The sequence below is a fragment of the Meleagris gallopavo genome, chromosome 3 (genome assembly GCF_905368555.1).
Source record: "Meleagris gallopavo chromosome 3, MGAL_WU_HG_1.1, whole genome shotgun sequence".
Taxonomy (NCBI): Eukaryota; Metazoa; Chordata; class Aves; order Galliformes; family Phasianidae; genus Meleagris; species Meleagris gallopavo.
In genome coordinates, this window is record NC_139406.1 from 22,154,126 (window position 1) to 22,395,840 (window position 241,715).

Consider the following 241,715-nt stretch of genomic DNA (forward strand, 5'->3'; position numbering starts at 1 on the left):
CTTGACAAAGTCCTTGCTCTGAGCATATCTGTATCAGCAGCTGGGGATATGGAAATGACAAGGTATCATCACAGCAGATGAGGCTGCTGCAGCTGCAGCTGCAGCATGGAGATGGTCTGTCCGTTTTGGGAACTCCAATGCAAGCTGTCTTAGGTTCAGGTTATCGCAACATGGTTGCCTCTGCCTTGTCCCAGTGCAGAGGACTGTCATGTTTTCCTCCCTCTCTCTCCTTGCTCTAGAACAGGGCTGGCAGTGCCTGCAGCACAGACCCTTCACCAGCCACACTGCACAGACTTAACACTCAGCTTCCACAACACTGTGTCAGCTCCCAAGGGCAAAGAGCAGGACTGGAGCTGGGTTAAACCACCACAACCTGCTTGTCAGCTGGAGGCAGAGATGATTAAAGAAAGTTTGGATCATTTCTGTGCTGTGTGGGCACAGGAATACAACAGCAGAAGGAGCAGAAGCCACACCAGTCTGTTACAGCAGTATCACTGAGCAACTTTATACGGACTCACCAGCATCCCAATCCTATACTGGAATCAGTGAAAGCTCTTGTGGCTCATGTCAGATGTGCACCTGATTTTCTACTGTGCTACTCTGACAGTGGATTTTAATTATTGAAATATATCAACACTGCCCCTTCTTCCCCCCCCAGTTTCTCCCCCTGCCCAGTTGATTCATCTTTCATCGTGTAGCTTTATAGCATGATAAGAACAAGCACTGGCAAGTGTTGTCTTTACTGACATTGATGCATACTTTCCACCTCCAGTGTGAAATGTGAGCAAGATTTGGCCGCTGAGCGGTCACTGACTTGCAGTTAATCACCTCAGTCCATCATCCAGATTGCTGCCAAGCAAATGAATTTATCTGTGAACACCGATCCACTCACCACTTGCATTACCCATGTCGACAGAGGCAGAATATCTCAGCCTCTCACAGGAGCTTGGATTTCTCTCTAAGGTCAGAAGAGGAAAGGAAAGAACAACATAGAGAAAAGAGCTGGTGTTGAAGTTAGTGCTTGTTCCTGTAGTTTACCTCCAGCAAAACAGAAGGAGCTTCACTCAATCAAGGAATGGATCACTTTAAAGCACGGTCCTTCAAGGTTTGCCTTTGTAATGCTCATGCCCTTTTTCCTTTTCAGTACAAACCCCAATTTAAAATGGCATTATTCATTCTTCATCCCAATCATAGAACCATAAAATGGTCTGGGTTGAAAAGGACCACAATGATCATCTAGTTTCAACCCCCCTGCAATGTACATGGTCTCCAACCAGCAGACCAGGCTGCCCAGAGCCACATCCAGCCTGGCCTTGAATGCCTCCAGGGATGGAGCATCCACAGCTTCCTCGGGCAACCTGTTCCAGTGCGTCACCACCCTCTGTGTGAAAAACTTCCTCCTAATATCTAACTTAAACCTCCCCTGTCTCAGTTTAAAACCATTCCCCTTGTCCTATCACTATCCACCCTCATAAACAGCTGTTCCCCTCCTGTTAATATGCTCCTTTAATACAGGAGCATGATGGCGTTTTGTGGATGGATGTACTTGCTATAAGCAACTTCAAAAGAAATTGAGAGCTACCAGGCTATGACTTTAACACAAGTAGAAAACAAGCAAAAGGAACTCCTCCTACCTAGCAGTCTGGGCTCTCCATCTCTTTTATCCCCACAGTGCAAAGAAGACATAGGATGAGGTATTTTTTAATTGTTTTGGCAAACCAGGAAGGTGAGCTTTCACCCTCTGGAATCCCACTCTGTCATATGTGTTGGTGAGCAGAGCAGAGTGCAGGAATGCAATCAGGCAACTTAACTCTGTGTCTGACTGTAGGAACACACAGCCTACAGTAGGAAAGGGGACCATTTAAGGACAGACATTTTGGGTTTGCAAGGAAGACTTTACACTGCCAATGGTGTGATTGAAGCACACTCCTCAGTGTAATTCAAGTCCAGAAAACTGTTTTTTTTCTAAGTACTTTCAAAGCATAAGACACAACATGATCAGAAAACCAGAGCAAATCCTAGTCTTCAAATGGAAACAAACTGTGATTAATAAACAGAAATATTTTACTAGATGCGGTGAACTCCGTTTACCTGTTGCTTAGGATATATCCTTGATAAAAGGCAAGTGATAAAGATCTGGAAACACTCGAGAAAGAAGAAAAAGTCGTAAACCATGAATGATCTCTTGCGTATTGCAGCTAAAAAACGAATCTTTTCAAATCTCAGTTATCTGTCTGCTGAGGCAATTGTATGAATGAAGTATATTCAAGAAGTAATGGAAACTTCTCAAGAGTGGCCATTTACTTGATTGTAAAAAAATGCTTTAGGAACCGTCAAAGACAGTGCAATATGAAACTGTTAAAAATATTCATTCCTTTTGGCACAAATCCATCTCTGCCTTCTCTCTCATCTTTTAAAGATGGCTTTTTCCATTTTTACCATTCATGTGAGATTGAGGTTATGACAGTGTTTCTTTTAAAAACAAAGGAAAAGTAATCCATTCTAAACCCAAGAAGACAGTGCCTTAAGTCACAGAAATAATGGCAGAGGTTTCTCTTCTGCATTAGAAGTATCACTTCACTTAGAAAAGCTTGTTTTTTTCTCTCCCTCTTCCTCTCCTACTCATTCTCCTCTCCTCATCCCTTTTTTTGGTCTCTCTGGTTCTCCCTCTGGTGTCTATTTTGTAACTTTTGTATTTATAATGGCTTATTTTGACATATCTATGGCCAACTGGATTGTTGCACTCTAATACTGTATTAAAAATTTGTATTAGCAGAGCCTACTTGGAAAAGATTTCTATTCAGAAGTGTAAATCTAATATGCATCTCAGTGATCATCCAGAGGACAAGGGAAAAATGACCTGATTCTTCTGTCCAGATCTCACAGAAAACAAAAACAGAGGAAAAAATCTGCTCTGAAGCACACAGCTATACAGCAGGGGTGCATGAAAACAAACATCCCTCAACAATTTTATGGAGAAAATTGATTTAATCTGTTTAATAGTACGCAGCCGCGCAGTTCAGTTCAATTTGTTTTTGTTAAGCTAAATTTGAATTCTGATGTCTACTGCCTGGCAGTAACTTGAACCTATTATTATTATACCCTTTTACAGTCATCAAAAGGACAGGAAATTGACCCTCCACAGATGCTTGCACCTAGGCAAAGCAGAAGAACTGGTGCTGCTGAAACCCACTGCAGCAGGAAGCATGGGTATAACAAACCTGCCTTGCCACCTTCTTCTCAGTAGATGACCTTGCACAAAGATGTAAAGGCAGGAACAAGACACTGAGATTGACATGCAGACCCTGGTATACATTTCCAAAGGCAAAAGGTCTGCCTATAGAGCTTTTCCAGCTTCAAAAAACATTATAAAGGGTAGATGTTGGATGCATCAAATCCAAAATTATGATTTTGTTTCTGAAATACAGTTTCAAATTTGAGACATACTAAAAGAAAGAGTTTGCCAACCTTGCTCTGAGCCTTCCCTGGAAGGAGTACACTGTGTTTACTTAACGTTCAGGTCATTTTCTTCATGTTTCTGTTCCTACCCCACACATCATTCTTCAATACTTGACTCACATTCTCTGATCCAACGCTCCCTGTCCAATAAGTCATACAAACCCAGTTCTCCTAACCCGACCCAATTTCTTTACTGAAAATCATTCAGTCTCATCTCAGTCGCAGTCTTCTTGCCTGAGAAATTTCCTTCATCCCTCTATTGTCCCAGTTCTCCAAATCTTGTCTTTCAATCCCGCTCTGACTTTCCAGGCAGCTTCCACATAATTCAGGCCATTTCCTTCTTCACACTGCCAGAGTGATAAATGCTTCTCAGCTTTGCCAAATCTCTGCTTTGCCAGACTACAAGCCTCATCATAGCCAAGTGTGGCCCTCTTCTCCCCGATCACAGAGTCAGAGATGTCTGAAGATGTGTACTATAGCTAAACTAGGGTGAATTTTAATGGGAGATTAGTAAGACACATCCTTGTCCCAAAGCTGATCTCCTGGCAAGGCTCACACTCTTGCTCCGAAGGCCATGGAGGAGATGGAGAGCAATGGACTGTTTTCAAAGGAAAGGTCACCAAGAGTTTACCGTGAGCAAAATGACATTTCCTTCTAGCTTTATTTACAGAGCCAGATGAACCATTTCAACTAACATTTTCAAACCCAGCATGGGAAGTCTCAGCCTGAACAGCTAAACTGAGAAAACTGTAAAAAACTGAAGGCAGGGAAGAGCCGTTTGCTACCAGCTCTCTCACAGAGCTTTTCCCCTTGTAACCAACGTTGGCAGCTGTGGGGCAGCCAGTCTGCAGTCCAAACGGTCACTACATTTCTTTTTAATGGGGCTTTGGACCTGCTTCAAGCCTTGTCTAAAATTAGGCCTTTTAATAGTTTTTTAAGTTTTCCAGTTCAAAGGGTAGATGTTTTGTCAAACCATTACTGAAAGGTTACAGACTGAGGTTCAGAAGGAGGCTCAAGACATCCAACAGAAGCTGTTTCGCATTTTGTGGGAAGCTAAGAGCGCATAGCTCAAAAAGGCAAAAGTGTTGTACTTCACATTAATTGCACACTGCTAACCTCAGGAAAAGAGTTCCACTTTTTTATGAAAACCAAGGGAATGAGAAAACTAAATATCTTGATACAGAGCTCTGGGTATAATCACAGTGCATGGTGATTTAGATGCGCCCTTTCAAAGAGACCTCTTTCTGCGTGACACAAGTTATTGCAGAGTCATAAACAAATGCCAGCCTGACTGATGTGACCCATGGTTGCTTGCCTCGATGAGATCGCTGCACGCTGGGGCAGAGCAGAGGAAGCCTCACTGCCTCAGCCTGAATGTTATGGTTCAAGAATCAACAATGTTTTTGCTCAGGAAATTGATAGTCTTTGCCAACCTCAAACTAGAACTACGACACCTCATTCATATGCTGCATCCTTCCCAGCAAACTCAGCTCCACATACAATACTTCATTTTCCTTCCTGGTTGTGTCATTTTGCAAACAGACATTGGAAAAAGGTTAAAAGTCAAAACAAGCAAGCTATATCAATAAGTTCACATTTTCTTGAAATGCATAGCATTCTCAGAGCGGCAAATCAGATTGTGTAAGTTGTTTGGCTTTGAAAAATTACTTTCATTCATCTTCTACAAGTGCCCCCCAGAGTGTGCTTTCTAGAACATTCAAAAGAAACACTACACTAATAAGTAAGTGCTTTACCCTTTTACTTTTCAGAATAAGTATGTTAGCTTGTCTTTAATTCAGAGCAGAGGCCCTCCTGGACCTTTTATACGTGAGCTTTTTACATGCTGTTTTTTCTTTTACTTACACTTCCAGTTACTGATTATGTCTCAGAGTAAAGAAGAATCTCATGAGGAAAATAAAATTTTAAAGAGACAGATAGGCAAAACCATAACCTATACGAATCCTCTGTTGTTTTTATAATCATCCACCTACTTATTGCAATGATTTGTTCATTTGTCTGCTTGGATTCAAGAAAACAAAGTTTTACAAGTATTTTATCTTTTCATTTTCACAATAAGCTTATCAATTAGTGCAAATGACAATGTACTCTCATCAGTTACCAATATATTGCTTTATTTCTTGGTAGCAAATTAAGGCTTTATAGTGAGATTTGTACAGTACAGGCCAATTTAAACATTAGAAACCTTAAAAACCATGTAGCACTATTCACTCAATTTAGCTTAGCCAGAAAAGTAGATTTTTTTTTCTTCCTAATAAACAGTTAAATGTTACTAATGAGGCCTTATATTTCATGAGTGCAAATGGCTCTAAATCCCACCATCTTCAGAAATGGGCTCAACATTTAACTGTTCTTGGGGCCGTTTTCAGATAAAGGATAAACAGAGAGTATAGCTGGCTCGGATAAAATACGCTGTAATACTGGCTGGAAAAGAATCTCTAATTTTAAAAACACAGAAAGGAAAACTAAAGTGATGTTAACTGGTCAAAGGATGGGATTACTCTCTGCTACCCGCTGACCAGTAACAGTAGCAATAACAAATTCATGTTCCTTAGCCCTCCTTGCTTCAGTACAATCGCATTTGTAATTCACAGGTGGTGACATACCAGAAGTTAGGAAACTCCAAACTGGAGGAACATACGTAGGTTACAGGACTTTTTGCACAAGTAGGACAAGTTCCCTCTGCAGGGACGTGCCCAAAGCATTGCTTTTTTGTAATCTGAGAGAGCACTGCTGCAAGTATTTCCTCAGCAATTATGTATTTTTCGTGAGCATGTGGATTTTCACTTCATATCAATGATTTTATGAGTGTTGTCTGGAGATGATGGAACTACTGCTTATGAAAACCAGACACGGTGCTTCCCTTCTTATGTTCTTTACCAAGACATTTATAGCATTTGAGATGAATGTATAAATTCACAATGCTGACTGTATGAATTCACCTGTCAGTCACGCACAGGGGGCCTGCCTGAAAATATCATCACCCCCTCACATCTTTGGCTTCCAATCTGAGCAGTAAATGTGAAACTGCAGAGAAACGGCTGCCAGAAAATGGTGAAGAAAGGAACCACAAAATGACTGTGTGCTCTGAGGAAAGAGGCAGCAGAGGGGAAACTCCAAGCCCTGCTTGCTCTTGCATGAGCAAGAGTGACCATGAGAGTACAGCGGGCTTGCAGTGTCACAAGGCAATGCTGGTGTTGGTAATTCCTTGCTGAACAGCAGCCATTTATCCAGCCTTTGGGCACACATGAGACAAGGTTTCACAAAATGAAACCTCTGATGTGAATACATTCTAAGCCCCTCTCTCTCCCAGGATGTCACCTAACAACAAGCTAACCTCTTTGAAGACCTGAGATCAGCCATCTACCTGTTAAACTGGAAGGCCACAGAAAGGGGTGAGGTTTCTACATGTACTAAGGCACATACTGAATACACCACAACACATGTGCCTGGGTTGCGCAGAGAGAGGCAGCTGCAGCAGTGTCACGGCTGTTGAAGAGGTACTGTGAAGGAGCAGACAGACCTTCTGGTGACAGCAGTACAGTGCAGCAATGGGCACTGCCTGTGTCAGCCATTCCTCAGCATCACAGGGGCCCCAGTGTACTGCAGTGCTAGCTCAGTTTGTTGCAGAATTGTAATAGCCTCTTGGATTGCTGGCTTCTCCCTTTGCAAGGCCACCAATATCTTATCTGTTTTCCTTCACTCAAGTGCTTACTGTCACTGCTTATCAGACCCAGGAGCTGCTACTACAGATGCAGGTAAGGGCAGATTTAGAACCGAAGGCAAGTAGTGATGATACATAAGTGAACTGGAAAAGAGCTTTCCATGAGAAACCATGCTTCAGCACAATCTCCAGACTCGTGCAGCAGAGTGCTCAGCAAAGGCCAGCAGGTCTTCTGCCTCAGTGAAGTATATTTAAAAACACCACCCAGTATTTCCTGAGGGATTACAATGAGTGACTACCAAGGAAAAACTACTTGGAGATAAGGGGATGCTTTATCAGCCATATTGGAGAAATTGGAGAACAGAGACATATATTGCATAGTCAGCTTTAAGAGCACAGCTGGAATTCAGATGTGTTTGACACAGCTTAGCAGCCTTTCCAAAGGAGGGATTATGTGCTATTTCCTTTGGAGGTAGCTACGTTAGCTTGGGACAAGACCATGGCTGTTACGGAAATGGCAACCCACTAGGGATGCTGAGCACTCACTGGTCGTGCATTAAGGCAGGCTCTCAACGGAGACCCACCGCACCTTCAAAAGTGATCATACATAAAGCAAACAAAATAGTCCTCTAGAAACGCTCCCTCATCAACAACATACAAGAAAAGCTGACTCCCGTGAGCTACAAAAAAACAGCATTACTGAATACGGGAGCGTGCGTTTATACATCAGTGTTTTTAATACTGCATTGTAACAACGGGTGGAGTATCCTTTCAGAAGAAGGCAGGGTTGGTGTGCTCTATAATACAGCGCTTGCAGTGTCGTTTAACAAATCGCAGAGCATCCACAGAAACATCACAGTCCTGCACATTCAACATCTGCAGGTCAAAACAGTTGGCAGCTACAATCTGGAGGCCCTGCCCAGTGATGCTCTCGCACGATTTCAGGCTGAGGCGCTTCAGGTTGAAGCAGTTGAGGGCTAGAAACTCCAGGCCGGTGTCTGAGACCAGAGGGCACTTGCCGATATCTAGCGATTTGAGTTTTGTGCAATTTTTGGCGAGGTACTCCACGCCGTGGTCCGTGATGCCCTCGCAGCCCCGCGCATTGAGGTAGCGCAGCTTGCTGCAGTATTTGGCTATGTAGCGGATGCCCACGTCCGTGATCCGGCCGCAGTGGGCGATGCTCAGGTATCGCAAGCGCGACTCCAGCTTGGCTATCTCCCGCATGCCGAAGTCACTGACAAAGCGACAGTCGCTCACGCTCAGTTCCTTAATGGACGTGCAGTAAATCATCAGGTAGCGGAGACCTTCGTCGGTGATGCGGACGCAGCGGCGCAGGTACAGGTGGGTCAGCTGAGTGCAGTGGGCGGCAATAGTGTGCAGTCCTTCGTCCTCCAGGACAAAGCAGTCCGTCATGTCCAGGTAGCGGATGGAGATTTGTTTGCCGTGTAAGGGAGACAGCTTGATGGAGGCTTCGCGAGTCAAGCTGATACATGTTACTTTGGAGCAGCCTATGTGGAAAAACAGTCAATTTAAGCAAGCAGTAAGGATAACTCAGATAGCAAGACCAGAAAGGTGCGTGTGACATGGCATGCTGGATGCCATAAAGGCATCTTCCAGAGCAGATATCTACTAGAACAGCCATCCTGACTGACTAGTCTGGGTTTGCTGTGATGCATCCCTGTACCTTGGCAAAGACACTCCACTGGAGTCAGTGAGGTTTCTTTGGATTTTGAGGACCAGGAAAGGCCACAGGCCATTTTTGTCCACATCTCAAATGTGAAATAATGGCCCTAGGTTTACCTAGGGAAACTCGACAGCGTGTTACTATAATAGAAACTCAGTGTCAATTTGAGAAAACGGTATTACATGAAAACCATGCAGCTTTTTGATCAGAGGCACTCTTGTTGCAGACTGGTTGAGTTAGTAAACCAACATCAGAGGCTCTTGCACCATCAAATCCTGTGATAAAAAAGAAGACAAACCCCACAAACAGTCTAAAATGCATCTGGGGAACAGATGTGAATCCAGCCCCAAGCCCACAGTGCAGGAAGGATGCAAAACGATGGCAAGACCAATGGTCTGCAGAAGGGTGGAGATTTGAGTAATGTAATGAGAATGGGGAGAGTCAGCAGGAGCTAAGACTTGTAAGGGCATGGGAGGACATGAATAGACACAGGAAAGGATTATTTGAAGTTTGTAAGTCTGGCCACAAATGGATAAAACCAGACTAGAGGAGAAAGACCAGAGCTTGCAAGGAAAGAGAAAAAGCTAGATTAAAAGGAAAAACACGCTCACAGACTTTCTCCATTTTTGTATACTAGTGAAAGCTTTTTTGGAAAGTGCTGTTCCTGCTCCATTGCAAACGTGTAGTCTCAGACTACTGAAGGGAAATTCTTAACTGTGTTCTGTTCAGGTGGGCTCACTGCATTCAAGTGCCTAGAAACAGCTGCAAGAAAAAAGGAAGGGTTGGCCTGCAAGTGATCAAGACCCAACAGTTTCAGCCACAAATGTCTACTCAAATTCTGCAGCTTATACCTGAAGAAGTGCCCTCAGGAAAGGATAGAAGGAGCTTTTCCATACTGCTGAAACACTGGCCAAAAGCAATGAACTGAGCCATGAAAAACCAGAAAAGTTAAGATGACAACCTTACAGCCCCATGGATCATAAATGCTGCACAAGTCCAGTAATCTGAAAAAAAAAGAAAGCATGCCAATCTTTGTATAGAGATCCCCTCAAGAACTCGGATGATCCAAACCCATACCACTTGATACAACAGGTCTTATTCAGACATTTACTAGAAGGATTGAATATGCTTCAGAAAAAGAAAAAAAAGAAAAAATCTTCAGATAATCACGCAGATGTCCAGCATGGAATATGGACTTGAAACAGTTTATGATCTATAGTTAAGATTTCTACATTTCTCACTTGAGTTTGCAGCTGGAATTTTAATTTAGGCTTCAAATTTAGTTGAACAGATGCAAAGTTTACCTTAGGTCTCAAATAATGGCAAATTGTCCACAGGTCATGTAGAAGCTCTGGGACCTTGAAGCAAAACACTTTTTTCAATGACCAAATTCTTTTAAAAACTATTTCCCCTTCAGATTGCCTTGCAGATCCATCTATACTATGGTGCAATTTTTGTAAATAAATTTGAATTCAAATAAATACTATACAGTATACAAAGCAAAGTGTTTTTTTTTTTTTTTTTTTTTTTTTAAAGGAAAGGAGTACAGTTCAGTATTGACTGGTTTAACATTTCACTCCAAATACACACGTTGGACTAGCTGATACTAAATGCACAGGAGGTGTCCCCAATCTTGAACTGGGTTTTCACAGAAAAAGCTGGCACCCAGGCATAAATCTGTCAGATCTGATGTAGCTATTCCTATTGTGTTTGCACAACAAGGCTGCTGAATTAAGGCATCAGTCTCAATATTTCAGGATGTCTCTGGATATGCTGACCAGAATGCAGTTTTCTAATTTGGTGAAGTGAGAATGAAAGGCTTATGAGGTGGAGGAGAATGTTTAGTCTGCTGTGGATCCCAGAAAGGGGAGAACATTAATGACCGCAATTATAGAGTCAAAAGGTCAGAAGTATCTCAGCAAGGTTGGAGTCAGGGTGCATAAGTGTGTGATCACTGTCTGGGTAAGCTGAGCATCATCTTGTCTAGTTACTTTGGCTACAATGTGAAATATTTCATGGTAAGGGTATTCAAAATGGTTCCATCAGAGAAAGAGTCCACACTGATATACAACTACCTGATTTTTAGGCAAAATGACAGATTTCTTGGTCTGTAACAATTTTTCTGTCCTAAATAATAAAAAATGTAAAAACAAAACTTCTGTAGCAGGATTTTCCATAAAGGAAGTAAAACCAATTTTCAGGACGGAGGAGTAACTTCCAAACAGATTAAAAAATTGTTGGCAAGCATGTTAGATAATAATTTGCAGTCAAGCTCAACCAGCTTCTGGAGATATCTCAGACTTGCCCACAAAGTGGATGTTGAAAGTGACAGAACTTCCATTGTGGAGAACTCTGGAAGTTAATAAGAATGTCTGGTTTTGACATTAAAGATTTTGGTACTTTCTTGCTGCCAAATAGCCAGCCAAGGAGGAGAGGGATTCATGTGAACTGTGTTTTAACTAACTGGCTACAAGTACAGCATTAGCCCCCAGCACAAGTACCCAACCTTTCTTGTTCACTATAAAACCAGATCAGTGAGCTCTTTTGGTGCTGAGAATTGCCCAAACATGTATGCAAGCCTTGTCCTCCTAACTACTCCCTGGATTGATTACAGAAGCAAACTTCTCACATGAGATCTCCTAATAGTAGTCCAAATTTATCCAAGGCCCTCGAATGCAACCCCATTTCAGACAAGTCCAGGGAGAGTCTGTACAGCAATTAAAATTGCTGTTTGAAATCTTGTTCCTGGATTCTTTTAATATGGCATTCAGCTACGAAAGTAAGAGCAGGGTGCCTTTTTTTCCTCCTTCTTTTTGGCCTTCCCTGACATACCTTCTTTTTAACACTTATTTCCCAAAGAGAAATAAAAGAGAGCAGCCCTGGCACAGCTTGGGGCAGGGCTCAGCAAGGCGGGTAAGTTCTTTCAGCAACTGCTTTGACATCATGATGCTGACTAGTGAGAATCTGGCCCCCCCAGCCTTTGTGGAAGATGGCTTTTCCTGCTTTAAGTTCAGGAATCATTCCTTCTGTTTGAGAAAATGGAGAGGAAAAAAAGAATGAGGGCAAGCAAATTTGCTTTGTAAAAAAAATCCCCAGAGATGGACAAGGTGATGTGTTAAGAAACAGTTTGAATCTGCCCAACAGCATCACTATGCTTATCCATGGCTTTCTCTTGCACTGGTCATTAAGGTGTTGCTCACTAAACCAACCACACTTTCTTTTACCTCAAACCTGTTTCCCCTCTTCACAGCTCACCTTCAGCTCAGCAATTCCACTTTCCTGTGTCTCCAAAGCCAGAATATTGGGCCAATGAACTCTCCATACCATATGAGAGGATGTACGTAAGAGAAATATAAATATGCATGGGATATAGCCAACCTTCAAAGTGATATATTGCTCCAGGTTTAAATCACATAGGCATACACATTTACTCCTGATACTGGAGATGCTTCAACCTGAATGTGTGGTAGCAACTCCCAGCTGTTGTCTGCACATGCTGACAACAACTAATTCAGATATAACCTGACTGAATATGCTCTGGGACAGAAACCCTAATCAATTGTCAACTGCAGAGAGAGGTCACAAAACAAGTGAATAATTTTGATTTGTTACTATTTGTTTTGATGCTATCCTTGACATTCTGCCATCCTGGGAACTAGTGAGTGAAAGAACTGAAAAAATTAGTTGAAAGGGAAAAAAAAAAAGAAAAAAGAAAGCAAACGAATGTGCACCCGCTGGGAAATTTTTTGAAAAATCAGCTTATCTGGGTAAAGTGACTCATCAACATCGTTTGCAATTCCTACTTTGCTCTGCTTTTTGTATAGCCATCAATACCTCTGCAATGGCAAATCTGGAAATCTGGTCTAGCTGATTATTATAAACATTAGACTGACAACAAAGTGAGATCACAAAATAAATACTGAAATTCGAATTTACTTCAGAGATCTGCTTCAGTGCATCCTTTTAATTAAATACCAACATATTCTCTGAGAGGAAACTGTGTGTGGCTGACCTTGAGAAAAAGAAATAAGTAGAAAAAGAAATAAATATCTTGTATCCCCAGACACATCTGGGGAAAACTGTCTAAAACATTTCTGCTGATTTAAACAGCAGGAGTGATATACTGCAACTGTAATGAAAGGATGAAGACTTTAAGCAAGTGTATACACTATAAAAGAAAGTCTCAGCTAGCTGCATCTGGTTAAAATAGGAATAGGAACAGGAATAGGAAACTAGAAGACTTTGAAGTTTCACTAGGAATGACATTTGATATTAATACCTAGACAAAAGCCTAGCACAGGCTGCTTTAGGAAAACATCTAGAAGTGTCCTGGCTGTCTGAATGGCTCATCTCTGTCAGCGTGCCTCCATCAGAGCCATTCTGCCTGTGAGCTGCTGCTGGCAGGTGGGGCACTGAGATCCCAGTGGTGCCCAGCACACTGGAACTGTGAGAGTGTATCTGTATTCCTAGCTTGAAATGTAACACAGAAAGGGGAAGCACGCAGTTTTGGGGAGCAGGTGTCTGACTGGCATGAGGCTTTTAGACTCCCAGGCGTCCGTACTTAAATATTTCCCATTACCTGACACATCCAGGTGTTCCAGATTTGGACACAGTGACACGACATCAAAGACCGCCTCGTTGGAGATATTGTAACAGCCAGACACCTCCAGCCGCCGCAGTTCCGGACAGCACTGGGCAATGGTGTAGAGTCCTCTGTCTGTGAGCCGCCTGCAGCCACTAACAATTACCGTCTCCAACATGAGACATACGTTGGGTGTATCCTGACAAAGCCTTCGTGTCAGCACTTTAAGAGCCCTGTCCACATTGATGGTCTCGCCGGTCAGGCGTATAGTCCTCCAGAGCCGGGGGTCCCAGGCGAGGTTGTACCAGCGGCGGCACACGCGGGCGCAGCGGCACAGCTGGTTGGTGGGCAGGAAGGAGAAGATGTGGATCATGGATTGGTCGGGCAGCCGGTCGATGTGGGCCTGCTCCTTCTGCTGCTTGGCCGCCAGGCGGATAAGGGGGTGAGTGAGGCGGGCGGGAGGGGGAGAGTGGACCATGGCCACCGTTTCCCCAGTGACTGAGGATGACGAAGTAGAGGAGCCTCGACCATTCTGGAAACCGGGAGATGTTGGTGGGAATATCAGTGCTGGACTGGGAGTGCTGAGAGTCCGCATGCTCAGGTCGGAATCTGGAAAACAAAAGGCAGGATTTCAGCGAGCAGCCATTTTGCCAGAGAGAAGGAGGACATGCAAGTTCTCAGAAACACACCCAGGGTGTGTTCTCAAAGCACTGCCCACCTCGGTGCTGACCACCCAACAGCACTATCAGAGGGCAAACTGTGGGCCCATGCCCGAAGGTAAAGAGGAGACGGCAGCAGAATTCCAGAGATTTCACATTGTTACGCTGAACAGAACTTGACTGAACAGCACAGGAAACAAATACATTTGAACCGACAGAGAGTAACTGCAATAAGCTCAACAGCTGGGCACCCAGGGGCTGCTCAGGGAGGTACACAGCCATCCTTCACCTCACTGCTCCTCCAGGCATTCAGGGATAAGCCAAGAGAAGTTCAGGAAGTAAATGCTGCTTCATTTACCAGGTCTGGGCAGGTGGGAAGAACGCGGCCCCCTGCAGGTATTTTCACTGTGTCATTAAAAAAGTTCTTTTCTCCTTCATGCAAACCAGGAGTTCAACTGAGAATCCAGCAACTGGCTCTGGGGGGTGTTGGCTGTGCTGCTTCTTGCCACCAGAAAGGCACCTCTGTCCAAAGGGAGAACACGAGCTCTGGTCACATTTAGCACAGAAGAGCAAGTGGCAGAGAAACAGCGTGCCTGGAGCTTTGTTACAGAACCACTGCACAACGTTTACACCAGCTTTTCCCTAGCACTATTGTCACATCAAAAGCAGCTAACCCAAAACCACACACAACAATTTACTACTTCTTTACCATCTCACAGGCACAAAAATAAAGGGCGTGTGCTACAAAGAAAGCTTGAGTTTGACAGAAGTTCATTTCTACAGTTTTGCATTTCTGCTGACATTGCTGCCTAAAAATCATATCCAGTCATGCTCCCAGCTCTTCACACCATTCAATGCAACACAAACCAGTAAATGGAGACAACTAGGTGGTATTTCTGGCAGTCAAACAAATGTCACAGATGATATGCTGAGAAATGAATGCTGCCAAAGAGCTTGCTCGTTCCCTCTCTGACCTGTCCACACTGATTGCCACAGGAATTCCAACTCTAACCTCTCCATATTGACCACAACAGGCATTCTTTAAGAAGAAAAGCTCCATACAGATAAATACAGAAACCAAAACACAGCACCCAGCAGGATAACAAGAATCAAGAATGGAGTAAGAACAGTGGTTTCACAACATCAAGATTTGCTCCACGGTGCATCTTTCCCTATCCGTTCAGTGTTCAGACATTTCAGGGAAGCATGCAAAGCCATCTCCTTAGGCTCTGAGCTTTGTAACTGTGCAGCACTGATATGGGCTAAGCAGGGCGCATCTTGAAATGCATTCAACAAACCTACCCAAATCCACATTTAGGCAGAGTTTTTAAATTAACTAAGTCTTAGTCGAATTTGATCAGTGATACACAGATTTTCCCACTGAGCATTTAGCTTTCACTTTGCCCAGCACAGGCTCGGTCTCATCTCACTACAGCAGCGGCAAACACAAGGTTTGCATTTTCTGTTTGTATGTGAGGGTGAGATGTGCAACTGCTTGGTTGGAGAAACCAAGACACGAAGTGCATATTTTTGCCAAAGGCCACTTTAGCTCAGCTGAAGACATCAAAATCATCATCTCCCACTGTGAAGAGAGAACCCCCACTACACAGTTCCTTTGCTCTTCCTCTTTCACGCCGTGTTACACTTAGAATCTCAGTATTCAGAGGAAGAAAAACCATTTTCTTCAATGTTTCTGAGCCTGGTCTATGGCTGTGTGACTCTAACCCAGGGATCATTATATTTCTGAGCAAGAACGATATCTTAACGCAGCGTAGGTTTTGCAGACACTCTGCTCCCCTTTGAGACCCCTAATACCCCCCTGGCAGCCACTGCAAATAATTGCATGGAGGAGTGTTATTTGGAAAGGGTCTAGTATACTTTGGTATTTTAAAAATGAGATTTACAGCTGGAGAGGAAAAAATCCCACCAGCAGCAGCCAAGCTCCTGCAGACAAGCACTGGCTCCACGGACCACTTAGGCAACAGTCCCCTAGATTAATCCTTGCAAGGCCTTACCATATGTTTGACCTCCCTCACATCACCACCAAAGCCAACAACAGTGCCTGACGTTAAACATGTACATAAGATGTGGCAGATTTGGAGCCTTCACTTCTTGTTCCTTTCTTGAGACTTTAAGATGCTTTTAATACAAAAGAACAGTGTGATCACCTCCTGTACGACAGCTCCCAGCACTATACGAAAAAACAGAGTTTCAGTCTGTGATTGTTGAAAACATCAAAAAACCATCCCTACAGGCTTACATTCTTCACTACTCTTACACTTAATTATAAAACGGCTTCTAATACTCCATGATGCTCCCCTCCTGTGATCAAAGCACCAAGCCAGTACGGTTAATCTCCATTCCTTTTGGACCAGAAGTGGCATTCCTTTCTCGTTCTTGTGCTAACTGTGCATAGTCAGTACCTCAGACATTCTGGATGCATAATGAATCACCATACTGTGGTTTTTAACTTAAGACTTGGAGCTAAAAAAGTGGTGTCCTTCTGTTTTATGGGTACTTTTCGTGCTTTCTTCATGCTCTCCTAATTCTATCATCAGCGTAGCAGCTCCAGATCTGCACTCACCCTGCATATCCTGAGGGTGTTCCATGTGAAACTTGCTCCCACACACCTTCAGGACATGGATTTCCAAACAGATATGCACAGGTCCATATGAACATATCCTCTCCTCCTTCCCCTAAGTACACCTCTTAAAGGGAAAAGGAAACACAGGAGGTGAGTTCAGGGCATTTTAACCAGTAAAAGCTCGGAAGGCTTTCTGGTAGCATTCAGAGCTTCAGCAAAACAGTTGACCTGCTGTATGTTTTCCAGGCTTTTCTAGTACTGTTGGGAGGGACTTCCTGCAGCACTGCATCAGCATCAGTTTAGTTTTTCACCGCTTATCAAATGCCAGGTATCAGCTTGAGCCAGACCAAGAGAGGGCAGCTTACTGATGGTATGACAACGATAAATGCTATCCTGTAAGCACAAACCAAGTAACCGACTGCAGTTCTCAATATAATCAGTCTAGTCACAAAACATATACAAGCACATCTTGTCCTGAAAAAAAAAACTCACAACCGTTTGTAAGCCTGAAATGCAACTTCGCGTTTTGGTGATCTTCAAATGTAAAAAAAATTACAAAGCAGCCCTGTGTTTCCCCCCCTATAACCTCGTTTACCCCTCTCCCTCTCTGACCACCAATGCATTTCTGCAAGAAGCTTTTTGTTATGGCTTTGCTCAGGCTCTGAAAACCGTTTGTTGATGTAAGACAAAATTTCTTCACAATCTTTAAAGAAATCTCAAAAGATGCATACCAGAAACAGAGCTATAAAAGCTGACACAGATGGGGAAAATGCACTGAAGGGAGTTTTTTTTATTCCACTAAGAATCTGGTTTATTTCAAAGTTTTCTGTTCCCATTTTTTCTTTTCTTAGTTCTATATCCCTACCTCCCCCCCCCCGGTTTGTTTCCCAGTGCATGCATACATCTGGGGAAAAATAGCCTTCTACACACATTATTCAAACTAAGATCAAGTGTCCATGCATTCTGGCCCTGACAACAATAGAGTTTCTGACTTCAGAACCAGAGGGAAAAAACAGTGTCATGCTTTTGTGAGACAGCAGTGGACATTAATGTCAGACACCTGATGCCTGGATCCCAGTGTGGACTTCTTGAGATTGAACTGCTGCTGCCCATGTTGGAAGCTGGCTGGATTCAGCCGCACCTTTAGTTAGGGAGTTCTGTATGCACCTGTTTTAAAGTGATCTCTATGGAGAGCTCCTCAAGCTTGTAAAATTAAAATGAAAGTATCAATAAACATTAACAAAACCTCAGGACAACTAAAATGGATGCTTCGTGTGATCTGCTGCCACCGCTGAGATTTTTAGCAACACTAAGGCAAGAATTTAGACTAAAACTATGAGTAGGCTCTCAAGAGTCAGTATAGGTGAGGAAAACAAAAAGAAATTGGCATTTTTTATCAGAACATTAGATGCAAAACAATACGAACAAAAACCATTTAAGCATAGTATGGAAACACCGTATACTCAGCATCTCAGCAGTAACAGTGCTGCATAAATATGAGCTATTTAATTGAGTGCAATGTTGGTTGTATTTTATCACTGTATCTCCACCTGTGCCCATGCCTGAAGTAATTCTTTACAGTGGCTGTGGAAAGTGGGAGCTTAATGGCCATAGAAGCAGAAGTACAGAAATAGGGACAGGCATCTGACAGGCTTCTGCCGGACTGATTCAGCACAAGATATGACAGACTGGTGTCAAACTTGGCTGCATATCCTTTGAGGAACTAAAAAATGTAGCTGACACAGCAGGCTACAACAGTCATTAGTGTTCTGGGACTCCGGACACAGAAGTAGTCCCAGAAAAACAGGTATCTACAGAAGAGCATCTCCCACATCCCAAATGTCATCATGTTTGTGGTAGCACCGCTGACCTCGCATCCTGCCAGCACCAGGAAGCCAGGAGGGACTGGCTGGAACAAAGCTCACTGCACAACCTGACGTGAAACTGCAGCAGTCAAGTCTCCTAGAAAGGGTTGGTCAGCAGAGGTACCTACGTGATTTTGCAACTTTCTGTGATCAAGAATGTACAGAATGAGAAATAGGGCTGGATTAGCTCTCTTGAGGTCTCTCTCCAAGTACACTTAAACCATCCCTGATGTGCATGTCTGCCCTGTTCTTTATTTCAAAGGAAAGCTATAACTCAACTCATTGAAGTGCCTGTTCCAGTGTTGTCACTTTATCAAGTTTCTAAGTTTTTTCCTATTACCCAACTCGAGTAAGAAGCTGTTTCTTGCCCTCTATTAGAGCTTGTGAGGAATGACAGATCTCCACTATTTCTGCAAGAATGTCTGGCAGCTATGTGCTCAAACTTCAGTCCTTTCTTCCTGAACACATCACTAATACAGTGTCTCCTAGACTTTCTCCAACTGTGAGCATTTCTCCCAAAGCACAGTACTCCAGAACAAGCTCAGCACTCCACGGCACTACCAGCAGTGGCTACAGCAGAGTCCTTCTCTCCCGTATTTCATGGAAAACTCATTGTCAGCCTTCCAGATTTCAACAGTTTCAGAAGGATGATGCATTCGGTATGTGATTCAACATATTGTCCACATTCCCATGTGTCATACAGCTGCCTGGCCATTTATTTTCATCATCTATTTCTACCTACTCTACTAGTCTTCCCCACACCTGTCTCCTTAATCTTCAATTTTTTAAAGAGTAGTTGGAGTACACAGTAGCCTTCTAAAACTGTGCTCATTTTCAGTTTTCCAAATATACCATGTCATACATTTTAACCCACACCTCTGTATACAAGTAGTTATGTATGTCAATTTAATTCAAACAGACAGCATCTGGAGAGGGATGGAAAACCAGCAAATTATTAAAGAAAACTGCAAAGTATGGCTCTCTTTGAAACATCATCACAGCTGACAAATATGCAGTTATAACTATGCAATATGGTATCCCTCTTTTGTGGCCACATTACAATGATTTCATTTAGTCGGCATTGCTTCCTGGCTTACTTCCAACACATATATGCAAAAATCTAAATAAACCTGAGATAGGTTACTGCTCCTGTTTCCCTTTCACCAAACCATTTATTCCTACCAAGACAAGAAATTAGCGAGGAAACTTAAGTAAAATGAAGGGATCAGAGAGACTTAAGAAATTAATTTCCAGCTTTGCTGATCTTGTGAGATCTTGTAGGTCACGCAACTCTCTTTCTGAGACCAAAAGATCTATGACAAGGCTCAGTATTTCAGTGTAAAAATGAGCAGCATCAGAGCTCATGAAGTAATTGCATCCACATGCTCCTGGAAGGAATGGTTCCACAGAACTTAAAATAACCCTTTATGGTTTTTAAAAACCTCCCATAGAAAGTAATAAGAAACTGCACCTTTTGAGCAAGACTATAGACATTGTTAAACGACCACGTGGAAGAGGGCTATGTTAAAGTAAATGTGAAGCCATTTCACAGCTGTTTCTGTGTGACATTTTATACTTTACATTACACTGGTGTGACATCCCTATGATGTTGAGCTCCAGTTTTCTTTAGTCCATAAACTTCTCTGAAATACCTTTAGAGACCTATCTTGCATTCCTGGCATATTAATGCTCTATGCTTAAAGTTCAACAGCACTGCAAGTGAGATAATTGTTACAATTTTATTAAGCAAATAATTCTTCCTTGCAGTATTTTTTTCAAAAGCTGGAACATATTTGCCCCCTACTGACTTTGTCCCCTATCACTTGGCAAGGATTAATTTTATCCACATCTTCTTGAGCAGAGCTAAAAATACAAAGATTGAGGGGAAAAAAAAAAATCATTCAGGGTACTATTTTTCATCACATTAGTTCATCATATTCATTTATGAAGTCAAGCCATGTAAATTTTGTCTTCAGTACCAGTGCTGACACTTGGTGTATCACTTTTGATAAAAGGGGTTGTCAGTGTGTGACTTCTGGAAAACTATATAGCAATAGACAGGATGGTGCACTTTTAACATATTCAGTAAATACCTAACCCCAAAATGAATTCCTCACATGCTGAAATGCAAGCTCTTCTTAAATTCCTTCAGATCACACACTTTCCTAACTCCTTATTGTATGCCAGGGAACTCCTCCTGCAGAGACTGATGGAGCCCAACAGTTACTGCTGAGAACCCAGCAGCCACAGGTCTGAGCAGTGGGTGCTTTTGGACTTCTAGCTTCACTCTCAAGGCTGAATGCTCACCAGGCGTTGCTTCTGGTACTTCAGGTGTTCTGTTGGACTATATTTTTTGCCTTTGTTTCATCTGAAAGTAATTGGGTTCATACACCTGTGGTGGTAATTAAAGCATGGTAAGAGAGGACTAAGAAGAGAGTTCTTTCCAAAGCGAGTGTCTGATTTAAATGAAAATACTAATATAGGCGAACCCTCTGGCCTCTGACCTTCACTCCCTCTGGAGTGAAGAAGCACTCACCCTCCACCTCCCCCAAATCCTGACGTACCTCCTTCCCAATGCATCCCATGCCACTTTGAGGAGAGGCATCCTGCTCCCCACTAGATTCTCAATGCTGGGTTATCAAGAGATTGGACACATCACATTTAGTTGTCCCCCATTTTCAGGATTACCACATCTACAGCAATCCAGTTCTTTTCAGTGCATTACTTTGAAATATGCAAAATACAATTGTGGTTAACAAGGAAATAGGCATTTACAAAGTTCCAGGCTTCTACATAAAGGTTTAAGATAAAATTAGACAACAGAATATGTCAAGTTTGCTCAACTTCAAAAGCATACTAAGAAGCCTACCATCCTCTCTCTCTACACCCGACAAGTAGCGGTTAGAGAGTTTTATTTGACACAAGAACTCCATCCAGGTGAATACAAAACATCTGCTCAACTTACCCTGAGAGGATGCCTGGGTTTAGTGAAATAGACTTACAACTACAGTCTGTCTCTCCTTTGAGTCAGTCTGAGATGTCTGAACTACTCCAAGGTGAAAACTGTGTATGGTCAAAACTTTTTGTTTGCCAAACCAGGCAACATTTACATTTTTGTGTTTCACATTTTTATGTAGTGATCTTAACTTTTCGTTTCAAATCCACTTAATGTAACTATAGATGAGCACACACCGACCAACACTAGCTCTCTAGCTATATATGCATTGGCCAGAACCAACCACTTGGAGTGACACTGAGCTGGAGCAAAATGATATTCTGTCTTTGAATGACACGCTGACATTAAGTTTCTGTTGATACAAACAGGCCTATGCAATAAATTTAGATAGAAAACAAACAAATGCCTCATGATTCCCAAGCAGAAAACACACAAATCCAAGCAGCCATTGCCATCAGCTGTAGCTCTTCTAATCTTTCACTTCTCAAAAATGGGAGCATCTATAATACAGGGTTTATCAGTTTTCATTACTACAGAACAACTTCAAGCCAAGTTGCTGTACACAAGTTTATGAGAGGGAGATGTTTTCAAGACTCGTGTTTTTTCATGTAGACTAAAGCATGGTAGACCTGAAGAATCTTGAAATTTAGTTTGGTGAGATGTGCATTGCTCTAAACAGAAAATAACATACAGACTAGAGGAATGCTTGCCTTGGGGAAAGCTGACAATAGAATGATACACTCATAGTGTTGGGTAATCAAGATGACTTGCATCTAGTCGGTTGCAAATTTTACAGCAGACAAATAATTCCCCCAAGAATGACTATTTCCAGCACATCTACCAAAAGTTAATTATTTGTGGAACAGACCATTGTTTTTCATAATCAAATACTGGTGCTTTAAAAAGGCACAACTCTCAGAAATGACTGACTGAAATTAACAGGGATCTAAGATTTGGCCTCAAAAACTGGAGAAATAATGATAAACAATAGGGTAAACATAAGCTGAAGCAGTAGCAAGAGACTTAAAGCCACAAACTGCATTCCTCTCAGCATTCAGGTTTTGATGTAGAGATTCATTAAATCAGTGCAATTTACAGTTTAAACGTTCTCCCTAGACTAAATTCGGGCTTTAAAAATTGAAAATCTGTGAAAAGACAACCCTCCAAATCATGGGGCAGAAGCGTACACAGCACAATAAAAGATCTATAGATTTAAAGGGGAAATAAAATAAAAAGGGAAAGAAGCATGTCCCAGTTCCCACTGGATTCTATTGCAGGACATCTATAGAATTCTACAGAATGCCCCCATGTCCCAGCTGAGGAGTCACATGGCAAGGCAGATGGAGTTCAACACTCCCATACAGTATAGGGACAGGAGGTACAACAATCCCATACAGTGTAGGGACAGGGGCACCCTTCTCCTCTCTATCTACACGTGCCCCTGCCACCTGGGTTATCAGCAAGGGAGTGATAATAAAAAGTTCTGCAATGGAAGAAAAACTGCTGGGTTTGTTATTATGTCACTGCTCACTTCAGGGTGATCTTATTTAGCTGAAATCTTCTGAATGCTGCAGAATTACAGTGAGGCGGTGAGAGCCTTCCAGGCAGATATGTTTTCTCTTCGGCTAATGCTTTAGCAGACTCAAAGGGATGCCACCAATAGCCTGACTTGGCTATGCAGGATGGCCACGGGTTGCAGCGAGACTGCACAGAGCGTGACTGAAGGCTGTCAGGGAACACCTGCTCCCCATCAGCTCAGCTATATTTACACTTTAGGTTCCAAAGCTTATTTTCTTTCCTACCAATGAGATTCTTTCAAAAGCACCTGCTAGTATCGTGACAAAGCATTCTCTCATTTGGTGAGCAAATACCTCATTTTCTAGGGCTGTGTTCCTCTCCATTTTGACACGTGGCCAAACTGAGAAAGCAAGGCTGGTCTCCAGGGCTTTTCAGAGGAATGGCAGAAAGTTCCACTTAATACAGAGTTTTATGTTTCTTACAAATCCGTGGTGCTACCACTATGCTTACAGACAAAGGAATAAATTCAGCAAAAAGCTGGCCAAAGCCACTTTCCAGAGGAATCAGCTCTGGATCTGAGTGACCTGGACCTGCTGGGGAAAAAAGAAAAGAAATGTGATCTCCAAAGCAGAAACTCGGGACACCAGCACTATCCAACAGCTCTCTAAGAAAGACACATGAAATGCGGATTTTTTTAAAATAAAAGACATTTCACATTCTACAGGTCCTCGAGTGACAGTCAGCAGTCCCCCCATCTGCTGCAAACGTATGCAGTATTTGTACAGTGATGCACTGAGCAAGCACATAATGCTTATTGAGAACCACAGGGATTAACATTTTGTTTATGGGAAATTGGGGAGTTAAGCAGGGAGAGAGGCACGGCCACTGGTTGCTCTCTCCTACTAGAAAATGTAAACTGGCTCAAGCCCAACAGTGCTAAGTTGCATGGATTCCTGACCACCAGCACAACACAGGCCCAGTCTATGTCAAAACAGATGGTACTTAAAACTGCAAGAGCGGTGCATTAGCCATCCTCTAAAACCCAGCCCTGTCGTCTGAGTTCCCACTTGCTGTGTCTGCGACTTGTGATGTATAAATTGCAGATTGCTATTTATATGCAATAGCATATGGTACTCTGACATGTGAAGAGTATCAGATGTACACACATGTAAATAAATCAATAATTCAGCACTCTGTATTTATGGCAACTTCAATAACTTCTCCGTCTACTGGAAGCCATAATAAATAATTGCTTCATTTTGCATAGAATATTAACTGACTGTAATAGCTACTTTACAATTCACTGCATTTTCGATTTACTGAAATAAGACAATCAAAATTGTTCACCGACTTCTTTTTCCCACTTCATTAAACCAAAATCAATATGGGAAAAAAAAATGACATTCACACCTATACAATCATGAAAAGAGTTCTTATCCAGAGCAAGAACTCTAGAAAAAAAAAGCATCATTTAAATCCTTTGGCCTCTACTTTTAATATTATCTTAACCTTATTGTATCAAACATTATCACTGATTTCCAGCTTTATATGCAGTTTCACATTTATCAGCAGATTTAACAGCATTAGTTTATAGAGATATCTTAGGCAGTAGGCTTAAAGACACAGCCAAAGAAGCATTAGAAAACAAGAAATATTTGTTATCGTGACAAAACCAAGCCCCAAAAAGTGATCCATGCAGGGGCATCTCATCAACTTACAGTAAATATCTGAAGGGAGGGTGTAAAGAAAACACAGCCAGGCTCTTTTGAGAGGTACCCACTGCTAGGACAAGAGACAACAGGAACAAACTAGGAACAGGAGGTTCACTTTGAACATCGGGAAGCACTTCTGTGCCCTGTGGGTTATGGACCACTGGCACAGGAGAGGCTGTGGGGTTTCCTCCTTGGAGATCTTCACAAGCCATCTTGACATGAGATGTCATGATATTTGCTTGCAATCTGCTCTGGATGTCCCTGCTTGAGCAGAGGTTGAGCCAGATGGACTGTATGAGAACTGTTCAGTCATGGCCAAAACCACTGATGGATCACGTGGGGAAAGGACTGGGTCAGCCCTGGGAGCACAGGTGAACTGGAAGGTGTGGAGCCTGGCTGCACCTCTCTTAGACTCATTTAAGAGCTGACTACCACTGGGGAAGGATTTCTGGTTGGAGATCCCTCCCTTGTGGAATTTTTCCCTGTGAGCTTAGATCCTTGGAGATGGGTAAGCATTCCTTTCTTGTTTGTCCTTTTGCCATTCCAATTCTCTATTATCTTTCCACTAAGCTAATCTGACTGTGATGCGGACCCAGAGGTACTTCCAACCTCAACCACTCTAGGATTCTCTGAAACAACTCTAATACACCTCCTACAAAAAGCATATGAAGTTTAACTTTCAAACATGCACTGTATGAAGCTTTGGACTATTGTGCCAGGATTCTTCAAATCTGATCTTCCCATCACATGCGAGTTTTGCAGAGTTTGATGGTTTTCATTACACTATTTCAAGGTGCAAACTTAACTGATGCTTAATCTTCCTGTTCAAAAGTACCTTTTGATGAGTAAATCATCACCTCCATTGGCTGCAGCTCAAACAGAGCCACACCTGTCAGCTGATAATAGTCATTGGTGAGAACTAGCTACAGGACACTTGTTCTGCAGTGTTTGCCCCCAAACCAGAGAATTCCCTGAAGCTTAGCTTAGATCTGGTTCTTCATACATGTAGAAAGAATAAGCTTTATTTATTTATTTATTTATTTATTTATTTATTTATTTATTTATTTATTTATTTTCTCTCCAGGAATTCACTAAAAAACTAGTCTACCTTAAAACTTCCAATAGTAATCCCACAATGCTTGATAGAAGATATTGTATTTACCTGAATGTAAAGTTAGTTCCTCAAGATGGTCTCCTTTTTTCCTATGAAAAGATGAATACACTGAAGATCCTTGTTGCTTGTAAAGTTACTGTGAAAGGCAGCATTCTCTGACCTCAGTTCGCAGTAGTACATAGCATTGCTAGTATTCCTTCTCAGCACAGAAAATGTAGTATGTTCTGTCTTCATCTCTTTGTGCTAAAGATGTAGCTGAGGCTAAAGATTTCCCAAGTCGATGCATTATTTTAGATTTGTGGACAAGGACTACTGGCACTACTGAATTTGTACTGGCATTTCAGTGAATTCTCAGACAGACTCACTTCAGTTCAGTCAATGCTTTCTAAGAGGGACTTCAGATGTCAGGCTGATCAACACGAAGCACAGGTGAAAGTTGTACTTGGTTAAGCTGCAGGGAGAGCAAAACACTGTCCTACTGGCACAATGCTACTAGATTCTATTAGCAAAGTGATGACAGGGTAGTATTTACAGGAAATGTGATGTAAATTAATTTATATTTAATGAGCCTCAGGTTCTAGACAGGGCATTTGATACCGTGCTGCAGTTCTACTAGATACTGAAGTTTCAGGTGAATGAATTATGGTAATGACTTTATCCGTTTCCCATTTACACAAGACTTCAAGCAACAGACTTGTACGAAGAAGAAACCTTACAAAAATGTATTTCTGGCACTTTTCAGTATAATTTGGAAATGTGGAGCACAGCCAACAAAGAGAGATCAGTAAGGCACATTTTAAAACTTCTACCGAGGAAGTTAAAAGCGTTTGTGTTAGGAAATGTTTTTGAGACCCACAGTGACTTCACATTTTCCATCTCACTGAGTTTACAAGCACAGAGGTTGATAGTGCAGTATCTGGGAGCAAGTCCTTACTGAGATGTGCAGAGCCCCCTGCACTACTGGTGACTGCCAGGAGGTTGGAGCAGCCAGTGATGCAGTGGATCCCAACTCCCCCACTTCACACTACAACTGAAGCACTGCAGTCTCGGCTCACTCAATCTGTTCTATTTGTGGCAAAGAGTCTTTTTCTGCTAACATCACTAATTGCCTGGAAAGTATTTCCCTCATTTCCTTATGCTAAGCTGCACTTCACTCATGCTGGATGTGTGACTATTTAGAGCATGTACCATGTATAGTAACGTGCCACTCTGAGAGTGTCAGTATGAGGAATCCCGAATGAAGAAATGAAATCAGATTGCTAACGCTGGTACAACTAAGCTACTACAATGCAGTTGAAAATGTTTAATGATACTTACTTGTTCCTTCATTTTAATTCCGTTTACAGAAGTGTCGGCCACAGACAAGACAGTAGTAATACTGGTATGTAGCTTGTGTCATATAGAGGTCTGTAGCAATAAAGCACAGAAATCTTTCCACTTGAATATTGTTAAGTTCTCCTTAGAAACATCTCCATACCACATGAAATGAGTCTTTTGTTCACTACCTGCTGAGACTGTTAATCACCAGGAGATGGAAGACAAGCTATTATTAGTAGCCAGAAAACTTCTTTTTTTCATGGGTTTTGTAGCAAGTGAATTCTGCCAGCAGAGCATTGGATTGTGGTTTAACTGCACAAATACCTGACAGTAGCTGTAGCTGACACCTTACAGAAGGGCACTGCAGCAGGGTCTACAAAAGAAGAGTGCAAGGCTCACAGTCAGACGGATGGCTCATACTGAGCAAAATCCTGCCTCTACCATCCTGCCTTTCTAAGGAAAACACCTTACAAGTCTTTACATCTCTTGAAATGAAGCAATATCTGACTCACAAAGTTTCTACAGTGAATGGCCTAGGTTGATTCAGAAATCTCTATTTCATAAACACTGGAAAGAGAGCAGACTGTTCCCAAATTATTTGCTGTGTTATGAAATAGCCAGAAGCCATCTGAAAACCACACGAGAAAAGGCTTCAGAGAGGTGTGCAGTGCCTCCACACAAGAGGGCTGATTATCAGGCACAGATCCTAGCTCTCGCTTCTTCTGAAACAAAGGTGGGATGCCTGCCTTGGAACTGAGCACACACTGATCCATTGGTCATTTCTCCTCATTACTCTTTATTTCTATAACATTCACTGGTGATGTGATTGAGTCTTCTTTACTGAGTATAATGAGTTTCATGCAAGTGCAGCAGTATCTGGGGAACAATTCAGGCACAGTAAGTTATTTTAGCTGAGACTACAGCTGGCAGAGCCCTCTGCTTTGGCAAATCGCTTATGTCCTTGTAATGCAACAAAACCTTGTCTGCCTGCAGCTCACTTCAGCAAGGTTAACACCTTTCTGTGAAGGGCTATTTAAACCTCGAAGGGAATCTAGATATTTGTTTATTAAAAAACTCCAAAAGTCAATACTGTAGAGCAAGCACACCACACCTGAACTGCACCCAGCAGCCTTACTATAGACACGGGTGTAGATGGATGAAGCATGGGATTACTGCTGATACCAAAATGAGATATAAAAGTACGTGGCATTGAGATGACTGTGTGGTCCAGCCTTGGCAAATGGTCTAAATAATACCACCTTATAAGATAGGAGAGTGAGCACGTTTATGATGTGCATGTGTGACTGATCATGTTAAAAGGGAAGTGAAATCCAACAGTCATCTTGAAGAAAACCATGATTCACACGGAACAGCTGTTTTCTGGCTGGGGGCAACTGTGGGGGACCCACAGCTTAGAGGTGCACATGAGCAGGTGTATACAAGCAGGGAATTGGCACCCTCAGACAGGCAGGGACACTTGTAACACACATGTTGGTGGAGATGGGTTGTGCAGCACTGCTGTGTAGTGTGCTGTGGGCCTGTGAGAGTGGGAGATGAGAAATTTGGGGGGATTAGTTACTTGAAGTTGCTTATTCACAGTTGTTTATAAACAGTTCCTAAGTTCTCAGTGTTGTGATTTATCTGTGACATACTCATCCCTGATGTATAGTTCATTGGCTGCTGATTAATTTCATGCCTGTAATAAACAACTTCAATCCTAACTTTGGTTTAAAATATATTAACTGCATAGCGTTCCCATGCAGCACACGGCTGCAATTCATCACTCATTGCTATTTGTTCCGGATATATATTATTAAGGATGAGAAATCTGACCTACAGCTGGTGTTGATGAGAATTTAAAAATAAAGCTAAGGATTAAAGAGTATTATTTAACCAGCTGCAGCAAGTCATAGCTTAAAAAAGGTGTGGATAACTCCATCAACAACCTTGCTCTCAGCCCAGATTTGTGCAGCACCAGCAGCGTTACACAGTGGGGCAACAGGGAGATTCTGCACATCTGCACCAACGAATAAGGCTCTGCTTTGGTGAGAACCACAGCTGCTGCACTGTCTGGCTCTTCAGCAAGAGAACTCAACCTTGGGATAATCCAATTATCTCTCCACATATGCATGCATATTATTTCCATATAGAACTATATTTGGCTTTATTTATAGGCAGATTACCACAACTGCAGATGGCCAGTAATGAAACAGAGGTTCTGAATTTTCTTGCTAAGTATGGAAAGCACCGAAAACCACAGAAGTGCTATAAATGAACAAAAAGCTTACCTTTCATTGATGAAAGTGTGCACCAGGGGAAACCAATATACAACTAAGCTGACTAGAATGTAAAATTAAAGACAATCAGATATATTATTTCAATTATTTTGCTAGAGAGGGGTGTTGAATTCCTTATGAGGATATTCTTCCCAATCTCTCAATTTCAATGGAAGGATTTTATGTTATTAGCTTTATCTTTTTCACTTTTTTTTTTTTTTTGTCTTAAAATACTTAAAAATTGGTATGTTACAATAGACTAGACTCTTTGCAGAATTATAAAAAAATTAACCAGAGGCACACTGGGGACTATTTTTAAGCTGATTTAAATTTAGTTTATTATGCTAAAATGAATTAGAACTTAATTAGATAAGCCACAGAATACCTTTTTCTGACAAGTATTTGATATACTTTTACAATAAGGGGCACTTAAGGGGGCTTCATCTGCTATGCATACAACTGAAACACCTTTCCATAGCACTGCTCAGAGAACAGATATTTGCTGTAAAACATTAAGAGATTCCAAATAAATAAATACTGTAACTGTAAATTTGTGCCATGAACAAAATAGCTTCTAGGGAGTATCCAGTGTGGATCTTTGCATCTCAGCAAAGCAACTGATCGTGCTACCATCTTTTCCAGGTTACTGCCTATGTTTTATCTGAATTCTCCCGTAGTACACATCTCCATTTTCAGCAATACAATCAGTACAAGCACAGGACCAACATACTGTAGGAATGATCTCGGGTAGTAGCTGGTACTCACCCGAGCCACGGTGCCCCAGCAGGGGATGCACTAACACAGGACCACAGCATCCCATCACAGGAAATGGGGCAGCTGCAGAAAGCTCAGCTACTGTTGTGGGAAACATGCTGCAGAAATGGGACATGTTCCCACATTATGGAAAGCATAGTGGTTTCTGAGGATAACACACTCAAGACGCTGGCTTCAGTGCGAGTGTGGAAAAGAGCTGCCATTTCATTCATTTCCCCTTTGTAATCTCTCTGTCCAAACCCATAACTACTGCACAATATGATGTCAAAAACATCATACAGATAATGATGAGTGGAGCCAGAGGATGAAGCCAGACATTTATTCTTATGTTTTGACTGATATAAACTGGATTAGGAAATCCAGTTTATACTTAATTGTGTATCTTAAAATAAGCTGTTGTAACTATTACACTAACCTACAAGGAATTCAGATGCTGCTGGCTGTCTCAGCAACTTTGATGTCAATTCATATTCTGCTTCTTGCAAAAGGCTGCATCCAAAAGAAACACTGCATCAACATTCCACAAATACGTTGTAAAGACTTACTCAGCATGTGCTCTGACAATCAGGCATAATTTTATGAGTCAGAGAGGGTAAGAACTTAAGCAAGAGACCTGATGCTGCTGCATTTGACCATTTCAGCACACTGAGAAAATAAACTGCCTGTCTTCTTCTGATGGATGAACAGGATATCTCATCAGCTTGGCTTCATGCTCCCCACCAACAAACTCACATCAGCATTCTCCAGCTTCAGCAGCCAGCTAGCACAGCACCCAGCAGGGCTGAATAGCCTCTTCAGCAGCTGACAATTATGTGTTTTTCCTAACCTGGGAGGAACAGAGAAGCTCCACTGCATTTATGCTACATCCTTCATCAGCATGCCCTCTAATGACTGCCACCAGCAGTCCACACCCAAGCTTTGGCAGCTTACTGATCACACTGAATAAGTCACCAATAATCACTTAGCACAGTTAGCAGCCTGAGAAAGAGATCTCAGATGGCAAGCACAGCTTGGGCTCAAAAGACATGTTTCTTTGCAGTTGTGCATTCTGGTACCATGGTGCTAATGCAAGGGAGGCTCATAGAGATGAAGTAAGATTTCTTTTCTCACTGGAATGTCACAGGTTGGCATTACCATATGGGTCCCACCAACCTGACTAAGTTTTCTTATGTAATACTCTAGAAACCAGAGTGAGCAATGCATCTAATAGCTGTGCTCATCTTGCTATGCATCCTCATAATCTTTGTATGCAGATCCTGCTACTAAATGAAATCAGTTGTTTCCCAACACCAGCTGTAAAACCAGTGCAGTTGGAGATGGACACAACTTGCCTACCATCAGAAGCAGTAGTTGCAGCAGACAAAATCTGAATATGCATATACAAAATGCTTTAAAAAAAAAAAAAAAAAAAGCAGACTGTAGATGCTTGGGAAAAAATCTGATGCTTAATACAACACAACCTCCTGAAAACCCTCAAGTTAGGGATGCTAGCAGAGTAAAACCCTCTGGACACACTACAGTGCCTGTAAAATTATGCAGCCTGGAAGCACCCTAAACTTGCAAGCAACTCTAAAATAACTGGGAACCTTAAGCTTCATGATTTGAAATACAGGAGTTTTTCAGCTTCAGCTTTGTTCATTTGCATGGCCGAATATATACAAGCTTATACATGCAATAAGGATTCTGCTAGTAATCCCATAATCATAGAATCATGGAATATCCTGAGTTGGAAGGGACTTACAAAGATCATGGAGTCAAACTCCTGGCTCCACAAAGGACCACCCAAAATCCAAACCCTATGTCTGAGAGTACTGTTTAAGCTCTCCACAGCACTCAGGGCCATGCCCACTGCCCTGTGCAGCCCGTTCTATCCCCACTGCCCTCTGACACAGACCCTTTCCCTCACCCCCATCTGCCCCTCCCCTGACGCAGCTCCATGCCGTTCCCTCGGGCCCTGCTGCTGTCACACAGAGCAGAGCTCAGCGCTGCCCTCCGCTCCCTGTGAGGAGCTGCAGCCGCCATCAGGCCTCCCCTCAGCTTCTCTGCTCTGTGCTAGGACCTCAGCTAATCCTCATTCATCTACCCCCACAAACCCTTCACCATCTTCATAGTCCTCTTTTGGACATTGTAATAGTTATATATTCTTTCTGTTGTGATGCCCAAATTGCACCCAGTGCTCGAGGTAATGTTTCACAGCACGGAGCAGAACGGGACAATCCCTCTCCATAACTGGCTTGCCATAAACAGTCCTCACCAGACTTTGTTAACATTGACTTATTATGTCTTTCAAAACTTTATCAGGCAAGAATAAATGCCACTTAAAAAAAAAAAAAAAAAAAAAAGGAGAAATCAAGACAGACTGACCAGCCTTTCCCTAACCAGGGAGTTATCTGGTGTCAGGGGTCTGTGGTAGAAGACCAAGTCATAGCTTTTACTACTGCTTTCTACCATCTGGCCAAACATGACACATTTCAGTCTTTTATACACTGTACTATAAACACATACTAAATTTAACTTTTGTATATGAGCCTTACACCTGCAAAATCCAGAGTATCGAGCTGCATATAATAATAGAGATTTACCATCCATGGGACGGTTTGTTTGTGCCTCTAACTCCTCTCCCGACAACACCACCCATCACCATGGCTTTCTGCAGAGAATCTCCCAGAGCTTGCTGCTATAAACACACACAGCAAAGCGCTGCTAGCAAGTAAACTTGGCGGAGGCCCGCAAAATACACAACTTAACAATCAAGGGCCTTGTTGAGTTGGGCTTTTATTGAATGCAACCACGGCCCTTGTCTCCCCTTTCTGTTTATAAGGCTTACCAAGTGTATAAACTATTGCTCTTAAATTATGAGGACCCACATTTATGAGAGCAATTATCCTTTGTTTGTTTAGAAAGGCTATTTGTCTGTCTCCTGTATTTTAAATGCCTCCCTGCCTCCATTGCCTAAAGGGAAGCAAAATGTTTGGATTTTTATTTGAGGGTGGGCTCCATCTGAAGTTCCCCTAATGAGGGGAAATCTCTGCCATAACCGCTGGTTGGGGGAGGAGGAGAGGGGAGAGATAGAGCCCTGTTCCAGCTCAAATGAAAGGGCAAGGGAGCTGTTTGGAGGAACAGATAATGTTCTTGCTTTTATACCTCTATAAAGTTCATTATAAAGTCAGGCTGGTTTTGCTTAAAAATTCATTCTGTGAATCCAGGAAGAAGTTCCTCGCTGTCACTGTGCACTATAGCAGGGTAGGTATTGAACACTTGCCTGGCCCATCTCTGTGCGGATGAGATGAAAAGAACTTACTACTGGGGAATTAAAAAGAGCATGCTATCCTTAGAGGATATGTGAAACTATGTCCTCCAAAAGAATAAAATATATATTTGTAACACTATTCAGAATTAATACTGCCAACATCAGACTTGAGGTCTGCAAGTGAGCATACTTGGCTGACTGACTATGCTTCCCAGCAAGTTGTCAAGTACCTAGCATAGATGGATTTCCTTTAATGGCTTCAGAAAAATGATCCTACATATCAGCTCTGTCATTCCTATAGCTCCTACAAGCCTTAGACCTGAACAGCCCTGTGGCCTGCAGCCAGCCCAGAGGAACATTGCTCTTCCTTCCTCATCAGAACGTGCATTACGCTCCTTCTGCTACACAGGGCATCACTCAAATGGAGCCTTTGAAGCCATCTATTTATTAAAAGTTTAGTTGCCTGGTGAACAGCAGCAGAGAAAGGTAACAAACTTTTGTCCACTCCTTTCCTCAGTCACATATCTCACAGGCAGCAAAGATCAAAACTGTTTAAATATGAGATGCTCTGTGTAGTGGAAACCATCCATCACACTTTGAAGGGTGAAGCTCAACAGAAGTTGTTTTAGGAGAGGATGTGGGACAGATCTAGAGGATTGGAGCTGTCACCTTGCAAAAAAAAGAGTCATTTTAGCACAAGCACTGTAGAACTGAGCCAAGAGAAGGGCTGGCGGATGCAAGGAAAGCTAGTTGGTGGAAGGATACCCTACATACCCACCAGCCACTGCAGGAAAGAACAGTAATGAGCATGGAAAAGATCTCAGGAAAGTTGTAGTTGTCCTTATCAACAAATCCTAATGAAAAGACATTTTGGAAGTGAAATATATTTTCTATATTAGAGGACTCTTAAATGACAAGGAAAACTCATGCCTAAAGGTACAGTTCATTGGTAGTTTTGTTCTCCATGTAGCAGTTGCACATCACCTAGGAGACTCATTTCCTGAAATCCTATGCTTTAATGCAGAGAGGGGAAAACACCAGACACTTGCAGGCTGAAAGTGCATTTTGGCCGTGAAAAACCAGAAGATAGTGGTATTCATTAGTATGGTTTGCATGTCCAAAGCAAGATGATTAGCAGAGATCTTGTAATGGGAGTTTGTGGCACTCATGTCAGACTGTAATAAATGAGCTTATCTTTCATGAAGCAGGATAACCCACACTCTCAAACAAGGCACCTCTGAAATAAAATTAAAAGTTCCCCTTCTCTCTGAACATACTTCCAAGGTTAAATGATTGCCATCATATTGTTAGTAAAATATGAAATATTCATCCTGAAAAGCATAAAAATGAGATCATACAATAACCAAATGCCATTCTTGTTTTTCCAGAAGCAGTCTTTTTAACTCCCCAGTCCTCAATTTATGTATTTTTTTTTCAAACAGTCAACAACTGTTTTTATGAAGTAACTTTACGCCATGTCCTAAACATGAATTTTATAGAAAGCGTTTGCTATAAAAGAGTTGTCTGGTTTGATTAATAGTCATCTTGAACAGGAAATACTTGAATAATGCGAATACATCTTGGACACAGATCTGGCTCACAGTAGGTCTTTTGTGCTGCAGAGATTAACCTGGAACAGTTCCCACTGATACTGCTTTAAACAACTCTGCTGGACTGCAATGTGCAGGAGACCAGAAACTCATTCTGCAAGTTTTAAACCATCCAGCTTGAGAGGGGAATTTACACAAGTTCCGCCAACTATGGACAAAGAATAGGAACTGCTCCATTACTGAGCTGTACAAACTGGTGTTTTGGTCAGAACATCTCAAATCCTACAGAGTTAGAGTCAACACTGCCATTAAAGGAAAGACAAAGACTGTTCAATATGCTCATAGGTAATCTAGAAAATGCAATTAATGGGAAAATAATGAATATGATCGTAAGCTATTCAAAGAAATGAAGATAAGGACTTACCCTGAGGGACTGCAGAAAATCCTTAATCACAATCTATTATTGTACACAACACTAACAATTAATTCAGTGGCAAGATGTGAATGAAATTTATTTGGGATAAACCTACAGGCATGCACACGAGAAACATTCGATTCTGCATATCCAGCAACAGAACTGACAGTTGCTACCCAGGAGGAAGATCTTGGGATTATGATGGGCAGTTAGTTACATTAAGTAGTTCCAAATAAATATTATCTCAAACAAGCAAAAAAATAAAAAATAAAAAATAAAAATAGGAAAAGGAAATCATCATCACAGAGCAATAGTACAGTTTGGTACTGCGTGCAGTTCTGGCCTTCTCCTCATAACAACTCAGTATAAGCAGAGATGGTATAGGAAAGGACACTGATGACAATCAAAGGCAAGGAATAGTTCTTGCATAAAAAATAACTAAATGCTCTTCAATCAGAAAAAGAGGTGATTGAAAAACAATATGCTGAAGTTCGGTGCAATCATAAGTGGCACTGAAGAGCTGTACAGCATTTACTCTTGCAGTAGAGAACAGAAGGATCAAACCAGCCACTGACAGGCTGAGAATAAGATGGCAGCAAGGTGGGACTTCACACAAGCTGTAGTTGGATGATGGCAACATTTTCAGAACAAGACTCATCACCTCTCCTCCTGTTCTATGCATAATGCTTATCATTTTTGTTGAGCTCCATCACTGTTTTACATCTCACTCCTTCCTCTACTCACACGGATTTTAAATCATGCAAGAATGCCATATAAACTCTTCCAATAAATAGATGACTGAAAACACATTCTGCTGCAAGTGTGAAGAGTTGCTGTCTATTCTATAGAGCATTGCAAGCATGATTAAAACTGATGAGTGCTCTCAAGCCCTAAGGCTGACTGGAAGGTGCAATTAAATGTTCCTTTTTGTAAGAACAGCTGGAGCCAAATGGTAGTGAAAAACTGGTAAGGGCCATAAGTCAAGAAAGTAAGCTGTGAACCAGGTCAAGGAAAGGTCAAGTCGTAAACAGACAATCTGGCATTTAGAACTAAAAAAAATAATAATGTGCAGTCAATTGCTTAAGCTGGTAAATATGCTTCCTAATAAGTGTCTGAAAAAAAGAGAAAAAAAGCAGAGCAGGAGATAGGCGTTTTCTGCCACCAGCACAAAAGGAAGGCAGACCTAGGTAACACAGATGCCAGCACTGTAACACAGAAGAATGTACCTACGGACAAGTCGTGCAAGGATGAGCCTTCAGCTTTCTAGCACCACTTAGGGGCTTCCTGAACTTAGGAGAAATGGAAAAATAATTCTCAGACCAATCCTTGGAAACAGCCTTCCCACTTCCTATCTAACAGCCAATGGGTCAAGCTAGCGTTACTTCAAATTAATATAAAGTTCTTCAAAGTTGACCAAGCTTTCTGGTTAAAGCTTTTAAGTTTTCAACAAAGACCATCTGCAAAAATCATACAGGAGAGTTGTCATCCATTCCTTACCACCTGCCGTGCTATACCACAACTCTGGTGGAAACAAGGGAAATTTTATTTCCCCACAAGGCTCTGCAAGACAAAAGCGTCCACAGAATGGCTGGTGTTAGACACGGCTTTCATTAAAACCTACTCAAAGAGGAGAGGAGAGCATTTTCCCAGTTATCCAAATCTCAGGATGAGTACACAGAACTGTAGTAGGTATGTGGCAAGAAAAGACAAGACTAACATGATCTGCACATTTGTGCTTATTAATTTCAAAGAAAAAAAAATGCAATGCACAAGAAAGATGAGTCATCTCTTCAGCATATGAGAGGCAGCAGAAACTCAGGGGCAGGCTTACACAAGCAGCTCACCTCTAGAAGCCCCCACCTGGGAAAGCCTGTCATGAAAAAAGCAATTCATTTCCAGAGAATGAAGTGGCAAAAGCTGCTGATGTAACCTGAGGAAAGGAAGAGGGCACTGGTGTGGGAAGGAAGCACAAACCCGAGTTACTGCATCTGCTCCAAGACCGCAGACAGCTATCAAGGCAGCCTAAGCCACTCTGGTGCCATTTGTGTACAGTCAATTCAGAATAAGCGCACGGTGACATTTCCCCAGAACGTATTTTCCTCCTTTGGTATTTCTCAGGCTCACGCTTGAGTTCCTTCAGAAATCAGAGACACCCCAGGACTCCAGATGGGCTCCCGGGGAATGACGAGCCCTGTGGTTAGCAGCACTGCACACACTAAGCACTATCCAGCCAAAACATGACTCATCTTCCTCAAGCGTGCTGATGTTGTGGTGCCCTCTGAGCCCCATGCAGCTACATCCAGCGGCCCTAAGCAGTGCCTACATGCAAAGAAAGCAGCTTTTGCTATCCTGCAGCTGCAAGCACTGCTCTCAAGTGGAGCTGGATGACTTCTGAAGCTGTGTAAGAGGCCGAGGGTGCGCTCAGAGTGCAGGGAACGTACGCCCACTGAATGCTTTAATGCCAGGAAGGGAGCAGTCAGTTTTAAGTGAAGCTGATTCAATGAATTGTTCACACTGACCTTCAGCACTGCCACAATTTTTGCAGGGCAGAAAGGTCACTTCTGCAATTATGAACAACTCTATCAAAAACATTATTTTAACAGCAGTGCTGAGAACACAGCAGCTCTGTGACTGATAAAACAAGGAAACTCCACCAAGGTGTTTTCAAAAGCTTTAGTAAGGGGAAGAAAGCAGGGAGAGCCTCTTAGTGAAAAAGCAGCAAAACAAAACACATATTGCACAGAGTCCACAGGACTTCACTCTCCATATTTTAAAACATTTTTTTTCAATGTTGTTAATGTTTCCGAAACAGTCCGCAGTATGCAAGGAAAGATGAAGAGTCTCATAATTAAATTAGGTTAGAACCAAGATCCCCTTAGGCTATTTGTAAAGGAAGAGGTATCATCTAACAATTTTATTACATTGCTTGTTTGCTTGCCTAAGTATTCTGAGCACCTGTAGGGGACAGATACATAAACCAGGTGGTTTATATATAGGTGGCTTTCACAGTGGCAGCAACAAAACACCAATGAGTAGGACTTAATCAAGGGCCCAAGAGCCTTTACAGCCACGTAGACAACCTTCCTGTCTGCATCCTCCTGTGCATTGTGTATGGGCAGGTTTAGCAGCAGAGCCCACGAGGGTCTCCTCCCATGGAAATGAGTGCTGCTGTCTCAATCTCATAAGTCAGAGCACTCTGCGGGAACCAAGAAATTCATCAGAAAAGAAATTACAAATTTATTTTGATGCTCAGTCTGAATCATTAGGAATATTATAGGTTTCTGTAGTAAGGAGGAACACTGCTGTAAGAAAAAACTATTTCCTTCATTAGTTTATACAATTCATTATCAGTGAGGCAAATCACAATCACCAAGATAGACAGCTGCTGTATCACCAACACACAGCCAAAAAATTGAGAGAAGTCCTATCCTGCTGTCATAGGTATAAATAGAGCATCACAGTATTTTTTGTTGACTTTCTTGCAGAAAAGTGAGGAAATTAGTGCATTTAGCTCAGCCTGCTTCTCTTGACTAGCTTCGCCTTCTGAGCTTTGTGCAACTTCTCCTGTTATTTCTTTCTGAAAGACTGCCGTCGTACTGCTCCATGTCTGCCTGACCATTCAGTTTAAATGTTTATGCAAGAGACATCTCCACCCGTTTGCTTACCAAGAGAATTCTGCTTAGCCCTACCTTTCTATTTCTATCCTCTTCTTGGCACGAGCAGCACACATTTTGAAAGATCTCACCTTAAACAATTGCTGCCCATTGCCCTAATCTCATGTAGTGTTTTTCACAGTGCTCATTATTTTTCATAGCACTACCAGCTGTAAAACCCCTGCTTCACAATACAAGCAAGCATGTTCTCATCACAGCTTTTATCTCCTAATGTGAATGGATTGTGCAATAGAGCACAGCACTGCCTAATCTCTGAAGTTATGAAACAGAACAAAAAGTAATTTCTTCAGCAGGCATCATCCCACGGAACAAAAGATGAAGAGCCACATGTGCATTACCTATTGCTCCATGTTCCCTAGAGCCCGCTGGCCCTTTTGCAGTCGCCCTCCTCTTGGCTGCCTGCTTCTCTCCTGATAAAGCGGCTCTATTTCATTCTTCCAGGTCCGGTCTGTAGAGACCAAGCGATTCCCAGCTGGGAGGAAACTCGAGGCTCCTCACCTTCAAACCGTTCAGATGCAAAGCTCAAAAGCAGACCTGTATTGCTGTTTCATATTCCCAGTTCTTCACATTCTAATTCGCTTTTTGTAGCTTCTGTCACCTTTGCACAGCTAGGAAGGAAGTGTACAAAGCTAACTGGAGAAACAAAATTGCTGAAGAAAAAAGCAAGCACTTGCCTAGTTCATGAGGTACAATGCTGTTAACAGTTCCACGAAGCTGTAATTCAGTCAAATTATGAGGCAATCGGGGGGGGGGTGGGGGGGGAGGTGGAGGAAAGTGCAATTACATCCTCCTCCTTCCTGCACACCCAACAGCCCTTCACCCTGAAAAACCCTCTCCTTGTCAGAAGCAAAAGGAAAACAAAAGCAGAAAGTGCATGGTCTAAAATACTGGATTCCAAATTAAACAGCTGTGCCTCACCAAGGCACTCCTGCACGCAGTATCAAGTTTGACTCTCCCTGTGTGCTTCTTTGCAGGAGGAGACAGTGTTGTGCGATAGTTTCAGCAACTGCAGTTTTTCTGAAATATCTTTAAAGAGACACACTTTAAATTTTAGCTTTTGCCATCAGAAGGTTTACTTTGTCTACTGAAGTTGTCTTCTCATCACATGCAGTGTAGCTGGAGGAAAGCTCAACACGTGTCAAACAGTGTGCATTTCTTGCTGTACCCTGGACAAAGATAGATGCTTCACTAACGAAGTCTACATTAAAAAGTGCAAATCCAAAGGATTCAAGAGCTTAAGTCTGAGGAGAGCAAACAACACTGATGTTGGTTTCCTTTTTTTCTTAAATAGAAAAATCAGGGACTTAGGAAGAGAAACTTAAAAACTTATAAGCAGCTCAAAATTTAGACATTGTGTTTGTTCACTTGACTTGTTTTCAAAGAATTCAGAAAATCTTTACGTGGTAGGCTGGAGTAACTTAGAAATGCTTGGTATGTTTGCTATTTTTATACTTGCACAGGACCCACTCAATGCCAAGATAAAAAATTATTTAATCTGGAATTCAGCATGCATACTTGCAACTTCTTCCAAAATTACTCAACTTTACATTCATACTGCATAATGTTCTGAAGCACTGCTGGTATTAAGAGTGGCAAAACTATTCCTCTTTCACTCTGATTCAATGTGACTAGAAAGTTTCCTTAAACGCAGGCATTCACTCCAAAGCAGAAACTTTTGATCTTCATAAAAAAGTAATGACGACAGGAAAGGACCCTAACGTATAACCGGCTTAACCCAGCCAGACCAGTATTTAACTTTTTATGTATTTTACTTAAACAAAATGTACGTGACCCTAGGGGAAGCAACGTTAATAAACATGATCATATAAACTTTACAGAGAAAATTCAATTTTACCTTTAATAGTGTCTCTCAAATAGTAAACTTTATTATAAGACCAATAATTCTTAATCAGATTCTACTACCAAAATCAGGTGTTTCATTTTCAATTTTTAACCAGTTTGTCCAATTGCTTCTTGGAATACGTCATGCCCAAAGCAAGATAAAAAGTACCAATGAAAGGGCAATTCTGATGGAAACTGGATTGATGCCTTCACTCTTCTCTGTCCAGGAAAACTTTCCTTGACCAAGAAAAGCATTCCTCTCTGCTTACTCTGAGATTCCACATCTCAGAAGCAGAGATGCTAATCTAAGAGCAGAAGAACTAGAACTTGTCCAGAAAGCCATTCTCAAATGTGGTTTAGTTGTAATTTGAGATTCACACTCACTGCTCTGAGATGAGAATGTGGCCCACATTCTGTCCCATAACAGCAAGAAAATAATTGTGGTAGAAATTGATCACAGCTCTCTGTTTGCTTGTTCTGAGTCTCAAGAATGCTTTACACTGTACTGCCCCACACTATCTTCCTCTGTGCTTACTCCTCATCTTCTCATTTGACGTTTCCAGAAATGCTCCTGGGCATTTTCACTCTGCCCTCATTGCAGCATTTGCAGTGTAACAAATGTGCACAGCTTGGATTTTCCCATAAGTCTACTTTCTGTTTAAGACACCATTGTTCTTTACACGCAAACCCAGAAATTGCCAGACACTAATTTTTTCTCAATCCATAATGCCTTTAGCATATTTAAAGTCAACTCCACAAACTTTATATGTTAGGTTAGCGCATCATTAACTTTTTCAGGGATGCTATTTACATCTCTTTCCGAAGAACACATGGAAGAGCTCTTGCCCATTTGGAAATTCTGCATGGAGCCAAGCTTTCCATACAAAATGCAAGCGCTCAGATTTCCGGGAGCCATCAGTTTTGAACGCTCTGTTCAAGAAACTACACCTAGACTTGCCATAAACAATTGCTTGAGTTTCTGCAATGTGGCATAAGAAAGATAGTGACAATGCAAACATAATCTTCTGGACAATCGTTGCATTTCATCCACACCATGGAAATAAAACTGCATGATTTCACACAGCTGAAGTGTCTCAAGAAAAACAGCAGTTTGTGATCCACTCATGCAATTTCAACTTTGTCTTGCATTGCTGTAGAAGCAAGAAAAAAACCTTGCCCTTGCAGAGTCCATTCTGAACATAAGCAATGTATTTACAGCTTAGAAAAGAGAAACTTGGATTTTGCTTAAGATTTTCTCAAAACTTGGAAATACTACATTGGGAATAAAAGCTGTCTTATACAAGGTAAATGTTGCAGTCTTGTGGACTGTCACAGAATCACAGAATGGCCTGGGTTGGAATGGACCTAAAGAATCATGAAGTTCCAACCCTCACACCACAGGCAGGGCCAACAATCTCCCCATTTAATACTTGACCAGGCTGCCCAGGGCCCCATCCAACCTGGCCTTGAGCACCTCCAGGGACAGTGCATCAGGACATAATGACAGGGACTGTCATGAAATAACTAAGGAAGAGAAACTTCCTAGAAATGTAATTTTGTTATTACTTGAATCTTCTACTCTCTTTTCTCACCACCAGTTCTAATAATGTTGAAAAACTGGTATGCTGACTTAGTCATAGGTACACCCAGGAACCTGCCATAAATTCAGTACTTACCCTATGGAAATGGAATGATGCATGACACCTACAAAATATGTGCATATTGATAATGTCATGATAATACTATTTTATGCATATTTCAGTCCTTTATAGCAACTATTTAACAATTTCTAATGACTTTAAATGAAAACTGTACTTCTAAATGTGGAAAAAATGCAAATCAATTGCATCCTTCTCCTCTAAGTTCCAAAGCACATAAAACTTGCATATGCAGTACTGTATGGGTGAGCACAAAGCACATCTTCTGTGCTCTCTGGAAATAAAAACATGACCAGTTCTTGAGAAATTCCTTCACTCCATTACCTGAGATGCTGGACAGCTTGGATGTACATTTCCAGTGCTTACTCCTCTTCCAATAATTTAACAAGATCACAGGTTTCCACATACTCTTAAGATTACTCTAACTTGAGAACTGCACTACTCAAGCACACATGTGGACAGAAGGGCTCTCCAAAGTCATAAGCATTAACAAACATAACAACAAAACAGACCACAGCTCTGCAGAACATAACACAAACTGTGAGGAACAGATATTTCATAAGGCGAAATGTTCCAGCGTGTTTCTGCTTGCAGAAAACTTTCTGAGTTCAAGCACCAAAATAGCAGCTGCCCTTGATTAACAGCTTGCTTCTGCTGTTCTGGATACTACAAACCTGTCACGCCAGAGGATGGAGTTACAAGATATATTTCTTCAATGCTGAGCCAGATACAGGAGGTTCCACACCATCACCTGGGTTGATACAACTCCAAGTGGAGCCGCATCATTCACTAGGTTGCTGAAATGCTCCAGCTGTAATAGCTTCTTATTGTGTCACAGCACTGCATGACTCCCATACTGAGAAGTTGGCTCTAGCTTACATTTCAGCAAAGCAGCACCAGTCTCTTCTCTCACATTCCAGTGGGAATGGATAAATGAGCCCTAGGTGGCATGTGTTGTGCTGCAGCCAGAACAAGGATAGATTTAAAAGGCCAAATGCAGCCCTCAGAATTGCCAATAGGTGTCATGCTTCCCATCACCTCAAGGCCGGGGATGCTGGAAGAGAAAGTTAACCCAAAGTTTGCTATAGGAAGACCTGATAACAACTTTGCAGTCATGAACTCAAGCAATGCGTGACAGACACTGCACCTTCAATACCAGTGACGCATGCTGCAACTGGGAGATACGCAATAAGAATGAAAGAGAATACAAGACCAGACCCACAAATTGAGTATAGAGACCTGTGGGCAGTTAGCATCAGGACAACGAAATTGAAATGTGAAGGTATACTTAGAGAAGTCTGGCAAAGGATTTTCAGTGCTTAACCTTTGCTTTCAAAAACAGAATACCCAGACATTGGAAATGAGATGAAGGTATAGGTTCTGAATCACTCTCGGCCTCTGCAGACTTGTAAGATACATGAAATAATATACTTCTGTTCCCAAATAAATGTCTTTTAAATGAATAGTATGGAACCACTGCAAAATCTCCACGGAGAGAAATGTTTTAAGTACTCATTGCTATTGCCATATAACTACCCCAGACACTATTCTTGCTGCACACAGATGAATTCAACTGTTTAGTGACTTTAAATGACTGTTAGAAGCAATCATCTCTGCTGCCTTTATTTTTCAATCTTTATAAACTTTTCTCCCCACATGCCTCCTCCTCATTTTAGTATAAAATGTGCTCCCATGGTGAATGCAACTGTCAAGAAAATGACATTGTTTACAACAAGATTGATTCAAATTATATTTATAAATTCTCTTTCTTGAATATTGGTATATAAAATCCCAGTTGTTTCGGTAGAATTAAAAGAAAACAGGGAAAATGTCCGCAAAAAAAATAAGCACAACATGATTAAATCCAATCTTACTTTGTAAGCACACGTTCCACACTGCTGGATGAAGCTCCAGGTTATTTCCAAATAATCTTTACTGCCATACAAATGGGTCCATTGTATGAACTTTTTGGATTGGACATATAAGCAGATAACATGGTCACGTTCATTTAATACTGTAACTAAAACTAGGCACATAGCCAGTACACAACTTATCCCAAGGTCAACAAATGGTCAAAATGGTTTGGTCAATCTAATGAGAAAATAAGGGAGAGAGTCCTGAGAACTACATCTGAAGGCCCACAGCACTTTCCCAAGGCACAGAGTGTTCCAAACTACCTCTCATTGCATCTGATGCATCAAACTACCCCTCTTAGGGAGGCCTTAATCAAGTCATATTTCATCCTGCTACTGACTGATGGGGTATCTCACCAGCCTTTCTTATAAATGCAACACAATAAAGCAGCACGTAGAATTGCTACAGGACAAATCAATTATCCTTCCTGCATGATGCTGTGAAGAGGGCTACATTGCACCCATTCTTCTAGCAAAATTTCTACGTAGGTATTCATAATACGAAGACTTAACAAACATGAAGTGCTGGAAGTTGTGCTCGCAAGACAAAAGCTTGGAGCTCCTTTTATATAAAAGTGCAATACAGGGACAAGGTTCTGGTCTTATTTACATGAGCATAACATAAGAGAAGGATAGAGTTTAAACATTTTGTTCGTATCTGTCCATGCCAAAGAACAGGTATGGTCCCTGCACGGTCTGCTAGACAAGTCGAAGAAAGTGATGGCAGACAAAAACCAGATTGAACATTTCACCAAAGTGGTGATGTGCAGCCAGATCACTTGAAGCTAGGTTGAATGGCAACCACAGCCCATACTGGCCTCAAAGAAAACTTTCTCTAGAAACCTCCACCCATCTCTAATTACACTTTTAAATAAGACTTCAGCTTGCTAAATTCATGTAATATCAGAAATTTATTGATGCTTTTAAATTATCAGAGCCAAAAGGAACTAAACCATTCTTGGACTAACACATTTTTCCAACACATTTCCAGAGTTGTGGTGGTATATCCCCTTCACAGCACAATCAGCTACACAGCAGAAGCCAAGTCTTGTGCATCCCAATAACCAGCACATGTCATCTGGAGGATGAAGCACACTAAGGGAAGCTCTGTGGGTAAGAAACAGCAGCCAGTAGATGCCTGAATGAATTCATAGTTGATAAAAGGCAGAAATATCCAGTTACCAGAGAGGAAGAAAAAACCCCACAGACCCCATACACGTTCACTCAGTCTGGACCCTTTAAAGAAAAGTATAAAATCTCTTCAGAAGAGAGTCTGGAAAGCAAAATTCATATAGGTTCTACTGGATTTCAAAAGATAAAATAAACAAAATCATGGATTCTATTGGAATATTGGTCTTAGGGTATTCACAGGTCCCTTCTCTCCTTCCAGGTAGCCTCTCCACAGTTCACAGGCAATGTTTCTGTGTCAGGTGCCTGGACCAAGGCAGCCCATCTACTCCAAACAGTTGTTAAATGGTTAACGAGCTGTGAAGATTGCTGCAGCTATTTTGGATCTAAAGAAGGATTGTATGTCCAAAAGCTTATCTTCCACCCAGCCATTATATGGTGCTATCTGATCCAAAAAATAAATTACCTCTCTTCGCAAGTCTTGCCTCTGAAACTTGAAGCACACTGCCCACTGCAAAGTGGGGTGCCTGCCAAAGTTGCATCAGGAAGATGCAGCTCAGTGCTGCCCTCCAAGTCAGCAGCATCCTTCCCTTTATCTGCAAGCAGTGATTTTTAATTGTTTCCCATTCCCAAATCAAAGTACTTAAACTTGCCAGGCAAGCACTCCTCAACTTTCTGTGATATATTTAAGCAATACTAATGATTCATTCTGAACAAGGTTTTTAAGGGTTATTTTCTATGCTTGTATACAACTAGAAACTTCCCAATTGTTTATATTTCCTTTCACAGCCTCTGAACTATTTATTAGGCAACAAATATCAGTGATGTCCTCCAGGCTGGTAATGCTCTTGGCCAATCATGCTGATCAGAACAAGGCCAAAGTGTGACAAAATTGTCAAGTAAAGTCCGTGGTAAGAGAGATTTTAACTCCCCAAGAGGGACATAATTTATCCCAAATATGCCATAAATATATAAATAAATAAATATATATATATATATATATAAATATATATACATACTGCATGATTGTGTGGTTTCCTTCAACTTCTTAAAATATAACTTGGTGGCTTAGAGGAAAAAAACAGAAAGAGATGTTCTTCCAATTATTTCTCTCCTAGTCATCTCCCTCCTTGCTCTACTGTGCTCCAAGTACCTGTTTCACTTGTTAGCAATTAAGCTTCGGATTTCCTAGAGGTTAACATTCCTAAATGTTAAACCTATGCATTGAAGAAGTATCCAAGGTCTACAGAAGACAATGGATTGTGGTATAACAGCAAGAGAGTCTGTTCCCACTTGACAAAGCTAATGTAATGTATGTTTCAGGTGCTGCAGGTCCGAGGCAAGATATTGCCAAGGTGCTGCCATTGACATAGCCCAGGCAGCCACATCTGCCTTCATTCTGGAGTCCCTGCAGCAGAGATTCAAGTGTGTGCTGAGACGCTGTCTGTTTCAGTTAATCAAAATCAACAACATTTCTACAAGACATAACAGAAATGAAGTGCTGACTGCAGCAGATCAGATGGGAAATGGAAACATCACGCTTACCAGTATAGTCTCTGACAGGCAAGATGGGATAGAATCAGGTTTTGTTTGTTGGTTTAATGCTCTACACCCTCCCCAGCTCTGCAGAGAGCCTTCACAGCTCATCTTGGAGCTTGTTGCTTCAGCACAGGAAAAACAGTGATTTTAGTTCTGGAAGTTCCTAGTCCTGCGATCAGCCAAGCTGGCAGCTGGTACACGTGATCCTCATCATGGTCTGTCTGCACTGCCTCTCATATATCCTGTCATTCTTCTTGTGACTCCCATGGAATACAAGCCAGTAAGGATGCACTACAAACACCACTCTTATATGACACAGACAAGAAAAGCATCTGTTGCAGACTGTAGTTCAGGATTCCTCTGTTCAACCAAAAGGTTATTTTATCTCTCAATTTCACAAAAAAAGTACATAATCCAATATTACCTTCTTCCATGAGTCACCACAATGGAATTGTGATTTGGTACGTGGGTAAGGAAATGCCAAGCAGAGAGAGAATACTGCCTCTATTTGGCAGTAAGGCGACTTCTGCTAGCATATCACACTGTTCTGCTGTCCATAACACAAGTACTACGGAAGAACTGAAGAAAGATCAGAAAGAGCCACATCAAACTAGGAAATTTAAGCAGCTCAAGCTATTTATCTTACAGAAAAGGTTCAGGGTAATTGTTTCTAAATGCTAGTAGGAAAAGATAGATTTGGATATAAAACATATGATTAAATATAACATTTGGGCAGGGAACAGTGGCCTAAAACTTGAACATAGGAAGTTCTGTACAAGCGGCAGAACTTCTTTGCAGTAATGCTGATGGAGCACTGGAACAGGTTGCCCAGAGGGGTTGTAAAGTTTCCTTCTATGGAAACATTAAATACCCATCTGGACACCTACCTGTGTGGCCCATTGAAGGGTACTTGCTTTAGCAGGGAGACTGGACTTGATGAGCAGTTGAGATCCCTTCTAAACTCTGCAATTCCATGATTCTGTGATTTGGAAACTGCAGAAGCCATTCTTATTAGAAATAAAATTGACTTTTTTTTTTTTAAATACTAAGCCCTAAAACAACTTGTCAAATGTTGAGATGGATTCCCTTCATTATTCTTTTTAGCTGTTATGTAGCGTTCTAAAAAAGATCTACACACTTATACGGAATAAATGTTCTGTGGCTCCCGACTATGCAGGAGAGAAAATGTGCTCATGACAATCTTTTCTGATGCAAGAAATGCCTACGTTCACAGAAACTCAAAAGATATTTTGCAACATTTTTGAAGAGATTATTATTCTTTTGGATTCATCACCAGCAAGGTCTGGAAGTAATTACTGTTATGGATAAATTCGGTTTCAACTTTTCAAGAAAAATTATCATGCCACCATTTTTGCAGCTATTTTAACAATATCCCTGGATAACTACAAAGAGTAAAAAGAGGAACACTGGCAAAACAAACAAACAAACAAAAAACAAAAAACAAACAAAACAAAACAAAACAAAAAAAACCCAACAACAATAAATTATTATTTATCTGCCTAATGCAAGAGCTAGTGCACAACGACAGCATCTTCCATAGAATTTAATCACTTAATTTGCTAAATGTTCCCCCCCAAAAAGGAAAGAGCACCATTTAATTACTGTAAGGAATACTGCAGTTCAATAATCTGGAACCTTTGGTTCCAGCAACTCAAACCTCCCCAGGTGCCTGTGCATCTTTTCATCTGTTCTTGCCAGCTCTGTCTTCCCTGCTGCGGTCATCAAGCTGCCGCACTGGAACATCTGAAGAGCTTTGCCTGCTTATGTACTGTGCGCTGACTTGATGCCATACCAAATAACCATCTGGAGAATAACCCACAGAAAAGAAATCTGCTCTTCTGCTTTCATCTCTTCTCTCAACCAAGCCGCAGGCCAGCAGCAGACCCAGCACAGACTCCCAGCCCTCCTCCTCCATGGCTTGACATGTGTGCAGCACATGAGCCGCCTTGCTGAGGCCTTGGGCAGGAGAAGCCCATGCTGTGGCTGGAGAGCAAGAGACAGCTTCTGAGAGACCACCTGCCCTACGCCCTCTTGTCCTGTGTAGCGGGTCCCAAAATAGTTTCCTGATTCAAATACTAATTTACTCATTTGAAATCTGTTTTTAGCAGACAGGAGTCTGGGAAGAAGAAAGCAGATAGCAACTGCTCTGTCTTGCCATGCAGTGGTGCTCAGACGGTCCTCAAACTCCATGACCTTTTCTTGGGCCTCAGTGACTCCCTGGGGCAAGAACTGTGTGGATGAAGCAGCCCTGATGTAGCTGCTACCTACCTGCCTGACACCTGAGGAAGCACGCACCTTCGCAGCCCTTGCCAGTGTGGACAGGCCTGTCTGTCTGTACGGGAGGTGAGAGAAGCTTGGAACAGAGTGGGGAGGCTGCATGCACTGCTGGCTAGTCACTGGCTTATGGCTTCATTTGTTAATTGGCTCTAGGAATCCAGAAGGGAAAAGCAAGCCCATTTATGAAGGCATAAACCATCTGCATGTGGAAATTACTTCACCGATTCAGAATCCGATGGACAGTTTGAAGAATACAAACTGAAAGAAAAAAAACAGGCTATTAAATTATCTGGCAACTTTCTGCTCAGGAAAGAGCTGGGGGAAGTGTATCCCTGCTGATTATATGTGTAATAGCTCCAAAAGTTAGTCTGTATCAAACAAAGCCTTACAGCACAACCCTGTCTGCAGAAGGGAGAGCAGTTCTTTAACCGACCGCTTTCAAAATGATGTAAGACTTTTACAAATGAGCAAGAAACAGAAAAAAACAACAGTCTGATTTGTGAGATTAAGACATACACACTGCAGCTCATAATATGGAAAAAATACATGCTGTTAAAACCTAGACTGTTCCTTTACCACAGCACTTGCACATACCCAAAAGTGAGACACCATCTGATACTGTTGAGTCTTGTGAGAAAAAAATACTGGTCTTGAAAACCAAAATTAGGAAAAACACAATAGATGTTTCCCTACTTTGCCCAGCAGATTGCTACATTAAGCACTTACTGACATAGGAAAATTATTAACCAAGGTCAGAGGCTTCAGGATTTACTTTGATGGTATTAATCACTATGAGTAAAACCCAGAAACATTCACCCTAATCCCAGCACTGACGATGCCCACTGTGTAATGCTAGACAAGCCATTTAACTGCCTAGCCAAGTTACACTATCAACAGCCTGGGTGATGAGTCAGAAGTTAATTGGCATATATGTATATTTAGATTTTCCTTAGAGTCCAAGCATAAGCACCTATCCTTTGAAGATATAATGACAAATAATCAACAAAACCCAAGAAGACATTTCCAAACAAACTCTTCTGCGGATGGTAAGTACAGCTCAGAGTGCATTTTCTGGTGTTGTGGTCAGTCTATTTTCATTTGCTTCCCAAACTGAACTGAGAGATGGGAGAGCAGCAGCATCTTCCATTGGATCCTGGCTTCCAATGGAGCACCATCCTTCGACAGAGAATGGGTTGGTCAGTACAAGCAGTGCTGGAGAGGAATGTGGTTTGCTTCTTGGCTCATCAGGCAGCAGTGAGTGTTACCGCTCGTCTCAGTGAGCCTAGTCACACTTCCACAGCACGCCTGACTGCACTAATGCTAGAGGTTAAACAACTAGTTCTCCTGCAAACAAATGCACATTCAAAATCCTTTAAAATCATTAAGCAGTAGTCTCCTAACGTCCCTAGAGGATCAGCAGTTTCCGAAATTACTCAACTGACGGACCTGCGGTTCTGCTCCAAGCAGAGACTGGCCAGCTGGAACGAGATGGAAGATTTTCAGCTGGTTCTCTAACTTGGCTGACAAGGAGGCAAAATCCAAAATATTAAAGAAACTCAGGTGATTTTCTTTTTTTCCTTAGAGCTACTACTAAGTTGAGAGAAATAATCAAAATGAAAGCTGATTAGAAGCTTCTACTTCGTTTGTGCACCCCGCTGCCTAAGCCAAACAGCTTTTGATGGTGGTACCTACAGACATATCCTGGGGACTGTCCAAGCCCTCCAGTGACAGGGTTCATTTGATGCAGATCAGAAATAAACCTAAGTACGTTAGAGGAGCAAATGCCTGCCTCAAGTCTTCCTCTCCTCTGTAGCTCCCACCAGCTCTGGAGCAACTTTAGGACAGAAGGCATTTTGAACAAGTTTCAGAACTGGCCAGGTGAGTAGCAGTCATGGACAGGACCAAACATGAGCAACAGCCCACATGGAGATTTCCAGTAAGAATGGATGTTGGCAAAACAAAACATAGAGATAGACTCCAGATTAAAGCTAAAACAAAGGGTGGCCATCAGAAAGATCAGCATGTCTACTGATCGTTGAATCTTACACAAGTGAGGACAAAGATGTCTGTGGTTTAGATTCAATATCATTCAACACCATTCAATTTCATGACCAAGCCTGCAGTTAACCTATGCTAATTGCAAAGATTCTGGTTAATATTCTGCCAAATATTTCAAATCTTTTGTAATTTAAACAAGTTCTGAAAACCACACTGAAAATTAAAAAAAAAAAAAAAATCCAACAAAAATAAAACAACTGAAATAACTGTTCTTTTAATACTTACCAACTACATCTTCACTGGCAAACAGAAAAAAGTTAAAAGCCCTCTAGCAACTAATACAGCTTTTCATTTAGCTCTCTTTAAGCATAAAAGTTTTTCAGTCGGGGGGACAAATGTTTCTAAAGCCAGAAGAACAATGAGGTTTTAATCCCTCATTTTAAGAACAAAGACAGTGCAATTTTATTTATTTATTTATATACTCATTAAATATTTGATGATTCAGTTTAGTCACACGTGAAAAAGTGCCTTGGAGCAGCCTGGGGAAGATGTGTTGGCAAGGGCAAAGCTTCCTATCCTATTCTAACAGAAGAAAACCTACGCCAGGCCATTAAGCGGCACTTGCGGAAATTTAGTCTTTAACGTCGGAAATCGGATGGCAGAATATCAAATTGCAGAATCTACATTAGCAATAAAAATCTTTGTGAAAACTTGGTAGAGAGGATAAACAAATCCAACAAAGTGGAGAAAGCAAATATTGGCCACTGAACAAAAGGTGGAGGTACGTTTCATTAGAAAAATCTGAGGGAGTTGTTCTAATCACTGACAGTGCAACTATACATTCCATTGCAACTACAGCTTCATCAGCAGTGTAATTCTGGAAATGAAACTTCTGGGGGTGTGCTAAAAACATAGTGAGAAATGCAAGCAGGAGCCCGATCCGACACAGAAACACGGACATGCAGAAAATGTGAAATCAACAAAATGCTGAAACATGCAGACGATGGAGCAGGTAAAAGGACTGCTTGCCTGCAAAGAAGCAGCAACAGACGACGGCCGCTGCTGCCTTATCTATTTTCCCACTAGAGGGAGCCTACGGAACTCGATTGGCAACAACCTCCCCGCCCAACAGCACAAGGCCGGCAGCGAACAGCAGAGCTTAAACGAAACAAACGAGCAACCTGGAAGCTGACTGCAAGCTACCAGTCTGGCCTCCCCCTCTACAAAGCAGCAAGCTCTTAGCAGCAATTTAAAGCAATGAAATAAAGGGGCTGAATGAAAATCTGCTCTCTTCCTTTTTTTGAAAGTAACATCGGGAAGGAGTACTTGGCTATTTCACCTCTTTCCCATCTCTTTTTTTCCTCCTATTCTCATTGTGAAGAAACTATTGTGAGTATTCATGCGATAAGACAAACTGCCTTCCCTGGATGTCTTACAATCACATTTCATTTTTACTTTCTACAGTTCTATCCAGATGTTCTCTGCAAACCACTCCCACTGGCAGAAGCACTGAAGATGAGTTTGCTTCAAATTTACCCTAAAAAATCAATCAATCAGAAAAAGCCAAATACCTCCCTCACGCACACAAAACCAACTAACCAAAAAAACCTGCCAAGAGTTTCTGCTGGTTGAGGCAACAGAGTAATTTTAGCACTAATATCGCAGCATCCAAAGTGATTTTGTACATAATTGGTACTTTGAATTGTCTACTAGCTTGGTGATTTATGATACAAAGCCATGGTTCTACTTCCAGATTCCAATGAAAGACTGCTATCATAATCATTATTTTTGGAGTTATGAAACTTCCTGAGTTCTCCCAGATACTCACTACAGCCACAATAGATACTCTGAAAAAGTGAAGATTTATCAGTTGTTAAGATGTAGGCACAAAGTATTTTCTCTGCGTGCAGTCCCCTGCAACATAGCCCATAGTATATCTGCTGTGTCAGTGAAGGGTTCAGTACCCTTCTAGGTTTATCTACTGCACTTAGAAGACCTGTGACACCACAGTTATGCAGGATAAGACCAAAGAAGTGTGAAGCAAGATGTGGGCAGCAACTTTCCAACTAGGATTGCTCACCTTTGAATAAACTTCAAATTGGCAATATGCTGCCAGAAATAAAAGGGCCCTCTATCACCAGAGTATAAACTTTCTAAGAACTTATTTACCTGCTCATTAATGCATTCCTAATACTTACAGATGAAGACTACAAGAAATTCTACCAAATCTCACGTTTCATGACATCATATGTTCCACTGGCTCAGCTAAGAACAGGCTTCTTCCCTAGATCAGCGCTCAGTGAGCATAGTGAGCATACCAGGCACACTCTTCCCATCTTGGTAGGACCCACCAGAAACATGCCAAGGCTGAGGATAAACAAGAGCACTGTGCTGGAGACAGAAAATCTTTGTGTGCCTAGCTTGTGCATTCTGCTTATAGTCAGAGTGGTAGCTCCAGTAAGTGCTCCCCTCCCAGGCCCTGTGACACGTAGGGCAACAGACCACAGCGTTAATAGGGAAGTCAACTGATCCTCCTCTCCTAGAAAACCTGCCCTTGTTCTCTTCCCTCTTTGCCATGTGCTCTGAAATAATGCCCTAAGAGGCCAAATAAAGACCATAATTACAGATTTATTTTGTGCCACATCCTCGATTAGTGATGAGTGTTGTTCTTGCTTTTGTGGATCCAATGCAAGATACCGGAACCTAAGTCAATTCAGACAAGAGGCTGGACGACGCAAGTCAAACATAGGAAACAGGCCACTCATTTTAGCTATATTGCTCACTTGAAGTTAATTCAACTTTGAATTTTTGCCTGGCTAAAAAGCTGAAACCATGTAAAACTGTCAAGTTTTACATGTTTCCATCCACAAAGAATAAAATGACCTAGATTCTCTCATTCTTAGATTCCCTCACAGTTCTGGCCAGATTTTCAGAGGCTTGCTAACCTTGGCTGAGTTAAGGGTTTATAATGAAACACTAAAAACCAAGTATGTTTGAGCTGGTTTGGATTTTATTATGAATGTTTTGGATGGCTGTAATGTTAGAGTCAATTCAGACATTCTGGGTACTTTTCATCCAAAAAAACTGCTGCTTCGAAAAAAATCCCATGTTTACAATAAATTAAAATCAATCATTACTTTGGGCCTGATTCTCCACTGCTCTATTCCAGCACAGCATCTGGTTTCAGATTATGCTCCTGTAGCTGCAGTGAATGTACCTTGTTTTTATATCCTCTTACTCACTACAATAATGAAAGTAATTATTGGAAAAAGTTACTTGCAACTTTAAACGCATAAGGTAGCAAAAGTAACAGTGATGAATAAAAAAATAAAATGCTATGAGACAGACAAAAATAATGCTGGCAATCCAGAGTACATAAGTAATAACTTAAAAAGTATCTATAATTAAAAAGCTTGTGTACTCAAGCTCCTTAGAAATCTCACCACCTTGAGACACATACAAAGATAACCTTTCATGGTATGGTTTGAGAAATGGAATATGATTTAATGGAGAGCTTCATCCTCATAAAGCTCGACCAAAGACATACCTTGACTGTCAACCTACAGCTATGAAAGAAGTTGAAAGAAAGTTATCTGACATACTGGGGTAATACAGATTTGTAATATGCTTTCTGCTTTAAAGCAGAAAAGGCCCAGCTCAGAGGGCTCAGGCTAACTAGATGGGGTGTATGAAGGAATATAAAAGTTAGCACGAATGCACCATGAGACAAGCTAAATAATGAAGCACACGGTTTTCAACCCCTGAAGATTTCTCATTCTTTGTTTAATAGGCTCTAAGGTTCTGGCAACGTGTAGTGCAGACCACTTTTTCCCCTTCATTCAGAATGGCGATTTCAAGCAAGGGCACAGTATGAGATAGGGGGGAAAAGAAAGATGAATTATGCTGATACTTAGGGTACTAAGTTCGAAGAAATCAGATGTACACATGCTACCTTCACAGACTTTTAGCACTTACTTTAGTTGTTCATTCTAAAACAATTTTTTTTCTCCTAAAAAAACCCCCAAACTATGAAAAAACCCCACTCTTTACATGCTCAACTTCTCAATAATAAGGTTGAAAAAAGAGGAGTTCCATATCAGGAAAAGAATATTCTGTAATACACTAACAATGTGCTTACCTTAACAACAGACAGTAGAGATGCCTGTTTTCAGTTACAAATGAGAACCGAATAATTCCTGGTTAACTTTGTCTGCACTTTAATGAAATAGTTATGAAAGGAGAAAGAAAAAGCATGCTTCAAACTTTGCCAATATCTAAAGAAAACAAACAGCAGCAGGATTTTGTTTTTACTTAAGTTTCATTATACTTCATATACAGAGAATTAGTACAACTTAAAACTGTTGTGTATTTAAACCCATGTGTATGATGAGAGTCGCCAGCATGTTCATCTGCAAGTGGAAAAGTCTCACTCTTGCCATTATTTCCTAGCATAACATATTTTCATATGTTCTGGGAATCTTTTTCCTGAATCAAAAATAGAACTTAACAAATTAGCAGACCTGTACCAAAAGCCTAGTCAAGAAATCTGAACTTTGTGGAGTTTGCAGTCGGCTTTACAATTTTATGGATAATTTTCTTCTAACGTAACAGAACTTGAATAATAGTGGCAGGAGAACGCCAGTCATTCGATGTTGGTCGGGAACAGAACAAGCAAAACAACACTGGTAGAGCCTTTTGCAACGCTTCAAAAGCCAGCCAGCCAGCCAGGGGCAAGCTACATTGTCCCTAAGTCACTAAAGCTTAGTCAGAAGAAAGCATTGCCTTGATGCTGCTTTGCAGACTGGCAGCTGAGTCATGTCCTCTTAATTTTTTCTGCTAATGGCCCACTGCAGGCCACTTATGTATGCAACCTTTGTGACTGTCAGGAAAAAAAAAACACTTTAGTTCAGCAAAATGCACCCGTTGTAGATCTCTCTGATGAAAACAACTCTCAGCCAAAATGCAACTAGTGACTTGCATAATGCACACACGAAGGCTTGGAAGTTATCTGGAAAGAATTACACACTGGAAGAGGGATTAACCTTGCAAATGTTAGTCCCTAGAGGGAATTCAAGACGCCCAGTCATTGACGGTGACGTTTGGCACTTTAAATAAGCAGCCTTGGTGAGAATTAACTTTATGCAAAGAAGCCAATAAACACATAATAAATTTCAGATAATTCATTAGATAAAACATATGTTAAAACTCTGCATCTTGCTTCTTTGTCACCTGCTAGAGTTGCATACTCATTTGTCTTACATCATCCAGAAGAAGCAACTATGGAGTAAGGTAAATGTCAGGGCAATTAGGTTTCCACTTAGCAGATGGAGCAAGATTTTCAGTCTTACTGAAGTGGAAATACAGGAGAGGTCTCCTGAGCCAGCTTCTGTGCTGTGTATGTTAGCACTTATTCAAGAGCTTTGAAGAAGAAATCCATGAAGAAGCCCCTATAAAACAACTGTGACCTCATATAATCTGACTTAGCAAGGAATCAGAGGACACCTTACGGCAGTTTCTAACTGGAAACTGCTCAGTGGTATTTCTGACACCAGTTTACTGATGAATCATTTGACAAATATTAGGTTTACCAAGCAAGCAAAATATTTGTCAGTCTTCCTCCATGCTCTGGCCATATTTCTACCAGTGATCAGTCAGTACTGATACAATATACAACACATGATATAATTCATCTCAACTTTGGCTACAATTGTAGAGTGATCATGAGCCTATAGCTTAAAGAAAACTGCTTATGTTTTATCAACACACCTACAGAAACTACTTTCCATCTGACTAATGCTTGCGATAACAGCAACCTCAGAAGTACCTTATACAGGCAGAATGGCCGTGAACTTTCCACCACACACATGTTCTAGAATGATGCTTCTCTCCTTCAGCTGTAAGCTAGAAGAAAAAATCTTAGCAGCATAACTTAAAACAGAAAATAACCCTTTTTCTCCCCACAATTTGCATGGTGGGAACTCCAAAGAGACTGGGAAGAGCAAGAGCAAAAGAGGTCTTCCAATTGTGAAGCAACAGTAAGTTGGAAGGTAGATGGTCATTAGACATGAGAGGTGCAGAGTGTTAAGACTGAAAAATCAAGCAAATAAATCAGTTCAGAATGGCCAGCACTTTCACATGGCTTTTCGTGGATGGGAATAAACTTGTGAGGGTAAAGAAAGATTAAAATGAGAAGACGTCTTATTAGGACTATTAGAAGTAGAATGCAAGTGAAAAATATTGCTTAGATCCCTGACTCTTAACGTAAAAGATCCAAAACAAGAACAAAAACATCACTTTCAAGATTCTAATAAACTCTTAAGAGAAAGCAAACTCTAAGGAAAAGTGCAGGTGACAACTCTGAAATGACAACATGCGCTATTACAGTCCATAAACACTTGGGAAAAGCCATTCGGTCTCATTTGTCCCAGTTCATTTAATCTCTAAATACAGAAGCTCATCTTCTTAAGACTAATGAAGAAATAATTTCTTCAGCCTGGTAGTTTAAAAGTAAACAAGTTTAAAATTAAACTATTTCCAATACATTAAAAATAACTGCTCTCACAAAAATATTCACACTCATCTTCCTGCTCTGAAAGAGGCAATCCAGACCTGACTCCAAGTTTCTTGCTTTGAGTGTTGTTCCAAAGCAGTTACTGTTTAAGTATATGTAATCAATTTACTTGGCAGATTTAATAACACTGAGAGGTATCAAAGTGACTGAAAAAGAATTTATAGTTGTCTGTTACTCAGAGAGCATTAGACAGCAAGATTCTCCTTCTTAGGAACTGTAAAATGAGTCTGCTATTAATACCAATTCCAGCCATACTCCTGCTGCCCCCTTACCATTAGATTCTTCTTGATAATTTTGCATTTTTACCAAGGGTTGGGCAAAAGCTGTCTCATTTGAAGGTCATTCCAGTATTTCTAATTAAACACTGTTTCTTCCTCCAAATACCCTTCATTCTCCTTCTTCCCTGTGTGACTACACAGCATTGTTAGGACAGGAAGCAGCATGACATTTCTGGAATAAGATCTTCAAAAAAAATCCAAATCCCAACCAAAAAAACTACTCCCCTTCACCTCCCATCCTCCCAAAAAATTAAAGCATAAGAGAAAATAACACAAAAAAACCTCCAAGCTCCTCAAACAAAAAATGACCAAAACAAAACAAAAAACCCTCATTTTTTTACATCAATTTTGAAAAATCCCTGGTGACTGTAATGAATCAGAATTAAAAAGTGACAGGAACAATTTTTCAAAACTATGGAATGAAGCAAAACTAGTGGAAAATGGTCAGTAGATATGCATTCACAAGAAAATGTACGAACCTGAACTGTAGAGACAATGAGCTAGTTTTTGGATTTAATTTTACCCAGAACTCTTTTCTCTCCTCAGAAAGGTGGGCCATAAGGTGTAACTTCTGCTACTGAGGAAACACAACAGAGCCAAGCATGCTCACCTCATTGGCTGTGCGACAGCACAGCTAAGGTTAATCCACCTTCATCATAAAGCATAGTCAGAAAAATATGTCCACGTCTCATCTATATTCTTCCGTTAAGTACTCAAAGGCAGCAGCAAGAACTCCCCAAGATCGTCTCTTCTTCAAGCAAAGCAAGTCGTGCCCTGTCAAGCCTTTGCTTACAGGTAGGTACTCCAGGCCCTAAACTACCATGACAGCTCTTCACTGGACTGCCTCCATCACATCAGTGCCTTTCCTGAATCGAGGAGCCCAAAGAAAACACAGTACAGCAAATATGGCTTCACAAGTGCTAAGTGAGAAAGAACAACTTTGCTGAATTTGCTGGCCATGCTTTTGCTAATGCAGTCCAGGATGTGGTTGGGATTCCTCAGTCCAAGGGCACACTGCTGCCTTATGTTCCTCAAGATGGTCTGCAAAACTGCTTTCTTGTCAGCTGGCCACTAGCATTTTTGCATGGAGTTGTTTCACCTCAGGTATAGGACTCAGCATTTCTCTTTGGTGACCTTCCTGAAGATCTGGTCAGGCCATTTTTCCAGGCTGTGGAGGCTCACATCCCCTCAAGCACATCACTCCTTCCCCAGGTCTCGTATTATGCACAAACTAGCCAAGAACACACACTATACCATGATCCAGGTTGTTAACGTGGATGTTAAACACTGTTGGCTCCAGCATCAACCCACAGGGGCCACTTCTGGTAACCGGCTGCCAACTGAACTTTGTGTCACTGATTACTAGATGATTCACACTGTAACAAATGATTCCTTCGTACTACAAAATGCATTTCAGAAGCAATTAAAAAAAAAAGAAAAAGACTGAGTTCATTAAAAACCTTCTTTATGAAAACATCTCCCAGTGTCTATCCAAACAGAAGCTTGTTCCCTGGAATAAGTCAGTGTGGCACAAGTTCAGGACTGTATTGCTGTAATGTAACCATGAACACAGCTATTACTCATCTCCAGGAATGATTTACACCAAGAGCTGCTTAGAGTTGCTGCATTGAAGTGCAAGCTCTAAGAGAGTGTGTCAGTACTGCCACAAAGATGGCCAGCCTCACAGGGAGACCGCAGTACCTTATGATATGTCTGAAGGTCACTGACTCTGAAGCATCCCAAGAAGATGGAGATTATAAAAAGTGTCAATTAAAAATAAAAGACCTAATCAAGTCTGTATGAAACAATAAGGCAGATTTGTCCCCAGAAACTGTGCATTAAAAATGTTACTGATTTTGAATAGCAGTGTTACTGCTTCTGAATCCTTCAGTGGTGCATGTTTTGGCAGAAGAGCTGAATGATTTGCATCATTCTGTACTTTCACATAAAAGCCAAACATTTATATTTGCTGAGCAAGGAATCTCCATAGCAACTTTTCGTGCAAGAAATCCTCACTGACTATTGGCAAAACCACCAGTGGGCATCTGAACACAACAATTCACAGTTGAGGGACAGTAGAAATTGTACCTGACCTTCAACTTTACTTAGAACACAAATCAACATGTTGCAGGAGCGGGGGGTTAAAAACACAGCTGGAAAGCTGCATCCCAGGGCCTAAATCAGTGCTATTTTTAACTGCTGCTTCATAACACAAAGCCATGGCTATACTGACCCATAGTTTCTAGAGAAATACAATGCCTTTGATTTCACAAGAAAAATTCATTAAATGAGTGTGACTCCTCACGGACCGCAATTCAGCTTCAGAATAGAACTGAAAAGGGATCACTGAGCCCTGCTCCCCACACCACAAACCACCACACAAAAGACACTCACTCCTGGAAGGAGCCCAAAACATCTGCACTGGTCCCAGCATCAGCCACATGGCACTTCCCCCAGCGACATGAGAAAAGCACATATCACAGCACATATCACAGCACAGCAGCAGAAAGGCCACTGGCCACTGGCCTAGACTCTTACAAGCCTTAGAATTCACCAAGGATTCAAATGCACCTGGGAAGCCAACTACTGCTTGAAAGCTGGGGTAGTGGTGGTAGTTTTCCACAATCCAAATGTCCTTAATTATTGTCATTTATTCTGATTAGTAACAAGACAGATGTTCATACTGGTATTAGTTTCTGCAAATGCACTAACAAAATGAGCCATACAGTATGGAACCTGTGCATACAAAGACAGGCTGAGAGCTGGGGCTGTTCAGCCTGGAGAAGAGAAGGCACCAGGGAGACCTGATACCAGCTTTTCAGTATCTAAAAGGGGACTGTAAGAAAGAAAGGGACAGACTCTTTAGCAGGACCTGTTGAGACAGGACAAGGGGAAATAGTATCAAAGTAAAAGAGGGGAGATTTACATTGGATAGAAGAAAACAGTTTTTTATGCTTACATGTTGCCCAGAGAGGTGCTGGATATCCTGCCCTTGGAGACATCCAAGGTAAGGCTAGATGGGGCTCTGAGCACCCTGATCTGTTCATTGCCAGGGAGTTGGACCAGATGACCTTTAAAGGTTCCCCCCAAACTAAAACTTTTAAGCACCTACTAACAGACTCTGCAGTCCATTCAGAAGGTCTATGCTTACACTCCACTATCATAAATTTAAGTGATCATTTTGCTGTTATTTAAAGCCCCTTCTCATTCTGTTCACTGTATGCAAAAAGAGATTATTTCTTTCCAGGTAAGTAAAAGGCTATAGTGGAATGATGGCTTGTTTCTATCTGATGCCAATTTCATTCAGGTTGAACATGTATTCACTCAACGCTGTCTTGCAAGATTTGTTTAATAGATGTCTTTCTTTTCTCCCATGTAGATGCTCTTCAGTCACAGAATTGCAGAATCACTAAGGTTGAAAAAGACCACTAAGGTCATCAAGTCCACATACCACCAGTGTTGCCCACCAAATCATGTCCCCAAGTACTACATCTCCAAGTTTCTTGAAAAATTCCAGGTATGATGACTCCATCAGCACTCTGGGCAACCTACTCCAATGCATTACTGCTCTTTTAGAGAAAAAAGTTTTCCTAATATCCAACCTGAACCTCCCCTAGTGCAACTTAAGGCCATTACCCCTCATCCTACCACTAGTTACTTGGGAGAAGAAGCCAACCCCCACATTGCCACTGCCTCTTTTCAGGTAGTTGTAGGGAGTGGAAAGGTCTCCCCTGAGCCTCCTCTTCTCCAGACTGAACAATCCCAGTTCCCTCAGCAGCTCTCCCTAAGACGTGTGATCCAGACTCTTCACCAATTTCACTGCCCTTCTCTGGAAACGCTCCAGGACCTTGATGTCTTTCCTGTAGTGAGGGGCCCAAAACTGAATACAGCACTTGAGATGCTGCCTCACTGGTGCAGAGTACAGAGGGACAATCACATCCTTAAATCAGGTTGGGTTGCTCTTGCTCTTCTGAGTGTCACTAATGCAAATGCATCTGGGCTCATTCGCCTGCATGACTTACCAAGAACAGCAGAGCACCTTGAGCCGAACAAGCTCCACAGGGACCAGTGAGCCACCCCTGCTCACCTGTCTGCATCACTCTATTGGCTCTCTGGATCCTGCATCTCATCTGCCCCAGCTGCCATCAGCTGGCAGCTCCTGACCCCACCGAGCAGCTGGAAGGCAGAGGAAGTAGCCTGTTTACTACTTTTTTAAGTAGAGTACCCAAAATAAAATATGCTTCTCCAGCTGAATCTTAACCAATTCTAAGAAAAATTAATCGAGGGAACACAGCTTGCAAGGTACCTCTTAGAGACCATCTAGTTCAACACTAGTTCAGTCCAACTGAGCCCTGAAAACCTCCAAGGATGGTGATTTTCACAACATATTCAGTAATCCACTGCAGAGCTGCACACCCCTCCTAGCAGAGAAGTTACTCGTAATGACTCATTCTCAGTGTGCATGCTGCTCCACTCATTATTGTTTTACTGCTGTTCAAATTAAGCAATGAAACAGTGGTTTTCAAATCTGAGAGTGTAGCTTCTGGGAAAATAATACCCATTAGCATGGCAAGTGACATTAAGCCTGGGTCGTTTCCTTTTGTGTATTGGATGTTCATATTCTCTGAAACGAAAGTAAATTCTGAAGGAATCAGAAGTGCATCTGAAATACAGCTAAGAAATGCTACACCATGTGATAAATTTAGACTCCTTTATGTGCAGGCAGTTCAATAAGTACAAGGGGGAATGGTTTTAAGCTCAAGAAGGGAAGGTTTAGATTGGATGCCAGGGAGTAAGTTCTTTAGAGAGAGAGTGGTGCTGGAACAGGCTGCCCAGAGAGGTTGTGGATGCCCCATCCTTGGAGGCGTTCAAAGCCAGGTTGGATGGGGCCCTGGGCAGCCTGGTCAAGTATTAAATGGGAAGGTTGGTGGCTTTGCCTGTGGCAGAGGGGCTGGAACTTGATGATCCCTTCCAACCTAAGCTGTTCTGCGATTCTGTGATTCTATGATTTATCAACTTCACAGCAGATTGCTGTGAAGTACATATGACAGCCTATCCAAATCTACAGCTGAATTTTCCTTTGTCTCCACAAACAAGACAGTGCACACACAGAACTTCTGCCCTCAGTTCCAAAACTCCTACTCCCATTTAGATCCACTTGCCATTGAACACCACTTGGGAGACTTATATTTGATGCTAAGTATGAGATGCACTTACTGAAAAGAAACACACTGAACAATGTTTAAGTTTTTAATCTTCATAAAAACTGACAGATCATGCCTTCAGGGGCTGAGGGGAGCTTATGAACTACCTGCTAAGAATGTAAAACCTTTCCACTTAAGCATTAATTTTTTGTAATCCAGCCCTTCATATACTTATCCTGCTCGAGAGCCTCCTGATGAGATGAAGTTATTCACAGTGATTATTATCCATGGTGGATGTTTCTATAGAAATAGACTCGTGCACCATACAAATATCTTGCCTTTGAGAACCTGTGCTATTAGCCAGCGCTGCTTCCAGCTGCAAAAGCAATACTTCAGAGGCCCGTGTGGGAGCAAACAAAAGGTGCTTATCCGTGTAGTTCTGTGGGCCATGAAGCAGCAGAAGGAAGCCGTAAGGAAGACAGCATTCCCTGAGAAGTCCCAGTCACCTCTGAAAAGTTAATGACCCACAGAATGGGTATAACTACCTCTACAGTGTGCCTCAGAGGCCCACAGCAGATCTACACTGCTTCTTGCCGAGCTTTAACTTCTTACTGTGCTTTTTTTCTGAGATCAGCATGCACAAGTGAAGAGAGATGGGAAAAAGGCAGTGATTTTCTCTTAGAAACTGTGCTTCCTATACCAGTACAAATCTTCCTGGAGGCTGCAGCCTTAACGAAAACAAAACTTTTGTCAGAAAAAATAAAATAAAATAAAATCAACCTACCTCCAACGAAGCTTCAGCTTTCAAGAAAGTGCTCAGCCAAGTGCTTCCTTATTAACCAGACCATTTCAGTGCCTGTTTTTGAAAGGTGACTGCAACGAAGCACCTCACAGTGCTCCAGAAGTTTAAGGAAAAACAGAACTGCCAGCAGCTTTGGATCCCAACTCCTGCACTTTCACAGACTGAAAAAACACGTTGTCCCTGAGGTCCCTTGGGCTCCACCTGGCAGGAGTGGCACACTGCAGGGCATGAGCTACGGATCCAAGTGCATTTCCCTGGCACCTCTTCCTCATGCCATACTGCATCCAGCAAATAGGAAGCAAAGATGCACCAGCAGTAGCCTACACAGAGATCTCTCTAAATTTTCTCTAAAATGGGATGCTCCAGGTGCAGCTTCTGCTTAATAAATGCTTACCAAATTGGACAGGAGAAGAGACAAGTGTAATCTCAGCTTTTAACTACTCTGTGTAAGGTCAAATGAATTCCAAGGAAATTTTTCAGTCAAGTAGACAAAAACCTGTAACTCTACTTGAAGGCAAAAGGAATGGAAGGGAGAATGGAAGAACAGTGATAAGGTGTGAACACTGACCTGAATCTCCAATAGCGCATTTCAGTGGAGGAAAACAATCACCACTCACTTATTCTTCTTTCCCCATGACCTGCAGTCAACACTTCATGCAGACAAATCCTGTTTTTTCAACACAGCATCCTGGGCAATGCTACTATAGATGGAGTTGCTGAAAACAACGCTATATGTTCAAAATGTGCTCTGCAGTATTACAGCTGTTACTCCAGTTATGAGCAGCAGGCAACTGCTCGACTAATAGCATGGGAATGGATCAGGTAGCTGTGGCAGAAGTGAAGCCATTTATGCAACTCTAAGCCACAAGTGTCAGGCAAGTTTAAGATGCAGTCTGTACACAGCCTCCACCAAAGCTGCTATTTTCTTACTGCTATCGTTAGCTTTGACTAACACTTCATCAAATACACTTAAAGTTCATTCACAGTGAGACAGTTCAGAGATATGGAAAAGACTTGCAGTATCATAAGCAAACCCATTTCCACTTCCAAGTCATTTATCTGCTGTTGGAAAAGGGCATGTTGGCCCCGAGCAGTTAGACCTCCTCTGTTTGGCATGCCTTAGTTTTTTTTATCCACTATAGAAAATTAAACAAACAAACAAACATATTTAATACAGGTGATCAGCAAAATAACACTGCTTTCAAATTAAGCAGCAGATTACAACTTCAAAGAGTGTAAAAGATAGATGAGATGAGAGCACATCCTCAAATGGGGCACAACTGCCAATATCACTCTTGTGCTTTGAAGTAGCAAGCTAAATCGAAATCAAGGTACAATTATAGTTCTTTACAAACAGCATCTTAACCTAAGAGAGAAATTTTACCAAAGTGAAAATCACTTGTAAAAAAAATTGTTTCAATTTTTTTCTTCAGATGATAGAAGCGGGTGTATAACCTTTTCCACTCAACAAGCTACCTAAGCAACTGGATGTTGACTTACTTCTCACTAGATGGAAATAGGTCCCTCCAAAGATATTTGCCTGAAGACTGGGATTTGCCTTACTCAGGGAGAGGTCAGATTTGGGTTCATGTCCTCTGTGTCCCAGGTAAATATCCTTAGTAACTGAATTTCTGGCTATTTCAAAACCGGATGGTACCTCTGCTTCTGCAGACGCATGTATTCCCGTTACAAAGTTTGGATACCAACTAGTCAGTGTTTTCCAAAGGAAAAACATCCTTCCTCAGAAACATTCTCTGTGTCAACAGACAGAATAGTGCTTTTGACATCCATCTCTGAAAATATTAGGCAACCTAAGTTTCTTCTACTCCCTTATTAAATTTCAAGTGATTAAACTAAATGAAAAAATGAGAGCCCAGTTCAGCAGCACAGGCACACTCCTGCTGAATAGTGATGCTTGGATTTAGCTATGGCCATGCCTTCGAGCTAAGCTCTAGGATCAAGCACTGTAACTTGTATCTAAATCTTGCATTCTTAAGTTTATCCAGAAGGGAGGAGGCATTTCGGTGCAAGCCATCTGCTCTCTCCCCTCTCAGGTTCCACAGTGTATTACTGACAAGTCCTACTGAATTTTAAAAGCATGGGCAATTAAACATATACAATGCGTTTGCAAGTAATGTTTAATTTAATTATTCGTACATGCATGTATAATTTAAAAAAATCCCTAGAAAAAACAGGAAGAGAGGAAATTAAAATCTGCAATGTATTTTAAGGCCACAGATTCAAGCACACATTTTACAGATCCATTCACTTCCACTCTACCTGCTAGCAGCTGCCACTTATGATATAATATGTTGATAAACTCATTTACTGTACACTGAGCTAACACAATTTAGCAAGCTCTTCATACAGCCAGGAAAGAGATATGACCATATTTCTGCTTGAATAGAAAAATACAATATCTGTAATAAGTTTCCCAGTTGCTTCCATGGCCTTAACATTACTTCTGTGATCTGCAAAGAGTTAACTACTGGGTTTCATAATTAATTATGCTAACAGCATATCTTGGTGTTATTCAATCAATAGAACAGCCCTTTTTCTTCCTCCTTCACAAAACAGATTTCTAATTAGGGAGGGATTAGTTCATCTCCCACTTTGCTCAAAACTTGCATTTAATATAGTGGTTACAAGAACACTGTTAACTAACTAACTTAATAAATACACCATCACTTCCTTTCCTAACCTACTGGGATTCTTATTGCCTCCTGCAAGCAAGAAGCACATGCTGAAACTCCTTGTGACTCCCGTAGCAGTTCACAGCATTGAGTATCTCATAGACTTGGCCATTTAAAGAGTTTAACAAGTCTGCATATATAATGAACTTCGTGAGAAATGCTGTTTCCATGGAGTGAAGAAAGTTATTCCTCAATGAGGACTGCTCAGAGCTGTTAATTAATGTTTTCTTCCCACTGAGGGTCATCTTGCATCTCTTTCTATTCCTTCATACAGTGGGACTAGGAGCTGCAGCAATAGTGAGTGGCAAGGAGGTCAAAGTGTTTTTGGCATCCATGAGAGGTGGGGAAAGTTTTCAGGAATTGAAGGGACACATCCAGCACCAGTAGTGAAAAACTATACACAGCTTTTCTACACAAGTGTATGTACTGGTGCAAATTGTAGCCACATAAAATACACACTTCTATTGCTAAGATCAGATAGTCACAAAAAAATGGGTGACTAGCCCATGTGTGTTTTCAGAAGTGGTTCCATCTCAGGGAATGCAGCCTTAGCATAACACCATGCCCACAAAGTTTTCAGACGTGGTGGGCCTGTAGTTAGGGGTTTTCATGGTTTGGTTTGTTTAGTCTTTGAGAAAGAAGGGACAGAAGAGGCAGAAGAGTGGAGAAATTCTGTAGCAGACCATGGAGAAGATTAGAGGGAAAGGACAACAGTCCAGGGAGAACAGAAGAACCATTTTGTCTGATGCTTTGCCAATCCTGTGTTAAACAACAAAACAGTGTTGGAAAAAAATCTGTTATATGGCAAGAGCTCCATCCTGATGAAAGATAAGTCTGAGCACTATCTTCTGCTGAGTTAGTGCTGTAAATCTTGGCTGTTGGAAGCTTGCTCATTTGGTGAAGATTTCCATGTTCGCTACCAGCTACTGCACAGTAGCCTTGAAGTGCTGTAAATTTAGTCCATCAGTTTTCAGAGCCTTTTGGAGGACCAACTCCACTAAAGTCACTAATGATTATCAGCAGTAGTTTCAGTCTTCCAAACAAACAAACAAAAGACTAAATAACTAGAAAAATCAAAGTACACCTTTTCAATAAGAAGATCGTATTTTTCGAATGAGCTCTTCTTCTGATCTCACTCAACAAAATATCAATTAGAAATATTCCTTTACTGAAAGTCTCCTGTGTCCTCTGAGCTATCCAGCCATACCCATCTCCCAATCCAGGCATTTCTTTACTTTACGGCACCTCTTCTCATTGCCGTAGATTAACACAGGCTCCGCTCCCAGTGAAGTTATCCCCTTATTTAAGCCAAGACTCAGTGAAGCAAGATGGAGAAAACGGAGACCATAGCAATGGAGCTATATGGTTGTGAGATGGTGTAAGGCACTTCAATAAATAGACAAAAGGGAAGATTGCCATGTAATCTGTAGAAAGATGTTACTCTACACAACATACTGAGAAACACTAGATTGAAAAGATGGCTATCAAGAAATGGATTAAATGTAACTTCAGAGAAGCACCTAAGAATGGAATTCATCATCAACTACTTTCCATGATCTTCAACATATGGTTATTGACAGTAAGGCTGTTTTGCTCCCTTTCTAAGCATAGATTTCTGATTATGTTTGTCTTCCCTCCTCTCTTAGCTCAGAATTTTCCATAGAAAAAGTCATGAAAAAAGAATCTTGCAGCTACAAAGTGTTGCATGCTCAGAGCAGCACCTCCCTCCTCTCCTCTGAGCGTCCCAGGACAGCTTGTACTCATCTCTATCACCAGCATACACATGTAGCTCATATCAAGGCTGTGAGGAACTTGGCAGCATTTGTCTTTACAGGCTTGCCACTCCCAGAGTTTTGCTGCTTTCTGACCTGAATTATAACACAGAAGCATGAGCCAGAAATGCCTACTTTTGAGTTAAGAATCACAATAATGTGAAAAAGCACAAGTTTGTATGGTTAAGGTGAAAAATCTGTACTAACCACTTAATTTCTCCGAGCTTGACTGAAGCCCAGATCCCATAAAACCAGTTTGGAAAAACAGGGATTTTCTTCTGTTAGGCCCAGTTTCAGGTGAGGATTGGAGACCAGACCGATGCTTGTACTCATTCCCTTACAGAGTTCATTTCAAGTGCAAGGAGAGACAAAACCACTCACTACTTCCACATTTAATTAAGTTAACTAAAAATCGGGGTCTTTGTTGTTTATAGCTTAAGAAATAAAACTACCAACAAATTCTCTTTTTTTTTTTTTTAAACAGAATTTATTTTCTATCACCCTAGGAAGAAGATAATTACAGGATTTCAGTTTTGACACTTGTAAACTTCCAGTGTGCTCTGTGACCTGCAAGGCTCCGGCTACCTTAGAAATGCCAAAAGAAAAAAAATCACTGTCAGAATTTTACAGAAATGCTGCTATCAGAGGTCACTAATGGCTCTTAAAAACTTTCCAAAAGAGCAGAAATGCTGGGAAAATGCTTAAAAATAACAAACCTGGCCCCAAAATAAAAACAACAGTACTTGATTAAGAGCAAAACAACACAGAGGCTTCAGCGTCTGTTATTTGTACACAAAAGTCCAGGGAATTATAAACTGAGCTCGGAAGGGAATATGACAGGACAAAAAAAGTCATAAACCAAACAGCCCCTATCCTAAACTGCCCATATATAATAAGAAAGTGCTTTAAGGCAGAAGTGTGTGTTTGTGAATTTTGGCTGCATCTGTTGCTGTGTGCTGCAGCGTTCAGACGCTTGGGGATCTGCCATCACAAATAAAATGAACGGTTTGCCATCAACATACCAAACATTAGTGGTCTCTAACATAACTGCAGGTTTTGCTCATGATTGCATTGCCAAAAGACAGCAGGGTTTTTGTTCAGCTGCTTGCTTCACTTTCTCACTGTGAAACAACTGCCTTTCTAGCTATCTGAACTTATGATCAATAAATACGCCTTGTTATATGCTTACAGTGAAACCACGAGGTTTCAGCCATTAGCATTCAGCTCCAGAGCCTTTAATCACACAGTCATCTTTCAAAATAGTTACCGTGTGAACAACAGAAAGAAAATGCTATGGCTTCTCACAACCCAGTCCAAACAACCCAAAACTGGAGAAGACATTTCCACGGGAATACCCACAGAATGTTGAAAAGGAAGTCTGAAATCTAGAAGTTCTTCAAGTTTCTGGCTTCCTTTGATTATCGTTTTACAAGCAATGGACTCTTAACGTAAGAAATGATCTTGTTTCAGTGTGGTCAATTGGTACAGGATCAAAAACTCAGATGTGATGAAAAGTGAAAATGTTTGGGTTCAGTGTAAGGAGAACAAAATACCATCCTGTACCTGCCCGTGGCTATACCAAAGTTCAGGTGAAAGCACTAGAACTTGTCCAGTAAAATACACAAAGCAGAAAGACAAGTGCCTTCTTTAGTCAGCCAAACCATGTTAAATGCACACTGGCAGAAGAGCGCATTAAAGACAAAGTCTCTCTTAGAAGCAAAAGTGCAAAAGATCACAATGACAACATCACTGCAGGCAAGGTTTGTTAGCCCACACCCAAGAAAATGAGAGAATTATTCAAGAAGAAATATTAGCATCCTGCCTTTGTCAGTCTAACAGAGTTGAAAGCAAAATCTTTGCCATAAAGCAGTGTAAAAAAATCCAAGCAACTATTCTTTTCAATTACATTGCACAGAGTAATCAGCTGTCAAAAAAACAAAACAAAACAAACAAACAAACAAAAAAATACTAATCACTAAAATCCATCTCATGGAACTCAGATGTAGGAGATGTCCACTCAGAATTATTTGAAAGTATTTGCATGTGTTCTATTAGCTTTCACCCAACATCTCCAAAGCACAGCTGCTTATCACACACACATTTCAGTGTACTGGTGCACCAAACATTACCATCCTTGAAATAAAACAGTGACTGAAGCAGTAAATGACCAAAACTTGCAAGTTGGATGAAAAAAATTGAAAAGATGAAAATAACAGCAGGAAAGGAAGTGACCACTGTGTGCCAGTTACTCCACTGCTCTAACTTGTTTGGGATCTCTTCTGACTTTGCACCCTGTGGGTCCTTCTCATCTCCCTCTGTGTATCTCATCTAGATATTCTGATATCACTAAAATGACCATGCTTGTCTTTACTGGACGTATATTTGCTTGTACAAGAAATTACAGAATAGATATTTCATGGTGATCACCTTAAATGTTGTGTGCAAATTGATGTTGGAATCAAGCAAATCCATGCAAGCACAATGCACAGATGTGCACTCTTCTAATACAAGCACAGGGTTAGCACTCCACAAAACTACTATAGAATAAGATACACAAAGAAGTCTTACTGGCAGTGGCAGAGGCCAAATGTAGGACGATAATTTCTGCATTTCTCCTAAATGTTCCATAGCCTGGAAGTGACCCTAGAAATTACCATGCCACAGATACACCTCCACATGTTGTACTGCTCAAGCTTGAATCAGATGGGGCGGAAGGAGAAGTCTGACATCAAATGAAAAAGTGGGCTCCGACTACTGTCTTTAGAACTGTGCCAACCCATGAAAAATTAGTCTGACATGAGGTATTTTGCTATATCAGTACTTTTCAAGAGTGGATTTTCCTAGAAGTGGTTCCATACCCTAGTTTACTTCAGCAGAACGTTGTCTCCCATAAAAGACAAATAGATACTACTGGTTGTACTCTGGCAAGTCCCTCAGTAATTTCTTATTGGGGTATGCTGCTACTAACAGGCCTCAGCGATCTGACAGGGAAATGCACACACAAAGGACCAGTTGCTCCTCCACTAGGATTTAATGATTCTAAAAACTGAACTGTAACCAAGCCTTAAAAAAAAAAAAAGAAAAAAAAAAGTTTCCAGTGCTAGATTACCCATATCATCAGCTCACAGTCAGAAATCAACTCTACCTGACTTTCCAGTTGTATTACAAAGCACCTTCTCTTGACATCTGTAAAAGACAGTGAAATGGAAACGCAAACTGGAGAAGCCATTTCCAGAAGATAAACTCTTCGTCGTTCCCTCTGGCTTGCAGCTCAGCCAACCTTCTATCTGGAGGAAAGACCTTCGTGATTATTTTCCTGCTTTATTATTAGGCTGGGAACAATAGCCCTTTTGTTCTATGGCAAGGATACAGGAGCCGAGCGCTGCGCACAATTGTGTGATCATCGCACAGCGCTGTGTCCCAACCTTTCTGAACCCCCGCAGGCACAAAGCTAACCAGCTGACTGGCCAGGAGATAAAGGAGGGTCCGAGGCAAACAATGAACAAAATTGTCACTCTGAACAATGCAGAAGGCCACTTCAGTATTCCCACAACCTCTTGCCAGTTTTTCTTTCCTTGGGTGATTTCCTCCGTCAAGTAACGGCTGTCAGTTCTGACTGCCTAAATGATTAATTATTCTGACTGTAAATATTCTTAGGAGAAATGAGAAGGTTGACCTAAAGCCAGAATGCTTGATGCGTGTGTTTTTAATAATTATCATAACTTTATGTCCTCGAATTTGAGGAAGGCTCTGAAACACTGAGTGGTTTCCTCCCTGAGCTGCCAGCCCCAGCCCCCCAGCACCCCTGAGGCAGGTTCAGCTTACAGTGCCCGTGGCACCTCATCACTGCAGAGGGTACCCACAGAACCAAACTACTGCACGAGCCAAGGCAGAAGTAATATTCCAAAGACAGAGAGACTTTTCTTGAAGTGTTTTTCCCTGGTTAGGATCTAATCAGAGCCTTCTGGGTGTGCAGCAGCAGTCACAGTGCTGACTTTCAGCCATCTGACAGCTGCATCTGCTCTTTGCTGCACTTTGGGTACGACGGCTTCACGCAGCCATATTGCCAGATAGAATGGTAAGAGGTTGGGCATTCATACTGTGTTTTCAGTGGGTCAAAGCTCTTCAAGCAGCTATGTATATTTCGGTTGTTTACTCACAAGGTCAAGTTGTCCCATTTTGTGAAAAAAATCTATCAGGGAAGAACTAGAGCATGGGCATCCAACCTCCTGGTTTCCTATGGCCATTTTAAGTGAGGGCAAGGACCACATATAAAATATACAATACAATTCATGTATATAAGTAACAAAACTTACTTTATTTTTTTTGTATTTAAAATATTAAAAAAATAGAGCAACAAGAACATAAAACTAGCAGGATATGTGACCTTATTGTTGTGAAATTAATGCATCAATGTCTGGTTCAACTGCACTGGTTGCAAGCCTTAGCAAGTTCGTGAGGTGTTCATCAGAGATTTCTGATGAAATTTTACTCTTCCTATGCTTCATTCTTGACAGTAATTGTTCACATATGTGCATACTGCCAAAAAGCAATGGCATGAATAAGGCCATCCCCATGAAGTGAGGGATACCTTTCTTTGGTAAGAGAGGTCTTACAGAAGCCAGGTAAAAAAAGATTATATTTTTCTTTGAACTGGATATTGGATTGCAACTCTATACATTCCATTTGAAAATTCACTGGTAATTATGACAACTGAAAATGGAGTAACAAGTATACAAAAAAACAGATTATTTTTTTGGAACTCTTGAAACTGGTTCTCAAATCCCTTTACCAAATCAGAAAGCACGGCTGCATATATTTTGCTGTACACAGGACTGTGTTTTGCCAATGTATCAAAATACATAAAATTATTTGCCACAACTTGATCTTGCCATAATTGATTTCATTCTGAATGCTGTTATGGTTTGAAACGTGGCACAAATAAGCTGATTTTCACCTCGAAGACACATTTAACTCATTTAAATGAGTGGTCAAAGCCACCAATAACTCATGTGCTATCACAAATTTTCCTTTTGATTCCATAAGTGACTTGATTACATTCTGCAAATCATAAAATCTTTTTAGCATCTTACCCTGACTTAGCCACTTTCTCTCAGAAAAGTAAATGATGCCCGCATAATCAGCATCCACACTTTCAAGGAACTCCTGGAACTGGCCATGATTAAATCCCCTGGGCGTTATGAAATACACAGCTTTGATGATGATTTACATAACATTACCAATTTTAAAAGCTTTCACACATAGATTTTCTTGATGTACAAAGAAGTGATACTTCATCAAATGTGAATTGCTGGTGGCAATTGCATTGTCTTCTATTAGTTTTATAGATCTTTCTTTTTTACCAACTGTGGCCAGGGCATCATCAGTAGCTATACCAGATATGCTGACAGAAGTTAAATAAAATCTCTTCAGTGTAATTTTTACTGCTTCATGCAAATAGATGTAGTTGCATCTTTTAATGGCACCAAAGAAACCATTTCTCCAGTGACATCACATTTGTTATCAATACATCTAATAAAAATGGCACAACGAGCAATATCTGCAGCATCAGTACTTTCATCTACTGTCGAACCATGAAAAGCATACATTTTTGCATATAATGTCTTTTCAAAGTGAAACCTTTGAAAACTGACGCAATTTCCTTACAAATTTGTCTCACCAAAAAAGTACTCATCTGTCCATTTTTCACTAATTCTCTTCCTTTTTCAAAGTTTTGTTTTCTTCTGAGATGCCACTAGGTAGGTTGAAATTATTATCTTCTACACTTGCTGTGTTTTACTCACCAAGTGGCACAAGCACATGTGTAATACACTCAGGTCTCCATTTGACTGAGTGTGTGTGGTGGGTGTGAGAGGTAGAGTCAGCACTGCACTGCACCCCCCCCCCCCCCTTGTCCTGGTTTCAGCTAAGACAGTGTTATCAGCACACCAATGTTTGGTTGCTGCTGATGCAGAGGAGTGAAACCTGGGCCAGGTTAGGAGGAGGGACACAGTATGAGTTGTGCCAGGCTGCAGATTGGATGTGCCCACACTAGAAAGGTCTCCACCTCAGAGAACTTTTCGCTTTTGCTCATTTCAGACACGATCGGCTTTGCACACGGTGACATGGTAATGCTCAGCAGAGTCACAAAGATCAAACAGCCAGCAACAACCCCAAATACACTATGAAAGCAAAAGATTTGCCTCCACTTGTACTGCTGTAATCGTAATGTGACAGCTCAGATGCTAGTGATCCAAGTACACTGTGTGCAAGGGAGAAAAGACATGTTCTAAATTCAGTACAATTCTGTAATAAATACCACGAAATTTCAGACTGATTACTCTTTGAACTTCGTGCTTCAGCCATCATACTGGGAGAAGAAGGCTACAGGCAGATCTCAAAAAAAAAAAGAAAAAAAAAAGAAGGGGAGGGATGGAGGAATGGAACAGAGATTAAAGATAGTTTTTATTATCCACAGTAATGGAAGCTTAAAGTTGGAAAAGAAAGAAATAGAAAACCAGGAATGAACATGTCCAGGTTTTTACACCATGTGTTTCATGTGGAGCACTGTGTTGCTCAGTCACCAGGCAAGCATGTGCGAGATCTGGCAAGATAAGGGGAGGAAGCAGCAGGAGCTGTTACAAGGAAATCTACAACCAAGACCATGGGATCTTTGGAAAAGTTGTGCTAATCATTAGGAAAATCATGTATGCAATGGAAGTTCTACTGTGCATATTTTTGTTTTCCCTCCCCACCTTCACCATACAAAGTAAAAATTGTTTGGGGGTAACACCCTATCACTTGTATCTTCCACAACAGTGCCCTAGTATGTTGGCCACTTTCAGATCCTATGAAAATAAATGACGCCAGTAAGAAACAGATAAAAGAAACCACTGCCTTCGCTGACTGAAAGCTAACTTGGCAAAACTGTTACTTGTTCTTTACACAGTGTGTCCCCTCTAACGACACAGGAAGAAATTTATGACCTGGAGCAATGGTTATGGGGATTCTGTTTATTTCACCAGAAAATGAACTCACAACACTGGAACATCCTTACTCTCAAATAATACTGTAGTGACTTTTTCCTTAGAGTAATGATTTTTGTCATGCAGCCCTTGGCATGAAAAGTAACGGGAGAGCAAACAGCATCTTTATATAAATAGTGACAGGTCAAGAGGGAATGGCTTAAAACTTAAAGAGGGGAGATTTAGACTAGATGTTAGAAAGAAATTCTTTATTCAGAGGGTGGTGAGGCACTGACACAGGCTGTCCATAGAAGCTGTGGGTGCCCATCCCTGGACGCACTCAAGGCCAGGCTGGATGGGGCTCTGGGCAGCCTGAGCTGGTATTTGGCAATTCTGCCCATGGCAGACTTGCAACTGGATGGGCTTTAAGGTCCCTTCTAACCTAAGCCATTCTGTGATTCCATGATTCTGTGAAATACTAAATGCAGTAAGATGTTCAAAGAAACATTCGCATATCTTCCTTCCCCTATCAGTCCACTCCGAATGAATTAACTTTGCAGTTCAAGTTTACACAGACTAATTTTATGAAACTCATTTATAGGTACACACACACGAATAACAAATGCAAAATGAAAGCAATTCTCAAATTCAAAGAATAGAACTGGATTTGCACTTGTTCTTGGCCTCTCAGCTATTTGCTGTCTTGGAACTCATGACAGTCACTGAATGAAAGACTTCTTATTATAAGATCATACTATTTGGAGACTAGGGTACAAATATATGCTGGAAACACTGTCTCTGGTTGAATTTTAAATGGATCCAATATTTAGGTTTCTACTTCTTGTATAACAAACTGTTTTACCCAAAGGCCCCAAAACTCTTGCCCTCCAGTAACATTTTCTTGGTTCCATTTTAGATAGGCCTTATATCACTTTAGCATGGTTGCACAATCTTCACACCAAAGTAAGCAAAATTCCCCTTCTTCAAAAGAGAGTAGATCTACAGTGAATATTTGATTTTCTGGGATGGTTCACAGCACTAAGACAAGCTGTTCCTATCCCTTTCACACAGTAAATCCTTGCTCATTGTGACAAAACAGTGCACTGAATTTTGGCCGATTCTGTCAGGTAATCGTTACCTCCATGTAGAAAACAGCAGCTTTGTGAAAACAGAGCACATGGAAGGGATTGCAAAGACAGAAGTTGCAGATAGGAAAAAAAACTTATTTGCCAGCTGGTGCGTTTTTCTCATTTACATAGAGAAGGCAGAGAATTGATTATTTTGGGATAAAGTCCTAATGACACTGGCACAAGGAAGTCTGCTGAGAAATCAGAATGCTAGTCATAACATCTTATATATCACAACAGCTGAAGGCGAGAGGATGACTTCATTACCTAAGAAAAATAAGCCTATTGTCATCCACTCCTTGGCAGCGAAATAAGAGCTAGCAGTACTTTGCTCACATGAATGCTGGTGACAGTCAAAAAAGTTTAATAAAAAGACACCTTTTCTTCCACCTTTCACTCTCTACTAAATTTTAACCCTGCTATACCAGGCACAGCTTGATCCTCCCCACCCAGCACAGCTAAGCACAAGCTAGTGGAAATGTCTGCAAGCATAGCTAAGGCACGGCACAGCACTGGAAGCTCTACCACTGGAGAACTCCAGAGGGAAATGGGGAAGAAAATGCACTATACACACCAACAAGGCACTGCAAACCAGTGCAAAGCTATGCAAAGCTTTCATATTGTTCTTCTACAGCTGTGACAGGAAGCAGCATACTGAACGCTGAGTCTACAGATATCAGTTTGTAGAGTCCTTAACCACAGAGGTGCCACACATACCTACTTTAAGTATCTATTTCAGCATAGTGTAAACACACTGTGTAATAGCGTGAGATGACAAGGGAAGCTTGTAGAAGGATTTGTAGAAGGATTAAGTCAAATTAACTGCTGCTTGCTAAAGAAAGAAATTCAAAATCTTCAGAGTATGTCCAACTGTACAGTCAAATGACAGCCTCTGAAGAAAGCCAGCAAAGCTCTCTGATTTCACTGTTATTATGGTTCATGCTCAGGTGCACGGACAACAACAAGTTTTACAAGAAACCAAGAGTTGAATGGTAAGGGAGAAGACAGATGTAATAACTGGAATATCTTAAATGTGATCCTTCTCTTTGGGGTCTTCTCCCTGTCTGACTACCTCTGGGTTACAAACAGTAGTCCTTTTATTAGGTTACACTGCTAGATATATGCTGCTAAGTATTTGTAGTATTTGCGATATTAGTTTGTGCCGATACCAAGGGATATGCAGTCATTCTCAAAATAGCATAAAGTAATTCTGACAATTCATGACATACATTTAATTGTACTATCAAATTGCAAGGGGTTTCTCCCAAGCTCATCAGCCACAGATTTAGTGGTCTGACTGCTCTGCGCTGGATCCCTCGGCACACCAGCTGTAGCACTCACCACTGCAGCCTAATAGACAAAGTAATAGAAGAGAGTTGGCAGGAAAAAACAAAAATGTGATTTTATGGGCTAGCATATACCCGCAAAAACAGTGGTGGAACACAAGCCCAATCAATATAGGACCATGGGGACCCCTGTTTATGTAACACGAAGCCAGAACGCATTAAACTCTGAAGTTCTTTCCAGTGTTAGAGGTTTGCAGCATGCGTTGTACAGACCTTGGAACGATATCTGATTCACTCTGCCAGCAAAAACATTACAGATGGAACTGTCAAGTCTTCTTGTTTAGTGGCGCCTGCTCTTCTAACACGTGACTTTTTTAAATAACAACCGTCACTCACCAAATAAGCCCAATGTCTTTTCCAGCACCTGTGAAAAATGTTTTGAGGACAAAGAATGGATTTTGAGAACAGGCAGTCCACAGGCTTCCCTTCAAAAAGCCATTCCGGACCGTTTTGAATTTCATGCTTTTCACTATTATGTTTCTGGCTTTATGGTTGCTGTATAGGACTTGCATCCTATACTTAAAAGACATTAATTATGACACATTTCACTATCTCTTCCTTTTTGTACAGTAAGCAAACAGTGGGCACGTGCCAGATGAGGTGTCATCTTAGAGACAAGTCAGCTGCGTACATCGTGTAAAAGTGGCTGCAACAAGGTTAAGTCTCCTGTCCTAGAAATCCCATTTAGAGTTTATTTACTCATACCATTCGGGATTCAGAGAAGGCCTACAATATTCTCAATCCTGTCAATGAGAGTAGAGGAGAACCACCGTAAACTGTATTTGAAAGCCAGTCTTGGAAAGCAGAACATCATGAAATTTCACTGGGATCAAATCCTAAAACCAGATGCTGAAAAGGAGTTCAAAGTTGGAACTTGGAGTCTGGCTCCTGCTACTTTCTTCACTTCACTTGTCCTTAGTGCTACACCTAACCTTGGTTCCACTTAAAACTGAAGACCAAAAAAAATCATTAGCACAAGGTAGTACATGAAGCAGTCTTTTTGCTTAAACATATTTCTACAAAAATACATATAGTCCTATTTCATAAAAAAGAACACTTATTTCATAACAAAGAGCCCATAAAAAAATGCTGCAGCCATACAGGCAGAGAAAGAGTTAATGAGTACAATACAATGGTTTTCCGGGGCCTCACAACATTGCGTGGGAAGTTTGCAGAAAATCACTGCTACCAAATAAAATCATCTACCAATTAATTTTAGACTATAAACTTTCTATTATGAAAACAGCAGTAATAAACACTGTAAAAAAAAAAACCTAACCAACAAAAATAATAATAATTAAAAAAAAAAAAAAAAAAAAAAACAAACACCAGCAGAGCTGTAGTTAATCAGAATACCAGATACCAGGACGGGAAAAAGCAAACTTGGAAGACTGACATTGGCACAAACCTTGTTGAGAAAAAGAAGCAGCAGGAAGCAGGCAGCTTATGCGATATGGCTTAAGCAGTACACGTGTGAAAATTCAAAGATCTACAAGCAGAAAAATGAGTACGAGGTATGAAGAACACATGTCATACAAACAGAACAGTAGCATTTACAGAAAGGTCTATTCATAACAGGTACCTTGCTTTTTTATGATTTAATTGGTTGTTTCCTGTGGCAGATGTGTTTTTGCAAGTTTTAGCTGGTTGAACGACAAGAAAATATTTCACATTTTCACTGCAGGTGCAGCATCAAGACCTGAAATTATATTTTTGCTTGTAAATTTACTTTACAAGTACTTTAAGAGCACCACAAAAAAAATCTCACTGTAAAGTAAAAGCTTTTCTAAGGTCAAGCTACACTGATTGCCCATAATAAACATACGGATATCCAAATGCATATGTATGCCCAAAGAGGCTGTGGATGCCTCATCCCTGGAGACATTCAAGGCCAGGCTGAATGTGGCTCTGGGCAGCCTGGCCTAGTGGTTGATGACCCCGCACATAGCAGGGGGGTTGAAATTCAACGATCACTGTGGTCCTTTTCAACCCAGGCCACTCTATGATTCTGTGATATATTTGTTAAATGTGAATTATTTGCTTGGGTTGGTAGGACTTCAGTCTCTCTATGACCGTGTGCCAAAAAAATAAAATTAGCTTTAGCTGTAACTATCATTGGAACCAGCTAGAAGATTTTTATACTTCAACTTCTCTCCAATGGGGTAGCATTTTGCAAAACTCACCTGAAATTTAATCAACAAACTGAGCTTTAATGCACATATTCTAAGTCTAGCGTTGAAAGAAAACTGCAGCAACATGTCTCTTTAACAGAGATAACCATTTAATGGGAAGCAACTGTTAACAGTGGTCCATTAGACGCTTACATCTAATTAACTACACACACTAGTCAACACTTCACTCAAGTGCGCAGTATTAATCAGAGCTGCTGGCTAATAAGGGGCCTAGATGCATGCACATCCACATTTATATAAACATGTGATGCTAACCATGATACTGTCAGTCTCCTTTAAGAGAGGACTAAGTTTGTCAATTCAGTCCATGTTTCTTGCAGATGTTTATGAATGAAGGCTTTTTTTATTGCTTCTTTGTTTTAGGGGGTTTGTTTTTGAAGGGATGGTTGTTTGCTTACAAATTGTCTTATTGTTCATCCCACCAAAATAACATTGAAAAAGTCTGTTCTGTGACAAAATATGTTTGAAGACCTAAACAGAAAGTTAAAAAAAAAGACCCATCTCCATCTTTTCTGCAGCAATAAGGCAATAAAATACCATCACAAACTGCCTAATATTCAACTCAAATGAAGATTACAAACAGCTACTTGCCTTCATGCAATACTACATTGAGAAAGCTCATAGATCCCTGTGAGATTACATATAACATACCTAGTTGGCAGAATGCCGTCACTGGAAGTTCTGATAAGATTCCAGTTCAACTAGCTGAAATTCAGATGTTACACTGTACTGCTTTTATTTCGCGTAATGAAAGCGGCTGCGAAGTTTCAGCCACACACAAAGCATTTCTTGAAATTCCAAAACACTGCAGCCTTATTAGTTGTGATGTATCCATCAACTCTCAAATACTGATGAGCATGACAAGTTGATGGCATGGTCAGATGAGCGACAGTATATATAAGGCAGTGCTGTGGCAGTTGCTCTGCAGGGCATCCTAATGCCTCAAGATGCCATGGGAGATTGATGCTCTCAAGCAACTCAGTGTCCCCTTTGCTCTAAGGAAGCAAACATAACACAAAGTCATTTGTCTACTGAGAATTCCGCATTCCTCTGCCCACTCTACCTTATGGCAAGAACCATCCTGATTCTCTACCAGCTAGCAAAATAAATTGCTGAAAAATGTTCTTTAACATGTACTAAGTCAACAAGAGTACTGAGAGCCACAAAGCCACTGCCTTCCTCCACCCCTCCCCCAAGCCTTTCTCCCTCATGAGCCTCAGTATTCTCGGGACAGTGAGAGACAATTTTTATTTAAAAGCTTCACAGTTTTCACAAATGTTGCCTGTATCATCTCATTCTCATGACGGTTTAGATGTAGGATGGGGAAGCATCCCAGAAGACACAACTCTGCTCAGACACTCCAACACAAAGGTCACAAAGCTCTCCCTTTCTTGTACTTTCTTCTAAGGTTGCCACATTAACCACCTATTAACCTGCATGATACAAATACAACACCTCCATCACTGAGCAGGCACCCAACACAGCAGGAATGCAAACCACACATTTACAACATGACCACGCAATCATTCACGAAAGGCAGACAACAAAGTTTGGGGTAGCAACCTCACTTGCTCTTTTGGCTGGGACCCTTGCATTGGGAAATAGGAATGCACACGAGGCTGGCTGACTGCCAGACTGCCCATCCTGCTTGTACTTCTGAAGATCTGAGCAGGAATCAACTACAAATATAAGCTGGCTTTTGCAATTACCTTCCCCAAAGCAGAACACATTTCTAACATATTTCTGTGTCAAAGCATCCTCTCTGAAAGAAGTGAGGTTTTGAGGAAGGGCTTTAGAGTTTGGGTTTTTTTGTGTGGTTGTTTTTTTGAGAAGCTTTAATCCTTGGAAGGCAAAGCTACAGTCAGGAAGGAATGAAAGGTCTTCTGGACAGTATAGATGATATTTAGCATAGAAAACACTTAAACAGTACCAGCATGGGAATGATGTATGCAAGTTGTAATCACAGAGAAGTTCAGATCCCTGTGTATACAGTAGAGCCTAACGTCCCATGACAGATTTAAATTTTCACAGTCTTACAATGTGAAAGGCAGGAGCAAAGCTGCAGGTCTAAATATGGAGATGCAGCCTGTGGTAGGGAATTTTTTTTTTTAAATGTATGAACATTTGATTTTGTGCATACAGGAAAAATACCCGATCTGTGCTTTGCTTCCATTCTCCTTTTCTATTAGGGTTTAATTGTTGACAGACTGGCTAGCCAAGACAGGCAGATCACCAAATTGTTCAACTTACAAAACCAGTCAGTGGAATATGATTCACTCTTTTATTTACAAACAGTTTGAGATTCATAGGATCAGAGGTACCAAGGCTACCTTGTTCTGCATTAAAGCAAGAACAGAAAAAATGTCCTTTTTAACTTGTGTAAATGCACGAGGCCTTGGCAAAATGAAGATGCCTCAATTCTTCTCCCCTCTGCTTTCATTCTCAATGCCTCAGCCACTGCCTGATAAAAAACATATGAAAGAAGCAATGCAACAACAAAACATTCTCACATTCCAAGCATTACCATCACATATGCCGAGCACCAGACTCAATTATACTTTTAAAATGCATTACAGATGTAGCTCAAACCAAATGGGTGCAAGATGTACAGTCAGATATGAGTGTACAGACGAGTGTTAGCTGGCAAAAGGCAGGCAGTGTTGGTTACATTTTGCCAGCCCAATCTTCTCCCTTTTTCTCTCCCCTTCCTCCTTTCTCTTTAGGAGTTTTGGCAGCTGTCTCAATCTCTTCAAATTACTCTAATTGGATGTTTCTATGGAAACAGACTAGAAGACACAGTACCTCTCCATTAAAGAGCTATAAAAACAAGAGGTGCACCATGAGAAAACAAAAGGAAAAAAAAAAAAAAAAAAAAAAGCTCTTACCAACAATGAGAAACTGTACAGCCTTTAACAGTTTAACAGCACACATCAAACCAGGACCATACTGATGCTGCCAAGTGACCCTGCAATCAGCTGGGATTCCACAGCGATGGCTTTTGACTGAAGCGAAGTTTTTTGTGCTCTTTTCAAATTTACTGTGGGCCCCAAGTACCTACACTGGTGACCCTGATACGCTTTCAGTCAGACCACACTCTGTAACACAAGATATGACCTTCTTGTGACTCCTCTCCGCAACCATTTAGTTCGACAGTCAGTGCATTTAGCAACATCTCAGAAGGGAGATCTCTGGCACAGGACAGCACTCAAACTGGAGGAGCTGGGAATGTCAGTGCACCCAGAATGTGTGCTGCTCCTTCATCAGGTTACACAGCTTAGCTCTTTAATCAGTATTTGTTTTGCATAGCAGAAGAAAAGCCTCTCTCCTTCCTGACACCCACACATCAGAGAGCTGGATGTCCACACTCTGATGATGGCCGCTGAGAAACTGCAGCAAGACACAAAAATACCAGGTGCCAATGTCCCTAACTGGGGAGTACCAGATGAGATTGAAAACAGGTGTGCTTCACATGGTGCCTTGCCAAGGGAAAACATCTATCTTGTTCACTCTGTTGAGCAGTTACCACTGGAGGGAAGCTACATTTAGTTTAGGTATGTCTATTTATTAATACTGAAATGAAATTCAATTCATTAGAAGAAAAAGCCTACATCCCAATAACGCCAGGCCTTTGGGTCCTAGCATCCAGCCCACTATTTTAGCCCATGGCAAATGAATGAAGCAGTAACAGGATTCCCATCACTTCAGATCCTCAAGCTATTGCAAATCCATCAAAATACACTGCCTGCTAATAAAGGAATGCCACAGATGCCTTGGCTGAAAAAAAAAGTAGATTCAAGATTAATTTAATGGCAACATTCCCTTACCACATAGCCTCATGTGACAGGAAGGGCCACATGAGAAAAACAAACTAATAAATAAGTAAAGCAGTTCATAAGTACAAAGCAAAATTAAAAATTAAGGGAGTGAGAGGAGAGGAGAAGACTAATGCTTCATTACTTCAGATGTCTATTACACTGAATATATTGGTGAGAGGCCAGGAATGGCCAAGAGCTTTACCAGCCAAAGCCTGCCGTAAGACTGATTCGTGGCCACTACACCAGGCATCTCCCAGCACATCTTGGTATTTTCAGTTCTGGTGACAGAACCTGGCAATAACATTTTCCTTTATTTATTTATTTATTCTTTAAATGACTCTTCCAACATTCCTCTCTCTGCTTACAGAAAATACTGAAGACACTAACACTTGGTGAAAATTACTCCCCACACCCAAAATGTGATACTTGTCATTAGAATTTGTGTTTACTAACTTCTTATGCTCTAAATTGTTGACCAGCTTCTCTCGAAATATGTCTTGAAAAGTTGGTGGAGATTGAAAGAATCTGCCTTTAAACAGTGTCAGCAGCTGCTGCTGCCCAAGTTCTGCTCTCAGACTCCTTGAAGCAATGGAACTTTGCAACTTCCCTGGAATAAACAAAGTGCAATGCAACACTTTTTCCAGGTTCAGTGAAGACGAATTAAACTTAAATTACTACCTTGGATGTAATATATGCTAAGATAAATAGTCCCTATCCTGTAACTTTTTTAAAAGGAACATACTGATTTCCAGCAATCAACAAGATAAAGACAGAATTTATTAAACAACTCTTGACATTAACAAGGAGTACTTAGAACAAGTCGGAGATTTTTAGCCTTGAAATAGAAATCTGAAAGTTTTATGCTATTTCAGCAGCAGGAGTGAAACCATGGTTTTTGTTCAAGCCTATCAAGTTGGGCTTTGGTTGAAAATCTTGCTAGACAGCTATACTGAACACCTCACTACTTAACAGAATAAAGAAAAATATCAATTTCCTTTAAATAGGAAAAATGCTTGGCGCTTGTAGAAGAGTAGACTTCTTCCTTACATGAAATTCTGACAGAATATAAGTTTGTCTTTGAACGAGACAATGTAATTTCATGAAGCCTTGTGCAGCTTCACACAGATGAGAACAATAGTAGGAACTTGAACTGCTGAGTGCACACATGAACAGAAAGGCTCTCACACAGGCAGTAACCCAAAGTCATATCTAGATGCGAGCTGGGATAGGCCACTGATTTACTACTAAGTCAACTGGGTTCACTATGTAGAAAAATGAGCATTTGCATGTGCATTCCAGACAATTTGAGCTATTTCTAATGTAGAAAACAGCTTCCATATAACCCAACTCCTAGTTACACACAACAAGAGTAATTCTTGCTGCCACTGTGCAGGACAGCTGTGGTATGTCACTGCCATTTTCCACCTCAACCCTAGACAGAAAGCAGTAGTAATTTTGGTACACACACTTCTACAATTATTTTTAAAAGGACAGAAAAGGAAATTACCTACTTTAAAAATTAATGCTGTGTATTACTCAGCAGTGCACTGAGGCAAGGGAGAGGAAATTGAAGAATCATGTTCTTTCCAGCATCAATGCAATACATTACTTCTTGTGATATCCCAGTCCCCTCTACGTACATTCTGCTCTACCTGCCCAAACACTGAGCACAGGAGGACAGCTCACACCTCCAGCATTTTCAGAGGAGATCTGTAACTGCATACAAATTGACCCCATTTCCCTGCTTCCATGCACTTCATATTGTCCTGTGTCACTGCTCATCTCCCTGCTTCCACTAAAAAGTGAATAGGAAGCAACACTGGAATGGAGAAAGATCAGTTTGTCCAGGTACGAGCCAACAGTAAGCAGTTTTTGGATGATGCTAATTCAGGAGCAGGATTTGAGAACATCTGGCACATCTTTGCAACATTCCCATATAAGTCACTAACTCTGGTCTACCATTTAATACACAGTTAATAATCTTCGCCTTCTTGCGAGAGCTAAATGAGGCACTTTTAGCAAATGCTTCCCAAGTTAGCAGAGAAAATAAATCAATTTGTACAGAGTTCAAACACTAAAGCATACAGTTGAACATACACTATTTAATCATAAAGTTTACTGGAGGCTGTTTCAGACCCATCAGATCTAACAACAAGGGCTGCTTTTAAACTACCATAAAGTTTGACACTCTCTGCCTTTCTAAGCACCACAAGTCATTTGCTTCCAACTCTAGTGCCCTGTGCTGTATTAAATTTAAATAGAACTACCAAGTTTACTGCAAGAGTGCTATCTATTATGTTTGTTTCTAAAATGCATCACTGATGTACATTCTAAACCCTACACAATTGTCTGTCAGGGCAGTAGTGTTATCTAGCTTTGTACATGTTGGTAAAATTAGGACAATTAAAATACTCAGGCTTTCTAAAAATAAAATACAATTATTGCTGAGGCAACACACATGAACAGAACTGTGTATCATGCATCGCTAACTTAAAACTTATTTCACATACCTAGCATTGCATTCCCCTCGCTCAGCACAGCTTGATCAGAGCCATATTTGTTAAGTATGATTGCAGGCGTATCTCTGCTCAGGTACTGCCACCTACTACATGCATGTGCACACACACACACATACACCTTGTGCTCCCAAAATTAATGCCCAGAAGCACACACAATCACAGAATGGCCAGGGTAGGAAGGGACCTCAAGAATCATGAATCTCCAACCCCCCCACTGAAGGCAGGGCCACCAACCTCCCCATTTAATACTAGACCAGGCTGCCTAGGGCCCCATCCAACCTGGCCTTGAACACCTCCAGGGACGGAGCATCCACAACCTCTCTGGGCAGCCTGTTCCAGCACCTCACCACTCTCTGTAAAGAACTTCCCCCTGACACCCAACCTAAATCTTCTCTCCTTCAACATAAAAACATTTCCCTTCGTCCTGCTGTTATCTACCCTTTCAAAGAGTTGATTCCCCTCCCCTCTTAGGCTCCCTTTAGGTACTGAAAGTTTGCAGTGAGGTCACCCCACAGCCTTCTTTTCTTCAGGCTGAACAAACCCAGCTCCCTCAGCCTGTCTTCATAGGGGAGGTGTTCCAGTCCCCTGATCATCTTTGTGGCTCTCCTCTAGACCCTCTCCAACAGCTCCTTGTCTTTTTTGTACTGGGGGCTCCACACTTGGACACAGTACTCCAGATGGGGCCTCACAAGAGCAGAGGGGGACAATCACCTCCCTGCCCCTGCTGGCCACCCCTCTTTTGCTGGAGCCCAGGATACCATTTGCCTTCCAAGCCGCAAGAGCACATTGACTCATGTTAAGTTTTTCATCTATCAAGACCCCCAGGTCCTTCTCCACAGGGCTGCTCTCAAGGACTGCTCCTTCCAGTCTGTATGGATGACTGGGATTCCTCCAGTCCAAGTGCAAAACTTTGCACTTCGCCATGTTGAACCTCATCAGGTTCACCCAGGCCCACCTTTGTAGCCTCTCAAGGTCCCTCTGCATGGCATCCCTTCCCTCCACTTTGTCAGCTGCACCACTCAGCTTGATATCGTCAGCAAACTTGCTGAGGGTGCACTCGATTCCGTCATCTGTGTCATTGATAAAGATGTTAAGGAGCACCTGTCCTAAGAAAGACCTCTGGGGGATGCCGCTCGCTACCGGCCTCCACCTGAACATAGATTTATTAATCATCACCCTCTGTCTGTGGCCTTTCAACAAGTTTCTTATCCATCGAGTGGTCCGTCCATCAAATCCATATCCCTCCAATTTGGAGATAAAGATGTGATGGGGGACCATGTCAAAGGCCTTGCTCAAGTCCAGGTAAATGACATCGATTACCTTCCCCTTGTCCACCGATGCCGTCACTCCATCATAGAAGGACGCCACATTGGTCAAGCATGACCTTCCTCTGGTGAAGCCGTGCTGACTGTCTCGGATCACATGCCCATTCCTCATGTGATCAAGCATGTCACCCAGGATGATCTGTTCCATGATCTTCCCTGGCACAGAGGTGAGACTCACCGGCCTGTAGTTCCCAGGGTCCTCCTTGCTCCCTTTCTTGTAAATGGCACACACCTAAACAACTTTCAAGAATAATCTACCCACAGTCCTATCCAGCATTTTGATATTTCCTTTTGAATAAAAGCAAACTTTGTCCTTCCTAACTGCATCCTGGTTTGGCTTTCACAGTTTGATGCTCTCAGAGCAGCAAGTTAAAAATCCAAGGTATTGATGGAAGCAAAAAGCTGTCACGTAAAACCATCATTAGTTATTTGCATCAGCAGAAACTCTGTAAATGTCTTCATTTTCAACAGTTACTTTCCATTTCAGTCATCCTTATTCCTCCTTTTCCAGCCAGCCTGTAATAGTTTAAGCATCCCATACATTCATTTTTGTCTTTACTAAACTAAACAGGCAAGTCACTTGCTTATCACAGGGTGGGAATGGATAGAAAGTATGAAGAAGTGTACATAAGCACATTGAGAAAAAAAGTCATATAAGACTTTCAGTTTCAGATACAATTCCGTCACTGATGACAAAAGCTGCCCACAAGAGTGGGTAAATGGTTGGGTGGCTATTTAATCTTCTAGGCAAGACCTGTGGTGCAGGAGCTAACTAAGGCAGGTTGATATGACAAGTCATGTAAGATGCAGCATGGATCAATCTATAGGCTGTGTCTTCAATGAAGCAGTTGATGATGTTATGAAGTTTACTCAGCATACCAAGAGGCAACACATCACAGACTTCAGTGGGCTACCAATGATCACCAACTTCAACTGATTCACTTCAAGTCACAACAGAATTGCCTGGGTTTCACTAGGGTTTTTGCAAGAACGTTGCTCATACAGGCACAACTGACACTGAAGCTTAAGCTTGGGTAGGGCTAAACAGCAGCATCTCCAGACCAAATGCTATGAAAACAGTCACAACTCCATGTCTATACAAATTCAAATAACAAGCTTGAAGCTAGCATAAATTATTTATGGAGATAGCAGAGGGATTTTCTACTACAGAATTTAACAGAGAAAAAGAGTTGCTTACTCATTTAGAACAATTGTATTTTAAAATCTTGCGTTTATTTTCATGCAGAATACTGCTATCTCAATCCTGAAAGTAATTTTTAATAATTTGGCTTGGTATCCTTTGCAAAAAGTTGTTGTCTAACATTTAAAAAAGACTGCACACATGTATGTTGTTTCCAGGGGAAAGAAAAGCAGCCATGCAGGTTTGAATGGAACAGCTTCCTTCACTTCCCCAGAAGGCAGTGAAGAGTGAAGAACACACTGCACTATCAAGTCCAATTTCATCCTTGCCTAGTAAGCTACACGGAAATGTCACAATTCATCTGATGGAACAGCAAAACATAAACCAGCACCTGCCACAGCTTAAGTGATTTCTCTAAGCTCCGGATGGACAGGAAATGCCTTTTGTTCACTCCTTATAAACACTTCCTGCTACAATGTCACTAAAAATACTGTAATATTTTGCCAGCAGCTGGCTCTGACTGATGGTGGGATGCAGTTTAGCTACTCAATTTATATTCATCTTACGCTTCATCTACACTTACTGAGCACATCAATTCTACGGCTTAAGCCAGTTAAGTAATTTAAGATTAAAGCTCTCAAGGGTCAGTACTGAGATCAATACTGTTTAACATCTTCACTGAGGGCTTGGATGATGGGACTGAATGCTTTCAGCAAATCTGTGGACCAATTCAGTGTGAGCAGTCAATGTGCTGGGAACAGAACTGGTACTCAGAAGGATCGTACAGGGTGGGGAAAAAAAAAAAGGGATTCACACAAATCCTATAAACCGCACAGGCAAACAGCATGTCCTGGGCCAGGGATGGTGTATCACCAACAGCCAGGGCAGCAGTTTTGCCTGAGAGGACCTAGGCAGTCCTAGCCACAATGACTTTTAACACCTGTCAGGGCTGCAGCCTTGCAGCAAAGGTAATTACCCATAGTGTGAGCTATTTCAGTGAAGCTGGCATGGCCTGGAAAACTAATTTTCCTCTGTGGTAAACTCTTGTCAGAGCCTCCAAAGAGGCTGGTTGCATGTTTGGGCTCCTTAAACAACAACTGCAGTAGGAGGCCTGAAGGAACCCCTAAGTGAGCAAACAGAGTGCAAAGCCTACAAGGACAGACTGACGCAGGTAGCTTGGGCTTCTCTGGAGTAAAAAGGCCATGGGAGCAGCACTCTTCTCTCTTCAGCTCACTCCAGTGGTGCACAGTGACAGTATAAGAATGGCAGTAATGGGCAGAAACAAAACACAGAATTCCAAATAGAGAAGGAATTACTTTGCTGGGTTTTTTTGCTGTTGTTGTTTTGTTTTTTTATCCCACCTCGAGAGTGGTCAGACATCAGATCAGCTGTCAAATATCCATCTTTGAAACAAGTTGATGTAGTTGAACCTGCTCTTAGCAGAGAGTATCACTGCAGGATCACATGCAACATAGATTATCACTTGACTCTTGCTGAAATTATACCTCCTATCAAAAGAACAACAAAAACAGACAAAATACATTATTTTCCTTTTTTTTCATAAAACAATCAAACAGCTGCTGTCTTCAGAACTTTGAATGATCTGATCCTCTGAAACATCACTCTTGTCCTTGACTTTCATTTCAGAAGGCACTATGAGAGCTGCACAAATCACAGAGTAGCTTTTATAGACTGGATAAAACCACAACACTTCAGCAAAAAATTACCAAGTATATTTTAAAATTAGAAACGGGCACGTAATTTTATTCATAGAAATAACCTGTAAAGAAATGCAAGGGTTGCCACTTTGATGTGTGAAGTATCAATTAGAAGTAATGCATCTGAGTACTCCTAACAGCCAACACATATGTCAGAAAAAAGAAAACAAAAAATGTCATTTCTAATGAAGCTAGTATTATTTAGCCCTCCATTTAGACCACAGAATCACAGGATGGCTGAGTTTCGAGTGGGCTTCTGGTCATCATCTAGTCCAAGACATCACTCAAAAGAAGACCAAATAGAGCAGTGTAATAAGTTTTCTGATATTCTTTTGAAAAGATACCTTAAACAGAACTAGTCTTATTGCTTTGGCAGTAACCAAATTGATTAAGAGTTATAAAGGCAAACTGTAAGGTTGACACCACAATATCCACCAAAACTAACAAGTAAAAGCATTTTCAGCTTGGCAGATAAAAAATGAAAAGAAAGACTTTTTGAGATTAATTCTAATAAAAGTTAAATCATCAGCAGCAATAAAATTTGTTGTTAAAACAACAAATCCAGACCGAGTTTCACAACTCCACCTAATCAGTATTTTTTCTGATTAACTCACTGTCAATGAAAATAAGTATTTGCTGAGCTCAGACTATGTTGACTGAAACGTCTGATCAGTATTTGGCAGGACTGCTGATAATTCCAGTGAATCTGGACTGGCGTTGAAAACTCTCTGGCCACATGGGTTCCTTAGAAGGTGATATTCAATCCACACCGGAGCCAACAAGCTCCAGCAGCCACTGAAGGAAAAGTAACATACCACGAGCTGATCTGGAAGGAAAGCTCTCCATTCAAAAAAAAGAGCAAACAACGGCACACTAAGAACTACTTAAAGAATAGAATCACGGGTTTGGGTTGGAAGGGACCTTTAAAGATCATCTAGTTCCAAAACGCCTGCTAGAGGCAGGGACTCTAGCACTTAGAGCTAATGGAGGAGGAAGAAGGCTGGCTAACATCTGAAGTGCTCAACCTTGAAGCTATCCCACATGAGAAGCGTTCTGGAAGGAAAGAAAGAAGGAAGGAGGGAGGGAGGGAGGAAGAAAGGAAGAAAGGAAACTCTGATTTCCGTCAAAAGTGACACCTAGAAAACATTATGGAATGGAATGAAAACACTGAGGACAGTTCAAGATGCACAAGGATAAGGCAGAAACTGCCAAAAATCAATTTAAGTAGGTCTTGAAAGATTAGAAAAAAGAAAGAACTACAGATGAAAATCATTTATGAGCAGGCCAATAACTAAGATACAAGAGCAAGAAAGGAACTGTTTTCACTAAAGGGTATTGCTTAAGAACAAATGGGCATTTTGGCCCTGGATAATTTTAGGCTTTGAATGAAAGAAATATTCTGGATCCTCGGAGAAATAAAGCTTTGAAACAGTCTCCCACAGAAACAGAGGGGAGGAGAAAAAGTACTTTAAAGAAGGGCTCAACAAGTTAATGAAAGGGACTGCATAAGGCAGAGCAGTTGGCTCAAGTGTCCCAAGACATTCCTCCAAATTCTTTGTTCTCCTCCAGAAAAAGCCAGTAAAACCCTCACCCACCTTTATTGCAGTAGTCACTATTACATTAACACAATGTAATGATTTGCAAGCCTTTTTTTAGCTGTGAGTTGTTTCATCACTATGAGCAGGAAGAACATAAATTAAAAATCCAGCTGAAGAAGTTAGCAGCTAAGAAATACTGCTAAAGAACTGAGAACTTTAAGAATTATTCTGTACAGCATATAGCTAATACATCTCCCAAAATGGATCTGGATGGAAATAAATAAAGGTTGCTAAAACCCCAGTTCTCTCTAGAGGTAGAAATGCTACAGAGTTTTTGTTTTTTTTTTCCTGTTCTTAACTTCGGTCCCAATTCTGAGATAATGCACAGGGCAGTTTGTTAACATGTGCCACAGTTAGCTCAGTTTCAGAGAAAAATGGTTGGAAAAACTTCCTTGGAAGCACTTTGCTGAGGCATAGTTCTCTTGAAAGCAGCCTCTTTCAGAAGACTAAAGTAATAGTCAATCATTTGCTCAATTATAGGAAGAAGTCAGCACAATGGCTGAAGAATTTCAGAAGTAAATATTTTTTCATTGTGAAGTAAATGTTTTCTTTTACAGTAAGCATTAGGAAAAGCAATATTAAATGTCAAAGTAGAAACAAAGTTTCAACTGACAGGAATCAATCACAATTCTGATAAATGAAAGATTTTTCTTTTTTGGTGTAATCTTATACTGCAAACTGCCTTTACAAAAAAACTTTGATCCCTTCCTTGCCATAAAAACTCTATTCCTTAACTGCATAAAAACATCCCATTTTTCTAAACGTGTACTGTCAAATGTACAGTCAAAACTGACAAAAGTTTTCTTTCCTAACAGTTTACTAGCCATATTAGAATGAGTATAGAAACTGACCACAAAGAAGAGCTCTCTCCCCTCACAATAAAGAAACTTGACTCTTAGTCAATTAAATACAGACTTCAATTAGTCAGCTGAGTACAGAATTCAGAAGAAAAGCAGAAATGGAGTCAGTCTTTCGGAATGTACCACTTCTATTGCAGCAAGATGCTACAGGCGCATGTAACCGTGATGCAAGCTTCAGGGTAGGAGAAGTTGGGTCTGGAGATTGTTATGCAAACATAGAGGACTTCTCTTCAGCTGCTGGAGTGTCAATTGAAAAACGGAACAATGTAACTTAAGCCTCCATAAATTAAATGCTACTCTAAACTGCAGCTAAGTTGTTCAGTGCTACCAGTTTAATGGTCCCTCCTTGGTTTCATCTTCAGCTTTCTGCGGCTTACATTCCTTGACTGTATACGTCAATCTGTATAAACCACAGTAGAAATTGTTCAAACCGTGGTGGTGTCTAGGCAGCTGTGCATATCCAGCCAACAGCAATCAAAAGCATATATACACACACACACACACACACACACACGTGAGTATAAACATGTATGCATATATAGAGATAGAGGAAGAAATGAAACAATATATTAAGTTTAAAACCAACTACAGACTCTGTAGGGCATGCACAGGAGTCAAATTAAGTAAATCACTCATCCTTGCTGTAGATATTAAGCACTGTGGTGAAAACTGGCCTCAGCCCTGGAGCCCTGGCAGAACAGATGTGGCTGGCAGGAGGGCTTTGGAGACAACCTTGTGTGTGGAGGGTGCTGGATGCCACAGCCCAGCAGGGAGGACAGCACAGGCAAGACGGAGATGAAACTGTCAGGTGAGGAAGGAAATTCTCAGCAGCCAAAATCTCTTGTTTCCAGGATCTCATAAAGCAGGTCACCAGCAGAAGAGCTCCTTTTCCTGCTGCTTGAACAAAGCCCCAGCAGAACGCAGAAAGCCTGGCAGAGGCAGCCTGGATGCTCCATGCAGGAAAGCAGCTTTGTGTCAACAAGCAGTGTGGCCAGACACCAGAAAGCATGAACAAAGCCGAGCACTAAGAACTAAGTAACAGCCCTGAGATGACTGCTGGGGAAACTCCTGATGCAGTAGGAACATCTCTGACAGATATTTAATGAGTATTTGCCAGCTAGGAAATCATCAGCCAATTCAATAGTTGTTTTGAAAGTTCATCAAAAGACTTCGATGAATCCCATAAGGCGTCTTTAATGTGAAGCTCCACTGAATGCTTCTGTCAGTCTAGGGTCTAGTATTGGAGTGATGCTTTGTGTCAAAACAATTTGTCTGTTTAGTATTCAGTCCTACTCTGTCGTTAATCTGTATTAGCTACAGGAAGCAGGGAAATGCACAGTTGTCAGCTTTGTGAATGTACGTGAAATCCTTTATATGAAAAAATCCTTGAAATGAAAAACAGAAGCAGAATAGTCATCCTACAATTATCTTCTTGAATCAGGCCCATGCAACTCCCATTCACATTACCTCTTCCATCTGAGAAGGACAAATTTCAGAGTTCGAGCATGTCCTCCTGAAACCCATTTCCAGGCACATGTAGTATAAGAAAATGGCTGGAGACAGCACAGCTTTACCAAGGGTAAACTACATCTGACAGACCTGACTGCCATCAATGACTAAGCAGTTGCATTTGTACACAACAGAAGAAAACATGCAAATTCCACTTGGCTTTAAGCCTTTCAATGTCATTCCCTTCAACATTTTTGTAATCAAGTTGGGACATCAAGGTCTGGAAGGGTGGGCAACCAGACTGGCAAAAAATAGTTGGATGACTGGGTCCAGAGCATAGTAGTTAACTGTGGAACAAGATGCTCAGAGCTCATGCAGCCACTGTCCTCGGAGTTTTGCTGGATAAAGACTTGGTCTGATATAGTCCAGCTGTGTGATCAGAGTGGCAAGATGTCTTCCAACCTGAATTATTCTATAGTACAGGAGAATGTGAGTTTTATAGGAAAATATCTCTATGGAGTTAGTACTGCACGTAAAGATATGACAGATTTCCTAGCACAGAAGAATCCAGGACTGAGAAGCTCACAAAATCATTCCTACTATTGCCCCATATTAAAATTGTTAAATTTATTTTGTAGAGAACAAATGAATCATATTATAAAACCAAAACTGTCCCATACAGCTGACTGGATTCTGGCCTTTAGGCTGTATTGCAACCAGATCTATCCAAACAGGTTAATAGAAATAGTGAGACCTCTTTCCAGCCTGCTTTAATCAATGACACAGTCAAGGTCTGCAAACTCCTCACAACATGCACTGGCCTTTACTCAGTACTTCTTTCCAACAGCTATTGAATTCTGAGGTCTCGGTCCCTCAAGATGCTGCTCTCTGCAACAAACCAGACTACAAATATTACAACATCTATGAGCCAAGGATGCTTATCAAGTACCGAGTTGCTAAGGATATGTCCACACTGAATGCTAACTGGAAACACATAAGAAGTTGATCAAATTAGTTGAGGTGAGACTAAACCTGACTGCAGCATTTATTCCCAGGTACCATCCTACTGTACTACTATATGCTTCTTTGATTCTTAGTATCTTTAAGAACAGACCTTTATGATAGCATTTGTTGATATATTATGCTATTCTGAAACAGAAAATAAGTGTGAAAAAGCACATTTTACTCTCATAATGAAAGTGTTGCCTTTGAGTACAGAATTATGTTTTATTTTTTTACTGGCAGTGAAGGAAGGGAAGAAAATCCAGATTAAAGACTTCCAAAAGATGCCTAAATCCATAGATTTTCCACCTCTATCATTTGGGATCTTCGACCAGCCCCTGCAGTTTGGAAGCTATGTAAATAAATTACTCACTTGAATATTTGAGCTGTCACTGATCTCCCAGAACGATATGCGAACAAATCAAAACGCTTAGCATGAGTCTGACGTCTCCAGCCAGAAAATCTTACATCACTAGGTCAGTATTATTACAACTCTCAAGATACTGTTAATATAGATGTATTTCGTCCCCTAGCTTAGGGTATCAGCGCGTCCCAAATTTTGCAAAGGTTTCTACTTCCAGACCTGATAACAGGAATTCACAGAAATGCAAACAGCTAAAACTGCTCAACATGGCAACACACACCCGCTGGTGGCTCCTAGAACCCCAATATTATTTTCAGAAACTTGGTTTCTGAGAGCCACCTTCCAGATATTTCTTCTGGAATAGAACCAGAATTGCACTTTAAGTGCAGGTGCGAATGGTAAAAACTGCTTTTTGCCACTGCAGCATTTGAGTTTGATATCATAAAGCTGCACTTCTGAAATAACATACAGCTATTCACAAAGGTGGCAAGGTGACTTCTTTTCAGAGCTAATTACTCTATGCAAAACAATAGTGATGACAAAAAACCTAACACTCAAAAGTCATTACTCCCTTCACATGGATGGGAGAGATAGGGAAGCTTTCAATTACTTGCAGATTCAAGTTACTTCACATAGTTAAACACCTGATTTATGGATACAGGCACTATTTGCCTCTGTACATTATGGTAGGAGGACTTCACATTTTGTTTTTTGTGGCTCCAGTTTTGCTTCAACAAGCTGATTGTGGGTGGAAGTAACCAAATAGCACGTAAGATGCCAAGTAGAGGCCTCTACAAACTTGGCCCACAGTACACATCCCTGCTACAGCCTTTGGTTTTCTGTTCTGTTCATTTTAATCCCCTGTGCTTCTAGCATCTGCAAACTGTTTAGCAAATTTAAGTCCTTCATTTATCTATTTACAATCCAGCCTGCTTTCCTATAGTATTTTACTATGAGACTTATGGAGTTGCCATCTTTCCACTTGGATGTTAAATGAAGTTGGAAAATTAATGATGCTGATCTTCAAACTGTTGTCACCAGGAAGTTGCAGGTATCAGTAAGAGTACGCTCTTACTTGAAATACTGCTGCCACAGATGAGAAGGCACTATGAAACACTAGCAGCAGTTGTTTGAAAGGGTCTTAAATACAGTTTTGGTATCTCTAACCGTTTTATTATTTTACTAATGCAAATTATTTCCTCGCAATGAGTTAGTAATAAGTATCAGTGAGATGTTAACTATGCTACAGATTAAAGATTACTTACCTTTTTATCCCTCTTCAACTCAAAAGAGAGAGGGAAAGAATAATGCCTTGTTACGTTTTTGATGAAATTTCATACAACACAAAAATAGTCAGTGGAGGATCATGGGAAGATAGAGATAGATCACTGAAATGATATTACACTATGAGCAATTATTGCTGTTTTTTTAATGTATTAACACACCAAATTCTCCATTGTAGGAAGGAACAAAGGAAACATGATGAAATTACAGCAGAGACAATGGCATTTTTATCTGAAACACAAATTGCTCTTTGAAAACCCCACACAAACACTGAACACACAAGGAAGTAAAGCTTAGAAGAAGCTCTCCACCACACTTAAAAAAAAAGGAAAATAAATACAAAGGGTGTGGCATGCAGCAAAGTAAAAAGAATCTTCCCCTCACTTCAGCTTTCAGTGAGCTGCTCATTTCTAGACAGTTGTTCTGCTTCAAATAGGCCAAGTCTGGCCCAGGACATGAAGGATTTTCTATTAACATGTTTTCAGCTAGATCACAGTAATCGGCTACTAGGTACCTATTTGTCTATCATGATGAAACAGGATTACACTCTCAACTAGTAAAAACAAAAACAAAACAAAACTCACCACCACCACACCATCAGCTGTTGGGAAACACTCACACTGCAAGGAAGAAATGCTGTGGGCAGCTCTTTTGCCATGGCATAGCACTGTTCCTCAAGAGCCCTGCCTCACTGAAAGTTTCTCTTGCTTCACAGATCCTATTTCGAGTTCCTAGATGGATTGCACAAATGAGTCCCATGGAGTTCTGGGTAATTCACTTGGCTCCCACCGCTCTTCCAACCCTTCCAAGACTGCAACTGTTCCAAGGCAAGCGCAGAAACCCAAGTGCACTTCTCATTTGATGTACTGTGTAAGCAAATAACGTGTCTCTCTTCTGGAAAGAGATGCGAGTCCGACAGCTGTGCAGGGGAGGCTGGCCTTGCTCCGTGCTGCTTAATTTATTTCAGACCTGAACAGCTAAATGACTTAATCGGTTTCAGCAGCTGACCACTATGATTTGATGACCACATATGGCCAAATGTTGAGGGAAAAAGAAGGCCTGAGCTAGCAGCGCAGCCAGAGCTTTTAAATGCAGAACAGGTGAGAACACAAAATCATTTGGTTACCCAAGACAGTCAGCTGCAGACACAGAAAAACAAGACAGATGCTTGCAGTTGGTAGCATTCACTTTTAGAAAACTGACTTTCCTTATGGACTTCCACATTTGCAATAGATATCCTCAGGAAGATGACTGGAAAGGCACCCAGGGACTTTAATTCCCTTTTAGTAAAATTCCATAGTAATTCAGAATATCTGCAACAGATGCTCATTTTTAAAAAACCTGGAGCCTTCAATCAAAATTCTTCACCAGAAAGATATGAATGAAACTGATATTTATATTTAATCCATTGCATCATGGGACACAAAATACTAGATACTGAATACTCAAACAGCAGGGAACATGCTGCTTGAGATAGATGCCAGCTAACACCAGGCAAGAAACTTGGGAATACAGATATAAATCTGTTTTTTATGATCTGGAATCTGCAATTGTTTTGGATGATAAACTACCACTCTCTTCTATCCTAAAAAAAGCATGAACCAAGTGAGAAAAAATTGTTCACATGGCAAAAGGAACAGTAGCTGACTAGTGGGAGAATATTAGAGTACGCGTAACTGATGTCTGACAAAGAAAAAGCACTGTGTGGACATAAAAAAGAAACAGCAATAAAATTTACTCAATTTTGGAGAAAAAAGTTTCTAGAAGCTACTGAATTATAGGTACATATGGATATTTATAAATATCCATATATTTACCCAAAAAGTGTGAAAGAAAAACCAGAATGAACAAAATGCTTGGGGAAGATTCACCAACAGGGTTTAGAACAACAAATAGCAGTAAAGTAAAAAAGTGATTTGAACACGGTAACATGCTGGAAGAAGATTTTTCTCAACCATGAAGTATAATTTGACATGAATATTGTTTCTGGCATTAGGCATCCATAAATAGCATCATCAAGCACATGCTGTTGAGCCAGAAGTCATCATCGCCAATTAAACAAAATCAGCCTCCCCTTCTTCCCCCTCTCCCTTGCTATATTCAACAACTCTACAACAGGAAACATGGCTGAATTTTAACTAGCAGCAACATTCCTACAGGGAGCCTTCCTGAAACACAGGTCAAGTGAGAACACCAAGGCCATCAGGGTAAAACTGACCCTTGGGTGAGACACAGACACACAAATTATTTTGGTTTCACCCATTCTGTCCCACAGCTCCAACTCTTGTCCTGTACAGGAATATCAGAAGATGTTGTGAAGACTTCACTGCAACTGTATTTCCATCAAAGAGTAGAACTTACAAGCCACAAAAGCAGACCTGTCTCATCTGAGCCAGCTTTAAAATTGCATGCAATAGTTCAGAACCAGAGCACAGCAACCAGACCTTTATTGGTTAACAACCACGAAATCACTTTAGCACCATGGGGGCTAAAAAGATGGGTAAAAATACCTTTCTTACAGTTTGCATTCTGCATTTCTAGGATGTTCTGCCTTGTTGTACTGGATAGGACTAGTTCTTAATGCATTAAAGCTCAGAGAAAAGTCTCTCTAGGATAAAGGAAAATTAGCGTACTAGAGGGTTGGAATGAACAACATTTCTGTACTTGAGAATAGAAGGCATGTTAAAACAACAATAAAAAAAATGTGAGTTAACTCCATACAGGAGTAGCATGTGTAGGTGAGAATCTAAGGTTATTAAAAAAAAAAATCAGGCCTTTAAGCAGGCTAATTGCAAGATTAATGCTCATAAAGATGTTTTGTAACAGTTAAAAATGGGCAAAAAATGCTGATGCTTGCATTTACAAACATACATGAAGGACTTGGCTTTTGGCATAGATGAATGAATTGAGTACTTTGAAACTCAATGTCAAGATTAATGGATGCTCAGTCTAAATGTATTCAAATGGAAACATGCCAGCATTCTAAGAGTTCACTTATTTCTTACTTATTTCACTGGAGGTAAAAAAAAAAAAAAAAAAAAAAAAAAAGAATGAGATTTGGGTTATATTTGTCTGCACTTCATGATGAACAGCAAGTTCATGAGTAGGCAATACTGCAGAGTAGTATTTCAGCATAAGGAAACCCATTGATCAGACAAATATTCTTTAGGTCATAAAAATCTGATTATACTGCAACAACCCTGTACTAAGTCAATGCTAAGTGCTGGGTCTTAATACTGCGTGTGTGGCAAACATACTCACTAAGAATTACGATCTACTTTGTTTATGCCCATTTTGAATGCTTTTCTCCTCAGATGATTTATAGTTTTATTTTTTTCTTTCAAGGCTCAGTTCCTAGAATTCTTAAACAGTTCCATCTCAACCAATTCCAGATTGTTCATTAGCTGTTTTATGAATTTTGAGATCTTATGTTGCCAATTCAGCATTCCCATCGCCGCCTCTTTTTCAAAAGTGAAGTGAGTTTCAACTAGTAGGTAATTCACCCCAAAACTGAGGTTTAGATTCTCTGAATAAGGCAACTTGCCAACGTGTCTGCCGTCACTAAATGAGTTTTTGTTTTACACTATCCTCCCTGGGGCCACTTTAAGACATGACGGAAATTCCAGCCTTCAGTCCTGATTAGTTCACAAGTGTCCCATCTCCTTGAAATCCCACATCTATTGAACAATGTCAGATATGCAGTCTTCCTTCGCATCTTCTTCTGGCTTTAGCAAAATACCTCCTGCCTTCAGGTACCCTTGGCAAATCCATTCCTCCTTGGATTGGGAAGAACTCGGTAACAAATCTCTCCCACAACCTGGGGGGGACGGATGGCGACACAAATTTAGAATAGTTTACTTGTGTCTATATCAACACTGAAAAAGCACATTCATTCTTTCCAATACAGTTGCAAGGCTTTCACAGAAGGCACTTAAGAAGCCCTAGCGGTGCTCTCACTGTCTGCAATAGATCAGTCTCCACAAACCAGAAAGTCTGCTTTCTGTAACAATTCTCAGTAAACAAAAGCAGAATTGTTACCGCTTTCCAAATAACACTGATTAGTGAGTAAAATGCAGGCTTGATGATATGCTGCATCACCCAAAGATATAGGAAGGTAGGAAGAAGGATACTCCAAGAGACCTAATGATCCTTCCTTAAATTTTACATAATTGGAATACAGTATATACAGAAATACCCATACAGTAATACCCAGAAATACAGTCCTAGTCAAGGAGAAAGCTATAATGTTAATATACACATTCAATTTGAATCCCCCTACAGGATTATTTTTTCATTAAAGCAAGCTGCACAGTTAGCCTTTAGGATGACGCAGCTTTTCATTCTCATCCATCTACTGTTTATCTGGTGATTCGTATTTAAGTGCTGGGCTGAACTGCTGTGTTACACTGTGGGTTTTTGTTGTTGACATCATTTTTATTGTTATTTTTATTTCTTCTTCCAACAATTCCAGTAACATTCATGATGTTCACATTACTGAAAAGGATGAGGGGAATTTGAAGAAACCAGGCAAATGGTATTCTGACCTTTGCTCTTGAAAACAGAAAAAACCCACACAGATGCCTGAAACAGTCCCTGGGTGGCACTCCCTGAAACATCCCCTATAGTCTCCTACACCGTATAGAAAAGTTTGTTTTCCTCTTCTGATGATGCTTGAACAGTCAGAAAGAGCAACGTACCAGCTGGAAGCTCTGCTGATCAGGTAGCCATGCTGCACATTCACTGAATATTTTCTCTCTGTAAAATATTGGGTTGTACTTGGTAAAAAAAAAAAAAAAAAAGAAAGAAAAAAAAGAAAAAAAGAAAAGCCTGAACATCAGTTGCTCTTGTCACGAAGAAGAGGTACAACAAATAAACACTAAGCTGATTTTCAAGGGAGGGGAGACATGACCAAATCTATCTGAACTATTTATTTTTTCAGAAATAATGGAGTCAGCAGGACTAGAGAGGTAACTGCCCCTCTTTTTAATGAGCCCCAGGCCACAAGGACACTGCTGGCTCATGGCCAACCTGTTGTCCACCAGAACACCCAGGTCCTTTTCTGCAGAGCTTCTCTCCAGCAGGTCAGCCTCTAACCTGTACTGATTCACGCGCTTATTCCTCCCCAGGTGCAAAATTTTACACTTGCTCTTGTTAAACTTCATCAGGTTTCTCCCTGCTCAACTCTCAGCACGACCTTCCAGTGCATCAGCCACTCCTCCCAGCTTTGTATCATCAGCAAACTTGCTGAGGGTGGGCTCTATCCCTTCATCTAGGTCACTGATGAAGACGTTGAACAAGACTCAGCACCAACCCCCAGACTCTGCACTGCTCGTGACAACCCTCTGAGCTCTGCCAGACAGTCAGCTCTCAATCCACCTCAGTGCCCACTCATCTATCCCACACGTTCTAAGCTCCATAACAAGGATGTTGTGGGAGACAGTATCAAATGTCAAAAAAAAAAAAAGCACCACTTTTCTTGTAATCCCTTACCTCCTCTGTAAGATTAAATTCCAAGAGAGCCTTAGCCTTCCTTACTGCATCCCTTCAGACCATGAAAACATTCCTAGATTCTTTCCAAATGGACAGATCCTTTTTCCACATTTCATATTTGAGGAACTCTGTACTTTGTAAGAAAGAAAGACATGACAAAAAAGACATTAAAGACACTGAGACTCTGAAGTGCGTCCAGAGAAGGACAGCAAAGCTGGTGAAGCATCTGAAACACAAGTCTTAAGGGGAGCAGCTGAGGTAACCAGGATTGTTTCGTCTGGAGGAATGGAGGCTCAGGGGAGATCTTATCACTCTCCATAATTCCCTGAAAGCAGGTTGTGGCAAGGTGGGCATCAGCCTCCTCTCCCAGGTAAAAGTGATAGGATGAGAGGGAATGGCCTTTAGTTATGCCATGGAAGGTTCAGTTTGGATATTAGGAGAAATTTCTTCACAGAAGGAGTGGTGAGGCATGAGGCATTGGAACAGGCTGCCCTGGGAGGTGGTGGAATCTCCATTCCTGGAAGAGTTGAAGAAACTTGGAGATGTGATACTGAGGGACATGGGTTAGTAGGCATAGTGGGAATGGGCTGACAGTTGGACTAGATGATACTAGGGATGTCTTCCAACCTTAATGCATTTGAACACTGTCAGCTCTGAGATAATTACTGCGGCTAGATTGTCATTGCCACCAATAAAAGAACTTTATTTGAGGCTTCTGTTTATATACAAGCCCTTAAGGTATTTTCATTGTGTAGAGGCTGTGTAAAAAGGGCATCAGCACAACTGCAGCATTAACATTCGAAAGTCCATTTTCAAGCAGGGCTCCTCTGATCTGATTAAATGAAATAATTCATCCACAAGCTCAAAGAGTATTTATGGAATCCCTGTGTGATCTTAAAATAAGAGTCATTATCCTTCTATATTTGTAAAAAAAGAACTGATACTTGTTTTAAATAACTCAAGTGCATCCTCCCTCCCTCCCTCTTCTTTGCAAGACAAGACTATTATTTTCACAGCTGAAAGCAATAATTTCTAAACAGGAAAACATTGCCAAATGAGAAACTTCTGATTATCACCAAGGCTCTCAACTGTTTTTTGTTGTTGTTGTTATTTTTCTTTCCTTCTTTTGGGATTTGGTGGTGGTTTTTGTTGATTTTGGTTCTTTACTTCCAAACAACGATCTGCAAGGAGGGTAAACTACTTACAGGAAAGTAGTTCTTCAAAGCATTTATGCTTTTTCTAAAAGCACCATTAATACAGTTCACATTTTGGCACCGCAGCTGTGCTCCACTAATCTTAGGACAGGAAAAGCTTTACTCACACAACACTTGGAAAGGGAGCATGAGCATCTTTCAAAATCTTATCTATTGAGTTACAGCAATTTTCAGACTGTATTTATTAAGTATCACAAATCAGAGGCTAGCTTCTGCAAGAACCATCTTTGCTTTAAAAGTTTTTAAAGGCTGAATTTTGCTAAATGAAAAGACTAGTGTTGGTTTTATGCAGGCTCTCCTCCTCTGTTGCTATCAAAGCCATTCTTACGATACCACCAGGCAGCAACCATACAGACAAAAATTACTTAAATAAGCCAAATCTCTGTTCACAGATCTGTGCCCATGCACACGGGCATGCACATATTAGAGTAATTGGAAAGAATTCTGGCAGTCTTCATACTGAAAAGGTTGAATAACTCTGACAACAGGTATCAGAGAAAAGGTTCAAAGGATGGACGCACATTTGGTTGAGCACACAGATCCATAAAATACAGATCACTTACTATCAGGAGAAAAACAGAGTACACGCTGCTCTCCAAGAAAATTGTCAGGAGATTAGAAGAAATAGATCTCTCATATCCTTCAGCATTTCACCAGAATATCATGGCTACTTTTATAACCATTGGTATGACTGAAATTTTCCTAAACTAACTGAACTGAGGGACATTGAAACAAATTCATGCAACAGCCTACATAACCAGAAATCATAAATCATAGAATGGCCTGGGTTGAAAAGGACCACAATGATCATCTAGTTTCAACCCCCTGCTATGTGCAGGGTCGCCAACCACCAGACCAGGCTGCCCAGAGCCACATCCAGCCTGGCCTTGAATGCCTCCAGGGATGGGGCATCCACAACCTCCTTGGGCAACCTGTTCCAGTATGTCACCACCCTCTGTGTGAAAAACTTCCTCCTAATATCTAACCTAAACCTCCCGTCTCAGTTTAAAACCATTCCCCCTTGACCTATCACTATCTACCCTTGTATACAGTCATACCCCCTTTTCAACTCGATGACAGCCAAGAGCATAATCCCATTTTCACAAAAACATTTTTAGATATTCCATGTACAACTCAGTGTGTTCAGACAGATAAAAAACAGGATGGACAGGACTGTTACTTCTAAGAGTAACCAAGGGAAAGAGAATTAAATGATTCCTTCATTAGAAATCATCATGGCAAGCTGGTGGACTGAGCCCTTGTGTTCAAGTCCTAGAGATAACAACTTAAGACTCTTAACTACCATAATTGACAGGGACTTACAAAAATGCAGTAACAAAATGCAATAGATTATTTTTCCTGTCAGCTCATGGGGAACACTATCATCAACAAGTCTTCTACTGTTTTATCTGCTTTTTCCTGATTACTACAGTTGTTACAGAACATGAGTATACATTATTTTAGGTTAACAGTAGGAAGAGTAATGTCTATGCACTAACAAGTGCAGTATAATCTTTGTAAGATTATATTTTGTATATAGGATTTTGCTTTCCTACAAGATTTCAGGCTAAAACAGTAAGCACAGGTTTCATGAAGGATGCTGTCACAAGAGCATCGTGCAACTGGAGTTGACAACAACTCAAGAGTTACTATTCCCAAGCAAATTACAATTCTATACATGGCTTTAGCCAAAATAGTAGCTACAGACTTGCTACAGTGGCCATGGAAGCGGTATGAGTTTGTGAAAGATGCCTTACTACTATGAAAATTAAGAGACAAATCTTATCCTATAGAATCTGCACTAGTGAGAAAACAGCTTTCCCCAGAGGTACCTCACATAATCCCACAAAACTGCCATAGGTAACACTACAATTGTCCTTTCACTGTGACGTCTGGCTTTGACTAGCTTCACTAATTCCCATACAGCAGGAACAAATTAATTGTGATCTAACAATCAAAGACAACTGTTTAAATGTCTGATAAAGAAGGGTTGTACTTTTGTGAGAGGAGGGAGAGGAGTAATACTTACGGGGATTAAGCCCCCTCAACTTTGAAAACGTTCACAAAACCTCACAGTAAAGGATAATGAGAAACAGCACAAAGCTATAGATTGGGGGGAGGACATAGGTATGCACAGGAAATTAAATTAATTTCTGTGGGTATAAAATGGAATGCAGATGAGAATAAAGTTTGGAGCATTAGAGATCCAAAAGGATACAACTAAGTACTGTAGGCATCTGAGTTCCAAGGGAAAGAAAGACATGGGCAAAGACATGAAGACAGAGAAAAGAACATTGCATTCTCTTTGAGCCAAGACTAGATACCTGAAGGCAAGAGTGTGCTTGGTGGCGATGTGAACGAAAAGAAGAAGGAAATCCAACACATGGAACCAATCAATAGTTTTTACACCGTTAGTAACAGTCTTCCCCATCCCAGTACCCTATGCAAGGTCCAGTGGAATTAACTGCAACAAGTTACTAGCTAGAGGATGCTTCCCAGATGAGTTAGGATAAAAGCTGGACTCTGGGAGAATTTTAAAAGAGTTACTTCCACTCTGTATTTTAACATATATTCTGTAGAGTTTTGGAGCTCAGCCGAACTAGAGCCATCTTCGTCAGCTTCATATTGCTGAGTCCTGAAGATGATCATCACTCCTTTGCTTTCCCTGAACTCAAAACACACAGCAGGTTTGCCAGTGGGCATCCTGCCATATGTTCTATGGTACCACCACAGCGGCACACTCATACACACACTAGCAAAGAAACATCTTTCTGGAGTGCTGATGGACTATTATCCACCTTGTGACAAAGCCATACAATGGCACACTCCTGCACAACTGCTGATTATTGGCCAGGTTTGATTAAACCTAACAGCAATTCTATACTTCACAATAAACCAAGAGTCCTGCACCTGAAAGCCAGTTGCAACCAGTGCCTTTTCTACTTCCTTACAAATTCATGCAGGAAAGTAGAGATCACAGTCTGAAGAAGAGTTGGTTCTTCAGCTGTAAGCAAGGCACTGACTCACTGCTATTTACCAGTGGGACCCTGTAAGGGTTCAATTCTTAAAAGTAAAAAAATCAAAAATAATTAAAAAAACGTAATGCCATCTTCACTTTCCTCAGATTCTGATGGCATCAAAATGAGAATACACAGGAACATCAAAGCTATGATACAATACAGTATGCAACCAATAATGGGGGAAATTAAGAACTGAATTGGAGCAACACAGCTGAATATCCTGGGTTAGATTTTATGGTAATTATGAATAAGGTTCAGCTTCTCTCAATAGGCTTAGTTTCTCAAATAAGATGTTGCAACTATTCAAGATTCCACTGCTGTGGAGTCTTTTCTTTGTCAGATAAGAAGGAGAAAGGAAGCACCGAGCCCTCTTCCTTTCTTAACAAATATTTTCTCTTTTAACTGCCAAGAAAAATGAGGAGTGATGAATTAGAACTATCTACAACCTTAATACACTTCAGTAATTCACATAACACATTAAGCATATTGTATCACTCAAAAATGTTTTAAATTTCAGCATATTGCTTCATAGTGTAACAAGTTATGTTCCAAGCAGAAACTCAATCCACAGTGCTACATACATGGATAATAAACAAGAGAGGCAAATTCATGAAAAAAGAGCACAATTAAACTCTAACATGGGATATTTATGCTGTGTTATCTTAGTGTGGCAGTATTATTTTCCACTGCTCTGATAAAGTCATGACATTTGAGCATTCATAATAAAAGCTTACAAATACCATTTTCATCCCTTACTTTATTTCATATTATTATGTGGCAGGTTACTTAACAAAAGCATAAAAATTCAAGGATTTGTGCTTGCATAGGTGAAACAGCATCACAAATTAAATCCTAAGAAGGACTGCTAAAACAAACATGAACATATTTCTGTGTAAGTAAGAAACATCTACTTAATTTGTTTTGCCCAGTTCAAGGGAAAGCCAGTGTTATCTACACTATCACTAGTAGCATAATCCTAAATTTTCTGAACAAGCAGTTCTCTCCTCTGAGAGAATCTCTACATCCACAGAGATTAGTTGGGACATTACACTTAAGATATACAGTTGAAAAAGTAGCCCCCAAATATTTGTTAAAATACCTGTAAAGGTGCAAAGGATAAGACAAGCTCAGTTCATCATTAACATCAGTGATTAGAGTAAGTGTCATGCTTTAGATCTGGTAAGACAACGGTCAGCAAAAATCACCTTTTCTGCAAGTCAGCATCCACCGTAGAGTTGGTCAAATAATAATTACTACTGCAAAATTTCTTCCTTATTGAGCAGGAAAGAAAATTCTGCACTAGAGTTAAGAAACCACTAGCATGGCTTAATTGGTCACACTGCAAGAGTCAGCACCAATACTCATTGCAGTTGCAGTTCATTCACATGAAGATAATCATGGGAAATGGGAAACCATTTACTTACAAAGATACCACAGAGATGATACAAAAACTGCAGAGGCAAGCCATCTTCAGGCCCTACACTGTGAGTAATACAGAAAAAAAAAAACTTTTATTATAGTAAGCTGTGTGTTTGTCCAGGGGACTGAAGTGAACAAAGCTAACACAGAGCAATAACAAATCCGAAGTGCAGGTGTCAGGCTTTGAATCGCTTAGCAGTTTTTCATTTCTCATCTATAAAAAAATGTAGAAGTAACTAGATATACTTCTTAACTTTGGGGAAAAGACTTACACATTGCAATTGGAAAATGAGAGACCAGAACAAGAACACAGATGATTACATTCACAGTTGCATAACACACCTACCAGATAGCGAGAGTCACTTTGTGCAACTCACTGGGACAATAAGACTATCCTTTTCAAGACAGTTCCCCATTAAAAGGCAAAATTAAATGTAGAATTTTCACACACACACGTACACATACACACTGTACACCCTTGACTTGGCTTTTATCCCTGATTTCTTGAGGATAGTATCTTCCAAACAATATGGAACACAGTTCCAACACTGTGCAGATGTTCAATACTGCAAAATTAAGACTTCAGTACTGAAATACTGGCAGATCCATATTCACTGCTGCACAAAATACACGTTTAAGTATAAAATATTAGTGTATTTCTCAGCTTTCAGCCATAGGCACTTAAAGGATACTGTGATTTTAAATTTATGCATGGTGTATTACAGTCAGTAGTGCAGCTGCGTAATTTTGACACAAGCACAGAAAAACAAACTTTTTTTTTTTAATCTTGGTTGTTTTTTTTATTACTAGCAAAGAAAAATTCCATTTGATTAAAAAAGAATCAAAATTGGTAACTTAAGATAGCTACAGGTTTATAGGCACGTACACATTCTACTACATTGGTGTCTACACTGTGCTTGAGTTGATTCTCAATTTAATACAAAGTAATTGGCATTAATAACTCTGACTCTTGCATGTTCTCAGGTATGTGTCGCTTCTAAACTACGTGAAAGAGGAAAGATGTTAAGGAGATACAAAAAAAAAAACCACAAGATGAAGGCAGATTAACTTGGTTTAAGAGTGATGGATAATTCAGTTTTGGTTCAGGCCATATAATGGTATGCAACTGTAGCCTCTTCTCTTACATTTGAATAAGTGTAGTAAGTGCATTAAAGGAAACATCTGGTCTCCACTTTCAATAAGGACAGCTAACAGTTCAAAATCAATGTGATAGTTCACTTTTTAGATGAATACAAATTCCCTTTCTCCCTCCCCATGCTTAGTGGAGTCCCCATAAGGAACCACAAGGGGCATCCAAAAATACTACCGTTCCTTCTCTTTTGCCTGCCAGCATCATTTGGACATAAGTCATTTACTCATAAGCTTTCTATGAAGAAAAGCACAGAGCTCCTTCATTGCAGATTGTCAAGTGGGCAGAGACTCTACAACTGGCTTTAGTGGTCAGCTGATCACATGAATTTACAGCTGATAAATTTACCTTTACCTTCCTGGTAAAGCTGTAATATACAAGTAGGGAGGGATGTTTCAGCTGATATGACAATACAACAGAATATTGGCATGTAAGGAAAGCACCTCATACCTACCCATGCGTCCTCACGCAACTCACTGTAAGCCTACCTCCTGGGAGACAGTAATCTGAAGAAATAATTACAAGAATAAATGGTGCTTAATTTTTAAGGAACTCCCAATGAATGGGCAAGGAAACACGATATAACACATTCAAGGAATAAATAAAAAAAATCCACATTCTCTCTTTGGAAAATATGAAGCTTTCTAACTAGCCTGTGTTCCCAGAACTCTAAAAGCAGGCATCCGCAATGTGCATGAAACAGTACTGTTGCCGATGCTTAAATTCTCTTGTTAAATCTCTCCCATTTTATAGCTAATCACATTTTTATAGCAGGCATGAAGCACTCTACAAGGCCCTTGCTGAGCTGTTCCTGTAAATCAAAACCTTATTCCATCGTTCTGCTTGCTGGCAGCAGAGCAAGGTTACTTTTACCATTTATGGTTGTAAAATCCATCCAGCTTTTTCCCCCCTCCAGTTGCTGCCTTTTTTCCACTAGTTTTTCCTTCCCCATCTTGCTCCAAGAAGGATATTCCAAGCTCAGCTAAACAATTTCAGAACTCATCTTTAAGCTTCTTCTTGTCTAGCAGTATGCTTACAACCTCATGAAAGCATCTAACAAGAAGACAAGTGAAATATTAATACAGTATCAAGAGCCTCTTTTCCTAGCTTAAGTCACACAAAACAAACCAAAGCCACACAAGAGCAGCAGCAACTCAAAAGCTCTTTATAGTTATCGCTATGTGCCCCACACATATACTAGCTCATAAAATAAGGCCCAGATTGGACTGGAGGTGCTCAGAATCATCGTTTCACAAAAGATCTAAACACTCACTGCAAAGTAAGAACAAGAATAAAGAAGCAACACAGTTAAATCTTACTGCTGGACCACCTCTACGCGCCACCACGCTCAGGAATAAAGCAGGCTTAAAGACAACAACTCCACCTTTACTGCCCAAGTGCACACACAATCCTTTGTCACCAGATATTTAACTGATTATGCCTCTACTCATTGTGGCCATAGACTGAAAGGGTTTTGCCAGATTTTGTCCTGTTCTTCCCTCTCCTGCTCAGAATCAGACTAAAGGACTGTCTCTGCCCCCCACAACCAGAGCAGGGCACACACCAGCACCACTCGATAAGCAGCTCTCACATAGCACAGAACAGTGATGTGCATTGGAAAGGGCTCTGGCCTGTGTGTATGACAGTAGTCTGTGCACACACAAATCATTACAGGGTTGTTACTACAGGAAAACACATCTCTGGTAACAAAAGCAAAGCAACACTTGCCGTTCAGAAATGAATTTCTAGTGCTTTCTCCAACTGACTTGAAATTTACACCACTTCACAGAGATACAGAAAGATTATATGGCCTAAATCTGAGTTAGCTTCCCATAAAGAACTGCTTTTCCCTCCAAAGCAGTACTTTAAGCCTGGTGCTTAAATTTTGTGGATTGAAAGAAAGTTAAGCATAACTCAGTCCCGCATTTAATTCCTATATTCATCTCATCACGGGATTTACTGACTCTGAAAAATCAGCACTAAAAAGTTACTGACCTGTAAGTTTACAATTTTCTGAACCTTATAGGTAAAAGGAGCAAGCTAGTTAGACTGTAATGTGCACATAAAAGCTTTCCAAGCATACTGTTCTCACATTAACTGGGTGGCTCAAGACAGAGAACTGGTTTGTGAATCTGCCTTGGTAAAGCCTTCTTGCCTCAGCAGAAATCTGCAAGTAATCAGCAGAAATGATGCAACTACCTGCTTATCAAGTAGGTTTTTTTTTTTATTTCTGGAAGCATGCCTTAAATGAAGTTGCTCATTTAGATGTTTGATTTTGTACATAACTTATTGTATATTCTATGTATATACACACCATTTTCCACCTGGAAAAGCACACTGGCTGTACTGATTAATGGTGCCATGATGATTACATCATTCTGGACTTTGCCCCTTGTAATTACATGTATTTCACAATGAGACAGTGTATGATCAAAGGAAATCAATTTTTAAGGTCATACATTCTTGATGCACACAGACCGCCAGCACGTGGTGCTCAAAATATCCTTGCATCCCTGCCTCTCAGGTGCAGGATGAGGGAACTGAAGTGTATGGAGTAAGAGCTCGGTGTTGGGCACTAGAGGAATGTGTGCACACATCAAGAAAAGGCAGGAGCATCCTGCTCTGTCTACAGAAGCTGCCACACACTCACCTAGCCCAGCAAGACACAGTATCAAGGAGAGGAGCTTCCTTTCACCCAGAGAGGGGTATCCCTGGGTAAGAATTGAAAAGAATTTAAATTTAAGGACATCCCCATTTGTATTCTCTATTTGACTATCTCACAAAGGTTCTCACAGCTGCTAGCTTTACCTCCTTGCCAGGAAGAGAAGGTAGGAGAACGTCCACTAAAAAACAACTCCAGAACTGAGGCTGCCCGTAAGTTTCTTGCATTTAGAAGTATGACACTTCAAGACAGCACTCCCCTCTCATGCTTCACTTAATTAGCTCCAGATGAATGCCTTTGAGAGCTCATCAACAAAATGGGCAGAAGGAACATGCTATAACTTTCCAGCTCCACATTCCTGCTATCCTAATGGCAAACCAAATCAAACACAGGTTGTTTGTTGATCAAAACTAGAGGTCATGTTACAATCTCACAGTAAGATGAATGAATACCTGAAGTAACACTGTTACATCAGTGGAGTTACCCTGGATTTACACACAAGTGCAAGTAAAAAGCTTTTGACTCGTTACATCCCAAATTGCTTACAATGTGGCTGACATCACAACGTAGCACAGTAGCTGAAAGATTTAAAGACAATTCCACTTGGATGCGTTTGAGCAAAAAGAGCAGGTTAGATTCATATCTTACTGTCAACACAACAAGAGTCAACATCAGTACTCTTTTCCCTTATGCAGTGAATTGTTAGATCTCAGCTACACTGCTGTCCCAGTATCTCCTGGGAGGAAGGATAGATTGATTAATAAAGTTCTTTCCAAAAAAAAAAAAAAAAGGCTTTCGAAAGTAGAAACATCTGCTATATTCATTAGTCACTGCTTGGCCTCCATTCAGCAGAAAGACAAACTACAACCTCTTTCCCTTCTCTTACTCAGAGAGATCACAGTAAATGGGATCCCAGGTTTATGAGAATGATAGCTAAATCTGCAAGGGAAGATGGCCGTGAAGCTTACATAAACTTTTTGCTGTTTGCACACAACAGCATAAGAATGTATTTACACACACAAGCATCTCATGGTCAGTGAGGAGATCATGATTTACACTAGAGACACAGAGATACAAGTAGCAAAAAGAAATCTTTAGATGCAGCATTTAAGACAAGATATATACATACACACATATTAAGAGTTATTTCAAATATCTAATCTTACAACACTGAAAACCAAGAATTGTTGCAGAAATCAGGCAATGTGAAATCACGTGAAGAAAAGCTGAGAGTCAAATTCAGATGCCAGAAGCGTGGGTTTACCCCTGCTATTCAGCTGAAAGCAATACTGGGCTCACAGACTTTTTCTTTTCTACATTTAGAAATAACAGCAAGGTCATAAAGCCAAGTACTTGAGAATTAGAAAACAAGTGTCAGTGTGCTATTAGTTTGTCTCCTTTTCTCCTGTGTGGTAGTAGTTATTCACAAGACAAAACTGTTTTCTGCCGCTCTCCTTCACTCAGGAGTGAAGTCCACACATGACATGCATGAGGCACACTTCTCAAAGAGAACCATGCAATGAGCTTATTAATGGCTTTCGTTCACAGCAAAATCCACAAAAGGAGTTTACCACTGTGCTGTTGTTCATTACAAGACCAAGAGCCCAGCTATCCCTGAAAAAATCCATAGAGCTGTGGACAGCACTCTGCACATGTGGACAGTGTGAGTACACATTTTTTAAATGATTTTAACTTAGAGTTAAATCTTTAGACATTTAACAATCCTCAAGTGACGCAGAAGCCAGTTTCTCATTTTCTGGGTGCCCAACATACAGTCTGATTTCCAGACATGACGATAAATGTAGGCCAGTGGATCTGTGTTTCAAAGTGCTTTTCTTTGGAAAAGTAAGCCCTGTGAGTCTATTACATGAGCACTCAACGTTTGTCAAAATTGCTTTTGATTTGTTTTCTTCATACATCAGAACGGCAAATAGCACTCTATCCAAAGCATACTGTGAGGATTACACCTGAAGTACTGGTACCACAGTTAAAATGACTGCAAAAAATACAATAAGGCAGGAACTTGATCAATAGCAATCTCAATGCCAATGGAGGCAGGAAAGCTCCGCAATGCAGACTGTTAGAATATGAAGGTATGACAAAAGTAAGTTCACAGAATTTTCTAATTTTTGAGTGCTTAAGTTCAAAGCCATGACTGTTATTTGAAGCTGTGTTATATAACTTCTAAATCTATTGTTTAATCCAACCTAAAATAGAATTTTACATTGCAGCTTTGTATTAAAACCCACTTATTTCAAAAACTGTAGATCACCCCCTGATTCAACACACAAACCTCTGCTGTTCAAGCAGAGGATTCAAGAACAGCAGTCATCGTATACCATGATGAAGTGCAGCAAACTGATTCAGAGCTGGCCAGTGGGTTCCAAAGCCATTTATAAACATCAGACACTAAGAATCCCCACCATAGATTTTGGAGGTTTTTCTATCCTATCCCACTCTTCCTGACCAGGAAAGGAATCTTATCACTTCACCTTTTATTCCCATTTTCTTTCCATTCTCAGAAACATGTCTAGCTGCCTTTTCAGAGAAAGCAGATGAACACTTCCTAATCCTGTGTCTGTCTGTTAGCTTCTAGAATTTGGAAGTCTGGGGAGTGGACTGTGGAGGGTGTTCTTTGTTTCTCACAGTTTCACCCTTAGTTTCTTTCTCCTCTTTCTCACTTCAAGCTACAGCACCTCTGCAAGCAATAGCAGGATAAAACTGGAGAATTAGGAAGTAATTTCTTGCTCAGCTCACCTAAGGTCATGTTCACAATGACACCTAAGGTTTTAAAGGCTAAGCTCTAGTAATTTTCATCAAACACAGCCAAACCAAATTTTCAAGGGCTTGTGACTCAAAATTTGGATCAGGTATGCCAAGGATACATGCTTCTGTCAAAAGCCATTGTACTTCGCATTTCCACATCTAGACAAATTAACAATAAACTTTCAGTAAAAATCTTTAGAAAATTATAAAATATTCTTCTTACTATTTAACCTTCTGAGAAACAGTTCACCTGCTGCAATGCAAAAGGCTAAAAAAAAAGTTAGGTAAAGATCAATAGTACATACCACATCCACATATTGTCACTTGCATATAGCATCAGAGTGAACGTGTATATGTGTTATGTCTGAGATGGTAGTGGGAGAGAGAGATTCTGCATCTGACCAGTATTTTAAGCCTACAGTCTTAGCAGTTCACTAAGAAATGAGATGATGTTAAAAAAAAAAAAAAAAAGACTGCAAAATAGCAGCAATCACCAAAACAGGCCAAGAGAACAGTTATAGGAAACTACAGACAGAATCACAGAATGGCCAGGGTTGAAAGGGACCTCAAGAATCATGAATCTTCAACCCCCTGCCACATGCAGAGCCACCAACCTCCTCATTTCATACTAGACCAGGCTGCCCAGAGCCCCATCCAATCTGGTCTTGAACAACTCCAGGGACAGGGCATCCACAACCTCTCTGGGCAGCCTGTTCCAGGACCTCACCACTCTCTCTGTAAAGAATTTTCCCCTGACATCCAACTGAATCTCCCCTCCCTCAACTTAAAACCATTTCCCCTTGTCCTGCAGTTGTCAACCCTTTCAAAGAGTTGATTCCCCTCCCCTCTTAGGCTCCCTTTAGGTATTGAAAGCTGCAGTGAGGTCACCCCGCAGCCTTCTTTTCTCCAGGCTGAACGAGTCCAGCTCCCTCAGCCTGTCTTCATAGGAGAGAGGTGCTCCAGCCTCCTGATCATCTTCATGGTCCTCTTCTGGATCCTCTTCAACAGCTCCCTGTCTTTTTTGTACTGGGGGCTCCACACTTGGATGCAGTACTCCAGATGGGGCCTCACAAGAGCAGAGTAAAGGGGGACAATCACTTCCTTGTCCCTGCTGGCCACCCCTCTTCTGATGGAGTCCAGGATACCATTTGCTTTTCGAGCCACAAGGGCACACTGCTGGCTCATTGCAGACAACCTTCTGCTTAGTCTTCCTACATCAAATATCCTCTCATCCTACAGCTTAAGGAAAGACTTTTATCTAATAGAAAAAGAAATGATGACTTTTGGTTTCATTTATCAACTGGAGATTAGGAGGGTACCTTCGTATCTATAGAAAAGTGATCCCAATTATTAACACATATTTGCTCTCACAAAATAATTTGCTAATTTATTAATTTACCATGCATTATACTTCCAATGAATTCCCCTAAACACATTTTCATACAGAAGAATGTCTAAGTTCCATTTTACCCTACATGTCTTTCGAGTAGAAGCCAAATTATTCTTCTGTTTATCCTTCTGCTAGACTTTACTATAGTTTTAATGCCTAAAAGGAGCCAACAACAGAACAAGTAGATGAAAAGTACTGAAAGCTTCCTGGAGTCCCTTTATAGTGCATCTCAGTCACCTCAGAATTACTTTGAAGTTGCACTGTCAGTGATACTTTCTAATTTATGAAGCAATTCAAATCTGTTCTCTTTGAACAGGTATTCTCTAAATACAAATTCCACAATTTTCTTATAAACTAGAAGGATATTATCTTCCATACAGCCAGATGGAGCCTCTCCACAGTATCAGTACACATTTACTTCATGAACAACGATTCATGTTCAATTTACAGGTTACAAATAGCAATAAGTAAACTAAAATGTACAGTAAGTAAAATGTTCATTTGTGAACAAACCTGACAGGATGGCAGAAAAGAGGTGGAGATGCACAGCTCAGCAATAGCCCCCTTTCATCATCATCTACTTCACAGCAGTATTAGCTACAAGAGCAAAAGTCTAACAAACACCTATGCCAATCTTTCCTTCACATCTCCAGCAGAGACCCCTAACCCTACCAGAACCTTGTTCAACGCACAAAAAAAGTTTGATCCAGTATTAAGTCCAATTCCCCCTTTCAGATCTAATTTTCTTATCCATAGCAAGCACAAATAAACCTTAATCCTTCCTCCTTTGCAATGTTTTTCTGTATTCAATATCCATGAGTTCCCTCTTCCCTAATTTAACAGGCTAAATAAATGTAGGTATTTCAGTAGCCTTGAACTTTCTGGACTTCTGTTCATTCTTATTTTCCCTTCAATTTACTCTAATCATTACACTTCTAATAAGACACATTCATAAGTCCTCAAATCATCTACAAAGATGCTTTTTAAAAGTAAATCCAAAGTAGTGAAATTCAATCTTAAGAGAAGGTTGTGTATTTTATCTTAGCACTTTGCAAACTGAAGGAAGGCACTTAAAGGCCAATGTGAAAGAACTTCATTTACATTTGCTTTTCTTAAGACCCAGCAGTGGTTGTTGCCACCTATGTAGCATTTTTTACTTTAAATACATGAAAGGTTCTGTAGTGTCAAACTGCATAGCTGTGCCTAGCTCAGTCCCTTCTTCCTTACCAAGATGGCTGAAATCCATCTAAGTGCTACAGGACGTGGAATTCATTCATTACAAAAGTACTTGCCTCTTGTGACACCCGATGGACCACATATATCTGAGAACGGAAATACCTTTAAGAAGCCCCATGGTGTTACAAAGTGCAACACTGGATGGTCTAAGCTATTCCACTCAAGTTTGCTTTGGCAGATAGTCAACCCTCTCGTCTATTCCTGCCTTGTTTTCACTCGCAAGACTTGGAACAATTCCATTCATCAAGTCTACCTAGATGGAGAATTAAGTTGGCCTCTAAAATAAAACAGGGAGGAAAAGGGGGGAAAGTAAGGCAATTCAATACTGTTAACAATTTTCTCACCATGGTTCTACATATGCAGCACGAAAGTGGAAGGAAAAAAATATTTGAAATTTGCAGACTCAAAAGACTACTTTTCAAGTCATGCTGCCTGACATGATACAACGCTAGCTAAGTATGAAAATCTATTTTTGTGAAAAAACCATAACAAAAATAATGTCTCAGAACTGTTTTCTGCTAAAGGCAGTCAAGGAAAACATTCATTTCACATAGTATAATGGTTTTGCTACAAGAGATATTTGCTAAAATATCTCTTGCCTCATAGGACTAAAGAGCTTATGCACATATTTTATGTATATACCTATAGAATGGAGAAAAATTTGTACATGTGCATATATATATACATACACACAGATATTATTATATATGTACACACCATATATAACTTAGAATTCAAAGCAAACAAAATTAATTTTCCATTTTATTTTCAGATATTTCAATAAATCACAACTGGCACAAATGAAGACCTTAATCATGACCAACTAGATTTGAATTAATTACTTGAAATCTAAGTTACTTAAAGCCATACAATTCCTTTTACAGTGATGCAAATTTGACTTCTACAAGCCAATCTGGTTTGGCAGAACCTACAGAGCATGCTGAAGTATTACTTCATAACATCACCCTTGGTAGTGTATTTTCTCCTCTGTGACATAGCTAAATAATCAAACTTGAACATCAAACTGAGGTATTCTTATAATCAAAATTGAACATCAATTTACAACAATCTATAATCAAAATTGAACATCAAACTGAGGTATTCTTAATATGCATTTACTCAAATTAGAAATAAGTTCATTACATACAGGATAAAACAATTCAAGAAATTAAAATTATAGCTTAATATCTGCCATTTAAAACAAGCGTAGAAAATAAACACTAAAAACAATTAAAAAAATAGGTAAGAAAAATAAAATTTGCTTTGGTGGTAGACAACCGTCCTGTTTTTTTTCCTAGGCCAAAAGGGACTGAAATGATAAATGACAACTTCCATAGATGGGTTCTAAGATAAGCGAGTTACCTGATTCTTACCAAAACAACCCCCTTTTCTGAAGTGATCTCATTACACCAGAAGTTTCTTCCCACTTTTGAAACGACAGGGCTTTAGGACTTTCAATAACGTGGAAAAAAAAGTCAGCCTATTGTCAGCAAGCTTAAACACACAGGTGGACTCCGCATGCCATGGAAAAATACTGAGGTCTACAGATCAACAAGTTGACATTCACAGTACATTACTTCCACTCTGTTAACTGTTTTGGCAAGCAGCGATTTCTTGTACAGTCATCAAGAAGTACAGACAATAATTCTTACATTCTCCCTTCTAGGTCTACATGAGGCCCTTGATTAATGGTGTCTGAGTTTCACAAGTAACCTAAATTGACATATTTAGTAGGGAAGACATGGAAAACTGTTTGCCTACCAGTAGAAGTTAATCATGTAGTTCTTGTACAAAGATTAGGCTTACAAAAGATGGGGCAAATTGCAAAGGGACAACAGAGTGGTAACTTCCCACCACAGGAGCTCTTCTGAAAAGTTTAATTATTTTTCCACAAGACTCATGTCAAGCAACAGCTAATATTGCAAGACTGCAATCAGATACTATTCTCTGTATCAGAAGCATAAATAAGGAACTTTTACAACCTCTGAACTCATTTACTTCAGGTACGCTCATTTTCAAAGTTCTTCCCCCTGAACAACTCAGATCAAGCTACTCAGTCATGGCTTTGCTTCTCAAAGTAGTTTAACCAGACATCTAAATTGTCCGAGACAGTTTAATCACTTCTAATAATTTAATGAACTTCAGAGTATGCAGCAGGTAAATAAATCATGGTGCTCACTATGACATTCTGTAATAGGATTACAATCCTGAAGCCCACAAGAGTTAAGAAAAATCAGGCAAGATTTTTATTCCTTTTTCCTGTGCATAATTGGTGGAAGAATAGCTACAATGGCCACTTCAGCAATCAAGTCTGTTTCTGCTTGTGGAAATACATTAAAAAGCACTTACATCCTTACTGCTATAAACTTAAGGCATTTTTTTCTCTGAAACATGCAGTATGGAATATCAATTCATTTCAAGTGATATTATCAAAATTGCTACTGCACAAAATTCTGACATGGAATTCCATTTAGTTTTTTTTTTTTCCTCCTGCAAGCAGACACTCACTTCTTTCCTTTATGTCTTCCACATACAAATAGGCTAGGGATAGCCTGTAAGTGTGTTTCAAAAAAGCCACAAACTACTACTTTATGCCTCTGTCTCCTTTCATGTCAGGGCTTTCATGTCAGCTGTCCCTGCACTGAAAAGGAGACACTGACTCCTTCTGCTGGTCAGGCCAAGCCTAGTGTTAGGGATAGTGGCAGTACAACAAAACTAAATGCTGTCCCTAAACCTGACCTCTCAACTAAGAGCAGTAAGAAGCAGGTCTCCAGCCTTACCTTGGTACCACATTCAAAAGTGATGACTCCAGAACTTTGTTCAGCTAAGATGCTTTGACTAAAAATTACACGAAAACACTGCTCTGAGGGCTCCAGAGAAAATGGTAAGTCATTTGTCTTTAATTCTGTGAACACAAACTGCCAAGAATGTTTTATGATTCTGTAGCTAACCAAGCTTTTGAAAAGTCATACATGCCTATCATGAAAAAAACCTTAAGGTCTTCAAGCTCAGCAATTCCAGTCCAGAGAAGCATTGCAGTGGAAAGGGCTGTGCATACCAGTGGCTTCTGACACACACTACCAATGGTCCCTCTCACCCTCAACTTGTAAACCTCAGTGCAACTATACTTTATACATCCTTGGAGAGGATTAATTTAATTTTGATTTCCTCTCTGTGTTTGCTTTGGAGGTTTGCAGCTTGAGCAATACATATGACTAAAATTTGGCAGCAGATGTGTAATATGAAGTATATCATTTCAGGCTGGCTAGCACATTCAGGAAAACAACAAGCAGGCAGTGAGGACAGCTTCATCCCACATTCAGAAAGTGAAAGATTGATGTAAGAATAAGGAAAGGCAAGATAGTTCCAGGAGCTGAACTTAAGATGGATAGGGTTCAACGTTGTCCATGTGGCACAGGAAATATAATGCTCAGCAAAACAAGCTTGGATCACAGAGTAGAGAAAGAGGAGAAAGGCATACAGGTCTTCAAGCCCACAGTCTTTCTATTATCCAGGGGTATTGTTGGCATTTTGGTTACTAGTGTTATCCAAAGCATGTCAGAGTAATGGTAAAACTAGGGCAACAAAAAGAGGTATTGCAGCCACAAGAAAGCAGACGGAAATAAAAAGATTTTGCTGGGCTGACTTGTATATTTGAGCACTGTGTTGGATTAAAGAATGCATGAAGCATGTTCAACATAATTTTTTTCAATGGAAGAAATAGGAACTAAGCTCTGAACCATACTGTTTCCAATGAAAAATTCAGTGAAGCATCTAAAATTTCAGTCTCAACTTTTACTCCATCAGCTGTTCTTCAGAAAGAATTTGTAGCACATTATACTGAACCAGTGATGTTCTATGTACGATGGAAAGTACCTTCTATCACATTCCAAGTACACAGCAACAGGATTACTTCATTTTTTGCTTGTGCATGTTTTTTTCCATAGCTGATGTGCATTTGCCCTGCTAAATCAAATACTCAGGATGTGGTTCTTGGCAAATACTGCTGCCATGACCTTAGCATTTAAAATACTTGATAAGAGTATCGATGCTTCCCAACTCTCTAACAGACTATCTATAAGGACAGGTAAGCTTCTGACACTGCAGTTGTACGTACACCCACATTTTCAGTACTATACAGCAGAGAAGCTTTATTTTTAATGTACAGTTTGCTATCTCTTATCTTTTGGCAATGCTGTTTCATTTCCTCAGTCAGAATCCCATGCCTTTACTTTGAGTAGTCCCTTCACTCCCCAGAATAAAATTCAGTTTGGTACTTCTCTGATATGAAACCGAACTAACGTGAGGCAGAAATGCCAAAATCAAACAAAAACCTAGTCCATTCAGACTCCTTAGTCAAAAGCTAAATGTTAAAGTTAAGTATGACCATTCACGTTCAAGAGTTAGACACGAAATGACAAAAGCTATCAAATTCAACTCCAGTCATAAAAAAAAAACAACCTTTAACAAAAAGTTATTAACCAGTGCTTTTTTCCTACACAGTATTTCATATAGTCCCAGTATACAATATGAAGTGTTCACACACTAAGAATCAGAAAACTTGTTTCAATACCTAGATATGACTACCAGTCTCCCAACCACACCATCACCTTTGAACCTTTGCCACAGAGGGCTTCATTACCTTTGTTTTGGTCCAAGTACCTGTATTAGAAGACCATTGTTATACAGTTATTTAAGATGACATGATTTACAAGGCAGTGCGACACAGTTAACAAGCACCTGGTTTTTCCTGGCCTTGTTCCGTAAACCTACAATTCTTTCCTTAAGGAAATGCTGATTTTTCTACTGCTTCCAGATGTTAAATAGGAATGGCTCTGACCAAGACACCTGAAGCTTCAAAATTTTTTGCTAATCTGCACATCTGCATTAAGATGAATCATCCTAAAGGCATCCAACTTGGTAAGCAAAGGCATAATTTTACTCTGCCAAGAGTTCCACATAGGATGCCCAGACAAATTTTGGTCAGAATAGAGTGTCCTTCATTTAGATCAAATTACCAGACATGATATACACAGAGGATATTAAGCTAAAATGTCAATAAAACAGAGCAGGAGGTTAAAGACTTCTGAGCCCAGAAGACTTAATCCTGAGGATGAGCAAAGCTGTTCATGGAACAGAAGGGTGCCTGCAACACCAGGTCAAAAAAAAACAGTAATCACTGCTGACAAATTGTTTCAGCTGATACCTGAGACTCTATAGTATATAAACATATTCAGAGTCAGAACAGAACTACTGGTTGGTTTTTTTTGTTTGTTTGTTCTTCCCTCCCCCCAAGCAGCAACCAAGGCAACACATTCTTTACAACTTTTCTAATGAGTAAACATATATATACTTCAGCCTGCTGTGCTGCTGTGTGAGGTGAGGGGACTGTCAATGTGTTTTCAGTTGAGCATCCTCCCATGCCAAGTTCTTAGAAATTCCAATGCACTCACAGATGGGAAGAGCTGAAGCTCATCCAGGTCTTGTACTCAGTTTCTCTAACACAAGTTAATGAATACGAATGTAAATAAGCAAAACCATACACAAATAGCACCTAAAACACACACAATTTTCTTGCTATAGACAAATGCATTAGCATTCAAATGGAGACTGATATTAATGACAGAATCATTTTTCATACCAAAGGTGACCTTGCTCCTGATGCTAAAAAGAACCTGAGAAACATTCCTCAAATTTTCTGGGAGGTTTCAATTAGCTATTTTCCTTCTGTTGAGGCTTTGTGTGAAGTTTTATTACTAGGTTTAGGGATATTTTTTTTTTAGATTCATGAAGACTATCTGATTACTGAAGCAACACGATACATCAGTTTTTCCAGGAGTCACAAAATTCCAGAGGTTCACTAAGGTTACGTTTGCTGTTAACTGAACCATCCACAACAGAATGCTCGTTTCTCTGACCTGAACCGGCCAACCACACAAACAAAAGGATATAATTTCTATAAAGGGGCCAAAGGAAACAATTTATCTTTTCAGCAGTATCTCAGCACTTATGGTTATAAGAAAAAATATCACACTAAGCAAGAATCAAGAGAATGTAAATGTTTTGTCATATTTTAAACACCTTTTTTTTAATTTTAGTAACTTTGCAGCTAATATATTTTGTTTCCCAGTTTCTTTCACTTAACTAGCTTTACTGCTTGCAGTTTCCAACCATGTTCTCTTTCCTCCACTCTGTGATCCTAGTTAGACCAACATTTTAAGTCACTGTTACATTCTTGTTCTTTCCCAAGTAGCATAGCTTGTAATATATTTCAATAGGGTGGCAGTTGCTCTAATTTAGAACTCCTAAATATTAAACATAAGGAAGTCATGGCATATTGTCCTTCTATACTGATTTTATATCTGAGATATATGAGAAAAGATCTTTCTGGCATAGATAGGAATAAATAAGTTGTTTTAGATACGTTCCTACTTCTGTGATAATAGCAGATCCACAATGGAGAAGATTAGAACCACGTAAAATTCAGAACTGAAGTATGAGTAACAAGTTACAAGCAGAGTTACAAGAATAGTCTGAGCATTAATTCATCAGCAAATTTGAGAAGATATCACTGTTCTTCTCATTAGGCCAGCATCCAAATCCAGTTCATACAACCTTTTGGAATAGCAGACAAATGCTGGATATCTATAGGTAGCCATGACATATGACTTAGAACCTTCTCACCTAAGAAGTGAACGATGTTTAGTTTTGAAGCCTCATAGATACAATATATTTTTAAAAGCCTGATATCATCACAGCAATGGAGAAACATTCTTTAAAATGTCAGGGGAAAATGAAAAGGAAAAAAGTAATTTTTGTGTTTTGAGTTTCTTCTCCCTTGCCCAAAGACACATTCTTAGGAAAAAAAAAAATCACACATACAAAATTAATAGATCAGTACATGAAAGCATTTACACATCAGGCTGAAAAAAGACCAATTATCCTTCATTTCAAACAGTCATTACATTTGATTGGCAGAATCTGAAGCTTGTAACTGAATGGTCCAGCTGTTACTTTGACACAGATAAAATTTCATGAAGGATGACACATTCTTAGCAAATCCAGCCAAATATTTAGACTTCAAGAAATGTTGTAGGAATCTGTCTTCCTCAGTGACACACTGATAGAAGTGATCTTCAACAAATACTGAAGGAAGCTTGCGTATCCAGCGTCCATCCAATGCGCATCAAAAAAAAGAAGAAAAATAGATGTTCCTCTGAAGAGTTTTTTTCCCCAACAGATGTTAGTCAAGTAGTCTGACAAAGCAGCAACACCAATAGACACTCACCTACTGACTACTATCTGTAGTTTCAGATGGCAAAGCAGATTCAGTGTTGTGAGTTTCGGTGAGATTCAGAGTAATCTGTTAAAATTGGGTACATTATCTACTTGATCGAACTGATTCACATGCTTAATGTTGCAAAAGTCTTCCAAATACAAACTTAAGGGAGGACAAAGTGTGGAGAACAACTGTATCTGAGATAAAAGGGCATTAAAAAAAATTGGGAAAGTTTACTGAAACAGTACAGAAGAGGTCTACTTACAGTTAGCATCAGATTGGACCGTAATTTTGGCTCAGATTCCAAACAGTGATTAAAGTCTTGTTTTAGAGAAAAAGGATGTCATTTCAGAAAGTAAAGTTCAAACTAATGGTTTATCTCGGTCCACAATAAAGAAGGACCAAATGACCATCAGGTTCCTCATCCAGAGCCAACAGATGGTAGCCTGGTTACGCTTTTACCATTTCAATCACATTTGTTCCTGTTCAGAAGACAAACATAAAGCAAGAAAAAATAACCACTAACACAGTACTGAAATAGCCCTCCCTGGTGCCAAGCAAACGACTGCTTTGCACAGCGCAGGGATTCTAAAGCTTCAGGTGCCACACAAAGTTTTTATTGCTCAAGTGGGATCTAACAAGCTAAGCTGTAATGGCTTATAAATGTTTATCTTGCTAGTGAGGGGGAAAAAACAGAAGTCTGTATTTATCTGCATGAACACAGAAGCATCTTCAAATGAAGCAAATCACAAGCCTCACAGTTAGGAACAAGAATCTGTTCCTTCTGCCTACATCTTGAGATCTCTTAATACAAATACTTCCAGCTGGGAGCCACTGGAAGAGAAATATTTAATTTTAACAAACAAGTAAAAGACTTCCCACAAATAATAAATACTCAGTAGTCCTGTAAATTTTCATTTTTATACACAAGATGAAAATGGGTTTCATTTTAGGGAAACCCAAAAAGAGCTGTAGATTTAACTAGCACTGGTAAAAACTGAAGTTTAATTATCATGAGTCTAGTGACAATTTACAATGAATATTTATGGTTTATCCAAGTCACTGCAAGCAGCACAAGTTTCAGTCAGTCAGTAAAGCAATCAAGCTTCATCTCAATCATGCATTCACATCCACAAGGCAGCACAAACACGATACAGGTAGGCTAGATGAGAAATCCCCGTACTTTACTTTGCCAGGGCAGCTGAAAACTAGTTGATCTAAATGGATTGCCAGATCTTACAAAAGAGTATTCACAATACATCTCTATCAAAATCCTGCCTGCCTTCTGGCAAGACTTTATGCACAGAATAGATACCAACAGAGTAGGTGAGAAGAAACCTCCCCTCTTTCAACACAGTTGATCAACTGCCACAGGTCCTTGTTTTGCTGTGTTAGAATTCTTTATTCAAATTATAAAAATGGCAAATATAACTTGATTTTCAAGGGGTTGCAACTCACAATCCACATTCACATTTAAATACAAAAAAAAAAAAGCCTTAAATATGAGAAGAAATATCAACATGGAAGGTTACTAAACATGCAACAGGAACACCACCGCAACACAAGTTAAATGTTGAACAGTGGATGATTAAGACTCGAGGAAAATGTAAACTGCTAATCACCAGGTTATACTCACAAATTCTGCTTATACCTAATCTACTGTAATTGCCCAAACCTATGATGATCCACCAGTCAGAATTAACAAGAAATAAGAATTACCACTGTCCATTCTTGAACTGCCATTTTCATCAGCCAACCTCAGTGCATATGTCAACATGTGAAGAATGCTAGCAGAAATAAGATGCCAAACTTCAATAACGTGAGAAAAACATCATAAGAGGCAGTATGGTACAGCAGCAACAGATGAAAAGAGCAAGTCAGCAACGTAAAGCAAATATTTCCCAAGTCTGCAGCTAGGTTTAGCACTGTCAGCAATACCATTCTTAAGAAATATACAGCCATTTGATAATCTGACAATAATAAATGATAGAGGAAAACAGAGGCAGGATATTTTGTGTCATAAATTTAAACTATGGTTCAGCACTTAACAGAATTGTCAAGTTAAAGGCAAAAACTTGATCAAAAGAATGAAATAAAATTGGAATGGCAAGTTCTAGAGTTAATCTGAAGTAGTTTCCTAGTGTCAGTTCATAAGTTCTGGAAAACAGATAAGCCCTACATATTTAAATATACATTATTAGGTTATATATATTCTTGAAACAGTTCAGACACAGTCTAGCAATTAAATATATATATATTTTTTTAGACTAGCAAATGTTGGGAAGTCATCAGATGCTTCAAGATGACTTTGCTTTTCTGAGAAGGAAAGTAGTTATAGCACAGGCCGTAATAAAGAACAGCTGAGAGTCAAAAACTCCCTGTGATAGTGGCATACAAGTGGTTTGGTACAGACCTTTACAGAAGGAATTACATCTCGGATCCCAGGTTTCTTAAAATCAGATTTAAAGATAATTGAGTAGACCATAATCACTCCTACCAAGCATCACATCTTATGTTGGAAAAGCTAACACTAGGTTTTTAAACTGAGGTCATTTCTCTCTAACTACACTGTAAGTGCCTTTGCTCTGGTAGATCTCACATTTCAGGCAGCAGATCAAGTAAGACTGCAGTTTTATGCACCTCTCCAATTTGTTCCTAGCATTGTTTGGGCAAGCTTTAAGCATTTGGCTATACCATTTCAGTACAAATTAGCCAGAATAATGTAAGGTTTCAATTTGCAGTTTTAACCTAGCCAACATCCTAACCACTTTTGCCTTGTATTTGAACTCTGATTTAAATGTCGACTGCAACGGTATTGTTACAATTAGCAGAACAGCTTTGCAGGAACTGCCTATTAGATAGCAAAAGCATACAAGATGTGATTAAACACAAAAAACAAGGGCTAACAACAAGCCTCTATACTACTTTGTACCTCCACATACTGCTTGAGGTGATTATATTTGCATATGCATTCAGATATTTTGGTTGGAGGAATTTAAATAGTGAGTTCTGTTTATTCTGCCAAAGTGTTTATAGATTTGGATTTATTAACAGTCACGCCTCCCACCCCCCTTATTCCTCTCCTATTTTTTTGGCTTCAAATGACTCTATTTTGGCACATTGAGTAACGCAACATTTCACTTTTCTAGAAAACTTCACGGTTAGAAAAGTAACACAAAACCCTAGGAAGCTTACCTGGTCTCTAGTTTCATTACCAACAGAAAACAGCCACAGCTCACTCAAAGCCAACTGAACCTCAGCCCAGATCCAAGTAAGTAGGGGCAAATTCAGGAATTCATATCAAATTCAGACAAGGCTTGTTGCACAGAAAGACTGCTTAGACGGTACTTCAACAGGAAAACCAAGAGCCTGAACTCCCCAAAACGCTGCTAAGACATGAGGACAGAGATAACAGGGAGAGAAGTGCCGTCATGAATTAGGAATTATGCATATGCTCACGTGCATTCAGGAAGACCAGATGTAAGTTCTCAGTTCCAGCACTGAATCAGTAAGTGTCTGATGTTAAAGACAAAATGAAAGGAAAAATACTAAAGAACCAAAGTGGGAAAAGATTATTTAACAGGTATCAGACATGGGAATGAATCAAAAAAGCTCTTCTTGGCAAAAGGGCAGTTAAAAAAAAACTAGGTGGGAAAACAGCATCTCTTTTCAACAATTTGTTCCATAACACACAATTATTTGCATGTCCAGAGAAGACGTACAAGCCATTCAGAAGCTTTAGTGGAACTCCACTATGCTAAACAAAGTTACCTACTTTATACCATGAAACACAAAACACAGAAGAGCTGCCTATTCTTAAACTGGTTCTCTGGGATTTTTATTTCTCTCTGAAATAACATCAGGACTGTACTTACCCAAATTTTCAAACTCAGATGCCTCTTCTTCATGCAGCTACTTAAATATCAAAAGATTCAATATCAAAAGATATAATTTCATCTTCCTAGATTTTCATAATGTCCATCAAGTACAGTGCAAAGATCTCCTTAAATACACCAAATAAATTAAGAGCTGTTTGGAGATACAGAGACACCCAGCCTTTTTAAAGAACGTGATTCTGAAGCCAGGAGAGATTAACAGCATGACATCTTCCCTGAAAAGACCCTATAATGTGTATTTCATCTCACTTTTTTTACTCACTGATAAGTTGAAATGAAAGGCATATATCCCAAAAATCAAACTTTTTGTGTTTAACAAACGTCACTTAAAATGTGCTCACAAAGAGCACTGACAAGGGCTTTCTAATACAGAGCTCAAACAATTCTGGAAAAGAAGGTTCTATAAAGTTCTTCAGGAAAATTAAAGAAGGCAATTACTAATTTCCTACACTTCTGAGTATGAAAGCCTGGGACAAAAATGTATATCATTCTTAGATAAAATAAGTGAGAGTGTGAAACTACTGTTTTGAGAGTTCTCACATATCAATAAAGCTCAATCTGTCTTTCCATAGTTCATAAAAAAATTGAAAAGCAGCTGCTTTTTCTATTATTCTCTACAGTCCTCCACAATGACTTAGATATTTTAGGTGTCAAAGCAGAAATGATATAACAATACTCCCTGTTCCTACTTTCCTCTAGGCATTCATCATGCCTTAATTCATTTACAGTCTGTAGAATAAAGAGATGTAGTAGCAATAGTCAAATTCTGGTCACTTCTGAAAGTCACTTGAAAGTTATTTTCTTAAGAAATGAATCAACAAAAGAGCAGAGCAAACGTATGAAGCACTTTTAGTACTTTTACATGAATAGAAGATAATTTCTCCTGAAAAAGCTAATCCAGCTACATTCTTTTTCTTGCTAAACTGAATAAAATCCAGTTCCAGATACCTAGGTACCTGGTATTTCTGCAATTACACAAAGCCTTCAATGAGCATTTGTAATTCTATATTCAGAACAGTAGAAGTCTTATGAATTTCAGAGCTCTCAGTCAGACTTGCAGCTTGCTGGAACTCTAGGCACCAGTACATATCTATTTTTGAAGGACTGAACCAATTACAGACATGTCAGAATGAGAACCACTACAGGGAGAAGGATAGTTCCTCATCCACAGCTGCCCCTTCCTCTGGAACTTAGTACATGTCAAGAGAAGAGGACAGACAGCAGAAATTCCCTAACACAGATTGGGACTTGTCAACATACCAGCCATTTAAGTTTCATTATCAAGGACTCACCAGAAAAGGGTGCCAAGGAGCACAGTAACATTACTTCATTGATCTTAGCCAGATGTCATCTCACACAGGGTATACAGTAACACTCTTACATGAGTAATTAGAGCATTACATATTTGTGAAATGCTACATTTTCACCCAAATGTGATTTAATGAAGTGAAGGTTCCTAATGGATGTAGTTATTCCAGTCACATTACTGATGTTGTTTCTCTCAGAACTGCTGAAAAGCTCGAAGAAAACATAAAGGAGGATATATCTACCAGAACTGTGACTGAGCATCTTCCTTGCACGTATAAAACAGAGATCTAAACTTCGGATATAATACCTCTTCTGCTGAGATGCAGTGTTGAAACAAATGCATTTGCTCTCCACACTAAGCATAAAAGGCAACGCTAACATGCAAAAAGCTGTGTCCTCTTCATTTGTCTGTTTTCTAAATTCAGTCGCTTTCAAGTTTGTTTAAGGTACATGAACATCATGTGATGAAAACAGACGCTGGAGTTCTAAGGATATTGTTGAAGGGAAAAAAATTCAAGGTCTCTAAAAGTCAGCATCAGTAAAAGCAGATATAATTTTAATTTCTGCAGAATACAGCAACTGACTTCACTGTATTTCCACAATTTAAAATAAACATTAACAGGATATATTCACAGGTATTTCAGCACTTAACTCTACTGCTAAAGCAGTATTTTTGTTTCAGGCCTAACACTTCATTTTGATTTTACAGAAACTGAGAAATAAATTAGAACTCGCACATGAAGCTCATGCACGAGCTCTCAATTTAAAGCAGCCTCTGGATTACCATTTAACAACATCTACACATGAAGTGCAAACAGTACTGATTTTTTTATTTGAAAAGCTGTCAAGTTAATATGAAGCATTCAGTCTGGACATAACATTCCATGCTCTGCAGGTAAGTGTTAGAAGAAAGCTCCCTAACCAAGGTAAGCCCATACAAAAACATTCAGTCTAGTCTTCTAAATCAAACTTCAAACAATAATATTCCAGCTGAAGCTGTGTCTAGCAAATTGCATTTAAACAGCTCACAAAAATCCATTTAGTCTTTCACTTGCCAGAACAGCAATGGGGGGTAGCAAAAACTCACGTGTTCTAAAGTTTCTAACTGTAAGTGATTGATGGGGTAAAGGATTGCAGACAATGTCTGAGACTGGAAAAGAGTTAAAATGTAGTGTATATTCAAAGCTAAAGAAAACGGCATCATCAAAAGAGGAGACAGAAGAAGCAAAGTGCATACACATCCACAGTTCACCACATGCTTTCTTCTGAGCCAAGCTGTAGCCAGACTGTACCTATAGCACATTCAGTTATTCATACAGAGAAGCCCTGACATCTCTTTTTGCCTCCTGCCCTTTACTGAATTACAGAAAGTAAAAGCCACAGTGGGTGCAGCTTCAGCAAGAGACAGAACTTCAGTTTCTGCACCAGCGCAGCCTCATCACTGCATCATTCTCATTTGCATCACTGCTATCTCGAGGTTGAGCTTAGGAAGCTGAGAGATCTGCCAGTAATACTGTCTACTGTTCGCTGGTAGATGCTGTGCAGTTCACCCAGGAAGATGTTTATAGTTCTATCAAATGTTGTCTTCTTGAAGTATAAAGATTATCTCTTACAACTCTACAGATATTCATGATTTACAGTGTGAAGGAAGGCACTGTAGCACTGCATTCAGGTGATAACCACATCTCCCATCCCCATCAAGAGATTTAACAGCTGTCACCTCAGCAGCATATCTAGGACTGGAACACCATACAAGCCATTTCAAGCAGGTAGTAACTCATTTCTTGAACTCACCCTCTACAGAAACATCGCAGCACTGAAAATTCACAAATAGAAGGAATGCAGAAGATCAAATATGGAGTACATTTGATTGCTCAAACAAACAGCAAGATAACACCTGCTGCCTGGGAGCTCCTGAGGTAGTTTCCTCTTTCAAGGAAGAGTCCTATCTCACGTCTTTTTGCAGTCCTTGGGAATTTATACCTGCCTGCAAGTATTTTACATGACTTCTCTCTAATGTAAAGTACCAAAGAGCTGCGTGAACTAGTCTTATGATTTCCTTCCTAGTTTTTCCATGGCTTTTCAGGGATTCAACTTCAATAAGTGTTTTGTCAACTGTCTTAAAGAAACAGAAGAGAAGAGATGCTGTGCAGAACTGGAGAGTTAGGTCTGTTTGCAAAGCTGGAAAGCAGGAGACAAGAAAGGCCTTCAGCCTTGCGTAAAAATTCTGTGCTCTTCACAAAGCTAGGCACCCAAGAATTCAGCCACCACTAGAAATTCAAGGGATGCAAAGAAGCTGTAACTTTTTTTTTTTTTTAAAGAATTATTTCCCACACCAATGAAGGTGAGGAAAATTTCACCAGCAACCTTTCATTTTCCTTTCTACTCCAGACATAGGACATACACATTTCACTACACATCATGATTCACAAGACAGCACACAGCGCTATGAATTTACAACACGGGGTTAAAGTAAAGGACAGAATTTAAGTGTTTGCCCCAGCTTCAGCCTCGCGTTGAAGAGCAAGATGCACTTAATCTCCAGGATGGGCAGGTACTACCGTATCATGACAAGCAAACACTAGAGGATAGAGTACTATAAAGGTAAATTTAACTATACAGTTATAAAAAATTATTTAAACACCCCAATGAAAAGACATAAGTGCAACTGCTAGTACAGTGCCCAACACAATCAAGCTCTTGTTCTTAGCTGGTCCCTAGACATTACTCTGTAACTGAACTGTAAAAAAGCATTCAATTCTTTAAGTACAGAACACTTCTCATCTTGCAGAACATACAATTCCTTCTCTTCATTTGAATCCTTCTACAAGGGAAGTCTACTACACACAGGGGAAAGAGGCATCATTAGTTAAGAACAAAACAAATGAACAAAAACCCACAAAACTGGTTGAAAAACAGACCTTCCAGTAACAGCACTGGTTTGTACAGGATCCTGTGTTTTTTTCCCCCCCTCACCACCAGTTCCACTTCTCTGCTCTCACTTGCCTCCATAAAACCCTCACACTCCTTGGTTATGTCATTTAAAGTACCTGACAGATTATACAGCAATCCATATTAATACAGCTCACATTTAACTGACCCATATTAACTGCTCAGCAGAAAAACTTGGTAGCAAAGCAACAGCAGCAGAGATAGAGGGATGGTCTACCACCACTGCTACTATTAAAGTAAGTGTTATCTACACACCTTCCTATTTTCACCCTTCTGTAAGGGGTGTAGGCTCATATCTGAAATTGTCTCCAAGAGTGGAAAACGTAACAACTCTACTGTTGTGAACTCTGTATCTGCACAAGAGCTCAGAAAACATCTTTACTACAGCATCTGCTGCCCTGTATTTAAACCTCCCTCACTAATGAACAGCTGCAAAATTGTGGTGAAGATTTCATGATCTACACCAGTATTCACTGGCTCTACAATAGGTTAGATTAACAACATAAATCTTAGAGACTAATAAAGAATTATTTTGCGTTATCTGATTTGAAAATAAGGGAAAAGAAATGTTTTACTGATTGAAGTAAAACAGAAATTTAAAGCAATTGTTAAGGACTGACTTCAGAGTTTCCACTACTCCTTTGTGCTTTTTTTCTTGGCTGTCATACAGAAAAGTTAAAATGCTTTTATACATTTCCTAAATATACTTGGCATCTTGGCAATTCATCTCCTTCATGTACCTCAAAACTTGCTGATCCAAAGCTTAGAGAAACATGAAGTCTACTATTCAACTTAACTTTATTAACTGTATATTCATTTATTGTTAAATTTATTGTTCAGACTAAAAAGCAGAGATTCTGAATCAGAATCTCATATGATTCACAGGTGCCAGATCTTCATTCTTGATAGGGGATTGTGCATGCCTAACAATAAACTCTTGTGATTTATATGGTCATTTATTACTTACATGAACTCCTTTTACTGTTCAGATTCTACAGTCATAGCTAGACTTGCCAAACAAGAACAATTCAAACCCTATAGTTTCTTCTAACAAGAAGAAAGAAAGCCAGACCAAAAGCAACCAGAACTTATAACTTAATTTGTAATGGCAGAAATGAAAGAAGTCAAATTTATTGTTTTATAATTACCAAGTACAACCGATGTATTTTGACTGAGCAGAAATTCTAGTTAAGGTCTATAAATGTATCATTTAAAAAAAAAAAAAAAAGGCTTTCAGTTTACATCACTAAACTACATACAGATTTAATGATTTCCTCTCAGCCTCTGAAGACACTCTAGTAAAAACTAGGGCCAACGTACTTCCATTTAGCAAAGCACACCTACTCACATGTAGTAAGGCAGCAGGAAAGGATCAGCATTTCTCTGTTCAAGAGCCAGTTAGTGCAATGTTATGTTACTACTGACATACCAAACCTCTCCTTCCTCTAGACATCAAAAATCTACTCCCAAGTGGTAGTCTAGTAACTGCAGGTGAGATGCATAAATCTAATTAAATCCTGTCAACTCTTCATATCTATAGACACACTTTTGAGAACTCAGTAGAAACAATTCACATTTCACGATGCTCTTAATATGAAAATAAGAGGTTGAATTTTAACCTAGAAGACATGCCAAAACAAGCTTCCATCAAGTATATTCTACAGAAATAAGTTCAAAATCAGATCACATCTAATCTTGAGTATAAAAAGTTTTTGCAACATAATTCAAAACTCTCCACACTTTTATTCTGCAGAGGTACCTTAAATCCTTTGTCAGAAGCTTAAACCAGAAAATAGAGCAAGCAGAAGCAGAAACTCTACACAGGAAGAAAAACTGTCTTTTAATTTCTAGTATGCTAATAGCACTGTACACAGAAGGAACAAGGAGGAGGAGAGGTTCCTTTTCTGAAAATAGCTAGGATTATGCTGGGGGGCCCGACCTGAGTAATGAATACCAGATGCCTACCTTCACTGGTAGCTGCATTCTTCTGGGCTTTGGTGGGCGTGTGATCTGTACTTGAACTCACGTCGGATGAGATGCTTGAGCTGCCTTTGCCTGCAAAAGGAGAAAGAGGTAGAGGGTGAGGAAGAACAAACGCAAGTATCAACAGTAAAGAAGAAAGGCCCTCCGTATCAAAACCTGGAAAAGCTCCAGAAAGCTTTAAACTGATTTTAAAACAGCTGATGTTCATTTTGGACTCGTTTGGGTGGAAGCTAACTGCATGGTAGTTTACAGCATATGTATCCTTACGTGTACTACGGCTGCAAACAGGCTCCAGTGTCACAGGGGTTTCATCTTAAGTGAAAAAAAATGTGATTAATGTCATTAAGAGAACTTTCTTAACCAGTTTTCTAATTCAAGTACCTTTAAAACAGATCAGCAGAAACGAACACTGACCCTTATATCAGCACTGATTACATTCCAGACATGTTAACTAAGTTTAGATTTAGGTGCTCTTGTGACCTATTCAAGTCATTTGATCACCTGAAAATGAAAGCAAGGTCACTGCTGTTTCTTCCTACATCATACCTACTGCTTGAAACAATGAAATTTTGAAGCCACTACTTTCATGATTGCTATTCTTCAACTTTCTTCTGTTTTGTTTTTGTTAACTCAAATGGGTGCTGCAGAAGAACAGATGAGGCTGAAACGAGCTTTTCTTTTTGTTTAACTGTGAGGATCTATGAATTACTCATTTCTCATTCTCTCCACTCATTCTGCATGATGTCAGTAACTACTAACAGGGACACACTCTTCTCCTCCAGCAGGAACCAGACCAATCACCCTATCAGCAATATATGAGATACACACAGAGAGGAAAGATAACAAATGCTGTAACACCTTTCAAAATGATCTATCCTTCCAACGTTGCGTTGGTAAAGCCTTTAAAAATTATGTTAGCTTTTGAACCAAAATTACACTGTATGCAGAAAGCTAGCTGACACCATGTTTCTGTCACTTGAGTAAACCTATAATCACAGGAATGTTAGCAAGAGACTTTTCTGATCTGTTATTTCAATCAAGCATTCCTTGGGGTTCTGGGTTACAGTATGCCTGGTTTTCATAACATTTAGATGTAAGGAGGAGGTCTGCTTTTTAAAGGTGCCACAACAGAACAAGGATTTAAGTTTTAATGCAAAACGACTGGAGAATGTGCAAACGTAGGTTGCTTCACAACCAAGGTACTGCCACTTAATCCGTCAGCCAACCCTAGAGAATCCTTCTCTGCATAAAGTTGCTTAAGTTAACATGTTTGGATTTGAGAGATGATTGTGGAGTGAAAGGATATTAAAAAGGCCAGAAGGAAGTGAAAAAATAAATGGCTAAGGCCAGTAGTCGGGTGGGGTAAAGAGAAAAAAAAGTGCACCATCAGTGATTCACTGACTGCTTTTTACATTCCTGTAAAGCACACTCAAGAAGCAGTGCCCCTAAAATACCACTTCCATCGCTCGCAAGCTGTGGCACAAGTTGAAGTAATGGACTGTGGTCTTTCTCGAAATGACTGCTCCAAAATAGCTCTGGGCTCAGGCAACTACAGTTGTAGAAGAAATCCAAATGAGAAAAGAGAAGGCTAGGTGGGAAATGCTAACTTCCAGGAATAGACCAGAGAACTTGGAATGCCCACAGTAGCTGATATTAATGATGAGATAGTGTTTTTGAGGGTACTGCCACTATCAACTGCAGCTGCAAAGGCAGGAAAACATCTAAGGAGTGCCAGCATCCCTTAACAGACTGATAGAAATCAAATCAAATGCCACCATAGGGTGCTGAGTGCCAGCAACAGATTATTTACAGAGCACACTTCTGTAGTAACTGTGAAACACCAGATATAAGTCAAAGTATTTCCCTACCACTTCAATATCAAAATATTTTAATTCCTTGTGAGAAGTCAAAATGGGAAATTAAGAAAAACATTCTTGTTACTGCTTGCATTGGATAACAATTCTTCCTACAAATATTCTTTAAGTATTTTATTATTGTGTTAGTATTCTCTTACCACATACAGCCCAAAACAAGCCTTTTCTCTATCTACACTGAAATGCTCCATTTGGGCAGGGAAGAGAAGCAAGAGATACTTCCTGGTAAATTTTCAGCAAGTGTTTTAAACAGATTAGCAGACACTACATCTATTCTTGTAATGTGAAATTGCCTAGCTTTAACTGCTATAGCCTCACGTACACATGCAAGAAATAACCCAGAAGAGCATTCAAGCCTTCTACATACAAGCTTGATGATGAGAAAAAGTACATACTCAGGAAGTTCATAGATGGCACGAAATGAGGACGTGTGGTTCTTGCACTACGACATCACTGCCATTCTAAGGAACCTTAACAGGCTGAGAAACGTGCTGGCAAGAACCTCAGGAAATTAGTTCAACAAAAGGGAACGCCAAGTCCTGCAAGTAGGGAGGAATAACCCCTGCACCTGGACATGCTGAGAAACCATCTACACAGAAAGAGACCTGGGGTCCAGGTAGACACCGAGCTGAATATGGGCCAGCAACAAGCCTTTGTGGCAAAGGCCAGTGATGTCCTGGCTGCGCTAGACAAAGCATTGCCAGCAAGTAGAGGGAGGTGAGTCTGCATGAAGACTTCACTTAATAAAGCTTCCAGCCATTCTGAAATCACAGTAATTGACTTAGGCAGCAAGATGTGTGTTAAGGGTGTTACAACTGTAAATCAAGCAGGCTTCCATCAACACAGCAAGTAGAATCTGCAAGAGCTAGTTAACTGCATATACCAATAATCTTACCCACACTTTGCATTCTAATCCGGTCTTTTTGAAGAGATTTGCCTTCCTGGCAATAAATATCACTAAACAGTTCTGAAAAAAAAAAACTCAATACCACATGTGCATTTTTATGTAATTTTTTAAAGCATTTTACAGCACAGTAATAAGTCATTATCTTAATGGCTACAGAAATTCAACAGAATTTACATCAGACTTAAGCCAACTCCTATCACGCTTGGTATCACAACCTCAACTTGCAAGCAGTCTGTTGAATCTTGTTGCAAATAAGATTCTAAAAAATAAAGAAATAAAAAAAACAGCAGCAGTAAGAAGCTGTATCTCAATACTTTACTGTTTTCTACTGGTAATAAGCATTGTCCTAGTCTTTCATAATTTTCAATGCTAGTTTAAGAATCACTTTTGTGTTAGAGAATCCCTAACTACTAGTTGTCAGCTTGATGTCAAGAACAACTTGCATTTTATTAGTATTTTGTATCCATTCCCCTATTGTCTGTTTCAGGATATCTTTTCTATAAGAAACTTCAGAAGGATATTTGACCAAATGAACAAAATGCTACCAGTAGATTCTGTTCACAACTATAACAGTAGATTGGATACTTAAGAAGTTGTTGAAGGGAAGCTTGCAAAGTGCATGGAGATGAGCAGTAGGAATTGTGAGCAGAGGATATCAGCACTCTTTGATTTCTCACATGAAAATCCAGTGAATTTGACAATTTGAAAAACAGATATTACTACAAAATATTGTGCTTTCTGATTCCATGTGTATGCTGCGTTGGGTCTATGTAACATTTCAACTGAAACTGTTGTTTAATTCTGTGGTGAACCAAACTGACCTTACTGAACTGCCAGATGCCCACCCAATTGCTCCCCTCCCCTCCTGAGTAGTTTATCACAGAATAGCAGGGATTGGAAGCAACCTCAAGAGATCATTGACTTCCCTGCTAATGCAGATACTCTACAATAGAATGCACAGGTAGACATCCAAACGGGTCTTGAATATTTCCGTGGAAAACAACTTCATCTCCTTTTCAGTTTTCCATAAAATGATAAAACAGAACTAGAGATACTTCTACAATACTTGTAAACATAAAAAGTGATGTAAAAAGTTAGTACCAGGGGTAAGACAGACAAACTAAAAGCCATTGTTTCCCTAATTGCAGCAGTTACCGCTTTATAATTAGTTTTTAGATTTGAAAGAAAACCTGAATATATAATAATGTACTTTTAAATAAGTAGGAGTTAAGAAGAAATTCTTTACTATGAGGATGGTGAGGCATCAGAACAGACTGCCCAGAGAAGCCTGTGGCTGACCCACTGTGGAAGCGTTCAAGGCCAGGCTGAGTGGGGCTTTGAGCAACCCGGTCCTACTGAGACACATCCCTGTCTATGGCAGCATAGTTGGAACTAGATTTTTTAAGGTCCTTTCCAATCCAAGCCATTCTACAAAAAAGCTCATTGCATGAGCCAGCAATATGCTCCTGAAAGCATATTGTAGCAAAGAAGGCCAGCAGTACTGGCCAGAACACTTGGTAGAGCAAGTGGCATGCATTCTCACATCTCATACATTCACCCAAACTCATCCGAGACAAGATTCTTCCACAGCACTTCTCTCGGGGCATTATCTGCCTATAATACACCATGTCAATTCTAAGACTGCTAATTTCAACCATGCCACAGGAAAGCTTGACATATTGAGGCATAACACGGCTCTTCAGAGATTAGAGCACCTTTTCAAATCAAAAACTGTCATGAGAAAGTCATAGTAAGTGAATAAAACCTGACAAGGGTTCTAACACAGTGACAACTAGAAGGACTAAACAGAGAGCAATGCTGCAAAGATTACAGAAACAAACACCGTATTCGATTCTTCGCTTCCTTTGTGACTCTGTGTAAAAATTAAAGGCCTGCCAGATGTTTCCCTAGTGTGGCTTGAGATTGCCTAAAGCTTCCTTCATGCTTTCAACAGTTTTTGATTTTGCAGCCAGAAGAAACCAAACTGCACTCCAGTAGTAGGTAGATAGGGTGGTAGAATGCAATTATCATTTTATGTAACGTAGTGCACAGCCAGAATGAAGGTAGCGTGGCCTTCACACCTACAAGTAATCATACAGCTCCACAGCTGCAATTCAAATCATGCCTCCAACCTGCTTCCAAAGAAGGAAGAGCATGGACAAGAGTTATTTTGTTTGTTTTAAATCTACCAGTGTCAAAGTCCTACAATTTGCAGAATCCTTTCCTATGTCTATCTAACCTAGTATCTTATTTCCTACATATTATCTTGATTTTGCTGGGGAAAAACAAAAACAAAAGCATGTCACATGTGCTTCCCCAGACCATTCAATGAAATGTTATTAGCAAATTATGCAAATAATTGCTTGGCCTTATTCATATTTCAGTATTACTGAAAAAATATATATATTTTTTCCAGCTGCTTGTAAAGCTAAATACTATCTTTGTACTTCAGCAGCACATTCATTGGAGCAGTACTCTCCAAATACCTCTGTCTTTTAGGCTGTAAAAAAGATTTGCATTTTGTTTGCTATTCTTAGGTCCTACATCTTATCCAAATGGAAGCATTAATAAACACTAGAAAAGAAAGAAAACATGAAAAACGTTAACTCAAACATCAGATTCTGTCAGTCACACACACTGCTGGAAAGTGTTGAGCTCCTCAGAAGTGCATCAGGACAGAAGCAATGCAATTTAAACTTGTCCAAAAATTACAGTCTGTAGCTGCTGAAGAATGAAACACCTACTTACTAAAAGCACTTACGTAAAGTCTGTCTTAATATGCCCAGTGCTTCTGACTGCATTACAGTCATCTTTTTGCACTCTGTTATTTGGCTCATTGCTACTGCACTTGCAATTAGCACAAAGAAGCAGAGTGAATTATGAGATACAAGACACAAGAGACATGAAAATCATCGACCTGTGAGACAGACAAAGGTGTGTCCTACAAGGGAGCCTCTTTCATTTTTCTCTAGAATAGATTTAGTGGGTTTTCTTTTGCAGTACAGTTGCTCTTGGATTCCTGACGTGTTTCTGTCTCTTGGTGAGTAATTTGTTGGTTGTTTTGGTGTTGTTGCTTTTGTGCTCTATCTTACATGACCTTCAAATATCACACAACAGTCTGTCATCTTTGAAATCACCTTGAAAAAATAACAATATTGTTCTTGATCCTGTGTTTTATTCTTCTGACCCATCTATCTTCAGCAGATAACAACAGAGTTAGTTCAGGACTTAAATGGACAGCAGACCAAATCCATCATTTGGCTAGCTTCCAGTCAGCAAGGATCTCCCCACACTCCCATGACTTTCAGTAAATTGCTGAGGGGTCTGGCTACAATGGTCAGTAATTTATTCAACACTCTTGAAATGAATCTCATCAGGCCCTGTGGACTTACGAACACTGAGCTGATACTGCTGTTCCTTTAGAATTTCATGATGAAGGATGGAAAAGTCACTTCCTCAATCATAGACCTTCGACTCTGAGGCATGGGCAGCCCAAGATCAGTTGTTACAGTTAAATACTAAGGCAAAAAACTATATTAATAATCTTTGTCTTTTTCTCCTCCTTACTTATCAAGTGGCCATTCACTCCAAGTAACAACCCAAAGTTTTCCCTTGGTCTCTTCTTGCTGTTGACATACTTGAAAAAGCCATTTTCGTTGTTCATGGCCAGTGTCAACTCAAGTTGGGCTTCGGCTTTCCTTGTTCTCTCCCTGCAGAGGTGAGCTGCAGCTCTATACTTTCACTGTGAAACCATATCTTGCTTCCATAGCTCCTATTTTCTTTTCCTGTCCTAGCTCAAGGCAGAGTTCCTTGTTCAGCCAGGCTTGTCCTCAACCCAGCTTGTCTGACATACAACACAATGCAATTGCCTGCTGCTGTGTGTTTAAAAGCAACTAGTTCTCACAGACCCCTAAATCCTCAAGACCAAATTCCCAGGAGATGCTGCTAACTGAGCACTCTCTCTGAGCACGCTCTCTGAGCACTGAGAAGCTTCAAGCCTGCTCTCAAAGTCCAGACCTTTGTTTCCCTACACAAACATTCTGAACTCAACTAATTCAAGATTACTGAGTCCAAGACAGCCACCTGCTATCACCTTTCCCACAAGGCCTTCCTTACTGTCAAAAGACAGATCCAGGAAGGTTCTTGTTCTAGTTGGCTAACTTGGTATTTGTGACCTCAACCTACTTTAGGAGTCTACCAGCCTTGTTGTGACAGCATGATACTCCCAGTTTACATCTGGGAAGTTGAAGTCGCCTGCAAGAATGAAGACAACCGACCTGAGATGTCACCCAGTTACCTAAAGAATAGCACTTCATTGCTAATGGCCTAGGTAAGCAGTCATTAGCAGACACCCACAATATCTGCTTTGCTATTCATCTCTTAATCTTCACCCAGAGGCTCTCTGCTACATCATCCCTAACAGCAATAGCTGTACAGTCTGGTCACTCCCTTGCATTCAGCACATCACCTCCACCCACTCCTGTCCCGGAGCAGCCAACAGCCCTTATTCCCAGCACTCAGCTGTGGGACTCATCCCACAAAGTTTCACTGAACTGATGATATCAGAGCACTTGGAAAGAACTAAAGCTTCCACTTCATCCCATTCGTTCTTCACAATGCATGTGTTGGTATACAAGCACTTCAGATGTGCTCCTGAGTTCTCAGCACTCCCTGGAGCAACACAGATACTCCCATTAGCCTTCCCCCATTCTTTGGCTTAACCTCAATGTTCCTAATGGTGTCCATCCCCCCTGCTGATCCCAGTTCAAAGCTTTCCCATCAGTTTTGCCAGTTTATGGGCCAAGAAGCATCTCCCCCATTGTGACAATGCTCCTGTCCATGGCACTCCCTCTGGGTGGGCTCCACACCATTTCCCACCACTTGGACTGGTCGTGCTCACCAGGCTCTTTTCCCACACCACATCTGCTGGCCAACATCTCCAGTTTGTGCAGATTCCTTTGTTATCAGGCTTCCCCTCCAAGTTAGATCAGCCTGCATGACAGAAGACAACACTAATTTGTACCCACACTTGTCACCCATTCCAAGTGTTAAGCTTTACTTCTCAGACACTGGGAAAAGGCCATAATCAATTTAGTCTAGGACACAGATATTATTTAAGTAATGCTGCCTGAGAAGGAAGAAATGCAAGTTCCTTCTGGGAACTCAGTGAGAAAACAAAATGAGAAATATGTAGCATCTTCTTTTTATTACTTACTAGGACCATCATTCCTTTATTAAGTCCTAAAACACAACCTTTCACTACAATAAATTAGCTGAGGATACTCCAAAAGCCAGTCCTACTCCGCTGCCTTCTGCTCAGCTAGAGAAAAGGGAAAATAAAGCTTGAGCTGGTGGGCCCTGTTTGCACTTTACCATAAAAAACACGCCAGTGAGTGAAGGCAATCTGAGAAGATGAGCTCAGCTCCAGCATTGACTAAGTAGCTGCAGAACTGACTGCTGCAATATCAAGTGTTTGGTACAGGTCTAAATTACAGTAACATAACATTCAGAAGTCTAAAACTGAAAACACTGAATATGTGGTTGCCTTCCACAATAATATCATCATTTAAAATCTGCATTTAGATTTTCCATGAGCTACAACCCACACTTCAATACAAAAGGTCATGTTAACTTCTACTATGAATCTTACTGCTCATTTCTCTTAAAGCACAACAGCTTTCATATTCTCAATGATCATTTTCATCCACTTATGAGAACTGCCTCTAACATATGCTAGGTACCCATAACTGCTAACATGAACAGACACACTATGTTCTTAGTAAGAAGCAGATGTGAATGTTCTGGCATCAAAACCCTGTTATTCTGCTTAGAATGATGATGTCCTGTGTCAGCTCTAACAGATGGATCTTTAACCAACACTTAAAGAAGCAATTTTGCAGACCATTTCCTTGAATACAGTGGTCCCCAGTCATCTCTCATCTCTTCATACAAAAGGACATCTAGAAGCAGAGCTACTTGGTCAGTCCAGCTGCACAACTCTATTTGCTCCTCCATGAAGATGATTCAAAGATTCAAAACAAGCCACAGTCCCAATCCACTGCCCAGATATTCCATGCTTTGCAACAGCTGACCTCTCTTCCACTGAAGCCTGGTAACACACTGTCAGTTGTTAATTTTGCCAAACCTTTCCTTGACTTGCTAAGCTTTCCATGCTCCCTGTTGCTGGCTTCACTTGTGGGCTCACTTCAATGCCTCTTTTGCAGACCACTTGGGAAAGGTCGACAAGTGAAAGCAAATGGTTCGGCTTACCAAAACAAGCATAGCAGCACCACAGAGCATAAAGGCATCTGCATTTGACTGAAGGCTTTCCACCAAGATGTGTTCCTGTTTGTACTTAATAGGTAATAGGTTTCCAAAACTTCTCATGATACCATAACTCCCACAATTTGTGATCCTGTCAGCTAAAATCTAGCAAAATGGAGGTACCACATTAAAAATATTCACAAGGTGTTGCTTTGTATTTAACTTTCCTGGTCCAATACTAAATTGGCACAATAAGGTATAGCGTATATTGCTAATCTGAAAAAAAATCATTTCCCTCTCAATCTTAATCAGAATCCTATAAAAGTTCTTCCTATAACTTTGTGACTGCTAAATCAGATACTGTGGAAGCAAAAAGGTCTCAACAGCTGAAGGCAGCTGCTGAGGCAGTGATAGCGGAAGAACTCTTCTGGCATATAGTACACATAGTAACACCAAAATAACCAACTTCACAATAGTCCCCAGATTCCCAGTTTGAATGTTGACGGCTGATTAAGGAGATGAAGTGAAATACCTTCCATCAAGACAGCACAAAGTATTCTGGCAACAGCGAACACCGTGAAAAGTGATATAAAAGGCTTTCACATCACAGTACAACATGAAACCCAAATACACTTTTTAAGTGAAGAACAAAAAAATCTGACAGCTAAGGAGAAACAGAGGATCACCTTAGTCCTTTAGATAAGCACAGTCACTTCCAGCTTTTCTTCACTGATGGACATAGGGAAAGGGAGAGTGGGAAGAGGAAGTGGTAGAATTAAGGATGCAAGTAAAGGAAGACTTCAAAATTTAGGAGATTACGAAAACTAAAAAGATAATTTATGAAAAATCTATAGTAATACAAAGTGGTATTTCAAAAGCAATCAGAAGAATGTGATCTGCACTCTTAAGAAATGTCTACATTTTTCCCTATACAAGTCTACTAAAGTTACAAGCCACATTTACATTCAGAAATCAACCCAATAGCATAGCTCAATTAAACACATAAGAGTAAGAGAAATTCCATGTTTACAGTGGCAAATCAAACTTTAAGGCTCTACACTATATATTTGACAATCAACTGAACTGTGCAGAATGTAGATAAAAAGGAGAAAGAAACCTAAAGAACCTCTAAGTAAGCATTATCCACAAGGCATCTGGCAATGTTAGCAAACAAGATTAAAAAAATAAAAATATTTATGTCTCTCTATATATATGTGTGTGTGTATGTATATATATATATATATATGTATGTATATACACACACACACACAGTTCCACTTGATGAAGTATCCAACATCAGTTTCAAATCTATAAAATACAGTTTCCAACTCTCAGTAACGCAAAACTGAATCATAACAGATTATTCCACTACAATGGAAGTAATTGCATTACTTCTGTTGAAAACTTCAGTTTCAATTACCTAATCATTATCTTCTAGTCTTCACTCTATATAGAACATGGCAGCACAATTTGGTGCTGCAGTTGCTGCCTGAATACTAAGACTTGGGAACAGAGGATTGTACAAAACAAATCAGAGGAGCAATTCTCCATCAAAATTACATGGTTTCAGGGCAAATTCAGCAATACTGTTTCCTCTACAGTATTATCAATATTTCATCTGTTTTCTACATAAACCTTAAGGACAGTTTATAGCCTGCACTATAACCTTCAGCAGGGTGCTGTTATTTATAACCCAGACAGGTCTTCCAGGCAGGAAAAGGACACATTAATACAAAAATGAAGGTAGCTAGCATGCAGCCTGTTGGTTAATAAGTAATTCAGTTTTGTTCAGTGATAACTTTTCCATTCTTACTAGGTAGCAGTATGTGCACTACTGACATAAGGATTGTTTGGCTATGATTTGAAAATAAGAAAATCTCTTCTGAAATACATACATGAAGCTCAGATTAAGCTGAGTAATTCTATAAGAATTTCAGAACAACACTACTTTCGGAAGTATTTTTTATCTAGTATTGCTGTGAGAAGACATTCTTCAGTTCTTTCTTTCTGAAAATACAGAAAATAATTCTGTTTCTAGGAAGAAAGCAAGCTTAGAAAAAAAACACACTCCTTCAGTAGTGTTCAGTATTAGCACTTCATTAGAGAGAAAAAAAATGAAACTATGGTACTTCTGCAGCAGAAGTTAAATGAACAGAAACAACATGACAGCCCCTTACAGCCTGAGCCAAGATAAGCAGCTGGAAGAAGGCTAAGGACAGCAACCACTTAACCTTGGCTTGCTGCAACCCCAGCAGCTCACGCCATTCTACCTGAACCAGCCTGAAGTCTTCTGTTTTTGTCTTAAACTTTAGAAGAGATTACATGAAGTAGATTGAGTCCGTAAAGTCTCGTGAGAGTTTTGGAAAGGCATAGAATGAATTGGCTTAGGACAATGGAAGCCAAAGGCATTAGCCAAATTTATAGACAGCAGGCGTGCTAGTAACTATTGCACAGGAAACTCCAACCAATCTCCAGATCAGGATGTTCTTGTCTGGATGGTTTCCGGAAACCATCGAACACATCAGGATGCAGATGCTGCCCTCATCAGCCCTGCCTGCCCCTGCTCACCCCCAGGGCCTCCTCCTCCCACCTGCCCAGGTCCCTTGTGGCAGCCCCAGATGAGGCACAGAACCAGGCTCCAGCTCCGGGCAGCCCCACCTTGCATCATGCTGATTCCTGCTCTGCTCTTTTATTAACGCCACGTTACTTCCTCTGACCCAACTCATCAGCACAGAATGGGAGACCATCATTTGATACCACATCTTCACCACACTTATTATACTGGCACACATGCATCCTGAAACACTCAGCGAAACCCCAGTAAATCATCTCCGCTTCTTCAACCCACTCTAACATGTTTTAATTAAGCAGCACTGGTAAAAACTAACAAAAGTCTCAGCAAAGATAAATATGAAAAATAGTCTCTCCAGTGATTCAGCAAAAAAACCATTGTTGAGCTTGGTAATAACTTGAGGAAACTGTTAAAACTGCATACAGAGCACATTAAGTGGTACAACCAACTGCCTATGGCAATGAGTACCAGTGACCGTAATGAGTACAGAAGAAACAGTTCATTATTTAAAAAAAAAAAAAAAAAAAAAACACTGTGAAAAGAAATAAAAAGGGTTCATAACATGGGAATGAAACTAGAAATCCAAATGGGGATGTTAAGTGGTCTGAAGCTAATGGGAAGCACAGACTGGGCTCTGTGGTCATAAGCTAAAGCCCAAGTACATTACCTGCAAGCTCCTTCTGGTTCTTCCCTTGCATGATCTTCCACTCAATTACTCAATGGTTTTTGCATCATCCTGAAATCAGCTATGCATTGGTTCTATTTAAAGGTTAGCACCTTGTTCCTACTGACTTTGAAAGTGATGACATGATGAACCAAATGAAATGAAGCAGAGTCCACAACAGCTTTAATGGCAGACCTGACCAATCATCCAAAAAAATACAACTCAACTCTTTCCATTTCTTTCAATGTCTCTGGCTAGTTTTATTCTGCTGAAAGTAGTCATCGTTGGCAAATCACTCCTGAGAGAGAGCAATGTGACTGCTCTTTGACTGCAATATGACTGACAAGAAACACTCTTGATGCAACAGAAGTGTGGAGTAGAAATGCCTAACAATTTAGCTATTCAGGATTTATTCTGCATCTTCCTGCCTTTGCTCCAACTTGTTCGATGATTTCGAGCAACTATGTTTACTAATATGGTGAATTTTAAGTTTTCGCTAGCAGATGGAACAAGTTGGCACTTTTGCAAGTAAAAGCAAAGCATGGAGCAGAGAAGTTATATCCTGGGAAATAACAACAGTTGTCCATTTCCTCTCACTGCGTCCTTTTTGAAAAATCTTGTCCAGTGCCATTTGGCATCTTCTACACCTAAGCACTTCTTAAATTAGTAAGCATCTATTCTTGCAGTTGTAGGTAATAGCAAGCTGTGCTTAATTTCCAGGGAAGCATATAGTTTACATGAGCCAGAGGGAAACACCTGCATCTCTCAGATTTAGTTTGCCTATGACTGCACATCAGATCAAAACATAGCTGACGTGAAAGAGCCACAGGTGCAGGAAGCTTGCTCCAGTGTTCATTTCCACAGCATCCTTTTAAAAGGACAGCTTATCCTTTGCTAATTATGCTTAGGAGAGCTGCTAACAGCTCGTATGATTTTTTCTAATGTATATTTTAACTAAATACCACTATAAAATTACAGTCTGAGAAATGCTTCATGACATGCTAAGAACTTGCCTTATTCCTCTTAAAGGTTAGTCTTCAAAAACCACCTGCACAGTAACAAGTCATAGTTCTTGTCCAATTTAATTACAAGTTTTGTCCATTTACCTTGTTCTCCACTATGTTACCCAGTGCCATATTTGGTGAAAAGTCTAAGAACTAATCCAGCAATTCAACAGAGAAAGGACCTTCAGAAAGCTTTGAGATACTCCAACTGATTGATTAGTACGTAATGCAAAATATAACTGAACTGAAATGCAAAAATAATTCCACGTACGATGGAATAATTGTCAGTTGGATGTTTATTAATACTGAAACACAAGTTCACATTTACTAAAGCTGTCAAGATACCAAAGCTAATACTGAAGCAACAAATTCTCACTTCAACACTATCTAAGCATTTCCTCCTTAGCCCTTTTCTAAACATAGGAACAAGCGTAAGGCTGCAGCAAGTCCACCACAGTCCTACAGCAGATTATGCTTTCCAATTCTGTGCAGAGAGCTCACTGAGTACACCCTGATCATGTCCCAGGGCAGCAGCAGTCCACATTTTGATTACACTGCCTTCAGCCATTACCTCACCTGTGCTGGTGGCAAGCAGTGCTTGCAGCAGAAATAGAACACAGATCACACTCCTGCACAGTACGTGCCTCAGTGCAAAAAATCTGCTACATTAACTTAAGCCAACTCCAATAGCATTTAAACAAACGGGCCATTTTCTCCACTGGTGCCAATAACAGCATGATCATCTTAAATATATGACCAGAGGTAAAAGACCTAAAAGAAGAACTTGAAATCATCACAGCTGTTTCTCTATTGTCAGTCATAGCCAAAATATATACAGTGAAACTTATCCTATGCCAATGTTAGAAAACAAGTAGGAATATGTGCAAAGCGTTTGGTAGCACAGGTAAGATCATGTAAGGAATGCTTTCTTAAAAAAAAAAAAAATCTGCTTGCAACAGCATGGAACAGATGCTTGTACTAACAAAACCATCACACTACAACACCTCTGAAATAAATCAAAATCTACCAAAAGATAGTCAGTAGGAAAGTAGCTGAAAATAATTATGCTTTTAGAGGGAACATTCCTAGAAAAACATTCCAGAATAGGATCCTATCATCTCTGTAGAAAAAGATTCCTTCTGCAACCTTTTCAGTAGGTACAGCGCAAAAGATCAGCAAGGCGCATCTAATAATTCAGTTAAACCAAAGAATAAATGCTATTTGATCCTGGAAACTCAAAAGACTTTACACATGAATACATGCAGATACATATAATCAAAGAGAAATCTAACAGCGTTTCCATTTTTAAGATCAATTCGAAAATGGAAGTCATACAACGCAACAACTGTAAACATTACCTCACTTTCTCACTAGCTGCTTCTTAAAATGCAGTCACCTTTTCCTTTGTAATATGCTGTGCTTCTAGTTAAAGTGAAAAACAGTCAAGTTTGAAGCACCTAAAACCCTAAAATCCAGCTTCCCATAAAATCCAGCATTACCATAAAATGCGAAGCTGTAGAGACCAGCATCTATTAGTGGTTCAAACATCTTTGATAAGTCCATTCGCAAGTGACCACATATATTCACAATCTAATATCTAAAGCGTTTAAAAACACACTACTACTGAAATCCTTCACCAAAGCATTTTTTGGCACATTAAGGAAGGGACAGATACTGTACATGCATCTACCCGGCTGGGCCAGACGTAAAGGTCGGGCCGTCTCACAGTTCTGGCTGACAGTGCCAGACAGCAGACGCCTTTTTGGTGCAGTTATCATGTTTGACTCTGAAGAAAAGCACAACTTCCTCAGAAAGGACTACCTACGATCAAGTCTTGGTTTCTTACCTGAAAGAAAAATAACAACTACTAACAAATTCTTCTTTTAAAAGGAAAGTTTTTTAAGGAATCCATTCTTCATCTGTCACCAGGATGACCTTTTACTACGCAAAACATGCAGAGGATAAATTGCAGCCTAAGCATTTCTTACACCTCTCCACTGGCTTGTGATAGTGCAGAATAACCTTCCTTAAGCATTCCAGCAGCCTCCTTTTCCAAAACAATCTCGTTTCACAACTAATAAAAAAACATCTTAAGGTGCACTGTTCACTTTAAGCACAATGAAAAGTATCCCAGAAAGAGGTACTATTTGATTCAGACTCATTCATGGTTTACTATACCCACCTTTCCTCTTGATCTACTGAAGCTCACCATTTGTAGCTCTTCCTCCTCAGCCTTCAGTGCCACACATTCCCTACTGACACTCACAGACCACAGTCACTCTCTCAACATGCCCTTCAATCTGCAATCTCTGCAAACAAAGTAGCACTGAGTCTCTGCTGAAACTCTCCTCAACTTGAGCAGTCTTTGATAGGCAAGTGAATGTCTCACAAGTCATCTAGCATTAAACAATATTTGTTTGCTTATCTTTCTATACCTGATACATCCATGGCAATAGGCTCTGGAGGAGTGGAATTTTATTCCAGTAGGTGCAACTAATTCAACCAATGTTTCAATTCTGGAAGAACCCAAGAAAAGCTTTCTACTTTTGCTGATAAGGGCAAACAGTTAATCTCATTTTTGCTGAAGAAAACAGCAGAGAATTAAAACAACTGTGCAAGTTGATCAAGTACCCACCACAGGGTCTAAAAGAAACTGCCAAGTGACATATAACAGGATCCCTACAAAGGAATGCAGGGTCACGATACACATTATCTTCCATAATGATTTATTCCTTTTTAAAAAAGCTGTAAAAATCAAGGGATGAAGTAGGTGGTCATGTCACTCTCCTCATCTAACAAGTCTGCACTGATACAGTGCACTGAACTAGACTGACTGTCGTGGCAGTATTGTAAAAAAAAAAAAAAAAAAATTGCAGAAGTATCTCCAACTGACAGACAACTGATTTGCATTCTTGCAAATAGCTACTTACTGCTGTTCCTCACAGACAGGAGGAAGAGATTCAGCTCTCTGAAAATTTGTCAGTGCTGCAGAACTCATCTGCTCATCTCTTTCCAGTCTCTGAAGTGGAAGAGCATCCTCTGGAGAGCACAATCCCCAGGACGCATCGGGTTTCTCATCAACTGTCTGCTCAACGTGCCTGTGGAGAATGTTTCAGTTTCCTCATGCTGGAATTTGGCAGCAGTCCTGACATTTAATTAAGCAGTTTTTTGAAGCACAGCCACGCAAAGCAGACCAAGAGATGCAGAGAGCTAATAATGCGCCTCTTAACTGCTCTCTCTGTTTGGCACAGGGTACAAACTGTGGGAGTAGCCCTACTATACTAGGATTGTAACATTTAAGACAACTGGGTGCCTAAATCAGGCTGCAGGAGGTCATCTGTAGCCAGGAGCACCAAAGCTGCTAACATTTTCAGCAAACAGTGGAATTTGTATTTTCAAATGAAAATGGCTGTGTCTAGAATTCAGAATCAGTACAGGAAAATTCTGTGGTCATTGTGAAATATGACAAATATTTGTTTACTAGCCACATTCATTCCTCCTGCAAATGTTATACTTGTGAACCTAAACTGTGGCTGCAGGCCACACTAGAATGGGTTCAAGAACCAACATAGTGGTGGAAACATCTGAGTTTCGTGTCAGACTGGCAGAATGTAGCATTATCTCTGTGCTGGTCCAGAGTCTAGATGACAAGGTGCGTGGTTGAGGCCCCTGGGTTTGCTCAGCACAGAGCAGAAGAGCTGAAGGGAGGCCTGATGGCGGCTGCATCTCATGAGGAGAGCAGAGGAGCAGCGCTGAACACTGCTCTCTGTGACAGCAACAGGGCCGGAGGAATGGCATGGGGCTGCATCAGGGAAAGGACAGCTAGGGATTAGGGAAAGGCTCTGCACCAGAGGCAATGGGCATGGAACAGGCCATCCATGGCAGTGGGTACGACTCCACAGACCAGAGTTCAAGGAGCATTTGGACAGTGCTCTCAGATACATAGTTTGGATTTTGGGCTGTTGCTGTGTGGAATGGGGAGTTGGACTTACGGGGGCCTTCCAACTCAGGATAGTCTGTGAACATGACTTCTTCCAGTAGTAAGAAAAGGTAGCTTATATCCTTACATGTTTCCTTCTCATGGGATAAAAGATGTGCAGAGTAGCTGTGCCACTGAATCGCCATGAAAACTTAAGGCCCAACAGGAAGACAACAAAATAGCAAGCACAAATGTTAGAATTTTCTAGGCTTTTTTATTCAGATAATTACCTTCTCCCCAGATTACAGAAAGGTCACTACCATCAAAAGCTGACCTCTTGCTTGGTATCCCTAACTCTGGTAACAGAAGTTAATTTTGAAATGTAATTACCACAATGAAGCATTACAACTTCTACTTTCAGCCTGTTTCTCCATTACTGATTTATATCCCCCTGTATTTTCATAGAGGAAAAAAGGATGACCCCTCCAGAAGTACAGTATAAGCACATCACTCACAACTTCATTCTGCCTCTGGGAAACAAGTCCCATTTCTATTTTCACTGTCCAAAACACACCACAGTCTTAAAAAGAAGTCTGTATGGGAGGTAGAGTTCCCATTTTCTCAAAGCGCTGTAACAGCATTTTCCTACAGTTGTTCTGGCTTATATCAACACTGCCATTCAGGCCCTCTAAATATTATCTTTTACACAGTCTCTTATGTATATGTGAGAGACTGTAAAAGATAAAAATAAAGATAAAAAATAAAATATATATAAAGATAATTATATTTTAAATCAAGAAATGTTTTCCTTAAGGCACAGTAGCTTTTCCCCACCTCCAGCTATAACCATGCTAACAATCCTCAGACAGTTCACACAAGAAACACACTTGTGATCCCTCTCCCTAGCTGTTTTCAATCAATGAGATACACATTATAGATTTTATTGGGCTGGTCCCTCTCCATGCATCACTTGGATTCTTGCACCACCGAATTTGCGCCTCTTCTACTTTTCTACTCCACAATGTTTTGTTTCTGTAGCATAGTATAGACCTTTTCTGGTGGGAACACTTCCCATTGTTATTTACATATTGCTCGAGTTCATTAGTTCAAAGTCAATAATGAAAACGTTACTCAAGACAGGTCTCTGAGGGAATATCATTGGTAACATCCTCATTGTGGTGACTCCCTCTTGAAAAAAACTTGCTATACTTTTCACATCAGCCAAGTTTTTGTTCACTCAAAAACAAGTTTCATTTGAGCCCCCCTTCCCCAACAGGAAGCTGTATCAGAGGATTTAATTAAAACTAGATGAGTAAGTCTAATGAAGTGAATGCAGTCAATTGTCTAACATTTCAACAAGCAAAGAATTAGAAAGGATGAAAATCAGGGTATCTCAATCTTTTTTCCCCCACATCAGCATTTAATTTCTCCCTTCTTCACTCAAGTCACTACGGTGGTCTTCTCAACCTGAGAGACTGCACGCAAAATGCTGCTGTAGAACTTTATACAGCAAAGTAACATCCATAGTTAAAACAGCTGTAATGTTATGGAAGTTGAGCTATTTGCTTTAAGTCTAACCCATGTTTTCTAGAACACCTGGTCTGGGTGTACAAACACTAAGGTTCCACACACATGTGAAAAGATCTATACATTTGGCCATCAAAACTCTTTAAATAAAGTAGTTCCCAGACAATGTAATATACAGGTAAGATATGAGGTTGCACTGTCTATTTCAGAGCATTTTGCATGTTCAAATGAAAACTTTGGAGAATCAGAAACCTTTTAAAAGCTTCTCCACTGTAAATAGTAACTGCAGTAAATTATTGTAAATTGTTCTGATGCTAGGGTTGGATTTCTACAGCATGAAGTAGCAAACAAAACTTCAAATTTAATTCCATATGACGTATCAGATTTTAAGTTTATATATATTGTAATTTTAACTCTACGAACTCAGATATTTAAGAAAAATGGACACTAAAATTCACCACAAAAAAAAAGAAACCTAACCACCTGCAAGCCATTAAGATTTATTTTTAACACAAAAATAATATATTCTCATTTATCTTTAAATCAAAAGTTCCAATAATTTCATTAAAGTGGTAAAGCAATTTCTAACCAGACCTTTCTAACTCTCACCTATGTTATTACATGTCAATTATTGCAAGAAATTATGTCTGTAATATTACTATCTGCATATTCTTTGTAAGATCTGCAACCCCACTTGCATTAAAAGCTAAGAGAAGACACTTTTGCACAAGTGAAAACTGTTGCAATGAACACTAAGAACTCCTGTAACACTTTTGACTGCTTAGTAGAACTCCTTCAGGAAAAAAAACACTAACAGGCAAGAGCTTAAATACTTGGGTCTTGTGTGGTTGCCCTTAACACCATCCTGATCTTCAGGCAAAATCATATTAAAAGAAGAGGGGCAACCATAATTAACAGTCAACTTTAGATGTTTCAATCAATTATGCAACTGAACAAGAAAATCACTGGGAATGAAACCAACTTATTTTCAAGGCTTAAAATATAGACCACTGCTAACTCCAACGGCAGAGGCACTAAAACAGCCTAGACAAGCTGCTTGAACTTCAGTATCCAATGCCTGCTGTAGATTTTCTGAAGATGATCTAGAAGAGAATTCAAACAGAAAAAAATCATTACAGTAGCAAGCCTCAGCTCATGGACTCTCTACTGGAAGGCATAACAAAGAAGAAAACAAAAGATGGACTTTATATTGTTAAATGTGAAAACTAAGCAAGGTATTGACTTTGATCATCTCAAGGCAGGAAGTCTGAACTTCTGCCTGGAAAGACATCTGATGATACAGCCATAGTCAGAGCAATTATAACTACTTAGATTGTCATTTTCCATGTCTATTTTTGATCTGTACACAAAGTGAGAACCACATCTCACTACTACTCTTTTAAAATCACTTAAATGAAAACTAGTATAGAAACTGTTATTTTAAATGAATCAATGAATGGCAAGCCACGACATAATTCCAGCTTATAATAAAGACCTGACATTTAAATAGTAAGTATGTAGGTTGCTCCAAAACTAATGCCTCCTACTTTACTCCCATGGAAACTACAACTGATACAAAAAACGTAACATTATTTTGATAGAGCAAATTCTCAGCTACAAAACTGTTTTTCAACAGTTGCCATCATTAAATATGCATTTTCACCAGCAACAAAAAATGCACTTATGAAAATCAACATCAGCAGAGGTGATCCACTGTAACCACTGCTGAAACACACCACCGCCTCACTGTGCTCATCTACTCTTTGGTCTCTATAAACATTCACTAAACATCAATGAGTGTCAGTGGATGCCAATTTTTCCATCTGGAGGTATTCAGTGACAGACCTTTGCTTCAAACTTACTTCCACGCTAGAAACCACTCCATCAGACTGTCCCTCTGCTGCCATCTGTCACATAGCAACAAAATGAAACTGAACACTGATGGGAATGTTCAACCTTTACTGCCATACCATCAACTTCTACAAGAAAGACATCGAGGCCTTGGAGTGTGTTCAAAGAAGGGCAATGTAGCTGGTGAGGGGTCTGGAGCACACGTCTTATGAGGAGTGACTGAGGAAGCTGGGATTTTCAGTCTGGAGAAGAGGAGGCTCAGAGAGACCTTATTGCTCTCTACAACTACCTGAAAGGAGGTAGTGGTGAGGTGGGGGTCAGCATCTTCTCCCATGTAACTAGCAACAGGATTAGAGGGAATGGCCTCAAGTTGTCCAACCTGAATCTCCCCTGGCACGTTTAGAAATACTTCTCTGAGAGCGGTCAGGCACTGGAATGGGCTCCCCAGGGAGGTGGTGCAGACACTGACCCTGGAGGTGTTCAAGCAACATTTATATGCTGAACTGAGGGACGTGGTTTAGTGGGAAATATTGGTAACAGATGGACTGGGTGATCTTAGATGTCTTTTCCAACCTTGGTGATTCTATGATTCAGTGATCTGTCTCTGACATCATGAGGCAACATAATAAAATAGGAGACATTACTTTCAGAGCAGCCCTTGCAGTTGCATTGCTTCTGAATTTCCAGAATTACAAAATCAACATTATACCTAAAAATCAACACTCAAGTCAAAAAAAAAAAAAAAAAAAAAACACTTCTCAGGATTAGGTTCCCTCTCCTCTTATGGCACTGCAAGAGAAGTTTCCCTGAAGTGGGTTCCCCCAGTTTAGCTCACCTGTCACAGCCATTTGGTGACCTAACATGGAGAGGACTAGAGCAACTGGCATTTCCAAGCCCCAGTTACTCTTTGTAAGTATTAACACTGACTCCTGTGTGGAAGCAGAGCAGTGTTGACATGCCTGCGGGTATCTGACATCCAGCTACCAGAATCTCCTCCTGCCAGGAGATACAAAACATGGCAAATGGGCCAGTAACAGGAGTATTCCTTGGAGGAGAGCAGCAGATGCTGGGAGTGTTCAGCTTTTAGTATAGTACCTTAAGGACTTAAAGTACTTGGCACTCTTCTTTTAAGAGTACAGTCCAGGAGAGAGCAAAAGACCCTAGCAGATCTGAAGAGAAATATGACCTACAGAAAAAGTTCAGCCATAACCATCAGACATTTGTTTAGTCATGGATTACCCTACTCCGTGATGGGAAAATGTCTCAAAACTGCCTTTTATTTTCGTGTTGAAGGAAGTACTCACTATATAGAAACCAGTATTTACGAAAAGTGAGCCTAAGCAAGATTACATAATTACAAACAGAGAGACATGCAAGTTAAACAGCTTTGAGTTAGAGCTGTTATCAAGATACAAAATCCCCTTTTTGTAGGATTCAGCCAATAATCACAGATAGTAAATGTGTCTATTTGCCTGTCTTCTGTCCTTACCAAAGAGGAAATTTAGATCCAGCGTTCCTATTCCTCTTAAAACCCTGGAATAGGTTCAAGTCCATAAAGGATTTCTGCACAAGTTATTTGAAATTCACATGCCAGATCAACCTTACAAACTTTAGCTGAAATAGTAACGTCCATTAGCAACAAACATTTCTTCCCATGCAAAGCTTCTACACAGGTAAGGATCTCAGATTAGACTCTCCAAGGACACTTTACCAGATCTGAGGAAACCATTACATGCTGTATCCAGAAATGTCCTTTTCCCAGTATAAGCCAAACTAGACCTAAGACTACCAGTTAGAACTAGCTCATCAAGTCATCTGGTAGATTAGCTCTCAATTCTATTTTAAAGGTTTGTCTTGCTTTTTCCAAGCAGAGCGGAGATGCCCATAAGAACAAGCATTCCTTACATAGGTACACAGAGGCTTAGACTTGCTGACAGTCACTCTCAGTGAAAGCTGTCCCAGTTGGTCTCATCAAGTCAAGTCCAAGACACGGCTAGGAGATACAGCAGTCCCATGTAATACAAGGAAAGTATTTGAGAAAAAGCTTTTTCAGTGTAAGATGAACCCAAGTAACGATACGCTTCAAAGGTTTTACTGTAAAAATGTTTTATAAAACCCATCCCTTATTGAGAGCTATTGAAAACAGATGAACAATAAAAATGCTTATGCAGGAAAAATAAAAGCCTTGAGAAAAGGCAGCTTTATTTCTTATACACATGACAAAATTGAATTTCCAGAACCCTAGAAGGGTCCTTTATAGTTCAACACAAATTCATGGAGCTTCAATTAATTATCTTATCTTGAAAGGAGAGGAATAGTTTAGACAGCTAGGTTAATACACTGCCACACAACATGGCTCACTTTAAAGCAGAGCCAGAAAAGCATCATTACACAGCAAGGAGAAATTTACTCTCCTTTGCTAATGAAATTTTTCCTATTGTTGCTGCTCTGGGCTCAACCACAAGGTGTGAGAAACATTTTTAAACAACTCTACAAGACACATGGCCTCAATTTGTAGGATTTAATTTTAAAACAAAAAACAGTTGCAGCATTTCACTTATACTAAATGCTTCAGCTGTAGTCATGCAAATAAGGAGCAATTAAGTAGTAACAAGAAAAAGCACATCTGTGTATATCTCACATTCCTACTTTATCTATCAGTCATATCCCTGAATAAAAACTCTACCTTACAGATTCTTACAACCCTTCACGGAGTTACTTGAAACCGTAGCAGAAGAGATGATGTCTTCAGATCACTTTGTAGGTCTATCTCCCGATTCTCTTTCTTCAGAACACATTTAGACCTTCAGTAGAGGATAGGACTCCAGGCTCCAAGGACTCCATATTTCAGTCAGTACTTGTATTCCCAAGTCTGGGCAAAGGTACTCCCAAAAGCATCTTTACAGTATTACCCATCTCTTTCATCAAATTACTACCTCTGCCACTGTTTATAATTTCCTTTAAGATTTTGATTTCAACACTAATCGATGGACACAGTTTGTAAGGGAACTCCAAGCTCTCATCCTTGAGCATCATCTGAACAATCAATCAATACACAACATTTCTTGGGACCCTGAAGCAAAGAATTAGTATTAAACTCCAAGAAAGAAAAAACACACAACACAACACACCGAGTCACTCCCTGATGGAAACTGATAAAAAACTAGACTGCTCTGAAGGACTAATACTCAAAATCCTACATGTTACAGAAGAAGTCAAGTAGTCCCCGCTGCAGCAGCACACTTTCACAGGTCAAGTACATGTTTTGGGTTAGCAGAAAGCATGCTAATGAATCCCAAGGAACCAACCACCAGTTGAGGTTAGCGTCAAAAATAGAGGCGTTCAAATCTAAATGGCATTTATACATTACACATGTGCACACAACACCGAGATAAGTGGTACTTTGTTACAAATGAGGCATAGGGTATTCTGTAACAATTTATTTTATTGTCATTAAACATTCAAAGAAGCAGCAACTCTAGTCTGTTTATTATGGCCAAATGCCCAGATTTAAATTTAAAAAAAATTTTGCATGCTTCTGTTTAACCTAAAGACTGAATAGTTTCAGCTGCAAGAAAACAGAAGTCAGAAAATACAAATGACTTTGCCTTGAGGCAAGAGAACTTAGGAAACCTGGCAGGTCGTTATCTTCACAAAGTAACTGAAATTTTGCCAATCCTGGAGATTTACACAGATTTCCTCACACTTAAGCATACGTCAGTCCTTAGCATCCTCCACTATTATCTTCAACCCTGATTCACAGTAGAAAAATTAAGACCTTTAAGTGAAAGCAGAAGAAAATCCTGCCTGTAGACTCACCTGTAGCTCCAGTGCTGAGAGCTCACTTTCAGGGCTGGAAAACTTGAGGGAAAGAGAAGAAACTTCTCCCTTCTCTACCTGATAATCTGGCTCTGAACTTCTGTCTCCTCCAGCTCAAGGAGCTTTTATTTAGTTCTGTCACCTAGTTCTGTCACCAGATTTATGAGAAATGCAAATAGAGACTGTGGGCAGCAAGGCCCAGTATTCTGTGACTCCTAAATTTTCCTTTGGCTGCTGTAGTTTACTTGCGCTTTCTTATTTCCTGTGCCTCTCATAGACAATAAGCAGAAATATTCCAGACACGACTTTTTGTCTGGGTCCCAAGGAACATTTTCAAAACATCAGCACTTGCAGTGCCCACTCTCCCACACTACTCCTAAAACTACATAGCAGAAGCCAAATCCTTACACTCCTCTGAAGACACAACTATGCTTTAAGCAACGGGAGAACAGCATTTTAGCCTCTCTGCAATTTACTCTGAGCAGTTAGGAAGTGTAACTAAGGGGGTACCAACTCAGGATGTTAAACATCACTGTGCTGTCTGTACTCCACTAGCACTGCCTGAGCTGCAGAGTCAAGCAGCAGTCTCATTAATGCCAACCATCATCACCATGCAAGACCACAGCCAAGGCTTTATTCACCTCGCAGGCAGTCACTGAACTACGAAGAACTGTTGTCAGATTTCACAAAAGAATCAAATTAACCATGCTATCAAATGATAAATCCATTTTACTTCAAAGCAAATCTTCACATAAGTGGCAAGCTAATAGAAAAAAAAAACACACAAAAAAGCTTACCTCTCAAACTGATCAAACTCTTTCTGACTTAGATAAAAACACTTCAGGACTGACTGCCTTATGTGCCAGATACTCAAGGTCTCTTGGATTACAACACAACAGGAAAAATAATACTAAGCTACTCTCTTTCTACATACTGGGAAAAGGAAAGATGAAAGTTACTCCTTCAGCAACTGGAGGCAAGCAACACATTTATATTTACAAAAGCTATGATTGTATTGCTCCATATTCTAGGAGTTAATCCACCACTGCCCAGATGCAGCTTCCTTGTCTCCATTACCACAGAATACCCCACTGGGAAGTCCCAGGGGAACACTCAGCTTATTACATCTAGTGTCATCATCTGCACCACAGGACAGCAAACAAGGAGCACATTACAGCAGTGAATTCACTTTAACCCCTAACTCTCCAAAAAGGATAGCCCTGCATAAATAGACTAGGGCTGTCATGCTTCACTGGGTCTATTCAGTGTACTGCATTAATATATATTAACACAGAACATGAATGTTAGCATTATCTAGGCATTAAAATATTAGTCATATTCTACATTTAATGAAGATGTTCTTAAAAGTTTTTAATACCTATTGGGGCAGCATGAAATAAACTTCTTGTTTTTAAGAAAAACTAACCCACTGGTGAAGAGAAGAATACCTACATGAAGGCCATATCTTCAGGTTAAAACACGACCTATGACAAAAAACATAGGGTATATATTTTCCTTTCCTTCTCTGTTGGAGCTATGAAAACATTATGGTAAACTGTTTATGAAAAATGCAATTAGTTGATTTCTGGTCTGCTGGCAACTAGATTTAACAAGACTCAGCTGATGCATTTCAGAAGATAGCCAGAATTTAATGGCTTTCCTGTGTAACTGATGTGAGTTATATATTCTCAAGAGAAGTACTGCAAATCTGGATTCCAGCCTCCTTACCACATTCCATTCTCATATCACTTGTGCTGGGCTTTTCCTGACCCCCCATTTAAGGAGGCAACTCGGTATGTCTGACTGGCCCTATAAGAATATTATCACATTGTAATAATGAAAATTGACAATACAGTTATATTATTCAAATGCAGCATTACAAGAAACAACCCTTCTATTTCAGGCACATTCAAAGCTAAAAGCAGTCAGTTCACTAGATAATTATCTAGTGAAGCAGTCTGACCTACTGTCAGTAAGGCACTCACTCATACAAACAGTGCTTTAGTTGATTTAAGATTTCAACAGGTATCCAGAGACAGTCTAGAAAAAAAACCTTACCTTTCCATATATACATATCCCTTCCCACAACTCATGGCTTCACTTGAGACTATACTGAACTTTTTCCTCAAAACCTCCTGTTGTCAAGTCTACAACATGAAGTCATCCAAAAAATCCTCAGAGTGGACTAGTGTTATGTTGTTACAACATAGCAAATGCTGAGAAAGAGCTTCCAAGTTCACCTTCAACAGAATTTAAAAGTATCTACTGCTTGTGAAGAGGAAGAGAGAAGGCGAAACAGTTATGTTACTTTTAGTTCTGACATACAGCCATTGACATCTAAAGATTAGTCTGCAATTCTCCTACAACCCTACTAAAGTACTAACAATATTTATTGGCCATGTGCAACTGAACCAATGAGGGTGGTAAAGAAATAACAGAGCTTTTTGCTTTGAGCAAAATTATTTTCCGTTACACTACAGAAACTTAGAGATCAAAACCCAACCAGGTGACGTATAGCACATGCAAGCATTATTAAGAAGCCTCTTCATTCTGTAGAAAAATAGAGCTCACTCAAGAGAGATAAAAAGAAACTGCAGAGGGCTTCAGGGGCAGTTCAGACATGCTGAGTATGAAGGGGTCAAAGAGAATCAATTCCTCTATCACCTCACAGCTTCTGGAGAGTACACTTAAAGCAGATTAAAAATCGGTAATAACCCCAATAATTCTTTGAACTTGCTTTTGAACTCTAGTGGAAAACACTACCTACTGAAATAATGTAGCACGTGAGATGCCACTAAAATAATTAGAGGGCTTGAGCACCTCTCCTATGAAGAAAGGCTGAGGGAACTGGGCTTGTTTAGCTTGGAGAAGAGAAGGCTCCAGGGAGACCTCATTGTGGCCTTCAGCACTTGAAGGGAGCATATAAACAGGAGGGGGAACAGCTGTTTACAAGGGTGGATAGTGATAGGACAAGAAGGAATGCTTACAAACTGAGACAGGGGAGGTTTAGGTTAGATATTAGGAGGAAGTTTTCCACACAGAGGGTGGTGGTGGTGATGCACTGGAACAGGTTGCCCAAGGAGGTTGTGGATGCCCCATCCCTGGAGGGGCTCAAGGCCCGGCTGGATGTGGCTCTGGGCAACCACTAGACAAAGTTGGCAACCCTGTACATAGCAGGAGGTTGAAACTAGATGATCATTGTGGTCCTTTTCAACCCAGGCCATTCTATGATTCTGTGATGATTCTACAAAGAACTTCAGCCATCTTTTCCAAAATGTTGTTCTAGGGAATGAGCCAGCAGACTTAGGGGTTCTTCAAAGGAGAAGTAGTACCACTTCCAGACCTTGGTAAATAGAGGATTTCTTCAACTAATATTAAAGGGAGTCTTAAAACCAGTAGAACTCATTCTCCTAAGAGATTTTGTCTACGTTCCACTTGCTAGTCATAAGCCAGCAATTACAGGGTTAAAGCAAGAATGCTTAAGGATTTTTCTTCTCTTCAAGTGCACAGTTAATAACCTGGTCTTGGCTCCAAAACGTCTCCTAAATTTTCAGAATCCTTCACAATTTGTCTTACATTTCCTTCCACAGTCACTCAAAACCATGGATGGCAATCCTAAGAAACAGAGCAATTAATAGTATGATTCACAAAAAGACCAGGCTTGTGTCCTACCTACCACATTCCTTTCAGCTGATATCTGATTTAGGAAGAAAACTGAGGAAAACATGGATAGGATTAATCAGTGCTTGAAAGGTACAAACAGACAAACCACACAGCCACTAACTGCCAGCACTCCTGCTTTAAAGGCTCCTATGTCTGACCAGACTTGTTCTGGTTTAAAAACTAATCCTATGGAAGCTGAACTTCACTTTCCAGGAATGCTGCTGCTCATGTAGGGACTTAATTAAGAAACCCTACACTTCAGTGAAGGACAGGGTGATTGGGAGGGAAAAGCAGGAGATGTTGTCCACAGTAAGGCATGAATTTTCTATAGAAAATGAAGCCTGGCAAAATGAAAGCAGGAAACCCAGAAAGGAGTAATTTTGCGATGCTCACTTCTGTCCAACTTGCTCCTCCAACACTTCCTCCCAAGCTCAGAACAGGTAGGCAACAGTATGCTTTTAATTGGACCACGTTTGCTGACCCAGAACTAGAGAAACACATTCAATTTTAAGATGCTGTACAGTCATTTTAGTTCAGCTGCTGGAGACAGAAATACAGTTTGACATCCTATGGTGAGAAGCAAATGACATCACCACCAAAGCCCTTAATTAAAACACAATGCTTCAAATCAATAAATTCCTGGACAACCGAGCAGAAACTAACCCTTCCGCTTACTCCCAGTTCCTGCCTTACTTCTTGATAAGCTGTGAGCCCATTCACAGTTGGATAATTTCTCAGTTATGAGAAAAACTCTTTCTTGCAGCCACTTAAAACCAAAGTGGGAAAGATTAGTAATTGTTTGAGGGAGAGGAAGTTTCACATTCACCTTTGTTCCAGCAGTTCCTGGCAAGAGACAAAATACTCACAACAAGCATTCATGTTCCTCCACAAAGACAACTAAATAGTGCGACAAAAGGTACACTCAAAGAAATAAATAGCAATAGTTTCCCAAAAGAAACAAAGACATAAGCAAAATATTCTACCCATGCATAAGGAATGCCAATGAAAACTTCCTGTCAGACTGTATACTTTGTACGTAAAAATGCAAAGAAAAATGGTTTGGAAAAAAATTTAAGGGTGACATTTTTCAAGCCTGAACATTTTAATTCAGACACTGGATATAGTTCTGATCCCAGAAACTTTCAGACTTGATCACGGCACAGGATGTGCAACCTTCCATCTTACTGGAAAGTCACCTCCTCTCCTATACAAGAGAAAAGTTCCTGAAATTGATAATACCAAGAAGTGAATTAAACCTAAAGATAGCTTTCTGGAATTTACATTTTGGTTTTAATACCAATGTCAAGCAGTATACCATACCAAAACCCAGAAGATGCTCCTCTGTGTTTTGTACAACTTTAGATGAAATTCTTCTACGTCTGAATACTAACCTACATCTATCAACATAATTTGAAAGGGAGATTTAAGGTTGGTTTTTTCATTTTTATTCAATTCTAGAATATGTAGTAAGAAGTAAATCTCTAGTAAAAATCACTTTTATTTCTACCAGAAACTGATGAAGTCATGGCTACATCAACTTAATAACTACAGAAATTATTTCCTACCATAACTAATCCTAAAATAACTTATTAATTAAAACAACAATATCCATTTTCTAGAATAGCAAAAAATATGTTCCTGGCATAGCTCTCCCTTCCAGAACAAGGGAAACTTAGTAGGAAGTTTTTCCTAAAAACAAAGGCCATTCATGCTGCCAGACACAACAAAAACCAACAGAGTTATATTTGACCAGCAGAAGTCTTGGGAAGATCACAGAAACACAGAATTGTAGGGGCTGGAAGGCATCTCCAGAGATCATCGAGTCTAACCCCCCTGCAAAGCAGGCCTCCTACAGCAGGTTGCACAGGTAGGTGTCCAGGTAGGTCTTGAGTATCTCCAGGGAATCCACAACCTCCCCGGGCAGGAGAGCACTGTCAATCTGAAGAGTGAGTTTCTTTCAGCAGTGGAAAGGAAGACTTCTACCTTACTACTGTAGAAATAAAAAAATTAAAAAAAAAAAAAAGCTGATAATCTCTAAACCAGCTGCAGACAAAGGTTTACAAAACACTTTTAGAAATAATCAGCTACTTAAAGACAGCCTTAGCATTTGCCAGAACTTGCTGCAGCTGAACTCTGCTTATAAAAACCCAGTAGTGCCTTCTGTACATGCGAGCAGCCATCAGAACAGGATGTAGCTGGGGAACACTTGAACTGGATCAGAAGTAAATCCATGAGGCCTGATCAGACGCATCTCAGCACTGATGAAACTGGCCAGGGCCATAGCAAGGTGACTCAGTTATCTTGGAAATGTCATGCCAACTGGGAATGGTTCTTGAGGACTGGATGGAAATAAAAAAATCACCTCTGTCTTCAGAGTGGAAGAATGCAATATCAGCAGAATGAGAGGGGTGATCCTACTCTTCTGCTCAGCACCAATGACACCACACCTGGAGTACTGGGTCCAGGTAAGGATCTCAGTACAGGAGAGATACAGGCAAACTAGGGAAAGTCCAGTAAGGAGCCAAAAAGATGAAGAGATTGGCACATCCAGCATATGAAGAGAAGCAGAGAGCTCTTGGACCTCTTAGCAAGAAAGTCTGGAAGAGGCTTTCCCAAGTAACAAAGTCTGAATCAAAGTCTTCTCAGCGATAGCCAGCAAACAGACAGAAAGAAATGAGTGCAAACCAAACTATAAGCCTTCCATTTTAATATAAGAAAACACTTCTTCCCCCACCTCTCTCTTCTATAAATGCGACTGAGCAATAGAACATGCAGCCCACAGACGCTGTAACAGCTCTGTCTTTGGATATGCTTAAAATCTGGCTGGACATGGTCCTAAGCAGCCTGCTCTAGCTGGCTCTGCTTTGAGCTACAGTTGGACTGGACATCTTCGGAGATGTTATCTGTGTACTTCAGACTCTAAAACACACATCAAGATATAGCCAGGAGTTGATTGGAAAATGTCAGTGTAATGTTACTGCCTGTGCTGATCTCCACTGACAGTCTAACGTTCCAGAATAAGAAAGTAACTCCTTGACAAAATGCTCTGCAGCAAGAGCACCTATGTTCTCAAGCCCTGCTAAAAAACAGATGAGGGCCCTCAAGCTTGTTGGCTACAGAAGAGTACAATCAAACATGAACTCAAGGAGGGAGGTCAACTACTAGATCTTCTTGACACACAAAAGCATATTGTTAGTTTCAACTTAATGCTAGCATTGCTAACTGGAATTGAAATCCCACTGCTCTGAGGCTTTTATTTATACCTCTCAATAAATCCAAAGGTTCCAAAAATTCTAAAAGCATGAGTCGTAGTAGTATAACATCAACAACTTTCACCACATATTTCAGCAACAGCTTATTGTTTCCATCATCTTAGTCAAATAAAAAGTTACGCTGATGCCACAAGAAATTTTCTTATAAACTGTCAGAGAGAAGGCAAATAGAAAATGGTGAATAGAAACGTGTTTGACTAGGTAGTATAGAAAGGCAGTACTGTGCAGTACTTCAATTGGTGTTGGCAGTCACTGTCTTAGAGCAGGTACTACCATCATTGTGCACTGATAAAACAACAACATATTTCATATGAGTTCGTGAGCATTGTAAGTGACCCTCAAGCAGACACACTGTTCATCAACTCCCACAGAAGCTTTGCTGCTTTGGAAGGATGGGATTTAACTGAAATATATAGTCCAATTAATGTGTTTGCTTTTTTTTTTAAAAAAAACATAATTTAAGGGAAAAAAAAAAAGACTAAACCCCTCTATCCCATCCAGTCACACACACCTAAAGAATTGGGTGCTCTCTGGTAACACAATAGTACCAGAGCTTTAAATAGATCATCTGATTCTTTATAGTACAAGCAGTCATACAAGATTGCCCTTGTGATGCAATAACTAGACCTTATCCAAATTCTCCTTTCACTGCCATACCAGTCTGTTTGACTCTCAAGCAAAAGGAGTTCTCTTCCTGATGAACTATCATCGATATTATTCCAACATTTCCAGCTTCTCCTACCATTTTTTGTTTCTTAAAACAAGACATCTGAGCTTTTAACTGCTACTTTCATAGCTTACCTGCAAATTTCATTAGTGTGCTTAGAGAAACAAAGGAAATTAAGAAAAATAAGTTTTAAAATAGATTCAAGAAAGATTATTAAAGATCTCTCCTCCAATTTAGTAGAGTGTTTCAGAATACTTCAGTATATTACTATTCCTCCTGCTGTTATACACAGTTGTACAGAAATCTGAGAAAGAGTCATGTGATTTAAGATGTTGATATGACAAATTTATGTATTGGAGACAGGAATTTCCTGATTCAAGACACAAGCATGAAAGAGAGCTTCCTGCTTCTCCCTTTATTCCACAAAGGTTCTTCAGAAGGATTTACTACTCCATCATGCCCCTCATGCTTTGCAGTACAGAGCTCCAGGTTAAGTACTTCATTAACATGAACACTACTAGAGCAGGGATACGATAGCAACAAGTCTAACCACATGACTCCTCAGTTCAAGGGTCACTATCCCACTAGTTTCCAAATGCTACGGTAAGCATGTTCGCATATCAATTCTCCACATACATGAGTTAAAACAAGCCCTTGATACTGAGCAAAGATCCACTAAAATCAGAGCAAAACCTGATACGCTGCTATAGATTCCTCTGATTAAAAGTGAGCCAGATATATAAAAGCTGGAGTTGCATTTTCAGCAAAGTCCTGTTGAGCACAGGAAGGAAAAAGTGCCGTGCTGATTGCTGCAATAATTACCCAGTTCAAATAGAAACCAATGTGTTAAGCTCCAAGATGTATGGAGCACTCTTAGAACAGATATCAGTTTGGTGGAGAAGAAGAAATGTATATGGAAAAAGAAAAAATAACCAGCAAGTTCCCTCCCATCCCACCATTTACTTATTTAAGGTAGAAGTTACAAAGTATGCAGCATGATGAGATGTATTTCACTAAGAAATGGCTGTTGTTGAGTTTGGCTGCCAGCACCAAGCTGAAGCCTTTGTCTTCAATACCCAGCCAAGCTCAACTGACTCAAACCTTTCTTCGAGGCAGCATTTGAAACAGTGCATATTCCAGACTTTTCTACAATTCAGTCTCTGTAACTGCAAGCCTACCTGTGTGTCTTTTAACATAAGCATCATATTAAGGATGGCTTTCTGAGATTTCTGTGGAGGAGCTCAAGAACAGAGGAGATACTATCAACTTGATGACATATGCTGTAGACCACTAAGGAAGTTGCCATTCATTGCACCCTTACATGCATGCCATTGTGGTGTCTGCCTCTGTAGATGGCTACTTACAGAGAATTTAGCAGAGCCCACAGCCATTTTTCTTAAGGAATTAGTAATGTCTGTGTATTGATCAATGGAAGTGTTTTATCTCCAATAAACTGCTAAAGCAAAGCTGTTGACACAGCTGATGTGAGGGACATAACCAGACCAGACTAAGCTTTTCCCTGAGGTCAGCTACAGCAATACTACAGGACAACCTAAATGAGGAGCAACAAACAGCACATCCATTCAGTCACATGCTATACATCTGTATTTCCACAAAAGGTTGTTTCATCTCTGTATTAAGAAAGCTGAACTCCTAGTGACAATCCACCACTCATTTTTGTATTCTGAAGGCTTTTTACTCCTGAATTAAAGTTGCCCTAATTTATTAAAGAATACCGACATGGCTGACTACAAAATATACAGCAGAACTAAACCACTTGTGTGCTTCAGCCTTCAGATGTCACCCTCTGCCTTCTGCCAGTCACTTTCCTAACACAAACAAGACCTACAAAGAAGCAAATCAACTCGTAGTTAGGAGTTGTTAGCAGAAGTAAGGAATCCAGAAGTAGCCAAAGGATGGAAAATGCCGGAAAACTAAGCACTCCGAGGAGATTTTTGGAGCAGCAACTTCGACTTGAAAGCACATAGGCAATTCTGAGTGTATATGGTTGCTTTTCAGAAGGAAACAGGAAGCAGCAGCAAGCAAAGTGCAGCACCCAGACTCAGACCCTAACCCTTCCCTCTCTCCACCTTCCCATCCCCCCAGACCATGTGAGCTGAACAATGAAAAGTAACACAAGCACACAGTTTAGAAAAAAATTACTATTTGGAGACAAACTGCATAAACACACAAACACAATCCTTTTGCATTACTCAGTTGTAGGTTACACAAGAAAAGCCTACCCTTGCCAGCATTTACAACGGTCACTTACGATTAGCAACTGTCGGCCACTGTCAGAGCACAAGTTCCAGATATTTACACAAAAATTGTCACAAACTCAACTCAGATATGAAAACAAAGTGGGAATAAACTGCACAGCCTGGGAGACACTTTGCATCTAAGCTGATGAAGTTCTTCATTCTACAAGCTTCACAGGGTGGATAAACACAGGGCTCAAAAACTTCCCTGGTTACTGATGATACATTGTACAGAGAGGACACTTAGGCAGAGGATCACGAATTCATCATTAAATAACTCTATAAAACAGTTTTACCATCTCTTCCATTCCCTTACCTTCATTAAAATATCCTGTGAGGCACTTCAGGTTCCAAAAAACAATATAAACCAATGATAAAACTTGATAAACTGCTATGAATTAATTCTTATGTAATAAAAACCTTACTTATCACTAATAAAGTTTCCCTAGTGCAAGATCACCATGCTGTACTGCTGTTCGTAGAGTCACAGAATGGCTTGGGTTGGAAGGGACCTCAAAGATCATGAATATCCAACCTCCCTGCCACAGGCAGGGCCACCAACCTCCCCATTTAATACTAGACCAGGCTGCCCAGGGCCCCATTCAACCTGGCCTTGAACACCTCCAGGGACAGGGCATCCACAGCCTCTCTGGGCAGCCCATTCCAGCACCTCACCACTCTCTTGGTAAAGGACTGTTCAGACCTGGCATTAGCATCACTTGTGAAGTCAAATTTCAAACATGTTATTGGGAAGTAAATCCTAATAGGCATACAGGTCCTTAGCAATGGAATTTTTGGAGAAAAAGATTTCTTCACACAATGTCTCATGAGTCTGAACCTTCACCATCACCACATAGAGATCTGGTTTGCAAGCAAAAGCAGCACAGTTCACAAGCAGTGTTCAGTAGCAGCTCCAACAAAGAGCATACAAGTATGAAATATTGGGTCTGTAAAGTAGGCTGGGAACATTTTTCCCTCTCCTGAAGGAAAGGATTTAAGAGAACAACCTACTCTCATGTGAACACAGATGGTCCTCTTTAACCATGGTGCTTTACGCTGGCTAACAATGCAGTTCCAGGAAAGCTGCAGCTGCCCACACCAGCCCATGCTACACAAGCACTAGAAGCCACCTCCACTAACTGTGCTGCTCGTGCTTTGTGGCTGCCACCTCGGTGATGTGTCCAGGCTTCCACTCCCACATTCACATCAGTACAACACATGAATCTGCACGGGAATTATCCCGAGTGGTTTGAGAACAGCATGCTCGCCAAAAAAAGTTTGGAGAAGGATTTTCAAAACCAGAACTGGGTTAAAGTTATTCCCAAAGAGTTTCCACTTAAGCCTTCTGAAGTTACACGTGCAGATCCAAGAAGAAAAAACAAGTCAGCTTGTCAGCAAAGCTGCTGACTCAGGACATCCATCTCCTTGCCCTAGCTGCTGTTCCATCTCTCCCTCCCTCACCACTGGCTGCACACAGCAGGGCTAGGTGTCTGATCAGCCCAGCAATACATATAGGGGGATATGCTTCCCTCCAGCCTCCTCATCTCCAGGCCAGGAATCGTGCCTTATTTATTCAGCTGCAGCTCTCCTCAGAAATGTATTTTAAACAGAAATCCTTGAACAAAAAAAAAAAAACCTGACTTTTAATGCTTCAGCAACAACCGGCTGCTCCTTCCATTCTCAGACATGCGCTGGGAACGCCTCCCCTTACAAATCAAAAAAAGAATTAAATCAGTGACAGAAAGGCGAAGGATTTACCCCTAGGGCAAGAAAGTAAAGGACAACAATAAGCACTCTTGGGAAAGCAACTAACCCCACATTTCCACCACATCAACGCAAGCCTCAGAAGAACTGCTCCATGCTCAAATGGATTTCTTGCTCCAGTAACCTGGAAGCTTCTGTCATGCTGCTCAGACCTGACCTCTGGAACAGATTCAGAAAGACCAGCTCTGAGCTTTAACACATCACTCAGGATCTACCACACACTATGATAAACCTGAAATCTCAAGCTCTGCGTTTTTCCAGAGAAACAAGCTCTCGTAAGCCAATCCCCATAAAGAAGCATTTTGAAAGATCAAGTGATAACTAGCAAAAGAAACTACATTCAGTGATTTACTTCTAAAGCCAGGTAAACTCCTGTAAACAAAATTTGGTATGCTAAATCTCTCTTTGAAAATGAGAGTTGTGGTCACACGTTGTCCACTTTTCTGAGAAGCACTGCTACTGACATTTAGGATGGGTTCAGACTAGTGCTATCCTGTTTCAGAATGAAGTTTGGGAGATATACTGCGAAGAATTATTCACTCAGACTCTGAAACAAGTTGTAATATCAAAGGTGAAGAGACAAGTCCTTTAAGCAGACAATTCCCTGATTTTCTACAGATTCACAAGAAGTAAGACAACTCCATGTAAAGCAAGAATAGTTTTAAAAATCATATCAATTTTCCTCCTGAAATCCCAGTTCAGATATCAGCAAGCAGTGAGCTGGATGACAGCACCAAAGAAGTTTAGCTAAACTGAGATGCCTCCCTCCGTCCCTAGAACTGCACATGCTGCCTACAAAGCACACAAAGCTGAAAGTTACACACCTACTTACAAGTTCCTCTCTACTGACTTCAACCTAGAGACATAGGTTGCTCTCAGGGCACAGCAAAACGGGACATGCTTCCTCAGGGAGGGACGTTGCCTCCACTCCACTGGGAGCAAGACTGCATGGTATTAAAAGCACCTTTCTATAGCAGTTATGTAGTCTGGTTGCCAATGGCATTGGAAGCCCCAGATGGAAACAGAGTACCTAATCACGAAGGCTTCCTTTTGTCAAATCTAGATCTATCCTCCTCTCCATCACCCAGAGATAAAGCAGAGATAAGGAGCCTCACTGCATTTCACAGTACGTGATGCTCCCAGGAAAGCCAGTCCTAGAGCACACCGGCAATGCACGGCTCAAGTGACCTGATTTGAAAGACCAAAACTATTGGCTGCAGTTTTGTTCTTTGTTGCCGTCGTTCCATCGCTCTGTTATTTCCAACCAAGGCAATGGTCAGGGCCACAAGCAGCTGCCATCCCAAAAGCTGATCCCACTGCTCCTGCCCCCTGTGGTCCCCGCGGGCAGCCATCACAGCTGCCCTCCTCTTCACAACGAGCCAGCTCCCGCTCCCAAAACATTCCTGCGGGCCCACAGACGCAGCCCTACTCCCAACATCACGCCCAAACCCCTCGACAACGGTATGTGCAGGCGACCAGGAGCGATAAAACGCCAACCCTTCCCATCCCGGGGACAAGGCAGGATTTCCCCGATGGGAGGCACCCGAAGAGGCTCTGATCCCAACTCCCAGGGACCGACAACCCGACGCGCTCAACTTCTGCGGAGCGAAATGGCAGGAGCGGGACCTATGGATAACAGCTGGAGAACATTAACTCTCCCCCACCCGCTTCCCGGAGCGGATTTTTCTTCTCTCCTTTTTTCTGTTCAGACAGGAAGCAGTCATACAGCATAGCACACGATATAGGAACCCTGAGTCGGGAAGCCTCACAAAGCCTCACGATCGCAACTCAAATTGCAACAACTCCCGCACTATCGCGACTTGCGCCGCGGGGGGCGGGAGGACGGGCAGGCGATAGGCGACGCGGAGGGGTGTCCGCCTCCGAGCTACGGCTGTCCCCAAGCCGAAATCCCCCCCTTCCTCTTTGCTCACCCTCGCTGCCGTACTGCTTGCCGTTGCTGGCGCCCATCCTGCCGCCTTCATGCTCACCGCCGCTCCCCGCCGCCCACCATCTCGAGGCGAAGGCGCCTTCCCTGCCCCAGTTGTAATCCACGGGACCCGCCGCACAGCGCGCGGGCTCAGCTTTGGCTTTTCTTCTTCTCCCTCCCTCCCGCCTTCCTTCCCTCCCTCCTCGCAGCTCGGGCAGCCCCCTCCAGCCACTTGTTGCCGGGCAGGGAAACCGGGCACAGCTGCCGATCGCCGACTTTTGTTAGCGGCAGGCGCCTCCTCCCGGCGCCCCGCACCGCCGGGCCTGGGGGGGGAAGGGAGGAGGGAAAGAGCCCAGCCCCGGCCCCAGCCTTTAAAGACGCAGCGCCCGGCTTGAGGGCGGCCAGCGCCGGGACAGGCGTGTGGTTCCCCAGTCCAGTAGGCGGGAGGCGTCTGGGCGGCTCAGATATTCGTTTTCATTTTCTGGTGGGTCCTGAGTAGACCCTGAAGCTCGCAGAGGCTCCATCGTAGAATCACAGAACGGTTTGGGTTGGAAGGGATCTCAAACCCAGCCAGCCCCAACCCCGTGCCATGGGCAGGGCTGCCGCACACCGGTCAAGCTGCCTAGGGCCCCATCCAGCTTGGCCTTGAGCATCTCCGGGGATGGGGTACCACATGGCAGCTGTGCCAGCACCTCACCACCCTAATATGTAACCTAAATTTCCACCTAACATCCAATTTAAATCTCCACTCTTTTAGTTTAAAGCCATTCCCCTCCAGCCCCCCCATTGTCCTATCACTGTCAGTTTCTCTCCATCTTTTCATGGTGCCTTCCATGGCTGCTTCGTTGTATGTATGTTCTTATTAAAAAGATGAATTGCTTCAATTCTGATTTGAGTTTAACCACAAGTTGAACAGTTTTTCCTGAAACACACTAAAATCTTATATATAAAAAAGCCCATTTTCCTAAATTTATCCTAACACACACTAGACAATTATTGCATATTCAGATAATTTTGAACAAATTATGTCTTTGTCAACATTTGCAATGGCAACATGAACCATATGACAGAGCCTAGAATATGAAAACTGACAGCACCACAAAAAAAGATTCTAAAATGTGAAGGCTTGTGAGTATTTAACTTGAAAAAAATTATGCATTTTCATCAAGAGGTGAGCTAATTAACTCAAGTTGAAATAAGTACCAGTGCTAATGACTGACAGGTCATCTGGCAACTTTAATTACAGTCTAATCCTGTGAAATAGCAGATTGTTACAGGTTCTCCCTGTGAAAGGTCCTGATTCAAGATGCCTACAGCCCCTACTCAATTCTTACAAATCAGAGGAATAGGAAAATCATGACTTCTGGGGCTTGGTTCATTAAACTGCCAGCTGAGGTTCTTCTAAAGGACAGTGTGACTTAGCCTAAACATATAATTTTCTGTAATCAGCAGTTTAATTGCTAACCACTAATATTAAATGGACTTGCTCAGAATGGCCATGGATGGCCATGTTGTCTTCCTCTGAGAGGAACATCAGGGCAGTGCTAGTCTCCAGCTGTGCTGCAACCAGCATGTGTCGCTGCTCCATATGCAGTCCAGCTGTGCTGAATCTTACCCTGAAATGCAGCGACAGGAGTATTGCAGTAGCCACTGCAAACCGCTCCCTTGGCAACCTCTGGCCTTCTTAGTTATGTCATGTGCTGCACATCTCATGGCACTCGACTACCTGAAGGTGTTCTTCTCAGAGTTGGAGGGCCAGAGAGGCCAGCAGTCCATCTTCTAACTCCCAGAAGGTAATGCACTGACTACAATAGCCTTTCTTGTGTATGAGAAATTTCATAGACTGATTAGAGATAGAAACTCACACAGACCCAAGTTCATACCTGTAGTTTAGGAATTCAGACATAACAGAGCTGCTGTGAGAAGAAACATTCAAAATCTGATGTGACATAGTTGAAATGAATCTCTTTCTCAAGAAGCATTTTTAAGAACAGCACAGAATGATACTTTGTGAGACGTGAAGTTCAGCTGTCAAAGGAGCCCTGTAAAGAATAAAGGCATTTGACAAACAAATTACCACTCCATAGAGCTTATGGTGCAAAACCCAGGAATATTGACGCAAGCAAAACCAAAAGGAAAGAAAGAAGGAAAGACATAAGAGAAAAGGGAAGGAAGGAAGGGAGGAAAGGATGAAGGGAGAAAGGGAAGAGAAAGAAAAAAGGAAGGAGGAAGGGAAGGGAAGGGAAGGGAAGGGAAGGGAAGGGAAGGGAAGGGAAGGGAAGGGAAGGGAAGGGAAGGGAAGGGAAGGGAAGGGAAGGGAAGGGAAGGGAAGGGAAGGGAAGGGAAGGGAAGGGAAGGGAAGGGAAGGGAAGGGAAGGGAAGGGAAGGGAAGGGAAGGGAAGGGGAGGAGGGAAAGAGAGAGGGAGAGAAGGAAGAAAGGAAAGGAGGGAGGGAGGGAAGAAGTGAAGAAGGAAAAAATAGACAGGAAGGAACATCTTGCATGATTTTTAAGATCTTGGTTTAGGAGCAGCTTTCAGATAAAAAATTGAGTATTCTTGCTGCGTTAAACTCTTTCGAGAGGAAAATGAAATGGAGATCACATGGAGAAGCAGTACAATACAGAACTGGTTTTGGTACAAAGACATAAAACTGCATTTATCACAGATGATACTGCTGAGAATGAGTGACCCTTTTGTGGAAGGCATCTAGGACAATCAGTCTTGGAGTTTCACAAGTTCCAAAAGTGTCAGCTTGAGCAGAGAAGGTGGAAAAAGCTGGTTCAAAGAGGATGTATAAGTCTCAGCTTGGGCCACTCATCATGTGTCAAGCACTCGGTTCATTGTAGAATTCACTGTGGGATTCACTGTGGGAAACTGGGAGGCCTATTATGCATAGGCATATGGTTTGGGGCTCAACACCACTTTCATGCCTAAGAAGGTATTTTCAGAGATGAGCATTCCATTCTGTACATTCTTGATGAAGTAATGTACTAGTCCTTTTCTTGGGTGGTTGTGGGCTTTGTGTGTGTGTGTGTGGTGTCATTTTTATTTTTTTTTTTCATTTTTAATTTAATCATCACCTTATTTGTAAGCAGCTTATGTGGAGACCATTCAGCTTGAACTACAAACATATATGTACACAAGTACAACAGACTGATCAGTGTCTCTTGGTTGTGACCGAGTTTAGCTCCCAGAACTACATGATATAATTCCTTATTTAAACTCATTTCATAACAAGCCTTTAAGTTACCTTAGCCTTCAAAATGGTGCAAAGGATCTGAAAGCATGTCAGTTCTGCCACGTTTTCAACATCAAGAGGAGATAAAGTATCTTCTGTTAGGACAAAAGTAACATCATAGTTTGTCTCTTAAGATGAGCAGTATAGCCCATCTGAGATGGGAGGAGATCAATCGCTATCAAAAATGTTCTTAGAAGAGTGAGAAGGATTTATCATATGACATGTGCCTTCCTATATTACCATTTTCCTTCTTCATGTAAAGACATCAGTGCATTCTTCTTAGGTTTGTTTCCAATCTCCATGAAAGAACTTAAACATTATTAGGGCTGAGGAAGGACAAGAAAACTGTGGGCTAAAATGTTTCTGTTTGAATGTGCTGCTACAGTCCTTCTTGGGAGCGTTTTTATTACATCTCTGTTCAGTATGGGCCTCCCTTTGTGGTGCATTACATGTCTCATGATGCACCATGTTTCTCTTCCATGAATAAAACCACAGCAATTTTGGAAGCAGTAGCCAAACAAAGGGCTACGAATAAAGGAAAAATAATGAAATTTGAAAGCAACTGTACTATTTCCATAAGGCATCATCACAGCAATTCCAAGACTAACTATTTTGCTCTGGGATTTTTGCCACAGTTGTGGGTTGTTGGATTTTTTTTTTCTTTCCTCCTTCAGTTTAAGTCTAAGTTTTCCTTTCTGAAATTAAAAAAATAAAATAAAATAAAATACTTCCAGCTACTTCCAACTGTCTTTATGCTGAATTTCAGTTGAAAAGGCATTTGTATCCCAAACCTTCAAATCCTAGCAACAAAACTAAGACTAGTTTCCTACTTGGCATACGAAACTTTGATTTTTCACACCTGAGACACTTAAAGCATTTATTTTCAGATTTCATATTTAAATAAGACAATGAATAATTTTTTTTTTTTAAAAGAAGAAGCCAAATAATATTTTTCTAATTAATTCTACTTCTACATATGCATGTTCATATGGCTACATATATTTTTTTGAACACTCCATAATAATATGTGTTGACTGCTTTTGGGCACTCTAAAATGAAAAAGAATCCAAAAGAAATTTGACTAACAAGTTACTGGCAACTTAAAGCAATTATCAAAAGCATATTGTTTTATTGACTGCAAAATGATCCATGAATATTACCTACCTCCTACAGGAAAGATATGTCTAGCTTATCGTTATCATTACAGATAAGAGTTAAAGCCCCATTGCCATATGACCTGAGAGTACATCATTTTTCTCATAAGCAGCCTTTCTATAATGATGCGTCAACTGAGCTACATGGCTAAGAGTCTGCAGGACCTAAGGATAGCTCAGGTTATATTTGGAGAAGTAGAACTTCTGGTGGACTCTGTTCTGCTGCTGAGAACTCTCACGCTGTATCCTCCCATGGGATCAGGCTGCTCCAGCCAAGGAAAGGCTCTAGTTCCATAGTGACTTTGATAGATTTGGTTAAAATGCACTAAATCTAGGTGGTGCTCATGTTCTGGGACACTTTGGACTTGAACAAATTTGTCTTAGGATTGGTGCTGATGGAATTGCAGAACAGATGAAGCACAGGCAGTTCTATCAAACAACAACCCAATTTTATTTGAAGCTCCTTTCAGAAGTTCAGTTAATTTAAATCTCAACAAGATTTCAACCAAGCCGAGATCTTAAGACATTTTTGCTGATTTTTCGGTTTTATAGGAGAAAATTCCCACTTGGACCAGTTTTTTTCCTTCTTCTAACAAGAAAAGCAATAAATAAACCTCAGACTGTGTTGGAACATGTTCTACATTACACATAAAATCTGTTGAAAAGAATAGTGAGCTTGCAAAGTCAAGCTCTTAAGTCTGAAGTGTTCGACAACACAAGAATGAAGACTGTGTGCAACTCCAGAACCACCATCCCAAATTCCCCTGCCTTGTCCACAGTACACCTTCCACAGCAAACAAGGCCAGGGCCCACAGCCAGCGCTGCAAAACCACTTCATTTCCCAGAAGCAGTTTGCGATTATGTAAATTATGGCATTATAATGCATAAGCACAATGCAGACAAAGTAGGGATATACCAGCAAAATTAATTCTGGCATTTCATAGCTTATGTCTGACCTTGCAATTTTAATGGAGGTTTTTTTTGTTTGGTCTAAAACACAGAGTTGGCTGGTGCGAACTCCAAGAATGGAGCAAAGAATGAACTCGTGGAGATACATTGCCTCATCTCAATGACATCTCCAGCAAACATTTGCAGGGCTGGAAACCTCTGTTCTGCTAAACTGACTGCTGTTAGTTGGACTAAGTGAAAAAGTGATGGTAACAGAAGATTTTCCGACTGCCACGGAGATGTCTACACTGTCTTCGTTCTTAGGAACCCTGCTGCAGCACACCATTCAGCACACCATTTGGCCAGGTTTCCCCTCTGTAAAAACAGTCTTTATGTCCAAGCTGTGCATAGTGGATACTGAACACTCCCTGAAGAGGAGTTGAATAGACCAACTGTTTCTAACTATCTCTATAAGTATTGTTCCTTCTGCTCTGAAGTTGGTCCACATCTGGTAAAAACAGTGCCTGCCACACCAATGCCTCATTTCACAGCCTGCTCTTCACATCTGGCACATCTTGGGCTCAGTTTATCCCAGAGACTCAACAAAATTTCCTTCAGCCCTGCAAGTCATCTCCTGCTTTCTTCCTCTGATGCCTTCTCTTCCAAGGTGGTAACCAGCAACCTTTTGCACTTCCACAGAATTTTTTTCTTTAGCATTAATCCCTGCTAACTTCTCTGTATATTCAGACTTTATCAGTGCTCCCCGAAGCAACTCTTTTCTTCTCTCCACTGCTCCAGTTCCATTATTCTGCCTCAGAGTGATGTTAATGCAAAACATCCTAACAAAATTCACAGGCAGTGGCTCTTGAATAGTTCAGCCCTAAAGGGCTCCCACCCAGTTCTTTATTCTTTACATAAAGAGAGGCAGCACAAGTTAGCTACACAAAAGGGTGTTTCATCAAGTTTCTTCCAGAAAGTTTTATTCTATTTCAGAGCTTTGTGAACTATTGTATCTGAGCTGTGCAACCTGCAGTCCAAATGCTTCGTTTTTTCCTTAGCAATGCATTTCTGTGCACAAAGCCTAGACTTCCTTCATACTCAGATTTGATGATCCCTGATTTTCAATAAAGAATTCACTGATAGCTCTGCCTGGGGCTTACCAGGTGAAAAAAATATCTTTCATAGGATCACAGAATGACTTGAGTTCGAAGCGGCCTTAAAGCCCATGTAGTTCCAACCCCATGCCATGGGCAGGGCTGCCACCCACTGGATCAGGCTGCCCAGGGCCCCATCCAACCTGGCCTAGAGCACCTCAAGGGATGGGGTACCCACAACTTCTCTGTGTAGAACCTTACTACCCTCCGAGTGAAGAATTTCCTAGTATCTAAGCTAAATTCCCTCTCTTTTAGTTTAAAACTAAACTAATTCTCCCTTTGTCCTATCAATATCAAACTGTGTAAAGAGTTTGTCTCACTCCTCATTTAACTCCTGGACGACCACAGTGAGAGCATTCTCCAGGTTGAACAAGTCCAGCTCCCTCAGTCTGTCTTCATAGGAGAGGAGCTTCAGACCTGACTATTTTCATGGCTCTCTTCTGGACCCACTCCAACAGCTCCCTGTTTTTCTTGTGCTGTGGGCCCCAGGCCAGGATGCAGTGCTGCAGTTTGGTCCCCACGAGGGCAGAGCAGAGGAGGACAATCCCCTCCCTCTCCCTGCTGACCACCGCTCTTCTGATGCAACCCAGGGTACTGTTGGTCTTCTAGGCTGCAACTGCACACTGCTGGCTCGCGTAACTTGTGTCACTCTTGGCTCTTTGATGCTTTTAGGTCTCCCCTTAGCCCTGGCAGGTATCTCACTCAGTTGCTGGGCTGTCAAGTCAGCCTGTGCCCATTGAAAGCAAGCTACACACCTTCTCTTGAAGGCAAAGGCAATGAATGGCATCTGTATTGGCAGCAGTGCTGCTGTCACTCTGTCACCACATCCTACACTCTTCTGGCAAGAACCAGAACTTCGTTTGTTATCAACAGTGTGATATTCTTGGAAAGTGGCTGCATGAAGAAGCATTACCAAGAAGTTCTTTCAGGACTGTGACCTGGACTACTTGTACAACAATGCAGGAAAAGTGCATGTATGGGCAACCATCAGCATCAACCTGTTGAAACAAAGCTAACGCACAAACACCAGGCGTTCACAGAGCATAGTGATGGCAACTGTCCTGATGTGATGGAACTACTCAAGCCCATGAAAAGCATGCATGCTTCCTCTTGCACAGCAGGACAGCCTAATCTCTGGGTTCTGCTAGGAGGTTTTTCAAGTCAGTGCGGAGCAGTTTTTCTGTCTGTGGCAAATGTCCCAGCAGCGCAGCTGCAGCACGCAGAACAACCAGGTTCAGCAGAAGGCCCCCTGCCCCTCCCTGCTTTCATCCCCCACAAGCAGCCTGCCTTATCCCATGTGTCCATGATTAATTTGAAAATTCACCATGAGGACAGTGTCCACATTTACATGTGCACAATTAGCTTGCAGCTGGTATTTCCAGACGTTTTATGAGCCATCAGCTAGCAGGCTAATTTCTGGCTTAATTAAAATCAGTCAATTGCTTCTAGGAAATGTAGTGTCATTGCTTCTTTTCTATCATTCAAATCTATTATTCTGAATATTTTTGCTCACAGATGTTAAATCACTTGCACATGTTCTTGTCTGTTAAGAGAACTATTACAGGGACCTTATCAGGAAGTGAGCCGACAGTCGAAATGTTCCTTTTTCAATTTGATTTTCATTGATACTTCTGTTTTGTGAGATGCTGCCTTTTGCTGCACAATGTGCCTCTCACTGCTGCCCCAGGAGCAGTCTGTTCATTTATTACCACAAAGCCAGGCTGAAAGAGATACCTGAACAGAGTGCAAAGAGTGTGGCAGACAAAGGTAGGTCTTTCTTCAGTATATGATGGAATGAAATGAAGAGCAGGTCTTCATATCAGCGGGCAGACTGCTGGAATCAGGTTCCTAACTCATCCCTTTTCCCTGGGAATGAGATCAAACAGTCCAAGCAGAGAGCGGTAGCAATCGGTACAGAAGTGTCTGACATAAAACCTTGGATTCTTTATAGAATTGTTGTCTATTGCTAAAGCCGTGGTTATTTCCTCTTTAGATGTTTTTTCCACTCTGTTGTCTTTTCTTTCTATGTCAAAATCTGGTATTGTATTTCTTAAAGGAATATCCAAATTAATAGCATAAGTTTAAACATTTCATTATCAAAACTGATGTCTTCTAACTGCCAATTACATATTAAAAACGGCCATGAACAGTTTAAAAGCCTTGAATGGATTTCTTCTAGTAGATCTTGCTCTGAAAGTACTGGATTTTCACCATCCCAAGTTGTGTGTTCTCCTGTGTAAGAAGACACTGCTCTGTTTTTAATAGGGCTTAACATCTGAGTGCTGCCCCTCAGCCACAGCTAGTCAAGGTGCCAGGTATTCATTTAAACCGTTAATAATCTTAATAAATGCAGGTTTGTGTCAGCATATTGGAACGATGAACATCTAATCACAATCCTCTTCAGCTTCATCTCAGCTTCAAGGGTGATGGATAGATGCCACAAACAGGTGAACAACAGTGGGATCTTAAACTGCTACAGCCTTTTGCTGGAGAATCATGAGCCAGAGTCTCAACCTAAGGCAGAAACTGCGAACTTCAGCTTTTTCCCTCTGGTTGCAACACTGCAAGATATTAAGATACACATTACAAGAGCCAGTGCCAAAATGCAAGTCTATGATGCAATTAAAGTGGATGTTGCAGTAGAAGCAGTGGACCATCAAGGCATTAGTAGCTAAAAAAGGTCTACTCCAACAGCAATCACTTGGGACTGAGCCATCAGTCAGAGAGTAGGAACATCACAGGCACTGATAACATCTATATTTGTTGTCACTACTCACCTGTAGGGAGGTCACTCCAGACCATCCTGGACAGGAAGGATGGTGATCAATGAGGATGTTATATACAATTTGCAAGGGTAGCTTAGATGGTTTGAGTTCCTGTCTAGTAAACAGAAGTCAAGTTCAAATCCCATGTACACCTCCCATCCAGCTTCAGCGTCAGCACACCACAGGCACAGACTGTGTACATTCTTATGTTAGGAGAGACACGGGGTCCAGGGAAGCAGTTTACCAGAGCGATGGAGCTCATCTGAGATTTCTCTCCATGTTACAAACTGGACTGCACAGTTTGTGGCAGTGGGCAAAATGCTTCCACTCTCATTCCCAAGCAAGGAAATAAACCAAATAACCCAGTATGTGACAGTAGGAAACGAAAGCCTGCCAAAAGATCATTAAATTGAGATATAATCAAATGGTACTTCTGAAAGAGAAAGCAGGATGTTGTTTAGGTACTGCTTGATCTTGTGTCAGCGTACTTCTGGTAAGTTGTCAGCTCCTGTGCACGGGGAGAAGACAATGGAATAAGAAGATGCTCAGCATTTGTTGGATCAGGGTTTCCTTACTGGCAATTCAAGAATGTTTCACATATTTTTGTTTTTCAGAACCAGTTTTGATGCTTGTAACACTGAATAACATTCTCATTCTCATTCTGCCAGATCTGCCACTGAATAAGACTTTGCATGGAGAGAATAGTATTGAATCTGAGTAAGCATATCAGACTCTGACCAACAGTCACTCATTTTTATTTGCATGTAAAGACTGAATGCTTCACATTTGTCTACTTCTTGCTTTATTTTTCTCTAAAAATCTCTGCAGACCAGAGCACATCTGTTTAGCAGACACAATTCCCAAATTGACACATACTTTGAGTGCCATTCTGTGTCCAAAATCTGCGTGCTTCTTTTAAAATTATTTTTGAAGATTCCCTGTCATTAAATGTCATCTAAAATTGTCAGATTACATTTTGAAAGAGTCTCAGGATGAATGTGTTTCTTGTGCGTGTTTTGAATAACATCTTAAAACCCAATGTCCAGTCCAATTATACCTATTCTAATGACCAATGTCACTAGAAGGTTATATTTAGAAATGTTTCTAAAATCTGCTTCTTTTTTTTGTTCTTCTAAAGGACAGTGTTCATAATAGGCCTTGAAGTGAGAATCACTCATGGGAAGGCTTTAAGCCGAGGTCAGTCACAGGGCTGTCCTCCTGTCCTCCAGACACACGGACACCCTATTGGCCTGGCTGACAGTAGCCCTCTTCACCCCACTGCACACAGTGGTGTCAATGAGTCCCTGGCTGAGCATCTCCATTCTGTCACCCATTGCAGGCCAAAGCTGCTGGATCAGGGCCTTCCTGTCCAGCTCAGTGTCACACAGGGCATTCAGGATGAGATTCTCCACTGCCACTACTGACCACCACTGTGTCCCAGAGATGGGATGCCCAGGCCTCGGGCAGGAGACTACTTACCATAGGCTCCTACTTTACCTCCTCGGGCTCCTGCTCATCTGGCAACAGCAGAAAGGGAAGTGGGAATGGCATAGAAGCAGCGCCTGCCTGGAAGCAGGGAGGTACTGATGGTGCTGGGAGGCAGATCGTAAAGCCCAGCTCAACATCACCATACCACACAGCAACCTGAATGACAGTCATGACCCTCCTGCAGAGCAGGCAGTTCTCTTTCTGCCTGTCCCAGTGCAAGATGCAGCCCAGACAGAACTCATGATGGCACAGTATGGCATAGGCAATGTCCTTTTGCACACCACAGCAGACAGGACATATCCATGCCTGTTCTGCTGCCATAGTCTTCACACCGTGGCCTGCTCGGGAGTAAAGAGGAGGAGCTGCTCCCCCCTACCAGTGCCTCAGTGATGAAAGGTGCATGTTACAATAGAGTGGCCATGGTCATTCACTGTCGCAGGAAACCCTCCCTGCCCCACAGTTAGGCTACTCCATGCCTTCAAAGGTCAGGCTGCAGCCCTGTCCCTGGCAGTTTCCCCCATCCCATGTGTCCCCACCCAGCACACCTCTGCTGTTGCACATGCACCCTGTGGGGCACTGGTTGCCTGAGCCAGACAGGCCAGGGAAATGCAGGTGATGGCTGTAGAGATGGATGCCAAGAGCCGCTGTCAGCAAAGCACAGCCCAGCACCCAAGCCAAATGCCAGCTCCAACTCCAAGCCTCACACATGTGCTTGGAAGAAGTGCAGACACAAGACAGACAGGTCCAGGCTCTGCTTGTGCCCAAAGATGAGCAGCGAGGGTGGCACAGTAGTGGGGACACCTGGTCTGATAGCCAAAATTCAGCATGGTAGGGAAAGTCATGCTGACCTTACCTGAATGCCATTGAATGTACTGCATCATTAAACACCATCATTTTTATGACATTTTGTTCTTGAATGCTTGCTACTATCTGCAAGGTTAACCAGCACCCAAAGTTGCATTCTGTATAACTGTGACTTCTCTGACTGCTGCCCTCTAACTGTCCCTTCACGGATGGGAATCAAGTTAAGGGCTGAGGAAATTAAGGCATTTTTAAATCCATCTCTTGGCACTTACAAACTCTGGTGACCAGGCTCAGAATGGCTCATTATAATGAATAAATTAATGAATAATTCAGAACCACTCATGGGAGTTTCCCTCAGCAATTTTCCTTCACATCTCACGTAGTGAGCAGTGAAGACAGCTACAATGTTGGCTTTATCACAACTTAGAGCTGTTACAAGAAATTAAAAGATAAGAATAGCACCACGTGCAATTTCAAGTAGAAGTTACGTTGTACATGATGATATCATGCCAATGTTCCCAAGAAAGCATTCATTTAGTGTGCTTAATGAGGGCAATTTGTCAACAATTTCACACACCATTTGCCCAGAATCCTCCAATGCGGCATTTCTCTGCATGCTCCTCACCCCCCCAAATAAACTGCAAGTTGTATACAGTTTTGCCTGTCATTAATCATCTTTTCAGCGCTGCAAGTTCAATGCTGCTTTCCCAGTAGGAGACCAAGGGAGCAACCTAGCCAACAGAAGGAAAAGTCATGGGAAAATAAAAATATAAATGTTCGCTACAACAACAACAAAAAAGATGAGCACAACCCTCCAACCCTAGCAAGACCAGTTCCTTCTGCCCACAGTAACTGCTTCCAACAGCACTTTCTGCAGCTCTGCTCTTTACACGATTTGAGAATACAAGTGGGGCTTCTTGCAGCTAAAAAAGCAAATTCCCACCACCCCCACCCCAGTTTCTGGTATTATTACATTTTTGTTTTCAACTAGGTACAATTCTTTCTAAAGAGAAAGAAAAGCATTTATTGAAATTGTATCTGCAAAAGGCTTGACTTAATAACTAACTAACTTAAGAAGCCATTACTGTTGATTGTCAGCATTTTTCTGCTAACCAACACGCCTGAGGGAAAAGCAGATGGAAAGTAATTAATAAGACCAAGAGTGAGGTTTGCTGGATGTAACTGATACTGTTGGTAAATCTGGGACTCATAAATGATTCTCCTCAATGAAGGGAGACAGATGTTTCTGCAATTTCAGCGACAAAGTTGGAGAGAGCAAGTAGAAATAAAAATAAACAGTGAGCCCGCAAATAAGAAGTGCAACAGATATCACACACTTCCTTCTTTTCTCTGACACTGCTGGTAAGTTGGAAGAATTTAGGAAGTGAAGAGAGGGGATTCTTCAGATTAAAATCTATATGTCTATATATAAATCTAAATTCTATATGTCAATAATTTTAATGTATTGCATCTTATGCGGACTTGTCCAGTAGGAACATGAGCTAAAGAAAGCATTAAGTTTGCTTCTGAATGCCTGAGCTTTTAAGGAAGCATGGGATGAAGGGTCATTTGTGTAACAAAAGCAGAAATGGAGTGAAACAAAAAGGCAAATAGGTGGAGCTAGGAATTCACCCTTCGCACAGGATCCCTCCCGTTCAGGAACAGGCAAGCAGGGAAGCTGGGAGGAGAATTATCAACAAGTAGATTAAATGTACAAAAGAATATCTGTAAACATAAAACAAACAGATATTCTTTTTAGAATCTTTATATATCTGCTTGAAGATACGAATATATAAAAGCTTAATTCATACCGAATAAAGATTTTTTTTAAAAAAAATCACTTTTCTGACCATTCTAATGTTTTTTTTCTTGACAGCTGCTTCTTGGAAACCTATAAAGAGCTGTCAATGATTGTCCCCCCCTCCACTGTGCGCCCCCAGAAAGAGCCTGCCTCCCCCAACCCCACGTACGAACCTCTTCCAATTAGTCAAATAACATCTATTGCAGAAAACAAATGTTGAAGCTTTTCATATTTAGTTCTAAATTGAACCTTTTTTCTGTCAGCAGCAGTACGTGGTGAGCTACCATCACCACTCTCAAGTTTAATAAAGTAAATGCATAGAAGCTCCAGATGTGAGCTTTGAAATCACACCTCTGGACATAGTTTACAGTATGGTTAGAATCAGAAAGGTATTGTAAAAATGACACCAAGAAGACATAATATTGCCAGCCACAGAAAATTCAATTTGCTCTGTTAACAAGGCGAAAGGCTTTTTCCATTTCTTTCTCTCCCAGGATAGAAAATTCAGTGTGGGTGGAATGGCTGCAGAGTGCATTTCTGAGTCAGTCCACCCCTAGGGGAAGAAAAATCAACTGTGAACATTCAAGAGCTACTTGGAAATTACTGGAAGTTATGAGCTGTACTCACCTTTTATCAGCAGAATGTGCTCAGAACCTTCTGCAAGGAGGATGTGGGAGAGCCACGGGGAGCTCCAGCAGCAGCTTCTCCTGCCAAAGAGATGGGAGAGCATCGGTTTCATTAACATCTTGACTGATTTTGTTACTACATGGTGAAACATGGACACCATTTTAAGATACATCAGATGGAAGAAAGTAGATGAAAGGCCGAGATGATGCTTTTGTCTCCATGCAGAGCCATCAGTAGCCAGCAGAAAGTCTATATAAAGTGCAAATAAGAGGCAGAGGGAAAATATCACCCTTGGCTCCACATTACAAAGATGTTATTTTGAAGTGACTGAGGTTCAGGAACAAAAACTTTCTAGAAAGAAAATCAGAAAGCCATGCTCAGGGGTCCCTCTCATGAAAAATCTCACTGCAACTCATATAAATGTTGTGGAACTTTCTACCATGGGAGATTGTGGAGATACACAGCATAGGCAGATTCAGAAAGGATCACACGAAGTTGTGGATAGTAGGTCCATAAACAGAAAGAAAACAGAACGGAGTGCACCCTTTAACATCTGCAAGCCATCCTACAGTGGGTAATACAAGGGAGCAGACCAGAGGAGGTGACCATGTTTGCATGGTCTCACTAAACAGCAGCTATATTTATTCTTGCTGCTGAAGAGAAAATCTACGAGATGAGATGGTCCTCTGGCCTGATTATGCAGAGCTTTTACAGTATTTATGTCCTTCTTTTCAGGCTGTTAATATCTGTCCTGCTTTTAAGTAGATTCCGACAGGAATGTATGTGACATTCAGCAGACACACCTCAAAAGTACAGAAGTATGCCATCATGTTTTCTGTACTGAACACAGCTGCATTAGCACTGATATTTTATGGGCAGCCCTACAGTTATTTCATTATTTCAGAAGCCTGAAGAAAAACAGCATCATAGTTTCATGTCCTTTTATCCACACTCCTGTCTGCAAAGACAGTGGTATCAGGCACCAGGCTCCTGCTTAAATCTGGTGTCTCAGCTCTGTCCACCCCCATATTGTTGTTCCCTAATGCATTCTTGTGACAAACTTGGAACAACATCTGACCTTCGAATCCTCTATCCACTTCTCTGCTGCCTGCCAACAAATTTTGGCTAACACTTAAAGAAGATATCTCACCACTGACCTGGCACCCTGACTTATCAGCCTACAGCGAGGCCCCTGCAGTTTTGTAAATCAGTTCTCTCCAAGCACCCCAGGACTCCTAACCTTGCACACTCGTAGCCCATGTGTATTGGAGCAGTGCGATTCAGCTTTATTATTACATCCTTATTAATTCAATGTATGTGTGCTCTTTTGCCTTAAAAAATAAAAGCACATGTCTGAATTGAAACAATTAGAAAAGCACAAGGGACTATAAATGTTCAGACTTGTATGCTGAGTGTTCTCTGTAAGTTCAGACAGGTTGGTGGGGGCAAAGAGACTGATCTCACAAGCTATCTCAGGACTGTCATGTCCTGAAAAGCTATCCCTGCACAGAGACATATTTCTTGGAGTTGTCTGCTCCAAACCTTTTTGAAGATGTTAAAAATTTGTAATTTTGTGTCTTTAGATAAAATACAAAATTCTTCTAAAATTTAGAATTTCACATAAAACAACATTGCCCAGTTAACAAATCACAGTGGGACTGTTTGTTTAAATAGATGTACTGTTTTCGGGCAATTCCATCGCATTATGCATTCATAGAATAATCTAGGTTGGAAAAGACCTTCAAGATCATCAAGTCCAACTAGTCTGACCTACTGAGCCCCAACAGTAAACTACATAAAATACACAAAGTGTATTTAATACAGTTTAATATTTCACTACAAGGTTTTTTTTGGAGGGGGAGGGCGGGGGGGGAAGAAAAAGAAAAGAAGAAAAACCCTTAACTATTATTCAGATATAGGAAAAGAGAAACTTAAATTGTCTCCCAACAGACAACTCAAGGCTGTTTCTGACCCTGCTTATCTATTCAGTAGCAAGGAATTTACGTGATAAAAACAACTTACCCAGGACGTCCACATACTTGTCAAGAGAGTTTTTCCAAATATCAAACTTGAACCTTCCTTGCTTTACCTTGCTACATTCACTGCAGACGTGTAAGCGATTATGTACCAGAGCCTCCCCCTCACTCTTCTCACTTTTGAGATGAAATAACTCCACTTCATTTAGTCCTTTGTTGTGAGAAACGTTGTTAAGAGTCCTCCTCATCCTTCCCAGTGGTCTTAGTCTTTAAGTGTCCCAAAGTGCAGCAGCTAGAACCATAGAATCATTTAAGATGGAAACGACCACTAAGGTCATCAACCTATCCCCAGTATGCCCACTAACTATCTCCCTCAGTGCCATATCCGCACACTTCTTGAACACCTCCAGGGATGGTGACTCCACTACCTCCCTGGGCAGCCTGTGCCAGTGCCTCACCACTCTTTCTGAGAATAATTTTTTCCTAATATCCAACATGAACCACCCCCCACACACACCTTGAAGCCATTACCTCTTGTCCTGTCACTGGTTACCTGGCAGAAGATACCAAACTGTCTTGTTACCACCTCCTTTCAGATAGTTGTAGAGAGCAATGACGTTTCCCCTGAGCACCCAAGTGGACACCTTCTCACAACAGGACCCTTCTCACACAGGCACCGCTCCCTCTTGTCCTCAAGCATGGGCTCTGCCCTTATGCAGCAGCCTGACATTGTTGATTTACATGCAGCTCTTGACTTGTCTACAGGCTCTGCAACAGGCACAAGCAGCTGCACTCCCTTGACTGCTTAAATTGCTGCAATCCTGGTCGAAGTGATAAATTGGCTGTTGTAGATTTATAGTCAGTTAGCAGATGACTCAAAATTGCATGCATTTCACTTTTATTTTTTCTTTACCCACAAAGACTGAAAGTTTACAGGGTTTGAAAGTGCCACAACTTTTTCTTTCCTCCTTACACTTCAGTGAAAGGGAGGTCAGAGAATGCAGATGCATTGTACAGGACAATGCACATCCTGTACATGCTTGGTCCAGAACACCAAGTTTGGCCTCCCTCATGAGTACAGAGCTCATATATAACTGCTTCCTTCTTATATGGAAATGTTGGCAGCTTTTGACTGATTGCATACTTACAGTTAAACTGTGATCACAGTTACCCGAGCAAATTGGCCAAATGAAGCAACTAGCAGTAAGGAGCCCTGGGAGCGCTGTGGGCAGACAAGCTGTGTCCCTCACATCGAATGGCTGGGGGTTGCACATGGAGGGCCTGCGTGCCCAAACCCAGTGGCTGGCACAAAAGCACTGGGACAGTGAGAGTCCTTGGGCATGGAAGACAGAAAAAAGCATGGCATGTTAATGGGAGTCTTTACGTGAAAAACTGTAACAAGTTAGTAATTAAAAGCTTTTTTTTTTTTTTTCCCTCAGAGTCAAGTTAGAGAAGCAGAACTCCTTGAGGATCTCAGTTCTAGCTGCTCGCTGTGGAGTTGTAGGGCTGGGGACAGCTAGAAAGCAAAGGGCGCTTGGTCTCCTCATGGAGGAGGTGCAATTCCATGACATTTCAGGAAAAACGAGCAATTTATTCTATCTTCCAAACTCCCTTCTGCAGTGCTGTGCTTATGAATTATCATCATTCTAGCTGCCAGTCCTCCATTTTCAGCCTTCTCTCACTGTGCACTTTTTTCAGAGGAGCAAATGGTGGAGTCTGTCTGAGCAGAAGAACAAAAGCAGAGCCAAGGATGCACTGCTAACTCACCAAGTGAACAGTTCTTTTTATTTTTTTAAACAAACTTGTTAAATATACATACACCCAAATACCCACATCAATTTAAATGATTTGCAGAATGCCTCTAATTAGTGCATCAGTGGCCCAAGTAAATAACATGCTATTGTCAAAAAAATGATTCTCATACAGGGAGGGAGGAGGACACTCACTCTTTTGCTTGAGTAAATTGTTCTTAATGGTTTTTGTTTGTTTTCTGAGAAGCTGCTTTGCTGGAAATGTTGAATCTTTAGCTTGACTGGGAATTACCCCAAGTCATGCCCCTCCTCAGAGCTTAAGATTTAAAGCACTCTGGACAACTGGCCTCATGAAGGCTGTGCTGGCTCTTAGCATCCAGTTCAACACACAGACCTTCAGTCATGGAAACCACATTTAGTAGACCAAGTCAAGCTGTGCGAGTAAGTGTTCTCTGGGTGTTAGGTGAAGAGGATCTCAGAGTGGAACTATCTCAGCCAAACTTTATTGTTCATCTATCTTACTGCTACAGAGTTAAATGCAACCACATCTATCATCAGAAACCTTTTCCTCTATTAAAATCTAGACATCAGACATTGACTGATTGAGCTATACTGACTCAGTGATGGAAGAGTCAGCAATGTGTCTCAGAACGGGAGCCAAAAGCATGAGGAATAGTTCAACTTATGGGGTGCTGCTGCAAGAAATCTAAGAATTTATGTAAATCAACCCCAGATTGCACCGTGCAGGGAGAGAGGAGCACTCGAACATCACCAAGCAAAATAATGTGGTCCTACCGCATGCTCAGGCTTGTTCAGTTTACTGCAATACCCAATCTGCCAATATTAATTTCTTAATGAAAAACTTGGGACACTACATCATCATCAAAGTGACAAAACCCACATCCTGCTTAAATTTCACTCACTTGAATGACATTTCCATGGAAAAATCACTTGAAAAAAGAACCCAAACTACAACAGAAGCAGACAAGGAAAAAGCACTGTGTTTACAGAAACTACAAGCATATCTTTCTTCAAAGTTAGACCAACATTTTCACTAGGATCTACTCATTAAAAACAAATTTTAAAAAAAAAAAACAACCCAAAACCAAAACAAATAGCCAAAAAAACCAAAATCACACAGAACCACTGAGATTTTCTGTTGAAAATAGAATCCACATTTCTACTGAATACCTCTGATAAAGAAATAGGTCCTTTAGTAGTAGGAATGAAACAGTTAAATTCTAGATATCCTACATACTCCCACCTTTCCCTGCAGCTGAAGCTGTCTGCACATAATTTGAGAGCTGAATTAAAGGAAAAGAGTACAGTATACATAACACGTTAAACTATGAGTATGAAAAGAATGTATGTGAAAATCTTGCGTATTTTTTGTTTGCCTTTAATTAGGGATGGATTCCTGATCTTGATTATCCTTAGCAGAAAATCAAGACCAGTCTCTGAAACCAAACAGTCTTCCCTTTGTGGGCCTCCTCCTGATTTATGTAGGGCTTTAAACAACACACACACACACATACACAAAAAAAAAAAACTTAGAGCTGAGGTTACTATTTTTTTCACATTAGTTAGTTTTTATGAAGATGCAGATGGACCTTTGTTTTAGATATTTATTTCTCTTTACACCTTAGAGTGCAAGCAAACAGAGCTAGGAAAAAACACTACTGAAAGCAATGTAGTTGCAAAACTGTATTTTGCTAGTGATTTTAATTATCTGTTGAGTGATGATCTCCCCACTTTAAGATGTCCCTCATGGCAACTCCTTTCGTTGGTTTGGATACTATTGAGCCACCTATAAGCAATTCAGAAGTCCCCATTACAATATATTTTGTGATAACTGGTCTTGGTTCTCTCAAAACTGAATATAGCACCCTGATAACTGGATTAGATCATTCGACCTAATGTGGCTCCAGGCATTTTGCAACAGTAATTGAGCCAATGAAATGCTGGCAGAAGCTGTGATTCCAGCTGTGGCAAACACTCAATGAAATGCCAAAGCTCAGCTTCTGAAATAGGTTGCCTGTATGGTTCACAGCTGGCAGAGGCACGGTAGGAAGAAGGTAAAATGACAAAGGGAAGATTACAATGCTAGGAATAAATGCTATTTAACAGAGGGAAATGTGGGTTTTACCATCACACATTTTATCTGCATGTTCTCTTCTTGCCTGCACAAGGAAATATTTGAGACCTAGAGCTCCCCCGTAAATCCCTGAAGATTGTAGAGTTTTCTTTCTTTCCCATGGCTACAAAGAGGAGTAATACAGGGAGGTTGAAGTCCTCCATTCCCATCACCCCCATAGGTAATGGAGCCATTCTGCCTGCCCTCAGGAGGAGAGAGAGACAGGCTGATCTTTGACATGCTGCAGTGTAGAAGGAGGTCTTCCCATTGGAGGAAGTGCTTCAGAAAGCATGCTGAGCCAAGGGCAGAGGGAATGAGATGTGGGCAAAGCAGGAAACTTATCTGTTTCAGTGCAAATCAGCTACTACATTGCCACGAGGGATGCAATGACCCAACAAGGTGCTAAACTAGATGTGTGCTTTGTATTGCAAAAGGCATTACACAAAATGTCTCAATCGTTTCCCAAAATGAGAGAAAATAGCAGGTCAGTGTAAGATGAAATGGACAGACCCTGGTCAAATTCTTATTAACTGAATACAGAAAAAGTAGAAAACCTGTTTCACATTTATGCTTTCTTCTACAGCCATAGAATAACACATTCACTTCATGGCACTGACAATTTCTGAAGTTATCATGAGATCAGCCATTATTCCTCATCTCTGTTTTACAACTTTTTCATCTGTTTCGCATTTCTCGGCTCTTTTACACAGTACTTTCAAAAGAAATCTGACCACCATAACTACAGCACTCATACCATGCAACTAGCTCGGAGGGTATTTACGTCCCACCAATGAGCACACTTAAGGAACACAAGATTTAGCAGCCTGATACAATCTTTGTCATGGCAGATTCCACTTTGCACAGCAAAAGCCTGTGCACAGGCATGTTGCGTAAGGGGGCTGCAGTCCTTGCCAGCAGGGAAGAGCACACAACCGCCCCTGGTTCAGCTGGCTGCAGGTCTGTGTCTGCCATCCCGAGAGTCAGCATGGGTGGGCTCTGGAGCTGCAGAACACATCTTGAACCCAGCGCTCCAAGGTAGTTAACAACAATGTTAAAAGTCTGGAGGAGTCGTTCCCCTGGTTTTATTTCCAAGCCCTGCAGCGGTGGATTGCTTAGCCAGTAAAGAAACTCAACCAAATCGTTCCGCATGCAGATAACCTTTCAGCAACATTCTTACTTTTTAATTTGAAATTTACTTGCTGTTCCAATTGCTATTATAAAAACTATATTTTTTTTAGATCTTTAACACTGAAATTCCAGATTCTCCTTCAGTTACCTTTAATGAGGTAACTAATATCATTAGTCACATCTGGCTTATTCCATAACCTTGTGCAGACAAATAGGTGAAAGCTTATACTTGTCAGCCGTTCTAACATGCATACTACCCAGTCACTTTACAATATAGCTGTGTGAAATATTCTGTGCATGAGTATCATTGGTGCATGCATCCTCAGAGATGTAAGAATGTGGTGCTGGGCACGGAGAAAATAACAAAAAAAATTGGGAAAGGAAAGGAACCAGTCATAAACTTCCAAAGTAAAGTCACTATAATCATCATGGAATTTAAATGTGAAGGCTGTTGGCTCTGCCTAAGCCCTCCCATGGGCCTGCAATGGCACACCGCACAGCAGAAGGCACAGGAGAATGAAGAGGCACTGCACAACTGCATTGCAACTTGTATCAGAGGTTTAAAGGTGATTTCAGTAATAAATGTATCTGGTTCTTCTGACTGTACTGTGTTTTTCTTCCATGAAAAGAAGAAGAAATAAGTCTCTAAGAAATATCAGAGCAATAGATCATTATGAAGGCAAAGTTTAAATTACCAAGTAGAATTCTGTACTCCTGAAGCATTGATGAGCTGAACAGTCTCAAACCTCAAATCATCCTCTGCTTACCTGCTGTTTGAGAGCATGTTCATGTTCCTATAGGATAACCCAGAATATACTACCTGCAAGACTTTACTGCAACAGATACAATGGGTGAAACAGAAAACAATGTAAAGGCCACAGAGTCAAACATCACAGTCCCTAACTTGTGGGAGCCTGGCTACCAGGGGGGGATCCAAAATCTAACTCAGATGTTAGGGCTCCTTTTACAGCACACTGCAAAAGTTGCAGATCTGACAATGGAATCCAAATTCAGCCTCGAAGTCAGAAGCTGCTTAAAAGTCAGACATTGAGTTGATGTCATTTAAAGCTACCTGATAAAAGAAGTACTCATGAAAGCAATGAATGAAGAGGGAGTGGGAGGAAGAGGTCAAGTTGTTCGCTCTCTGCTGCTCAGATGGCATGACATTAGAAGCAGATGGCTGAGCATCTCCTTGGGAACCAGACTGCAGGTCTCTCCTGAAAGCAATGCCTAAACAAGAGCAGAACAGCAGAGATGGAATACTAGGAAAAGTACAAAGTGATTTCAGGAACATGAAGTTGAATAAAATTCCATTCACTCAAGTGAATGTCCACCTCATTCACAGGTAGCCATGCCTACCTCTTCCCTGCAGCTCAGATTATTTGGTGTTCTTTGTTCCAAACATGACCAAAGATGACTGTTCTGCAGCACACCTGACTAATAAAGCAATTGGCAAATTACTTGAGAAATGCATGTGTCAGACCAAGGCAAGAGTTGAATCTCCCCTTCTCAAGAGGGGAAATGTTGTAGTCGCTATCTTTCTCCCCTTTCCTGCTTAGCACGGACAGAACAGCAGCCACTGTTGTGTTAGTAGGCCCTCTCAAGGTAGGTCTGTTCTGAGAATATCTGCAAAGTTAAGTTGCTCATAGCAGTCATGCAAAGAAGGTACAATTACTCGATTTTAGACAGGGATCCTACCATAGGAGTTGGCCTGGCACTTAGGCCTTTACAGACCAAGGTGCTTGCAGTCAGCCAAAACTAAAATGGGGATGAAATACAGTTCCTAAGCACACAGATTACAGACATGCTGAGCTGGACCTCTGTGGATTGATTACTATTTTCCTACTTGAGAAGCATGTAAGGACACATATCATTGGGAGGGAATAATACCGTAGAAAAATTCAACCTGAGCTGTACCTATAAAAGCAATTGGAACATCAGACTAGAAATTTACAGACAGTCTATGCAATTCACTGTGAACATACACAAGGAGTAGCTGCATGAGATGACCTCCTCAAACATCCCATCATAGGAAAAGCTTACCTCAAATCCTACAGAGGTTTCCAAATGCATTTAAATTTTATTTAATTGAGGGGAAAATCTTTTCTTTTCATACTCTTCAGTAGTTATTTACAATTAATCAACTGAAGGTATGTAAAATAAGCTAGTTGATAATTACCTAAGAATACAATTGAGAACTCCTGTGAAAGTACTCTCAGCTATGAGAACAGTAATGTTAGATATTTATGCAGTGTTAAATATATAAGTAAATTGTAAATATTTTAACAGCTTCCAATCCAACAGACTTGGAGAGAAAAAATGAAGGCCAGGAACCAGATTCAAGCAGGCACTGGTGGCCTGCTGGCAATACACAGAAAAAACTGTTTTAAAGAATTCCATGGCTGAAACCAAAGCGTGGGACAACCAAACAACCATGTTTGTTTAATACAGTTGTGAGCTCTTTCATAGTCTCATTAGATGGTGCAGGAAAGAGATTAAAGCATACTGTGTACAGGCATGTCATTTTCATTAGACAGATTCATTTAAAGAATTTATGCCTGATTAATCTACTCTTGAATGTGTGAAGCCATTAACTATGTTTATTTTCTATGGGTTTCTTTACATTTTGATTGGCCTTAGAACAGTCTTTTCATAGAATCAGAGAATCACAGAAAAGTTTGGGTTGGAAGGCACCTCAAAGCCCACCCAGTTCCAACCCTGTGCCGTGGGCAGGGCTGCCACTCACCGGGTCAGGCTGCCCAGGGCCCCATCCGACCTGGCCTTGAGCGTCTCCAGGTATGGGGCACACATAACATTTTGGGCAGTTGTGCCAGCACCTCACCACACTCTCAGTGAAAAATTTACCCCAGTATCTAATCTAAATCTTCCTTCTTTCAGTTTAAAACCATTCCGTCTTGTCTTGTCTACCCATGTAAGAAACGGATTTCCAACCTGTTTATAAGCTCTCTTTAAGTACTGGAAGGCTCAATGAGGACTCCCTGGAGCCTTCTATTCTCCAGACTGAACAAGCCCAACTCCCTCAGCCTGTGTTTGTAGGAGAGGTGCCCCAGCCCTTTGACTGTCTTTGTGGCCCTCCTCTGGACCTTCTTCAACAGCTCTGCATCTTTCTTGTACTGGATAAAATGCTGTCATAATTTCTCTTGCATAAAAATCCTTAAATCTCAGGACAATTTTTTAGCAGCCTTGTTTAACCCACCAGCCGTGCAAGAGTTATGCAGAGACTTAGCACATCATTGTTTAAGAACTGGCAGTCTCGTGCAGCACAGCCTGAGGTTCTGGACATACCATAAACTCGTCTCAGTGATACTGAGCCATTATTGTCTACTGGGGCATGCACATTAAATCTGTGATGTACACAATGGGTAGAGCACGTCTCACAGTGCAGTGATAAAATCCAGACACCCAAGGCATCTGGTATGCTTATGTTCAGTGGCATAATTAGCAGTAATTTCCCACTGTTGCTACCACTATTAGAATTTAAACATGAAAACAATGGAAATGGCTTCATACTTACAATCATAACCAAACTAGTCAGACTGCAGAGCCAAAGACATAAAAGAACTGGAATTGTCATAGTGTTTGATAGTAAGACAGCCAGAATCAGCATAATGGGTAAAGAAACCTGTATTCTGATAGTTGCATACCTGACTTGCTCATTAAAAAAACTGATATTTCGGGTAAACAGTTAAGAACATGTGCTGGTTTCCTAACCATGTTGTATATTGTGGATGTATTTGCAAAATAAGACTTCTCAAGTGAAGTTAAGGCCATGATGTTCATAATCATGTGATAATTTTCAATAGTCTCAAATTTTATTTTTTAAAAAGACCCTGTTTCAGGCAACCTCAGTTCTTGAAACAGAGACACGGATGCAATGAACTGGAGGTATTAAAGCTTGTTTATGTGAGAAATATGTTAGCAGGTAATTTTGGTTCATTCATCAATTAGAAACCAGTTTTCCGTAAGAGAGAAATCTAAAACAGCATGACACAGATGATATATATTCCACAGTGTACCAGAGCAACTCTGTGGTCCAGAAACCATCAGCAACTTCCAGCTTTGCTTCCTATGTTAATCATAGTTAACTACTAATAATACAGTGTCAGTGGGTGTAGCAAAATTGCTAGAAGCAACTACAATGCCAATTTACTGGAAAAAAGGACAAAGTCAGTGGTTAACCTACAATAATAGCATTAGCGCACATGGACAGTTGCCAGCAGAAATTCAAGACAGTACGTGTATCTGCTGGCTGGATCTGATAGGTCTGTCTTTATGAACCTGCACCCAACAACACTGGCTCATTTCCCTTCCTCAGAGTTTTCTTACCTAGTATGTTTTCCAGTTATCTTACTTCCAATTAGCATATCTAAAGATAACTATTAGCATAACTAAAACAAAGTTATTATATTCAGTCACTATTATTCAGCTGCTTCTTAAATAATAGTCCTATTGCATTTATTATTTATTATTATTTAGATAATCTTGTTATATCTTATTGCATTAGAGACAGGACAAGAGGGAATGGCTTTAAACTGGAAGAGGGTAGATCTAGATTAGATATCAGGAAGAAATTCTTTACTGTGAGGGTGGTGAGACACTAAAACAGTTGGCCCAGTGATACGGTGGATGCTTCTTCCCTGGAATCACTCAAGGCAAGGCTGGATGGAGCTCTGAGCAACCTGGTCTAGTGGGAGGAGTCCCTGCCTATAGCAGGTTGGAACTAGATGATCTTAAAGGTCCCTTCCAACCCAAACCGCTCCATGATTCTGTGATATATCAAAGTAACTCATGCTAGTGAAGAGTTTAGGCCTATTAAAAGATGCAAGAACCAATAGGTCTGTACAGTCAGGATAGATGAAAGAGGTAAAAAAGGAGAGGAGTACAAAAAGGAGCAGAAAGACAAAGAAGGAAGTAAGTCTAGCAAAGGGCTACAAAGATTATGAGAGGCCTGGAGCATCTCCCTCATGAGGAAAGGCTGAGAGACCTGGGGCTCTTCAGTAGAATAGACGATTGAGGAGGAATCTTATCAATATTTATAAAATATCTAAAAGATGAGTGTCAAGTGGATGAGGCCAGGCTCTTTTTGGTAGTACCCAGTAACAGGACAAGAGGCAATGGGCATAAACTGGAACATAGGAAGCTTCATCTGAACATGAGAAAGAACTTCTTTACTGAAAGGATGATAGAACACAGGAACAGGCTGCATAGTGAAGTTGTTGAGTCTCCTTCTCTGGAGATACTGAAAACCCACCTGAATGCTTTCCTGTGCAACCAACTCTAGGGAATCTGCTTTAGCAGGGGGTTGAGCTAAATGATCTCCAGAGACCCCTTCAAACCCTTATGATTCTATGATTGTGAGAGAATAAAAATTAGGAACCAGATGAGAAAGCACAGAAGAAAGATAGAAACCAACTAGATGATCTTGTTTTGTCTCTCATACTAAGTTCCCTTGAAAGTTGCAGAAAATATGAATGTTATCTGCAAAGCTGAGATTCTAGCTTCAGGCAGCTTCTCCACAGCTCTGTGCCCTAGGCAGAATCTACCCCAAAGACAAAATGCATTAAACTTAGCACAGCAGTGGAGTAGCCTCGCCTTAAATATTAACTTCTGGTCAGGCAGTTGAGCAAGATGGTCTTCGAAGGTCTCTCCCAACTGAACTGTTCTGCTCTGTTCTATCCATCCCAATAGAGCTGAAGATTTTGGTGAGCATGATGAGACATTCCTGCTGTGGCAGCCAGTTACATTTAATAAGTTGTAAGCGTAAGCAATTACTGCCAACCTGCCATGCTCCATGATAGTCCTCACATACAATTAAACAACAACAGTATGAACACACTAAGGGAAAGCCAGATGAGAAAGAAGGATAATGGGCTGGAGACTCCAGTGCGTGTGATCAGAAGGGGGACTGGCAGATTAGTGATCCAATGGACTTGGTGCCAGATATAAGCATGAGAGAACTGGAATCCACTGTGGCAAGCTGGTTTCTCTGGAGCAACCTTTCTCTTAGGACTGACAGCAGAGACATCTGTAAATAGAAAGACCAATCCTATGACAAAACACACAGAATCAAGATCATTATTGGACTTTTTAGATTGTGAATTAACACACGTGAGTTAACAAAAGCCTGGTTTTTAAACAGCAAAGAGAATAAATATATTTTTCTACCCTTTTATAACTGTGAGGACAACCAGAAAATGCTTCCAAAATTGATACCATACGTGCAGATTAAAAACAGGCTGCAAGCCAAATCCTCCTCTTCAGTTTCACTGGCGGAGCCCAGCAGACTGCCACAGAGCTACGCTCGAGCAGCAGGGAAAAGAATTTGACCCTTTGACTGCTGCATCAAAAGCAGCTAACTTCCCACTGCATTTGGTGGCCTCAAAATTAAGAATTACAAATGGCTTTATGCGCAACAATGCTGTCTCATTTTTCTGCTTGGGCAGATGGATGCTGATGTCCTCCTGCTCTGCTCTCTCTGAAATCGCATTCCCTTTTCCGTGAAGCAGCATGACTGACATCCCTAGCATCTTCACTCTCTGCCGTGTATATATTAGACCATCACTAATGAAGGAAGGTTTTTCCATCTCATCAATATGTGAATATGCACTGCTATGCAAAGGTGAAAAAGCTAAGAACAGTAGGATAAAGTACATGTCTTTGCCACCTTCCTTTCCTTTCACAGTATCACAGATTCATAGAATTATAGAGGCTGGAAGGGACCACCAGAGATCATTGAGTCCAACCTCCCTGCAAAGCAGGCCCCCTACAGCAGGCTGCACAGGTAGACATCCAGGCCAGTCTTGAATATATCTCCAGAGAAGGAGAATCCACAACCTCCCTGGGCAGCTTGTTCCAGTGCTCTGTCACCCTCACCATGAAGAAGTTCTTTCACATATTGGTGCAGAACTTCCTATGTTCAAGTTTATGGCCATTTCACCTTGTTCTGCTCGCAGTCTGCTGCGAAGAGGTTGGCCTTGCCCCTTTGACTCCCACGTGTATGATATTTATAAACATTAATAAGATCACTTCTCATTCTTCTTTTCTCAAGGCTGAACAGATGCAAGTCACTCAGCCTTTCCTCATAGGAGGGGTGGTCCAGGCCTTTATCATCTTTGTGGCCCCTGCTGGAGTCTTTGCAGGAGACCCCTCTCTTTTTTGTACTGGGGAGCCCAGAACTGGACACAAATCATCTACTTCATCCACTAATCATTTTCCTAACACACAAAACTTGTTAGAGTAACAGATGACAATTTTTCAGTGGTCCTATCATTTAACTTGTTCATTATTCCAAATGGTTCAATTTCATACCAGTGTACTCAAGTACAACAATTGCTATCAGTCATTTTCAAAGTCATATGTTAGGATTCATCTCATGATCACAACCATTTTATTTTTAAGCTGTATGTTCTATATATGAATAAGAATTTAGGTTCCCAAACAAAGAATATATGGTACTTGGTAGTAAAACTAAACCTTGAAATGTGATTCTTAAATTAGCAATACTTACTTACATCGAGAAATGCCAGAATCCTTCTCTCTCAGTAAGGGCCGAGAACTGTGCGATATAGAAAAAAAAAAAAATCAAAGTGAAAAAATAAATAAGTACAGTATGAAAACACCCCTTTTTTTTCCCCGTTGCACTCAGATACCTTACAAACACTAATCCTGCTAAAGCCAAGCAATTTTGCTTTTGCTTTACAAAGAAGCTGATTTTGAGTCTTGTAGGTAGCCTCAGTTTGACCTTCAATGTGCTAGGATCCAGACTGAGCTAAGAGCAGCTGCCCAAGTAGCTTAGGGTAGATCATGAATGCCTCTTACCCAGACCTCAGGCTGATCCTGAACTCGGGATTCAGGTTCATCCATTTATCTACATAGTCACATTTATTCCCAATAAAACAAAAGTACAAAAAGAAGCCAGAAAGCATAATTAAGGAAGCTGAGTTAGGCAAGGGATAAATAGAACAATATAGCAGGTGGTCACATTTCCTGCAAGCAGGTGACAATCATCCTCCCTTCCAGCTTTCATTTCCTAGAATACGAGCAGTACTTGTAAATCACAGGGACATACCTAGTGCAAGTGACATTTTCACTATCAGATCTAAGTTACAAGTATTGCAGTTTGGGATTATCTCTATGTCAGCGGCTGCTCAGAACTTTTTAAAGGAAGCTTCCCATATCCTGCAAGAGGAAAGTCAGCTCCTGAGTTACAGATTAATGCCTGAAAGCTTGAGACTGGGCAGTGAAACTGCCTGTAAACCCATTCATTTTGCTACTGGTTTGGAATTTGTTGGAGCTTAACTGGACTCCAATAACAGTAACTTTAAGAATCATCTCAAATCCTAGAGCCATAGGATGACAGATGCCCTGTCAAAGCATAATCCCACTTTCAGGCACATCAGATACAGCACTTGAAGTGAGAGAAGTGAGAGAAGATACAAAAGTGCTCACTGCACTATTTGCAGGAGTGGCTCTTTGAATAGTTCAGCCAGCAGAGTGATACGCTGAGCAAAACACTGCTGTTCTGCAACATCTGGCTTCTACAATGGGTAGTGATTTTTTAAATGGAACCAGCTTGCTGATCACGTGCCAGCTGGACACAGTAAAACAGGGACAGCATCACTTTAAGTGAAGAAAGAGTGAGGAAGATAGACGTTCAATGAAATCCAGTTGAAAACCCCAGGATGAAAGTAGCTGCTTACGGGAACATCTCTCAAAGAGAATCTCTGAAGAACAGAAAGTCAAAATATTCCAGATGATTATGCAGCCAAATACCAATCTTAACATGTGGCAGATAATTTGATCGTAGATAATACATTCAAAATTAAGTTGGCTACCCAGTGAGCAAATGCTTTTACTTAGGTATCAAACAACATCAGATCCACTGGGAGTTCGGATGCTCAACCATTTTGAGATGTACTCAGAAGGAAGGACAGTATTATAAAGTAGTCAAGACTTCCCACTATCCTTTTTTTTTTCCTTCTGGAAACCAAACTCTTACATGCTATACAAAACAAAAACCTCTGATATACAAATAGCGTTATTCAGAACATAATTTCTTCAAGAGATCTCTTGTTAGGCACTATGTGCAATAGACCAAAATGTAAATCATTGCAGTAAGTCATGGATCGTCATAACCACAGTTTCTGTTGGCTTGCTGGAATCTTTCTTAGACTGCACATGATTAGTGTAAGTTAATGATATATGCAGTCACTTTTTTAGTATATACAAATACCACTGTTGAGAGAACATATTTTAACAGATGGAATTGCCAATAAGCACTTTCTTAACTTTTTTTTTCATTGAGAAAAACCTTCTCTTTGAGACTGAGAACAGTACATAAGTGAAAATCATTATTTCATGTCTCAGAATTTTGCATCCGTCTCTGATAATAACTAAATTCCCTTGCTCTCTGCACTCAATATTATTTCCCATTTGACTTTTCATGTCATTGGGACCACTAGAAGCTTAGACAAACATATGTAATTATACGCAAAGGTGAGATTTAGATTTGTCTCTGGGCTTGTAGGTAGCTGTACTGTTTATTTATTTAATTCTTTCACGGTGTTCACAAAATAGGGAGGTCGTTCTTGTTCCCATAGGAAGATTTTTTGTCAAAAGACTCAAATCCTCAAACATTGTGCTCTGGGGTAAGAGCTAACCCCTTTCAAAGGATGCTTATAGGATTGAACTCTGACAAGTATGAGAGACTTTTTCAGATACAGAAGCTTTTTTAAAAAAAGGAGTTCCTTAAGTTCAAACCTAAAAATCATACAAGACTTGCATACATCAGCAAGTGACCGTGAGATATACCTGAAACTCAAGTGGGGAAACAAAAGCAGACCACAGAGGAATATTTGAATCACAGAATGGAAAGCTTTCTCAAGGATATTGCACATCTACCAGACATTTGACCACAGCATGTGTACATGACACTGTATTTAAATGATACATGTTAGAGGTAGAACAAAAGAACAGATAGAAAGGACAGACCAGAACAATTTGCATTCTGTTCTCCTAATAAGAGTCACACATCAGACAACATAAATACCTAGAAGTTCAAGTCCTGTAGAAACAAACCAAACGTTCTCCCCCACCCCCACAACATCACAGTTTGTTACTTTCCAAAAATCCTCATATAAGCACTTTTTTTTTTTTTTTCCAGCAAGCAAGCAACAAGCCAACCAAACACTGGGAGAGTTCTGAACCATGACAGGGTTCTGATGTCAGCCAGAAAACAGAATTCATCATGAATTAATAAAAAAAAGTGGGGAGAGGAGATATTGTCAGTAGGTTTTAATCATCTACAATGAAATAATGGAAGGGAAAAAAACAGCAGGAGAATAGCAACCCTAGATGTTTTCATTTGATACTGCAAGTAATGCAGACAAACTGTGTACTCTATGATGTTTAGAAACCTCTAGCATCCAAAACTTAAGCGTACCAGGAACTCTCTGATTAACTTAACACTTTCTAACCCAGGCTGTTACTCTCTTTTCACTTTTCAAACACACTGGCCTCCTATAACATTCTATAAATGGATAGCTGAGATCAACATATCCCATGTTCTGGCTGTTCCATATATTTTATTTTTTTTTTTTTGTGAAATCCACAGTTGAGTGACAGAAAGTTAGATTTGGGTCTAGATTAAATTTAATCAATCTTAGCATTAATCTCAAATTTAACACAATAACTTTCCAGGAAATAATACTTTTATCTACAATAGCAGTTCCCAATTAAAATAGCCTCTCTTGCTTGAATGCCAGCATTAGAGATGAGAAACCAAATTAATGTGCTTTGCTTGGCTGGCTATCTAAGTCTTTCCACTGGCACTTTCTCAAACTGACGGCAGTGAAGAAAGGCAGAAGCGGCGACAGTATTCGGAGGTTTGCCTTCATGATGGGAGAGAGAATGGAGTAGCAAGCAGTGCCATCGGAAGAGCTGAATAATGTTGGGAATCACTAGTGTAGAACTGGTTCTGATTGAAACGATCCATAAACATACTTAAATCAAGAAAGATTTTGCAGTTTCCTCAAGTACGCTCCCTTGCCCCTGCACACGCACCTCCACCTCTCTCATTACGGATTTAACATGCATTGCAAGCTTCTCTCTTTTAAAGTGCAGGGAGAGAGTTTTGAAACTCATTTACTACTGCAAATTTATGTGTATGCCCCTCCTATCAGAACCAACAGCAAAGAGGATGTGATTTACACATAAAGGAGATTTTAAAGAATACCATCTTGACTTTTCACTGAGAAAGTTGGGAAATACCAGACAGTTTATTTTTTTTCCCTTCTACTGATGAACAGAACTGCTAACGCCAACTGGTTGCCATCTTCTCCTGTCAGTAGCTGTTGTCAGCATCCGGCTAGCTGCTGTGAACTTTCCTCCCTCTGCCACTCACGCATACACACTCCTCGTTCAAACAACAGTGATAATCTCCATGCTGTTCTACATGGGAGTTTGTTATTTCAGCTCTTTAGAAAGTGCAGATAACACAGAGAACTAAACACAGTCCACGAGGAATCTCCCACAAGGTGATTCTTCAGCAGCTGTTTTTGTTTCTCAGCTCCCAGGTAACTTGTAAGAAGTTTTCTCTCTGCCAGAGCTTGCTGAACAGTTCTAAATAAATAAATAAATAAACAAACAAACAAAATCCCCCTTTCATTTCTCATTTCACTTTAACTTTTGTGCTTCAACAGTGGAAGCAACTCCCACATTGTCAGGGGATGTGGAAAATGTCCTCATAGCAGAGGAGAGATACAAACAGCTACAAGAGAAAAACAGAGAGAAGGAGTGGTGCATGATGCCCACGACTTCAGGCAGCAGCAGACTGGGAAGCAGGAACAGAGAGGAGAACATTATTTGGTGCTATGAAGGGTAAGTAGTGACCAGTCAAAGTGAAAAAGGCTAATAGAGAAGATGACATTGAACAGATCCATGGCTTTTCGCATGGACAGAAAAGCACTGCAAACACAAAATTGTCAGGGAAGTAGCTGGACTGGTGGGGAGTAATGTCAGGTCTGTTGTCTCAGCTCCATTTGCTAAGTCCCTGCTCTCCTGAGAAGACAGGACAGTCGGCTGTACAGAAGTGATAGAATGTGGTTACAGAGATGCATACAGATAAAAGCTCTCACTCTTTGTTCACTGAATAAGGAAAAAGAGAGAAGCTACTAAGCTTCTTGTTTTTTCTGGCATCCTATAAACCTCAGGGCAAGCAAAGATAAGTGTTAGGTGCTTTTGGCTTATAAACAGGAAGAAATAGAACACCATCCCAATGACTTACATATCTAGATTAATTGCTTCTGTGAGGGAGAGAGGTAGGGAGAGAAAGGAAGGGAAAATGAAGGAGATAAAGAGAGACAGCGTGTAACAACTGCAAGCTCTCTCTTTGAGTTGAGCTCCATGTCCACAGATGGCAACCTATGCATCTCTATGGCTTGAAGTGAATTGCCATACTACACTGTCTTCACCTTAATCAATCTGCAGAGGGAATCAACAAGTTGTGTTACACGAAGGGTTGGAAACCTGGACTATTAACTGGGACTATTTCTGCTTCTCCAGCATCTTCTGCAGCGCTTCAATTTTTCTAAACTATTAGAGAGACAGTATTTCTCAGGAGAAGCTATTTCTCACTTGGTAATTGTAGGTACCAAGATAATTCTCTGCTACCATCTCTTATATTTCCCTACATCACATTCATCCTTTAAAAAAAGATCTCCAGTTCTGTCTAATTTCTGAGAAGGTATTGTTTATCCTTACCATGCAGCTAGAAGCTGCCCTGAAACCAAGAGTAAAGACCTGGCAGAAGCATCGTGTATTGCCAGCTAAGTGAATTGAAGCAGTCATCTTAGAAAGTCTACACAGTTTATGGCACGTCTAACTCACTACAGTATCTGAATCCAAACAAGAAACCCAACTCACTCACAAGCTGTGAATTAGAAAAAAACATTTAGAGGTTGATACATATCTGGATTATTTATTCCAAGCTCGATTAAAGAAATATAAAACAAACCCAGTCTGCTTTTGGATCCAACTGACACCCAAGTGAAGATGTTGGCAGCAGAGCCTGTCATGAGATCCTGGTAACCTTGGTTCCAACTCCCAGTGCTCTCTGAGCTAGATTTCTGGGATTCATTTTGTTTCTAAAAAAGTTATCTTGTTCTTGCATCTAAGCTCCCACTTCAGAGGCCGGCATGATTCCTCCCTGTGAGCCATTTCTGGGAGTGGAAGGCGAGGAGTGGAAGCAATGAGCTACCACAACTGTGCCTATGTCAGAAATTAATGCAGATACCATCTGAACTCCACAGAAAAGGTAACTGCTGCTGCTGTCTCAGCCTTGCTCTGGAGGGCAAAGACAGCTCTGAGAAGGAAGGTTGTGATGCACAGAGGGCCTAAGAAGAGTGAGTCAGTCAGCGGGAGAGAGGACAGAAGGAATTTAGGAATGCCATCTGCATGCTGAGCACATGGCAGTGGTAGGGGCTACGCTGCTCAGACTCCAGGATGATAATTCTTTCCCCATGCCACTGCAAAATAGAATTACCATTTGCTTCCTCTTCTCCCTGGCTGATTAATACACATGCAACCTTGGAGCTGTCAGACTCCACTCTGAATAATGAGATCATGACAGATGAGAAGGTCTCCCCATGTCCTTTCCTGAAAGTGCAGCTGCCAATCAGCAGAATTCCAAACCTCTTGGCATTGCCATTAGTAATACTGGAGGTGCTACCAAAATCTTAGGCAATATGTTTTGGATAAATTTCAATCATCTCTGCAGCTGACTCTGCTTATTTCTCCACTGCCACCATGTTCCCTTGCCTACCCACTTCCTCATGCACAGCCCTGACATATGGCCTGAATTACACTTTCACCTCAATGCAGGATTTAAATCATCTCACCTGCACAGTGACTTGTCACGGATCAGCCACCAAAATGAATCACCTGCCAGGACCTGAGGAGATCACACCTGCGAATGCCAGGTGACGCCGTAGGGACAGTACGGGCAAGCAGACTCAACATCTGCCTCCCTGTGGTAAGCACAAAAGGAACAGAAGCTAAATGATGATTTTATCCTCTGCCCTAACACATTCAGCTTGCTTGAGATAGACACCTAGCTTTGTTACTCACACCTTTTATGTTTTTTTTTCCGTATTCAAAAGAGTCCTCCCTTTTGCTGTCAAAATAAAGTAATCAAATGGATAGCACAGCAGACCTGCTTTGAAAAATGAACAAGGCAAAAACAAAGTGCCCCGATATGAGTGGGCATTTCATTTTAAAAGCATCAGTGATTTTTGAGGGTACTGTATGAATTATGCCTCAGATACTAATTTAAAATGGAATATTTTCAGCCTGACAATTATAGTCACCTCTTGGATATACTTGTACCTTGTCTTCACTTCTCCCTCCCTTTACTTATGCCTTCTCTGGGAAGAAAGGAAGAAAGGAAGAAAGGAAGAAAGGAAGAAAGGAAGAAAGGAAGAAAGGAAGAAAGGAAGAAAGGAAGAAAGGAAGAAAGAAGAAAGAAGAAAGAAAGAAAGAAAGAAAGAAAAGAAAGAAAGAAAGAAAAGAAAGAAAGAAAGAAAGAAAGAAAGAGAGAAAGAGAAAGAAAGAGAGAGAGAGAGAGAGAAGAGAGAGAGAAGAAAGAAAGAAAGAAAGAAAGAAAGAAAGAAAGAAAGAAAGAAAGAAAGAAAGAAAGAAAGAAAGAAAGAAAGAAAGCAAGCAGTTGTGCAGTACCAAACTGCCCTAAAAATAATTCCAATAAAGGAACAAAAGAGTATTTTGAGGACAGAAAAGGGAAGATCAAAGTCTGTGTCCTCTGATAGGATAAACAGGCAAAGAAAGACATACACTGTATATCTTTGTACAAATACATCCTAGCAGAACAAGTAAGGATTGCCTTCCATCATTTACAGAATTTCATTATGGTGAGATGCCAAACACAAAAGCGCATGATCTGTGACACCACCACACAATAAAAAGAGGGCACAGTGCCAACCTCAGTGAAATGTTTTGGAATTAAGGTTAAAATACCTCAGTGCCATTGGTTGCCTCACGTGAGAGCTCCTGAGGCTTTTAAACACTCGCATGTGCCTAAATCATGCTAGGCAAGTAGAAGCAGGTCCAGTTGTCAATTCCAGTACTGCCTGCAGTGACCATGGGGGACATCCATGAAAGTAATGACCATCATCATCTCACCACAACCATCACGTGCAGAACATAATGAACATAATTCAGCAGAAATTCATAAGGTATTCCTGCATTGTTTTACTTCTTATGTAGAAAACAAGAACTTTCATAGAATGGTGGGGGCTTCTTTCTCAGAAAAAGTTCAGCTAAACCTGATTTAAAAACCAGAAGCTTTCTTTGGGATGTCCCAGAGAAGAGCTCAGACCGTCACTTGCTGATAGCTCCCAGTGGAGCAAACAACACAGTAGAAACCTACTCTTTCTCACTGTGCAACTGGCAGTCCCTAATGGCAGCATATCCTCTTGTAAGCAGACATTTGCTTCCTCCTGATTGCCTCTTCAAGTTCACAGCCTCCAGGCAGAGTAACTGCTGTGGGTGGGATTGCCTTCATCTGACATTTGATGGGGCTGGTTATTAATATAAAGTTCCAGCATGGGATGCAACAAGTTTATGTCAAAAAAGCCCAGGGCTCAGCAGAACAACCCTGCAATTCCATAGATTGAAATGGAGGAAGAAGCAAGTCCATGCTACATTTGGCATACAGAAATGAAAATGACTTTAGTTGGAGGGGTTTCTTTTGTCCTTATCATTTCCTCTGTCTGTAGTTGAAGGGGTCAATCACAAGCTGTGGGGACAAGCCAAAACAGAATGAGAGGGAGGACCCAAGAAAAAAACCCTCTCTCTGTGTTGTGCACAGGGAAAAATTGTTTTCCGGTAGAGGAGTGGCTCCCTATTATCAGTTTAATATGTTTGGCAGATGTATAAAGTCTTACAAAAAACAATCAGAAAAAATGAGGCTTGCCAGCTTTACCAGTCACTTCAAGAACCTGCAAACTTGGTTTACTTGCAAATTGTGCTTTATGTCATTGGGCTCCCTATAAGAATTGTGGATGTATCCTGAAGACTACTTTCAGGCTTTGAGATTTGCTACACTCAGATTCAGATACAATCATTTAATTACAGATTTTGCAATGTTTGTGGCTAGTCTCATTTCAGCAGCCACTTAATTGAACATATTTAGCATTTTATAGAGCTTAGAGGCTGGAATTCAGGCTCATAAGACCACTTCTGAGCAGACTGGAATGGTCTTGTGCATATACAGATAATTAGATGGCAGTTCAAGAAAACGACTTAAGTATTATGTAAACAGCTGACTGCTTGGACTCCTTTTCAAGAGCCTCTGTCCCTTATCATCAGCAATACTGAAGTCAAGTCAAAACACCATGCTCTTGCATTCCTCTCAGATTAAATTGCAATCTACTGGGAATGAACATAAAACAAGTGAATCTTCATCATAGCAAGTTGTAAAGCAGCTTTTCTGTGTGAAAATGTATGCTACTTAAGAAAGTAAGCATTCAGGTTAATATCACGACTCTATATCCACGTACTTCTCCTACCACAACCTCTACATTTGTTTATGGTTTTATAAGAATAAAAGATATGCTAAATACGCAATAAGAGCAAAGCGTCATCTCATGACATCACCTTCTGGAGCACATAATAAGTTCTCTTATTTGTCACAACAGGAAATGCTGCATATTGAGGCTACCAGCTATGCCCAAGGTTTTATGTGAAACCTTTGGCCTTAAAAAAAAAAATAATTAAGAGATTAATTACATTTTCTAGCACATAGCAAAAAGAGGCTTTAATGGCTGAGAGTGGTAACAAGACAGATGTGATTTAAACCATTACATGTTCTTGACAAATAAACTAGGTATATCAAACAGCTTGTCTCAGCTATGTTTCCCCACGGTGGAAAGCCCACGTCCAGGAGGATTTTGACAAAATGGATGATTTTGTGTCTGTGGCCTGGGCTCTGACAGCCTGTCTCTCTGCTCACCCTGCACTGAGTCATCACTGCAGCTCAGCTTTTGCTTCAGAGATTGCCTAAAAAAAAAACCAACCAACCAACAAAACAGAAGGAAGTCCTGGTCTGAAGATTGTACTGCCATCTGGGAGCATGTTGCAGGGCAGCATTCTGCTGCTTGAATTAAGTCTGTGTTTTGTTTTGTTTTGTTTTAAAGATGGTGCTGTGCTTTAAAGAGAGCAAATCCCTTCAGTTTATCCATCCTGTAGGCTACTTACATGATTAAGACCAGCCCAGACCTGGGCCGTTGGTTAATGCTGCCCTAGTTTACCAGAGCCTTAGAGCTGCCACACCTCCCACTCTTTGGAGAACACCAATATTTCTCACTGTCTTCACTCTCTCATGGTTGTAAACAGACTTTAAGAGCCCATCTGGCTCAGTGGGATACAGGAATTGCTATCTATTTTGCAAAAGCTGAAAATAGCTTTGGGAAACATAACTGAAGTGACCAGAATGAATCCCAGGCTATACCACTAGTTTGTTGCATTACTGAAATTTGAAGATCCGAGTGAGGAAATGCTTCTAAGAAAAGCTAAGGAAAAACAAAAAAACTCTTATGCTTACAGACACATGCTTTCAGGTCTTTTTTTTTCACATCTAAAAGAAAATCTCCTGTTTTGACTCCTGCATATCAGGTACTGAAGTGAAAATTGAATAATCCAGTCTAGCACAGTACTCTTTTCATGCACTTAACAACAGAACCCTTATGTACAATTTCCTTTTTCTTTTAACCTACAGCTGTCATTCAAATAGATAATTTCAATATCCATATCACTTGATATCAATAAGGCACAGTCACATGCTTTTACAGGTAATTAAAAGCCATAAGAACTGATTACTAAGTAACACCTGAAGTTTTAATTTCTAACTCAGTAGTTTGGTTGATACATCCTGCACGTAGTCATTTTCATCCTTAACCTCATGACCTACTCCACAGCCTCCTTCCTTTTGGTACATGTCTTACAGCCATGTAACACCTCACCAAATCATTTTTGCCCACTCTTAATTAAACAATACTTTTGGAAGATTGTCTATAATCATTCCAGAGGAACAACCTTTGATGCAAGGGCAATACTTGCATATCATCTCAGTATGAGACACAACAGCACCATCTATTGAGACTAATCTCTTTAAATCCTAGTATGCTTTTCAAAGTATGTCAGATGTGAGGTACATGTAGCTGATACAAGCATGCTTTGTTCTGGAATATCAGTGACAATGTGCTGAGTAGGAAAATTATTTCACCTCAACATGAAATTTGTTAAAATTTACCTATAGTTGTTGCTTTTCTCAAAGTTGAGGAAAACAGTGCAATCTCCTGAGTGCTTAAGATTAAGAACAAGAAGTCATTTATTCATCTTGTAAATAAAAAGTATTTTGTGTCAACTTATTAATATGTGTCGATGCATACATATATTTAAAAAAGGGGGGAATCAATGTAGTCACTCCATCCTAGTAATATATTCTAAAAGGGCTATCTGCTAAAAACATTTAAGCAAGTTTTCAATGCAAAGAAGTAACTAAGAAACAACACTTAATGGAAAGGAGGTGGATTGAATCAGCTTGTCTGCAGACTAAATGCAGTAATGCAAGATTGTGAATTGCCTCAGAACAACTAATCAAATGGCACTTAGTTTTGGATGCTGAATTAACTTAGTAGTTTGAAACATTTCTCATTGTCCTTTCATGGCTTACAATTCATTTTGTCTTCTTCCTGTATCATATCATCAGCCACACTTGCCACAAGATGATCTTTTAGTATTCTTTAAAAAAAAAAATAATAATAATCTCATATGTATTATTTCTAGGCACTCAGCTTAATATGTCTTGACACTGTCTTTGAGTCAGTGCCTAAACATGCATGCTCTGCATGGCTCCCTGCCTGGAGGGTTTGCTTAAATCTGCCTATAAGAAAGACTGAAGACACTGAGATTCTGTCTCACTTAAACAAATAAATACAGTCTGCTTTGTCAAGAGCAGATACTGTGTATATTTCCTCTTCCTCTTTTTGTTCCTGTTCAATAAGATATGGAGACTGATTAACAACTGAAAAGGTCTTAGAAGTGGTTTTGAAAGAGACAAATCTAGATTCACATGTATGGATTGTTCTACAGAACTTTAATGTCTCTGCTCATTGCTTTCCCGGGGCATGATACACCTGAGGATACCATGAAAGACAACCAATGAGTACTGATATGCTGTGCTCAGGACAAACACTCTCTTTAATGAAACAGCTGAAAATACCACCAAAAATGAGCCGTGGGCCAACAGTATAATTTCACCTCCTTTGGCATATTCAAATTAATTGCTTGCATTTGTCTGGACCTTATGAACCATCCGTTGCAAATCTGGATTCGCTTTTCTGCATTAGTTTCACTTCACTGTCTTACTTTCTTGCATTCATACTACAATTTTTAAGTTTTTAGGTCTGTATTTTGAAAGTTAACCCATGTTAATTAAATAATACAGCATAGCTAAAATGACACTGTAAAATCTCTGTAGTTTCATATAAGGTATTTTAATACACACACAGTCATGATCAGCAAATGCTATAGGAATTATACAGCAATTGCACGCAAATTGCAGTAGGAGACTATTGATTTCTCCATATTAAGGCAAGGACAGTTGCCAAGTCCTGCCCCTGGGCAGTAAGCAAGGATTCAGGCTGGTGCCTGCCTGACTGGGAGCAGCTCTGCAGGAAGAGAGCTGGGGGTGTTGGCAAAGACAAGCTGAGCACAAGCCAGCAGTGTGCCCTTGCTGCAGGGGCAGCCAGATGAGAGGCAATGGGCAGACACCTGAAACAAGAGAACCTCAAGGTATTTGCGATAAACTTGAAGGAGTGGAGCAGATTGCCCATAGAGGCTGCGAAGCCTCCATCCTCACTGCTTTTCCTCTTGACTCAAGTACTCCAAAGACTTTACTCTTTGGAGTACTTTATTCTTCATCATTTTTGTACAGTAGAAATGGGCACTGAGACCTTTTATCTATCTGTATGCTCATCCATGATAATGGAAGTCTGATGAACACATCAAGCTTAATCTTTAAAAATTTTATCACAAATGGAAAAAAAACTTTATTCTGTGTTTCATCCAACACAATATCTCGCATACTGGCAGACAGGAAGACCACAGACATTTTATATATATAGCATTTTCCTGCAAGTTCTTGTGACTGAGATTAAAGTATGACTAAAGGCTTTTGTTACTAATAGTAAGGTATGGATTCACAATATTCACAATATCTCTTAGTCTCTGTATTGTCATCACTGTGAATTTAAAGCATTATCAGCAGCTGATGTTTGTGATAAACCTTTGTAGACTGAAGTGTAGTAAAGACAAAAAAAATTTTATTGGGCATTCAAGCAGATGGAATAGGTTGACCTTAACTGGGTGCCATATCCCCAGCCAGTCATTCTCACTACCTCTCCTCAGCAGGAAGGAGAGAAAATAGGGTGGAAAAGCTCATGGGTTTAAATACAGACAGGGTCAGCTCAGAACAGTTTAAGTAATGGACAGAAAAGACTTGACTTGCGGAAATTTAGTTGATCTATTGCCAACTAAAAATAGGAGGTGAGAAATAAAGACAAAATCCAAAACACCTTCTTCTATGCTAACCTCACCTTTTCATCCTCAACCATTTCACCTTCTGACCCCAAGCAGCATAGGGGGCTGGGAAATGGTGTCAGTCCCTGATAGCTCCTCTCTGCCACTCCTGACTCTTCATGCCACGTCCTGCTCCAGTTGGCCCTTCCCAGGGGCTGAAGTAAAGCCCTGCTCCAGTGCAGCCTCCTGCCTGGTGCTGCTGGAGGATCTGTACTCCAGCTGTGCCTGGAGCCCCTCCTGCTCCCCTCCTCCTCTCCCCAGTTCAATTCAAAGAAGTATTATAGAAAGAAATGGAATAAAATTAGAACAGATCTCGGTGACTAATTGGATCTAATACCTGGTTATTAGCAGCAGCCCACAGCAATGGGTTCAGTAGGAATCGATATTGGTGCTTGAGGTCTGTTTTGCCTGACTCTGGAAATCAGCTGTGAATCAGGTTCTGAGCAGTGGTATTGAAAAAATTTTTAAGAAATGAAAACATGAGAAATGTTAGGTTTCATTGAGAAGATCAGAGAAGTTACAATGCTTTATACACGATACAATTTTGTATTTACTGCATAGTGTTGCCTTTGTGCCATCGTTGATAAAGATATTAACAGAACCAGGAGTGGTCCTATGGACTTCTGCAGTCAGTGACAGCAGCAGCATTTAGCTCCTCAGCAACTTGGGCTTTGTTCTTTGCTGACAATCAGAGGAAATTAGAGTAATCCTTCCCCTTCTGCTCACCTACTGTCATCCCCTTCAGCTTACTCTCGTGAATTTTACGATATTTTTGAGCAGGCATCGCTATTCATGTTACCTTAAAAAGTCAGTCTGCCAAATATTCTCTAACTTCCATCCAGAATGCATTAACATTTTCATAGTGGAAGTTAAAATTTTAGCCCTGGCCATGATCTCACCAATTCCATGATGCAGAGGGCTAGGAATAAAAGCACTAGAGAAGCTCTAAACGTGAAATATTTTGTGTGGAGGTCAAGGTGCACACACTGAGAGGTCCGATGCCAACCCATGCTTTCTAACTACCCAACCCAAACTGATGTTGTGGAAACATGAGACCGTGCTGTATTATTACTTTTCAGATTACTTTTGAGATTTATTCCAATCCTCAAATGCCTAGAAGAAATAATTAAATCCATATTCTGTTAAGTCTTTACACAAATAAATATCTTTTTTCCCTTCACATGAACTGTTAGAACTGCGAATAAAGACAAAAGTCCCCAAATGAAATGGAAAAAATTCCTTATGCTTTTAATTGGCTATCCTCAAGAGAAAAAGATACTTAATAGTGCCTCTTGGGAAGTTTTCTTGTATTTTGATGAAAAGATGTAAAACTTCACCTCAGTTTTCACTCTACGGCTTGTGCAGATGACAGTATTTGTTGAGCACTTACATACAAATGCACACTGCGGATGCCAGCTAAATTAGCTTGCCCAGCTTACCTCAAAATCAGTCCTGGCATATGTTCTAAGTTAGAATCAGCCTGTCATTCCTCAGTCTCTCTTCTCAGTGAGAAACAAATCAGCTGATGCAAACAGGAAAGATCACCTTGCCTCTAGCTCTGCAGAGAATAACGCATCAGATTTATCACCCATGGGCTCCCAAGCACCGTAGCAACATAACTTCCAACAAGTGGGCATAGTAGACTTGGGTGCATTATGAATAATGAAATGTGTTCTTTGGCAATAAAAGCTGTGTCAGATAACCATCAGGCCATGTATGTATATAATTACGCACACACAACCAGTCCAAGTTGAATAGCTGCTTTAAAAATATCCTTCAAGGCCACATTTTTGAAGTTCTTCAGTTTCACATGAGCAAATGCGTATAAGAAAGAACAATCTTTGCAACCGCATGGTTATCCAAGTCATATATATATACCATTGATTTTTGGATGTTTGGTTTTGTTGTGTTTTGTTTTTCTCTTTTTCTTCCCTTTCAGCATCCTGTCTGCATTGTTGGCTTATTAAAAATACTTAAGGATAAACATTGGGAAGGTGGACATGAACACTGTACACGTGCATGAGTTTAAGGACATTTAACAGTTTGGCTCAAAGATTACGAACAGCAAAAACATTTGAGAAATCACTTCATGTACGCTCGTTAATGTTAAGGTATGTTTTCTATTCTTGAAGGATCCTGCCAAATCTAAAATGGAGAAGAGGGGGGAAGATATAAAGTACTCATTGTGTCTGCTAAATTTCCCTTTTGGGTTCTTTCATTTTGTAATTTAAAAAGAGTATTGTTTTACTTTCAAAATTATTATACAGTAGGGAAGAGAACTTAGACCCCAAATTCAGTGAGTGAACTTTATCCAAACTTCATACATACGGAGAGTTCCTGTAACTTCAGTGCAACTTATTCCAGGTTTAAGCTGAGACATGATAAGATGCTTTGTTAATTCAGATCTGTGTGTACATAACTCTTTGAACTTTTTTTGGATCAATTCTCTAAAGCAGTTGTCTCACTCAGACAAACATTCTGGAAAGGAGGTGACAGCATTACAGAGAAATTTATTAGTATTACTTCTCTTCCCTCTCCTTCCTTCCTGAGTGTGTGGCATCCTGCACAGGAAAAGGGGGGAATGAAAAAAGTAATAGGAGCAGTATCTTTGTGGTGGGTGAGCAATGAATGGAAACAGCAACAGAGAGAAGTAGTCTCGTCTGAGAACAGGAGGTTTTTCTGCCTTTTTTTTTTTTTTTTTTGTTACATTAATAAAGAAAGAAACATGCCATTATTTTTTCTAAAAAGGATGGGGCAATCTATTTTACATCTGTGAGGCCCATGGTCAAGAGCTAACAGGAAACTGTGACACTGGAGTTAGGCCTATGGAAAATACGAGTCTGAACAATGGGGCAAGAGGACCAAAATCAACGAGCAGGAGGCAAAGAAGGTAGAAGGTATGGGGGAAAGCATCACTCCGATAATAACAGAAAGAAAGAGCAGAACAAGTTCAACTTTACTGATACAAAGGATTCAGCAGAAGTCAAATTCTGCAGTTATAAAATACCATAAGAACAGAGGGGTCACTGCCCTAACCCCTCAGCACTGGTAGTGAGGCATATCTGAATACAAAACAGAACTACTTACGCACATTTGCCACTAGATTTCACAAGATCAAGAGCAGGTACTGGAAAGACGCTGTCTTATTTGCAATCACACACTATTACATCTGAATAAACACATTTGCCCACAAAAATTAGTGATAACGGGACAAGAACCATACGATTGCAGCTGCTGTGCGATCCAGACCACAAAACAGAAGATGAGGAAAAAAAAAATCCTTCACTATGACATGAACCAACTGGAGATCTGTACAGTCTTAACAACAAATAATGCCGGACACATGTTTTAGGTTCCATCTTGGATGCAGTTTTTTCAGATTTCCAGTCAGGGCATAAGTGAATGTGCAATGGTATCAATCTCTACTATGATATTTCACCTAGCAGCATGAGTGAGGCCATCAAGTTGTGTGAGTCATCACCAATAAAAATACCAACCCTGTGCAAAGGGTTTCATACCTCCACTCTACCCCAACCAAAGAAGGTTGAAAATACATCTTGTTTTCTAAGTTTTTAAAGGATACAGCATTCTACATAGATTTATATTTTTTGAAACTAATCACTTCCTACCAGCTGTACATCAAAGTTCATTAAGTTGGTGTGCGTATGGAAAAGGTTGTGATAATTGCAGTAGAAGTCCTGTTATGTTTCAGACTTCTGGTTGTGAATCTCATAGTGATGCACAGAGTGTGGCTGGATCTGCAGGAACTGTACTAAACTGATCACAGAATACAGAGGTTTTCTTTGTTCAGATAACTTCGTATTGTGCCAGGACTGAGATGACTGGAACTCAGAATCACAGAACGGCCTGGGTTGGAAGGGACCCCAAGGATCATGAATCTCCAAGCCCCCTGCCACAGGCTGCCCAGGGACCCACCCAATCTGACCTTGAACACCTCTAGGGTTGGGGAATCTACAGCCTCTCTGGGCAGCCTGTTCCAGCACCTCACCACTCTTACAGTAAAGAAACTGTGGTATGAATGCAAAAGCCACATGGTATATTTCTTGTGTTGTAGGCAAGAACCAAATCCAGAAGAAACAAAAACCACATGAGAACATGCTCGAAACTTCACAAAAATATTTTGCTATCACAATAACGGACAGTGTGGGAAAAATAAAAATAAAAAACCTACCCAATACATCACATCACAAAAAATGCATACATTCCCTACAACTCCTCAAAGATACAGGCTGTATGCAGCTGATCAGCCTACCACCCAACTACACCAGCGAGTCTGGAAGCAGGAGAACAAAATGGGACATTGCTCAGGAGCCAACCAGTGCATAGACCTCCTGACTATAGCTCAAAAGAATAGCATTTATGTTCTGTTTTTAAACAGGAATAAAACCCTTTATCCTCTCTGGGTTACCTATTATTGTTGTCTATTACTTTTAACATATTTCTCAGAAGAGGCAAAAAATTAGACAGAATGATATAAACACTGTGTCCAGGTGTGGGCCTCCCAGTACAAGAGAAATATGGACAGATTGTGGAGAGTCCAGCAAAAGACCACAAAGGTGATTAGGGGCCAGAATCATTTTTCCTATGAGGAAAGGCCAACAGAGCTGGAATTGGAGAAGAGGAGGCTCAAGGGGGATTTCAGTAATGTTTATAAATACCTGTTGGAGTAAGTTGCAGAGTAAAGACGACACAACTCTATTCTTCTCAGTAGTATCCAGTATGCCAGAAGGCAAAGGGAACACATTGAAAAACAGAATAAATATATATAAGAAAAATTTATGTGAGAGTGATTTAACACTCTTATAGATTTCCCAGAGGTGTAATTACTCTAACCTCAATTTGACGTGATCCTGAGTAACCTTATTGGTGCTGCTCTGAGAAGGGGGTGAATTATAGAATCCTTTGAGTTGGAAGAGACCCTTAAAGGTCATCTAGTTCACTGCCTCTGCGTTGAACAGGGAGACCTACAGCGAGATCAGGTTACTCAGAGCCCCATTCAGCCTGACATTGAATGTCTCCAAAGTCCTCCCTTCCAACCTCAACATTTCTGTGATTGTATGGTTTTTATTTATTAGTAGTACTCTTATTATTTACCTTATGTAACTCCATCACTATTGTTAAAACACTGCAATAAAACAGCGTAACAAGGCGAAATGAGTCTCCTGAACATGGGCTGGAATGCCGAACTGGAAGCTTTGTTTCTAACGGTTGAGCAACAGTTTTGCACTGTCTTAAATCTGAAAGTTATTAGCATAATCTCAATATCTGCACATACACAGGTGTCTTTCTTCTCTGAAGAATACCCTAGAATATTCTGGACAGCAGAGAGAACTGACTGTGGGGAGGGAAAAATGAGAGTAAAGGGGCATTATGTGAACATTTTATGAGATGGGTTTTAAATGACCAAATATCCAGATACTTAGTGAAAAATAATATATTAACTTTGCAAAGTTAATTACACATTCAAGTCAAAGGTAATTAAGCAACAACTGCCTCAATTCCTCAATTGAAAAAACAAGCCACAGAAAAGATTATCATATTTGTCTTGCAGTAGTGACATTAATTTAATTTGACTTTCAGGTTAAAATACATCATTACTTTGTATTGGTAGCTCAAATTTCATTGACAGCTTTCCCCCCAGAAGGACACCAATAGGAGTTCAAACTTCTCAGAATAATTTTGAAGGATGTTGAAAAGCTGGCATCAGCAATACAACCCATATTCAGCATTTAGGATAATCTGGAAAAGACAATCCTTTCCTACTCTGTCTTTACAGTTGCTGCTCTGACTGCTTTTACTTCATTCACTTGTACCTTCCCTTTCTCTGGATTATATTGTAAAACTATTTTTAAGTCAGAAGAAGGAAAAATTAAGAAATTTAACATCTCAAGCTTCAGTTTAGTTTTAGAATATATATATTTTTGGTCAGTATAAATACTCCGAGTTGTTGAGAAACAGATTTTCATATTTTGACGTGAAATCACTCTCCAAGCAAGGAGCAGAGAGCCTTCAAACCAGGTCAGCACCTGAGCACAGGAGAATTGGAATGTCTCTGAAAACCTCTGTTCCTGTGCCTGAGACAGACATCTTCCCTCTGTTACTTACCAGGAGATCCAGAGAGGCTTAGCCTTCACCTTAAGACCTGAACATTTCTGCGAACGGTCTCAGGAACTTATCTTAATTGGTTCTGAATGCAAGCAGGATGAACAGAAGGAGTTAAACAGTTTTAGAGAGAAATGGTCTCTTGGGATCTCCAGTTTGACAGTCTAAATTATGGCAGATTATGTGAAGTATGGAAAGCTTCAAAGATAAGGCATCAGGGTTTTCACACTGAACAGCACTGCATGATTTTTAAATGTGAAAAAATTCACTTTAACTAAGGCAAACATCAGAAAATAATAATTTTTAGACAGCCCCAGAAGGGGGAAATGAGAAGGTTAGCTTTCCTTGAGTCTGAAATTCAATAGTGAAGGAGACTGGGGAGCACTGTGTTCATTCTGAGCCGAAGGAATTTCTGTCTAAAAGAAAACTTAATAGTCACAGCTGAAGAAAAATCCCTCTGTGGCTATGCACTCATTTCTCCCTTAGTTTTCAGCCTATTCTGTTAGGTTGGTGTCCTAAAAATTTCATAATATAATTTTGTAGATTTACATATTCTACTATGCCTAAGCCTCTGTCAGTCTGAGGGGATATTTTTTAGTGTTCAAATGTGAATACATATGCCACTGGAAAACGGAACTAAAAAATGTGACTATGGCCCATTTACTCTTAAAACATTCATTTAGAGAAGTACCTATGCCATTGATGTAATTGTGAAAATTACATATAATTTAAAATAGACATCACCTGGAAAATGGCTTACAGATTGCAGGACAATGCTGAAAATATCTGACGCCAGATGGAGACTATTTATAGACTATATTAACAGTAACAGCAATGTATGAAAGAACTGCAGTGAATTATTCTCCCTTTCATAGGTGTAGATAATAAAATAACGGAGCTCAATTTCATTTGCAGATTGACAAGTTTTAACCATTGAGATCCTGCTCTTTCCACTGTTGAATGAAACTGAAAGTTCAAATTGAAATGAGATGTCATTTGTAAAATAAAATGACAAAGGCAAATCAATTCCAGTACCTCAGCTATAAGATGCAGGTTGGCTATCCTAGCTGATGGGGGAAAAAAATCATAAAAAAGACAAATTATGCTATATTGATATGACAAAGTGTCATTCAGCTTACAAAGTAATTGGTAAGGTCTAACAAGAATCTCACTGATAGAATGAGTTCCCTTCAGGGTATTTTCTCTCATACACCAGCAGAGCAAATTTATTTCAGGATCAAAATACCATATCTGGTTCCTTTCAAACTTCATAACTACATCACCAAAAGTAGTTTTTTTTTCTCCAAAAAAATGGACTATTGGGGAGGAAAAAAAAAAGTATGTGCTTAGGTCCATCTCATTTTTATTCATGCACCAAAAGTTTGAACACACTCAATGAAACTTTTTAATGTAGAAGTACTCTTTAAAGCAGTCCTTAGATCCTGTAATTCCATTCAATATCAAATTCCCAGAGATTTCGAATACTGAAGGGAAGATGTAAAAGAATGTATTGTAATCCTATAAGACAAAGCTTTTCCCAAAATTTATTCACATGAAGAATTTCCTGTACCAGCTCTTGACAAGTTGTACATTTATACTGCAGTAACACTAAACAGCTTCTGAGAATAAACCCCTCTCCTAAACAATGTCAAAAATCACTGCATCTAAACTAGAGATTTCCTGGGCTGAATGTACAGAGCTGGAGCCCAATGACAGGACCAATATCAGAGTGGAAAAGAAAACTGAAGACGCTAAAGTAACAACAAGTGGTGAGATTAAACAATGGCCTTTGAAGAAGGATGGAGACAATGTGGAAGGATACTCGAAGTAGTGAATGGTAGAAGTGTACAAGAGCAGACCCAGTCCTTTTACCTAGGATGCACTGTTGATTGCAACAGACATGGAGGGCAAACACCACCAATTTACAGCAACATAGATGTTGCATGGGACATAGTAAGAAAATATTTCAGAAGTAGAAGACTTGTTCTAAAACAGATTCAAATCTTTCAAGTGATTAGAAGTGAAATTAGAATTGTTTTACAGACTGATAGAAGTCAAGAGCTTACTTAGATTATACACTCAGCTGCAGATGTAACTGGGAAGGCTGTAAAGACTTGAAGGAGATGGTTATGAATTAGCAGCGCGAAGCACAGGCTTTAGGTAATAACTTCCACCTGCTGATGGGGGTTGACAAGGCATAGTATGCCACAAAGATACATGAAGAGAAAGATGTGAAACTTATTCAGGACGTGGCTATGAACCACACTTCCAGAATGAGAAAGATTTTAGGGTATATTCTGCATAATATTAACTATTCAGGAATAGCTGAGGGCATGATGAAAGCATTCTTTCTCCCCCATGAAATCTCATGGCCCGCCTAAGCGACATATGGTGGAATTCCTGGATGTAAATGGAGAATCTCTAGTTATCTTTGGGAATAAAAGTGTTAGGTGCTCAGCAGTGAAATGTTCACCCCTCCTTCCTACTGCCAAAACAAAACAAGGGCCCAGAATAACACAAGCTATCTTCAGGTTCTTCTTTATATGTAGTGTTTCTGTATTGACTGTTTATAGAAAAAAATATAGCAACAACACAAAATACAAAAGGTTATTAATTCTAGCTTCCTACAGTAGATATATCAAATATGCTTTATAGCTTCTGTTAAACCAAACTGCTCACATTGAAAATACCACAAGAATCCGAAGGACTGAAACAAAGGCAAGTTTCAGCCATTTCAGCCTTTCTACTGTATTACCATACATGTCTTGCACTATTTACATTATCTCAAGCTAAATATTCTAGTCATACAATTCAATTAGCAAGTTACAGCTAAAGATAGCTATCTACTTCATATTAATTTAAATATTTAATACAGCCAACCCCCATACATATAAACATCAAAAACTATGTAAATATCTGGGAAATATAAAGCATGTGAAAAGTTGCAGACAAAGCAATAAGCTCATTTTTCAAAGCCAAGAAACTCTCAAGTATCTCCAAGCTCTAACCCTAACAAAACCATCTTGGAAACCACTCTCATAATTCTACTCTATCCCCCTGCCTCATGCCTCCTCCAAAACAGCAGGGAAGATGGGAGAAATGACATCATTGATTTTGCTTTTTGAAGGGTCCCATAAGTAGCTAAAACACTACATGGTAGTTTCAGTTAACTGTTACTGAAGTCACAAAATACATCCCAAAATAGTGCAAAGCAGAACAGATTTTCCTTACTTTGAGCTCATTAAAAAAAAAAAAAAAAAAAAGCTCTTGTACCTTGTGCTAAGGGAAGATAAAACTGAGCCAATGCAGGAGCTCACACAGGAGGTTTTCATCTATCAATACGAGGGCATGAGAGAAAAATGAGCATTTAATGCTAATACCACATAATAAGGCTGTTACATAAAACTCAGTAAGCTCAGTAGGGAGCTTCTCAAGCACAGCTCTTTCAAACCACTAATTAGCAGAAGAATGGTACAGAATGAGCATGTTCCTTACATTCTTCCTTTTATTGGAGGGAAGTAACAGGGTTGATTTTTTCTTTAAGACACCGATATCCGTGTCATTTAAGACAAGTACCAAAAACTCATTTGTTGACAACCTTTTAAGTCCTTGAACTGCTTTTTGTGCCTGTTTGACCCTTGTAGGGAACTGCAGAACACAGAATAAAGAAAACCGTTATCATCTTGCCAGTATTTGAGCACCTCTGAATAAATCTCTCCTTTCTATGTATTCTTGGAGGACATACAAGTGAGCATTGTACTTTAAATTCCCTTCCACCAGGTGGTCAATCCAGACAGAAGAGCAGCATGGAACCACAGCTGAAGTCAGCGTGCTCTGCCAAGAATCCACATCTGCCCTTTCGTGCAGCAGCGATGGGGCCATGTTGTACTTTTACAGCCATGTCATGAAATGCAAGATGCCATTGAATAGTGCTGTAGAAATGTAGTAAATTCCCATCTTGGATACGTTAAGCATTTGCTTCCTCAGTAGTTATTGCTGAAATGCTGCTAATCCTTCCATAAACATCTGCACCTTGACAGGCTCTTCAGAGGTGACCAGCAAATTTCTCTTGGCTTTGTCAGTCAGATAGATCTGTCCAATGTCCAGGTTTATTGCTTCTCAGAACAGCATGAATAGCTAATAAAAATATATATTTTTTATTTCTTTTTTAGTATGAAGATTCAGACATCATAAGGCATCAAATCCCATAGTATAGACTAAAATATTTCAATGGTTCACTTTCTCTCCAAAGGAGAGCAACTGAATTTTATTTGTGCTTTCACAAGCGTGCCATATCTTCAACCTCAGCAGTTTCTCTCCTTGTATAAAAACCTGTTATTACACTGGCAAAACTGAAAAAAAAGAATTTAGAAACCAAGTACTAAATATTTCATTACTCTGAAGCTCTCAAACTTCTTTAGAATGATCCCTTCTTCCCCAGATTTTCATTTAAAACATATCACTATGAATATTTATGATTTGAGATTTATTTTTTTTTTAATAACATCTTTTTAGTTGAGTTTATGAGACAAAAGTGACTATCAGGGTCTATCAAATCTTTGCAAATGCTGCTCGGGGAACTGTAAAGTGAATGCTAAGGAAAGACAGACCCTTACACTCTCATTACTTATGCTGAAGACAAAAAACAAACGTTAAATAACAGAAGTCTCATTAAGTTGGTAGATATCTCCCATTAAGAAATGTGCACTAGATTCTTAACACATATCTGCTGGTTTTAGCAATATGTCCTCTCTTCTGTCCCTTAAGACATTGGGATGCACACTGTAAGCTGACTTTGCATTTTGCTAAATACAAGCAATTAACATGTGATCTAGATATAGCAGACTTAGCTCAAGCACAATGGAACTCGTTTTCAGTGCTGCTGAATGCACACTACATTCAGTCTAGCAGTTAGCTTTTTTTCCCCCATTTAGACACCAGCAGCATTCCCCAAAGAAATCAAACTGTACTCATCACATTTTAAAAGGTTTGTAGGAAGTTTTGAAAGATTTGCCAAAGTATATTAAAATTACAACATTTCAGGAAAAAAAACAAACTAAACAACAAGAAACTATGATTTTACAACCTACTGAACTTTAAAATCTTAACATATCGTTTTCCCTCATCTCTTAGACTCAAAGAATCAGAAGCAAAAGATGAGGATGGGTTGGGCAGAACTGCAAGTCTACAAAGCAAACTCATATCTGTAACACACACTTTACATCCCTACCCAGTCTTTGATGAACTTTCAGCGCAGTGAAGATGTACTGATGTCCTGAGAGAGAGACTACTCCTTTGCAGAATTTCATGACAAGGTTTACAACACAGCACGGTAATCTCTGCAATAAAATTAATGAAGAAAACATGTTTTTGCTAGCTAAGAAATAGAGAGAGGCCAGTGCCACTCAACAACTGCGGGGAAAAAAACATCCTCTTTATTATTACGAGATGCATAGCTACATGGTTACAGCCTGTTAGCTGAAAAAATGGAAGTGTGGGAAATAGCATAGATAAGGAGCATCTCAAACTGCAGGAGATGAAAAAGGGATATGAAGAAAAATCTATAAGCATAATATCATGGACATTGCAGTGAGGGCATTGGCCTCCGTCGTTAACACCGGTGTCTGATCACCAGCTTTGTTCAAAGACCTCATCTGATGTGCTGAAAAGGACATCTGAGACCAGAATCTAGAAGAATGGTTTCGAGGGAGGTTTCAGTGAAGCCCAGACAAGTTTCAAAAAAAAAAAAAAAAAAAAAAAAAAAAAAAAAAAAAAAAGCTTGTGTTATTCTAATTGCTCCCTACCTTCTACAGCTTGTTTTGAGAAAAAAAAAAAATTATTCTGAGCACATCCTACTGTCATTTGTGAGTACTCAAAGGAAAATTTCCATGCTCAGTAAATCAGCTAGAAAATGCAGCATTCACTCAATGCCAGTGTAATGAAATAAACCCTCTTCATCAATGATTTTAATTGGTCATCACTGTGAGCTAGGATTCCACACAGTTCTAGTAACCAAATCCACATGGCTGTGGCCAGAAGGCTGGAGATACACTTCCCCAAATGTTCCTCTTGCAGCCAAATCCAGTAATTACCAACAAGCATTAACCTAATGTAAAATTTCCTGTTCTTCTTGCCCAGCTAATTGGCACTGTTTCGTTACACTCACAATAACCCATACTGCACACTGACCTGTAACATTCATCTCCTGAGGTACCTGCACTACTGCTATGGATGGTAGTTCATCATTAGCTGCAGATAACATGTTCTGGTACCTTTAAAGATAAATCCATTTGACTGCAAGAACTCTGCCTAAAACTGGATTCAGGAACTTGGAAATTCCAACAGAAACTTTGAACAGGAGCTGCAAAGGTAGCATTTATTTTATATTGATAATGATGAAATTCAACAAGTTATTTTTGCTCTCTTTACAATAAAGCATTAGCTATTAAAATAGTAAAGCAGGAAATACAATAGCATGCTTTCATCTTATAATATGAATAAGAAATTGAACATTCTGGGGAATCTTAACCTTGACAGCACTTTTCTAGGCCTTAAAGTAGTGAGGTCTTCCACTACACAGCAAAGGCTGACACAGTGAAACTACAACTTCTCCATCTTAGATCTAGAACCCCAAAGATACGTGACACATTTTATCAGGTTTTACCAGGACTCCTGGGTTGTCTATTATAATAACAATTTTCAAGTCTGTAAAAACAAACAAACAAACAAACATACACACACAAATAACAGTTTTCTATAGTTAGCCTATAGTTGGGCAGGTAAACAAAATCATCATAATAGAGCTTTTAATCAATCCTTTTCCAGTTGTATCTGAAGTTATACTGAAATGCAGAATGTTGGGCATGTTATGAGGCACCCTGAGTATAAAGAAAATAACCATTATTAAAAGAACACGTATTTTGGCATCCAAGATGGTAATAACATTTTACAATTCCTTTGACTTGCTGGAAATAATCACATCAAAAAGATCAAAGCAACATTAATCGAAGTTTATCTTGTAGTTCTAGGTTAAATTGATAAAGGTAAAATTTCTTGATGAATTACTAGTGGCGGAAATCAAAGCACTTCTTGATCTAAAAATATTTCTCTCTCAAAAATTGAAAAGACTCAGGTGTTCCCAAAGCAAACCATACCAAATTCATTAGCTTTGTTTTAGCCACAAAAGAAAAACAAAGATCGGTAGTACATAAGCCAGGGTAACAGAACCTTGCTTCCAGCACAAAAGTTGTCTAAACTTCTGCTCTCAAATCAAACATGCTCTTGGTTAATGTTATCAGCTCAGTTATTACACTAAAATTAATTTTCACAAAAAAACAAATGTTAAATTTAAGCTTCAAATAAATCTCAAGCAGCAGAGAAATTCTAGGAATAGCAACTCAGATCTCATATACCCAAAGCAGAACTCTGCCTATGATAAAGCTTGCTTCTAAACGTTAATGATCAGTGTGCATGCATGACAATGTGAAGCAGTGGGAATACTGTGAATACAGCCTGTTTACAGAGGACAAAAGAGTGTGTTATAATTAATGGAGTGCTCATTTTGTCATCATTAGAAGCATCTGTGCTAGGATCATTTGGTAATTGATTGAAATCTCCTACCAGCAATTATTACATCTGTTCAACTTTTATTTTCAAAATAAATTAAACCTGCAGTTGAATCTTGTTCTAAGTTTAGCACAGTTATTTCAGAGCTAAACGTATACAGCATTTATATATATATTTTAATTTCTCTGTTTGGTTTGAATATTCTGCTCTGATACAATATACACTTACATTTCTGCAATAAACATATGCTTATAAATACTTAATAAAAACATCTGAATTTGCGCAGTAGATGCAAACTGATATTAATTTGCTTGTTCATCCATTTTCCTACATATAAATATATGTTTATATGGTGCTGTACTGCATTGCTCTGCATTACACCCACAGACTTTTTCCCAGAGGACACTCACCAGATCAGACATAGGTAAGCATTATTCCTTTCCAGAACAGTTATTCAACTTTTTGCCTTTTTCTTTCTGTTCTGAAGTGTATTTACTGCATGGTATATATATATATATTTTTAATTATTATTATTTTTTAATCTAACACAAAATCTATTCTGGCTCTGGCCAGAACACAAGTTATTCACAAAAATTAATTTGTATTCGCACCCTAATTTAGACTTATTACCACCTTCCAATAGAGAAGATATAATCATATCAACATACTAAAATTCTGTTAATTCAGTGCTGAAATTCTCAGTGTATTTCATACAGTGTAATAATTCAAAATCAAATGAACTATGTTGTGAATGTATGAAATAATCACAGAATCATTGGAAGGGACCTCAAGAGATCAAAGTCCAATCCCCTAATAAAGCCTACAATACATCTCACAGGTAGATGTCCAGAGGGAGCTTAAATACCTCTATAGAAAGAGGCTCCACAACCTCCCCAGGTGCAAGACTCTACACTGGCTCTTGCTAAATTTCATCAGGTTTCTCCCTGACCAACTCTCAATCCATCCAGGTCTTGTTGAATGGCAGCACAGCCTTCCAATTGTCAGTTACTCCTCCCAGCCTTGTATCATCATCAAACTTGCCAGGAGTAGACTCCATCCCTTCATCCAGGTTGTTGATAAAGATTTTGAATAAAACTGGACATGGCACCGACCCCTGTGGAAAACAGCTAGTTACAGGCCTCTGAGTCACTGATGACAACCCTCTGAGCTCTGCCTGTCAGCCAGTACTCAACCCACCTCACTGTCCACTCACCTATTCCACATATTCTAAGTTTCATAACAAGGATGTTATGGGAGATGGTGTCAAATGCCTTGCTGAAGTCAACGTACACAACATCCACTTCTCACCCCCGAGTCTATCCAGTCAGTGATGGAAGGCTACCAGGTTGGTCAAGCTTAGCTCCCGTTTGGTGAATCCATGTTGACGACTCCTGATAACTTTCTCTTCCTGTTGCTTGGAGAGGGTACCCAGAACAAGCTCTTCCATCACCTTTCCAGGGACAGAGGCAAGGCTGACTGGCCTGAAATATCCCATATCCTCCTTCTTGCCTTTTCTGAAGGCTGGAGTGACACTGGCTATCCTCCAGTGTTCAGGCACCTCTCCTGTTCACCAAGAACTTTCAAAGATGAGAGAGAGGTTCAGCAATCACCTGTGCCATCTCCTTCAGCACGTGTGTGTGCATCCCATTGGAGCTTGCAGATTTGCACAAGTAGATTTTGGCTAGATGCTCTCTGACCAGATCCTACTCAACCAATGGGAAATCTTCCTTTCCCCTGACTCTCTCTTACCTTCAGGGTCTGGGACTCCCGAGGGCTAGCTTTAATAATAAAGACCGAAACAAAGAAGACATTCAGATTCTTCACCTTCTCAGCATCCCCTATACCAGGGCACCCACCTCAACTAACATCACTTAACTTTTGCAAGTACCTGTTCTTGATTCAGTTGCAATTTAATAGGATTTTAAAGGGCTTACTTCTTAACCCATTTTGGATTTTTTTTACCCTCTCTATCTCAACAGGAGGATATTTAATATGAAAGTAGCTTCCTGTTAAACATCAAGTCATTCCTTCAAAGCACAAGGCTACTAAGCTAAAAGAAAGAAGCTGATATCTTTCTCTTTGTTCTGTGATGTTGTTTAGTCTTCAAGGAAGTTTCAGCCCCTTTTCCTCCCCATGTCCATCCACTTGAGATAGATATCCAAAACAGAAAAATCCAGTTTGAACTGTTCAAGGATAGGAAAAAGTTACAGAAAATACAGTGCAAATTTTTACAATGGGAAATGCTGGGCATTGTAGACTGTGTTATCACTTAAGCTAATAGCGTGTCCAAATATTAGCTTTCAAATAGCCAAAGTAACACGTGTGAACAATTTAACAAGCCTGCCAGTGAATTACACGTCTTTTTCATGGGTTTGGATGAAGAGAGCACACAGCTGTCTGAGGGCTGGAAAGTTACCTGAAAGTAGCAGTTTGCTGCCAAATTATTTCAGCAAGCACTGATGAGATCCAGTTCTGGGGATGGGTCAGGAATTCTCAGAGTCTTCATTTTTGGCAATTTGAATTCCTTTTTAATTTATCACATATTTGTGGCAATTTTTTCACTGGTATGTAACAGTATTTGTTAAAATAGATTCAGTAACCATAAATTCCAAATTTACCTGCATGTGGAAGTGTCTGAGAATTTTGCTCATACAAGTAGGGATGGAATGTACTCATACCAAATAGAAAGCTACAAAATTTAAACCACATTTTTAACTGTTAAACATTCTTCACCAAGGTACTCTTTGTTCTGTGTGCGTGTGTATGTATGTGTATATAAAATAAAGCAGACATTAGCCCAGGTCCTGCAGCTGAGCTCCCAAATGCATATCTGAACATGAGGGTGGGCAAGCAGAACTAGAGGAAGCTTGTGAAGAGTGGCAGAAGAACCAGTTCCAGGGCTAGAGGTATTTTCTAACTATTGTATGCATTACCTGGCGTGTATCTATTGCCAAGCTCTGGTGCTGCACATTACATGAAAGACAGCAAGTTTAAATATTCTGTAGCAGCAGCAAGTTAATGGACCCTAACGTTATTTTTATGAGATATACATAAAATAGCAGGCGCATACCCAAAAAACAACAACAAAAAGCGACCCAAGTTTAGTAAGTTTCCAGATGAGCAAGATGCGCTTTAGTCTGTTGTGGCATGACTGGGGAACATGCATAGCAGATGCATATTTCTATGAAATGGAAAAACACATTTTCTGGACACAGAAATATACAATAGTAATGTCTGTAAATATTATCAGGCCTAAGGCAGAAAATGGAAAAGGTGGGGGATTTAGCATTACCTTTACTGTGTAACAGCATGCCTCTGAAACAGCTAAATTCCAGAGCAGGAAAACAATCCTGTCTCAGAAGAAAAAAAAAAAAAAAAGCACAGCAAACAGCACACAGAAGGGAAGTCAGAGAATTGGTCAGTTTCCTGCACACTTTAGTTGGATACTTTACATTCAAAAATGTAGGAATCTCTGGATATCCAAACCCCTTTCTGTGCTGGGAGTTTCTAGCAACAGGTTTATATCCTCCCTTCCCTTGGAATACGGCCCCAAAGGGATGTAGCTCTTGCCAAAACAACATGGGGCATAGGATACACCAGGGGATGGGGGAATTGAGCTCAATTCCCTCAAAACAGAGAGATTTAACACACTTGTTTGCAAAAACAGAGCTCAAGCCACCAGGCCCCAGCTTCACACATCGTCTTGCCACTGCTTATCAGAAAATCAAAGGCATTTGGAATCAGGGTGGCAACAAGGAGGAGAGCCTGACTGGGGTAAGCACAGAGGAGACATTATTTGGGCCCCTCCATCTAGAGCTGAATGCTCCCCAATGTTTTCTGCTTACCCAGAAGATATCAAACACTGTCCACCACACATCCTTCTTACTAAGTGTTAATCAAGGCTGCTACAAAAGCTGTCACTGCTGTTTGATGGATGAAAGCTTGGCTCCTGCTGAAGGTTAATGTTGGTAGGCAGCTCAGCATCCCACAGCAGAACAGGCGAAGAATAAGAAGGACATAAGTGTAACCACAGGATTCCCATGTCAGGTTGTAGGCATCTTCACCTGCTGGCATGTATTAACCCACCACCAAGCTTCAGAAAGTGTTAATAACTTGTTCTGTCAGCAGTCATATCACCCCCGGGGCCTTCCTCGTGAGCCTACAGCTCCAAAGTGACTGCTAGGCAGGTGGCTTTTTGCAGTGTGTCACACAGGGTACCTGACAAAAAAGTGTGGGATTATTGACCTGAAATATTCACAACAACTCAAGCTGAGTTTTTTTTTTTTTTTTTTTTTTTGAAGAGTAGGGGATTTAAACACCTGTGAAACAAAGACCACATGCTTAAACTAGAAAATCCCTTCCATTATTTTAACTATCAGGTTGTATTTTACAGCCTTATTTAGATTTATGAGTAGTCAATTCTATATTTATAGAAAACAATCAAGCTTATTGTTTTTGTAAACCTAATCTCAAACCAAGGCCAAGACAAATACAGCTAAAAGTTTTCTAAAAGAAGAGCATTGCTCTAACACCAACAGAACAGCTAGAAAAATAAAATGTCTAAAATGAAATGGTCAAGGGAAAGTAGTGTCATTCAAAGAGAAAACATGGTTCCTTGTCAAGTTTGCCACCTGATCTTTTGTTCAACTTCCTAAGCTAAAGTTCTTCCTTCAGCTGAGCCTGCTCCAAGAACACTACCTACAGTAGAAAGGTAATTATCCTCACTTCCTTCCCTCTGCATCATTATGGGGGATATAATTTATGACTAGTAGCTATGACAAACTTGAGAACTTCATACTCTTCAAAAGCTTTCCGTGGTTAAACTTTGAGGCTTTGAGGAAAGGAAAAACGGATACTCTTGGTCATGCAAATGCTAGACTGAAGGAGAGGCAGGGTTGAAAGATAGCAAACTGCTCAATGCAAAAATAAGTTGTTTACAGCACATACTTTACATTAGTTCAAGACAAAAAAGAAATTCTTTTTCTTTTCCACTTCTATTTTGTGAAATGAGGCCATCCTAATAAACGTTGCCTGTGTTTACATTGACAAAAGCTTCACCAGCCATCTTTCTCTAGTATTCAAAAGGTTAAGAAAAAAAAAAAAAAAACGGTGTGCCAAAGGTATGTCAGTTGAAATCTCTTACCACGGGATTCTGTGATGCTCTGAAGCAGCATTAATAGCTTCTCCCATAGATGGCAATGCTAATGTGTTAAATCAGAATCTTAATCAGAATCGTTACAAAGTCATAAGAACCCCCAACAGAGAGAGCTGGTACAGACAGCAATCACAATAACATCAGAAAGGTTCCCTGAAAAAGCAGTACAGCAGTTTTCTTGGTAACACAGCTACCAAAACTGAACATACACTACGCAAACTGTAACTAAAATGTTAACTCTCTGAATTTCAGGGAAGGAATTTATGAACTTTCAGAATGCCTCGCAATTCTAACTTACCTTGAAATGTTTCCAAGAACTCTTTCCGTTTAGACTCACTCTCCACTAAAACCACATATCATACAACCTAAAAACCTATACTGCATACCAGTGAAGCTGCTACATGCTATAGTGGTTGGGGAAAAGGCAGCCATGTCTCCATCATTCTGCTCTCCCACGAGAGGTGGGTTTCACTCACCCGTCTTGTGGTAGCACCACTTCCTAGCTCCAGTGCTAACAAGATCTGGGCTCTTGTCATTTCCAAGTCAGAAGTCATTCAACATCTTGCTTAAAGCTGTCCTTGTTTTCTTACAGCAACAGAGAAGCATATACATCATGAAGAAGCAGCTGAGGCCTCATTACTACACAAGCTAAGCAACTCATCACGATGTTTCCATCGCCCGCTAGAATTCATGTCAGAGCCCTGCAATATCCCCAGCTGCAAACTGTAATAGTGATAGATAAGTTATGCTACCAATACTGAAAATCAGAGTGTAGCTTGCCTTACTTCATCATTCCTCACATATTTAGCATAGCTTTCCCCTCCTTATCCTTATGATCTACAGAAATGCAGATAGCCACATTTCTCTATGCTTTGAAGGAAAAAAACAAAAACAAAAACCTGTCAGCTGTTTACCTTTATTGCCTTAAAGATTCAAGAGCTTTTCTGAAAAGAAAAAAAAAAAAAAAAAAGGAAAAGGAAAAAGGATTTCTCCAAAAGCAAAACACTGCACTATTGTCAAGCCAGAAGGCACAGTCTGATTAGGCCACTTAAATAATGGAATGGATTTTACTTTTACCAATGGACCCTTTGGCATGCAAAGCTATGTCACTCTTTAAGTAGTAAGATTAATGTTAATAATGTTTATGCATGAAAGCTTGGACATTAACCTCTCAACACCAGTAGGTTTTCTTGCACTTTTATGTAAGGAAGATCACTTAATTGCTTCTTGGGATGAAAAAAGCAAAATGGTCTTTTTTTCTTTTAATCTAAGACACATTGCAATAACTGCATTACTGCACTAGTATTTTTTAAGCAGCTACTTAGTGAAAAAGCAGTCGCCCATCTGCCTTGGAACTCAGAAGTGAAAGTTGCCTGTTATTACAGACAGCCATATGCAGCAGGAAGGCTGGAGGATTCACATCTCTAACAAGCAAAGTCCCCAGTGGATTAAGACCCATTCTTGTCCTTAAAGGATGAATGCACAGATAAATACCAGTGTTTCCATACACTCAATATAGTTTTATAAAAGCAGAATAAAATGAGCCAGTTGCAGAGATTTTTTTTTGTTTCCTTCTACAGAAACATGAAATCTCTATCATTCTTCTTTTACAAGAGCTTTGCAACATGCATACGTGCCTTGCTGAATTAGCAATGGTACTATCTGGAAAGCATTTGCAATTACATTAATATAATGTAAGAAAAAACACAGCCCATTGTTTATTGTTCCTAAAAAAACTATTTGTGCTTCTCAGAAATACCAGCCAATGGATGCAGCTCTTACTGAACAGAAGACAGAAAAAATAAAGAGCAGCCTAGGCTTATACCAAACTTTCTGCCTTCCAAGGAGGAAGTGCTGAAGGATGGGCTGCAAAGACTTAGAACAGTTTTAAGGTTAACTGTCAAAGAAATGTGGAAGTGCACCAGGTTATTCCATTCAACTGTTATTTTACAATCACTTTGCTAATAAAGATGTTAGAATGGAAACTGAATCTGAATCAAGTCTGAAACATTTAACTAAGCACACTAAAAGAATAATTCTCTTAGAATTAAACCAGTTAAGAAATAAGATGCATAAGGGGGAGAGCATCTTTCCCCAAAGTTTTGCACGTAAACCAATTTCCTCATCCTCCATACGGTTTCCACTGGAAAAGCAGATGCCTAAGTTGGAACAGCCATTCTTCCACTCATGCCTCTGAGAAAGACTGAGTTCTGTATAACATACATTTTCCTTAACTGACACTCTGTGACATGTTTTTATAAGATTATTTAGCAGTTTCTAAAACTGAACACAAACATCTCTATCATGACTAGCATGTTTTGGAGGACTGATATGAGGATTCTAAGTTAACTATATACTACCACCAACATGGTAATGGTTTCTAATAATCTATCATTAGAAATACGATATTTGAAGGACAGCAGATGCATATTCAAATGAGCAAAACCATGCTATTTCTTTACTCCTCAGCATGACAAGTTTGTTTCCAAATCATACTTGCTTCCACGCAAAGACTATGCTTTCTATGCAGCTTTTCAGAGTTCTAAGAGGAAACAAAATCCTGAAGAAGAGTGTGTTAAAGGTGATTTTAGGACAAGAGTGCACAAGAAGATGCTTAACACGTCTTATCACTGGCTTAAGAACCAAGACCAATTTCTTCTTGCAAGAAATAGGGTTGACAGCCATGAGAGGCGCACTTGGATTCACACTTAAAATCTCAGATCCTACCAAGGCGCTTGTGCATGCTGGAGTAAATCCAGTTGCAGCAGTCTCTTGTGACTACTCACCAAGATATTCATGTTTGTAACACTATCAAATTAAAAACACAGAGCTGAAAAATGAGTCTGTTCCTATTAAAGATTCAATTTCACACTAGAATAAGAAAACTCTTCTACAACAAAACAACTCTCACAGAGCAATACCTCACTGTATATAATTTCAGTTTGTATTTTAATAGAACCATTTAGAAAAATTAATGGTTCAAAGCTTGCATCACTAGATTTGACAAGAAGAGGGGAAAGTACACTTCAGCCATTTCATCTGTTTCTGGAAGTTTAATTTTATATTTAAAATTCTCCCAACTCTGTATCTTAAGTACATATCTGAATAGAACAACAAAATTCTGAGGCTGTGAATTCCACGAAGGAAGAAAACAGTTTAAGGTTGACAAAGTCTTTTTCCCCTCAGCAGGGCTGTTCCCACAGTACATCTCTTGTCACTTGTTACTCTGAAGGAATCAGCACATCGTGGACTGAAACAATACTTGTGAGGATGGAAGGAAGATGTTCCATTCAGTAAAAACAACCAAGTTCCCTACTATACCTTTAAAAGATTCACATTACCTGATAATTAACCAGAAAAAAAAAAATAAAAAAAATCTATCATTGTACCCCTTTCAGCTGGTTTCTGTTACACAGTTCACTTTATTTCTTTGAGTTAAAAGAACAAAATATTTAGAAATAAGTGTAAATAAAACAATCTCAATTAGATGTGATTTCTGAAAGAGACAGAGCTTTAAACCAAAATAAGGAGGAGCTATTTGACTCCCTAAAGGAAAACCAACCATTTCACTTGACTACAGTGAAAATCTGAACCAACTCCACACAAAGTTTTTATTTTGCAGGACAGGTGAAATGAAACCTGGATCATCTGTGCTAGGACAGAGTAAACAACAGGATTGAAAGCTATGCTGGTTGAATTTTAATTACTACAGATAGTTGTTTTACAGCAATGTGGAAAAGGAAAAAAAAAAAAATCAAAAAAGAAACTGTTTTCTTCATAATATATCCTTTTCTTCACTGATTGACCTTCTCTGAGCATATGGAACTTGTATTTCTAGCAATTGTAAAGCCAGAATTGGTGCTGTTTTCACATGTTGTCAGTCAGCATTCAGGTTATATTAGGCTGTTCCTATTCAGAGATTTTGATCCCCTCACCCCCTTTTCTTTTTACCCCTTCATCTCTTCTACCTCCTTCACTGCAGCTTTTATCACATCTAGCCTCTAGCACCTGGTCCAGGACCCTGCACCTGCAGGCATTGGGCACCCATTCATTAACAGCTCCTTATGAGAGTTGAAAGAAAAATGAAAATAGCAATTTTTTGCTTTCCTTGCCTCCTCAGTGGAGCAGAAGCTGTTTGCCTCACTCTCCTCATCCTTTTCACTGAGACAAGTCCAGTACCAAGTCTGTGTATTCCCTTGGGGCAAACACTATGATCTTGCTGCCCAATTATATTTTTTCTGATATCCTTATGTCAAAGATAAACAATACAACAGGATCTAAAGGACTTGCTCAAAGTCATATTTGTTTATTACAGTCATTTTAAACATAGGCAGAATAAAAAAAAATAAACAAGAACATTTGCATTCTCCAGTGTCTTCTATGCACTTCATAGATCATGGATTTGGACTCAGTGATCCTTGTGGAACCCTTCCAACACTCAGGATATTCTGTGATCTCCAGGTGTGACACTGCCAGAGCTCCACAGAGCTTAGGTAAGGAAAAGCTCTAGAGCCTCAGCTTAACAGCAGTTCCCTCAAGACAAAAAACAAACAAACAACAAACAAAAAGGCATAAGCCCTTGTGAGTCCTACCCACAGTGCTATCTGGCAGCACTTTCTCTAAAAAATCAGAGAGTAAGGAGTCTGCCTTCAGCCACACCATCTCTAGGCTGGCCCTGAATCTTAGCACTTACACCTCCTGCAGAGAGAATACTCAGGGCCCTTACAGCACTTTACCATGAGTTATGTGTTGTGCTCATTACAGTTAAAGACTAACAGCAACAGGAATCCAAGTACCCAGCTAATGAACAGGACAGTGTTTTTGGTCACTGAATACGAGCCATCCAGTTAGCTGAGCCTCTGAGTCCCTGCCAGCACTCTGTGGTTTGAAATACAATAAAGCTAATTAAAGTTAGCTATTTTTTAAATAACTTTTCCTCTAAAATACAACAAATGGGCCCTGCTGTTAAACAGCCTCTCACTTCCTCTACAACAGAAGGATCTTTTGGAGAAATTAACGAAAGAATTTTCCATATCAGCTAATAAAACTGAAGAGATTGTCCTACAGCCCTAAACCAGCTACTTCTAGTCTAAAGCTATTTCTAAGGAACACTTAAAGGGAAAGCCTTATACTTTTTCTGGGAGCAAAGTAAAAGTGTGACAAGGCTAAGGATGAATAATGAAGTCATTATCATTTCCATTTAATCCGGTGATTACTTGCCCAGAGGCTGCTTCTTTGAGAAATAATGATTTTTCATGCTAACTATAGCATACAGGATGGCATACAGGACTGACATAGGAAAGAGCATTTCAGTATGACAGTTAGGTTTGACAGATTCAGTATCTTATTGTTGAATGAACATTCAGCGTGAGGTACACAGTGGTACACTCCTTTAAGTATTCTGTGCAGTAATCTTTGTGGCAAAAGAGACCAGTTGACATCAAACTAAGTTAAACTTCATTTAAAACTGATAAGCATTAGAAGATTGGAAATACAAATACCTTAACACAATTAAGGCAGTGAATAAACTTATTTCCCCACTGTGTCTTCAAGTATGGTATCTCCCAGACAGAAGAAGACTGTCTTCAAATTCATAAGTCCTATACATCCTGAATTTTGTCCATTTTTACGTGATGCTTTAAACTGCCACACTTCTGTTTAATCCATGCCAGGATTATAAGTTCTGAGTCAGCACAGAATGTTTCCTTCCCCAAGCTTCTCCAAAGTAAAGATCAGCAGCAAAATAGATTAAAGACAGTTTAAAAGAGACTAAACACAAAGATGATGTTATTTTCATTACATTAGATATCAGTGTCTGCCATAACAACTTATTTTGTATGTTAACATGAATAGAATATAAATCAACAACTCCTTTGTGCTCAGTTTCTCAAGAAAGAAAAACATGAAGTGTACAGTTTATGTAGTGCTTTTCTTACTCCCTGTTCTGGTTTAGAAAACAAGTGATAAAATGTTTCTGATATTAGAGCAGCCATTGCAACAGTAGTCACAAAACCAAGCTTCCCTCTACCAGTTTTTGCAGAGCAACACTGGCATCCAGTGGCCAACGAGTAAATGTAGCCTCAGTGCCTATGTTCTGCAGAGAAGGCTTGTTTTCACACATAAGATAAGCTGAATCTACAACCCTAAACTAAATACAATAGAAACATTCCATTTCTCATAGCCATCTATCAACTCCATTGTTTGGTTACCAAAACTAGTTTCCAGCAGACTTTAAGAAAATCATTACATTGAATCACACATTTTGTATATGTTGTGCATTTACAAGAGGAACATATTCAGGCTTTTAAACATCAAGGAGGGTAGCTTGTGCCTTTGGACTTCTTTTGGTTTTACTCCTCCACCTCTATCACTCCATGCAAAACTGATACTTTCATTAGCTCAGTGCTTTCCCCATATCCCACTCCCAGCTGAAACAACATTAAGATGTGTTCAAACAATGTTGTATTGTATGGCTCCCACACCACTTCCATTTACATTAGCAATCATGAGACTTTGAAAGCAGTATAAGAATGTTCTAGTTATATGATTTAAGTACTCAGAAGTTCCCAGGCAGCATCTGTTTCCTGAAGAAACAAAGAGGAAGGAGAAGCCCAATAGCCACATACGCCATGTCCATCCCTTATTTTGTAAACTGCCAGCTCAAGCTGGTGATCTGCAAACCAAGCTGAGTACCAACAGGCTCATCAGCTCGATAGCAAGAACATTTGTGAGCAACTACCCACCTCCAAAGGCAGCTCATAACTAATTTCAGCAGCAGAAGCAACACAATTGGTTTCAGTAGCCAAGGTCCCACTGGACCTGAGGTGGATTTCTTATATGAGAATTTTAGCCTCCCTCCAGCACTTCCCTGCCATGAGAGAAAAAAGGAGTGCATTGGGATGATCAAAGCCAACTGAAACCTTAGCCAAAGCAGAAACCAGGCAAGTGAACTCTTATCCCATTTCAGAGCTCTGGGAGCAGTCATCAGATTGAGTGTGGCTCAATATCAGCAGCAACACCAGCCTTTCTAGCTAACGCCGCATTCACACTGTAAACCAATCCAACATACCAAGCATACAACAAAAAGAAGGCAATGACTGTGCCTTCAAATGAGATACACTGGAGTAATTGCAGGTAATAAAGAAGGAAAGTTGTCTCACCCTTTCCAACGCCCAGTAGCAGCTCAAGAGGAGAGAAATAGCTATCCCAGATTGATGCTATTCCCTCAGCTGCCAACCCTTAAATGAGGGTGAGGAGGGGTGGATCCTGGCTCTACCCTTTCTGGTCACTTAGGTACACTGCTTGCACCTGAGTTCCCTGGGTTAGCCATGTCTTCTCACCTGATGCTCAACCAGTCATTCAGGCTGTGATCTGGTGATTTCACCACACCAAGAATGAAGAAGCAAAAACCTTCAGCTTGTTCTGCAGATTTCAGAAGAAATACAGACAGGTCTATCAGCTCTATGCACATTTCTGTACTGGATACCATAGCATCTGTATTACCTGGAGTATTCCCTTACCAGAAAATGTTTAAGCCCCACATGACCATCAGCAATGAAGAGTCAATTATTAAAAAAAAAGAAAAAAAAAAAAAAAGCCAAAAAAAAAAAGAGCTTGTCAATAAGATGTGAAAGCAATGCCAAATCAAGAGAACAGAGATGAGCTAAATTTTACGTGGCTGTAATGAGAGTCAAATACTGGGAAGAATCTCTGCCAACTCTGAGCTCAGTGAACACAAATCTCTGAATTTAATGAAGGTGACAGGAATTCCCAATGACTGTAGAGCTGGTGAGACATCTCCAACACAGGGAGAACCACCACTGACAGCTCCCATGTCATCTCACCAGAGCATAACACAGCAGTTTTTGAAAAATAGGCGTAAAAAGGCTGAACAAATAAGTAGTTATACATTTATCTGTTTTCTAGCTTATACAATTTCATTTTCACACTTCTCCTCCACATTCCACCAAAATTTAAAGACAGAAACCCAACACCAAATAAGTTCCAAAATTTGCTAAAAAGCTATTCTAAGATCTTTTAAGTCTGTTTTTTTCCTCCACATACAGCACTTTCTCACATGCTATGGCTATGTACAGCATGGTGTATTTAAGGATTGATCTACTTATCTGACTTAGAAATCAGACTTATGCTGATATATAGAG

The 241,715-nt window shown here is 40.3% G+C and overlaps 1 protein-coding gene across 6 annotated transcripts; it reads right to left on the reverse strand.

Annotated features, from left to right (window-relative positions):
* Positions 1 to 5,570: 5,570 nt before the first annotated feature.
* Positions 5,571 to 173,405, reverse strand: FBXL7 (F-box and leucine rich repeat protein 7). Of its 6 annotated transcripts, XM_010708490.4 has the most exons (4): positions 173,134 to 173,405; positions 135,160 to 135,249; positions 13,405 to 14,016; positions 5,571 to 8,649 (listed from the first exon to the last, which is right to left on the reverse strand). In XM_010708490.4, the coding sequence occupies exons 1-4, from the start codon at positions 173,168 to 173,170 to the stop codon at positions 7,913 to 7,915; spliced, it is 1,476 nt and encodes a 491-aa protein (XP_010706792.2). In that variant the 5' UTR covers positions 173,171 to 173,405; the 3' UTR covers positions 5,571 to 7,912. The 6 variants fall into 6 exon arrangements, with proteins under 6 accessions (XP_010706792.2, XP_085076558.1, XP_085076557.1 ...); XM_085220432.1 differs by lacking the exons at positions 135,160 to 135,249; positions 173,134 to 173,405 and adding an exon at positions 98,032 to 100,388; XM_085220431.1 differs by lacking the exons at positions 135,160 to 135,249; positions 173,134 to 173,405 and adding an exon at positions 97,997 to 100,388.
* Positions 173,406 to 241,715: the final 68,310 nt, after the last annotated feature.

Coding starts and splice junctions, on each gene's coding strand:
- FBXL7 (XM_010708490.4), bottom strand. CDS start 173,170: ATGGGCGCCAGCAACGGCAAGCAGTACGGCAGCGAGG. Junction 14,017..135,159: donor GAATGCAGCTACCAGTGAAG/GTAGGCATCTGG, acceptor TTTGTTTTCCAG/ATTCCGACCTGAGCATGCGG. Junction 8,650..13,404: donor GGAACACCTGGATGTGTCAG/GTAATGGGAAAT, acceptor TTTTCCACATAG/GCTGCTCCAAAGTAACATGT.